At 38.2% G+C, this 288,358-nt stretch overlaps 9 protein-coding genes and 1 non-coding gene across 13 annotated transcripts; 5 read left to right on the top strand and 5 right to left on the bottom strand.

Moving 5' to 3' along the window:
- Positions 1-3,482: 3,482 nt before the first annotated feature.
- Positions 3,483-45,015, bottom strand: LOC125230958 (putative leucine-rich repeat-containing protein DDB_G0290503). Its single transcript, XM_048136271.1, has 19 exons — positions 44,675-45,015; positions 43,848-43,965; positions 38,217-38,396; positions 34,992-36,676; positions 33,240-33,403; positions 32,336-32,446; positions 31,771-31,915; positions 30,950-31,011; positions 30,287-30,424; positions 29,505-29,628; positions 27,662-27,835; positions 25,013-25,197; positions 23,968-24,100; positions 20,984-21,163; positions 9,984-10,147; positions 8,146-8,262; positions 6,250-6,374; positions 5,662-5,725; positions 3,483-5,372 (listed from the first exon to the last, which is right to left on the bottom strand). Exons 3-19 carry the CDS (start codon positions 38,218-38,220, stop codon positions 5,276-5,278), a joined length of 3,672 nt encoding a protein of 1,223 aa, XP_047992228.1. The 5' UTR covers positions 38,221-38,396; positions 43,848-43,965; positions 44,675-45,015; the 3' UTR covers positions 3,483-5,275.
- LOC125230959 lies at positions 10,013-15,620 on the top strand. Of its 2 annotated transcripts, none has more exons than XM_048136273.1 (5): positions 10,013-10,138; positions 12,066-12,168; positions 12,641-12,770; positions 13,571-13,691; positions 15,364-15,620. In XM_048136273.1, the coding sequence occupies exons 2-5, from the start codon at positions 12,067-12,069 to the stop codon at positions 15,584-15,586; spliced, it is 576 nt and encodes a 191-aa protein (XP_047992230.1). In that variant the 5' UTR covers positions 10,013-10,138; position 12,066; the 3' UTR covers positions 15,587-15,620. The 2 variants fall into 2 exon arrangements, with proteins under 2 accessions (XP_047992230.1, XP_047992229.1); XM_048136272.1 differs by lacking the exon at positions 10,013-10,138 and adding an exon at positions 10,655-10,789.
- Positions 44,335-149,622, bottom strand: LOC125230867 (rootletin-like). The gene is made up of 24 exons (XM_048136120.1): positions 149,512-149,622; positions 148,171-149,229; positions 145,580-146,274; positions 143,967-144,102; positions 143,088-143,231; positions 142,280-142,372; positions 138,288-138,359; positions 118,342-118,437; positions 83,067-83,170; positions 82,477-82,605; positions 79,916-80,160; positions 79,647-79,759; positions 77,884-78,014; positions 73,658-73,826; positions 70,286-70,453; positions 68,088-68,138; positions 66,872-67,060; positions 66,015-66,179; positions 65,332-65,460; positions 63,872-64,030; positions 45,310-45,474; positions 45,056-45,187; positions 44,702-44,933; positions 44,335-44,492 (listed from the first exon to the last, which is right to left on the bottom strand). The coding sequence occupies exons 1-24, from the start codon at positions 149,554-149,556 to the stop codon at positions 44,335-44,337; spliced, it is 4,779 nt and encodes a 1,592-aa protein (XP_047992077.1). The 5' UTR covers positions 149,557-149,622.
- A 7,636-nt stretch (positions 149,623-157,258) lies between these two features.
- On the bottom strand, positions 157,259-159,744 carry LOC125231198 (protein phosphatase inhibitor 2-like). Its single transcript, XM_048136571.1, has 2 exons — positions 159,276-159,744; positions 157,259-157,795 (listed from the first exon to the last, which is right to left on the bottom strand). The coding sequence occupies exons 1-2, from the start codon at positions 159,678-159,680 to the stop codon at positions 157,727-157,729; spliced, it is 474 nt and encodes a 157-aa protein (XP_047992528.1). The 5' UTR covers positions 159,681-159,744; the 3' UTR covers positions 157,259-157,726.
- Positions 159,745-161,452: 1,708 nt separating this feature from the next.
- LOC125231249 lies at positions 161,453-172,292 on the top strand. The gene is made up of 2 exons (XM_048136639.1): positions 161,453-161,664; positions 171,515-172,292. The coding sequence occupies exons 1-2, from the start codon at positions 161,647-161,649 to the stop codon at positions 171,830-171,832; spliced, it is 336 nt and encodes a 111-aa protein (XP_047992596.1). The 5' UTR covers positions 161,453-161,646; the 3' UTR covers positions 171,833-172,292.
- A 1,483-nt stretch (positions 172,293-173,775) lies between these two features.
- Positions 173,776-174,345, top strand: LOC125230868 (zinc finger protein 513-like). Its single transcript, XM_048136121.1, has one exon. It carries the CDS (start codon positions 173,776-173,778, stop codon positions 174,343-174,345), a length of 570 nt encoding a protein of 189 aa, XP_047992078.1.
- A 2,297-nt stretch (positions 174,346-176,642) lies between these two features.
- LOC125231233 (zinc finger protein 501-like) lies at positions 176,643-185,322 on the bottom strand. The gene is made up of 2 exons (XM_048136619.1): positions 184,129-185,322; positions 176,643-177,744 (listed from the first exon to the last, which is right to left on the bottom strand). The coding sequence occupies exons 1-2, from the start codon at positions 184,532-184,534 to the stop codon at positions 176,720-176,722; spliced, it is 1,431 nt and encodes a 476-aa protein (XP_047992576.1). The 5' UTR covers positions 184,535-185,322; the 3' UTR covers positions 176,643-176,719.
- A 9-nt stretch (positions 185,323-185,331) lies between these two features.
- Positions 185,332-202,133, bottom strand: LOC125231234. Of its 3 annotated transcripts, none has more exons than XM_048136622.1 (8): positions 202,036-202,133; positions 189,730-189,763; positions 188,836-189,050; positions 188,046-188,239; positions 187,425-187,503; positions 187,152-187,203; positions 186,107-186,300; positions 185,332-185,509 (listed from the first exon to the last, which is right to left on the bottom strand). In XM_048136622.1, the coding sequence occupies exons 1-8, from the start codon at positions 202,084-202,086 to the stop codon at positions 185,345-185,347; spliced, it is 984 nt and encodes a 327-aa protein (XP_047992579.1). In that variant the 5' UTR covers positions 202,087-202,133; the 3' UTR covers positions 185,332-185,344. The 3 variants fall into 3 exon arrangements, with proteins under 3 accessions (XP_047992579.1, XP_047992578.1, XP_047992577.1); XM_048136621.1 differs by lacking the exon at positions 202,036-202,133 and adding an exon at positions 190,314-190,537 and having other exon boundaries at positions 188,046-188,203; XM_048136620.1 differs by lacking the exon at positions 202,036-202,133 and adding an exon at positions 190,314-190,537.
- A 3,687-nt stretch (positions 202,134-205,820) lies between these two features.
- LOC125231429 (calexcitin-2-like) lies at positions 205,821-206,518 on the top strand. Its single transcript, XM_048136884.1, has one exon. It carries the CDS (start codon positions 205,860-205,862, stop codon positions 206,409-206,411), a length of 552 nt encoding a protein of 183 aa, XP_047992841.1. The 5' UTR covers positions 205,821-205,859; the 3' UTR covers positions 206,412-206,518.
- An 11,320-nt stretch (positions 206,519-217,838) lies between these two features.
- Positions 217,839-217,929, top strand: LOC125231502. Its single transcript, XR_007177627.1, has one exon. It is a non-coding gene; the product is annotated as a U6atac minor spliceosomal RNA (small nuclear RNA).
- Positions 217,930-288,358: the final 70,429 nt, after the last annotated feature.

Raw genomic sequence — 288,358 nt, forward strand, 5'->3', positions numbered from 1 at the left:
CCTTGTCTGTCACTCCCTTGAGACAGCCTGTATCAGTAAGAATCAAAAAAATCAAAACGGTCCGATACAGATAAAAATAATAATAATCTGTGTTAAAAAAATCATTGCTTTGTCTTCAAAAACCAGGGAGGAAAAATAGTCAAGAGCGCACATAGGGGTATTTCACTAACAAAGCTGGCTATTAATCGATATAAATAAGTAAAAATAAAAATGAATTAAAATAGCATATTTGGATTGACACAATAGAACTAAGTAGGTACTTATAGAAATGTATGCAAATAATTTTGGCAAGCTTTTTTAGTGAAATACCTAGGGGTATTGTGGAGCGTTTGTATGGAGAACTGACCTCTCCTGTTGAGTCTTAATAAATAGTTTACAATTCCCGGTGGATCTACTGAAGCTGCCACCGATCACCGCCCCTTGCGAGACGCGCTCAACAAATAAAACAAACGAATACAAAATATGAATTTATTATGTCATGTGTATTGTCTAGAGAGCTATGGCACCGACGCTGTGACTAGACAGTTGGTGGTCCTGTTAGTGTTACATTAGTAAGGCTTTCCGTAACAAATTTAATTTCAAATAATATTACGAAATTTATAAACACTTTTATAAGTTACAAAGACTTCGATAGATTGTCTCAATAGGTAAGGAAATTATTCTGAAATGCTTTTCATACTAGCAATGTTTAAATATGCACGAGAATTCAATATTGTGACATTAAATGGATTATTAACATTAGTTTTTAATTTGCAGTACAGTCGAGTTCAAAAATATGTGTACATTTTTTCACCTTATTGCAACGAATTAAGATGAAGAAATGTACAGATATTTTTGAACTCGACTGTACAGGCACACAATTCCATAAAATATTTATCTTCCTGAGTCCTGGGAGCATTTGTTTGGTTTTTGAATTGGGAACCTTTTGTCACTAAATAAAAGCTCAAAATAAATGTTGGAATATGTAGAAAAATTTACTAGGACTTAGGTACAGATCAAAAAAGTTATTTTATTTCTTGTAAATGTAACTTATATTAGTGCTCGTGGATATACCACTAATAGATATGATCGTTGTGTTTACAAGACTAAATTAAACTAGCTTACTAAAATAAATCTTTGGTCATATTGAGTGTAGTTTCTTTACGCTGCGTCAAATATCGAGGGACCTCGAGATCACATTCAATTTTGAAATAATTAGAATATTTGGAGATATTTATTCATTTTCTAATGCCATTTAAAAATTATCTCAATATTCCACTAGATGCTCCTTTAAATCAACTGTAACTCTTTCCACTTCCTTGGATACTAAGGTATCCGCGCACGGTCTGTAGCATATTTTTCTGGATACTATGAAATCATCGGACGGTTAAGAAATGTGAAACATTCTCTTTATGACAAAGGTCTATGAACTCTGGGCCCCTCAAATACGCCAATACTATAACAGGTTTGTGCCATTTGAAAGATTAAGGCAAATGCACACAGAAATATGAAAATATCTTGTACAGTCAACAGCAAAAGTCCACTTTTAGACAATTTTATTTGAATGTAACGCGTAGTGACTTTAGCTCCTGATTGTACTTACATTCACAAAAAGTAGCAATTTTCTACAAAAGTCTAGTGTGTTGCGGAGAAACTTTGAATGTTTCAATATTTACTAGATTTTAGAGATTTTTTTTTTAAATACAGTGTGCAATTTGCCTTACTTGGAATTTCTAGAAACACAGCTTTCGTAATACTTTCGTTGGCTTTGGCTTACAATATATTGTCTATAGTTATAAAATAAATTATTATTAGCGAACAACTACATCTAGATCTTACCTCAAATAGACCTGCACAAAAGGTCATTGACACCAATTCGAAATAACATTGTTTTACATAAGGGAAGTACAGTCAACAGAACTACGCAAGTTGCTCAAAAGATTTAGGTACTTTCCATGTACAAAGAATTAAATATATGTAGATGCGAACAAATTGTCAAACATATGTATACACGACTTTAATGCTTATTCGTTAAGGTCGTGGATTCATATTTTTTAGCACTTTCCTCATCTAAACTTTTTTACAACTTTGACTGTTCATCTAGCTAGCGAATATGGCGGGTAAAAAACTCATGTTAAGGATGACTGTAGACATAAATTAAAAACTAGAGTCAATCATAGTTTATGCAAATCTATACTATTACATAGTTTTTAACTCGTTCTACAGACGACACAATAATTTTAACCAAAATTAAACTTTAGTGCATTTTCACATTATCCGATCCTATACAGGCGCCATCTTTTATTTTTGCCTTCTACATCCGATATCGGATCGGATAATGAAAACGCTCTTAATCACTAAGTAAAATGTTCGTTAATAACAATTCACTCAACCTGCAAATGCGCCTTTATGTCGTTCGTAGTAAAGCTCTAGATCGTTCGGTCGAGTCAGTCGCTAACTTACCTAACTTATCCTAACTTGTACTTTCGCGCGTCCGTACCTAAAAAGGATATGGCAAGTGCTATTTTAAAATAGGAAGATATTTGGTCATTGACATCTCATTTGACAGTAAATAATTAATAAATATACAACTAGGGAATAAATCAAATTATTTTATTAAGTATTTTTTGATTTGTTCTTTTTCAAGTAGTAACACTACTATACATAAATTATAAACTGAAATAGATATCATATAAAGAAAAAGCGATCAAGCCCACTAGTGGCGGTCGAGGTGGTGTAGCGGTTTATCACGTTAGCCGTGTTAGCTGGAGACCCGGATTCGATTCCCGGCTTCGCCACCAGTGGTCCTGATCGCTTTTTCTTTATTGTATGGTATGTATCTATTTCAGTTTTTATAAGGCATACTTTTGTTTGAAGAGTATATTTGAGATGATAGAGATAGGTCAATGACCGAATGTACTTCTGAAAGACTGGTATGCCGTTAAATTATGAACTTTAAGTGCATTGAGCAAGGCTGTTTTTGCAACAACATGCGTATACCAGTCTATATTGTGTTTTATCTTACCACATACAATTTTGTAAGAAATTTCACTAATAGAAAATGTCAACTACAAGTGTTAATACATTTGAATCAAAAATAGTGATGTAAAGAATTGTTCTAAAACCTAGATATAAAATATCATAGCGACATTCAAAGGCACTGGTACCACCAAATGCGAGAAACCGGCCAAGAGCGTGTCGGGCCACGCTCAGTGTAGTTTTCCGTATTTTTCTCAAAAACTACTAAACCTATCAAGTTGAAAACATTTTTTTTTTCACTTTTTATTTTATCACTTTGTCGGGTACCAACCAAATTTCAGCTGTCTAGTGCTAACGGTCACTGAGATTATCCGCGGACAGCCGGACGGACAGACAGACATGGCGAAACTATAAGGGTTCCTAGTTGACTACGGAACCCTAAAAGATAGCCGCTCACCGCTGGGCGAGTAGCTATAAACATCGCCGTGTCTCTTTTATTTACACGGGAATGCTTATCTTTTGTTCGTTTTTATAGCCTTACTAGCTCGCGGTGGGACCAGTGACTAAAGCGCGATGATAGCGCGTGCGAGTTATAGTTCGTCTCTCTCTTTTATTTACACGCGAGCGACTATCTTTTGTTCGTTTCTCCGATAGCTCGCTTATTCGCGTTTAGTGGAAACAGTGCCTAAATGATATAGTCATTTTAAACGCTTTGATAGTTTTGAATTAACTGTACTAAGGCAAGGTAGGACGACAAGGTTATCAATACTAAATATTACATACAATCCACTCTCATACATACATACAAAAAAAAAACAAATAGGCGGAGTGGCAACAACCGAAACATGGAAAGATCTCCAACGCTTACCTAAGGGTACGTTTACACGGGGCGAGAACTAGCATGCGAATTTCATTACATTGTGATGAGATGAGATCAGTGTGTAAGACTTATACGGGCGATAAATTAAACCTGACATAGAATTGTTAGTATTATCATTAATCAAGAGATGTTTTTAAGTTGCTCTTAATTTTCACCCCATATTTTTTTTTTATTTTGTCAGCAGCCATATTCTGTAAACATAGTTCCTATGACTGTTAATGATATTACACACGCGATAAGAACTTTTTACTGCGTTTAAAGCGAGTGTGGTTGAATCACATTGCGGGTTGAATTATTTTGTATAGAAAAAAATAATAATTTCAATTCTAAGTAGGTCACTAGTCCAATACTGACCGTCGTTAAGAAATTCGCCCATATTAGATTTACACACTGTATTTGTAACCTGAAAAGTTCGCGGTGTAACTAAAATCGCAAGGGAGTTCGCGCGCCGTGTAAACACGCCTTAATTTAAACATAAATTAAGTAACACAAAATACAACTAATTAAATTTGGCACTATTCTAATACTTAAGTCTAATTCTGGCCAATCAAATGGAAATGCATTGGGATACAATTATAAATAAAATGCAACATTAGAACCATGAAATGCTGACATACTACAAATGTTAGTAATAAGAATCTTCCAGTAATTACAATTACTTACAAAATCTTACTTTTTCTACGCGATTCCTTCTTTTAAGTTCATTTGAAACTAAAACAGGAAAAGTACAGGTAACTTTAACATGAAATAAGATCATAAATTCGTTATAATATGTCAGCATATAAGATTCTGCACCAGTCATACATTATAAAAGATCAAAATAAATTACTTCTTCCATTCATGAACTCATCTAAATTCGCCAGCCAACAAAACCAACATTTGGTTAGTCTAAAATAGAAGTGAAACCTTCAAGACTTGGTGACTGGCGATATTTTTAAATGACCTCATGATACGAACTCAATCCTGACACAATCAGCCTCGACTCATTTGAAAATAAATAGTCACGACTAATTATGCTCTCGTTCAAGCTAAGTCCGTACAAGTATGGCACTGCAATACGTTGTTACAACTTAGGCCCAGTTGCACCAAACATATTCAACAATTAACGTCAAACAAAGTATGAAACTTCCCATACGATAAAATTTAGCGGACTCTTTAGTGGTGATAGGCAGTCTGGTGCAACCGACCTTTAGTCGCTACAGACTTAGCGTAAAGGCCAGGAACGTTCGCCAAGGATCATGAAGCGCTGCGTGACGTCACTTCGCGACTTGCTGCGCTACGCCCTGTGTCATGACGTTACGTGTTCATACCGCTCGGTGAAGTGACGTCACGTCTTCACACCGTTCGGCGTGGTGACGACTCTACGCTACGCCCGGTGTAATGACGTCACATTCGGTGTTGTGACGTCACTAGCTATGGTGACGTGAGGCGATGTGATCAGGGCACGTCGCGCGAGGCATCCATGGCGTGGTCGAGGCAGCGGCTCACGAGCCCGAGCTTGTCCAGGTACGCTGACGCGCCGCCGCGAGGAGTACTGATGTTAGAACAAATATCGGTAATAAATATAGGTTTCCATTTAGAATATAATCTTCAACAGATGTATTAACAAGTGATAGTACGTAGCTACCTACTGACTATATTACATAGTGATTATACGACGATTAAATTAGTTAAAAATATGATCATTCTAGGATAAACACAGGAACTATCCTAGCTCAGGCTTTTGTATAAATCATCCCTTATAAAATTCTTAGCCTTTAAGAATAACCACTGTAACACTTATGTTACTCATAATAAATTATTTGTATTTGTAATCAGCTCACCTTAGCCCGAAGGAGTCGTCGTGTTGTGAGTTAGAGCTGTAGGACCGGCGGATGAAGTCACCCACTGAAAAAGAAGAAATATTATAATAAATGCCTGATTTAAAAAAACATCCTATTCCTACGGAGCATAGACTTGGTCTTTGACAAAAGCTCAAAAATCCAAACTGAAGCGGGCCATGGAGCGTAGTATTTTGAGCGTGAAATTAACCGATCGCATTAGAAATACAATACTGCGCTCGAGAACGGGAATAATGGACGCAGCTGCAACTGCCGCCAAGCTTAAATGGGACTGGGCGGGACACGTCTGCCGGATGCCGGATGCCCTGTGGCCCAAGATAGCCACACGTTGGGTACCACAAATTGTAAGGCGTCGCGGTAGACCTCGCCAGAGATGGCGTGACGAGCTTGGCACCTTTGACGAGGACTGGTGGGAGACTTCAGGGGGTAGGGATGTGTGGAGGAATTTGAGGGATGCCTTTGCCCAACAGTGGGACGATATTGGCTCTTAATAATAATATTTAAAAAATCGGCTTACAAAGCTGGCTGGGTTTATAAAAAGTAACTTTTTTAAATTGATTATTAACTTACGCTGTGGAGTAGACGGGGACTGCAGTGTCCGGTCGTGGTCGAGCACGCGGCGAACTAGCGCGTCGCGCGCGCGCGCGCGGGGCCGCGACGCCGTCGGCGTGCTGTCGGCGGGCCTCGGCGTGGACCTGGCCAGAGGATACATTACCTATTACTTACAGTAAATAAATCATTAACACTTTAAACTCTGTAGTCTGATATACACCCTGTTTTTATTGAATTACGTTAACTTTAAGGGAAGGTTATTTAGGTCAAACACGATTAATTTATCTAAGAAACTAGCGCCCTAACTCTCTACGGTTATCGAATTATTAAAAAAAAAAAAATCTGAACACGTGTCTGGCATCCCTTACCACTTCATTATGTTATTTGTTTTAACATTTGCCGTCAGACACTTGACACTGACTTTAATGTTAAGTTTAAGGTCCTCTTACACTAATTAATTAATTCATTAAAAAAAATCATTTATTTATTATGTAGGTATGGAAACGAAAAAAAAATATTTTCGAATTTTAGAAAAGCGATATACAGGATGGTTCCTTTTGATGAACCTAACTGCGTGTCGAATTTAAAGGAAAACATTAAAAACACAGTGTATAAGACAAACATCGTACTACCGGCGGCGACATGAGCACGGCTCGGTGAAAAATTAAAGGTAAATCATTACGAAGTAACTCAAACCATTCATACGACACTCATCTTAATACACTATGTAACATAATTGCCGAAGATAAATCCTACGGCTTATACATTACCTTCTATAGTACCTTTAATTTTCATGGTGTTTATTTAAAAAAAGGAAGTGGTATTCGTAACCGCTATTCGATACCGGTTATGCTCTTAAATGGATCACCGGCATTAATGTTACATCCTGTATATGTAACAGACACTTAATTTATTTATTTTCTCCTCACTAGCTCGGAAACACGTGTTTTGTCCTTTAATACCAGCGGGTAAAAACGCATTTTATCCACTAGTGGGTAAAGTAATTTGACCTTGAATAAAGTCAAATTAAGTGCTTTAAAATTGATAAAAGTAGGTGAATGTTGGCGACAGATCCGCCGACACCTCGAATTAACTCCCCAGCAACAGCGATGACGTCCACCGTCGCGTCACCGGACCGGTTACCGGCGACGGGAACAAACGGCCGGCCTGCGGGGGACGGCAGAACCAAAATTCGCTCGTTTAACGCGCTACCCATGTCGCGCCGCGTCAAAAATAATTGTTAATTATTATAATCTTTTTGTATTGAAGAACCAGTAATTAAAATAGTGTTTACAGTCCGCTATCGTTTCACTCAGCAGTCTAGATATCTTGGATTCAAGCATACCTATGTAACACACGAACTAGGCACTAGACGCAACAGTGAATCTAGTAATAAAGATGATTTACCACCTGTGGAACTACTGGAAGCAGTGATAAACGCATTTTTAGATTTTTTAGCGTTGTAGTTTCCTCGCTAAGTATAGTGAGGGGAAATTTATTTTATTCGTTTAAGTGCCTCACCTCAACGATTTAATCTGTAAAACTACGTGTTGGCGGATTGAGCTTAGTCCCCAGCGGTTTCCATTGCCCAAACCTTCTGCGTTAACAATATGAAGAGTATTGCCACAAATAAATAATGATAATTATAAAATATTATAGGACATTCTTACACAGAACACAGATGGACAGACTCCCACGGTAAGCTCAAGGTGGCTTGTGTTGCAGGTACTCAGCCAACGATATATATAAAACATACATAGAAAACATCCTTGACTCAGGAACAAATATCTGTGCTCATCACACAAATAAATGCCCTTACCGGGATTCGAACCCAGGACCGCGGCGTAGCAGGCAGAGTCACTACGCGCCAGGCCAGACCGGTCGTCAAAAGTATGATTTGGTGTTAAAACTCACGGGGTGTTGTCGGTGCGCGGGCGCAGGATAGCGGTGGCGGACAGCGCGCGGAGCTGCGCGCGCCGTCGCACTAGGAAACCCATGCGGAGCACCACGATCACACACGTAGCCACGCATCTGAAAATAATTACTCGTAATTATCAAAGACCTATATAACTTCGTATAGACAGATAAAGTCTAAGAAAAAAACGTACCCCAAAACCACACAGAAAAAGGTACGGTGAGCTAGATGGCGATACACATTTGGGGTACGCTCGGCTAGATGGCGCTAATATTAATATTTGACATTTTAAAACATATCAAGCTAAGAATATGGGCCAAATTGTCAAAACTGAGGTTCAAAAGTTTTAAGCCTGTGTCGAGAGATGGCAGTCTATGCACTGTGATTACACATTTTACTTTGACAGTAACTCTAATACTCGATCCTCTTTGTAATTATATAAAAAACTAAGACTAAACTTAAAAGCTAGCTAATGTCTAAAATAGGCCCTTGAGGCATTGTACCAAGGCTACTGGAGACATTTCCTCGATATCGCAATGCTGATAGGTTGTGCGAGGAAGTCGCCAGCTCTTCGGTCACCAGTTACCTCAACCAGACGCTTCGCGATTTCTGTGAACAACTTGTTCGCGCTGGGACCCCATGGAGGCCATGGACCTAGAGTTTCTGCAAAAGGTACAAAAAGGTATTCTTTGCCAAGACTTTTGTATTTATCACGTTTCAAAATTTAGTCTTAGTTTCTTATATAATTATGTAAATATGTTCATGTAAATAAAGATATTCAAAAAAAAAATGAAATAAATTACTCGTAAATATTGATGGAAAGTACAATGTACATGGACGCATTGTCCAATGTTTCGTCCTCTCCGCAATGGGAATTTAAATCTCACGAACATTGAATTAAAGCACAGTATAAAACAAGTAATAATTCTTCTAACATAAGAGTATTTTGCGCCGCGCGGTTTGACCTTGAGTAGCGCTCGCACGCATCGGTGCAGAGTACATGCGAAACTGGATGATGCCGGTCGCGTCAGTACACGCCGCGGTGCTGTGTCGCGCGCGGCGCGTGCGAGAGAGCCAAATACCGATCGCGTCGCCGCTGCCGGAGATTACCTACTGAGTCGTTCTTATACTGTGATTAAAGCGACGAGGAACGTTAATTCTGTGTGGACCCGGCTATTGCCGTACAATATTTCCACTGTAAATGATTTACACGTGAAGTTAACGATCATATCTTGCTGTCATTTTCCCCGTTAACGGTTCTGTCTCGCTTTTCTTCGGTCATCAAACTTGGTACCCAGACTCAACAACTCTTGACTAGAAGTAACACTTGAACCTCTTCTTGCCGGTGCTGTGTTCAGGCGCGCGGGTTAGCCGCAAGCTACGTTCCAGTTCGTTGTAGCCGGTCACCACTCGTTGGAGATATCGCTTCTGCCACACGAGGGCCTTGCGACAGCTCTCCACTCAGCTCCAGCTTCAAGCAACGGTTGTGGAGGTAGCACGTCTAGTGACAACTTACCTAATACCTCTGCCACACTATGCTCCTCGCGCTGACCCTCGCACTGCTCCTCGCGCTGCCGCGATGTTGCCCTCTCCGGCCACAGACTGCCCTGCTCGCGCGATTATCGCACTAGATTGTTGCCGGCCCTTTGACTCACGCCAAAAAACCGACAAAATAGGGAGCGGTGGGCATGACGAGGAGCATGACGAGCGGCATGACGAGTAGCGCGGCCACACTATGCCTCTGCCTACTTTCCCACGCCGCTCGTCAAGTGTGTGGCAGAGGTAATACATCTAGATCGTTGTCAGTCAGACTAGTCACACTACTGGCCACACTTACTTGAACCTCTTCTTGCCGGTGCTTTGTTCAGGCGCGCGGGTTAGTCGCAGGCTACGTTCCAGTTCGTTGTAGCCGGCCACCACTCGTTGGAGATACCTCTTCTGCCACACGAGGGCCTTGCGACAGCTCTCCAGTTTCAGGCAGCGGTTATGCAGGTAACGAATCTGGTGACAAATAGTTTGGTTAGTGATCTGAAAGACACAGTCCAACCTGATGACTTGAAAGTTGATCTTGAAAAGAAAACGAAAGGGATTTGTGTCTCCACCGCTAGGCAACGGCCTGCACTTTTCCACTCATATTTATTCGGCGTTATATCTAACCAGCCCCTCAACACGGAGGCCATGTTGTCCCGCCATCGTCAACGCGGTTTGATATTCATAAAAATCATGCTATCAGAAGTATGTAGCTATGCGGGGAGACAATACCTCGGAGTCATTTAATTTTCAATAATTGAAAACATCTCATAAAACAATGCTAAAAAGAGCAGTGAATCACTACATTGGTACAACTTTTGGACAATATAAAATAAATATTCGATCACCGACTTTGATTAATTAACATTAAAATACAACCAGCAACCAGCCTTTTCGAAACGTGTCCGAATTTGAAACTTACGTTTAAAAAATTAAAATTAGAACTGTCTTGTCAAAAGTTTATTTATATGTCACGGTCACCGATGTGACTGCTTTTATACGTTTTTATTTACATTCACATTTTCGTAAAATCGCATGAAACTGTAAGGATGAAGGAATAGCGGGAATGGAGATGGATTCAAAACCCGAGTCGCCCAAGCTTCCCGATATGGTGTAAGTATAGTGTCACACAGATTGCATAAGGCATTTTCAATCTCTCGCGGAAATTTATAAAAAATATTGCAATGCACTTTCAAAGCGTTTACATTATTAATCGCATGATTGATAGAAATAAACCGCTTAAACCCTTGAAGGAAGGAACCTTGTAGAAGTCCTAAGAGAGCAAATGGTATTTTTTTGCCGCAAAATATGCAATTTCTTGTGTCGAAACTTCATAAGGCCATATGTACTGAAAAGCGTGGTACGATACACCTGCGAAGAGGCACATCGTAACTAGTGTCGAACTTCCTCTTCTCCGCACTTGTATCGTAATGTACTATTATTCCGTCTGCAAGCGAACGACAATGATACTATATTGCGGGTGCAATACCAAATCCTTTAGATCGGCAAAAACATAGGTTTTCAAAGTCATTACTTTAAATTCAAAAGTACTGGAAACATGTATTGTATGTTTGTTTCCATCAGCTCAAAACGGCTGACAAGGTTTAAAACGTTTTGGCACTCGGGTACATGGCACTCGGTGAAATACGTGATGCGTCTGCGGCTCAAGTTGAGCAGGAAATGCCGATACGACTTTACAGCCGCAAGACGGAAACAAGGGTAATTCTATTACCTTTTTTTTTAATACTGCGTCGGTGGCAAATGAGCATACGGCCCGCCTGATAGTAAGCGATCTCCGTAGCTACATATAACACTCCGTATCCTCGATGGCCTTATGCAACTTATGCAACTCACCGGCAGGAAACCACTATGAGTTACTTAATCGATGGAATGAAAGATGGATTGATGGATGGATTTTTGCCGTGGGAGGGTAGGAAAATTAATTGCATGTATAAAATGCGAAAGTAAGTTTAACGGGTTAACACTGATTGACTTGCACGTTATCTATTCGCGGATTAGCAAATAAATGTTCTAGATTTTGATTAGTGTTACTTAGCTGTGGGTTTTAATAAGGTGGAGATACTCCCCCAGTTCGGCTCTGTTCTAAATCTGACAATGACATCGCACTTGGCATGAAAAGTGAGATGCTTCAGAGAGATTTACGTTTAAAGTGCCTATACATTGTTTTGGTTCGCGAATTAGAAAACGAAACTATCATAATTGATGCTGATAAAATGATTTGAGCGAAACTAAATTTCAATTAGTTTTGACTTGTAATTTGCCACTACAGTATTGCCGTTATATTTAGTTTTCATTTCACGACCAAAACTTGCATTATTATCGCGAACGCTTTGACAATATGGCTGAATAAGAAGTGTTTGTTGCCCAGTATGTGCGGGGACCACCCTTCCTTTACCAAGACGGAGCTGAACGCCAAGGAGCCGATTGAGGAGAAGGAGCAACCCATCCTACCCTCCAAACTCGCCTCAACGGTAACTATATTCACTAACTAACTACATATATGAGAGATTGCCATATGTCCCAATTCTGCGCAGCTTCTTGCCAGTCACTTGACTTGAAGCTAACGCAGATCTACCGCCATACTGTCCTCTCAGCGATACCTAGGTCTACCCACCGGACGGCCACGGTAAATACACAGTTATACACCTCGGACACTTGCGATAACATATAATATGAAAGAGGCGCGTTCCTAGCACACTGTCTGAGCTCGTGTAGGTGAACGCGTAATATGCTTGTATGAGTGAAATATGACAGATCCTTAGGCTTCAAATCATCATCATCATCATATCAGCCTTTTATCGCCCACTGCTGAGCATAGGCCTCTCTTCTAGTACGCCACTTGTCCCGGTCCAAATGGCTAGGCTTCAAATGTGATGGTTCAAGCCAAAGTAACGTAACTGCTCAGTTTTTCTAACTTGAGTAACCCGATTATATTGTTATCAGCTGTCTGCGCGCTCGCTGCGAAACTCGCCCCGCCGCGGGCGCAAGTCGGGACACGCTCTGGACGTGGCGCGCCGGCCCTCGCGCGAGAGACTGCTCGACCCGCAGGGCCATAGCGGAGCTCTAGTCACAGGTGCTTCCATATTTTATCCGCCTAATGGCCCAGCCACATTGGTCTAAGCGCGACAGCGGTGAGCGGCAGCCATACGTGCGAATGAAAAGTCCCATCGCTGTGTCTCGCTCCAATGTATAGCCGCCGCTCACCGCTGTCGCGCTTAGACCAATGTCGTGGCTGAGCTGTAATACACATATACAGGTTCTTGCATTTCCCTTGGCATCACAAATAGTCGCCGTGAAGTATGAGGGGTCCCTTGTTGCGTCTTATCCGCTGTCCCTACTTGTTTTGATGCAGCTTTACTTCAGAATGTATATGTTTCACAAAGTAATTTCTACTTTGGATTAGAGATGTGCAAGTAACTGTGCAATTTTGGAAAATTGTTGACTACACATCATTACTAGAAGTATCCCGAATCAAATAGACGTTCTTATTGATCTGTCCTCTATTAACGTTAGCCACTTGTTCGCACGAGACTTTCACAACTTGTATGGTGTAATTTCAAGCGCAGAGGCAAAAGGCAAAGGCTGGTAGTCTGGTCATAAATTCACAGCAACGCGAGGCATGGCTCTGAAGTTGCAAATCACAGAAGATCTGCCGTCTATGTTAGACTTGTTTAGAGTACAGATATAGTGCGAGAAGGGTTTCCTTCGTATTTTTCCGGATACGTTCGTATTTGTCATGCTAGTTCAGTCAATGTCAGTAGGTACATCTTGTACTGAGACTGGCTGAAATAGCATGACACGTTCGTACGTTTTCGTAAGAATACGAAGACAAATCTTTTCGCAGTACATTTGTAATATACTATTTGTTTTCAGCCGCATTGGGAACGTTTCGCTGGCCGCCGTACCTGTTGACGGTGTGGGTTATAGTACTGGTGCTGACGCACGCCTTGCACTGCCTCGTCAGCTGCCTCGAGCGCGTGCTGCCTCGTCTCAGGTATGTTGTACCTACACTGCCTCGCCCAAGGCATGTGTACAGCGGCCACGTTCCGCTGCCGCCGTACCTGCTGACGGTGTGGGTGATAGTGCTGGTGCTGACGCACGCCCTGCACTGCCTCGTCAGCTGCCTCGAGCGCGTGCTGCCTCGCCTCAGGTATGTTGTACCTACACTGCCTCGCCCAAGGCATGTGTACAGCGGCCACGTTCCGCTGCCGCCGTACCTGCTGACGGTGTGGGTTATAGTACTGGTGCTGACGCACGCCTTGCACTGCCTCGTCAGCTGCCTCGAGCGCGTGCTGCCTCGTCTCAGGTATGTTGTACCTACACTGCCTCGCCCAAGGCATGTGTACAGCGGCCACGTTCCGCTGCCGCCGTACCTGCTGACGGTGTGGGTGATAGTGCTGGTGCTGACGCACGCCCTGCACTGCCTCGTCAGCTGCCTCGAGCGCGTGCTGCCTCGCCTCAGGTATGTTGTACCTACACTGCCTCGCCCAAGGCATGTGTACAGCGGCCACGTTCCGCTGCCGCCGTACCTGCTGACGGTGTGGGTGATAGTGCTGGTGCTGACGCACGCCCTGCACTGCCTCGTCAGCTGCCTCGAGCGCGTGCTGCCTCGCCTCAGGTATGTTGTACCTACACTGCCTCGCCCAAGGCATGTGTACAGCGGCCACGTTCCGCTGGCCGCCGTACCTGCTGATGGTGTGGTTATGACGCATGCTATGCACTACCTGGTTAGCTGCAGCCTCGGTCGTCTTAGGTATCTACATCTACACTGCCTCGTCCCAATTTGTCGCATTAGTGCAAGATGCCACTTCTTTATGTGCCTGATGTGTCGAAACTTAAAAGGGCCATATGAAAAACGTTATACGTGCAAAGAGAAAATTCGTAGCTCGTGTCGATTTAAAACACTCCATTCGGTCGTGTTTTAATTTATCACTAAAAACGTGTACAAAACGCAAGAATTTAAGTGTTCTATCGCCCTTTCCGAACTTCCTCTTTTGCGCATTTGTAACGCAAACAATAGAATAGAATATTTTTTTATTCGAAAGCACACAGACAATAATCAATCCACGAAATGGTCTCACCTCAGCACATTGCTGGCGACTTCCAGCGCTAGTCTTCCGGTGAGACTGTTAAGTGAGAAAAATCACGAAATCGCGGAAGGATAAATATTTCGATTGATTGATTATCTTAGTATCGGCTGATAGCCACAGTACCATTCTTCAGCCTAATTTTGTTACATATCGTCACTACTTTGAAAAAATCTCGTATCTCACGCTGCTCCTCAAAGTTAAAACGCAGTAAGTCTATATGCATTCCATACATACTTACTACAATTTTCTTTTCATTGACAGACGAAGATACAAGTTTTTTTAAAAGTAGTGACGATATATGCCGCGCACGCTGCAGGACACCATCGCGTGCGCAGACTTCTGGCCGAAGGGTGTGGTATTTCGGCGGTTCCGGGGCAACCTGCCGAATCCTACACCGAGTCAGACGACGCAACGGAGCCACGCTGTTACGTCGTCGCCCAAATCTAATGTTTAATTTGTATTATTTATCGTTTATGTCTTGTTTTGTATTTAGTGGTTTCACAGTGCCTTAGTGTAAACTGTAATGCTGTGTTACTTTTTGATTAAATAAATAAATAAATAATATGTTATTTCCAGGAGCCTATGCGAGTATCTCCGCACATGCACGGAACACCAGTGGCACTCGAACGCCACCAACCGGCTGTGCCCGGCGGCGCTCGCGGCCCTCACCGCCGCGTTCTACGCGCTCTACTGCAGCCTCTACGTGTTGTACGCGGCCGCGGTGTGGTCGGTGGAACCGCTAACAGATGAGAAGGAAGCCGCGGAGGCGAAGGTCACGGATTATGAGAGCGATGCTTAGGCGAGAATAGGACTGGAATACAGTTTTGAAATTAGATTTATCGTTTTCTTAACCACAAAATTAAAATTTTGAAAAAACCCCAGGGGCCCGTTTCTCGAAAGGTACAAGCCTTGTATTACAAGTGCGCGAACTGTCAAATCGTATGGGTTGTCATGGAAACACACTTGTAATACAAGGCTTGTACCTTTCGAGAAACGGGCCACTGATATAGTAGACTAATTTTCATGAAACGTGGCTAAGAACACTCCCGACTAACTCAGCTTTCAGACTAAATCGCTTCATCCGTTCGGGAGCTGCTATGCCACAGACAGACACACACACACACACAGACAGACAGACAGACAGACACGTCAAACTTATTAACACCCCGTCCAGGGAGAATAGAAGTATAAAGGAGGAACATCTGTCGAAGTACAACAATCGCAAAAATGACCGGCTGAGGCCTTGTAATTGCAGTTACAAATCTCTCCGCTTGGAGCGCATGTCTCGCTCAATGATCAGCGATGTGACATGACATTAGACGTTCCTTTCTCTAGGCTGATTTCGTCAGACTGAGCAAGTCAAGATGTAGTCCCGTGGTAGTGCGCTGGCTTCGTACGCAGATGTTTTCGGGTTCGATTCTGACAGCGATCTTTTTGCTTTTTTTTTTAATAATTTTCTTATTAATTTTCTTTTTGTGTATTTTATTTGTGTTTATTTATTGTTTTATTCAGACAAATGTTAATTTAAGCCCTTTTACATTGTTTGCCCCATCTTAGGATTCTTAGGTAATGTTGTAAGTCTTGCAAATGAAATTTCGGAAAGTTGTAACAAAACAAAATATTTTTGACATTAAAAAAATAAAAGAATTCAAGAAAAATATTAGTAGAAAAAAATAATAAAGATCTCATCAGGATTTGAACCCGGGACCTCTTGCTCCATAGGCGGGGTCACTACCGAGAAGGCTAAGAGATTGTCAAACCCTTATCTACCTGCTATTGCAGCGCCACCTATCTTTTCTTTTATATGTGCACTTCTGATACTTAAAGCTTTCGCTCCTTATATTTCTAATCTCCGTAACCCCGTCGTTTTTGCGTTGGGGGTTAAATATTAGATTTTAATAAAGAAAATCAATAATTTAGGATAATGGTGTGCCGACGGAAACGGCGAAGCCGCGTGCAAAAGCTAGTTTCCTATATTTCTTGTAAAACTTTCATGAAATTTCAAAGAACTTAAATTTTTTTTGGAAAGTTTCCGCAACTTGCACATCACTAATTTAGAATCGTGAGCGTAAGGGACAAAACTACCGGCGGGGACTAAATTTCAGATAAAAAGAAGTGGCTCTTGATAGTCTTGATAAAGGAAGAAAGAGTAAAGAATGACAGAAATACCATTATTGCTTAAAATTGTTGTGAACTCCTGTTATATACTAAAATGACAAAGGCATCATCGATATTACTATGCCCTTACGAAATCTGTTTTGAATTAAACAATTAGTGCACTAAATTAAGGCATAATAAGATGTCAAGAGTTACTTGCATAGCCTAAAACTCTCAATTTAGGTATAACAATTTAAAACAAAGTATAAACAGTAAAGAAAACGTTTATTGGAATAATAAACTATTTTATTACTATTATTAGTAACTAAACATAAGAGTAAGGAACACACTTGGACAATAAGGGACGCTTTGTAAACTCACTCATAGAATAAATAAACGAATTCTCCACTTTTGAACGATGTACATACTTATCTATTAAATAAGTAAAATAACCTAGTAAAACCTAAAAACAATTAGTATAAGACTTTGGCCCAATGGAAAAGTTGAACTATTACGAAAGTGCCAAAATCAAACCAATCAAAGAAGTTAATTTATCTATTTTGGCCTTTTTGTGTGACGATAACCTAATTAACTAAGGCAAAAGCCGGATACTATATGACTATTATACGAGTTTTAATAAACTCGTATAATAGTCATATAGTATCCGGCTTTAGTCGTATCTACGGCACAGACATATGTCTAAAATTGTTGAAATCAAACTATGGAAACGGATTATATTGCGCATAATTAATTTACAATTCATCCGACGTTTCGAACACTTTACAGCGTTGTAAATTCATTATACGTCATATAATCCGTTTCCATAGTTTTATTTCATGAGTAACTATCGCGGTAACCGAAGACAATGTTAAGTAATGTTGATTTTGCACAACTCCTTCGCATGATAGTGGTATGGCTATGTAATAGTTTGCTGCAGACACCAGTAGGCTACTCGTAAATCCAGGCGAACCATCCAACTCACTGCAGCGTCTTCAGTTTTCTGAGATAAATAAAATTAAAGCCCCATTTAGATGGTACGAGTTTCTCGCCCGTTTTGGTCGAGAAACTCGTATGACATTATCGTATGCGATAATCGCCTGGCGATTATCGTACGAAAACGTTTACATTCGTGCGAGGAATAAAAACTCGCATACGAGTATCGTATACGATACTCGCCAGGCGATTATCGCCAGGCTAAATAGTTTAGACGGAGAGTTGAATTTTCAGGAGATATTTCCATATCATTTCTCGACTCGTCTAAACCGGTTCTCGTATGACATTTCTTCTCGAATGTGCGATTATCGCACGAATCGGAGCGAACCGATTTTCATGCGAGTTTTGCCTGTCAACTTGCGTGCTTAGTTGCTAATTAATTAATTATAAACACACGTATTATATACTTTTTTATAATATTGGATATAATTTCCTTTGGATTTATTTGAATTTAAGTTCGATAGTACCCAATAATATTAAAAACACTATAAATTATTTATGACGGTCTAAATAATAATTATATAATAGGGAAAATAATGAATTCGACCGTAGCGTTAGCTAGCTAATAAAATCTTGGTTGCGATTAGGTTTAGGATATTATTGAACATTTTTTTATACTACGTCGGTGGCAAACAAGCATACGGTCCGCCTGATGGAAAGCAGTCACCGTAACCTATGAACGCCTGTAACTCAAGGAGAAGGAGTGTCACATGCGCGTTGCCTGCCCATTAGAAACTTGTACACTCCCCTTTGCTGTGTTAAGTAAGGAGTGTACAAGTTCTAAGGAGAGTTCGGGTTGCCGACGACTCAAAGGACAATAGACGGAACAAATTAGTTCCGTAGGTCCTTCCGTCACCAGCACACCGCACCCTCGTTGAGCTCTGGCAGCCTTACTCACCGGCAGGAACACAACACTATGAGCAGGATCTAGTGCATATACATAGAATATAAATAAGATTTTATTTTAAATGTTAGCATGATACCCATATAGGGTAAAATGCCAGTAAACATTAACTCTATAATATTGATAATGGTTTTAGCAGTTACTGAGAGGTAGCTATAAATATAAAAATACCCTGTTTACATGATTTACATGATTTCTGTTTCTAAGTATAGATAATTCATTTCGACTGAGTAGCGTACAGACTCGTATACGATTCTCGCATACGTGTTTAGTTTACACGGAGACATAGAAACATCAAAGGCGAGGCGATTATCGCCTCCTCCCGTGCGATATCGTACGCATAGTTTACATGATACGATATTTTTTCTCGTACTTCGATAATCGTACGTTCGAGGCGAGAAACTCGTACCATCTAAATGGGGCTTAAGTCCTGGCGGGCAAGCACGGTAGCTTGATATAGCCTATCGCGTCGGTGCGTCCCTTACGCACTTACATAGCACGAAAAGAAAGTAGCGACGCGATAAGATATATCAAGCTATCGTGCTTGCCCGACTGATAAGGATAGATAGCTATCCTTATCAGTCGGGCAACGATAAGGATAGCTATAGTGGTGGGATCTTTTTGCAACGCCTTTGCGAATCAAATTTCGGTTAACGTGTAAAACTTACCGAAGCTATCATCTTTATTATGGTACGTTTACACGCTTGGATAGATAGATAGATAGATAAGTCATTTATTTGGCAGACTGCAAACACACACAATACAATACACAATTTAAAACACACAAATTAGGCGCAAGTCTCATCAAGAATAAACACAAACATGTAAATGGCATTGTTTGGCGGTGCTGCGATTTACAACCCTACTGTATAATTTCGATTTGTTTCCAAAAATCGACTAGGACAACACACTGGCTTTGCCTTTTTGAGCCAATATGCGGATCACATCACGATACGTGATAAGAGAGCTTGTACAGTGGACAACAAAGAGATGTGTCCACTTTTTCACCTTATTACAATGCAATAGGGTGAAAAAGTGGATATGTCGCTGGGAAGTGGCCAAAACAGAGATTTGATCAAATCTCTAAGGGATATGATCAAATCACGCAGGATGTCAAAATGGCGAATCCATTTCATCATTTCTCTAAAAAATTTCAGTCATTTGACTAAATCCCTGACTCTGTTTAGTGAAATCACAAAATCGCCCAATAGACATGGCACGTTTTGTCATTTCACTAGATTTGTTTAGCGATTTGATAAAATCCCTGAACCACAACAGTAAGTTGACCAAACGAGCTTATAAAGTCAACTTGTTTTATCATTTCGCGACGAAACCAGTCCAGAGATTTGATCAAATCACCATATTTATTATATGTATACCATATTTCAGTTAAGACTTTATCATTTCCCTAAATTCGTTTAGCAAAATGTTAAAAGAAATTGACTTTTTGAGTTCGTTTCGTCAACTTACTGCCGTGGATCAGGGATTTTATCAAATCCCTAAACAAATCTAGTGAAATGACGAAACGTGGCGTGTCTATTGGCCGATTTTGTGATTTCACTAAACAGAGTCAGGGATTTTAAGTCAAATGACTGAAATTTTCTAGATAAATGATGAAATGGATTCGCCATTTTGGCATCTTGCGTGATTTGATCATATCCCTTAGAGATTTGATGAAATCTCTGTTTTGGCCATTTCCCTGCGACAGATACATCTCTTTGTAGTCGACTGAACGTAGACGCGATTCGTCGCGAATCGCAGCTTTCGGCGAAATCACGGTGATCATCTAACTTCAAAACAAAAGCGCATATACACCCTGTTTTTATTGAATTCCGTTAACTTTAAGGGAAGGTTCTTTAGATCAAATACAATTAATTTCTCTAAGAAACTAGCGTCTTAACTCTTATAATGTTATTTGTTTTGACATGTGCCGTCAATCACTTGACACTAACTTGAATGTTATTCTTAAGGGTCTCTCACACTAATAAATTTATTTATTATGTATGAAAATGAAATAAAACTATGGAAACGGATTAAACGAAGACAATATTATGTATGAAAATGTTGAAATTTTTTTATTTGCGAATTTTTCTAAAAGTGATATACAGGCTGGTTCCTGATAATTAACCTATCTACGTGTTGAATTTAACGGAAAACAAAAAAAACACTGTGTATAGCAATAAGCATATTGTGGGTACTTACAGCCTGGTCCTTTTCTTCCGTCCCTTTATTGGTCGCTCGCAGCTCAGTTTGTAGCGCGTCGACTCGCGAAGATAACTCTTGCCTCGCGTCGCGTAATGCGGCCAGTTCAGGACTAGTTACTAGTACTCGGAGATTGGTTATTTCGCGTGCTAACTCCGTTTTGTGAGACTCAATCTCCGTCTGAAACAACGTAACGTATTATTAACAGCACAAAGGTAGATTAATTAAACAATCAACCTTACTATTCAGTGTTTGTCTAAAGTAACCAATACTATCCTGTAAAGTGATTGAAAACACTATCCAGTAAGACTTTTCATAACAAGCCTTGGAAAGTCACGATGAAAAGATGAGTAATGCTCTGAGTATCAACAAAGAGGATCTAGTTTTATAGAGTTACTGTCAAAGTAAAATGTGTAATCACAGTGCATAGACTGCCATCTCTCGACACAAGCTTAAAACTTTTGAACCTCGGTTTTGACAATTCGGACCATATTCTTATCTTGGTGTGTGTGTGGATTGAGTGAGCACCTTCCGAAAATAAAAAAAAATATGCTGATCATTTAGTAAAAGTTCTAAAACAATTGTAAAACGAATCTCTGAATTTGTAAAAAGATAAATCAAAAGATACAGCCATTAACATGTGCTCACTCAGTTCTCACAAACTACCAACGAAAACAGTGAATATATTCATTTAACATATAATATTTATATACTAACATTTAGTAAAAAATAGGCCAACCTACCTCTATAAATATTAGATCACCTAGTGACGTATTAAATTTTTTACAAATAGTTTCTTATGCTCACTCAATCCACACACTTTTGAAAAACCGAATTTTGATGAAAAACATAAGATTTAGACCGCTATTACATGTGTATAGTTTAGTAAAAGTGAAATGGGAATTTGTAAAATACAAAACGAACCACTAACGTGTCAGGTTTTTTTATAATAAATTTTTGTAAGTGCTCACTCAGTCCACACGTTTTGAGAAAGTTAAAAATGTAAATATCTTACGATTTGTAGCACCTAAGACACTCGAAAGTACTTCAACATTTAGTAAAAATTTTTACTAAATATCCACCATCTAATATTTTATATTCGTTGTCTGGTTTTAAAGATATTCAGACATAACTTTTCTCATACAAATGTATCAAGTAGGGTGACCACACTATGTCGGCTCCTGATTTTCCCCACCTTCCCATTGTCATATTGAGATTGGGGAGTTTCGTTCAATTTTGATAATAGTTTACCGGATTTGTAAGTGGGAGCGAGAAAAGAATAACTATTTCTCGCTCCCACTTACAAATCCGGTACGCTCATCTGTTAGCGCGATTAGATTACCAGGTTCTGGTTTCTTACTAGTGAAGTATTATATTCTTTGTTTCTTACCAATTATCATTCATGTCCTTTTTAATCTCAGATGAAGAATACTATAGATTTGACATAAGCGTACACCCGTAAGGGACAGATATAGAATAATGGTGCGAAATTAAGAAGTACTTTAAAAATGGCTGACAGTTTACCATAAACAACCTACGTAATCTGGGCGGATAATAAGCTTGACGTCACGTATATATCCCTTACCGCATGTGACGTATACAATATTTGTTCAAATTTGAACTATAACAGTTGTCAGTAGAGTAGAATTTATAACGGCCAAATGTGGAACAATATGCGGTAAAGGGTTATTGTTTGCCACAAACTCGTTTGTGGCAGCGGCGGAAAAGTGAAACTATGACAAAGACAAACAATAACATTTTGCTCTCTGTCACTCTTATTATAATTTGTATGTGACCATCTCGTTCGGTAGTGGTATTATTATTTGGCTGTCTAGTCTATAGTATCCTTTGTTTAAGTTTTTAATGCATGCATGTCGATATGGTTATTATCCTGACGTCGATAAAAATTACACAATACACATCATCACTAGGCCAAGAACATAACCTAAAAACAGTTTGCAGATGGATATTTATATGGTATTAGTTTCATATTATCAAAATTGAACGAACGAAACTCCCCAATCTCAATATGACAATGGGAAGGTGGGGAAAATCAGGAGCCGACATAGTGTGGTCACCCTACTTGATACATTTGTATGAGAAAAGTTATGTCTGAATATCTTTAAAACCAGACAACGAATATAAAATATTAGATGGTAGATATTTAGTAAAAATTTTTACTAAATGTTGAAGTACTTTCGAGTGTCTTAGGTGCTACAAATCGTAAGATATTTACATTTTTAACTTTCTCAAAACGTGTGGACTGAGTGAGCACTTACAAAAATATATTATAAAAAAACCTGACACGTTAGTGGTTCGTTTTGTATTTTACAAATTCCCATTTCACTTTTACTAAACTATACACATATAATAGCGGTCTAAATCTTATGTTTTTCATCAAAATTCGGCTTTTCAAAAGTGTGTGGATTGAGTGAGCATAAGAAACTATTTGTAAAAAATTTAATACGTCACTAGGTGATCTAATATTTATAGAGGTAGGTTGGCCTATTTTTTACTAAATGTTAGTATATAAATATTATATGTTAAATGAATATATTCACTGTTTTCGTTGGTAGTTTGTGAGAACTGAGTGAGCACATGTTAATGGCTGTATCTTTTGATTTATCTTTTTACAAATTCAGAGATTCGTTTTACAATTGTTTTAGAACTTTTACTAAATGATCAGCATATTTTTTTTTATTTTCGGAAGGTGCTCACTCAATCCACACACACACTTATCTTGATATGTGTTAAAATGTCAACTATTAATATTAGCGCCATCTAGCCGAGCGCCCCCCAAAGGTGTATCGCCATCTAGGTCACCGTACCTTTTTCTATATGGTTTTGAGGTACGTTTTTTTCTTAGACTTTATCTGTCTATACGGAGTTACATATGTCTTTGGTATCAATATTCAATTTGAAGGAAAATGTTTTGGCTAATTAGTTATATATTAACCAAACATTTCAGGCATTAATAGTCTCACCAGAGCATCATTGATAGGTCTCTGCTTCTGCGCTTGCGCCGCCAGTTTCTGTTCTAATTCGGAGATGGCGCCGCTCTGGATGTTCAGCAACTCTTTCGCTCGCAGCAACTCGACGCCAGCGTCATGTTTGAGTCTGTCAAACAAAATATATGTTAATACATGAATACAAACAAGACTTGCCTTCAACTCGCTTTAGTCCAATGCTCTACCATCTGAGCTACCAATACGCCACCCAACACAGCAAAAATTTCCACTATATGGGCCTATAGATACCCCTAGCAAGAAGCGCTGGTAGCCTAGCGGTAAGTACGTGCGACTTTCGTTCCGGAGGTCGAGGGTTCGAACCCCGGCTCGCACCAATGAGTTTTTCGGAATTTATGTGCGAAACGTCATTTTATATACCAGTTGCTTTTCGGTGAAGGAAAACATCGCGAGGAAGCCGGACTAATTCCAATAAGGTCTAGTTTACCCTTCGGGTTGGAAGGTCAGATTGCAGTCGCTTTCATGGCTAGTGCCTACGCCAAATCTCGAGATTAGGGTCCTCCCACATCTAGCGTCTCGCGAGCGTCGCGTCGGGCCAACTGTATGGGCAAAGCCTGACGCCGCGTCGACGTCGCGTCGACGCGACGCTCGCGAGACGCTAGATGTGGGGGGACCCTTAGTTGTCACAGATGACCCCTGGCTCCCATGAGCCGTGGCAAATGCTGAGATAACGCAAGGAGGATAACCCTAGCGACTTCTACCGTAAGAGTCTATGAAATCATCCACATCCATTTTAATTTTTATTTATTTATAAGCTTAACAGCTGAAACGATTTGCAGACATTTCTGCTCGGTACAGTCAACCTATTGGAATCCTAAGCCACTCTACAACCATGTCAAAATTACAAGCAGTAAGAGATTTCTTACAATCCGATTTATAACGTCACTATGACACAGTTCTACAGTGGCCTAGGATTCCAATTGGTTGACTATACCATATTAAAATGGGATGCCTATACCCAACAGTGGCACATTATATGGATACATAAATAAATAATAATCACCTTCTAAGCTCAGCTAACTCGGTCCTCAGCGCATGACACTGTTCGGTCTTGGCGTCTAGCTCCTTTTGGAAGTGCGCTTTGCTGTGGTCGAGTAAGGCCTGTGTGTCGCCCGCTCTCGTTCTTTCCACTTCTAGTTTGGACTTGAGGAGGGAGATCTCGCCGCGAAGCCGTTCTGAATTCTCTTGCTGTAAAAAATAAGATACAACATTTAGATTTTCTATCCTAACCTATGGCGCTCAAACATGGTCATTAACAGAAGCTCTAAAGTCCAAACTCAAGGTTTTCCAGCGAGCGATGGAGCGCAGTATACTGGGTGTTCGCAGAACTGATCGAATCAGAAACACGGAACTGCGCTCCAAAACTCGAGTTACAGATGTAGGAGTCAAGGCCGCTACTCTTAAGTGGAACTGGGCTGGACATGTCTGCCGCATGCACCCTGAACGGTGGGCCAAAGTGGTTACCGAGTGGGACCCACGGAACACAGTAGAGGGTGCAAGCCGGGGTTCAGGCAGACCAAAAAAGAGATGGCGGGATGACTTGAACGCATTCTATCCAAGCTGGCAGAATTACGCACATGACAGGGTTGAGTGGAAGAAGCGAGGGGAGGCCTTTGCCCAGCTGTGGGATACTACAACAGGCTAATAAAAAAAAAATATAAACATGTTTGTACAGCAATTTTTCTGGTTTATCAATAAAATGGGATAGATGAAAATAAATCTCCAAAGTGACAAAATTAATGAATTAATATAGCCTGAAGTTATAACGTAATTACCATTACAGTTTATTGTCAGGCATTATCATAAGCCTGTACTTTTAAAATTAGCAGTTATGATATAGCAGCCATTGTGAGAAATTATCAAGGCAAGGTAAAAACGCCAGTCATTTTTAAATCGTAACATTCATAACCATTATTTAGGACCCATTTGTGAGTCGGAATTGGCAGGGTGCAAAGCGGGTGGAGGGGGTAGCTAAAACGATCACAGCGCTCACTACGGCCAAAATTGACATCTTAGTCGCTGACTTACGCTGTCGAATCCATATTGCAGTAAACATTTTCATATCGTTGTTGAGATAAATTTAATATGGGCCTAGTAAAATTTGTTATGGTGAATTTGTAATAACTCCAAGAAAAATATCGACTAAATTTTAGCTATTTCCAAGACCGTGGTGGAAACGAAACCACCGTTTAAGTGAATAGTTGCCGTAAAAAGAAAAGTGTCGTCCAACCTCTGAAGTTTTACTTAAAAGTGCGTAATCTTTTGATACAAGTATTGAATTGAATTTAGGGTGAATTTATAGTGCAAATTTTATTGGAGGTAGAAAAGCCGATGTGAAAGCCAATCCCAGTTATGTTCCAAAATCATTTTATTTGTTTCCTTAAGTGTGCTCATGTGTACAAATCGAATTGATCGAAACGGATTGACGAAAATGCGTAAATATCGACGTTTCAATCGGACGAAGGAGCACGAGAACAATAAAAGCAGAAGTATGTCCATCCGCTGAAGGCTTATCACATTTTAAATAAAATTCCTGAGAACTTATTTCATCGCATTGATGATTACATATTTGATGTGATATCTGCTAAACCTCCAATATTTTCAAGTAAATGAGACAAGTTTTTGTAATGTATACTATAATTAAAAGTTATTATAAGTAGCTAGTTTGTTTTTATTTTACAATAAACCCTGTACCCTGTAAATGATATTTATAATACCTATAGTTAGCCTATGAAAATGACATAGCATAGCAGTGAACTGATCAACAATTTCAAAAACCAATGATTTATTTTATACTTTTTTGCACATAGGTACAAATGGTGGAAAAAAGTCTTCAATCTATAGAAAATGCCCAGCTAGCACCAATTTCTTGTCTTTATTCATCGTCTTAGGTTGGAAAATGATTTCGTGAGCGATGGCACGAAACCCCGTTTTAGTCACCAGTTTGTTAATTTCTCACTGAAAACAACAATTTTAATGTTATTGGCGATAATGTTGTAACCACCATTGTCCAAAATTGTCTAATATAGTAAAATAACACAAGATTTCATTAATTTTTTCACAATTTTTACTTACTTCTCGCTTAACAGCGGCGACAATATTGTCCATAATGGTCACCTGTCACGTGGCGTGTCGTCGCGCACGGTCCCAATAGAGCCGTTGAAAGGCATATTCAAACGTTGACATAGGCAAATAAGAATATAACTATGCTGACCAGAAAACACGGCATATTTTCAGAGTTTTTGAAATTATAGTTTGTCTGCTATTGAGAGAAACACATTGGTACGAGCTACGGGGTTCGAAACGGCGACCTCTGGATTGAAAGTCGCACGCTCTTACCGGTAGGCCACAAGCGCTTAGTCTTGGTTCTGTCACACCTCGGACACTGGTGGTCAAATATATAAAAGAGGCGCGTTCCTAGCACACAGTCTAAGCTCGTGTAGGCGAACGCGTACTATGCTTGTCTGAGTAAAATACGACAGGTCGACTGTTCGCGTTTTTGACAGGCAGTAACTGTGAGGTAACCGAGCGGGTGGGCGGCATTTTCAGCGGGGAGAGGGAGTGGCCATACTGTACGATAGTACTCTTTGTTATACTGTTCCGCTAGGCTACAAGCTTAGTCTTGGTTCTGTAAAGATGTACAATGTGTTACCTCTGCTTGCAGCAGCTGGGCACTAGGCTCCCCGTGGGCGGAGGGCGCGAGTTGCCTCTCGAGCGTAGCGAGGCGCGCTTTGTGCTGCGCCTCTCGCTGTTGGAGCTCCAACTCGGACTGCATCGCGCTCTCTAGACGCTTCTTCAGGATCTGGATCATGTTCGAGTCTTGGTTCTGTAAAGATTTTCATAAAACGCTAGAACGTAATAACAACACCCGTCTCGGTCACCAGTATAAACTGGTCTCTCGCAGGTTATACAACAATCCTCATAGACATTTCTTTAGTAATAGAGTGGTAAAAGCTTGGAATCTGCTCCCGGAGGATGTAATATCGGCCCAATGTGTAAACGAATTCAAGAATAAGTTAGACAAGCACAATGCTAATTACACATAACATCTGAAACCTCTGCCGACAACTGGATACAGGCTTTATATAATATAATCATAATAATATAAAATAAAGTCAGAATCGACAATTAGAAATTATTTTTTCCCCTCACTAGCTCGGAAACACGTGTTTTGTCCTTTAATACCAGCCGGTAAAAACGCATTTTATCCACTAGTGGGTAAAGTAATTGGACCTTGAATAAAGTCAAATTAACTGCTTTAAAATTGATAAAAGCAGGTGAATCTAGTAATAAAAATTATTTACCACCTGTGGAACTACTGGAAGCAGTGATAAACGTATTTTTTGCGTTGTAGTTTCCTCGCTATAGTGAGGGGAAAAGTTTTGTGTTACACTCGGGTGCAAATGTATTTTACTTCTCGTGTGTTAAAAAACTCGCTAGTTCAGGATTCTATTCTCGAACCACTCGCTTCGCTCGTGGTTCAACTATAGAATCCTTTCACTTGCTCGTTTTTCAATTCCACACTCGGCGTTAAAATACAACTTTGCCCCCTTGTATAACAAATAACTATTCTAAGGTGGCATATGGAATGATATGAAGGACAATCTATTAGATGACTAAAACGGTTTTAAGATACTTTAATGATACATGATAAAACTTCGTCTTCGGCCTACGGCGAATGTGCATGGCCACACTGGAATGTCTGGAATGCCGCAGAGCAGAGCACTCAAATGCGGATTCGAGCGAAGTGCCGAAGTATTCGCAAATATTCGGCTACGCACATAGCGATAAAGCGATTATTCTATATCAAAACAATATTAGCCTTCTTTTTTCTTGCGTTATCCCAGTATTTTGTGTAGACTGTAGACACTCTTTTTCAATCGTTTAGACTTTTTAAGACAAACTATTAGTTTTAGTAAGGCAAGTAAATTATATGTTACTAGCATTTGCCCGCGGCTTCGCTCGCGTTAGAAAGAGACAAAAAGTAGCCTATGTCACTCTCCATCCCTTCAACTATCTCCTCTTGAAAAATCACGTCAATTCGTCGCTCCGTTTTGCCGTGAAAGACGGACAAACAAACAGACACACACACTTTCCCATTTATAATATTAGTATGGATTAATGTTATTATTCATTATATTTCAACGAACATAGACGTACTCGATACACGATTTAATGAAATCGGCTCAATAGAAAAAATTGGAAAGATTGGTCTCGAGTTCGTCATAAACGGTTCTATGTCGTTCATAATCACAATAACAGTAATATACATATCTAAAACACAAACGAAACATATTGCACAAATAATGAATCTTTCTATTTTTTTCCGTACTTTTCGTACCTAGCAGGCTTCTTTTAGTGACATCGCGCTCTCACTTACTGCCATACGAATAGACGCATACGAGTGTACGCTAGCGTCAAGGTCATTGGGTGTTGTCAGCGTCTTAACGATTGTCATTTTGGCTAGGCCAGCAGGGCCTGGTGCCAGTGTTTACCTGTAAAGTTTCTGCGCTCTCCTTGTGTGTGAGCAGTAACAGCTGTAGCCGTCCGCAGTTGTCCTTTTCTGCCTGCAGGCGGAGTTTAGCTGCCTGCCAATCTTGCACTAACTTGTCACGTATTCTGAAACAACGTATTTTGATACTCAGTAAGCACTAAGCAGGCATTGAGGAAAACAGAAAGCAATGTGTTTTATGGATGAAATTGCTAGTTCTGAAACTCTAATCTGTATACTTAGTTAAAATATGTAAATTCTAAAAAAAATTGGTCTGCTAGTTCAGAAAATGGCGTTGTACGGTTCTACGTTGTCAAATAAAACGTTTTTACAGCACACAAGGTTACAATTAGAGTTTTGAATGATTCACGGTTATTTTCTCGGGGGTTTGATCATGATGCATGTACCTAACTACATCGAAATATCAAGACATCGAGAGCGACAAAAATCAAATGTTGATCCGGTCTATATCCCGGTCAATATAAGTCTAATGAATGACACAATGCATAATCAGCATAAACTCAAAGGAAATTAGTCCTTCTCTATTTTTGTCTGTTGCCTTCCGTGATTTTTCTCACTTAATGGTCTCACCGGAAGACCAGCGCTGGAAGTCGCCAGCAATATGCTGAGGTGAGGCCATTTCGTGGCACTTTATTCTTCTATGTCATTCATAAATATTGTTTATTGTCTGTGTGTTTACGAATAAAACTGATTCTACTCTATTCTTTGACTTATACATGCCATCAATAAAATGTTGAACTCCTTAAAGAAGTTGAAGTATCTTACCTATTGAGTTCCGTGATGAGCGCGTCTTTATCCTTCAGCCTAGCTTCTAGATTATTGACCTGCATGACCAGTTTGTCATTCTCAGATTTGAGACGGTTCATTCGATCTGATGACGTCGAGTGGATCGAGCTTGATGATCTAAAAAAAAGAAAAATAAATTGTAAACAAAATAAAAATATCATAACTCAAGTCGTTAGGAAACCCATTAAAAGTATTTTTTAATATATCAAATTGCCAATAGTTACAATTATGTGGTTAATTATAATTAAATTGATTTGATCGTGTAACGTTAGCTGCTTGTATGATTAGTTTTATTGACAATACGGAACTTGACTGTAGTTAAAATAAAATATTTTATACCATGCACGAAATAAAGCATCAGATAATTATAAGAAAAACATGGACCGAAGTTATTTTTAAATCCAACTTTTATCTAATAAGTCAGGTAGAAATATATAAAGTAACTGAGTTGACCGTCACGTCACTCAATTCGATTTCATATAAAATCCATATTAGCAAGTCGTTCAAATTCGTTTTGACAGTTCTTAAAAAGAAGCTGATTTGACTAGGATGCAAACCCTATTCTATGTTAAAATGACAGATGAATTCAGCTTCGTTGAATGCTATGTTAAATAGTAATGAATATAAATGATAAAAACTTACTTGGAAGAGTTTAAAGCGAGTCTCGGAATGTCTTCGTGTTCGTCGCTACTGCCTGAAAGAATCTGAAACAGCATTTATAAACATTTAGGTATACTTCCACAAAGAAATTATTTCAAATTCAACTTAAAGGAATAAGTGAGATATGGCAGGTCGACTGGTCGCGTTCTTGACAGGCGGTAACTGTGAGACGAGAGCGGGTGGGCGGCACTTTCATCGGGGAACGGGAGCGGCCTGAATGGGCTGTTGCGTATAGTTCGTACCTGATCTATAATGTCACGTTGGCTACACGTGTCGTGTTCGTACCTGTTCTATAATGTCACGTTGGCTACACGTGTCGTGTTCGTACCTGTTCTATAATGTCACGTTGGCTACACGTGTCGTGTTCGTACCTGTTCTATAATGTCACGTTGGCTACACGTGTCGTGTTCGTACCTGTTCTATAATGTCACGTTGGCTACACGTGTCGTGTTCGTACCTGTTCTATAATGTCACGTTGGCTACACGTGTCGTGTTCGTACCTGTTCTATAATGTCACGTTGGCTACACGTGTCGTGTTCGTACCTGTTCTATAATGTCACGTTGGCTACACGTGTCGTGTTCGTACCTGTTCTATAATGTCACGTTGGCTACACGTGTCGTGTTCGTACCTGTTCTATAATGTCACGTTGGCTACACGTGTCGTGTTCGTACCTGTTCTATAATGTCACGTTGCTAGTTACACGTGTCGTGTTCGTACCTGTTCTATAATGTCACGTTGCTACACGTGTCGTGTTCGTACCTGTTCTATAATGTCACGTTGGCTACACGTGTCGCGTTCGTACCTGTTCTATAATGTCCTGGTCGAGTTGGTGCGAGTAGTTGAGTTGGTCCCGCAGCGCGCGTTCTAGTTCGGCGGTCGGGGACCTCGTGCCGCTCACGACCAGCGCGCGTTGGTCGGACGGACATTGCTGTCCGGTTTCGCGAAGCCTAAACAAAATATATGCTGTAGGTTTATTTTTATTTTAAATTAACGAATGGACTGAACAAAACTTTGATTGATTTTACTTTTTTACTATTATTGTCTACTCTTTTTTACCAGGCTGTTATTTGCAAAAAAGCCTACTCATCATCGTCCTTGCGTTATCCCGACATTTGCCGCGGCTCATGGGAGCCTGGGGTCCGCTTTGACAACTAATCCCAAGATTTGGCATAGGCACTAGTTTTTACGAAAACGACTGCCATCTGACCTTCCAACCCGAAGGGTAAACTAGACCTTATTGGAATTAGTCCGCAAAAAAGCGTATTTTATATTAAGTGTATCCTATTAGTGTGCGTATTAAGCGTATCCTTGTATTTGTATACGAATTACTATTATTAGGTAATTTCATCCTTTTCGACGTCAGTTACCTGTCTACTAGATCTTTCAAATCTTGGATCTCGGCTTCCAGCTCCTGGCACTTGTCAGTTTTCTCGTGCAGTTTCATTTTCAGCTCGGCCATATCTGACTCTTCCCGTATTCTGCAATAAAATACACATTAATATGACATTACGATACAAGTGCGGAAAAAGACTTTCGAAACGAGTGGCGATAAATTAAACCACGACCGAAGGGACTGTTTTGGGTGGACATGATGTTAATAGTAGTGTTGATATTATTAATTACTGTCTAATTAACCGAAAAAAAAATTACATATTTTATTGTGACTTGAAAACCGCAAGAAACATTTTTAAAGTATACTTTAACTTAATCAGGCAAAAACAACATTAGCCATGTTAATCTATAGGTTGTCTGTACTTGACGTCAATCAAATTGAACACAAAATTTACTGACATAAAGTTCATCATGTCAGTGAAAGACTCGACATGAAGTTAAGTTAGGTTCTATGACGTCACTACATGGCTGACAGCGTTTTCGGTGGCTAAAGTTAGTCATCTTTTCATTTTAAAACGCAAAATCTATAAACATTGGTTTCTTATGTCAAATACTACAGAAAACAACCATTTCTTGTACCAAATTCGATATGAGTATTAAATATAAGTATTATAACTATTTAAGTATGTATATCGTCGCTTAGCACCCATAGTACAAGCTTTGCTTAGTTTGGGGCTAAGTTGATCTGTGTAAGGTGTCCCAATATTTATTTATTTATTTATTTAAGCCTATTAAAATGTCAACCGGCGTAGCCGAATGGCAATTGTCGACGCCAGAGATAGATAACTACAAAACAGATATTATCGTGAGCGTTTGTGCACACCAGTTTGTCCTAGCGTCAAAAGGATGGTAGCGTTATTAAGAGTATTTTGTGCTCACCTCTCAGACACTGCTTGTAGTTGTTCAGCTAATCTGTCCCTCTCCGCTCTGACTGCCTCCATTTGTTGTTTGTACTCCTCCCCGTCGGCAGCTTGCTTGCTCGCTTGTGATAGGCTGTTGCGTAGTTCTGTCACGTCTAACTTGGCTTTGGCTAGCTCGAAGGCCTGACAAATAAAAATATATTTTAAATCAGACAACCAGGAGTAAGTGTGTAGTAAAGTACAGTAATTATTTTTAAAAATAATTATGTGTAATAATCGTGAAAGTTTAAATCAGTTAAAGTACAGTAGCCATCAGATATATAGGGTTCCCAACAAATATGTGCACATGCCTCGAAACGAAAGATTGGGGACATTGACTAGTTTCATTTTATAGTATGTATGTATGTATGTATGTATAAGCTTTATTGTACATAAAGGAAACAAAAGAGACACAGTTACAGAGTCAGTAATATACAATGTAGGCGGACTTATCCCTTAATGGGATCTCTTCCAGTCAACCTTTGACCCTTTATACCTAACACCTTACATACTTTTTAACTTTTGAACCTTTTATAGTAATAAAATATTTTATATTTTGTAGCAATGGTTGACTGGTAGAGAATGCCTCAAGGCGTTAAGTTCGCCGTTTGTACTCTTTTTTGTAAATTTGTGCAATAAAGTTTAAATAAATAAATAAATAAAAATTAGTGACAGTGATCAACTGATCACTTTTGAAGAATACTTTTGTTACAAATGTTACAATAAAATATTATTTATTTTGAGCTGATGTTAAACTCCTAATACCGATTTAAACCATTGTAACTAGTATAGGACATCATAAATACTCATATAAATGACCAACGTCTGTAATAAAAAGCAAAAGCCGTGAAAATTCACGCTTATCATATTACAATTGATCCGTCCCACACCAGAAGTAGGCATTAATCGCCGACATTTTGGCACCGGACCAAACTTAAAAAAAAAATACTGTTGAGAATCAATGCACCCAAGCAGAAATAAAAGTCGTCTGCAAATATTTTGAAAACTTGTTCTACTAAGAGTTACACTAAAGGCATCATCATAAGGCCTCTTACATCTTGACAGATGATTTAAGCAGCGTCCGAATGCGAGAGACAACGCCTCGCGTGACTATATAGACCTATCCGGGAGCGACATGCCCGTCCGCATTTCGTACACGTAAATTGAGGAGAGAGTATCGCGACTGTGTCTTTTTGAACGCTTTACGGCTAAGTCTTGAAACCAGGTGTTGTCGTGGGTTTCTCTACCTTTTGCGACGATACTTCTCCACTCCAGGCAAGGCTAAATATATAAAAGAAGAAACTGACTGACTGACATATCAATGCGCAGTCGAAACCGCTGGTCCCAGAGATTCCAAGTTTGGCACGTAGGTTCCTTATAAGATGGAGAGGAGCACTAAGAAAGGATTTTCAAAGATTCACTTCCTAAGGGGGTGAAATGGGGATCCAAAGTTTGTATGGGAAAACAAGATTAGATTAGTACGCGGGAAGAAGCTAGTAAATAAATATAATAATATCAAACATTTTTTTTTTGCAAGTAAGCAGTCGGTCTCAGCTAAATCTGTAGAGGCTTTGCATTAATATATTTGTGTTTTACACTATTAGAAGTTCAGTGGGCAAATATGAGACTCTAGTTAATAGTTTAAAACATGGGAAATAATTTATATTAATTGAAATTTCCTGGCAGTCGAGTTTGCCTCCCCTGTGTCTTATTTTTTTAAAGTATGTCTTACCTTATCATTGAGTTCTTTCCTATTAAAGTCCAGTTCATGCTGCAGCAGCGATATCTGCTTCCTAATCTTGGCCAGCTGCCTCTTATCGTTGCTCGCCTGTCTGTCCGTCTTTTCGTTCTTACTCTTCGGAGACGGACTGCGGGACACCATCTTCATCTGCTCCTTTAGAGACGCTATCTCTTCATGATACGAGTTTATATCTTCATTCAGTATATCTATCTCTGTCTCCTTATCTTTAAGCCTGTCTGTTAGATCTTTTAGCTCTTCTATTTTAGCTGTTAGTTCGTTGTTTAGCGAGTTCACTCTTTCTAGTTCAGTTTCGCTGTTTTGTAGTTTAAGTGATGCGTTCTCTTGTTCTTTCTCTAGTTTAGTTAGTTTGAGTTTTAGTTCTTTATTAGTTATGTTTAAATTGTTATTGTCTTCGTTTATTTTGTCGATGTCGCGATGTTGAGCGTCAATGGTGTCTTGTAGTCTGAATAATTCATTTGATTTCTCTTCAAATGCCTCTTTTAAGTTTTCTAGTTCTTCTGTTTTGTCATTAAGGCGTCTCTGCATGTCGTCTAATCTATCTAAGTGTTGGTTTAAACTGTCAATTTGTTGATTCTTCTCAGAAACTAATTGTTCAAGTTTCTGTAGTTCCGAAATCTTCTCTTTCAAAATGCGGTTTTCAGTTTCACATTTTTCTAAAGAGTTATTTCTGCTCTGTATTTCGTCAATTTTGACTTCTAGTTCAGTCAATTTGTTGGTTAAATTACGTTTTTCTTTAGCTAGTTCTAGTATCATATTTTCTCTCCTGAGAATATCTTCTTTAAGCAGGTGTAAGTCTTTTGATTTCTCATTGACTTCTTGCGTTAGTTCATCAACTCTTTGTTCTAACAGAGTTTTATTTGAAGAGAAATGTTCTAGTTGATTTTCGTAGAATTTCTTATCATTCTCCATGGTAGCCATAGTGTTTTCTAGCAGGCCTTTTAACTCCTCCACCTCTTCTTTAAGAGCTGGGAACTCACATAACTGTTCTTCTGCGTTTTTCAACTCCGATTTGCAAGTATCAAGTTCAGTCCTAGACTTTTTGATTTCATGTTTCAACTGAGTTAGTATATCTGGGAAGTTCTCCTGTCTGATATCAAGAGTGATGCCTAGCTCTCTTAGTGACGTAAACTCTTCGTCTTGGCTTCTGTTATCATGAGAAGCTTCAGCTGAGAAGTCAATCTTCTTCGGAGCAACGCTAACATCTTTGCTTTCATCTACCTCTCTATTTGGATATAGAGAGCAGTTATCAGGTATATTCTGAGCTGTAGAATGTTTAGCGTCAAATTTCTCCGCAGTGCCGAAGACGGTAGTTTCATTGACGTTTCTCTTGAACCTGTCTTTGTTCTGGGTGGATGTTAGCGGTAGTGATTCAGCTCGCGGAGTGAAGTTGGGTAGATCGAAGTGGTCGATAAAGTCAAGGTTGAGAGAGCTCATGTTGGGCTTGGATACATCGGGAGGTAAAGTCCTGTTTTGTGTTTTATCTCTAGTGTCGTAAGGTATGCCGGAGAGACTAAGGTTGTGTGCTTTGAGTTCTGCGCGTCGCATTTGAAGGTCTTGTTCATCGAACTCGGAGATGGAGACGATATCGCTGAGGGTTCTGGCAGAGGTTTTGCCTTCTGGTTCGTCTTCTTTTTGGTCTTCGTCCAGTTTGAGAGCTGTGTAATAAAACACATATTTATTAATATTAAGCAGAGATAAAACAAATACTAGATATAGGAAACAATGCCCTGTGATATGTTCTACAGATCGTTTCTTGAAGGCACAAATAAAAATTACAAAGATTAATATGAACATTTTAAACTTATAAATCGAGGGTTTACTGGTGAAACCCGATAAGTGTTAAACTGGTTTTTGAAATTCAAACTATGTGCAATTTTCCCCCATTTTCTTATTTCAAAGAAAAATTATCTCGATTTATCGGGTTTCACCAGTAAACCCTCGAAATATTGTTTATTACATACACCTAGGGTGAAGTCACATCTATCAGCATCGAATCGCGATTTATGTCTGAGAAATCGCTTGTTAGTTTGAGAACGCTTACGCGTCGGAATGAGTGATTTCTGCTGATAGATGTGACTTCACCCTTAGGAGTTAAACCTGATCATTACGTCCAAAGCAACATGAAAAATGTTGCAGAAGCAAACACGGAACGGAATTTAAGAACCGTCCTTAACGATACATTAGTGGGTGTCGCGGTTATATTACTAATGGAGGTTGGAGCGACGCCAAACATGTGCAGTCTGACTCAAGCTGGTCTGGGTTTGGCCGTTAATATTATTTTTGACAGTTGTATAAAAAGTTTTGGGAAATCGAAATGTAAAAATGAGGTTCAATTGCATAAAATATATTTTTTTAAATTAAAATTAACGTAGATTTTATGAGACGAAGAAATCATGAACAAATCTCGGTATTTATGATAAACAATGAATACGTCGTTTCTAATAGTCCCAGACAAAAACTGGGGTTGGTTGCACCAAACCGTCTGTCACCCTTAAGGCACTGGTCCCACCAAGTGAGTAAGCGATGAGCTATCGGACTATAACTCGCTCGCGCTGTCATCGCGCCTTTTTTATTAACATGGGAGCGACTATCATTTGTTTGATTCTATCATCGATGACTTAAATTACTCGGTTTTGGTGAGACCAGTGCCTAAATCGTTAGGGCTTATAGTTTCGCCATGTCTGTCTGTCCGTCCGTCCGCGGATAATCTCAGTGACCGTTAGCACTAGAAAGCTGAAATTTGGTACCAATATATATATTACCAATACATGTAAAGTGGGCACTGATTTTTTTTTCATTCCAACCCCAACGTATGATATATTGATGAATAGGTATTTAAAAATGAATACGGGTTTACTAAAATCGTTTTTTGATAATATTGATATTTTCGGAAATAACCGCTCTTAAAGGAATAATAAGTGTCCCCCCCCCCCTCTTACTTTTGAACCATATGTTAAAAATATGAAAAAAAATCACAAAAGTAGAACTTTATAAAGACTTTCTAGGAAAATTGTTTTGAACTTGATAGGTTCAGTAGTTTTTGAGAAAAATACGGAACACTACGGAATCCTACACTGAGCGTGGCCCGACACGCTTGTTAGGAAATTTCGTAGCTTACTGTTCGGTCAGTCCGTCAATTTGAGTAGGCGTCAGTGTAATTTTGAGGGCTAATAATTGAATACTTTTTGAACTCACCCATGATCTCCTGCAGCTGCTCCTCTCGCTCGGCCAAAGCGCTCTGGTGGTCGCGTAAGGTCGCTTGCAGCTCATCTTTATCCTGTTCTAGACTCTTGGCTAGAGCTTCCAGCTGACCGATGCGTGTCTGTGCGGCGGAGAGTTCACGTTCTAGGATGATCACCTTGTCTTTGGGGTTACCTGAAAAATGATTTTTAACTTCTTTGACGACCGGTCTGGCGCAGTCGGTAGTGTCCCTGCCTGCTGTGCCGCGGACCCGGGTTGGAATCCCGGTAAGGGCATTTATTTGTGTGATGAGCACAGATATTTGTTCCTGAGTCATGGACGTTTTCAATGTATATAAGTATTTATATATTATATATATCATTGTCTGAGTACCCACAACACAAACCTTCATGAGCTTACCGTGAACCTCAGTCAATCTGTGTAAGAATGTCCTATAATATTTATTTATTTATTTATTTGAAGCTGGAAGCCTGAAGCTTTAGTGGTTTCATGTGCTCTGCCTACCCCTTTACGGGATACAGGCGTGATTGTATGTATGTATGTATGTATTTATTTATTTATTCTGATTAGCAGAAACGTCTGCAATCGATGCCACTAGGCTTAGAATAAATTTAAAAGTTGAAAATGTCTGCCTTGGGTGAGACTTGAATTCACGGCCTCTGGATCGATACTCCAGCGCTCTGCCAACTGAGCCACCAAGACTTCAACCAAGCCAGCGAAATTTTACACTACTAAGGTCAATGGGACCCGTAGCGACATCTACCGCAAGAGTGTTAAACTTCTTAAACGGCAACCGGAGTTCCAGGTCACTGAAATATGATCATTGTGAGATGCTAGTGATGGGTGGGCTTATGTTTTAGCAGAATCTGGGGGCTTATAAAAGTTGCGAAATGCTCCATACATACTTCCACACATTTTAGGGAAGTTAAGAGGGGTTAAAAAGAGAAAAGAAGTAGCATGTTTTTCTCCCTTCAACTACTTCCTTGCAAAATCACGTCAATTCGTCTCGTAGTTCCGTTATGCCGTGAAAAAGACAAAAAATCTACATACTTTCTTATACTTTTTCCGTAGTCAACTAGGAACCCTTATAGTTTCGCCATGTCTGTCTGTCAAAAATGTTAAAATATGTATCTGAATAATCTAAGTTAACTACTACTAGCGCCATCTGTTTTCTATATGTGTAACCTACACATGATGTTGTCACTATCTGTGATGTTTTTTAAAAAAATAAATCAGTCTCATTGCAACGGCTACTCGTTTCATTTCAGGTTATGGCCTAGTCCGTGTTTTTTAAAGTAAAATAGTAGTTTTTCTTAAAGTATTTCGTGTGTGATTGCAAAAATGTCGACATCAAGTTACATAGTTAATGTGCCTAAACTCAAAGGACGCGAAAACTATGATGATTGGGCGTTTGCGGTGAAAAACTTTATGCTGTTGGAGGGCGTTGATATTGACGCCATTGATGAGAAAATGTCTGAAAAAGATCAGCAAAAAGGCAAAGCTAAGTTAGTGATGACTATAGATCCTTCGTTATATGTGCATATCAAGACTGAGACCACTATAAGTGCTTTGTGGAAAAAGTTGAAGACATTGTTCGATGACAACGGATTTACACGAAAGATTAGTTTACTTCGGACTTTAATATCTATTCGTCTCGACAATTGTGATTCCATGACAAGTTATGTGACTCAAGTGGTGGATACAGCGCAACGACTAAAAGGAACGGGCTTTAATATAACCGACGAGTGGATCGGTTCATTACTTTTAGCCGGCCTACCCGAAAAGTTCGCGCCAATGATAATGGCGATCGAACATTCTGGTTTGAACATAAGTGCAGACGTCATTAAAACGAAGTTGCTCGATATGACTTCTGAGGTTGGCAGCAGTGGAGCAGAAACGGCTTTCTATTCGAGTGTGCGACAGAAAACTGGCAACACTAGCCATCATAAGTCAAAGCAAACGTCAGTGTCATCGCTGTCATCGAGCAAAACGTCAAACGGAAAACAAATAAAATGTTATTCTTGTCAAAAGCCGGGTCATTATAAAAATCAATGTCCAGAAACGAAGAAAAAGGTTGCTGGTGCATTTAGTGTTGCATTTCTTAACGGCAACTTTAGTACAGAAGATTGGTACGTGGATTCGGGGGCCAGTTATCATATGACAGCGAATAAAGAAAGCTTATTGCACACACGACAAGCAAACGAGATAGGAGACATAGTTGTTGCAAACAAAACGACCATGCCAGTTGTTTGTGCCGGTGAAACGCAAGTCACAACAAGAGTGAACGACTATCAGATGGATATACCTGTGCGAAATGTATTGTGCATTCCAGAACTCACTACAAATTTACTATCAATAAGCAAGTTGATAGAAAGCGGAAACGCAGTTTCATTTGGAAAAAGAGCGTGTTATATCCGTAATCAACAGAATGTGCTAATTGGTGTAGCAGATTTGGAAAACGGCGTTTACAGGCTAAATACTGTGAAGCCAGAGAAGGTGATAGCAGCGGCAGCTATACATACAACAGATTCAAGGCAGTGGCATAAAAGAATGGGACATATTAACTCAAATGACCTTGAGAAGATGAAGAATGGTGCAGTGCTTGGTGTATCTTACACAGACAAGCCAGATTTGCAGAAGTCTAATTGTGAAGTGTGCTGTGAAGGGAAACAGGCGAGATTACCTTTTCCTTTGGGCAACCATAGGTCAGAAAATTTATTAGAAGTTGTACATTCTGATGTGGCAGGACCTATGGAGACTAAATCAATTGGCCAGGCAAGATATTTTGTACTGTTCATAGACGATGCAAGCCGTATGTGCTTTGTATATTTTCTAAAAGAGAAGAATCAAGTTCTCCAGTGTTTTAAAGAATTTCGGAGCATGGCTGAAACTCAAACTGGAAATAAAATTAAGATGCTTCGGACCGATAATGGCGGTGAATATTGTTCGCAAGAGATGCAAAGTTATCTGAAGACAGCAGGTATCATTCATCAGAGAACTAATCCCTACACGCCAGAACAAAACGCAATCTCAGAGCGATATGTGAGATCGGCCACAGAAAAAGCAAGGTGTTTACTGTTTGAGGCTAATTTGGAGAAGAAGTTCTGGGCAGAGGCAGTGAATACGGCAGTGTACTTGAAGAACAGGTCGCCGGCCTCGGGCTTAGGAAATATGACACCATTTGAAAAGTGGACAGGAAGAAAACCAGATCTGAGCCATGTCAGGGTCTTCGGCAGTCCAGTGATGGTGCACATTCCCAAGGAAAAAAGATTAAAATGGGACAAGAAAGCAGAGAAACATATTTTACTTGGTTTCCCAGAAAATGTTAAGGGTTACAGGATATATAACCCAAGAACACAGCAGATAACTACGAGCAGAGATGTGTTTATTATGGAAAAAGAGACAGACACTGCTCAGATGGTAATGCAGGAAAGTGTGGAGGAACCAGAGCCACAGCCAGTGGAGGAGGAATCAGAAGTAGAGAGTACCTTCATAGACCCAAATGATTCTACTTATGTTGGGGAATCATTGCCTTCGGATACAGTGACATCAGATGACTCAGATTCCACCTTATGTCAAGATGAGAGTGATGTATCACAGTCAGCGGAAGACAGTCCCATAGTGAATAGCAAGAGAGTCAGAAAGCCAGTAGACAGATATGGTTTTTCAAACCTATGTGTGGTAGACGAGACATGTGGTGAAGAGATCACTTATGAGGATGCTATCAAAGGTCCAGAGAAAGAGATGTGGCAAGAAGCTATGCAAGAAGAGCTCAAGGCTTTTGCAGACAATCAAGCATGGGAAGTTGTTGATGTTAAAGAAGCAGATAGAGTGATACAGTGCAAGTGGGTGTTTAAGAAAAAGCTTGAAAGTGATAACAAAGTGAGATTTAGGGCTCGTTTAGTGGCAAAGGGTTTTACCCAGAAAGAAGGTGTGGACTATAAAGAAACATACTCACCAGTTCTAAGATATTCAACACTAAGACTGTTATTTGCTTTAAGTGTTAAATTAAATTTTAAAATTACCCATCTTGATGTAACAACAGCTTTTTTAAATGGCTATCTTGATGAAGATGTATACATGCAAGTGCCGCCAGAATTGAATTGTAAATCAAATTCAGTGCTCAAATTAAAGCGAGCTATATATGGCTTAAAACAATCTGCTAGAGCTTGGAATAAAAGGGTAAATGATTGTTTGTTGAGCTTAGGGTATGTGAAGTCAAAGCTTGAACCCTGTTTGTATAGTAAGCGTGTAAAAAATGAGCAGATTATTATAACTGTATTTGTAGATGATTTTTTCATATTCTCAAATAGTAAAGTGTTGACAGATGACTTAAAAAAGAATTTAATGTCAAACTTTAAAATTAAGGATTTGGGTCAGGTGAAAAAATGTTTAGGTATGAGGGTTAAAATGTATGATGATGGTAGTATTTCATTAGATCAAGAGCAATTTGTTAATCAAATTTTGATGAAATTTAACATGTCAAATTGTAATTCTGTGGATACTCCAATAGAAAATAATTTAAAACTAGAAAAATGTGAGGAAGTTTGTAAACAATACCCTTATCAACAGCTGATAGGAAGTTTAATGTACCTATCTGTACTTACTCGTCCAGACATTAGTTACAGTGTCAGTTATTTGAGCCAGTTTAACAATAGCTTTTCAGCAGTTCATTGGTCACATGCAAAAAGAATATTAAAATATTTGCAGAAAACTAAATCTTTTGGCTTGATATTTAAAAATGATAACAAAAATTTAGAAGGTTTTGTTGATGCTGACTGGGCTTCAAATAACATTGACAGAAAATCATACACTGGTTTCTGCTTTAAATTATCAGGTTCTGTGATTTCTTATGAGTGTAAAAAGCAGCAAACAGTGGCCTTAAGCTCGGTTGAATCGGAGTATATGGCTATTTCGGAAGCAGTCAAGGAGGCAATTTATTTAAAAAATTTGCTTTCAGAAATTGTCATATGTGACTATAAAATAGTTATATACAATGACAGCCAAGGAGCTCAAAAGTTGACTGAAAATCCTTTGTTCCATAAGAGGACAAAACATATAGATATTCGTCATCATTTTGTTCGAGAAGCTGTCGCTAACAATCTTGTTAAAATTGTTTATTTGTCAACATCTGAAATGCCCGCAGACATTTTAACTAAAGGTTTGAGCAGTGTAAAGCACAATTATTTTGTAAAAGCAATGGGCATTCAGAGCATTGTTTAGCATAGTTAGATATAATTTTTATTTTGTTTGTTTTTTGGAAACTGTGCTTAGATTATTTTGATAAGTGGAGGTGTTAAAATATGTATCTGAATAATCTAAGTTAACTACTACTAGCGCCATCTGTTTTCTATATGTGTAACCTACACATGATGTTGTCACTATCTGTGATGTTTTTTAAAAAAAATAAATCAGTCTCATTGCAACGGCTACTCGTTTCATTTCATTCCGAGCTCATATAACCCGGCAACCTTCAAATCAAGAGTGAACAGGCATCTTCTGGGCGAGCTCACTCCATCGTAGGCCACGTCTTTGCCTTTGGCTAGTCTGTGGTCAAGCGTAAGCCCATTTATAATTAAAAAAAAATTGGTCAAAGCTTAACTGCGCAAGATATTGTAAACTTACATGAGTTTCCATATAACGCTTGATGCCGCTCATTCAGCTTTTCCTTTTCTTCCAAATTCTGTTTTGCCCGTACCAACTGCTTGTCTTTTGATTCCAACTCCTCCTTTAGCCTTTGTACCTGTTGAATTAAATAACATACAATACAATACAAATCCACTTTATTGCACAACCTCAGAAATGTACATAGGAACACACACATTACAATAAATTTTATTACAGAGGTAAACAACAGGCAACATAACTATACTGTTAAAAATAAGCAACTATTTCTCGAGTGATTGCAGTAATTAAAAACGTAATACTAATAAGTCAAAATCAAGTTCATTACTCAGATTTGTTTTAAAAAGGTGCTGCAAAATGAAATAGTAGCGGCGCTGACGGTGAGCTGATGAGCCACCTAGTGAGCGCTATGCGTTGTTTCTCTGAATCTGTGGCCGCGCAGACAGTGAGGATATCTCGCAAATCACTACCACAGTATAAAGACGACTCAGTAGTTAATCTCCGGCAGCGGCGACGCGATTGGTATTTGGCTCTCTCGCACGCGCCGCGCGCGACACGGCAGCGTAACGCAGCGCGGCCGCGCTCTGACGCGACCGGCATCTTCCGGTTTCGCATGTACTCTCTGCACCTTGCTGCGTGCGAGCGCTATTCAAGGACAAACGAAGAATTATTACTGCTTTCATACTGTGTCACTACTGACCTTAGCTAGCGCGTCGTGCAGGCTGACGATGAGCTGGTGAGCCGCCTGGTGCGCCAGCGCTTCTGCGTTGTTCCGCTGGGTCTCGAGCCGCGCTGACAGGGAGCATATCTCGCACGTCACTACTGACCTCAGCTAGCGCGTCGTGCAGGCTGACGGTGAGCTGGTGAGCCGCCTGGTGCGCCAGCGCTTCTGCGTTGTTCCGCTGGGTCTCGAGCCGCGCTGACAGGGAGGATATCTCGCACGTCACTACTGACCTCAGCTAGCGCGTCGTGCAGGCTGACGGTGAGCTGGTGAGCCGCCTGGTGCGCCAGCGCTTCTGCGTTGTTCCGCTGGGTCTCGAGCCGCGCTGACAGGGAGGATATCTCGCACGTCACTACTGACCTCAGCTAGCGCGTCGTGCAGGCTGACGGTGAGCTGGTGAGCCGCCTGGTGCGCCAGCGCTTCTGCGTTGTTCCGCTGGGTCTCGAGCCGCGCTGACAGGGAGCATATCTCGCACGTCACTACTGACCTCAGCTAGCGCGTCGTGCAGGCTGACGGTGAGCTGGTGAGCCGCCTGGTGCGCCAGCGCTTCTGCGTTGTTCCGCTGGGTCTCGAGCCGCGCTGACAGGGAGCATATCTCGCACGTCACTACTGACCTCAGCTAGCGCGTCGTGCAGGCTGACGGTGAGCTGGTGAGCCGCCTGGTGCGCCAGCGCTTCTGCGTTGTTCCGCTGGGTCTCGAGCCGCGCTGACAGGGAGCATATCTCGCACGTCACTACTGACCTCAGCTAGCGCGTCGTGCAGGCTGACGGTGAGCTGGTGAGCCGCCTGGTGCGCCAGCGCTTCTGCGTTGTTCCGCTGGGTCTCGAGCCGCGCTGACAGGGAGGATATCTTGAGCGCTTGCTCGGACATTCGCGCTTGAAGCACATCGCGTTCGGCGCGCACCTCCTACGACAAACAAACAATTCGTTACATCGGGAGAGATTTATAGAAAAAAACATGTACAAAAGTCTAAGGTGTTAAACTTTTGTTCCACAACTTCTGTCGCTGGGCATTTCACCGACTGTAGTAGTGTTGTCTCGGTGTTTGTCTTACCACATCTCATATAATTACAAACGCGAAGACAATAGTTCCATGCATATTGAGTAAAGACATATGAATAATTGAATATGCACTAGTTTATTTTCTACGCTAGATGTACCGAGTATTTGGCAAAAGACTCTGTTTTGATAGCGTAAAAATAGCGACAGTGTTGACCAATGTACGGAGTGTAAATTTTTGCGATGTACTCCTGTGTTTACATAAATTTTAGTACACGACTTTAATTGGTATTTCGTTGAATTTATATTATACGTTCGAAACCAACATGGTTTTGTGTAATTCATTGGAAATAGTATAATGATTATGATGGTGAAGACACAGTCCACGCTAGCGCCGCTAAGACGTAAATTACATTTCAAAGTTACGAAAATCTATGCATCCAACTTGCGAAACACGGGATGTGGTTCCAGTCCAGGGTTTCGGGATCAACCACAGATGTCATATATACCATAGATCAAGCAAACGTATCTACTTAGCGTGTCAAATGAACTCAGTGAAATCCACTGAGTTGTCCGTCTTTAATCGCAGCTTGCAGCTTTCGGGCGTCAATTTTTGTAAGTTGAAGACAATCAAAACATAAAAAATGCCTCGTTACGTGATATTCAATTGCAACAACACAAAAATTATGAACAATCAAGAGCCTGAGACATATTTAAAATTACAGGCAAGAAACAACTTCAGTACAAAATTTGACACGCTCGGCCCCTATACAAATAGATGAACTTGTTTCTTCTATATAAATAAAGTTCTGTGGGATCAACACATCATCCTCCGTGCGTTATCCCGGCATTTGCCACGGCTCATGGGAGCCTGGGGTCCGCTTTGACAACTAATCCCAAGATTTGGCGTAGGCACTAGTTTTACGAAAACGACTGCCATCTGACCTTCCAACCCGAAGGGTAAACTAGACCTTATTGGAATTAGTCCGGTTTCTCTCGATGTTTTCGGGATCAACACAATCACAGATTATTTTTTGAAGTGAAAGTTCTAATGCGACTTCCAACTGATAGCAATAAACGTAAAATTTTGAAAAACAACATTTTACGAATTTCACTTCTTCCGCGTGGAGTGACTATACACTATTTTTTTTTCTGCTCCTACACAATAAGTATTTCCAGATTTCCTCAAAATTTCTCAACATCCATTAATTCGAAACATCGCTGTAGGCCTGTAATTACCGTGACGAAAACCAAACCAATGCAATAAACATTAAACCGAACAGTTAACGTGTCGATAGTCCAACGGTTAGCAAACCGGGTTACGCGTGGTCTAATTTTACCCGAATGTTCCGACCCAAGCTGAAAGATCACTGGGCCATTCGTCACCAATGATTTGATTGTAGAAATAGAAGACAAGCTTGAGCATCGAAACATCGCTGTATTGTCATTAAATACTTCACAAGTTTAACGCAAAAAAACGTCTGTCTGTGTGGCATTTAATGCATGTTTTAATAGTTGCATCTATTTAGTTGAACTTTGGTCATCATCATCATCCTCCATGCGTTATCCCGGCATTTGCCATGGTTCATGGGAGTATGGGATCTGCTTTGACAACTAATCCCAAGATTTGGTGTAGGCACTAGTTTTACGAAAGCGACTGCCATCTGACCTTCCAACCCGAAGGGTAACTAGGCCTTATTGGGATTAGTCCGGTTTCCTCACAATGTTTTCCTTCACAGAAAAGCGACTGGCAAATATCAAATGAAAATTCGCACGTAAGTTCCGAAAAACTCATTGGTACGAGTTGGGGTTCGAACCTGCGACCTCCGATTGAAAGTCGCACGCACCTACCGCTAGGCCACCAGCTCTTTTAGTTGAACTTTGGTATAGGTATAGTTTTCGTCCTGCAGACAGGATAGTTTTTATACCAGTCACACATTTACCTAATAGTCGACCCAATCTGAAAGATCTCGGGCCATTAGTCACCAAAGAGTTGACTGCACAGAACTAAAGTTTAAGACAAGCTTGAGATTCGAAACATCGCTATAGTCATTTATACTAATTTTAATGCGAAAGATCTGTCTGTAACTTTTACGCTTTACCTTTCTAAACCGATTTAGTTTAAATTTGGAATAGGTATAGAGTCAATCTCTCGGAGCCAGACGACATGACAGTTTGTATATCAGAGATCATCACATCCCAGGGTAAATTAACTCACTATATAGTCCAACGGTTAGCAAACCGGGCCACACATGGTCTAATTTTACCCGACAGTTCCGACCCAGTCCGAAAGATCACCGGGGCATTCGTCATCACTTTCGGGCTCAGTGTCAGGATTAATTTGATACAATAATAGTCTGTTCTCCGAAGTACTAGAAGTAGGGGTGTTTTTGTCTGATGTTCCGCTCCTAGACCCGAATATATTGAAGGCAGGGGATCGAAGTCAAAACGCCAATGCTAACCTTATTCATGTTGGATCAATATCAATGGGGGAAGTTGAGGCAGCTATAAAACGACTCAAAGGTAACTCTTCTGTGGGACCTGACAACGTGCCGGCATATGTGGTAAAGGGATGCGCCAAAAGCCTAAAAATCCCGATTCACTATATATTTAACTTGGCACTTACATCGGGAAAATACCCTCGCCGTTGGAAGGTATCGAGAGTCAGACAAATCCCAAAAGGAGGCGACACCTCCGCGGCAGAAAATTATAGGCCAATAGCGGTGCTTCCTACGCTGGCTAAGTTGTTTGAGTCAGTACTTCACCGGACCTTATCAGCACAAGTTAGACCATTTTTGTGCGATGCCCAACACGGCTTTAGACCTAACCGCTCTGTCAACACAAATCTTCTTATTCTAGTAGATTCTATCTCCGAACATCTTGATAGAGGTATCCAGGTTGATATCCTTTATTTCGACTTCAGGAAGGCTTTCGATCGCGTTGATAATGATGTGTTACTGAACAAACTGTGTCAGATCGGTTTCTCCCCAAGTTTGTTGATCTTCTTTGCAAGCTATCTACGCGATCGGCAGCAATATGTCCGACATGGATGTTTTGTTTCGGCTCCTTATCATACTCGATCTGGTGTCAGTCAGGGCTCCATATTAGGACCATTCCTGTTCGGAATAATGATAGATGACCTGCAGTCTGTTCTTAGATCTTCCCAGTGTCTTCTTTATGCTGACGATCTGAAGTTAGTGTACGGGGTACAGCAGAGAACCGATTGTGAGTCATTACAACATGATGTTAACTTGGTCTACCAATGGAGTGTGGCAAACAAACTTCTCTTCAACTCTGCCAAATGCAGTGTTTGTACTTTCAGCCGTGCCCACGCTCCAATACTTGCACAGTACATGCTAGGTTCTGAGCCCATTAATCGTGTGTCCGTTGTTAAGGATCTTGGCGTCGTCTTCGATACGCGTCTCACATTTCACGAGCACTTAGAGTCACTTGCTGCTGACTGCTATCGAAGACTGGGCTTTGTTATTAGAAACCTGCGTGACTTTAAAGAGCCCTTAGCAATTAAACTTGTTTACAATGCGTTGGTTCGAAGTAAGCTGGAAGCCTCGTCGATTGTGTGGCATCCATATGAGTATAAATATACGTTATTACTCGAGAGGGTCCAAAAGGTATTTCTGAGGTTTTTGTACAAAAAAATGTATGGGTATTACCCATTTCTATACCCCACGAAATGCTTATTGGGCACTCTCGGTTATAACTCATTAGAGGTAAGGCGAAATTACACTCTGTTGACCACTGCGTGTCGCATCCTGCGCGGTGAGTCGGACTGTCCTGAGTTAGTCAGCCGTGTGGTGCAATTATTTGTCCCTGACGTCCCCAGGATAGCCCTCAGGCCCCGGCGACGTGACCTGTTGGCAGTGCCGACGGTGCGCACCGTGTCACGCAGAAATTCGCCACTTCTTCGTGCCCTAACACAACTGAATGCGCTCCTGACATCAGCACCCGAGTGTGATGTGTTTGCGTGGGGATGGGCAGCTGTGTGCAAGGAATGCCTGCGATTTTGTGAAGGGATGGATAATAGGTGCTCCACTGTAGAAATGTAATTTATTTATCAAATGTTAATTTATTTAAATTGTATTGTAATCACATTACTGAATGGAATTGTATTTTATTGAATTGAATTGTATTTTAGTATGTTAGTCATGCTATAATTCTTTAAATTGTAATTTTTCATATTTATCTGATCTTATTTTTACTGTATTGAATGTTGTTGTATTTGTAATTTAAATTATGTCATTATTATTGTCTACATGGCGCATTAGTTTGTCACTGTAATGTCATGTATATGTGTTCTATTAAATAAATAAATAAAATATCATAGACATAGAGGCGGTTATTGACCGCTGTCCGAAGTCCGAGAAAGTTCTTCACTAGATGAATATAGACAGTGCAAAATAGTATTTTATACAATCGTGATATAATACAAAAGCTTAATTATATCACTATTGTATACAATACTTTTTCTATGAGTCATCATCTTCATCAATGGACGAAAAATATCATCATTCAAGTTAAAATTAATGTTAATGACGTCGTTCACCGTTGTATCAACATCGAATTACTTGGCAATCATTGTTTGTAATAACCGTCTATGATTGGTCTATAACGCGATAGATAAAAAAAAAATGTGTTTCAGATGCAGAAAAATTGGCCAGGTATCGCAAATGAAGTTCTATTTTTGAATTTTTTTCAGTTAACTAAAGTGAAGTGTAATGAAATATTATAGTTGACTAAGTGTCAAAGACTATCCAACACTGAAAAGTCAGCACTTATAGTTTAGTCTGTGGTGTCCTAATTGACAGATTAAAGTCGACGAGTAGAAAAGGATTTTCGCACTACATCGTAACGCTTTCGTACGGTTGTCTGCTGTTTCTCTACAGTGTGCGTAGCCGAATGCACAAACGCTCACGATAATATCTCTTTCGTAGCTATCTATCTCTATCGCTCTTGCGTATTGGCGCGACAGAGCCAGACTACATTTCTGCGGCGTTTCGGTGGCGTTTCGCGTCGTAGAAATGCCATTCGGCTACAGGGCCTGTTCGGTTTTTTGTATTGTAAACATAGCTTTTTTTTTGTTGCTTCAGGAAATATTTCGGAATCCCATATTTACATATAAAACTTGGATTAGATAAACTTTTTTATACGACGATCTTTCTTACAGAGTGAACGAGTGTAGGTACTAAGTACGATTTCTGAGCGACCTTTTGTGTTTAGTTGCTAGCTTGAGGACACATTTTTATTATTTATTTAATTTAGTGTAGTATGATATAAACTGCTATCGTGTCCACACTAGTTTACTATTCGCTATTTCCACAGTTCATAGAGCTGTTGATTGTTTTATATTAGAGTGATAACATACATCTGGAATGCCTTATATCTGGAATTCCTTTGTATAAATATCATCTGCGTTTATTTAGGGTCTACGGAGAACTGTGGCGCGTTTTCCCGTTAAACATTTCGATGATATTCATTGAGAAAATGTGGAAACTAGAACATTACGTTAACGCATTCCAACTATTTGTAATATATCGTCATTTTAAACTTTTACTTAAAAACCTCGTATCTCACGCTGGTCCTCAAAGTTAAAACGCAGTAAGTCTATATGCATTCCATACATACTTACTACAATTTTATTTTCATTGACAGACGAAGATACAAGTTTTTTTAAAAGTAGTGACGATATGTCTCGATAACTCGTGAACTGTCACGAGAATAACTATTGAATGAAATATGTATGAAAACTGTAACTATTCCTGTTCTAATTCCATGCACTAAATATATAATTTCCTGCTTGACTTACGTCTGAGTGAAAACCGTAGTTAGTTAGTTAAGTGGTAGATTTGTTAGACAATTTAGAATAAATAGGTAATTTCATTTAATAATGATTTTTTTTAGAAATTCCTGGTGCCGTAGCCGAGTGGCATTTCTGCGGCGCCAAACGAAAATGAAACGCCGCGAAAGGTAGTCGGGCTCTGTCGCGCCAATACGCAAGAGATAGAGATAGATATCTACTAGCGTTTTTCTTTCGTGAGCGTTGTGCTATTCGGCTACGTACTCTGAGCAAGTGAGCAGAATACAATCATGATTGATATGATTTCAAATGTTGTTTCAATGTTGTGTTCATATGATTTTGAACACCTGACCAATTAATCTATTTAGGAATTTATGATGCTTACAAAAATACAATAAACTATGGGGATTTATTTAATATTTAGTATCGCGACAAGAGTTTCTTTTGCCACTGTTTCTAAATAAAAATATCTTCAATGCCACGGCCACTTCGTTTTATCTTTTAATAGTCCGTTAATCGTTATTGGCTACGTGCACGACAATTACGCCCACTACCATGTAAACTTGAAGTGGAAAATGTCAAAAAATGACATGTAAACAAACATTATTTTTTAATGATTTTTCGTTAATTTTAAATAAATCGAATAACAAGAGCTACTATTTCAAGTGTAATTTAGGTAGATAGATTATAAAGACATGGATATAATACCAAAAATCAATTTCCAAAGCATTACTCACGGTATAAACTTCCAACCCCAGACTACAGAAAGAGTCAATAAATTGGTGCTGGCAGGGCATATAAGGAATCTTGAAGAACATAGGAGTACTTAATGGTACAAGTTCTTCGAGCCAGTGATATGGTATTCGCTAAACCTCCGTCCCGTTAATGCCATATAAAACAAATCTAAACGTAAGTACCTAGTCATGTCCGCGGCCGCAGAAATATCCGACACGGGCCTATTCCCAGGCTAGGCCTGAATCTTTAAGTATAATCTTTTACGGTAGGAAAAATACTAACAGCGTATTGAACAATATAAGGTAAACAAAGCTTAAATATAATTTATTATAATGGTTTGTTTTGACATGTCACTTACATTTTCTTTTCACCGTAGCTATCCATTTAGTTCTTTGATCTAATTTCCAGTGTGCTCTGAGAAACGCATAGAACGTGCAACAACTATTTATGCCATTATTTTTACAATTAACAACGAAAAAACATTGATGCCCCATATCAAACATTACACATTGTATTATACTTTATGAGTTTTGATAGATGACAACCACAATCAGTGTCGATTTTGACCACCGCAAGCACTGCGATCGCTTTGCTTACCCCCTCCATGCACTTCGCACGAAGCCAATAATTGTATCACCAAATGTTCTGCCAGTTGACAGCCAAGACGCTCAGTCTTATTATAATAGTTGTATGACCGCAATTTATTTACGTTCTTTGTTTGTATTGGCTGGAGAAGGATAGTTTCGTTAAACGTTAACTCTGCTATTTGTATTATTTGCACAGACTTATATGTAGGTGCTTTACAGATATTATTATATCATCCTCATCCCATTGGAAGCAATGACAGCAGAAGTAAAATAGTACTGCTCTTGTTATAAACTCATATAAAATTAAAGAAATTCAGAGGCTTGTTTTAAACTAGAGATGGGCCGAATACGGACTTAGCCGAATACGAATATTCGGCCGAACATTCGGTTCAGCTGTTACCGAACCGAACATTCGGTTGCGCCATATTTTAGATTCTGGCTTAAAACTTTTCAATGATTGGTAATGGGTACATTTATCTTACTAAAGGCTCTTAATGTTCCTATAATTTAGTGCATAAGAAAATTTACGATTTTGTTTCTTAAACTACGTTATTTTTACTTTATTACAATATTATTGTACTCTCCCTTTGGTAGTTCTTAAAATGCTGAAATAGGATGGCATTATCCGATGAATTACGAAACAACTTACCTACACTATTTATTTACTTTGTTTATTCGGTAAATATTCGGCAATGTCACCGAACTATTCGGCCGAATACGAACATTAAAAATCTTGCCGAATATGCCGAATACCGAATATTTACTGAATATTTGGCCCATCTCTATTTTAAACACATTATGTTAGAAATAATGACAATTTAAGACTTCTTATGCTTTATTATTTTTCTAGATATTGGATTATCCACGCCAGATCTAGGGATTAGTTGTCAAAGCGGATCCCAGGCTCCCGTGTGCCGTGGCAATGCCAGGGTAACCGCAAGGAGGATGATCATGATTGGATTATCCCATATTTTAGCCTCTTAGAAAGGTATTATTCATTTTTCAAAAGCCGATCTCTGCCATCCTCTAGTTTAAAATTCTCTCTGTTAGAAATGAGAATATCATTTCAACACTCACATATTATTTATGCATAATATTTAGTATCGCGACACGCGTGCAACGAGGAGTACATTGGCGACATTGTGGGCCAATTGACGATATATTCAATTGGGAGGAAAGCGCTGAAACATCCTCGTGGTAATGAGGTATATTATTTCAATAGATTTGTTGACGTTCTCATTAGTTTTATTGCCACGTCTTGGGACTGTGATTTTAATTTACTGATTTACTGTTAATTACTATACCTATTGATAAAGTTATAGCGTTCAGTACGAACAGTACAAATTTTACCCCTTTATAGGTGGGTTTGTGTATGACTTACATTACACTACAAACTTCTTCATTTTTTTTTTGTATATGTAACGTAGTCATTCAATAACAATCGATACTTTATTGCACATAAGTACAAATAGTGGAAAAAAAAACTTAAACTATAACTTATATAAAAAATAAATAAACCTAAAAACTGGCAGGGTGCCCATCACGCAAGCAGCATTCCCGCGCTGTATTGCAATAGCAATTCTTTGCGCGAGAAAGCTGCCGGCGCGAGGGTCACCTGTTGCCTTGCAAGCAAACTTCTTCATTATAAAATTTGGTGTACGAGATGTATGTATGATGTACCGCATCTGTAACCATTTGTGGAAGTCCGTAGTATTTAACGTAAAGCAAAGCCTAGACAGAATCTTAATACAGTTCTTTGAAATTAAAACAAGATCGACCTAACTTAAAAAAAACTTTAGATAATCTAACTAAACTCACCGTCAAATCCGGCAGCCCCATACCACTATCCCTAAAGTACCTCCACAGGAACATCCCTCACACCACACTACATGATACCATGACACCACACGATGATATAAGAGTTATAAGACAGCCGCTAGGCCTGATAGTTCGCTCACGAAATGATCGCACACTATATTACTCGTACATGATCTGTAGTGTTTTGCACAAGAAGAAAACACAAAGTTAGGATGGTTTTCACATGTTTTGCGCTCACAAAATGACACTATAACACAATGTTGTCTGTTTCTACACCACACTACATGGTCTGGTCTATGATCACACAACACGATGAGATGTTTACTAGCTTTCACAAGATGTTTTGATCACAAAACGACACGGTCACACGATTTTGATCATCTCTTACTATATCACATCACACTACATGGCCTATGATCACACTATGGTACGATAGTTTTCACAAGATGATTCGCTTACGAACACACGATGTCATGATACTGTTGCCATCAGATATATCTGTAACGCGTAATTAATTTTGTGGACATATTTTTTTAGATTTGGCTGTAGATTTTTAAATAGCTTCCGGTCATCTGGTAAAGTTTTGTCAAGGTAAGGTAGTAATTAAATGATAGTGCAAACATTGAGAAAATAAATATCTAAGACCTTATTGCCCACACGTTAGGTAGATTAATATGTATTTTGGCACGCATTCGTGTTGATTTAATACTTTGATGATCAGTTCAGTTTTTATGTCAGTAAAATACTGATTTTAAGGAGTTACTGATCAAAACTTTACTGATCGTCAGTGGGCCTTAGGCACATAATTTAAAAGGTTTAAGTTAATAGAATGAATGGATAGTCTTATAGGTATGTATCTAGATATTTTGGCACTTCAATCGTGTCGATATTTGATACCTTCACTTTACTAACATAAAAACTAAACTGATCATCAATGGATCATCAACCTTGATTTAAAAGGTTTACCAATAGTTATCTAATATTGTGATACTGGAAACTACACTAAACAAATGAAAAGCCACTAATAAATTAACAACGAATTCTTCAAAACCCCGGAAGTGACGCTTCGCGCTAAGAAGCACCCAGTAACGAACTCAAACTTTCACACAAAGAAACAAAACACTTGACACGGCTGTCCAGATTGTAATGAGCACATATCACGTCCGGATATATCTGACGGGCGGTGATCGTTCACCTTGCGACAGCAGAGCACGCGTTGGAGCATCGAGACCGACTGAGCGCGGGCGCGGCGGAAAACCAATTTTCAGGGTGCGTAGCCAAATGCACAAAGGCTTACTATAATATCGTTATCGTAGCTAGCTATCTCTATCGCTCTTCCGTATTGGCGCGACAGAGCCAGACTGTGTTTCGATCGGCGTCTAGCGTCAATGATTGTCAATTCGCGTCAACTTCTTGATGAAAAGATTGGACGGATCGGTGTTTTTAACTTTTGATATTGAGAAAGTTTCTTCGCTGATTGACCGGGACAATGTAGCAATGAATGGAGGGAATTCTTTGATCAGTCGCTCTGAGCAAAACAATTTCATCAGTAGTTTCTGGATGTGGTATACAGAGAACATTTCAGAAGCTGTTTTAGCAAGAAAGCTTGATTTAAGTGTGTTAGAAAATGTATTAATTCTTATCTCAAAGCTCATTCAAAAATATTCGCAAATCGAATTCGATTGACAACAAAATGATTCAAATCATTTACACTTTAAATAGGTAGATAATTAATAGGTCTTAAAGCTACAGAAGAATCAGTACCTAATACTCAGCTTGGTTAATTGAAATGGTATAATATGTATGTACAGTCGCCATCAGATATATAAGAGCGCCCGAGGTACTCAAAAATATCTGAACACGCCTCTATTGCCTAGGCGTTAGAGGCGTGTTCAGATATTTTTGAGTACCTCGGGCGCTCTTATATATCTGATGGCGACTGTACCTACAGTCATTCAATTTTAATCCTAGGCCACTGTAGAACCTTTTCACAGTAAACGTCAAAGTGACTTCTATGATAAATACAACACGGAGTCATTAAGACAGGGTTCTAGGATTCAAATTGGTTGACTGTAAACACAAAAAACATGTAATTTTAGCCTTACGCGGCTTTAGATTAATTAGCTACTAAAGTAGAACTGTAACAGATTAGACAAATAAACAAAACACACGCATATTACCGCATCCGAGCGGCGACCTCCCTAACCTCGACGTATTTTTAGAGTAGGGCTGCCTTCCTGCTTGGCCAATAGCACATACTTTACGATGTGATAACGCATAATAATCGTGCCTACATCTGTGAGAATTTGAGCTGTGTTTGAACGGGCCACAAGTTATAGTTGTATGGCAAATATGGAGTAGTATACGACTTTTCTTGATTTGTAAAAGGTGACTTTTAGTAGGAGTGTTTACTTATTTAGTTCAGACATTTTATATATGAAGGATATTTTAGTGCAGTAATTAATGAGTGGAAGTTTGCTCGGGCAAGACTGTTTAGATCATTAAGTTTTATGGTTACTCAATTGGTCGATTGACCCATTGATATGTGTTGTTTTGGGGTTTTTGTTCCCTGTTACTATAACCTAACCACAAAATTAAAATTTTGAAAAAACCCCCGACCGCGACCTAGTGTACCGATTTTCATGAAACATGGCTAAGAACACTTCCGACTAACACAACTTTCAAATAAAAAAAACTAAATCGAAATCGGTTCATCCGTTCAGGAGCTACGATGCCACAGACAGACACACACACAGACAGACAAACAGACAGACAGACAGACAGACAGACAGACAGACAGACGGACAGACAGACAGACACGTCAAACTTATAACACCCCGTCGTTTTTGCGTCGGGGGTTAAAAATCCAACTTCTGTGGAACGTATGATGATCCTAGCTTCTATAAACTTAAGAATACGAGTTGTCTCATATTGAAGTTATTTCCAAAGCATTAGGCACTCATTAATATGTACAAAGAAGGCACATCTTCATTTAGTGCAACTATTTGACTCTCTAGGTCACCCGTTGACCACGAATGCTGTAAAGTGTTCGAAACGTCGGGATGAATTGTAAATTCATTATACTCGATTTAATCCGTTTCCATAGTTTTATTTCATGAGTAACTATCGCGGAAACCGAAGACAATATTCTCTATAGATAGGCCTTCAAAAAAAATCATTGCAAACTAGCGAAGTGCCAGCCCTGCACTGTAAGCTAATCAAGCATGATATCAATAATGAGAGTTCACCGCATTAGGGTCATCTCTCGAGTGACTCACGAGTGGGTGTCCTGCCTCGGACACTTTCATACGAATATGTCATCGTTATTCAGCGGAAACAGAGAAATTGTTCTCAATTTCCCTCCCAAGACCAACCTACGTGTACTTTGGTCTAAGAAATTTAAATTTGAGAACTGAATTGGCCTATTTCACAAACACTGAGCTTTCTGTAAAAAATAATCTGCTAAAAACGCATTTATATTAAGAAACTTAACTGTTTCAAATAAAAAAGCAACGCACATTTCGAATTTCCCAGCGTTTTCTTTGTCACGTTTAACAAAGACATGTCTGCTTTAATTTCGCAGAAACGAACAAAGAATAATGAATAAAATGCCAAAATCTAGACAGTGTTATTTTAATATACGAAACTTCCGTATCTTCGTTGTCGAGAAAATACGTCACAAAGATAAATACTGCAACAAGGATAGCTAAGATGTTAGACTACATAGTTTCCTACTAGTCAAATCAGCTTCTTTTTAAGAACTGTCAAAACGATTTGCTAATATGGAATTAATTTGAAATCGCGAGGAGTGACGTCACGGTCCACTCATTCATTTTATATCTTACTCTTTGACTTCTTAAAGAGAAATTATGTTTAAAACTAACTACTGTCCACATTTTTCTTCTAATTATTTGGTGCTTTATTTCGTGCACTGCAAAAAATATTTAAGTATGGGAAACTACCCTATTAATCTAATATTTAACTTTGATCTATGTAATAAACATGATCTAATTATAATACCAACCAGAAGTTCCATTTAGTCTAAAACATGTTTAAAATTATTAGACAAGCCTAAAATGTACAAGACATAGTTGAATTTAATAGTCATAAACCATGTTTCATACAGCTGAGGACTTTTTATTTATCCCCTAGTGCAAGAATCTCATCATTACAGCGTTTGAGCCCAAAGCAAACTTGTCAGTCTGCCAACTGAATCAGCAGACGTCTCGGTCCAAAGACACCCGACACAATGTCTATTATACGTCTTATTGCAACGTGATACTGTACAAATTCTAGTGATTACTTTCATACTAATTAGGTATTTGTTACTATGCCCCTTATAAAAATAATATAAAGTACAGTCAGCAACAAAAATATGAATAAAGCGCAAAAAATATGTATGAACGAATAATTATGACGGGCAAAGTTGAAGGCACGAGACCTCAGGCTCCTACCCCTACTAGATGGTGTGCTCAAATTACTGCACCCATGCGATCAAAACTGCACGAGGCCATGCGCTTGGCGAGGAACAGACGCCTATGGAGGGACCTAGTCTTCAACAGAATGACATGACGTCACGATCCTCAGCATTGAGGGAACGACTAAAGAAGAAAAATGTTCAGTCAGACAATAAAGGCCAATGTGTATATATTTTAGCACTTCGCTTGTATTCATATTATTTGTTGCTGGCTGTATATTTACAAATTGTGAAGATAAGCTTTGAAATGCGATAGCTAAATTTAAACTTTGATAGAGTACAGTCAGCCAAAAAAGTGGTTTACCACTTTTCGACCTTATGTGTTTGAAATAGAGTCGAAAAGTGGTAAACCACTTTCTTGGCTGACTGTACATTTTAGAAGCAAATATGTGAGTGTATTTAGTAAAACTTTCCACTTTGTCGGTTACCATTAAGGCGAGATTTACTTGTATCTTTATATGAATAAACTGACTAAGGGGCTTTAAAGCAATCGACAAAGTGGGGCGTTTTCCCGTGCACACTCACATATACTGTACCCATTAGGAGTGCATATTCATGTTGATTTAGCTCGTATTACAAGGGGTTAAAGTTTGTAGATTTTGTGTTAAGCTGCCTTTTGATGCCGACTTGATGGATCGAGCGAAATCAAAACAGTCACTTCAAGAATAGAGTGAGAATTATATTGGGCCTTAACACGCAGTTGCCGAAAATAGAAGACATACTAAGACACACTCATATTGGGGATTACTTTGTATTAGGGGGCATAATAGGAACAATTGATTCTCAATTTTATTGTAAATCTTTTCCAAAATTATTGTTACTCCCTGAAAATTTAAAATTACTACATAAATCAAATTATAATTAGTCATAAAATATAAGCAAAACCTTTCTTTCTTCAGTCTCCCTTATTATACTGGTGTCGAAATATTTGTGATATTAACTCTAAATTTAGATCAGGGAGAAGTGGGGTCATATGAGATGATGTGCTCGTGCTGTTGTTGCCAGGTGGCTTACGTCAAGATAATATAAATAAGAATGCTTTTAACATTAAAATGTTTATGGCTTTTTTTTATAAATAACACTTAATTTTAACTTTATCAAATATCAATATACATATCGTCACTACTTTAAAAAAAAAAACTTGTATCTTCGTCTGTCAATGAAAAGAAAATTGTAGTAAGTATGTATGGAATGCATATAGACTTACTGCGTTTTAACTTTGAGGAACAGCGTGAGAAACGAGATTTTTTAAAAGTAGGGACGATATGGCTTTTTAGTTACTACATAAATGTTGTACATATATACAGTTTAAAAAAATTTAAAAAAATCACAGAAGTAGACCTTTATAAAGACTTTCTAGGAAAATTGTTTTAAACTTGATATGTTTAGTAGTTTTTGAGAAAAATACGGAAAACTACGGAACCCTACACTGAGCGTGGCCCGACACGCTCTTGGCCGATTTTTCTTAGACTGTAGCTGTCTATACGGAGTCACATATGCAACATTATAGTGTAATAATGGAAAAAAGTGGATCCCCCCAGTCAAGATTTGCCCCGCTGTGCCTTATGTATTTTAAACACGGTGATCTTATAATGAATGTGTTTTAATTATAGCTCGAACGACAGTTGTTTATAATAAAAATAACCGTGACAATGAAAACCTGGCGCCAATTCTTGGCAAATGAATTTTACGTAAAAAATCTAATTGGTTCATTCTTTGTACAACTGCTAATTATACAATAAAGTAATATTGTCTTAATGGTAATTTGACGGATTCAGGTTGTAAACCTTATAAACTAAATAAATATGAAAGAAAAAAGGAGCAACCACGCGGACGGATGATTTAGTCGCCAACGTCTTAACCACTAGACCAACCGGCTCGTTTAGGTAATTTGAAATCTAAACCCACAATAGGCGAGACGACTAAAAAAGTTAGATGGTCACTCATTTTAGACACGTATTTTTTCTTTTTTCTCGTAAACGAAAAATGACGGTACAGTGCGTTGAAGTTTCGCGTGACGTCACGCCTAGGTACAATTTTTACTTAGAAGTGACGTCACAAGCCCCCACTCCGGAACTTTGATGCTCTATATCTTTGTATTTTTTCATTAATTAGAAAAAGCGAAAAATATGTGTTTTTTTTTATTTATTTTTTTATTGATTAGGGAAACAAACAGCATACATAATTTCTTATAGTCTACAACGATATGTTAACACATTAGCCAAAACAGTTTCCACTGAAAGTTAGTACATACAATTTTGCTCTGAGAGACAAACATGCGATTAGGTATGTTTAAGTTTACATATTTAAATGTAACACAAGGATGTAAAAAAAAAGTAGGAAAGAAATAGGACTAAACAATGAATTACAAACCAGTATAAGTAGCTTGTGCGCTCTAACTGCTAATTCTAGAATGACTTACATTAGTTTAACATTAACCAAATGAAGGAGTACCTATTTATTGTATACATTTAAAGGAGATGTAATGTAATCATTTAGCTGATGCTTTCACTGCAGAAACAAATTGCCGGAACTTTAAATGAAAGATATCCAGAGATGAATATTTATTGTTGTAAAAATTGCACGCTCTTATTAGGAATTTATTTTTAACATATATTTTACGACTTAAAGGAATACAAAACAGCTTAGTAGATCTAGTTCGAGAGCTGGGACAACGAAACGACATTTTTCCTACAAGTAAGGGCGATTTCCGCTTGCAATAATATTATGTCAGTGACAATTGCTCTGTCTATATTTGATATTTACGTCATGCCATGTGTCAAGTTAACCTTAGCGATCGTTAGAGCTCACATAAACTTTTGTCAAAACGGGTAGACCAGTTCCTTGGCCCACTGTACAGGAGGCTCACTGTTAACGGATCACACGTGAGTAGTCGACATTGAGTTTTAATGCGCAGCGTGAAGGTCATAAAACTGTGTGGAACCACCAGGATGTACGAAAGAAGCGCGGAGTGAGCCATCCCAGCCGGCGTAGCCGGCGGCGTAGATGGCAATCGTCGCCGCTAGACGCCGCGCCGACAGAAATGCAGTCTAGCTCTGTCGCGCCAGTACGCTAGAGCGATAGAGATAGATGGCTACGAAACAGATATAATCGTGAGCGTTTGTGCATTCGGCTACGGACACAGGTCACTCGCAAATTATTCACCTACTCCTTGACCTCTCTGCAGTTACAATCACGACCTAATGACAGTACGTCGGCGTGATCCTACCTATACATTTTAGAACAAGTTGGAGAAATGCCAGCTATCACCAAGGTCGCTGGAGTGACACTCACTTTGAATACACTCATTCTGGTTTTCCCTAAATGATGTAACTGCTGGGCTTGTTCTATAGAGTTGGGATGTTTTGTTGTCGACAGACGAAGTTTAAACGTGGTGGGTTGACGGGGGGAGTTTCTATTTTTATACGATGTTGGGTGTCAAAAATACTTAAAAATAAAATTTTATTGAGAATATGCATTCTTATTTTCAAAGATAAAAAAAGAAAAACGAAGGGCTCCGACGGAAGTAAAAGTGTGTCCAATGCAAGACCATTTCTCGTTCGTTCGTTACATTTACTATCACTAATTCTGCAAATGAACCGTAAATGTAACAGTCTTTTTACATAACTAGTTGACAACCTGTGCCATATCGGTGTGACTTGAGATCTTTGCGTATCCAAGTACGATACGTTTTGAGACTGCATCATTGGCTCTGAAAAATTTTGTCTGCTTCTAAAAAGTCAAGTTCTAGCATACCCGGCTATTGCACGCTCTCTTCTCCAATTGACAACGTTTCAAAATTTTTCAATGTCCCTAAATCGAAAACCATTTCGAGATATACGCCTGTAGATCACAAAAATATATTTTTTAATATTTTTTTTTCTTATTTTTAGTAAAAAAATCTTAAAAATAGATTAAAGGGGAAGTGACGTCACATAGTTGAGTCTTATTCAGAGCTGCCACTATAACCAACAAAATCTTGTTGGAATGATTTTGTCGTTTTCTTATGTGTATGAAACAACACATGTGACGTCATAAAGCTGTGTCTTGACGTTTGTAACTTACGCTCTTTCTGTTCGAAGTAGTAATAAAAAGGGATTTTCGCATTAAAATAGCAGTTTTTGGGAAAAATAAAAAAATACGTGAATCTTTAAATATTGAGTTCTTTCAAACCAAACAATAAAAAGTAGTAGTTGAAAATATGAAATGTTGTCAATAATATATTCTTGCCTTTTCTGCGCTATAGTAAAAGGAACAATGAACATACCTGTGCCACGTCTACGAGTTGGGCTCTTTGCATGTCCAAGTTCGCAGTCATAGATAAAGCTTCCACACTAACTCTCAAAGATTTGGCGTTAGCACACTGATGTCGGATCGGGGGCGTATCATACCAGAACCGTTGTCAGGACTTTCCTTATATCACAGAATTTACCAATAATACCACACCATGTTCATATCACAGAATTTACAGCGCAAAACCGATTACACACCAAATCACATCATAAAATACATTCCGCCTATTATTTCGAGCAAACCGCCGGATTAGAGCGATTAATCTCCAACAACGCCAGCACTCCTCAACCATTTCCCCTGCAGATCGATTGACAGCCTCCAATCATCTGTTTTTAGATTCCGTTCTTTCAGACAGTAGCGTCTTCTCTGACGTTTTGGCAGAACTCAGTCGAATACCAGCCAGGTTGTACAAAGTTGTAAAACCTTTGTTTGCTTTGTCAAATTATATCGTGATAAAACTTATCTCAAACCACATTTTGGTCGTTCTCCGACACGGCTAACCTGACATATTCGCGTCCCTTGTCTACGGCTATAAATAGTATAAATGTAATATTTCTTTGGCAGTCGAGTAAAACGAACGTACCTGTGCAACATCGGTGAGTTGAGCTCGCTGCATGTCTAAGTCCGCGATTCGTTTGAGCGCTGCGTCTTCGGCTCTGGATAAAGTTTCTACCGCTTCGAAAACTCCGAGAAGCTCAGGCATGCCCGGCCAGCGAGGGCTCGCGTCTCCGGGGGATATGGTCTGAAGATATTTTTCAAGTTAGGGAAAAACACAGTATAATAAAGAGTACTATCGTACAGTATGGTCACTCCCGCTCCCCACTGAAAGTTCCGCCCACCCCCTCTCGGTTACCTCACAGTCTGTCAAAAACAAGAACAATCGAGACCGAGAGTCATATCTCACTCACATAAGCATGGTACGCGTTCACCTACACAAGCCTCTCACCTCTTTCATATATTTGATTGCCAGTGTCAGAGGTGTGGGGAAAAGTTAGTTTCGAATTGTCACGTATTTCATCTTCCTTGCGTTATCCCGGCATTTTGCCACGGCTCATGGGAGCCTGGGGTCCGCTTTGACAACTAATCCCAAGATTTATCGTAGGCACTAGTTTTACGAAAACCACTGCTATCTGACCTTCCAACCCGAAGGGTAACTAGGCCTTATTGGAATTAGTCCGGTTTCCTCACGATATTTTCCTTCACCGAAAAGCAACCGGCAAATATCAAATGACATTTTGCACATTTGTTCCGAAAAACTCATTGGTACGAGCCGGGGTTCGAACCCGCGACCTCCGGATCGCAAGTCACACTACCGCTGGGGCACCAGCGCTTCCGAATTGTCACGTAATTATGAGAAATATTTCTGGCATTCTATGTCTAAACGGTTCTTATTCATTTACAATAAAGACGAACTTTGTTTGTAAGCTGATAATGTCTTTATTGAAACATAAGAACCATTTTGTGATAAAAATTCACCTTTTCTTCTTCCAATGGTTTCACCAGCGATCTAATGCTGTATTCCAATTCCAATTCAATTTTATTCCTCTCTTTTTTTACTGTATACTGGTATAATACATGTAGTAGTAGTAGACACTTCATTGTACAGAACAAACAAATTACATGTACAGTGAATAATAAAAACGGTTACGAAAAAAAAATCGAAATAAGATGTCATATATTAAAGAAAAAAAATGACGAGCACCACCAGTGATGAAGGCCGGATTCGAACCGGCGTCTTTAGCAATCCGGGCTAACACCATGAACCCCTAGGCCACCTCGCCACAGCGGAAGCCGTCGAAATTTCTCTTCTATATGTCATCTTTGTAAGACTAGGCGTCTTTGACCAACTCTAAAGGCAAGCAGTAGGTGCTTGCATCTCCTATACAAAACCTTTACAACGACCTAAAACGGTTATGTTCAAAGGCGAGCTTACATGTTTTACTCAATTTATGACCAAATACGAGGGATCTAAATTATACGGTAACAAAACCAACTGACAATTTATAAACTGTACAAGTAAGCATGTGGCAAAACTAATTGTACCTCTCTCGGGCCTTGGCGATCTCGTAATGAGACATCTTCGCTGGGCTCACTGCATGGCGCTGAGCAGGTCTCGTGGACGCGTTCTAATCGTCGCGTGCGACGGTGAAGCTTCTCTTCCAGCCAACGACTCTGCAAGTATGAAACAATTGTTATAAAGCGCAAGTAAATGGAAGGGCAGTTAACTGACAACGGCCAAAACTTATTGAAGAATTATTACGTCGCGAAACGCAGAATTACAACCTATAATTAATATAGACGTCCTCTAAGCTGCTTTGTAACTTGGCTTTTTGCTCATTGTTTCGACTATAAATAAGCTGGGTAGTTTTTACCTAAGGTCGAAGGCACACAGGAGTGGTACTTTTAAAATTAGTGATCTTTGCTAGGTCTATTTAAATCACGAATATACTCTTATTGAAATTGACTTGTATATCCTAATGAACACAAGTTAAATTATAATCTATTGAAAATATTTCAACTTGTGCTGTCTTAAAGTAGTCACACTACTATGTATATAAATTAAAACCGAAATAAATTACACATATGAAAGAAAAAGTGACCAAGTCCTCTGGCACCAGAGGACTTGGTCACTTTTTCTTTCATATGTGTAATTTATTTCGGTTTGACTTGTATATCATTTAAAATACTAAAGAACTCTAGTTCTAAAGGATATAGCAGGTACACACCTGTTCCTTAATTCTCTCCATGAGTTCCTCGGCCCGATCGTCGTTGTCGCCGAGAGAGACAGCCTCACTGAGCTCTGCTTTCTCGCTCCTGAGTGATTCCAGCTCGCCGAGTAACCCGCGCATCTTGTTGTCTCGCTCGTCGATCGTCTTTCTCATTTCTTCCAGCTAAGAAAACAAAAGAAAAATAAATATTACATCACTTAAGTCGAGGGTCTCGATGTTTGTCGACGAAGAGGTTTGTCGATGTTTGCGTGATGTTTGCCGATGTTTCGCAGTAATAATATAGAAGATATGAGCTTTCAACAACTCATCAGTAAGTCTTGCGGTCCAGATTTTAGGTCCTGATCTCCCCATGATCTATCCTGACCTGGATAGTTATTTATATGTTCTAATATAATTGCTTCGTGAGCCGTCTTCTGTTCCAGCTGTTTCTCCAGATTAGCGATTATGTCTCTCAGTAGTAATATCTTCTCGTTGGTGGCTTTCAACTCCTCATCAACATTGCGGTCCTGATCTTATCAAGGTTCCATCTTGCTAATAATGAACATATGTAAAGAGTTACTTACCTGTTCTAGAATTACTACCTGATGAGCCGTTTGCCGATGTTTGCCGATGTCTCGCAGTAATAATATAGAAGATATGAGCTTTCAACTCCTCACATTAAGTCTTGCGGTCCAGATCTTAGGTCAGGATCTGGCCTGGATAGCAGTGGCGAGGCGTGAAGATTTTCATTGGTAAAGCCGGAGTGGTTTTTGGGATCTGTTTTATATGGACTTCTACAGATACTGTAGAATTTTAGGGAACTCGTTGAGAATCGAGTTGTATCGACGCTACGCCACTGCTGGATAGTTATTTACCTGTTCCAGAATGACTGCTTCATGAGCCGTCTTCTGTTCTAACTGGTTCTCCAGATTAGCGATGATATCTCTCAGTAGCAATATCTTCTCGTTGGTGGCTTTTAATTCGTCATCAGCAGCAGCTTTGCGGGCTTCCAGGTCTTGGATGAGGGTGTTCATCTCGCGGGTTTGAGCTTCCAGTTGCTCCACCTAGGTAGTCAAAGTTATTTAAAACACGGCTAAAGTTGTAAGCAGAAAACAATACAGACAAGTCTAAGAAACTTTTGGTAAGGCAAATGATCTTGATTTGTCTAAATGAGACTACATCACAATTGATTAGTAGATATTTCAAGTCTCTGGGCTTAAAATGATAAAGCATTTAATCAACTGAACTGTTAGGTAGGTCTGACACGTCCTATGAATAGAAATGTAGACTAAATGTTTAATAGATGATATATAAATTATATGTACACTATGTATTACATCACAAATGTGTGGAAAATATAGCGAAACTATAATATAACTAAGAGGAAAATTAGATATTTGTTAATACGAAGAACAAGATACAAATCTACAGTTAATATAAGTCTACAAATTACTATCATTCTGTTAGTTCTACAGCTAATGCTACCGTAACAAATATACATACATACACAAAACTTGTATCTTAGTGGCACAAAATCTATTGTATCTTTAATGTACAGTCGACTACAAAGAGATGTAACCACTTTCACCTTATTACAATGCAATAAGGTGAAAAAGTGGATACATCTCTTTGTAGTCGACTGAACACTATGTTACAAATAAAAACTTGACAAAAGATAGAGTCAGAAATTATCCGAAAATAGAATAATTGTCATTTTTTAAATCGTGTATGAGATATACCCTTGAATCGGAATGCCCGAAGGTTGATATTGGACTGTATCTCACAGCCCGCGTCAGTAAACGTTTTCGCGATCAAAATATTAACTCAACGTTTATGGTTCTCCCACACTGGGCTGTTATAAGTTATAAATGTTATATAACGTGTTATGTAACATTTTTAACAGCCCAGTGTGGGAGGCCCGTGGCACCGTGGTGTGACAGGGACAACCCGCCGTCGCGCCATCGCGCCGTCCCTGTCACACCGTGTTATATAACATTTATAACAGCCAGCGTCGGAGCACCATTGATATATATTTCGTGCCACTAAAATGCCAAGTGTATACATACAGTGCTATAAACAAGCCACACTTACATGTGCATAGTGCTCTTGGCAGTTGCAACAACTGATACGCAGGTTAAGCATCTGTAGACACACACAACCCAAGCCTAGGTTAGTACCTACACTTAACTAACCATTTCTGACCTAATTGATAAGGTGCGTATTATAGTTAGTTAAATGTGGTTTAGTTAGTACACTTGTCACGCTGTGACTAGTTCTCAAAACGAGGACTTGACAAATCAGTTAAGTGTGATATATGTAAGAACCAACTTGAAAGAAAAAGGGCAAGATATTAAATCTTGTTTAAGGAAGGTCAATCCATTTTCATTTATTAAAAAAAGAGATACAAAAAGTGCAAGATTTAACCCCTTTCACGCCAATACTTGTTTTAATGTAAATTGAGAAGGATGAGACATTTATCACATTGAATGAACAAAGGCATTAAAAGGGTTAAAATTGGTATTAAAAGTGGAAACATGCTAATAGTATTCGTTACAGTTTTAGTATAAAACATTCACATGTGATTCAATAATACTCGTAAATAGGTGCAAGTATTACTTGTGCAATATACTAGTAAGTAAGTGTAATTTAATCAGCAGTTCTCAAAAAGTTTGTACAAAAATTAAGGAAATAGTTAAATCATTTGTTTTTATTTTGTTACCAAGATTTATTTCATGAATTGATTTTTTTTGTAAGATTTATTTCGTTGTTAAGGTTCTCTAGTATCATTATTTTCTTAATTATAACAATTATCCTGTATTATCTTATGAAAGTCGACTTATATTACTAAATGTTGATAACAAAATAGGATCCATTAAAATATGCTGACGTGGCTATGTACAAAGTTTTTGGGAACTGCTCTAAACAGAGTTGCAGAAGATACTTAGGGCCGGTTGCACCAAACCGTCTGTCTCTATTAAAGGGTTCGTAAAATTTTATTCTATGGGAATTTCCATAGACGTCTGCTGCGTGACGATGATGTGTCTGTCAAATGTAGTTGATGCAACTGGCCCTTAGTATCCGAACTCTTGAAAATTGCTTCGTAGCATCTTTACAGTTGTAGTGCGAAAAGCTTTTCCTTCGTATTTTTAACCCCCGACGCAAAAACGAAGGGGTGTTATAATTTTGACGTGTCTGTCTGTCCGTCTGTCTGTCTGTCTGTTTGTCTGTCTGTCTGTGTGTGTGTGCCTGTCTGTGGCATCGTAGCTCCCGAACGGATGAACCGATTTAGATTTAGTTTTTTTTGTCTGAAAGCTGAGTTAGTCGGGAGTGTTCTTAGCCATGTTTTATGAAAATCGGTCCACTATGTCGCGGTCGGGGGTTTTTTCAAAATTTTAATTTTGTGGTTAGGTTAGGTTATTACGGAAACGTTCGTATTTGTCATGCTAGTTCAGATAATGTACACCTCTTGTACCAAGACTGACTGAAATAGCATCACACGTTCGTACGTTTTCGTAACAATACGAGGGAAAATCTTTTACCACTACATCTGTAGGTATTTCTAGCAGCTAAACTAATAATATGTGGATCTCCATCACAAAGGTAATCGGATAAAAAATATCCTTATTGCACAAGATCTTCTTATTCTTCTCTTTATATTTTTTTTTTACTAAAAATTAAAAGAGTTTCAAAGATCTATCATAAACTAGTTAGTCTTGGGCATTTTCGCGAAAAAAGATTCAAAAAGTTTTTATTCTAAAATAGATAAATTGAATGTTTGTCCTACTCAGAATCATGAGCTCTTTCGATCCTAATAGGTACAAATAGCGTTCTAAATTTAGTTTTTCCACTTCGTTAAAAATTTTCAAATACTTTGTACAGCGGTTACAAAGTGGAAAAGTATGCAAAATAATACAAAATTTTGGGACCATTTTGTTGTCTCTTGTTTTTTGTCCTAGATCGAAAGGGCTAGTGATTCTGAGTAGGAAAAACATAATATGTACGGTCAACCAATTGGAACCCTAGGCCACTGTAGAACTATGTCACAGTGACGTTATAAATCAGATTGTAAGATATCTCTTACTGCTTGTCATTTTGACATGGTTGTAGAGTGGCCTAGGGTTCCAATTGGTTGACTGTACTACCTTAGGAAAAATATTTTTGGTGATTGTTCTCGCGAAAATGCTCTCTTGTCATAAAATGTCATAATGTCTTGTTATTGTGAAGTGTAAGAATCCTTCTTTGATGGAAACCACACACTCAAACCTTACTAATCCAACCCATCTTCGTACCTCGTTGAGTATAGTAGCGTTGGTCTGCAGCCGCGATGTGAGCCTGTTATTCTCGTCTCGCATGGCGTCGAGTCTTCGTGCGAACTCGTCTCTTTCCGCCTCGCGCTCGGCGGCTTGTTCTTCCACGAATGACCGGGTCGAGCGCAGCTGGCGGTTGGCTGCTTCCAGCTGTATAATGGAAGAATATTAATACGAGGGAAAAGGTTCAATTACTACATTGATGCCCAGACATTTATCACTACATATAAGAAGGGAAGAAACAGATCCAGTTCATACATGCATTTTTAGATTAATAGGAAAATTTAAAACTTCAATGACATCCAAAGTCGGTATGAATCGATGTTAGGATGAATTTCACGAAAATATCCCTTACGAAATGCAATTCTTCTAAATTCTAATACTGTTGAAAGCGACTTTGCGTCTTATAATATTTTAAGACTAGGCTAACAAATTAGCATTCCTGAGCTTTATGGACTAATGAAGCAACTGCCATTCAAAGAAAAAGCATTCTCGCATCGCAAGGGACATTCTCGTGGAATGCGACTTTAATGCATGATTAAACCACGTGTAGGTATGTATATGCAGGCACATTAACATGACAACGTAAAAAAAACGAAGACCTAACATTTAACAGATTGCTAGACAATACATTTGACTTTGTTGACCTTAGAAATTAATTTAAAAAGTGACAAAATTCACTGTCTATAATAAGACTCATTGACCAGCTTATGCTCTGCAATTTGAGTTGACCAAGACCTCAAAATAGGGTCGCAATAAGCACGATTTTCTGTTAGTTATTTCATATAAAAAGTGATTTTTACGCTTGAAGCATAAGAACTCTTCTTTGTATACATAGAAAGCCACATAAGGTGTCTAGAGAAGCACCCTCGAGACATGTACCTAAATTGTTAAACAAAAACTGTTTTTTATAAGTTTTTTTAGTACTTAAATAAATTGTAAGCGTTATAACGTGCAACATGCAGTTTTACAAACAAACATCTACGAAGGTAGTTATGCGGCGTGCGTTTTATCGTGGTACCTTTTCGCAGCACATCTTGTGCACGGGCGATTCGGTCAGCAGCCTCACCTGTGCGTGTTAGTGCGACAAACGCGACATACGTGAGTTAGTAACAAGAGTAGACATATCACATATTAGGTAACAATAATTAAAGTTTTGTATTATATTGTAGCATATTTTGCGACACGAGAGTTAGTAGGCTACAGTTAGATGTTAAAAGCAAATGTAAACCAAATAATAATAATTTATTCGCAAAAGCGAATATAATAATTTTTCTTTTGTATGAATATTGGGTTTTGGAATTATGGGGTCAGTCAGGACTCAAATTGTATCGCTTGAAACATCTTTTGGTATCATACGAGCTTTTAATCCTGAATAAGAAAGATTTTTATGTAGCCCGTATAATTATTATTTTATGTGCTGTATTTTTGTTCGATCTAATGTCGCAACATCCTGAATATATTGGGTTGGTAAGAAAGTAATGAGCGATCTATTGAATTCCACATAAAATTTTTGAGAGAGTTCTAGAATCTTCTATGGTCGAAAGTATATAAAGGGCGAGTCACACAGTTTCTCGTCAGTCATTCACTAGCTGTCGCCGAGCTAATATAAGGAAGAAAATGGACGAATTAAAAGTGCATGTAAGGCATTGCTTACTATATGAATTTCAGTCTGGCCATTCAGCCGCCGAAGCAGTACGTAATATATGTCAGCGTGTTGCTCCTGAAGTTCTGTCTGAGGCCACGGCGAAACGATGGTTCCAGCGGTTTCGTAGTGGCGACTTTTCATTATCAGATCAACCTAAGTCTGGTCGACCGGTGAAGATTGATGTAGCCAAATTAAAAACCTTAATTGAAGGAGATCCGAGGCTAACGAGTCGTACTCTTGCTACCGAGTTAGGCTGCTCTCATGTCACCATAGAAACACATTTACACGAGTTGGGAAAAAACTACAAATACAGTGTTTGGATACCGCACGAACTTGATAGAGATCAACTAAACCGCCGTGCCGATATCTGCATACAACTTCTGTCTTTTCGCCGCACATTCAACTGGTTGGACCATCTTATCACTGGAGATGGAAAATGGGTTTTATATATAAATCACACACGCAAACGTCAGTGGCTAGCTCCAAACGAAGAAGGAATAGAGGCACCAAAAACAGAGCCTCACCCGAAAAAAGTTATGCTGTCCGTTTGGTGGGATATTCATGGTATTATTCACTGGGAACTCCTACCAAGTGGAATGACTGTTACCGCATCAGTATACTGTAATCAGCTTGAAAATTTAAACCAAAAAATCTGTCATAATCGTCCACAGCATGCTAAAGTTTTTTTCTTACACGACAATGCTCGCCCACACATTGCAAAAGTGACTCGGCTAAAGCTATTGGAGCTAGGTTGGAAAGTGATACCTCATCCACCGTACTCTCCAGACTTGGCACCTACGGATTACGCGTTGTTCAGATCGCTAAGCAATGCCTTGAATGAAAAAAAGTTCGATGATCAAGCCCATCTACGACAGTACATAGCTGAGTTTTTTTAATCTAAACCTAAGAACTTCTTCGCCGATGCTATTCATTCTTTACCAGAACGATGGAGACAAGTAGTAGATAACGAAGGCCGTTATATTTTTGATAAATGATTAAAATAATAAATTAAATAAAAATTACAATATTGGTTATGATTCGCTCATTACTTTCTTACCAACCCAATATTACATCACATTTCATCGGTGATCACTATCGCGTAAGTAAACGATATTCAAGGACCCTATCCTACTGGCGAGTTAGTCGTGCGCTCATTTCGATTTTAATTCGCTCATAAATTGTCCCGGATCTGTAAGTTCACATTTTTGACACATTTGTTTTGACGTATGTTGCGATGTGGCTAAGACGTATCGTTTGCTAAATCTAACGATTAATTTCGAATCGGTTTAATCGATTATGCCCTATGTACAAGGAGGCGCTTAGACAAATATATGATTTCTGTCAACTTACTGAAAAGTCATTTGAATCGAAATGACAGATTCTGCCCTAGCACTAGTTTAAAAATAAAAATGAATGAAAAATCACGTAATAAGTAAATCCTGCGTGATAAATTAATATCGTAAAATACTCACTAACGAAGATCCGCAAAAATGTAACATGTATTAGATTATGTTTCAAGTAAGCGAAATACTGTTAAGTATTTGAGTTTTTTAAATATTATTACAGGATTTTATTTAAAATTTCATTAGGTTGCGCGAGTTTACGTTTTGTGGACGCTGTCATGTGTCCAAAAGAGGTTCTTACAGCTCTGGGACAATAGTGCGGTAGGATTGGAAACCCTTTCCTGTATCTGAAAATGGTCTCACCTGCTGCTGCAAGTCATCCCTCTCCCTGTGCAGCGCGTCGTAGCTGGCCCTGAGCACGCGCGGCGAGGAGCCGCCGTCTAGTGACACCGAGCCGGAGTCCGGCGCGCGGCGCGGCGGCGCGCGCGCGGGCAGCGACGCGGGCGACTGGTGGTGCTGGCCCGTGCCGTACCTGCCAAACTAACCGTCATTACCACGGGATACATATTTGTATTACGGCCGCCGTACAAATGGGGCCAACTCTTGGGCCCACGTGTAAAGGGGTGCCTCGGCCGAGATGAGAGTCGCCGTTTACACATCGGTGAACCGATCGCTCGGCGTTGCCCTTCGTGACGGATCGACGTAGAATGGAAAAGGCTACATAATTCTAGGTCATTCGCGTTGTCGGCAAAATTTAATTAATAAATAATAACCTCGTGATAAAATTCGCATAATACTCATGTTGTTGACTGTAATTTTGCACCGAATAGACGTTCCGCCGAATTTATTTTGCCATGTTGCCAGAAATGTACATTAGGTTAGAACCCTCATCCGGACAAAATACTCACACGACACAGAAATCGTATATGTCACATAGTGGGTTTAGGTGCGACGACGAGCGAAGCGAGGAAGAGCGTGTTAGGCTCACCATGCCATGCCGCGTAATTACAAACTCGGTATCACTGGTGCCTTGATAGGATGAAGGATTTTTTGAACATAAGCACATTTATCTTTTTTAAGCAATACATTAAACATTTGCAAGGGTATTTATTGGGCAGAGAGATGGGCGTCTGGTGGTGCTGGCCGGTGCCGAACCTGGTAAATCAAATTAATATTATACGACATTCTTGTACACAGATTGACCGAGTCCCGCGGTGAGCTCCAGAAGGCTTGAGCCGTGTGAGTACTCGGGCAACGATATACAAATATATACACCCTGTTTTTATTGAATTCCGTTAACTTTATTTAGATCTAGTACAATTAATTTCTCTAAGAAACTAGCGTCTTAACTCTTACGGTTATCGAGTTATTAAAAAACCAAATGTTTTTTTTTTCAGAATTGTGAAAAAAAAAACATGAAAAAAAAAACCGAGCACCATGGTTTTTTTTTCTAAATATGGTTTTTTTTCAGATGAACAAATAATTTTTTTCAATTAATATCATTTTAATTAAATAATTTCATGAAATAAAACTATGGAAACGGATTAAATCGCGTATAATGAATTTAAAATACATCCCGACGTTTCGAACTCTTTACAGCGTTCGTGGTCAACGGGTGACTGAGGAATAATTTAAAATGTGCAAAAGCTACCCACTTACAAGAAATATTAACGAACCATGACCACAAATAATATAGATTTCTAAGGCAGGTTCACACACTATTAATAAAGCCAGTTATACAATATTCAAAAAATTTTACCATTACTCTGTTAAAAAATAATTAACCAATTAATCTACACAAAATTGACAAAGAAACAAACTGCAAATGTCCAACACCATACAACACAAATGCCTCACAGCCTTCGTCGTGCTTGTTCCATTATCAGATGTACTACTGGATCCCAAGCCGGTGGTAAAGTAAAGCCATCCTCTCTATTAAAGTTTGGATATTTCTTGATCTCAATGGCCTCTCGCAACATTCTGGGTATATATCGCTTCTCCTTAGCGAGAACCAGAGGCTTGTCAAACTTTAGCATGATTGACTTTATCCATGACATGTTCAGAGACTGCAGACCTTTGCCGACGGTGCTTGACATCCGCTATGTGTTCCTTCACCCGTGTGGAAATGCTTCGTTTCGTCTGTCCCACATATGACAGCCCGCACTCACAGTCTAGCCTGTACACTCCCGCGCTTTGTAGAGGAGTTTGACATTTCACAGGCCTCAGGAATTGGGTCATCTTCTTCATAGGCTTGAAATAAGTTTTAATAGAAGCCCGTTTCAAGATGTGGCTGATCCTATCTGTGACCCCTCTAACAAAGGGGAGAATTGCAGGCCGGCGCTCGACTAGTAAATTGTATTTTACTATGGATAGAATTTAAATGGTCTAAGAAAGTTTCTTAGACCATTTAAATTCTATCCATAGTAAAATAGACCGTCCGTAGTAGAAAGTTTCTTAGACCATTTAAATTCTATCCATAGTAAAATACAATTTACTATGGAATTGGAGAAAGACTGTTCTCTCCCCTTCTTGGATGTTCTCATTTTGAGGAATCCTGATAATAGCTTAGGTCGCACTGTGTATAGAAAACCTACTCATACTGATAGGTACTTAAATGGCAAATCCCACCACCATCCCAGTCAACTAGCTACTGTAGGCAAATCTTTGTTTCAGAGAGCCCAAAGGATATGTGACGACCAACATTTGACCGCGGAGCTTCGACATGCCAGGCAGGCGCTGTTGGCGAACGAGCTCAAGATACCGCGTGTCAAGCAGAAGGCCCGTTTGAAGATCCCTACAGTCGAGCGCCGGCCTGCAATTCTCCCTTTTGTTAGAGGGGTCACAGACAGGATCAGCCACATCTTGAAACGGGCTTCTATTAAAACTTATTTCAAGCCTATGAAGAAGATGTCCCAATTCCTGAGGCCTGTGAAATGTCAAACTCCTCTACAAAGCGCGGGAGTGTACAGGCTAGACTGTGAGTGCGGGCTGTCATATGTGGGACAGACGAAACGAAGCATTTCCACACGGGTGAAGGAAAACATAGCGGATGTCAAGCACCGTCGGCAAAGGTCTGCAGTCTCTGAACATGTCATGGATAAAGTCAATCATGCTATAAAGTTTGACAAGCCTCTGGTTCTCGCTAAGGAGAAGCGATATATACCCAGAATGTTGCGAGAGGCCATTGAGATCAAGAAATATCCAAACTTTAATAGAGAGGATGGCTTTACTTTACCACCGGCTTGGGATCCAGTAGTACATCTGATAATGGAACAAGCACGACGAAGGCTGTGAGGCATTTGTGTTGTATGGTGTTGGACATTTGCAGTTTGTTTCTTTGTCAATTTTGTGTAGATTAATTGGTTAATTATTTTTTAACAGAGTAATGGTAAAATTTTTTGAATATTGTATAACTGGCTTTATTAATAGTGTGTGAACCTGCCTTAGAAATCTATATTATTTGTGGTCATGGTTCGTTAATATTTCTTGTAAGTGGGTAGCTTTTGCACATTTTAATTTTTCCTCAGTCACCCGTTGACCACGAACGCTGTAAAGAGTTCGAAACGTCGGGATGTATTTTAAATTCATTATACGCGATTTAATCCGTTTCCATAGTTTTATTTCATGAGTAACTATCGCGGTAACCGAAGACAATATTAAATAATTTCATTTTAATTCAATTAACATTCAGTATACAAACGTTTATTGGGGAATCCCCGATGCTGCATGTAGCGTGGAGAGGCGGTGGTGTTGCCAACAGTAAATAGTGATAACTACCAACTACAAATTTCGTAAAACTTACTTTTATAAGACCAGAAATTAAAGTTATTTGATTAAATTCGTTTAATACTTAACATTAAGTCTAAAAAACCGGCCAAGAGCGTGTCGGGCCACGCTCAGTGTAGGGTTCCGTAGTTTTCCGTATTTTTCTCAAAAACTACTGAACCTATCAAGTTCAAAACAATTTTCCTAGAAAGTCTTTATAAAGTTCTACTTTTGTGATTTTTTTCATATTTTTAAAACATATGGTTCAAAAGTTAGAGGGGGGGGACGCACTTTTTTTCTCTTTAAGAGCGATTATTTCCGAAAATATTAATATTATTAAAAAACGATCTTAGTAAACCTTTATTCATTTTTAAATACCTATCCAACAATATATCACATGTTGGGGTTGGAATGAAAAAAAATATCAGCCCCCACTTTACATGTAGGGGGGGTACCCTAATAAAACATTTTTTTCCATTTTTTATTTTTGCACTTTGTTGGCGTGATTGATATACATATTGGTACCAAATTTCAGCTTTCTAGTGCTAACGGTTACTGAGATTATCCGCGGACGGACGGACGGACGGACGGACGGACAGACAGACATGGCGAAACTATAAGGGTTCCTAGTTGACTACGGAACCCTAAAAACCGTATAAAAGTATTAACTACTTTGCAAATTTTGAGATTTCGTACTTCAGAAAAAAAACATATTCCAGAAAAAAAAAACTGTTTTTTTTCACGGTTTTTTTTTTCAAGCCAGAAAAAAACCGTTTTTTTTTTGCAACCCTAAGGCTGCTATAGATAGATAGATAAAAACTCACCCTTCGACTACGAGATCGCATGAATGTCTCTCAGACTGCATGAGTTGTGCGATTTTTATTAAAGACGCTTCCAAATCCGAACGGAGAAGATTCTCGCGCTGCAGACATTCCGTCATTGCCTCCTCCATGTTCTGAAGTACAACAAATATATATTAATAGTTATTTGTTTTACAAGGGGGCAAAGTAGTTGTTTAACCGCACGTGCCAATATTGACACCCGAGCAAGCGAAAGATTCCAATATTGAACCTCGAGCGAAGCGAGTGGTTCAAAAAGTGGAATCTCGAGCGTTGCGAGGGTTTCAAGGCACGAAGGTTAAACAAACTTTGCCACTGAGTAAAACACAAATTTTTTCACCACACCAACACGAACAAAATACTGACTAAAAAACATCAAAATAAATGAAATCCATCAATTTATGCAATATTTTATAGGTAAAATCTAGCTGCCAGATTAAGACATTTAGTTAAAATTTGTATGAAATTACTTTGCCCCCTTGTGGATAAAATGAAATTTTGCTATCTGTTTTCGAATAGCAAAGAAAGCCTTTACCAGTTGGTGCGGTGAAAATTAGATTTCGCCCGTAACTTCACTAGCGTTAAATTGGAAAACTGTGAAATGCTCTATACAAACTTCCCCCTCTAATTTTCGGAAAGTGGAGGGTAAGCAAGAGACAAAAGTAGCCTATGTCACTCTCCATTCCCTCGACTATCTCCCCTTAAAAAATCAAGTCAATTCATCGCTCCGTTTTGCCGTGAAAGACGGACAAACAGACACACACACTTTCCCATTTATAATTATCATCATATTCCTTGCGTTATCCCGTCATTCGCCGCGGTTCATGGGAGCCTGGGGTCCACTTTGACAACTAATCCCAAGATTTGGCGTACAAACTAGTTTTACGAAAGCGTCTGCCATCAGACCTTCCAACCCGAAAAGTAACTATTTATTGGAATTAGTTCGGTTTACTCACGATGTTTTCCTTCAACGAAAAGCGACTGGTAAATATCAAATGACATTTCGCACATAACTTCCGAAAAACTCATTGGTGCGAGCCGGGGTTCGAACCCGCGACCTCCGGATCGAAAGTCGCACGCTCTTACCGCTAGGCCACCAGCGCTTGTACCCGCGTCATTATATGTATACATTATTGCATCTTTAATATAAAGAGTGAACACATACTTTTGAAATCCTGAAAAAATATGTATATGGCAAACCTGTCATCGCTAATCCTATTCTCATCACGATAGTTATACGAATCTACGAAACCTCTGTTTAGTAGCAAAGTTAAAAAGTAGAGTAGATATTTTTAAACACCTCAGCTGCTCCGATAACTAGTACTTGTAAAATTTTACCAAGTAATGCGCGGTTCTCTGGACTACTTTGAAAAACCGGCCAAGTGCGAGTTGTACTCGCGTTGTAAGGGTTCCATTTTTCCTTTTTGAGGTACGGAACCCTAAAAATCCGAAAATACACGTGGGTGCACATGGGTGGGTGGGGCCTGAGTGGTGACGGGTTAAGAATTTCACCACCCCCTTTCTTCCCGTGGGTGTCGTAGAAGGCGACTATGGGATATGGGTTAAATTGTGGCGTAGGCGAGAGGCTGGCAACCTGTCACTGCAATGCCATAGTTTCGCTTTCTTTTAACCCCTTATTTGCCAAGAGTGGCCCTGAAGCTTTAGTAGTTTCATGTGCTCTGCCTACCCCTTTATGGGATACAGGCGTGATTGTATGATTGTATGTTGCACATATAGCCTAATGATACCTTTCTATGTAGTTCGCAGTTTTCACAGCTATTGTGTCTAGAATCCAGCTGATCCACTAGTTCTGTGATCTGCACCTGACTGGACTCCAGCATAGGCGACTCTGGTATTGGTTCTGTAAACAAATAATATTACTATAAATCTACAACACAACAGATGAATTATTTCATAGTACAATATGATATGAATTGTAGTAGTTTAACTTTTGCAGCAGTTTTAGCCAGCTACACCATCAGGATCTACTTAACAATAACAGCACTAGTATACTTACTTCCTTTAACTTTTGCAGCTGTTTCTAAGAGCTCATGTGCTTCTTCTCTCAATCTTCTCAAACTAAGTTCCAGGTCTCTCTTGATATCGATGCTAACGTCCCTCTGACCCTGCAGGAAACCGGCTACACCCTCTGAATCTAAGTCGGCGAGTACGGAGAGGTCTGGGGCGAAGTGGACGTGCTTGCTTCGGACAGATAGGTCGAGGTTGGGCGAGGAGGGACGCGGCTCGTCGATTACAGATGCTCTGAAAGGTAAACAGTATTTATTGAATATTTACAATTTAATTTAATTTATTCATTCCATCAGGTAACAAAAGACCCATTTGGTAAACATTAAAATCACATACACATTTAAAAGTAACAAAAGACTTGCAACATGTTCTTTTTTCTTTTTTTGCTTCTATCATAAGCTAAAGTCGCTAAACGAAGCATGTGACAAGTCCCAAGAACACAATTTTAAGGTACCGGAGTCATCTTAGGCCCATCGTTATTTTTAATTTTTGTTTTTCTTATGTTTAGTACTCGTATTGAACTTGCAGGTAACGAAATGTAATTTAAGCTAATTCACACTTACAAAAGTAGGAAATTTTGTAACTTAAGCTTCCCAAGAACCGGATCATCCTAGGCGCAAGCCGCAAGTACCTTACTAATTAGTGAATTTTTAATATGACTGAGATACTTGGTAGCAATAGTGAACGGCACGCGCGAGGCCTGTTGCTGGAACTTGGCCTGCGCACTGCCGTGTGCCTTGATGGACGATAATATTAAGCACCTCCTAAGGCGCATATGATAAAAATATTCGCTGTCCTCGGATGGAGTCTCAGTAGCTTACTTGACAGAGCGATGGGCTAGTTATCCATACACTTCAACGCCCAAAGCTGTGTATTTAAATTGATTTCTAAGCTATCATTCTTCGGCGACTAGTATGATTCATTGCCGCTTAAAATCGTTGAAACTACTTGAACTTTAAAGTTGAAACATGTAAACACGAAGCAATTTATCTTTTAATGAAAGCTCACATCATAAATGCATTCATCTGGTAAAAGCTCCTAAATATAATTTGCAACAAACTGCAAGTGTCGTTCTTGGAATAGCATTATTAATTGCGTAGCAAACTACCAGTTATAATAACTAAATACGTTTTCACAACAATCTGAACCTTAAGACGAGGATGCAAAGTCTTTTGTACTTTCACACTTTTATGTTCCCTTGAAGTATTAAATATAGATACGGATAAAGTGTCAAAGATATACAGCCAAAACCTTAACGTGTAAGCAATAAGGTCGTGTATACATATTTTTCACATCTATATATAATACCTTGACTGTATGACTTTAAACTATCATAACTCAAAACGCCACATGTCGCATCTTAGCATGATTCTAATTTCAATCTTACTTGAAGTGATTTAGAGTTGATATTTCCTTGAATCCTTTCATAGTTGTTATCTTTTGGAGGTTACTATTGGAGGGAGCCAACAGGATATCATGCAGCCCCTTTTACTCGAAAATAGGATACGGACAAGTTTAGATTCACCTAAAGACATAGAAATTTAACGGGTGGTTTTCATTTGTATCAGTGATGCAAGTCAAGGAATGTAGGTTTTAGTGCCCAAGGTCTATCTATCTATCTATCTATCTATAGCAGCCTTTAAAGCACCCGTCTTCGGACATAGGCCTCCTCTCCATTTAAGGTACAACTTATATTGATTATTGTCGAGTTTCCGATATTGCGACGCAGTTGCATGCATCATGATCACGGAAAACTGAAGAAAGTGGGTGGATGTCAGAGGTAATCACGGTCTATATCCCGGTCATAACTCAAAACTCTTATCGCAAGGTAGATATTTTATTTAGTAAAATAAGAGTTTTACTAAAACCCTTTTATTTGTTTTCTTGGTAGTTATTTATCTGTGTTAAAATATACGTTTGTTTTATGTCTTTTTATTTGAAACGTAACAGTGTTTTGGTATCACGTTTGTGTATTATTTTAGTAGTAAAATGCAGTTGCAACATACGACGTCAATGGGTTAAAATAACGGTTTTTAGGGACTTTGTTAATCTAATGTCGAAATCGTTAGAATAATAATAAACTGTGATAATACGAACAACTATAAAACAGGGTTGACCAACATTTTGAGAAAAAGTTAGCCAGACGCTCTAAATAAAAAGCATGAATGTAGATATTGTAGATCCAGTAACAGATTGAAATGTATCAAAATATTCACGACCTTTTGTGAAAGTCAGCTGCCGCTCCGTTTGGATTTACAAACGCATATAACCTAAAAAAGTAACTTGATACTTCAGTCTTCTAGGACGCGGAATCAATTTAAGTTTTCAATTTGCCTTGCAATTCATTATGCCTTCCTACCTAAAGAGCGTAACATTGCAGGTAACTTCTGGCTGAGATCTGAGCACCAGTGCAAGGCGTAGGTATTCAAATAGGGCAGGCAATGCTCAGCAGGGATATTCTCTAATCTTCTTCTTCAACCTAGCGTTTTCCCGGTCTAGAGCTAGGGTCCTCTTTCTAGGGATATTCTCAAATATAAAAATGAAACTTACTCGGGTAGCAATCGCGAGAGCAGCTCGGCAAGTACAGTGCGGTTGAGTTCATCTTCCGCGGCGGCGCAGTACGCGACCAGTTGTCCGACGATCCTTTGGAGACTTGTGGCTACGCGTTTGAAGCTGTCCCTGTAACAAGGACGTTAGAAATTAGCATAAAGATGAGGTGAGGATTTGGGATTCGTGTGAATTAAGGAGAACGATGTGTCAAATTCAAATTTTGCATTTCGCCACCTTTCGAGGACCTCACGCTTAAAGCTGACTACCAGTTGATTGATCGTATCGAGTCTGAGATGTTGACCAAGGGATGCAAAGTATTGGAAAACAGTAGTTGAAACTTTCACGACTCTTATACATTAGTATCATTAGTGCGCAAACAATTTAAGTTAATAAGCAAAAGCCTAGAGCGCATATTTCAGAAGACTCGCGCGGCTATAAGATGTTATCAACTTTAACCAGTCTGCTCTGAGAAAACGGGAACAACGTCGTAACCAAAGCGTAGTTTCAAAACATATATTTTTTATATTTTTTATGTTGTAAACCATTGGAAACCATATTAAGTTATATTTTATGTTACTGGTAAAACTAACCTTTCTTTAGTGACTTCTTCAAGGTGCCGGTTCTGGTCGAAGGTGGTGTGGCGCCGCTGCTTCCATTTGTCCGCCTCGCCGGCCTCCTCGCGCAGGCTCGACAACTGTTGACAATAAGTATATTAATATGTATGTATTTCAGCGTATAACCACAGTTATACGCTGAAATACATACATACAACCACGCCTATATGCCATGAACCCGTGAAGGACGCCGTACTGGTCTGTACGTTGAAATAATAGGCTAGTTTAAGCCCAAAAATTCGGCCCGTGATCCCTGCTCGAGAAAAGTGACAAATTCCTTAAGATTCCTTCCTGTCTGCGGCCAAAACACTGTACTAATATTTTGAGATACCTGACCCTTTAGCACAACTTGCCTTGCCGCGCGTGAGTCCATACATCAAGCGCGACTTCAAGTATGGACGCGCGCGACAAGGCAAGTTGTGCTAAAGGGGCTTGTCTGATCTATTACGATATTTTTTTACCGAAGCCGCTGAATTAGACATACCTATTAACATTTATAAAATACGATAAGAAAAAACGTTACAAATATGTAGTGATCATGTTAGGAGTCGATTTCATAGGAGGTCACTGAGGTCGGAAACGAATTCAATCATGCTATCAAGTTTAGCTCATAAAAAAACCCGGAAATCAATGTCAATACCAACAAATAATGTACATAATGTGTACGTGTTAATGCTAACGTTCAACGTTCACGCCTGACCTGTGATCCCACCGCAAAGATAACGCGTCAGACGCAATTGTTATACAACAGATGTGTCATACTATATCTAACACGCGATCGAGTTCCATCTTACATAAAACTTATTAACAATAAAGGCTTTGTTACAATAATTGTCTTACAGGTTACTACTTACTGATTTATGCAAACGAACGATTTGTTGGAAACAATAGTACTCGCCGAGAAACAAAAAAGGAGATACTTTTCTTTTTACAAATCAATATTTCTCTTCCATCTTGGCACGACTTGACGTAAAAACGTAAATTAAAGACGAAGAATAATTTTCGGTTGTAATGGTTGTAGTGTATAGGTGTCTCGAGTACATATGGCAGTCGGTGTCCGAGTGCGATGGAGCACGGACGTGCGGTGTGTATTGGCGAGCCAACCCGATGTATATAGTGTAATAGCGTGACATTACAAGTGGCGACGAGGATAAAAGCAAGTACTTACCACGTGAATCTAGTATTCGGAAAAGATGGGATAGAAACATAAGTAACATAACCTATAAAATCGAGTAACGATGCGCCATGATGCACCGTTATCTTTTTGTAAACAGGTTTGGTTACCTACCTAGATTGCCAAATGTTTTTAGGTACCAAAATGTTATTTGAGTTTATGTGTAGTGGGTTTATAAAATTGATTTATTATTTACATAAATCACAGCCCGGAATCATTACAATAATTTCCGTCCAACCAAGAGAAATGATATTTATTTTTAATTAGTGAAGTTACCATCTACCTGTTGGTTGGTTTAATACACAAAATTATGTGATGTTGCTAAATTTATAAATGGTTAAGCTATTTACCTAAATAAGGCATTTACTTGAATGATAAAATGTTGTACAACCATCACACTTAAATGTCCTATGGTAGCATTAGTCGATGTTTGAGAGTAAGGTGAAAACCAAAACAAACTAGATAAATACTTACCTAAGTATACTTCCTTACAGGGGTGAATTTACGTAAAAGTAACGTAAGTCACGACTTCATTAAGTGGTTATTTGAACTACAGCTGCAAATGAAAGGATCTATGCATATGTCGGGAAAGTAACACTTATTTAGAGATAGATTATCACTTGAACGTGAATCTTTTGAATTGATTGAACATGCCATAAAATCATGACTAATACTCTTGTCGCGGATTGACTTACGTAAACATTCCTAACGCCGATTTCGAGCAGTTTTATCTGAGTATTTAATTACTTAAAAACCAGAAAACCAGATGGGTTCACATTAAGTGCTAAATATACCTAAAAGTGATATACAGGATGGTTCTTGATAATGAACCTAACGACGTGTCAAATTTAACGAAAAAAAAAACACGGTATAGAAAAAAAAAAATACATTTTTGAAGCACTTATGATAAGCAGTTTCCATCTAAGTATTAAATTACTTTACCAGTAAAGTCGGCAGAAAAAAGAGGCATTAAACGGATATGCAACTCTGTACATTCAATTGTATCGAACATTTAATTGGCACCTAAGTACTATGAAATTTTATGCCATTTGTGGCTGAAAATAAGGCATTAAATTGCGAATTTGGAAACAGCACATGGAGGTGCACTCTGTACATTCAATTGTATTGTTTAGTATCGACCGTTTAAATGGCATCTAAATACTATGAAATTTTATGCCATTTGTGGCTGAAAATAAGGCATTAAATTGCGAATTTGGAAACAGCAGATTACAGAATCTGGACATTTAATTGTCATGTGTGTGAATTGGATAACAGAAATTCTGGTTATTAAGCTAGTTAATACAGCAGATTACCGAATCTGGACATTAAATTGTCATGAAAAAAAAAAAAACCTACTGGTAACAGAATAACAATGACCTGACCTGTACAGTGTGCACGGCTCATTCAAATCAGATAAAATGTATCTGGTCATTAATTTGACATGACTTTAGCCTTACGAGGATAAATATAGATATATGTGGAACCAGCAGATTACTGAATCTGGACATTTAATTGTCATGTAAAATAAATGAAAAAAAAAACATACCTTGGTTAAGGCAGATATATTTATCTGGTCATTAAATTGTTGTAAACATAGTTAAACAGCAATTAAAAAAAAAAAAAAAAAAAAAAAAAAAAAAAAAAAAAAAAAAAAAAAAAATACTGAACATTGAATTGTTGCAAATATGAGCTTAATGATAATAACCTAAACACGAAGTAAATTACGGTTATACTGGTTGAACGTGCGCTTAAATGACGCTTAGATCAGATGATAAATGCTATCTGAGCCTTCAATTGTCATAATAGTAGATTGACGTCGGTCAATAAATATCATTAAATTGAAACCGAAATAAATTACACATATGAAAGAAAAAATACCAAGGCATCCAGTGCCTGAGAGTCTGAGACAACTACCCTAGTAAAACACTCAAGTACAATGACTGAGTACTTTGAGATAGCATAAGTTGAAATATTTTCAATATAATATATTTTGACTTGTGTTAGTTAGAATCATTAAATTGATTGGGTACAGGTTGCCCCAAGAAAGTCCAGTATGGCTTCTTAATTGTCGTTGGAGGCATTTGACAGCGAAGGTGATCCTACATCAGTAGGAGTTCGGTAGGAGCGCTGGAAAAGAGCACTCTTTATATACCTAGATGCCGCTAACGTCAATCAGAGTGAAAAGAGTGAAAAAAAAAAAAAAATAAATAAAGACAGTTCATTGGTTTGACATTGCATTGTATATAAAAAAAACACGTAGTGGTGCAGCTGAATTGAATAAAATTAAGCGAACGCTTGATACATTTCAACAACGCGGAAAAAAAAGAAGTTGCTAACTCTGCTTACCGTCAACAAGGCTTTGTCAGTATGGGTGACCTCAAGAGAAAGACATGCCTATTTAAGTTGATCTATGATAGATTTTCAAAGACAATCTACGTCAGTTGAAAATCATTACAAAAATATATTGGTACTGAAGGTACTCGTTATCAGTTAGGGTAATAGGTACATACTGCAGAGATTCATGTAGGTGAATCTCATACAAGTCAGGTGTCCAGTTAAAACAAATAAACTAATGGATCTGTGAGCCTCTATTGAACTAATATAGAAAAAAAAATAAGAAATAAAAATGCTGAACTTGTTTGCGTAATTTCACGGGAGGATATTGAAATCTCACTAGTGACCTTATTTCGTCTGGTCAAGAAAATGAACAAAAGGACAACAATCAGCGGCTGAATCAGCTTTGTCTGTAGTGATTGTAAAATGTTAAATAATCACAGATTTCAATGCTTCACGTCAATTATCTAGGTACCTAACTACTTACAATGCACATTATTTAGAAGTTAGGGAACATGATTCTATTCTATATATAAATGGATTGATAGACGGATGTGAAGTTAAGGGTACAACTGAGAGAAATTTGCCTTGTGAATCTAACAAACTCGTCTTGTTGCGTGTTTATCTGTTTGAAACAATAGTATTTTAGTAAAGGGAATAAATCACAATATTGATGATACAAGTCCAATTTGTACGAACCAAACAACAAGGTCAAACTTGTTAAAATATATTTTATTGAATCAGCCAAACATTATGTTTAAATCAATATGTGACATGTGCTTTTACAAAATCGACTTGTTGGTTTAAATAAAAGATTGGTTCAAAAAAAAAAAAAAAAAAAAAAAAAAAAAAAAAAAACAATAATATTTCCTCCCACGAACGCTCCGGCTGTGGAATGAGCTATGTCAAGGTATTCCCCGATGAACTACATGGGGTTCTAAAAAAAAAAAGGACTACAAGTTTCTAATGGGTCGACGACGCGCATGTGACACCCCTTGAGTTGCAGGCGTCCATAGGTTACGGTGACCGCTTTCAATTAGGAGGCCCTATAACTGTTTGCCACCGACGTGGTATAAAAAAAAATGTAGAAGGAAGTGTAACTACACTTAACAACATCAAACTTGTAGTTGGAATGAAAGAACACGTAGGCGCAATTTAAAAAAAAAAAAAAAAAAAAAATAGACATGTTGAACGAACATTAAATCTAGTTGTTTTTCTCTCCGTGTGACACATAAATAAACGCTGAGTCTGTCAAGATATAACATCTCCTGAAGGAATTTAAAGACACAGCTGCAAAAACAAATTCAAATCGTGGTACCTGGGGAGAAACACTGTGCTTACCTACTACGAGGTAGTTACCTCGTAGTTCGGTGAGCTGTATAAGTATTCTGTTACTCCTGTTACTCCGGTCAATTTCAGTATGACTTGATGCCTTGTAAATGGGCATGCTGATTTGTTCGGTTAACAGCGCAAAGAAAGTAAATGAAGGAGATAATATTTGGGTAATAATTTAGATAATATTTTATCAAAGGAATGGAATGCACTCCCACCATAGATGTTCCCAGAAAAATACGACCTCGGTCTCTTTAAGATAAAAGTGAATATGCTAAGTATTACTGAATCGGTGAGCTCCATCTTCGACTATATCTTCACCTTCCATCGGGTGTGACTATGGTCAATCGCCAATCAGCAAAAAAAAAAAAAAAAAAAAGTGGTTTTGTAATTTCTTTAATAATCATATTATAAAATAGCCTAGCCTAAGAGTTAAGATCTTAAGATAGATAAAGAGATAATAATAATAAAAAAAAGATGTTGATAAAATACTTTAAAAGAAAAGTGTTATCTAAAATATATACATACTGTGTAGATATAAATCGGATGTTAGTATAATTGGGTCAATTGGGTAAGCACTTCTTAAATAGTATATGAACAGCTATCTATTTTAGAAAATTAATCGTTGATTACTTTGTGTGGTACAAAGTATCTACGAGAAAGAAAGCTGATCATGATGAAACAAAATCAATAAAACGATAAAGTGGATACGTGACCCTGAATAGGATTTTAATGCATATTCTATATAGTATCTCTATGTATTACAATGCAATGAATCACGAGCCCTTTCGATCCAGAAAAAAAAAACAGTAGACAGTAAAAGTTTTAATAACTATGCACTGCAATTTATAATTAAATTTATGAGTAGATCTAACTAAACATTATAATATCCGTAAGTATTATGAATTGCATTAGATGAAATGAAAAATGAAATAAATGTTTATTCAAAAACTAAACCTACAACTAAATTTATCTTCTGCCAAACCAGAGTATGGTTTGTCGGCAGACGAGGCTCCAGATACATTAGGTTCTATAACTAAATACTTATATGTACTATTTACTAGTTACTAGCAATAATAGGTGCATATAATGAAGTATAGGGCCGATACAATCAGTTATCAATGTTATCATCAATAATTACCTAATATACATTAGACGCCTGACAAGCGACCTATTAAAAAAAAAAAAAAATAATAATAATGTAAATCATGAAAAGGTATGAAATTAGTGAAATATTTATTGTACGAGCCGTACACCTTAGATGATATGATTCTTGATGGTTGATGGTAGTCTTGATAAAAACACTGATTTTTGATACACTTATAAATTTATTGATAACCAAGGTATACTGAGTACTAGCTAGGAGCACGTATAAACATAAACTAATGCATAAATCGATGTATAGCGTAATCGCAAATACAGCGATCAATCAATCAATCAATCATTATTTATTTGCAATAAAACATAACTAAATGCATGCAAATGCAATCAAGCAATGCAAAGCAATTCTAATCAAGTCATAATTATATTAATTTTAATGCTGACGCGAGAAATGTGCGATGCTTGCATTGTACAATTATATTGTATGATTTGTATGCTATTGAAGAAAGAAAGAAAAAACAATCATATATGTATATAAAAAAAATGTACTAATCTAGTTTTCAAAACAGTCTGAATTGAAAAAGGTAACAGATTTAAAGAAGAAGGAGGAGACTGACATCTAGGAATTGTAGTTAATAAAACACACAAGTATGTTTGAGTATACACTGCAGGTGGTGGTGCAGCGTCCGCTCTGAGTCAACCCTCAGACCGGAATGTCCTAAACATATGACTAAAGATAGAAAATTAATCCCTAATTATAACTACTTCACATACAGTACTAAGTGGTAAAGACGGAGATGATCAAGTTAGGAATGACGAAAGTGGGCAGACAATTAGAAGAAACGTAGTTCATTAAAAGAAAAAAAAAAAGAGATACACGGCACAGCATGGCAAGTATTTGAATTAAAACTAAATTGACCTATTATTTAAATATTTATAAAAAAAAAATTAAAACAAGAAAGGGATGTAGTGTATAGGTGTCTCGAGTACATATGGCAGTCGGTGTCCGAGTGCGATGGAGCACGGACGTGCGGTGTGTATTGGCGAGCCAACCCGATGTATATAGTGTAATAGCGTGACATTACAATGGTGCTCGCACACTGGTTGTTATAAATGTTATACTCTTATATCAGCCAGTCTGGGAGCACCATAAGATTTATAGCTTTGTGGACAGGTTGAAGGTGATCCTGCCTACGAAGTTCGAGGTTTGAATCCCTTTATGAGGCAAACGAGCAGTCAGGCCGCCTGATCGTATAAGCGATCTCTGCCGCCCATGAACACCCGAAACACCTGAAGGGTTGGAGGTGCGTTGCCACCCTTTAAGATGGGTGCACACACTTTTCTTGAAGGTGGCCTGAGTACGCTTAAATTAAATCATAACTTGATTTTACTAACCCTTTTTTCTTCCTCATACATATAAACTAAAACGACAATGGTCCTACATGACATGAGTCAGTGTTTTGCAATAAATAGGGCATAGCGCAGCGAGGAAAAGTAAACATAAACATTGTGTACTCCAGAATATATTTTGTAGTGTGTTTGTCTTGGCGATACTAACGAAAATATAAAACACTTTGCATATGTAGGCTGGGCGCAAGTAAAAGTCAGTGATTCGATATATTTTCGCGGGTAGGGTTCTCACAGATGTCTGAGCACTAATAATAAGCTATAATAGATTTATCAACAGATGTACGGTCAATACGGGTAAGTGTGTCATAACTAGGGATGTTACGAATATTTGCATTCGCATATGCGAAAGATTCGCATTCTTTTAAACATTTGCATTATGTCAAATTCGCATTCGCTTCAAACGATGCGAATGCGAATGTGTGCAAGTCGCAGCTTGTTCCTCGCCCGCGCCGGCCGCTCCAATTGCTACTTGTCGACTGTCGACTCGCGCATGCGCAGATAGGTCAAATTCGTACGGCGTGAAGTTCGTACTCGGCATTTTGACCAATAGTAAGCATTTTATGACATTCAGCGATATTCGCATTCGCATTCTGAATATTCGCATTCGCGTTCGCGAATGTGACACATGCGACATTCGTGACATCCTTAGTCATAACATAAGGGGAAAAGGGTGTATGGCCTCCACATTTGGCCTTTTTACTCATTGTTACAGGTGCTTTTGCGAGTTCATACGACCTTTTGCTGCTTGCTACTCACGATTATTGGTTAACGTATTGAACGCTCAAGGCCAGACTTACCCGTATTGACCTTATTTCCTATTTATTATATTCCATTTTTTCTAAATAGTAAGGATGAAATATTTACATACATTACGTTTACCTTTAAAACAATTTACTATTCTGAGTCCCCAGCCATGGCATTAAAGGTAAAATAAAGAGTTTTTGTATTATCTGTCTGTAATTAAAAGATTAAAAGAGAAAGAGAGAGAAGAAGAATAAGAGAAAGAAAAGAAGAGAAGAAAGAAAGAGAAAGAAAACCTTAAACTCGTATGAGACAAATGAGACTCATCATCATTCATAAAGATTAACTACGATATTAATAATTTATCTCTACACTTGATTTAAATCAAGTGTAGAGATAAATATAGTTCCACCACGACATCGGAGCACCTGGTCCGGTTACAACTGCGAGCTAAATATATCCCTATCCCCGGATGGTGTATCCCTAGCAAATTAAAATTCATCATTATCAGCACATCATCATTTTAGCCATTAATCGCCCACTGCTAAGCATAGGCCTCGCTTCGTGTACATCACTTATCCCGGTCCTGGGCTAATCTCATCCAGAAGTGCCCCGCAATTTTTCCAATGTTGTCCACCCAACGAGCCAACGGATGCCAGGCGCTTCTTACATCCGATAGCGACCACCATTCGGTCAACACTTTGGTCAACCTGCCATCACTCTGCCTGGCAACATGCCCCGCCCAATTCCATTTGAGTTTGGAAATTAAAATTAAATTTTTATGAATGAACAACTCTTTACTCTAGTAAGTCGTATGCGATTCATAGGACTAGGTATTTATTTAATCGAACGTCATACATTTTAGGCAATCAGAGTTTAGCTTTGAGATCATTAAGCCAGGAATAATGCCAGGGCATTCAGATCCACATCTGGACCAGGGTAAAAGTGGAGCAACGTCGAAATATGTGCTCAGTCGTTTGTTCCTTTTCGCAACACTCTCATAAGTCTAAGCAGCATTCGTATAGAAATAGATCAACTATAGGATATTAAATCAAGTAAGGACTGTATCGATAAGTATAAGGACAAAACAAACCTCGTCTAAATGTTGACATGTGCATAATTTTATATTATTATGTTCCGAGAGTATGATCTGAAGGTATTGGTAAGCACTATTTGATATAAGAAAGTCTAATTTTTATTTTATTTTAGAGACTTTATGGTACTTTCATTAAGGTCTAGCAAATAAATTTCGGACAACCCCTATCTGGCTTAATTTGAGAATATTTCAATGACTGTTTGCACGATTTCAACAAACAAAGGTTAATATGCTGCCAAAATATATTCTTTAAGAGTCCTCTTCATGGTTTTTCAATTGGGTACTTGCAGAATAAATGCGGTGAATTTATATAATTAAAAAAAACGCTATTTTGAGCAACGTTCCGGATTGTCGTAAATTTTTGATGCAAGCAGGATGAGAGAAACAGATAAAAAAATTAGCCATAGGCCAAAGTCTAATTGACATTCACGGTGTTTGAACAGTGCCTAAACCAAATCGATATAAACAATGTATGATAGTTAAATTCGACATCAAAGTCGGAGTTCGAGGAAGCACCATGCCACATTCTCTAAATGGCCGCCATACACAGATCCTGAACTTTATTTCTTAAAAATAACTATGGCTAGACTATGTCCAGATATTCTGCTTTGTGGATCATATGTCGTTGAGGTTCACACAGTACAATTTTTTTTCGCAATCGTATCGTTTTTTACGCACTTTGTGAATTTTCTAGTAGCATTTGTCCGGAATCGTAATTGTTACTCGGGAGGATTAAGTCAATACTGTCTAAACCACTTGCTTTACGTCGAGTTTCTAGGACAAAATGTGAACCTTATTATGTGCCTTATTAAGCCTATGTCTTGTTTTAAGAAAAAAATATAATAGCAAATAAATACGGCTACTCAAAGTTGTCCTCATACTTAACGATACAGTCTTTATACACATAAACAACATGGGCACCCATGCTCATGCCACCTGGTCAGGTTATAAATGTGAGCTAAATATATCCCAGGTCGTTGTGCGGTAATAAATATAATGGGTGGACTAAGTGCTCTGTTATGCGGCTATTCACGTACTTTTATAGATGGAAATGCCCTGAAAGGAATACTTGTGTAATGTTTATAAATAGCTACTGCCTCCTGTTTTTACGTAATTTCTCTTTTCACTTAACCCCATTAACCCCTTTTATATCTGAATGCTTAAATACTAATTTAGGTACTGCTGTATAAATTGTCAAACGACTCCACCGCTCGGTTGTAAATAGCTATATTTATTGTAAGAACAGATTAATTATTTTTTCATAGAAAATAAATTTGAATTTGTCTTTTTTACACATACAAAGAAAAAATAACCAAAACCTTTAAGTGTTCAGTGTTGGATTCGAACCAGCGTCCTTTATTTATAAGTCGAGTGCCTAAGCGGAGGACGCTTGTTCGAATCCACCTCTGAACACTAAGAAGGCATGGGCTTTGTCAATGGAATAATTTATTTCGGTTTTTTAGCAATATTTAGTTTAGAAACATAAAAGAAAAAAACTATGACACTCATATAAACATACCGTGAACCTCCGCAACATCACCATAGTGCTCGTCACATTTCACTAAGTTTCCACACACAACCCATGTTCACGAACACTATGTTTCACTGACATTTCACTTCACTTTACAATAACTGTAATCAATACCTAGTAAAAGTAGCTGATAAAACTATGCGTCAAAAGTACATAACTTTCTCATATTGCTTTATTTACCAAAAGAAAAACGTTAACATATACGCAAAACCAAGTATAGGCATCAAGATGAAATGAAATCAAGATGATTTTAGAAAAAAGTACATATATATTTACAAAACTATCATACTGGTGTACCACAAATACCACCCAAGCTACCACTAGATACCACCCGAGACGAGTGGTAGTTTTGACGCCTTGTTTTGTTTTGGACAAAGCGACAAGTCAGAAAAACAAATAACCAAAAATCATATCCTAGACAAATCAAAACATGATTAACCAACACTTTCTCGCTTTCGACCATGACCGAAATAACAACTAAATCCGAGATTAACACAAAAATATTTTAAAGACGAAAATCTTCAAATTGCGAAAACCACCTATCAATCACTAAGGATATAAAACTATCAAAACATGTTACACTATAAATTATACCTTGAAAACCGGGGCCAGATTTGAAGAGAGCACATTAAACATAAAAATATGAAGATTTGGAGAAATAGGTCACAACATTAAACTGATGTAGAAGCTTGGTGACACATTCAGTGAGTCATCTCATCTACCCACGCTAAAATGCGGGAGAAATGGAGGTAGAAAGAATATCTTTGGCTACCCATAAAAATAAAGGGTTAGAAAAGAATTGTATGTAAACAAATAATTGATTTATAAATGCTGGCAAATTATCCCAAACAAATAATTAGAAAACTAAACTAAAAATTTACATTTTAGTATGGTTTAATTTATCTTAGTGTTCTATTATTTAAGGTGTTGAAGATATCAATGATAGAGGACGTCAATTGTTGGCAACATTGATATTAGAAATAAATTTTCTTAATTCAAACCATTTTTGTTTACTTGTTTCCATAGGAACAATAAATAGATCTGCCTCTTCTAATATTCGCCCAATGTTTCGGTTGTTCTAAACAAATAAATCTATTATCCTATCACCAAGATTTTAATTTACAGTCCGCTAGTCATCACAACCACCATGGCCCTTCAATACTGTCCGTGCCATCAATAAGACCGCTTGCTTGTTCTAAAGATTAAGAAAGCCAAATTGCAAACTAGATATAGATTTTTGAACGTTTAAATGTACACAATTTTGAATGTAACCAAACCTTAAATATAAAGAATCACTGCCAAGAGTCAAATTATACTCAAAGCGACACATGTCAATTTAATTCCCTACTTTGACAACAAACTATCAAAGTAAAATTAACACCCACCATGTACGAAACTCGAACCTAATCCCAAACAGTACAAAAACAAAAGCAGCTGTACAGACAGACAGAAATAGATATTAGTAAAAAAACGAATACAAACGGATGCACGTGTACTATTAGACCAGAAATATCTACACGGTATTGAGCTTTAGACAATTGAGTTAAGGTTGAGTGTGTTGTTGATGTTCAATTGTTTTTAAACGGAATGACGTAGTACGAGGGAGGAGTGCTGTTCGGGAAAAGGTTAAACAAAGCTAGTTTAGGGTCATTGAAGACTACTTTGGTTTTACTTTGAAGTACCGTAAATTAAAACTTTCATACTCTTACTCTGTTTTCTGTAAGTAGCCTATTATATGTGACGATTTTTATAATTAGAAAAAACCTGCCCAATAATTTATGGGTGCTTTTGAAGTGAAACTTCTAATGCGACGTCCAACTGACAGCGCGTAACACTCAGTCATTGTTATACGTTGCGTGAAATGCCGCTTACTCAGCGCGTAACATTCTGTCAGTGTCATTGCGCTCAATACGACTCACTCATTCCATTCATTCACTTATTCACTCAGTCAGTGACGGAACAGAACGCCCAGAATGGTTTTGAATGGTGGAATGGTTGGTTAGAATGTGCGTTTCATATTTCGATAGACGTAACTAAACGCAGAAACGTGATGATCACTTGACAAAAATGTTTTTGAGGTTATGTTACGAAGTTTCACTTATTCTGCGCACTTCTTCTTTTTTTTGTCAGGAAGCTTTTAGTAGCTTTAACAATAACGGCAACCTTCAAATCAAGAGTGAACAGGCATCTTCTGGGCGAGCTCACTCCATCGTAGGCCACGTCTTTGCCTTTGGCTAGTCTGTGGTCAAGAGTAAGCCCATTTATAATAAAAAAAAAAAAAAGTTTTTGAATTAAATTTGGTAGTCAAATGACATTTGTATAGTAGTTTCGATCCGAAGAATAACGGAAGGAAATCAGATGACGGATCTTATTTTCATGGATTTAGATCGGACGTAGTGCGAAACCGCTTTTAGTATTAAAACAAAGTGTACAAGCTGGAACCCTCTTTCATTATGCTTGTATTATATTAGTCACACGCGTCCGCCTCATTGCAACTTGCTCTCAGCCTCAGATGCATTTCTACGAACCTGCTACGCAAATAGTGTGTTTTGAAGCTGGTTCTAATTTCTGTGTTAATGAACGATGTTTCACAGACTGGTTGTAAACTGAGGATTTTTTTTTAAATAAAAGGCTTCAGTCTATTATTGGGACTATTTCGCCAGTGTCAAGGTGACATGAGCTAATATTAATTAGTGATTTTGGTACGGCAAGTACAACAGTTTACGATGAGTTAGCACTTGTAAATTGATAGCTAGATTTTACAAGAGCACGTGGACTACCGGCAGTTGACGACAAAAAGAGGCTAAACGCGTTTTGAGATTAGTTCTTCATCAGCTTCTGACTACAACATTAGTTTACTGCATAATAAGCTATCGATATTACACTTTAAACCACATTAATGAGCAAAAGAAAATGGCGATAGATAAGATGGCGCTCGAACCGGAAGCCCCAAAACTGAGGATGTATGAACGACGACTACAACAACTTGACTGTCACGTGCTTAAAAATCCTGAGCGAAATTATTTATTACTTTACAACAGCCCGCAATGTAACTAAAAGCGCATGCGAGTTCGCACGCCGTCTAAATCAGGCCTTACAGTGCTACGCTGATGGCTATTCGTAAAATTACTTGAAACAACTATACGACGACAAATACAACGTTCCACAAGAATTTCCTAAAAAACATCCGCTAATTTCCCTAGAGTATAATTCCAGATCTCCCCTAGACTAGAAGATGAAAGGACTATCAATAGGTCATCACCCCCTGGCGGATGAATGAATAAACCTTCTAGTGTAAGCTCGTATCGTACAGTCACCGGCATAAATAAGTGACGATTTCTGTACTTTGTCACATTAACATTTTGTTTGAAATGTCATACGAAGTTTTCAACTGATTAAATGCGACAAGGTACAGAAATCATCACTTATTTATGCCGGTGACTGTACTACAACGTTTTACTGTTCCATTACAAATCATAATTTTGACGACCGGTCTGGCTCAGTCGGTAGTGACCCTGCCTGCTGAGCCGCGGTCCTGGGTTCGAATCCCGGTAAGTGCATTTATTTGTGTGATGAGCACAGACATTTGTTCCTGAGTCATGGACGTTTTCTATGTATATAAAGTATTTGTATATTATATATATAGTTGTCCGAGTACCCACAATACAAGCCTTCTTGAGCTTACCGTGGGCCTCAGCTCAGTCAATCCGTGTAAGAATGTCCTATAATATTTATTTATTTTACTTATTTATTTATAATACTTTTGAGACTTTATGTTAAAACGTATGATGCATAACATAATCTTAATCAATCAGTATATTTTAAGGGGTTCCCCAAACCTATCGACGTGGATTCGGCTCTAGCCGAACAAAAATCGCTCGTTAGTATACATGTTTACGCATCGGAAAGCTGAACACTACGTATGTGCATAATAACGAGCTATTTTTAGTCAGCGACAGCCGATTTCACATTTGAGGTTTGAGGAGACCCTAAGTGCGTTTTCACACTATCCGATCCAATATCGGATGTTGAATGGATTTGAAAGGAAAAATCAAATATGGCGTCCAGGATATCGGTCCTACATCCGATATCGGATCGGATAATGTGAAAACGCACTAACGCTAATTATAAAAAAAAACTAATGAATCAAGACTTATGAAAAAAAAAGTAGGTACTTAGTAGTAATACTAATAAATTCAGCGATAGCTACATAACATTTTTAATTACAAACAAAATCATTAAAATACGCACTCATTATCATTAAACATGTAAATATATTGTTATCTTAATTACTTTTTAGTATAACGCGTGCATAAAAATATAATCAAGCGATTGTGCGTAAACAATTAATAAACTCTGTAATCAAATGAAGTGTCGCTTAAATCAATCATTATTCATTAAACTGAATAGCACTAAACGCCATCGTCAAGTACCTAATGTACAGCAAATCAATTATACTGTATAAGGGTTATTAAGATTTAAATGAGCTGTACAAAATATACATCCTGTTTTAATTGAATTCCGTTAACTTTAAGGGAAGATTCTTTAGTTCAAATACAATCAATTTTTCTAAGAATTATTAAAAAGAAAAAAATACTGAACACGTGTGTGACATCCCTTACCACTTCCTGATGTTATTTGTTTTGACATGTGCCGTCAAACACTTGACAATGACTTTAATGTTATGACTAAGGTCCTCTCACACTAATTAATCCATTTATTATGTAGGGAAAAAAAGAAATATTTTTTTTTGAATTTAACAAAAAGCGATATACAGGGTGGTTCCTGATGATGAACCTAACTGCGTCTCGAATTTAACGGAAAACAAAAAAACACGGTGTATATTTAACCCCTTAGCTGCATAAGTGAAAGTTCCTGATTTAATTCACAGAAATCAATCAGTTAATCTATTACTGTTTATTTATTATCTCGTATATAATTTTTGTTTTTGTCATTTTACGACTGGTGCGGCCCTCACTTCTCAACTTTTCTATAATAAATTGTACGGTGTCAAATTAGTTCCAATAGCCACCTCTAGCAATAATGTTGGACATGCGCCACTCTGTCATGCACGTAGCTTTTCAGGGGTTTTTCTCTACTTGGAGCTGTTTAAATTCTCTTTGTACACATATGTACTTATTCTTACTCTTTTTAACCCCCGACGCAAAAACGACGGGGTGTTTTAAGTTTGACGTGACTGTCTGTGTGTCTGTCTGTTTGTCTGTCTGTGTGTGTGTGTCTGTCTGTGGCATCGTAGCTCCCGAACGGATGAACCGATTTGGATTTAGTTGTTTTTATCTGAAAGCTGAGTTACTCGGGAGTGTTCTTAGCCATGTTTCATGAAAATCGGACCACTATGTCGCGGTCGGGGTTTTTTTTTTTTAAATTTTAGTTTTGAAGGTTATAAATAAGAATAAAAACGTATAATAGTCATTGCGAGTAATCAACTCCCCAACTAAATGTACTGGCGCTCAAATCAATCATAACAATCTCGCTGAAGAGCAATAAACGCCATCGCCATCGTGAAGAGCAGTGCAGCAAATCAATTATGAGAGTTATTACAGTTTACAATGCACTGCAATTAATTTATTGAATCGAGGCAGTTTCTACGCTTACTTATTAACAAAGACATATGTAACTCCGTATAGACGGATAAAGTCGAAGAAAAAAACGTACCTCAAAGCCCTAGAGAAAAAGGTACGGTGGCCTAGATGGCGTTACACCTTTGGGGAACGCTCAGCTAGATGGCGTTAATATTAATATTTGACATTTTCACACATATCAAGCTAAGAATATGGGCCAAATTGTCAAAACTGAGGTTCAAAAGTTTTAAGCTTGTGTCGAGAGATGGCACTCTATGCACTGTGATTACACATTTTACTTTGACAGTAACTCTCTATAATACTTGATCTTCTTTGCTTATTAATTGACATCGGTTCGCATCGTTTAGTTTTGCAAAACGGCCATTGATTAGACGAAAAAAAATGTAGACTAGACAGCGTTCCGTGAACAAAGCTTTGTCAAAAACGCAAAAAAAATCTACATATTAAATAAGCAAGCATAATGTTATTTTAAATTTACTGTAATGTTAAGAAAAAAATGTGAGTGCGTTTCGTAAAACGTTCTACTTTGTCGGTTACCATTAAGGCGAGATTTACTTGTATCTTTATATGAATAAACTGACAAAGCGGCTTTACAGCAATCGACAAAGTGGGACGTTTTCCTGTGCACACACACAATTAAACACTTTTGAAAAAAAAAATGCATGCGTACGCTCAAATCAATATCATTTAAATAATCAAAGTTCTTGTAGTTAGAGTTAACGTGATCGTCAAGTATAGCAAAGCAAATCAACCATAAGGATTATTGTGGTTTACATACATACATACAACATACATACAATCACGCCTGTATCCCATAAAGGGGTAGGCAGAACACATGAAATTACAACAGCTTCAGTGCCACTCTTGGCAAATAAGGGGTTGAAAGAAAACGAAACTGTGACATTGCAGTGACAGGTTGCCAGCCTCTCGCCTACGCCACAATTTAACCCATATACCATAGTCGCCTTCTACGACACCCACGGGAAGAAAGGGGGTGGTGAAATTCTTAACCCGTCACCACACAGGCACCGTCACCACACAGGCATTATTGTGGTTTAAAATGCTATAATAAATGATTTATTTAATGGAGTGAGCTTTTATATCAATTATTCTGCGCGAGGGGATGAGAGAAGGGAGCTTTCTGCTCTGTGTAAGCTGCGATATTTTTATTAGAATTATTTTCTACTCTAAAACAAGTTGCATGTGGCAGGTTAAAGACAGTATAACTAGACATTCGTTTTTTGATAAGTCATGTAACTAATAGGTATTAGGTATATTCATTATGTGCAATTTCTAGAAATACCAATATCACTTCACAAATACATAATTTTCACAAAATACAGACGAATAGTTTTACTTGAAAGTGATACAAGGAGATACAAAATATTGACGAATGCGAAAAGTTCAGATATAGGCCTAAAATTGAGTATATTGTATACACTTATTTTCCATCCATCCTTATCTATAATTTAATTTCCTCACATAATGTATCAATTAACATATTTCTAATGCAGCAGTAACCAAAACTCTATCGGAAGAAAAACAAAATAAATCCAAACTGTCACACTTCTCTAAACGACACAAAAACTACAACACTTATTCCAAAACCAAATTAGACACCAATTCGAAAATCGAATCTCCCTAAACCGTTTCGAACGAATTCAAAAACAACTGACAATCACATAGCCAACAGCTTCTAAATTAAAAACCGTCACTTCGCACTGGCCAGTTGTAACCTTATTTGTATCACGAGACGTCACAAGTCCGATTGACGTAACAGACGTCCGTCACGATACCCGGTCGCGTGTAGACTGAGGATGGGATGTTGTATGTTGTTTTTTCTGTTAGTATCCTGTGGATAGTGTAGAGGGGAACAGTAGGGGAGACTGTAATAAGATGAAATAAATGAATCTTTTATATTGAACGCAAAGTCACAGGGGTAACTTTACACTGATTCGCTTGAGAAAGATGGAACATTTCATTTATTAGGCCTTTAACCTATTATATTTTTAAATGTTCACAACTCAAGCCTCTCCGCCTGTTCATAGTTTTTAAAACTATCATTAACAAAAAAGATTATACATGGTAACATGGTGGTCAGATTTGTCTTTTTTTATTATTTTTATTATGAATGTGCTTACTCTTGACCACAGACTAGCCAAAGGCAAAGACTTGGTCTACGATGGAGTGAGCTGGCCCGGAAGATGCCTGTTCACCCTTGATTTGAAGGTCGCCGGGTTATATGAGCTCGGGATGCGCATAAGAAAAGAAGAAGCAAAGCGCTTCGTGCGAATTCGCGGAATATCTACCAAGAAAGGATGGAAACCGGCCGTGCGTCTAAGAGTCCGATGGTATTAGAATGGGGACGGTGGAATAAGCTCGTGTAGCTCTTGAGCACACTCCCCGATGTGCAACCTGTAAAACACCGACAGACTGGCGTCTTTCCGCCGATGAGCAAAAGAATGTAGCCGACTTTCAATACTTGCTTATGCGCTTTAATGTGTCGTATCTAATATCCAACCAATGACCCACCCATATCTATCTATGTACAGTCAACCAATTGGAACCCTAGGCCACTCTACAACCATGTCAAAATGACAATCAGTAAGAGATTTCTTACAATCTGATTTATAACGTCACTGTGACATAGTTCTACAGTGGCCTAGGGTTCCAATTGGTTGACTGTACCTCCATTATTATAATAGACACATTCGCAGACAAAGAAATGCGTCATATGAAAAACTGAATTAAATACTTTTTATTATGCATAACAGACTATAAATCATTATAAATGTACCTACTGTTACTATAACCACTGTGCCCAAGCTTACATATTTCAGTTGTTCAGCATCAAGCCATGTTATTTTTTAGGCCACCACACTTTCAGTACATGTCACACATGGCAGGTGGTTACAGAGCCCACTGTTTGGAAAACATCTGTTTTTGTATTTACGAACTATGGCCTCTGGAAGGAGTTGATTGACTTAGAAGATTTGACAAGGACTTTTTTTATATTAACAGACGCCTCACTATTTTACTGATATACCTACTAATAACGAACAATCAGGTTTTTGTATAAGTATTGACTGAGAGAAGCAAATATATGTTTCTGATTAGACAGCAAAGCTATGATTTTGTACTTAGTACTCAATCATTTATTGCATATAATGGTTACACAGGTGGGATATAACTATATATACGCATTATGTACCCTGTTGGGCGCAGCAAGATATAGAGTAAGGCACTTATAATTAGACTTGAGTATACATTTATACATGGCTAAAATATATCTAAAGTTCGCTAAAATCATCATTTACATATTCATTTAAAGTTCAACATTTGCTAATTAGTAATTTTTTCAGTTTGCGGAGAAACGCTGTTTCAGTAGTTTCCTCTTTTACTTCGTCTGGCAATTTATTATATATTTTTATTGACATAACAAAAAGACCAGTTGAAAACATCTTTAATTTTGACGCTGGAAGTAAATGTCTGTTTTTGTATGTATGGGTGTTCTGTTTTAGAGCTCACGGGATTCTATTAAATAAGACCCTGTATTTTGTAAAAATCTGGAAACCTATGCGTCTGTAAAGAGTTTAAAGGTACTCGAATTTCATGTATGTCGTCGACACCACAGTTTTCTCTCCGGAAGAATAAACCGAAAAACGGTTTCACAGAAACCATGATTCTCTGAACATTTCTTTAGATGGACTTTCTTCTGCCTTTTATACCACTATTCGTCAGCCTTGCCACATTGAAATAAGGTTTAAAATGGAAACGTATCCCTTGTCACATGCTCGATCTATTTTGCTCGTGAGGATTTAAAAAGAATCGGCCATAATTTCTAATGCGGATCTGCGCTTTGACCAGTCAGGGTTGTGAATGTTGTGATCTATATTAATATTATAAAATGGGAAAGTGTGTGTGTCCGTTTGTTTGTCCGTCCTTCACGGCAAAACGGAGCGACGAAACGACGTGATTTTTAAGTGGAGATAGTTGAAGGGATGGAGAGTGACATAGGCTACTTTTTGTCTCTTTCTAATCCCCCGCTTCCCCAAAATGGGGGGTTCGTATGGAGCATCTCCCAATTTTGGACAACGCGAGCGAAGCCGCGGGAAAAAACTAGTTTAGTATAACATAGGTTTTTCTGTCAAACACGTCATCATCATCAATCTTCCAAAAGTGCACATCCCTGTTTCCCCTAGTCCCGATATAGACTGACATCCTGCCTCACAATCACTTTTCTCTATCTAATCAAAAGAGTGACACAGTTTTCACTAAAACTACAATACATGTGAAAAAAAACGTACTAAAATCTTGACCATTGACACTGTCCATTCAGCTGAAAATATAAACAAAAATGCACACCCCTGTTTTCCCCCTACTCCCGATATAGACCTGACATCCTGCTTCACGCACTTTCCTCCCGTAACTAATTAAAAGACGAAACTACTCAGGTTCAAAAAGACGTACTTACAACTTCCAGCAGTAACTGTCGTCAGGTATATCGGAACGGAGAACGTGGTCAAAATATCTGAACGTGCACTTTAATGTCTTGATAATAGAGGTTTTCTTCTAGCCGGTGTACTAAAAGCAACAACAGTTGTTGGCATATCATGGCTCAGTAGTTACTACTGAGCCATGATATGATGGACTTTAAGCCGTTATAAAGAAGGATTACTTATTGTCAAAAACTTCGTATACCTACTATGAAGAAAAAAAATACTATACAGGAGATCTTCCGTGATTCTTATTACAATGAAGTAAGGTATATGTATCTATGTAATGATTAGATATCCTGTTGGTATTAGAGATATGATCTTTTGTTATAAAACTTGGCTGTGATGGCGATTCTTTGTGGGTGGTTCTGTGCAGACTGTGTAATCATTGAGTAATTATTACTTCGTTAACATAATTACTCAAAGTGTGTAATTGATAATTTTTAAAATAGGATGATATGTGGAAGGGACAATTAGGTATGACAGGTAGCAAGTATAATAAAACGGGAGCGACGCCGGTGGCAAAAATGTATGACGATCTACAGTTGTTATGCACATGGTTTAATCATTAAGTAGTTTTGAGCGTAAGATATTTTCAAACTAATCACGTCAATTACGTCCTACAGCTACAAATTGCTTTATGCTGCTACAAAAATCATGGCTACATTAGCGGTTTGTGTGTCGAAGGGTCCCCCACATCTAGCGTCTCGCGAACGTAGCGTCGGGCCAACTGTATGGAAAAAGACGCCGCGTCGACGTCGCACCGACGCGACGTCAGGCTTTGCCATACAGTTGGCCCAACGCTACGCTCGCGAGACGCCAGATGTGGGGGGACTCTAAGGGTCGGTTGCACCAAACCGTCTGTTACCAAATTTAGAGTTAATTTTTTGGTATAGAAATTTCCCTAGACTTGCGTGTCGTTGATGTGTCTGTTCTCTGAGGTTGATGCAACTGGCCCTTATTGTTCATACAATTTGGCAGTTGGCAATAATATTGACAAGGACCGTATGCGTTGGAGGACCTGTCTATCTACCATCTAGAAGCAAAATAACAAACTTGTTACACAAAATACTTTGCGTCAAGTAAGAGAAGGCTCCAGTGCTGCCTCCTACAGTTTATTCGCGTTCTCTACATTTGTATCTGCCCGTATGTTATTCGATCTAGGTTATAAAAGTCTTCAGGGTGGCCTAACCTTGACGCCCGTGACATCAATTGTCCTTCCATTCAATAAAGCGGAGGGAAGGGGACAAATAGAAGGAAGTTATGGTTAGAATGACATTGTTAAAGGATTAATAAATTATTGTTGTGATCTAGTTTATGCCTAGAATTAATCTAGATTAAAACGGCATCTACATATTCAAATGTATATAGTTAACAATGTATAAGCATCTGTATCTAGTTTTAATATCCTAGGAGATTTTGATTAAAGAATATAAAATTTGAAACTTCCATTTTCGACTCCATGAAAAGAGAACTTTAAGAATTATTTCTTAATGTATTTTACAATATCTTTTAAGATAAGTAACTGTTTAGGCTGTCGGTTGGCTGTTCGTGTCTATATGTATTATGTGGCGTATAATACAACCTCTTACACTGATATCTATTCAAAATTGCAAACAGCATTGCTAAAATACGATCCTGAAAAATTTTGAATTGCAATATTAGTTTGGAAGTCTGTTGAACCGTCATAGTCTGTACCTTCATTAAAAATTCATAATCACAGTCCAAAACAAACCGTTTACCGCTCCTAAAAACGTGACACACAAATCATCGCACACATAAAATCAAATTAGTACACGGAAGCGCCATAACTATCATGTCATTCACAAAGACACGCAGAATATTAAATCTCACCTTTAATTTTACGACATTAAGGACCAGAGCGCGCGTCTTGTTGAATGAAAGTATCCGTATTTGGAGTCAGTCGCAGTAAGGAAATCGTCCCGTTACACGTTAACGTGCAGTTTACGTTAACGTAAACAGAGGTGTCGTAATATTTACGTGAATGGTTCCGAATAAAGATTTGGGAGCGGCGGGAATATTATGGACATTATTTTAACATGGACATCCTGATATGGGTCCGTAAAAGATGAATTTAGTAAAATAATATATCGCGATTAAGCGCTGGTAGCCTAGAGGTAAATACGTGCGACTTTCGTTCCGGAGGTCGCGGGTTCGAACCCCGGCTCGCACCAATGAGTTTTTCGGAATTTATGTGCGAAATGTCATTTGATATTTGCCAGTCGCTTTTCGGTGAAGGAAAACATCGTGAGGAAACCGGACTAATTCCAATAAGGTCTAGTTTACCCTTCGGGTTGGAAGGTCAGATGGCAGTCGCTTTCGTAAAAACTAGTGCCTTCGCCAAATCTTGGGATTAGTTGTCAAAGCGGACCCCAGGCTCCCATGAGTCGTGGCAAATGCCGGGATAACGCAAGGAGGAGGATGAATATATCACGATTTACCGAACTTTTGGGAAACCCTCCTTAGAACTTGTACACTCCTTTTTGCTGTGTTCTTCACACAGCAAAGGGGAGTGTACAAGTTTTTAATGGGTTGGCAACGCGCATGTGACCCCCCTTGAGTTACAGGCGTCCATAGGCTACGGTGACCGCTTTCCATCAGGCGGACCGTATGCCTGTTTGCCACCGACGCAGTATTAAAAAAAATCTGTTAAGCTTGAGAATAAAGATTTTTTCCTTTGTTTATATTCTTGTGAGAAAAAAAATTGCTAAAATTGGCATAAATAACTTAGCCCTTAATTGGACAATAACCTGACCACAGAACTTTATTTATATAGAAGAAACAAGTTCATCTATTTGTATAGGGGCCGAGCGTGTCAAATTTTGTACTGAAGTTGTTTCTTGCCTGTAATTTTAAATATGTCTCAGGCTCTTGATTGTTCATAATTTTTGTGTTGTTGCAATTGAATATCACGTAACGAGGCATCTTTTATGTTTCGATTGACTTCAACTTACAAAAATTGACGCCCGAAAGCTGCAAGCTGCGATTAAAGACGGACAACTCAGTGGATTTCACTGAGTTCATTTGACACGCTAAGTAGATACGTTTGCTTGATCTATGGTATATATGACATCTGTGAACCTGACGAACATGACAATTTTTTTTTGTGTTTTTTTTCAAATCAGAGTACCTAATTAGAACTACCTATTGATTCACTCATGACTATTTATGACTATTTTTTGCCAAATTAAGGGTTATATGCCAATAGGATTAATAATATCGATCACTAAAAAGAATTGTGTGAATATTTTCGATACCTATCGCGATGGCTTAACCCTGTCATTAACCATACATTATTATACACACATACAATCACGCCTCTTTCCCAACCTGGTAGGCAGAGATCACGGATTTCTATTTGTTACGATCCATTATTATAATTTATCAAAATGTCGAACAGGGGGTCGATTTTTGAATTTCGAGCGCACGAATTCTCCGTTCGAAAGTCTGTGGAAAACGACGTAATGCTATTTTTGAAAAAGGACGGCTAGTAATTTTAAAACTAGTGGTAATGACCACTCGTTTTCGGTTCTGTTAGTAGAATTTAAATCGCTAGTAGTGGAGATATTATTGAACGAATTTCACGAAATCGAACGGCCGAGATTCAAAAATCGGCACCCATTCGTTTACAATGGTGCATTGATCCCTATAAGTGTCCCAAGCCATGTGTTCCCTTCATTATCAATTAGGGTCCCCGACCTTTGCTTTTCTAACGACTCTCGATGATTAAATAATTACTACTGATTATGCACTTCCTGGAATCAAGTACTAAGACACATGGGCATGAGGAAAAAGCAGTGGAAGTCATGATACAAAAAATACACAGTTAAATTATGTTATACAACTTATACATGTCACGAAATATGTATATTGTCAATAGGCTAGTTTCCTACTAGTCAAATCAGTTTCTTTTTAAGAACTGTCAAAACGATTTACTAATATGGAATTACTATGAAATACTGAGGAGTGACGTCACGGTCAATTCATTTACTTTATATCTTTCTCTTTGACTTAAATAGAAATTATGTTCAAATACAACTACTGTCCATATTTTTCTTCTAATTATGTGGTACTTAATTTCGTGCACTGCATAAAATATTTTATTTTAAGTATAGGAAACTAGCCTATTAACAGCTTTTGTAAATATAATAATCGACTATGATATCCATACTAATATTATAAATGGGAAAGTGTGTGTGTCTGTTTGTTTGTCCGTCTTTCACGGCAAAACGGAGCAACGAATTGACGTGATTTTTTAAGTGGAGATAGTTGAAGGGATGGAGAGTGACATAGGCTACTTTTTGTATCTTTTTAACGCGAGCGAAGCCGCGGGCAAAAGCTAGTAGATAATAAAGTCAGCTACTAAAAATTTATGTTTTTGTTTATAGAGTAGATAAAGTGTATAATTATTATCATTTTCACCTCCTCTCCTCACCTCACCATTTATTTTTGCACTAACATGATTTTTTTTCAGTAGTTTTATAGTTTTGAATAATATGGTACGTCTAACTAATGCACTGTTTCATACTAAACACATAATGCAGCAGGGCAAATCTCGACTGGGGGGCAATTGTAACTGATCCATTTTTTCCATTATTACACTATGATGTTGTTCTACATGTATCCACTGAACACGCCTACCATATACCTCTATAACCGGTGGACACTCTAATTAATAATGCAAACATTGTAAAACATGGAAAAAAATGGACCAGTTACATTTGCCCCCCAGTCGAGATTTGCCCCGCTGTACCTTACCAGAAACTTGAAGTTGAATTTCATAACAGCCATAACCTAAACAAAAATAACTTATACCTCATCATAAACTTGAAACAAACATTATTAATAACGGCGATAGTCTATATTTTAGTATCATTCATAATTAAATTGTTTATGGCGTTATATTTCAAGAGACTGCTGTTCGCTCATTAAAGTTTTATTTCTCGAAAAGGCAGAGTTGGCAACAAAGAATAATAATCACGGAAAAGATGAAGATTTACTCAAGTCCTACTTAAATGGTAGAATACAAAGGGTAGATGTCAATGGACAGAGATCAACTGGGTCATTGATCTCTATGGGTGTACCACAGGGATCAATATTGGGGCCTTTCCTGTTCCTTATCTACATAAATGACTTGCCATTCCTTGTAAAGACCCACCATGATATAGTATTGTTTGCAGACGACACCTCACTTATTTTCAAACTCAAACGACAGCAACAAGCTCACAGTGATGTAAACAATGCTATCTCTAAAGTAGTGAACTGGTTCAATGTTAATAATTTATTATTAAATGAAAAAAAGACTAAATGTATTAAGTTTGTCACTAATAGTAACGTAAGGAATGAGCAAACAAGTGTCGTTGTGAAGGATGAGGAATTGGAACTGGTAGATAGTACAGTTTTTCTTGGTATAACCTTAGATTCCAAACTTCAGTGGGGTCCCCATATTGTTAACCTCTCGAATAGACTTAGTTCTGCAGCTTTTGCAGTGAGCAAGATCCGTCAGTTAACAGACGTGAAAACAGCTCGATTAGTTTATTTTAGTTACTTTCACAGCATTATGTCATATGGTATTTTACTTTGGGGCAGTGCTTCAGAGATAAATACCATATTTATTCTGCAGAAGAGGGCTATTCGAGCAATATATAAAATGAACCATAGAGACTCACTTAGAGATAAATTTAAGGACATTAATATAATGACAGTGCATTGTCAATATATTTATGAGAATATTATGTATGTACATAAAAACATTTGTAATTTTAAGAAAAACTGTGATGTACATAATATAAATACTAGAAATGAACATAAACTCGCGGTGCCCTTCACACGGCTCTGTAAAATTAAAAAATCATTCAATTCAATTCAATCATTTATTCATAAATAATAATTTACACGTTACATCATCATATTACAATCATGGGTAATTCATGGGTAATTGTGTTCGATTTTATAATAAACTTCCGAATCATATTACTGACTTGTCAATTAATAAATTTAAGAATCATGTAAAGCGTGTACTCATTTCCAAAGCTTATTATACAACACAAGACTACATGAATGATAAAACAACGTGGGATTAATTGTTATTCGAAATGGTTTCTTATTTTTACGTTTTTTATTATTATTATTGTTGATGAAATTAATATTGTATTTTTTTGGACATTGGATTTTTCCTAGAAATATTCTAGACATGTATTTTTATATATACATATACCTAATTATATATTTTTTGTTTAACGATTATTTTTATATGGAATTGTATATTATAGACTCAATATTATTATGAACAATAATTTACAACAATAAATTGCTCTGATAATTAGGTTAGATTAAGATCATAATATATATGTAATGAACTATTCATAAGAGCTTGTAACTAGGCCTACATGAATAAAGATATTTTGAATTGAATTGATGAACAGAGCGATGAAGTTGTTGCGCCGGTAAATTTTCAGTGGTAAGTATTAAAGTTTTTTCAGTGGTATTAAAGTTTTATTCTGAACTAAAAACGTGAAATATTTACCTCTGCAACTTCTGAAAAAATTTACAAGTGGAGATAATTCCACTTCCGCAACCCATCCCTTTTGATTTTCGAATTCCCTGCACCTCATTTCGTAACCAATTACAGGCCTATACTCACATAATTGAATCAAGTAGCACTCAAAACCCATTTTAATTCAATTGGCTGAAATATAACATATGTCAGTGTATTTTAAAATATAGGTTCCCATTTTTATGAAGCAACTGAGTCTTACGACTTAGAAAGTAACGTTGATTTTCCATTGAACAGTTTTTAGGTTATTTGGCCAGCGTAAATGATTAAAAGTATCTTATTAGGTCAACATAAAGTGTATGATAAAGAAAATAGTGCTTCCGTATTACGCATATATATACATCTGTGTCGTTATGAAATAAAAACAGGTACTGTTGTTAGCCTGGATTTAAAATAGCTTACAGATTACATACTTGCCACTTATCATCATTTGTAGATCGTTATCAAAGTACCCAATCCCATATAACCATAATCGGTCGCCGTTCCTACGCAAATCCTCCTATTTTGTGTACACACAGGTCTTCGGGTCTCAATGCTTAGTCGCAGTACGGTCGACGTTTAGTCGCGGCGACCCAAATGGGGACGATTGGTAACAGGCACAAATGGTCACAGAAGTGACAGAAGTGTGCACTACGCGTGCACACATTGTTACCGTTTGGCGACTACTTTCCCAAAATCATTCGTTCATTTCATTCTTTTCAAATGGCGACTGTCAGAGACGTCAAAGTAAAAAAGAAATAAAATCATTTGACATTAAAATGTAATGGCGTAAGAATTTGTTAAAGATAAAATATTGTTTGCATTTGTAATATAATGTGGGCTAATTACCATGGCCAATTAAATTGCTCGAGTGATTTCATAAAATAAGTCTAAATTTATCAACGCGCCATCAATTTACCTCAGTTTAACCAGTAATAATATTATTGACTACTCGGTGTTTGCGTGTTATGTATATTGATTGGTGAAGTTTTAGTGCTCTGGTGCATATACTATACTGAAATAATAAAAATAATGCCTAGAAAACCAATAAAGTTGTTAAAATATGGATTAAGACGGTAATATTCCATGTAAAAAACAGTCGCCAAACGGTCACCAAACGGTCAACAAACGGTCGCAAAATGGTCGCAGCGTACACGCGTGACCGAAAGCAGAATGGCTTCTTGTATTCATTTTTTTCAGGTATCCTCAAACTTTATAAACAATTAAATATGCCGTCGTACTCAGTTGCCCTCACTAAAGAAGATTAAAAAAAAATTGTAACGTGCGTACCGAGCTGCTGGGTTGTAAAGGATCGGGGATCATATTATTATGGTCTTCTATAGAGCAACTAGTATTGTGCGGAATTTCACAATTGACACTTGTTGAAGTAGTCTTCATTAATATTACTATCAACATTCATTTCAGCGATCTGTACTTCTTTTGTCAAGATTTTTGTATAGATAAGTGTCTACAAATTTGTAATGTTAAAGAGACATAAATAAAACGTAGTAGAGTAAATAATGTGTTTTTTTTGTAACCCAAACAAAATACTTGTAGATACGAGTGCGGAAAAGAGGAAAATCGATACGAGTAGCAATAAATTAATACACGAACGAAGGGAGTGTTTTAAATCGACACGAGTTGTGAATGTCCTTTTCGCACGTGTATCGTACGACGATTTTCAGTACCTAAATCTAAGCTAAGAGTTTCGACCAAACAAGAAATGAATCATTGCTTGATTTGCTCGCACTACTGCGTTAAAAAAGCAGCATCTGTACTGAAAAAAACTATCATTGCGCAACAGAAATTCTATTAATATCACAGTAAATACTCTATTTCATTTGATTCCTACTTTTATTGTGTAAAGCAACACTACACTTCATTTTTATCAATAAGAATTAAAAATTATATATTTAATACATTAAGTAACTATAAAGTGCTTATCTATTTGTATTATCATTCTGCACTTTTCTTAACTTTCCCACATTTCTATAAAATGTCGAAGAGTGCTTAAATGGTCGTCGTCGTTTATTATTATTTAATTCGCTCATATTTAAATGATTCAAAGCAACCAGTCCACAACTTCACAAGACAGTTTGAGAAACCTTCGTATTTCAGATTGTCATTTGCGGATACAGTGGTTTAGGAGCAGTTCGGTAATCAGACCTACACATGTGTATACAAATTCTGTCAATGTCACTGTCAGAAACTGTTCTGACAGTGACAATGACAGCCACAAATTCATCCACATGTTGTTACCGTTATGTGTGCAAACGTCGACTAATAAAGTGTCGTTAAAAGTCATTCTGACAGTGACATTGACAGCCACAAATTCGTACACATTTTGTTACCGTAACGAGTGCACACGACGACTACATTTTGTTATTGTATCAATACGGTCGCATTGTTTGCACGCCGTTACCACGCGTTATGTCACATTTGACAGTTAGTTACTGATTTGAAGATTTTGCGACTGAAATGGTTGTATGGGATGTTACTACAGCTTCGGAAATACTTTGCAAAAAAGCCCTACCAGATGTAATGGGCATTCTCGAGTATTATTAGAGAGTTACTGTCGAAGTAAAATGTGTAATCACAGTGCATAGACTGCCATCTCTTGACACAGGCTTAAAACTCTCGAACCTCAGTTTTGACAATTTGACCCATATTTTTAGCTCGATATGTGTTGAAATGTCAAATATCAATATTAGCGCCATCTAGCTGAGCGTCCCCCAAAGGTGTAACGCCATCTAGGCCACCGTACCTTTTTCTGTATGGTACTGAGGTACGTTTTTTTCTTAGACTTGAAGGTATCCCCGCCTTTAGGTATACCGGGAGGTATCCGAATTCTAAATCCGTGAAAATAAGATCCGTCATAGATTCGGATCGGACGTACCTAGTGGAAAACCGCTCTATCGTGCGAATTCGTATTTTTATATGCATCAAACCAACGACCGTCGTTTACAATCAAAAACAGCGAAAAAAGAGATGATTATGAACTAATATCAAGTCTGCTACAAAAGAGATAAAGTCGAGTTTGGGAGGGTTGGGTAATTTCCTGTAAACTGATATTTCTTGTGTTTATAAACGTTAATTATGCGTGTCGGCGCATAACGCATTTTATGCGTTTTCCGTGCCGCATTCCAGAACGATGCACCAGTTGGTAAAATATATTCGGAAAGCTAGCGTGAATGAAGGCCTCCGCCTTACTGAAGACCGCAGCCAAATAGCACTAGACCCTACTCATAGTGTTGTGTTCCTGTCGGTGAGTAAGGCTGCCAGAGCTCAACGAGGGTGTGGTATGCTGATAACGGGAGGACTTACGGAACTAACTTGTTCCGTTTATTGTCCTTTGAGTCGTCGGCAACCCGAACCCTCCTTAGAACTTGTACACTCCTTTTTGCTGTGTACTTAACACAGCAAAAGGGAATGTACAAGTTTCTAATGGGGTGGCAACGCGCATGTGACACTGTTTGAGTTGCAGGCGTCCATAGGTTACGGTGACCGCTTTACATCAGGCGGGCCGTATACTTGTTTGCCACCGACGTAGTATTAAAAAAAAAAGGTAAAATTATGAATAACGGAAAGACTTTTTTTTTATAAACTGGTCAGTGATTGACCGTAGTCGCACCTGATGGAAAGTGACGACAAGGCCGAAGTTGTAGCTCACTGGTTCAGTAATAGCCTATTCACTCTTGACTTGAATACACCCAGATTGTATTCGGCCGGGAATACAGATGAAGGGAGCATGTTCCATTCCTTAGCAGTTCGCATTAGGAAAGAAGAGGCAAACCTCTTCGTGCGAATGAAAGGTAGGTCGACAACGTAAGGTTGAAATCGCTCCCCGCGCCTGATTTGTCCGGTGATGGAAAGGGGAAGGAGGAACCAGGTCATGCAGTTCCTGTGCACACTCTCCAGGATGACGGAGATCGGATGTAGTGTGTAAAGTACCATACAAATAGTTCTACGGCTATGACGAATTTTATTTTCTCGGATTCGGATGGAACGTAGTGCAAAACCGCTCCAAAAGTCGTTTTTTACGAACGTTAGTAGCTACACAGTAAGTTTCGACCCCGTCTTGTACCAATGAGCTTTTCGGAACTTATGTGCGAAATGTCATTTGATATGTGCCAGTAGCTTTTAGGTGAAGGAAAACATCGTGAGGAAACCGAACTAATCACAATAAGGCCTAGTTACCCTAAGTTGGAAGCTCAGATTAGTTGTTGATAAAGCGGACCCCAGGCTCCCATAAGCCGTGGCTTATGTATGGCGGGATGACGCCATGAGGATGATGAGGAGCTACACAGTTCACTAAAGTTATCAAGCCGATAAAGTTAGTTTGTCCCTTTCTAACACACCAATACGTCGGAAAGAAACAAACGAACTTTATCGGCTTGATGACTTTAGTGAACGAATAAGGGGGTAAGTATTTTAATTGAAATATAAAAAAAAAATGTTTTATTTATCAGTCGCCGGTGAAAATCTGCTCGTTTTCTAAAGACTACCATTTTGTACACATACTTTAATGTTAGCGATTTTGAATATACTTAACTTATAATAAGCTTTCTTTTATAAAAGGGGCCAAATAGTCGACATTTTGTCGCGAGTCCGCGGGTGAGTGAACGGGCTAATTTTACCACTTAGCATTTATTTACGCGCCGGCGCCGCGCCGCACGCGCACGGTAGCACGCTATAATACATACATACATACATACATACAATCACGCCTGTATCCCATAAAGGGGTAGGCAGTGCACATGAAACTACTAAAGCTTCAGTGCCACTCTTGGCAAGTAAGGGGTTGAAAGAAAACGAAACTGTGACATTGCAGTGACAGGTTGCCAGCCTCTCGCCTACGCCACAATTTAACCCATATCCCACAGTCGCATTTTACGACACCCACGGGAAGAAAGGGGGTGGTGAAATTCTTAACCCGTCACCACACAGGCCACGCTATAATAAAGTTTTGAAAGAAACAATTACATTTAATGGTTTTTATTTTTAACCCCCGACGCAAAAACGTCGGGGTGTTATAAGTTTGACGTGTCTGTCTGTCTGTCTGTGTGTGTGTCTGTCTGTGGCATCGTAGCTCTAGAACGGATTAACCGATTTTGATTTACTTTTTTTTGTCTGAAAGCTGAGTTAGTCGGGAGTGTTCTTAGCCATGTTTCATGAAAATCGGAGAACTATGTCGCGGTCGGGGGTTTTTTCAAAATTTTAATTTTGTGGTTAGGTTATTACATTTAAGGCCTCGGAAGAATGCCGAAATAGGTGAAATGAAATGAAATGAAATAAAGGCACTTCGTCTCTGGCTAGGTCACCTTGAAATATTGGGTGAAGCTTAGGCAATCAAATGGCCTACTTGGGGAGACCGAATGGACCCCGGCCTGCTGGTCACCCAAACTATCGTTGGGCGGATAGAGTGGTAATAGCCCTCCGTGAGCAAAATGGCATGCTCTTGTGTTGTTATATTTTTAGGGTTCCGTACCAAAAAGGTACAAAAGGAACGCTTATGGCGCCGCTCTGTCCGTCTGTCTGTCTGTCACATTTCTAAATATTTTTATCAATACGTTAACATGATATTACAGTTAACCAAATACCCATGAAACTTAAACTAATGCCACAGTATAATAGAGAGTACTATCGTAGAGGTACAGTATGGCCACTCCCGCTCCCCGCTGAAAGTGCCGCCCACCCCCTCTCGGTTACCTCACAGTTACCCCCTGTCAAAAACGCGAACAGTCAACCTGTCATATTTTACTCATACAAGCATAGTACGCGTTCACCTACACGAGCTTAGACTGTGTGCTAGGAAGTCTAGGAACGCGCCCCTTTCATATATTTGATTGCAAGTGTCCGAGGTGTGCTAATGCCCTTAATGCCTTTACAATATACCCTTTGAATTTCAACTGTATGTCTGTTCAACCAAATGATCACATTTCACGTCTAAATTCGCAACACATTACCGTATTGTATGAGTAACAGCTGTAAAATCTGTAATGCAAACCTCAACACATTATCGGCGCTAACATCGAACATCAAACAACACATGTTGCTTTTCGTGGGAACACTCGAGAACAAATAAAGCAAATAAAGATAAACGAATTGACTATTATTACTATTATTTATCTTACAGTAATAGAGATAACGTTTAGTCGTTTAAGGACATTTTCAGAATTTGATACCCCCCAATTACCGTAAGTTGTTAACAAAAATTAACTCACTGTCAGTTTTGTGACGATAATTAAGCATGAAATTTCAATAAAAATATTGTTTTTGTGTTAATTACGTAAACTTTAAGCGATAATCAACATTCAGAGTGTGAAAAAAGTAAATTTTTAGACAGATTTTATGCTTAATTGTCGTCACAAAACTGACAGCGAGTTAATTTTTGTTAACAACTTACGCTAATTGGGGGGACCCAAATTCTAAAATGCCCCTACTCCTGGTCAGACGGACATGGACAGACAGATGAAAGACATGTCTTAATTCAATAACATTTTATCTACAGTCATGATTCGGTAACTTATCCCGCAAAACGGGATTAACGGTTTTATATACTAAGGGTTACTGCCGAATTTGGCTCACGAAATCAGATTTATAAGACTTACCCACATCATCATCCTCCTTGCGTTATCCCGGCATTTGCCACGGCTCATCGGAGCCTGGGGTCCGCTTTGACAACTAATCCCAATATTTGGCGTAGGCTCTAGTTTTTACGAAAGCGACTGCCATCTAACCTTCCAACCCGAAGGTTAACTAGACGTAATTGGAATTTGTCCGGTTTCCTCACGATGTATCCCTTGACCGAAAAGCGACTGGCAAATAAGAAATGACATTTTGCACATAAGTTTCGAAAAACTCAATGGTGCGAGCCGGGGTTCGAACCCGCGACCTCCGGAACGAAAGTCGCACGCACTTACATAGCTACTTATACGAGATTCCAACACGAAGGGTAACTAGGCCTTATTAGTCCGGTTTCCTCACGATGTTTTCCTTCACCGAAAAGCGACTGGCAAATATCAAATGACTTTTCGCACATAAGTTCCGAAAAACTCATAGGTACGAGCCGGGGTTCGAACCCGCGACCTCCGGATCGAAAGTCGCATGCTTTTACCGCTAGACCACCAGCGCTTGTCGGAGGACTGTTTTTTAACCCCCGACGCAAAAACGACGGGGTGTTATAAGTTTGACGTGTCTGTCTGTCTGTTTGTCTGTCTGTCTGTGTGTGTGTCTGTCTGTGGCATCGTAGCTCCCGAACGGATGAACCAATTTAGATTTAGTTTTTTTTTGTCTGAAAACTGAGTTCGTCGGGAGTGTTCTTAGCCATGTTTCGTGAAAATCGGTCTACAATGTCGCAGTCGGGGGTTTTTTCAAAATTTTAATTATGTGTTTAGGTTATCCTGTGAACATTGTGAGGCCTGTTGTATTGTATGGATCTGAATGCTGGGCGACAAAGGTGGAGGATGAAAGGAGAGTGCAAGTAGCTGAAATGAGAATGTTGAGATGGATGTGTGGAGTGACCAGAATGGATCGGATCAGGAATGAGTATATTAGGGGAAGTTTGAAAGTTGCGCCTATAACGGAAAAGATGAGGAGTGGCAGGTTGGCGTAGTTCGGTCATGTAATGAGGAGGGATGAATGTCATATAGGCAAAAGAATGTTGGAGATGAAGGTTGATGGATGGAGAGGGGTAAACCCAAACAACGCTGGATGGATTGTGTGAAAGAGGATATGAGGAAGGAAGATGTGAGTGTTGAGATGACGAAAGATAGAGGAGAATGGAAGAGGAAGACGTGTTGTACCGACCCCACATAACGTGGGATAAGGGTAGGAGGAAGAAGAAGAAGTTATCCTGTGAACATAATATGACTAACCTCTTTCTCAGGGCGCGCGTCGTGTATCTTGTCCCGCAGCGCTACCAGCTCCAGCGGCCAGCTGGAGAGCTCAGCGTCGGGATCCGAAAGCAGCACCTGCGACATACACCTTATTAGTCAAAAGATTGAGAGCACATTCAATTATGGGTACTTCATCGGGTTTCTTTTTTTACACTGTAAATTGGCTTACTCTTGACCACAGACTAGCCAAAGGCAAAGACGTGGCATACGATGGAGTGAGCTCGCCCAGAAGATGCCTGTTTCAATGATTATCCCATCTTATTAATCTTATTTTTTATGCTACGTCGATCGCAAACAAGCACGCGACCTGTCTGATGGCGACCAGTCTTCGTGTATCTTAAACAGGGTGTCCACTACTAAACCCAAAAAAAATTCCCTGACTTTTCCCTGACTTTCCATGACCATTTAAGAAAATTTCCCTGACCAAATTTTCATTCTATGATGACATTTTTACCAATTTTGCTTAGGGTAGCAAAAAAATGTTTTTTTTTCTGTCTTGAAAAAAAAAACCTAAAAAAAAAGCAGTTTGTCCGTCTTTCATGGCAAAACGGAGCGACGAATTGACGTGGTTTTTTAAGTGGAGATAGTTGAAGGGATGGAGAGTGACATAGGCTACTTTTTGTCTCTTTCTAACGAAGCGAAGCTGCGGGCAAAAAGCTAGTACTTATATACCTACGTTTTTTTATCTTTAGGTTAACTATTAAACTTCAATTTCTGGTTTTATAAAACGAAACTTAACGAAATCTGTAGTTGGTAGTTATCACTATTTATTTTTGGCTACACCAGTTGCCGGCCCGTGCACTCTTATTAGGGTAGAGCGAGTTTGGATAATCTGCAATAGAAAAAAATATCGCGAGCGCAGCGAGCGCGAAAATTTTTCCCCTCTTATACGTCCCTGGGGCTGATAGTAGTTATTATGTACAAAAAATAACAAACAAAACGGAGTACCGAAGTAACGAGGTACTATCAGGGCAGAATCAGGAAAGCAAAAGCTTGAAATGAAAACGAGATTTCGAGCGTAGTGAGCGCGAAATATTGACTAATATAAGAAGTATTACATAGGTATTACCCATGTAGAAATAGTAAACGCGAGCGAAGCGAGCGCGAAATTTTTTCTCTGTTGTCAGCGTCGGGATGCCCATTTAGGTGTTTTGCCACTAAGTACATGCCTTTATGTCTCCAAGTAATTTAAAGTTTTCTCATCGTCACGCTTACTATCCTCCTATGCTCCTTTGACTCATACAAAATTGCGCCTCTATGTGACGTTTTGCGCCATTGGCTTTATGAGGAACTCCGCTTTGGATTATCGGATAGATACTTAGAATTTGGACAGCGACGTAACTTTGTCTTTGTCGTTCGGCCTCGCAACGTGGTTCATCAAGGGCTTGAATCCCCCTTTCACATCGCCCTAGCAAAACCACTACCTTATGAATGTTGTACATGGTGACATTGAGGTGCAACTTTCCAGTTAATCTGAATCACAATAACTGAATTTATTCCCTACCCCCCCTCGCCATTTTGGAATATGTGGGTAGGGCACGCAATGTAAAAAAAAATATCTGGATTTTTCCACATTTACGATTTTGGGCCGGACAGATTAAGGTCAGCTAGAGCATGAAGATATTGAAGATATCCCTCAATCCCTCATTCATATCATCACTGGGATGTAGGGCAGGTACTATATTTGTCAAAAAAGTCTAAACAGACAATTATAAGTTGCCTTACAATCACTACTAGGAAGATCATTGCTGTCATGGATGTGGCCAACCCAAGAAATCATATTATTTTTTCAATACTTTTTAATTTTTTTTTCTTGGTGTCAAATTTTTCCCTGACCTCCAAATCATTTCCCTGACTTTCCATGACCACTATGAGCTTCCCTGACTTTTCCCTGACTTTCCAGAAAGTGGACACCCTGTTAAACCTAAATAATGTGTCACATACGCGTTGCCTAACATCCCGCACCATCATCGACTTATTGTTGAAGACCTATTCTAAATAGGCTACTTGCATCCTAGTCAAATCAGCTTCTTTTTAAGAACTGTAAAAACGAATTTGAACGTCTTGCTAATATGGAATTTATATGAAATCGAATTGAGTGATGTCACGGTCAACTCAGTTACTTTATTTATATATTTCTACCTGACTTATTAAATAGAAATTGGATTAAAAAATAACTTCAGTCCATTAGTCTTCAGTCATATAATTATCTGCTGCTTTATTTCGTACATGGTATAAAATATTTTATTTTAACTACAGTCAAGTTGCCTATTACTCGGATAATTTTTTAGCCTCAGTAGTGAGCTTCCTGAGCGAAACATGCAATAAAACATTTATTTACACGATAGTCAGGTCAATTTAAAATGCACTCTAACTTTATCACTGCATACGAGCATTACCCCCTTATTCATAAACGTACTGTAAAGTTATCAAGCCGTTAAAGTTCGTTTGTCCTTTTCTATCACACCAATACGTCGGAAAGGGACAAACGAACTTTATAGGATTGATAACTTTAGAGTACGTTTATGAATAAGGAGGTTAAACTTTAACATACCATCATTTTTTTTTCATAAATATTATTGAACACACACCGATATTATCCGCGTATCTTACAGGTTTAGTTAAGTGTATGTTTTGTTGTTAATTATTATAATTTTTAATATGTTAATTATTAATATGTGATTCCTATAATAACCGCTGGACTACAGGTACAGTCAACAACACAGCTGTGAGTACAAAGTGCCAAAATATGTATACACACCGTAAGGTACAGGCAATAAAGTTCTGTATACATATTTTTAGCACTTTGTATTCACAGCTGTGTTGTTGACTGTACCATAGCCAGAAAATTTAAAAACAGACAAATTTCAGAAAGCTTAAAATAATGTGAATGTTGCTTATTTTCTACATCCTCGTGAGGCTCAAAATGTATATTAAAATGTTATTTATCGATGATATATGGCAAATATATCGCTATGTGGCAAAATATATCGCTCTCGCATAGGTCTCTTTAGTCATCAAAAGCGATGTCTCTCGGACATTACACCTTCAATCGTCTGAAATAGACTAAGGCCAGTAGTATAGTAGTAATATTAAATTTATGGAACTCAAACGAAGGTTGCAATATCACAAATCGTATATCCACTTCCGGTCTCATGTCATGGTCCTTTCGTATCATAATTAGGTCTTTCAGTAAGTATGACAAATTGATGCGAGTAGCGAATTTACTCAATACAATACCTACAACATAATTAGGTACTTATAGTTGTCATTCAGATATTAGTGTGTCCAACGTGCTTAAAAATATCTTAACTCGGGACTTTCATGACTCGCTAATAGAAACTTTTTAAGTATTTGTAGATACCTTAGCCGATCCGATATATATAAATAAAATAAAATAAAATAAATAAATAAATATTGGGGGACACCTTACACAGATCAACTTAGCCCCAAACTAAGCAAAGCTTGTACTATGGGGTGCTAAGCGACGATATACATACTTAAATAGATAAATACATACTTATATACATAGAAAACATCCATGACTCAGGAACAAATATCTGTGCTCATCACACAAATAAATGCCCTTACCGGGATTCGAACCCAGGACCGCGGCTCAGCAGGCAGGGTCACTACCGACTGAGCCAGACCGGTCGTCAATATATATTAGAAATATTAGCTACATTACCTATTATTGACATAAAAACTTACAAGTAACAAATCAGCCATTCCAAAAACCACTTTTTCACTAGACAATTTAACACTATCCATCAATACACAAACTGTCACATAAAATCACGTCTCGATATCACAAGAATAGTCACCACACTGGCGGTAAACATGGCCTGTGTGACCCCCTTATCATATCAGTAGACACTTGGCCATATTCACAGGAAAGTTCTGACAAAAGAAATCCATTTCAAAATGTATTATTGCACCAATTTAAAAATAAACTGTCTAATGCACGAAATTGGCAAAATAAGTCACGTCTTGTTATCTCCAAAATCAAAACCACACTGGTTGTAAATAATTATGGACAGTTTGACCAAGGGGATCATATCAGTAAACTTGTTATAGACACAATAGGATCCTGACAATATGATGGCAAAACAAAGTCATTTGCTAATGTATTTGTTTCACGATTTAAGGAAAATAACTGTTTAGTTACCAGTGCACAGTGGCACAATGAGGATATGGAAACTTAAACTAATTAACTATATTTAGTTCAGTTATAACACAATAAAATTCAAATAATGAGTGATTTCGATTTAACAAATAAGTGTTATTTTTAACGCTGTTTTATCAGCATGGGTGGACTATGCTTTTTCATATTCATCACCTTATCCGTAATTTTATTATTAGAGATGCAACGAATAGTTGTTTGGCCGTATACCGGATACCGAATATTCGGCCTAACCATCGGCCGAATATTCGGTATCCGGCCGCCGAATATTCAGACAGCAGAATTTTACCTACAATACCTACAATTTAAGCAAGGAGCGTGCGCGTCGTGCAGGTTTTGACTTGTTTCGTAGTGAACTTTGCACGGAGTCCGTTTTTGTTTAAATGTTAATTTTTTTTTATAATAATAAAGGGCTATGATTATAAGTATTATAACCGTAACTGTTTTTCTTTTACATTTAATTTGTTTACTCCAAAATCATTCAATCAAAAATAGCACATCCGGTATCCGGCCAGATAGTACGTCACTATCCGGTATCCGGCCGAATATTAAAATAAGGGCCGAATAGGCCGGATACCGAATAGTAACCGATTTAGATATTCGGTGCATCTCTAATTATTATAATGTCCTATACTTAAAATAATAGTATTTTATGCAGTGCACAAAATAAAGCACCACATAACTAGACGAACAATATGGACTATAGTTATGTTTAACCATATTTTCTATTTAATAAGTCAAAGACGGGTCTCTATTGGTTCCCATAATTTTTTTAGTCCGATTTTTACAATCCATAACGTTGATAGTCATAATTTTTAATAGTCATATTATCATTAGTCATAAAGTTGAATGTCAGAAATTGGAGGTCAGATTTTTGCAAGTCATCATTATTGTTAGTCATAAACATTATTTGGCATAATAATCAAATTGCATTTTGTATTATGGACATAATGTTGAAAGCAATAAACATGTTTATCATAATTGTCGTAAAGTATATTTTCGCAAGTAATAATGATTACTGTCCACATTAACTTTAATCATAACATTCAATGGGATCTATATTATTTTTCATTATAAGGAACACAAGGTAACTAACGAACCTACCCGAGAAATGAAAATTTTCTCGTTGGGCTCACTGATTTTCTCGCCATTTCGTCTTTTACATGTTATGTGTTTAATTTTTTCATGTCGCTTTTAAGAATATTAGGCCCCGCCAGCGATTCGACGAAGCCCCGCTATGCGGGGCTCCTATTTCTGCTCTGAATGACACAAGGTAACTAACGAACCTACCCGAGAAATGAAAATTTTCTCGTTGGGCTCACTGATTTTCCCGCCATTTCGTCTTTTAAATGTTATGTGTTTTATTTTTTCATGTTGCTTTTAAAAGTATTAGGCCCCGCCAGCGATTCGACGGAGCCTCGCTATGCGGGGCTCCTATTTTTGCTCTGAATGACACAAGGTAACTAGCGAACCTAGCTGAGAAATGAGGATTAAAATACTCAATGAGCTTACTGATTTTCCCGCCATTTCTTCCTTTCCATGCTGATTTTTGTAGTATTCGGCTTCGTCAACGAGTAGAAGGGGGGCAGGGGTCCTATTTCCGTTCTAATGGACGCGAGGTAAATGCGGACTACCAATAAAGTCATAAGGTATAATGTATCGATTGTCCACATTTTCGTTAGTCATAATTTGGTTTTTCTCAAAAACGCGTAACTTTTCAGGATTGCCATAAAACAAACCCAACCTAACCTATCTATAGGTGACCCTAATGAAACCGTTTCAGAATTATGACTAATGATAATCTGGCTAACAAAGGGATCCGTTTTAAATGTTATATTCATCAACTTTCTTGATTCTAAGATTATAGTAATTCTATAATATGGGTTGTTAACGTTAGAACTATTAAAAGTTATTCGTAACAAAGATTATGACTTATGAGGTTTATGCCTTAAAACTGTATGCAGAACAATCAGTAGGGCTTCAAAAAATATGCCTAGTAATATTTCTGGATAATTATTGTTATGCCTTTCAATTTTATACTCATCAACTTTATGACTTTTAAGGTTATGGCATCCAATATTATGGGTTGTTAATGTTAGTACCATTAAGCATTATTCGTAACAAAAATTATGACTAGTGATGTTTATGACCACAAAATATATGAATAACAACTTATGACTAACGAAATTCTGACCAAAAAGTTTATGGGAAAGAAAGGGGTCCCGTCAAAGACAAATAAAGTATGTAAATGAATTGACCGTGACGTCACTCCTCAGTAATTCATAGTAATTCCATATTAGCAAATCGTTTTGACAGTTCTTAAAAAGAAGCTGATTTGTCTAGTAGGAAACTAGCCTATTGTCTAGCGCACTAGATCAATGAGACCCGACCCCAAGTAGATGGGATTAAGGGAAAGAAAAAGAAGAAGACCTACGACATTCTGTTTATAAGCCGTATCACAGCCGAAGAACCTACTCAAATTCCCAAATATTACACGCCATCTCAACACCCAATAAAAAAATCCACGGCGGTAGACAGCGCGGTGTCAAAAACGCGGTCAGACGCGCGGGAAATGTCCCCCAAGCGCTGGCGGAGAGCCATCGATGGCATCGATTCGGTGAGCGGAGAGTGTGAGTAACAAGTATTATTAGACAAGTGTGGACATTTGGTTTATGGAGTCTGTTAACTGACTTTTACCCGATCGCGGAACAATGGGAAACTTACGTTAGTCTAGAATATTCCAGAGTAAAAAAATTATATGAGATGTGATACTTCGCAGCCCGTGAGCTTTGTGTGGCCTTACCACACGCAACATTCATTCTGTATTAAACCTGAAATCGTGCGGAGTTAATTTCGTTTTATTTAATCCGAATATGTTTAGTTCGTAGTTTGGTTTGGGCTGTAAGTGATAGTATAATTACGTATGACCAAAACAGTTACAGTAATTTAAGATTTAGATTAAGTATATAGGTATTAAGTTTAGATATAGATTTTACCTATCTCATATCTTTGTATTCACTGTGTTGTGGCAATAAACGAATCTTCTTTCTTTCTTTCTTTCTAATATTTCGACACGTTAAAACATACTTATAATCGCAAATTAATCTTTTTTGCCGACGTTTAGACGCAACATTTTGTAGATTCCGTAACTTCATTTCATATTCCCTCTAAATAGTCTAAATACTCTAAATCCACATATCGTATAGTTCGCCCCCTTGAAAAAAGCTCTTGCTCTATAAGTTAGAATGCTTTTTAACAGTTGCCTCCAACCAAGGTGACGACCAGAGCAATAAAACGCTTGAGCTCGCGTTATCATTTTTCTATTGTCTTTCACGGAGTGAGCCGAGACCTATAATGCAAGTAGTAAACCCACATAAAGGAAAGTGGATATGGGTCTCGGCTCACTCCGTGCAAGACAATAGAAAAATGATAACGCGAACTCAAGCGTTTTATTGCCCTGGTCGTAACTTTGGTTGGGGGCAACTATAATATGTTAAAAAGCATTCTAATGAGTCTAAGTGCGTTTTCACATTATCCGATCCGATATCGGATGTAGGACCGATATCCCATATATGTAAGCCGCCATCTTTGATTTTTACTATTAAAATTCTTCCAACATCCGATATCGGTTTAATATGTAGTCATACGCTATTAAGTCCCGACTTTAAAAATAATTATCCGATATCGGATCGGATAATGTGAAATACACTAACGACGTACGGTTAGATTTCCTCTAAGTAGACACCCAATCCCTGTTAAGTTTGTAGATAGGAGGCTCCGTTATCTATATTGTTGACCTCGAAACAGGTCATTGTAATGCACTGATCAAACTCGCATTGATAATGCACGAATCTAACACCTATCAATGAGGGTTTTCTGAATCGTTATATTCGCCAAGCGGCGATACCAGGGGCGTGCACTCCGCAATTCTATCGCCGCGCTACAAGTACATGCCAGCGGCCGCGAGTTCGCGGCCCATTCACTGGTGACGACCTTCGCGCGGCACAATAGAATTCAATGTTGGCTGCTCGCGTGCGGTCCGTTTGTTAATGTAGGTAAGAATTTAGAATGGCGGCATTTTGTGAACGTCAAAGCAGTGAGCCTTCTGTACTTGTTCTATTATATATTCTGTGGCGATACTGAGGCAGCAGGTCTTTCTGACAACAAACTGCGAAATCCACTAATGAAATAAATATCGATATACTCGGTGTTTATTTTCATTCTCTAGGCTACTAGGTTTTTTACAATATGTATATAAAAATAAAATATAAACACACAAAACAGTACAAAACATATACACATTATAAAAAACCTAACATAGGGTGCCGCCAGCAGCGGGGCAGGGCCCAAGCTGCCGGTGGTTAGGGCTGCAGAGAGAGGAACCGTCGGACTATCCGCGCCGTGTCCAAGATCACCGCCTTCTGCATCTGATCCTTGATCCAGCCACCTAGCGAGAGTCTCTTAAGATGTTGGTCGAGACTCTTCGCTATGAATCTTCGCTGAAACACTATCAGAACATTCGGAACAATGATCGTCGAATCAACATCCCACATGGCAGTTATCTCGTGAGCCAAGTCTAGGTACTCACTGGACTACATATACTTATCAATTTATGATGGGTGGATTTTGAAGTTTGCTGTTGAAAACACAGCCTGGCGAAAATAACGATTCAGAAAACCCTCATTGAAATATCATCAGGTAAGTACGTGAAATAACTTCTTAAATCCTAATAAGTTTTGAGTCTAAATGATCAAAATTTCTGTTTAAGGCACTGGTCCCACCGCGAGCTAGTAAGCTGTGAGCTATCGGCTATAAAAACGAGCAAATGATAATCACTCCCGTACAAATAAAAGAGACACGGCGATATCTCTTTTATTTACACGGGAGTGATTGTCTTTTGTTCGTTTTTATAGCCGATAGCTCGCGGTAGGACCAGTGCCCTAAGGATTTGAGCTAAAGATTAAAATATATTTCATTCACGTATTAAAAAAACTCAATTTGATAAGCCGAAGCCCAACTCCAACTTCCTGCTAAGCTAAACAGTATCTATCTATGAGTATAGATGCTCAGTTATGAGAGTTCGAATGCGGATATAAAAAAAGTTGATATACTACAAACACACGAATATCAAACACCTTATCTCTTGGAAACTGTACCGACACATGTCAATATTGACATTGACAGTATAATGTCAATAGAAGTTTTCACAGCGTATATTCTGGAGCCTCCATGTGTGTACAATTTAAATAAGTTAGATATTTTGTTAGTTTATATTTTTAATTTCATAAAAGCAAATTAAAATCATTTCCCATTTATAATATTATTTTATATCAGAAAAAACTTACTCGTCGCTTATAGAAGAATAGGTGATTACGATCAGGCATAACTCCACATTTTATGTCCACTACTATTCATTAGGCCTACAACAATTCGATTATTTAAAGTCCAAAATTATAACTATCAATTCACTATTTTACACAAACACTAAAATATCTAAACACTATAAAGTACTAATCCTCATTTTATAATCATAAGTAAAAATCACACAAAAAATTAAACCCACTTTTTAAAATTCTTAATTCCATTGTCTCTTTCAATTAAAAAAAAAAAAAAACTTCAAACCCAAAACGTTCCAAATTCAAAAAGCACCGCATTCCATTTTCAACCGTCACACACTACTATAACGTCTTCAATGAACTTATAAAAACTCGTTATTCTCAAAACCGAAACGCGCTAACAGCCAGAACGGATCCATTTTAATTCGAACTGTGTTTTTTTATTCTAAAGTTGTGAATGAAACCGCGTAGTTTTAAAGAAGAGTAGTCCGGTCAATTTGGCAGTGTGTTGAGGACTAAGCCTTGTTCTATTTGCCGGGGTATTCGTGCACTTTCCTCGCTGGCTGCACGCCAGCGAAGACGCGGAAACTAGCCACTTCTCCGCGGGAGAACAGCTTAATAAAAAACTTTCTTATAATCAGCTAGCAGAAATGGCAATCGTTGACGCTAAAATCTGATCGAAACTCATTCTGGCTCAGTCGCGCCAATACGGAAGAGCGATAGAGATAACGATATTATCGTAAGCGTTTCTGCCTTTGGCTATGTACCCTGGTGTACACTTTTGAGCAGTAATTTTCCGAAACCCGGTAACAATTTCGAAAATTTTACAAAAAGTGAACGAAGAAAAAGTATGCATTTTTCGAACCGGATCACTTTTCACTAGAATTTGTTGACAAAATACACTAATTCAACTACTTGCATATTTCCAGGAAAACATCAGGACAGCCATTGGCAAAAACCTGGATGATGCTCAGTTTAAGCCTCTTCGCAGATGGGCCATTTTTTTTTCAAATTTTCATATGGTTTCCACTCAGAATCGCGAGCTATTTCAATCCTAATAGGAGAAAAAAAGTGTCAACAGGTTTTTATCTTATTCCGTTACCATTTTTTCATACATTGTATGGTGGTAACGAAATGGAAAGTTTGAAAAATGTATGGAAATCTTGGGACATATTTTTCTCCTATTATGATCGAAAGACCTTGCGACTCTGAGTACAAATCGCGTAAACCATACCCATGTCACAAAAAAAGTGGGGTGGACAACTTTGAAAAAAAAATGACCCAGTGGTTGTGATTCTATTACAGAAAAAAATATGAATCAAACGTTATGTGACTGATTTTCCTGTGTCTTATTGGCAATCTCAATAAAATTTTCTGTTTTAAGGTTACACAATATGGAGTTGTCACCAGCAAGCGACGTCAAAAATACAATAGATTCAGGGCCAGAATTCTGCCTTTGACCTCGTTCGGGCCTTCCACGCGAAGGTCGGCCCTCGACCTTCGCAGAGCGTCTATTTGCGAACTTGCGGACAGCTTTTAGCACGTGTATTAGTGTGTGCGAGTTTTGTTATCTTGCAGTTAGTTTTTACACACGCGCCGGTGGCATATAAACAGGAATTTTGAAATGTTTTTTTGAAGTTAAAGCAGGGGCGGTTCACTCTGCCATTCTATCGCAGCGCTACAAGTAAATGTCGGCGGCCGCGAGTTCGCGGCCCTTTCACTGGTGACGACCTTCGCGCGGTGCAATAAAATTCAATGTCAGCTGCTCGCGTGCGGTCCGTTTGTTAATGTAGGTAAAAATTTAGAATGGCGGAATTTTGTGAACATCAAAGGAGTGAGCCTTCTATACTTGTACTATTATATATTGTGTGGTTAAAGATAAAAAAAAGGGTAAGTTAAATAAAACAAGGCTTCATTAAATGTAATGTTAAGTTTACCCACATATAAGTATTGGCTATTGTATTTGAATGTTTTTCATGTCATGTAAACGTTTGTATATTTCATTGTACCTGTAAAATAGTTCTTGTGGCCTACTGAATAACTGTATGTATTTTTTCCAGTGAATTGTTAGTTAATTTTGGAAAATTAGTGCCTATGCCAAATAAGAAGGTAAAGGTTCTCGAAGGTCTAAAATGGTCTTGAGGACTAAGCTCCTATTTTTATAGGATGCAAAAACCCAATACTGACAAAAACATATTGAGAAAAGTTTTCGACAAGCAATACGTTGGGCCGATAACACACACCGAGTAACAAAACAAAATAAAATCTCAGCAGATCTTCTACCCTTATACAACTTTTCTTCCTCTTCCATTCTTGTCTATCTTTCGTCATCTCAACATTCACTTCTTTTTTTTCTCATATCCTCAGCGAAATCTTAGCACATACTGAGTTATAATCAAAGACATATGTAACTCCATTTAGACAGATAAAGTCTAAGAAAAAAAATGTACCTCGGCAGCATAAAGAAAAAGGCACGGCGGTGTAGATGGCATTACACCTTTGGGGGACGCTCGGCTAGATGTCGCTAATACTAATATTTGGCATTTTAACACTTACCAAGCTAAGAATATGGGTCAAAACTGAGGTTCAAAGTTTTAAGCCTGTCTCGAGAGATGGCAGTCCATGTACACATTTTACTTTGACAGTAACTCTCTATAATACTCAATCCTCTTTGGTTATAATGAATGAAGTATCTACGTCATTTCTCTCATCATCACTCTTAACCCAATAAACTAATTTACTGCAACATCGACAAATATGTGAATATTAATATCCTTATTACAATGAAATAGGGAGCAAAATTGACGATATATTTTTGGTTTCAAAAATAATTTTCCACTTTTGCGCAAAAACTCATAAATCAAATATATTTACGCTGTAAAAGTGCTAACACTGTTATTGTTCAACTTTCGTATGAATATCGGTTTTTTAAAGAAACAACACTATTTTGTCTTTAGCTTCCGGTGTGTTTAGCCCGGCACTAATCATTTCCGGTAGCCATTACCTCACATTCTTTTCGCTCTCGATCTAACTTGCGAACGCGTCGCTGCATTAAAATTGCCATTTATTGCTAATTAAATAGTTAAAGTCACATTTTCCCAACAATTATCGTTAAATTAAGTTTAAACTCAGTGCTAGTCACATTATCAAAGTGGACAGGAAGAAAGCTCTGCTCCAAGAACAGTTCTGGGCTCGAGGAGACGGTAAGCCGGGCCCGCACGTGCGCCTTGCATACCAAGGCTGATGGTAAGCGAGCTGAAACCAACCCACTGGAACCTCATGCTAAAAGGTATGTGACATATGCACTGTTTTTTCCCCAGTAAGTTTTTGTTTAAAGCATTAAATTTCGAATTATCTTTGTCAATTTCGTCTTAAAGATATTTTATTAAATTACAGTCCGCTCAATTAGTTCATCATTAAACATTTGGTCCTTCGAGCCGGATCCGTTGAAAAGTTACCTATTTTTAGTAAAATATCAAATTTGTCGTGTCGTAATATTTTTCTAATAAATTGGTGGGTAAAACTTTAATTCTCGATTCGGTTAATGGCTGACCGGAAGTGTGACTTTTATAGTAGAATTTAGTTAGGTTGGTAGCAGTGTGACAGTTCGTTCAATCCGCTCATCTCGTTCGGTCTTAGTCTATGCTTTGGTGTATGGCAACAATTCGGTTGTCATCTCATCTGTCATTGTCAAAGTCAACAAGTTAATTTTATTGAGTAACGTAAACTGTTTATTTATATTTTCGTTCTCGTTTTTCGATAAATCAACAGTGATTATTACGTGAAAAATGTCGGACATTGATGTGAGCAATAGAGACGTTGACATGGATAGGGTTGAACGCAATTACGCGGTTATGCGGTTAGAGTTAATCTTTGATTGTATAGATTTAGAGGGTTATGCCGCGGCCGACTTAAACCCAATAGTTGAAGACTTTCATCGTGCCCAAAAGGCTATAATGAAGAAAACAAAGGATGTAAATACGGAGTTCTCGGTTACTGTCGATTTTGAACAAAAAGTAAAGTCAATCTTGACAAGGTTAAGGAAAGCTGAGCCTGTCATTACAAGCAAACATGAAACTGTTGACAAACATGATAGTAGTGATAATAATTCAGCGAAGTTACCTAAAATTGTTGTGAAACCATTTGATGGCTCCTTGCACAATTGGTTGTCATTTAAGGAACTCTTTGATTCCTTAATTCATAAAAGGAATATTTCGAACATTGAAAAGCTGCATTATCTTATGACATCGTGTCAAGGTAAGGCTTTAGATTTGATTAAGAATTACCCAATTTCGGACAACAGTTACATGGATGCTTACAATGCTTTAAACAAGTTTTACAATAGAAAACGGCAAATTGCCTTTGGGTACTATGAAAAGATTTTACTTTGTGAACAGGTGAAGACCAAGTCTTCAACTGAATTAGAAAAAGTTCATCGTGTTTTTAGAGAAACATTACAAGTGTTAGAAAGATTCGACTTACCCGATAAAAACTTTATGTTATTTCATCTGTTGTGGGGAAAATTGGACAAGGCGACTCGGGAGGCCTTCCTCCTCGAGTTCAATTCCAATGAAATTCCAAAGTTTGAATTGCTACAAGAGTTTGTTGAAAAACAAGTCCGCGCTCTGGAAGTAACGGAGGTTAAGCCCGTAACAAGTGCCATTAAAGGTAAAGGCAAGGTAACACTAGTTGCCACACAACAAAATATATGTGTTTTCTGTACTGAACTGCATAACTTAGAAAATTGTAAAAAATTTAAAGTTTTAGACACTTCGGAGCGGTTCAAGGTGGTGAAAAACAAGGGCTTGTGTGTTTGTTGTTTCTCCAAAACTCATAAAGTTAAACAATGTCGATCGGATTGTCGGTGCAGTATATGCGGTTGTTCCCACAACACTTTATTACACTTTGGAAAAGGGAACCGGCTTCGCCAGAGGCTGAACCAGCACCTCAGCCAACGGTGAGCGGTTTAAATAGCAAAGTGACTTTGACGTCGGTCCAAAGTAATGGATTAGTTTTATTTGCTACTGCTCGGGTAGCTGTTCGGGATAGTTCAGGTAATTATCAAATAGCTCGTGCTCTTTTGGACGGTGCTAGTGGTGTCAATTTTATTTCACATGACTGTGCTCGAAGATTAGGTTTACAGGTAGATGATACTAGCGAGCCAATTACTGGAATTGGACTATCTGAAGTTGCACCTAAGGGTATGTTATCATGCTCTGTTAAACCTATTGGATCAGAAATGGTTAATTTTGACTTCCAAGCGTCAGTGCTTCCAGTTATCTGTCCGGAGCAACCATACTATAGAGTCAATACATCGGAATGGCATCACATTCAAGGTCTACCTCTCGCTGACCCTGACTTTGCGAAGCCGGGCCCAATAGATTTACTCTTAAATGCAGAGATCTTTGCATCTTCCATTTTAAGTGGTAAGAAGGAGGGCCGGAAGGGTCAGTCAAAGGCTTTGGAGACTGTTTTCGGATGGGTTCTGATGGGTGACTGTTATGCCTCTCGTACACAATCTTTCACTAATTGTCGGAAAGATTGTTTTTTCGTGTCGAATGCTTCACAATCAAACTTGTCGCTGTCGTTGGATGATTCTCTTAAAAGGTTCTGGGAACTAGAAAATATTTGTGGTCCGAGTAAACCTATCTTGTCGAAAGAGGATCAACTATGTGAAGATAACTTCCGTGCAAATTATTGTCGCACGAGTGAAGGCCGGTTCGAGGTACCTCTACCTTTCGTCGATCCTTCGAACAAGCCTACCTTTTCGCACACTCGTGAAATTGCAATGCGGAGATTTTTTTCGTTGGAACGCAAGCTTACAAAGCATGCGGATTTTCGTAAAGCTTATGCCTCCTTTATGGAAGAGTATGAGGTCAGTGGTCATATGGAGCAGGTTGCGCCGCCTGTCTCTAGTGTCGGGAATTTTAATTACATCCCACATCATGGTATTTTGCGCCCCGAATCTGTCAGTACACCTCTGAGAGCCGTTTTTGACGCAAGTTGTCGTGACAGCAATGGGATTTCGCTTAATGATACACTACTAGCTGGACCTAAGTTACAAACTAATATTTTTGATGTCCTTACTAGGTTTCGATGGCATAAAATAGTCTTTACGGGTGACATAAAGGCCATGTATCGTCAAATCCTCGTGCCAAACGAGGACGCTGAGTATCAGCGGATATTGTGGCGACCTTCGACTGACGGCCCAGTTAAAGACTATCGTTTGCGGACGGTAACTTATGGTGTGAAATCGGCTCCGTATCAAGCTTTGCGCACAATAGCACAGATAGCGGAGGAGACTGCTGACTCCTATCCTGAAGGGTCACAAGTGCTTGGGAGAGACATTTATGTTGATGATGTCGTGACAGGCGCTGACTCTATTGAGCAAGCTTTAAAAATTAGATCAGATTTATCTGAAATTTTGTCGTCGGGTGGGTTCCATTTGAGAAAATGGACCTCCAACCATAAAGGTTTTATCGTTGACCTTCCATCTTCTGAGTTGTATTCGAGTGATTTTAAACATTTTGATGAACTTTCGGATTTGTCCCTTAAAATATTGGGATTGTTATGGCGTCCACAAACAGATTCGTTCCAATTTGAGGTTGCAACACCACGTGATCAGAAATGTACTAAACGTACTATTTTATCGAATATAGCGCGCATATATGACCCGCTAGGATTCTTATGTCCTGTCACGTTTCACGCTAAATATTTAATGCAGGTCTTGTGGTCATCTGGGGTGCAATGGGACGATGATGTTCCAGAAGCAATCACATCAGAATGGATGAAATTTACCGATCAACTTCCGTCGTTGAAATCTGTCGTTATTCCCCGTCGCATCATCCATTCGTTTGTTTCATTACAATTGCATGGATTTTGTGATGCGTCGGAGCGTGGTTACGCTGCTGTCGTCTTCTGTCGTGTCGATGACACACAAGGCTCTACTTTTGTAGAGCTTTGCTGTGCCAAAAGTAAGGTTGCGCCTCTGCGTAAATTATCAATTCCTCGATTGGAACTGCAGGCTGCCGTGTTGTTGGCAGACCTGATGCAGTCAACACAAGAGGCATTAAAACCTCTCTATGTTGTTCAGGAAATATTTGCATGGTCAGACTCGACCGTAACGTTAGCTTGGATCAAGTCGTGCCCTTCACGCTGGAAAACATTTGTTGCAAATCGTGTGAGCCATATCCAGGATCTTGTTGCTCCTGATCGCTGGCGTCACGTCAGTACACACCACAATCCTGCTGATGCAGGATCCAGGGGGTTACTGCCTGAAGATTTGGTAGAGTGTGATATTTGGTGGAAGGGTCCGTCGTGGTTGGTAAAGGAAGAGAAGGATTGGCCTTGCTCACCTTTGCACGATCCAAGCAATGACTGTATTGTAGAGGAACAACGTATTTGTAGCTTACTCGTGACGGCCGATCCTAACTTAATTGATGAAGTCCTTAGCAGGTTCTCCTCGCTTTTCACATTAAAGCGTGTGTTAGCCTACTGTTTCCGTTTTTTACGGTCAGCTAAGGATGGAAAAGTTGTCGGATCTCTACAGTCAGCTGAAACCACTGCAGCTCTCATGTTTTTAGTAAAACATGTGCAGCTCACTTCGTTCAGTGTAGAGATCAATCAATTAAGGGAGGATCGTTTGAACGCATTGCCAAAGGGTTTGCGCAAGCTTTCATTATTCATTGACAGTCAGGGTATTGTCAGGGTGGGCGGTCGCTTGGCAAATTCTCCTATTAAATTTTCTGTCAAACATCCCATTTTATTGCCTCGCTCCCACCGACTCACTCTTTTAATAATTGACGAATATCATAAAAGATTTTTACATCCAGGTGCCCAAACTTTACAAAATTTACTTGCGCAAACGTTTTGGATTTTGTCGCCAAAACGAGCAATTCAGGCAGTGATTGGAGGCTGCGTGAAATGCTTTCGTGCCAATCCCTCTGCGGCATCTCCGCCGCTTATGGGAAATTTGCCTACCTTTCGCGTCTCGCAAATTAAACCTTTTTCGAGTGTCGCCATTGATTATGGAGGACCATTTGATATCGCTTTCGGTCGTGGCCGTGGTGCGAAAACGTACAAAGGTTACATCTGTGTTTTTGTATGTACTAGTACCAAAGCCATTCACATAGAGCTTGCTTCAGAGTTGTCGACAGAAGCTTTCCTCTGTGTTCTTAAACGGTTTGTCGCTCGTCGTGGTCGATGCAGTAACATTGTCTCTGACCAGGGTAGGAATTTTGTGGGCGCTAGTAATTATCTTGGTTCACTCATGAAAGGTGCTGCTGATGCCCAAGAAATTAAATTCTCGTTTAACCCTCCGGGTACGCCTCATTTTAACGGATTAGCTGAAGCCGGGATACGCTCGGTTAAGACTCACCTCGCACGGGTTGTAGGTAATCAAAGGTTAACCTTCGAGGAATTTTATACAATTCTGACTCAGATTGAGTCTATGCTCAACTCTCGTCCATTGACACCTCTTAGCTCGGATCCTAGTGATCTCTCAGCCTTAACTCCAGGCCATTTTTTAACTCTGGAACCGTTGTCGATTGTCCCAGAGGAAAATCTTGTAGATAAAAAAGTAAGTGTCTGTAATCGTTGGAAAATGATACAGAAAATGCATCAAGACTTCTGGCGTAGATGGCACGCTGAGTACGTCCATACTCTACAACAGAGGACGAAATGGAATAAAGTAAATACAAACATTGTCGTTGGTTCCTTGGTCTTGTTGATTAACGAACAGACAAGCCCTTTAAAATGGCCCCTTGGGCGCATCGTTGCTTTACATCCCGGAGTTGACGGTGTCTGTAGAGTGGTCACAATTCAAACTGCCACTGGTCAGTACAGAAGACCAGTTGTGAAGCTGTGTCCTTTACCACTTTCAAATTAACTTTCGTCGTTCTAGTATTATCACTTAGTTTAACATTATAGTTTTTAAGTAGTTTGTCGAACTCTAGCACTATTTGTAGAGTAAATATTGCATATTTAGGTGAGCGGTATGTTCAACTTTCGTATGAATATCGGTTTTTTAAAGAAACAACACTATTTTGTCTTTAGCTTCCGGTGTGTTTAGCCCGGCACTAATCATTTCCGGTAGCCATTACCTCACATTCTTTTCGCTCTCGATCTAACTTGCGAACGCGTCGCTGCATTAAAATTGCCATTTATTGCTAATTAAATAGTTAAAGTCACATTTTCCCAACAATTATCGTTAAATTAAGTTTAAACTCAGTGCTAGTCACATTATCAAAGTGGACAGGAAGAAAGCTCTGCTCCAAGAACAGTTCTGGGCTCGAGGAGACGGTAAGCCGGGCCCGCACGTGCGCCTTGCATACCAAGGCTGATGGTAAGCGAGCTGAAACCAACCCACTGGAACCTCATGCTAAAAGGTATGTGACATATGCACTGTTTTTTCCCCAGTAAGTTTTTGTTTAAAGCATTAAATTTCGAATTATCTTTGTCAATTTCGTCTTAAAGATATTTTATTAAATTACAGTCCGCTCAATTAGTTCATCATTAAACAGTTATTATGCCAAAAGCTCAAATCATTATATTGTAGCAAAGAAATTTTAAGTACATAAGAATAAGGTTCTTGTTCTAATTTTAGTACATTTTGATTTTACACTTAATATTAGCAAGAAAATTAACTTTTCATAATCTTAGATTTGCGCAAAATCAATTTAAACCTAACGCATACGGAATAAAGTGCATTTTTAAACGGCTTGGAAAGATCCTTGTGTTTATAGTTCATAGCAGTTTTATAGTGTATTAATAAGATTGATTGCTTCTATTGCGTCAGGAGGAATAAATATTTACATGTTGTATGGTTATAACGGAAGTACCTACACCTGGTCGATGGTTAACCATTTCCATGTAAACGGCCTGTGTGGTGACGGGTTAAGAATTTCACCACCCCCTTTCTTCCCGTGGGTGTCGTAGAAGGCGACTATGGGATATGGGTTAAATTGTGGCGTAGGCGAGAGGCTGGCAACCTGTCACTGCAATGTCACAGTTTCGTTTTCTGTCAACCCCTTATTTGCCAAGAGTGGCACTGAAGCTTTAGTAGTTTCATGTGTTCTGCCTACCCCTTTATGGGATACAGGCGTGATTGTATGTATGTAAACGGTAGTGGTGAGCAGATGACACATGTTGCATACACCGTATTTGTTTTGTTTTCCGTTAAATTCGACACGCAGTTAGGTATGAACCTACACATATCAAGCTAAGAATACGGGCCAAATTGTCAAAACTGAGGTTCAAAAGTTTTAAGCTTGTGTCGAGAGATGGCAGTCTATGCACTGTGATTATGATTACAAATTTTACTTTGACAGTAACTCTCTATAATACTGGATCCTCTTTGGTTGAGGGCAAGTATACACAGTATAGTTCGACACGTATAGTATAAATACCTGTATTTGTTCCTGCAGCTGCTGTATAACCTCCTGTTTGGCTTGCTCCAGGCGCTCCTCAAACGCGGCGTCCTTTACGGCGTTAGTAGCACACGGTTAGTGCAATCCATGCAAAAGACAGATATCTATTTACAATCTTGTTGCAGGGAGAGGGGTGGACCGTTCCCAAAATTTTGAGAGGGGTTTAGTACCAGGTCGAGTCTGAATTGTCATAAGTTTTGCAAATAATACAATAAGGAAGTTTTTCGTTCATTATTCACGCAGGCGGAACGTGAGTTATAGAAAAATCGTTCTCCCAAAGGAATAATGAAATTTCTTGTACCATATTTAACTTTTTTACATCTATTGACATATTTTTTACACTGCGAGTGTGATGAAAAACATTGTGTGTAACTCGGGGAGTATGAATATTACTAACTCGAGTCTTTAAATCGCTCCAGCAAGCCGTCGCGATTTAACTTACTCTTATTAGTAATATTCAACTTCCTCCCCTTGTTGCACAATCTACTATTATCTCATTAATAGGGGTGGCTCTCTTGGTTCACAGTTTCAAGTCATAATGTGTCGTTTGGCCACTATTCAATAGTAAGAAAAATAGTATAGTCACCCTTCGGGTTGGAAGGTCAGATGGCAGTGGCTTTCGTAAAACTAGTGTCTACGCCAAATGGGATTAGTTGTCAAAGCGGAGTTCAGGCTCTCATGAGCCGTGGCAAATGCCGGGATAACGCAAGGAGGATGATGATGATTCACTTACAAAGGTCTTATTATTCATTTGTTTGTTTTTGCCTTACCTTCTATGTAAGGCGCTGATCACACTGGTCACCAAAAGCGACGAGCTATGCAATAGTAACGAATAAAAGATCGCGCCCGTGTAAATAAAAGAGAGAGCGACGAACAACAACTCGCTCGCGAGTCTCTTTTATTTACATGTAAGCGACTACCTTTTGTAGTATTGGTAGTAGTAGTAATCACTTTATTGTATACAACAGTTTATATACAATTTGTATCTCTGTACCTGGACCGGGAAACGTGCAAACGGGCGGTGCAGATTCTGTCTAGAGTCTGAACAAACGCCCCTGCACATCCTGGCAGAGTGCCCCTCTCTAATACACCCAGAGGATGTGAGGTATCTCGATCTCAAAAAGATACAACAAATCTTCGAATTTGTAGGACTTGATCGAGAGTTGTAGTAGGTGGCGATCACAATAGATCAGAAATGGTCGCAGTGATACATAAGGCGCTCTGAAGCCTTACGAATCCCCTAAGCAAGAGAAACAAGAGCGTGTCGGGCCACGCTCAGTGTAGGGTTCCGTAGTTTTCCGTATTTTTCTCAAAAACTACTGAACCTATCAAGTTCAAAACAATTTTCCTAGAAAGTCTTTATAAAGTTCTACTTTTGTGATTTTTTTCATATTTTTAAACATATGGTTCAAAAGTTAGAGGGGGGACGCACTTTTTTTTCCTTTAGGAGCGATTATTTCCGAAAATATTAATATTATCAAAAAACGATCTTAGTAAACCCTTATTCATTTTTAAATACCTATCCAACAATATGTCACACATTGGGGTTGGAATGAAAAAAAATATCAGCCCCCACTTTACATGTAGGGGGGGTACCCTAATAAAAATTTTTTTTCCATTTTTTATTTTTGCACTTTGTTGGCGTGATTGATATACATATTGATACCAAATTTCAGCTTTCTAGTGCTTACGGTTACTGAGATTATCCGCGGACGGACGGACGGACGGACGGACGGACGGACGGACGGACGGACAGACAGACATGGCGAAACTATAAGGGTTCCTAGTTGACTACGGAACCCTAAAAAGGGATCTCTTCCAGCTAACCCTTTTGTTCATTTCTATCGCCGATAGCTCATCGCTTACTAGCTTTTGGAGGGACCAGTACCTAATGATTTTATTCGCAATGATTAGGTAGGTATTTTACTATTCATTCATTTAAAATTTGACGTTAGAAAATTCGTCTAAAAAGATCAGACACGGTACTAAACCCAATTTCACATTTACTAAATTTATAATATTAGTATAAAGCAAGCTAGAAAAGTTATCCACTGAAGCAAAATTTTGGGAACCAATCGGAAACATCAAAGGTGTGTAGTTGACATGAAAGTTTGAGAAACATTAGAAGATCAGTGCTTTGCTTGATGCTACATTTTGTGTGTTATTTTATTCTTATATTTAACATAGAGGAAGAAAGAGTTGTAACTTCATACATAAAAAAAATTCGAGCTATTTGTAGTGACATCACGCGTCAAGCAGCCAAAATTATCAGTACTGCTACATGTCAATAGGTGTCGCGACGAACGAAAAGTATAATGCTCAACCTTTAGCTAATATTACATTAGTATTAATTAGTATTCTGTTTTCAATTCCTTCTGCTTGTAATATAAGTTGTGAACTGATTTAATATTAACTTATTGGCAGACGCGACACTGTTGACACCTAGTGACGAGTAGTGGTACTGTAATTTACGCTGTTTGACGCGTGTTTAACGCTAGATGTCACTACAAATAAGTCTCTAAGTTACAATTTTTTCCTTACTTATTTCTCTATGATATTCAACAAGTATAGTGACAAAGTGTGCAATAAAAGAGAGGAAAGATGTGAGTTACCACCGTAAAAGTAGCATTTTAGCAAATAACCTGATCTCACTTTCATCAACCGAAATAATATTCCACGTTTGAACGCGATGTAAAGTTCAGTCTGGCAAAAAAGGGGAATTAAAAAATCGTTACATTGCAGTGTCGTCCCTTTCAAACCAATGTGTGTAAAACGAGACGGCACTACGTTGCCACTTTTTAATTTCTACTCTTCTTTTGTCAAGCTGTTAAGATAGACAGAAAATGTGAATCGCCATACCCTCATTTCATGATGTATGACAGACACCTTTTGATGAAAATTTAGAAACCAATCTTCAAATCACCGAATGATTTCATTCACCATGCAAGAAATTATTGAAAATAAGACAGTAACGAACGAGGGGTTACTGGTGAAACCCGATAAATCGAGATAATTTGTTTTTGAAATAACAACATTGTGGAAATTGCACATAGTTCGAATTTCTAAAACCAGTTTGCTCAACTTAATAAGCGGGTTTCACCAGTAAACTCTCGAAATACTGGGTGAATCGTTTAAGGCCATTTGAGTAAACAATAGGCCTAGCACATGATTGCCGCGGGAGTATGTCAACGCGAGATAGATGACACGTCTCCTTCTAACAGTATTAATGATATAAGGACGGGTAGTCTATCTTGCGGCGACATTCGCGGCAATCATGTGCTAACCCTTCAGACCTTTGATTTTATATTTACTTCAACAAATGTATATATCGTCACTACTTTTAAAAAAACTTGTATCTTCGTCTGTCAATGAAAAGAAAATTGTAGTATGTATGGAATGCATATAGACTTACTGCGTTTTAACTTTGAGGAGCAGCGTGAGATACGAGATTTTTTCAAAGTTGTGACGATATGTATGTTTTTATATAAAATAATATCTTTTTATCTCTTACTAATAGATTATGAGCTAGAATGTTATTACACTCATTTTAACGTATTATTTACAACACCAAAATAACTCTGTAGGTATAACCCAACTAAGTTACACAAAACACGAGACTTTACATGTCTTCAAATAAAGTTAAAACCTATTTATAGTACACACAAAATAACTAAAACAAAAATGAGTTCTTGTTAAAAAACTAAATGAGAGTTATTTTATGTACAGTCAACGAATTGGAAGCCTAGGCCACTGTAGAACTATGTCAAAGTGACTTTATAAATCAGATTGTAAGAAATCTCTTACTGCTTGTCATTTTGACATGGTTGTAGAGTGGCCTAGGGTTACAATTGGTTGACTGTACATTTAAACATTTCTTTAACACACATCTAGCTCAAATGAATTCTCACAAAAGTCTAGACGTGTTTTGCAGAACAAGTTAGGTATGCCAGAATGTCAATAGTGTAGCTTACCTTTTCTAGCTCCAAGTCTATATCTTGTTGGTAGAGCGAGACGTTCGATTCTGTGTTTTCAGCGGTTTGCACGTGCGCTTTTAGCTGGTTGATCTGTTGAGAAGTTATTACATTTAAATAAGCAATTTATTTTCTCAATTGGTTTGACAGACTATAATTTCACCAGCTACATGATGCTTGTACGTAAGCCAGGACAGCGAAATCTGTGACCGAAAAGGCCGGTAAGCTATTAAAACTAGATTGACTCCAGCGTACTAACCTGGAAACAGGCGTGATTGTATGTATGTATGTATGTATGTACTAACCTGGCGGACAAGCACGCTAGCGTGATAAAGCCTATCACGTCATATTTTTTTCGCACTATAGATATGAAAGCGATAGGGACGTGCCGACGGGATAGGTTTTATCACACTAGTGTGCTAAGCCCGATGGAAATAAGCTAGTTTTGTATACTCGAAGATGCATGCACTAGCTTGCGACTATCTTGCTATTCTGGCAATTACACAGCTTTGTGTGTTTGTGTGTTGCCTGTGTGGTGACGGGTTGAGAATTTCACCACCCCCTTTCTTCCCGTGGGTGTCGTAGAAGGCGACTATGGGATATGGGTTAAATTGTGGCGTAGGCGAGAGGCTGGCAACCTGTCACTGCAATGCCACAGTTTCGTTTTCTTTTAACCCCTTATTTGCCAAGAGTGGCCCTGAAGCTTTAGTAGTTTCATGTTTTCTGCCTACCCCTTTATGGGATATGTATGTATGTATGTATTTGTATGTGTGTTCCGGGCATGACCAGTACGCATAGCGCATAATACCTGTTCTTGTAGAGCAGTAACTGTCAATCGGTGTTGGTCTTGCATCTCTTTCACTAGGGTTGCATGCTCGGCTTTCAGATCTTCTAATTGTTGAACGTCTGCTCGTCTGTTCGCCTGCTTCACAGCGAACTCTAGTGGCGGCATCTGAAAACATTCGATAGAATAGATTAAAAAATATACGTCGTATTTTTGTTACGAATAGATAGAAACATGTGTAGATAAAAGAAGGAAGAAACTGTACCAATATTTTATGTACGAGTGTTTGTTTCATATTTAAAGAAATAAAAATAATTCACATATGTTATTGCTTAGTCATAAAAATAGGCAAGTTTCCTTACAACACTCAAAATATATGTTTTTAAATCACAGTAGGCCAAGAGGACCTCGCAAGAGTCCAGACAGTCAATGAGTTGCTTCAGAGTAGCAGAGTACTGAAAAATATTTGACGACCGGCCTGGCGCAGTCGGTAGTGACCCTGCCTGCTACGCCGCGGTCCCGGGTTCGAATTCCGGTAAGGGCATTTATTTTGTGTGATGAGCACAGATATTTGTTCCTGAGTCATGGATGTTTTCTATGTATATAAGTGTTTATATATTATATATATCGTTGTCTGAGTACCCACAACACAAGCCTTCTTGAGCTTACCGTGGGCCTCAGTCAATCTGTGTAAGAATGTCCTATAATATTTATTTATTATTATTTATTTATAATATACCTACTTAAGCAGCGAAAGATCAGCACTTCAAGTACTCTGACGAAGATAGTAGCCTGCCTAGTTGACGCCTGTCATCTCATCTACATCGGTACATCGTTCTATTTAGGGGGTTTACGAGATCAACAAATCTCAGAGCCGATATAAAACAAACGAAGTGGGTATACCTCGTTTGTCAAAGAAGGTAGGTCAGCGCTTCTTGTCCTTCTTCGAAGATAATCGCCAGCCTCATTGGGGGCCTCCAGAGATGACGCGGATTGAGGCGACGCACAGGCTCGACCGCGGTACACTTCTTCCGAGTAGCTGAATACAGGAGAATGATGATTACCAGACAGATAGCATAGACATTATGCAGATAGCATAGGCAAAATTAGGTCATCTTTTTGCGTTTTTTTCCGGAACGATTTTTTTTTGCTCTACATGGCATAGCTGAGGTCGGAACCTGCGATTTTCTGACGCATCCGCACACGAGGGGTTAATCTTATTAATCATTAAAAAAGCGTGACATAGGAGGGGGGAGGGGTCCAAAAACTTGAAATTTGGTGTGGCGTAATATGTGGATGATCCCTAAGCTATGTACCTATCGATGATGATATCGATTTTGCGTTACCCAATGCGTGAAAATTGAAATAAAAGAAAAATACCTATGCCGAACCTGCTTGTTTTATAAATAAATAATCAAAATATTTGTTTTGGTTTGCAGTCAGAATCTGAGTTATGGCTCCAAAATTTACTCCATAAAAGGCGTCTTTACCTTTTTAAACGCATTGTACTTTAAGTATTACAAAACTGAGGGAATATTCCACGAGGACAAGTATATTATGTGTTTTGATAATGAGCCTTATTTTTAAAAACAAAGGATGGAATCACAACTACCTTTTTCAAATGTTCATTCCAACTAAGTCGTTTACATCATTTCGTGTCACGATCCACGCAAAGCGCATACAAATAGCTAATTAACTTGAATTTTAAACCATAGAGAGCAACAGTTTACTATTTAATTCAACAGTATACTAATTTAAATAATAATGAGTAGAGTAATTGATAAAATTCCTCACCTTTTTCCCAGTTTTGGCCTTGGCAGCAAAAAAAGAAACATTCACATTTATTATTCCAAGCTAGAAATGTATAACACCCATAGGTTTTATTTATTAAACCTAAGTTCTAACTGGCTAAACCTAGGTTTAAAAATAACCTGTCCTTGAAGTATACAATGACACACGATTTTTAGCTTTGCTCCTTGGCGATTAAGATCGTTTTCTTTTAACTAGATAGGGAGAAACATTTTATGAGAGTTGTAGAAAAGGTTGATATTAAATCAATATGTCTATTGGCATTGGTAACTAAGCAGATAATATCGTTATGAGTATAAGGGTTGCATGTGAACTACTAGAACTATTACTTAGTTTCATATACAAAAATGTAGAAATATTTGAAATGCTAATTAGCGACGAAAATTTGCCTCTTGAGCTTTCCGCGCTTTTTATACCCGATATAACCTGTTTCCCTAGTTTTATTTCATGAGTAACAATCGCTCTAACCGAAGACAATATTCTACTAAACTTTATTTATTTAGAAAGAAAACTCAAATCGCCAATAAGAATGAAACTTGCTCAGAGTTTCAGTTTCACGGCCGAAAGGCCTTTCCTCGTAAAATCGAACTAACACTCTCATTTCCAGATGGCGGCTATAAGAGATATAGATATAATTAAAATGTATGACTGATACCTACTGTGCATTAGGCAGGGCTTATAATATGTATATAAAAAGACACACATACCTTCTCTCCATATCCGAGCATTTCTTCTCAAAATACATTCTGAGATTCTCCATCTCCTTCTCATGTTTGCAGTCGAGCTCCTCTCTCAACTCTTCAATATCAGCATTACCAGCCTTCACCGAAGCCAGCAGTTCTCTCAACCGTCTCGTCTCCACGTTGAAAGCATGTTTGTCTTGCCGCAACTGTGTTTCAAGTTCTTTAACATCGGTATCAGATTCTATCCTAATCCGAGCTATTTCGTCGCACAAAACTTGAATAAGACTCTCCCTGATCTTATTCCTTAAATTCTCTTCAATGCTCTCTTCAAATCTGTTTATTACTTCATTTAATTTAGTTTCAAAACCTTGGAAATCGTCAGAATCAGATTTCAAGTCGGATTTAGAATAGTTGACAGTCATTTCTTCGCGGTCATTATCTTTTTCTCCGTTTGAGCTTTTGGCTGATGAGCCGCTACTCATTAAAGCTGAATAGAACTTGGTGTCTTCTTTGAGCATGCTTTCGTATTTGACATAGTCGGAGAGTTGTTGTTTGATGGTGTCATGTTCGGAGGTCTCAGCGCGTTGGGAGATCTCATGGCAAAGGTGCTGGTTCTCTAGGGCCAGAGCGTCCCGGTCGCGGATCGAGCGCTGTAAGGTAACGGTGAGTTCCTCGATTAGTGCGTCGCGCTTCGTGATAGCCGACTCCAAATGCACAAGCTGAAAGACAGAAGCGTTCATTGACACGGAAGCATGCTTAGCAACATCGACACACTTTACTGCTGGTGACAAAACCTCACTTTTTTTTTAAATCCCTAGTTACAAAAATTGACAATCACATCTTTTAACTCCAAAGTATGGATGCTAAACTCGAAGAATTGCAAACAATGACCCGCCATGTCTCAACTAGCATAACATGCGAATAATTATATTGCGTTGCTCGCAAAGTGATCTTTACTGGTAGGTAATATTGAAACATTTATTTATTTTTATTTTACTTTATTTTCAATATAATTATGTACAGTCACCAGAGAAATCATCACTTACTTATGCTGGTGACTGTATATGCTATAGATCTACGAGAGAGAGCAACTCAGGGGTCAATGTACGAAATTATCCGTGCGTCCTTACTTTTACCATCCAATACTGTCTGTGTAATAGGTAGGTAATGGTAACTTTCAGTACTTAACTGGAATTATAAAATGGAAGATTATTAGAGATTTGATTGCAGTCAGTCAATAGTGAGTTTTGCCTATCAGCAGATGAATTACTTTATACTATTAAGATCTGAAGATTATAGATTACCAATAAAGATTAAAGATTAATTTAAAAGTTGAAAATACGACTACCTACCTTGTGAGAGATTTCAACTCAATGAAAATAAAGATTCAAATACTTTATCTAAATCTTAATAGGATAGAGTAATGTACCTAATTGAAATGTGAATGAATGACTATTTTCCAGCCGCCATTAAACTTTGTTTTTTAAAAGCAATGGCAGATTTTTATATCCCAATTTTTCCTTTAAAAGGTGAAGTCACAAGAGCTTAGTTTCATAGAGCTTTCTTTGATTAACATCACTAACCCTTGTCATATTGTAGAGCTTGCAAATGTTCACTGTTATTGAACGGACACTTTTAACTTACAGATTATTGTTTATTCAATCAATAAAAAATCTACATATGTATTTGAGTTTTAGTACAGAATAATAAAAAAAAAAAATCCAAATACTGTTTTTTTTTTTAAATAAAATACAAAGTAAATATAATTTGCAACAACATAAGAACCCAACTACTTCATGCACATTTAAAGCTGTATAAGGTACAGCGGGGCAAATCTCGACTGGGGGGCAATTGTAACTAATCCATTTTTTCCATTATTACACTATGATGTTGAGTTCTACATGTATCCACTGAACACGCCTACCATAAATAACCGGTGGACACTTTATTTAATAATGCAAACATTGCAAAACAGAAAAAATTATTGTTACATTTGCCCCCCCAGTCGAGATTTGCTCCGCTGTACCTTAAAATATTATAAGTGTATGTGATTTCCCTGTTTATAAAGGTACTTAGCTAAAACACATTAATATTACATTGTTAATGTAATATTTCGCTTGTCTGCAATTTTTTTTAAACATACAAGAATTACTAACATTCTATGACAATACTTCTTAATTTTTTTACGAATTGGATAACATATATGGAATTTTGTGTCCTTAGCTTCGGTTTAAAATGGTTCTATTTCTCAGTATTAATAGTCTATAAAGATTTATTAGTCATTACAAATCTCATGTGCATATATTTTCCATTTATCTTTCTCTTATTTACTTTTATCTAAGAAAGACAGTGTACCACCAATATGCAAGCCCTGATGTTGAAAAGGAACCCAAAACCTTACTATTTTACCATTATTACCCAACTAACTACAACATAGACACATTTAAACACACACACATTTATTAAGACAGTTCTACATCAATATGTCGTGATTTCTTCCTAAACAAAAAAGTGTACATATGGCAAGCCAACTGTTTGAGCAAGAGCAAAGCACAGAATATAAAAACACCCAAGTGCAACAATATTACAACCAGCTGCTCTTGCAGATCCCATACCTTAGCTTGAAACTCTTCACATATTGTCTTGTAGTCTGTCGTCATTGTACTAAAAGACATGGTGTCACCCAGGGACTTTGGCTGCGGCATACTGGGCATAGACTCATCCTGCAACTTTTCTTTCGTATCATCTATAACAACCTCCTCTACTAACAAATCACTTTGTTCGATTTTGTCTATACTTGACAAACTGTCTCTCTCCATTTCACCTTGAGATTCCTTCTCATCAAATAGCTCTTCCACCTTCATTTCCCCAGCTCCAACTAGGAAAGGGGACATAAGGGTCTGGAATACTGGTAAGGGCTGAATTTCCTCATCAACTATGGTACTACCGTCTGGAGGAGGCCCAAAAATAATTTTGGCAGCTGAGAGTGGAAATTTAGGAGCACCATGGCCTCTTATGTCTAACTTTATGATCTCTTCAGACCCTGAACTAGCAAGTTTTAGGGAATCTTCCCCCACAGACAATGGCGGTGACACAGAAGAATGACTACGCTTTTCAATCTCATGTTCATCCTCGGATACATTTGACTTAGGATATGTTTCCTCATTAAGTGAATCAAGATATTTGTCACTTCTTGGAGATTCTTGTGGTTTTTCATGTTGAGATTTCTCTTCAGCCTGTAGAGTTTCATGAGTGTCTTTGGATACTGATTCGGATGCTAAATTCACAGGGCTTTCTTCACTTATGTGATAAATATCTGTTGACTTAGGGTCAGGCCATGAGGTGCTTTTGCTGGGATCTTGTGGACTAGGGTTATCACTGGAGGACGGGGCAAGTGGTATGTTTAAAGAGCTATTGCGTGATGGATCTGTGTCATGCTGCCCCACTTGGAGCAGCCCTGACTGTACCCCGCCAGCATTATCTGATTCAGTAATGGAATACTCCATTTTGGAGGGAATGTGTTCAGATATGGACTCCGTCTGGCTGTCATCTTCTTTAATGACTGGAGTTCCTGTATCATTGTGTGGCGTATCTATTTGAGATGCTTCTGTATCGGTTACCGCGGTCCCTTCCGCGGGAATCTGTTGAGAATGTACGACATCCGGAAGAACGTTCTAAAAATAAATCAAAAATAAAATCAATGGGCGAGTTGATTTATGACCATTGGAGGATTTGAAGATGAAAACTTGAATGAAACCTGCGTAATAACAGCTTTCTAGGACTCGCGGCTCGATAACGGAGAGTAGGTCGTTCTAGAACAGGTAGGGCACCGCGGCGATGCATTTTCTGAACTATTTTTAACGTATCGACGAATATAAACCTTCTACGCGATAGTTTGATACGCTTTCACGGGGACGATCGAGAACAAAATTATATCGATTGCATGCTAAGCTTACCTTGGATTCTGCTGTGAGCGGTGGAATATTGTGAATATCACCCATAATTTAACATATTCATATTATTTAACAATCGAAAAAATCATTTTATTCACTAAAATTGGTTGTCAAGACGACGTTTCATTCAAATAAAATACAAACTATGAGCCATTAAAAAAAAAAACTAACGCTGCGTTTCGTTTTTGCTATTTCAACAACAAACTAAACGTCAAATAAGTTCTAACTTTCTTATTTTATGAAAACCTTTGAAAATACGTAATTAATCTAGCTTTGTTTTTTATAAGCTAATAAATATTTGTAAGTGTAACTTACCTCTTCTAGATTTTGAAAACGTATTATGACAATCCTTAGATGAAGCATTGAACAAAACACTTTTCCCATCAAATCATTCACAAGTTTTAGCGCTTTTTTTAAACAAAATAAAAACAGCAGCAAGTGACTAACGCTTGGTTTTGCAACTAATTTAATAAACCTTGTTAGAAACTCTTTTCCAGCCACTGAAGTGAGAGATGAAAACTGGAACCAACAATAACAATAGGCACAAATCAAATAACTTGCACGAGTTCACATTTTATTAAATTAGCAGTGTATACTAGTGACCTACTTTCCTTTGTTTCTTTCGCGAATGCACACGATATTGCGAGTGGATGACTTTTTGTAATGGGTAGTGATCGGTGATCGGTAACAATATAACAGTTTAATTTCATCAAAATGTAGATAGCATTTACCATTAACCTGTTTTTGATTTTGTACATTTGTCAAAATAGGTAATGTTTTAATGAAACACGATCGGATATCAATATACTTTATTACTATTTACACATAACATTTTAGAAAAAGCCATTTCATTCTGTACATTTCCTACAAAATATAACAATATTCAATACAAGGCCAATCTACAATTGAAGTTATTGGATTGTGACGCGTCCACACTGGTGTGAAAAATCGTTAGCATATTCATCATCATTCTAGGGTCTACAGACTATCGCACCACACCATGACCTTGGCGCACTAATAGATGTAGGTCACTATGACCTAGGTGCGGTGCGATAGTCTATTACGTGAAGTTTAGTAATGCCGCATCCACACCAATGTAAAAAAAAAACATCAAGTTGTTTAAACGCAGCAGTTTATGCATCAACTTAAGTACTTCAAGTTTTAAGTTCTTTATTTACTTATTCGTATCATACAATCCACACACATATTGCTTTGCAAATTGTGTGAATAATCCTTAGCTTTTACAATATTATTGCCAGTTTAAACTTTCCAGTCAATACCTTCCGGTTAACTTATCTTTAACCCTTTGACTACTAGTTAACACTCTCACTGCCTAGTAAATACGTGTTATAATCTCTGACTTATATTTTTAAGATAACTCAGGTTACTCAGGGAAATAGTTAATTGATGATCATTTTTGGCTTGCGACTCTCGCGAGTAACATTTTATAGGAAGAATTGCAGTAAATAGATAAAATATAGAAATCAAAGAACACAATTGTGTAGTCATCTGCAATTATTTCTTACACAACGAAGCATGCAAACATAGGGAAGGATACGTAATAAATAGGTACCAAATTACTATGATGGATTTGTTCGAAAATGAGGAATCTAGAAAATAGAGGGAATTACCTTGGCCCCTTTGTTGAAACAAATAATTATAGTTCAATACTAAATAGGTATTCGGCTTTGTTGTGCAAGATTATTTCAACTTTCCCATGTAATAGTTAAATGCATGTAAATAAAAACACGATCTCTATTCATTTTCATAATAATCTCAGACCATCTACCATCGAAAGCATTATTTACAAACGAATGCATTACAAAAACGAACCGAGATCAAGTAATTTGGAAGCTAAAGCGCCATCTACACTCGCGCGCGTAATATCGCGGCGCGAAGCCGCGAACGTGTGGCTGTGGATTCGATACGCAGAAAGAATCCGCGCCGCTTTTATAGAATATTTAGAATTTTCTTATACAATACAATCTGAAACTACAAAAACAATACATTAACGTTAGCAGCTTTCGATAATCTTTCTATCGCCCCGTGTATAAAATAGATTGCAATTGTCAATTACACATATCTCTTATTGCATTTCCAACAAACAATAATGAATGGTTTATCAATCTTTGTAGATCTAAAGATGCATTCGTACCGCAGATGGGTGTTTTCAGAAAAACATATTGAAACTTTATTCTCACACCACACCATCAAAAGAAGATGGTAGTGGAAATTAGGTACAAAGTTTATTTTCCATACATTTTTTTTGGAATATCACCAGGATTGAATCTGCTAGAGATTCTGAGCTCAGAGTCCAGGCAGGTAAGTATGGTCGCGTGATAAACGATATAACATCAGCACGGGTAGCATGGTCGCGCGATAGACGATAAAATATCAGGCCGTCCCTATCGCACTATTAGTAAGCGCGATAGGAACGGCCAGATGTTTTATCATTTATCGCGCGACCATAATTGCCTAGCTTGTCGTCCTTTTCGCACTATTTGTAATTGCGATGGGAACGCACCGATGTAATAAAGTTTATCGAGCTAATGTGCTACGCCCCCCGCAGAATCTGTGATTCATATCAGGATAAGCTATTTCCACTACCATCTATTAGGCTATTTTAGAAAATTCTCAAATAACTCGGAAATCAAGGTTTAGAAATCCATTTGTTACAAAGTCACGTTAGCTCAGTTCAAGATCACAATACAAGGCATTGTCAAGTCACAACAATAAATACATATTGTCCCTACGCTACGTCTATAGCCTATGTAACCTTCGACAAGCTCGATAATCTCAATGTTTGACGTCATATTATTGTAAGGTACACACACTGACAATGGTAGTGCCGAGCGCAGCGTTGGTTAATAAAAGAAATACGTTAAGTGCGTTTTCACATTATCCGATCCGATATCGGATGTCGGACCGATATCCCATACATTTAATCCGCCATATTGGATTTTTTCCATTGAAATCCTTCCGACATCCGATATCGGATCGGATAATGTGAAAACGGACTAAGGCTTCCACTTACGTCGAATCGAGCTGCGTCCAATCTATGTAAGTGGTTGGTAAGTAACGCAGTCTCATAGTATGAGTAAATGCAGGCGAATTATAGAGATTCGATTCGGCGAGCCTAGTGAACGCCAGCCTTTACAATACACTAGGTGGTGAATTGGTGATGGAAACGAAATGCTCCGCACCAATACAACTGCATGCCGGTTCATCGCCACATATTGCTACAATATTATTATATCAGTGCGTGAATCGCCTCTATTATAATATGATGCAGAAAGAAAAAATATACAGACTCAAAAATCAAGGTGCTAAGTTGTTATGTAATCCATACTAATATTATAAATGGGAAAGTGTGTGTGTCTGTTTGTTGGTCCGTCTTTCACGGCAAGACGGAGCGACGTATTGACGTGATTTTTTAAGTGAAGATAGTTGAAGGGATGGAGAGTGACATAGGCTACTTTTTGTCTCTTTATAACTCCCCACTTCCCTAGAAGGGGGGAGGGGGTAGAATTTTGAATGGAGCATTCCGCAATTTTCGAATTTAACGGGAGCGAAGCCGCGGGCAAAAGGTAGCTTACTATAAATATTAAGATTATTTCACTGGCACGATAGTATTGGTTGTTTCTGTGATATGTCTTCAGAACTTCAAGACATTTTTTTAATTTAGAGTGTCAATTTGTACACTTTATACTATTGAAATAAGGTTAAGGTTCCTTATTGTGTATGAATTATCTATGAGCAAGAGTTGATCGAGACAATGTTGTTCTATGCGATTAAATTTCTAATTACTATTAGAAACGTTTAATCCAAAATGACGTCTATTACAGACTTGGGCAGTACCTACTAGTAAAATTCGACTCTAGTTTTAAGTTTATAAAGTATAAGGTTACGTGTTTTACTTGTTCGTTAGATGTATGCCATGGCTTGACTAATAAAACACGAACCTAACACTTCCAACTATGTCTATCAAATTAACACTATAATAAGGATACGTCTAAGATTCAATTTGTAGCCATATTACAAAGAAAGATGGCTGAATTTGACAAATGCTGGAAGGAAACGCCAGAACACAAGGTTAAAATTTAAGATATCTTTGTAAGAACTGCCTGTAAGAGAAGCTTATAGTTTATTAAGACGCTGACAACACCCAATGGCCTTGACGCTAGCGTACACTGTCTATTCGTATGGGAGTAAGTGAGAGTGCGATGTCACTAAAAGAGGGCGGCTAGGTACGAAAATCACGGAAAATATTAAAATAAAATAGAAAGATGCATTATTTGTGCAAAATGTTTCATTAGTGTTTTAGATATGAATATTTTTGCTATTGTAATTTTAATTAAAGACAAGTAAGTGAATAATTGAACGACATAGAACCGTTTAATGACTAACTCGAGACCAAATCGTGTATCGAGTACGGCTATGTTCGTTGAAATATAATGAATAATAACATATAATTTACTTGCCTTACTAAAACTAATAGTTTGTCTTAAAAAACTGCGTAAGTAACATCAATTTTGCGCAATTGGGTGTTGTCAGCCCCTTAATATTTACGGTGTTCAATGTCTCAATGGGTCGTTATTATTACGACTATGACTTGGGCATAAGGGCCCGTTTCCATGGGAAAACCACTCTGCTCTGCTCGGGCCGGCACTGAGAGTCATGCTAAGATATTTCTGCTCACGTACGAGTGTAAACTTGACTGTTTAAGTGCTGTTTGTTCTGAGCGCTAATCATTCGTACTTTTTTTTATTAATTCGGGTTAAGACTAGGAACTGTTAATAAAGTCTTTAAGTCCTATTAGTAGCGAGTAGCCACCTCAGCAACGTTTTAAATCCCATGAAACAGTAAGGTTTCCTAAATGTGCATGCACAATAATTATAAATTATTTTTTTCTCTACCTTGAATTCATCTTAAAACTTATCCCATATCCAACTGTCACTAATTGCTGGCCGTGTGACTCAATCTCGTATAAGTAGTTATGTAAGTGCGTGCGACTTTCGTTCCGGAGGTCGCGGATTCGAACCCCGGCTCGCACGAATGAGTTTTTCGAAACTTATGTGCAAAATGTCATTTCTTATTTGCCAGTCGCTTTTCGGTCAAGGAATACATCGTGAGGAAACCGGACAAATTCCAATTAGGTCTAGTTAACCTTCGGGTTGGAAGGTTAGATGGCAGTCGCTTTCGTAAAACTAGTGCCTACGCTAAATCTTGGGATTAGTTGTCAAAGCGGACCCCAGGCTCCCAAGAACCGTGGCAAAACGCTGGGACAACGCAAGGAGGAGGATGATGTTTGACCTTGACCACTCAAATTCGTATAATAATCGCGTAAGTATACGAGGTTGAGTCATACGATGTCACAAAACTACCCTCGAAATGCAACTTTTCATGGCTTAAGTCAAAAATAGTACGACAAAAAATACAAATACATAAACTTACACAAACAATGCAAATATACAATAATAGATAAGAAATTCTGTATAATTTAGAATTTTATGCGTAATTCTTTTAGAGGCGACTCAACAGCCTTGGAAGGAACCATGTATGGCATCTTTGATATTTAATGGAACACTTTTGATATACACCAATTAAATTATTTTTCACAACCTATAAATAATAATTGAGTTTTATTATAATGTTTGTGATTGGTTAAATTAATATGATTTCTAAGTTAAGTTATACATTAATGACTCAATTGCGTATAGTTATGTTCGGTCTTACTACTCAAGCTCATATAATTTATTTTATTGAACTTGAGGTTGAGTCATACAATATCACCTAACTAGTTGAGTCATAACCTTCAACATGTTAAATTGACAGTTTCCATACAAAATGGGTTTAATAGTACATTATGATACGTGCGTAAAAAAGGAAGTTCGAAACGAGTGGCGATAAATTAAAACACGACCGAAGGGAGTGTTTTAAATCGACACGAGTTACGAATTTCCTTTTCGCACGTGTATCGTACGACGTTTTTCAGTACAGATGAGCCTCCGAAGTTTCGACCTGGCATATAATGAACAACTTCTCGAACTAGTGCGTAAAAAAACGACCATCTGTACTGAAAATTATAATTATTCATGTGTCTGTGATCTATAATATATATATTGTAATATATATAAGTATAAATAAAGTAATCAAAAAGTTGGACTTGCCAAATGAAGCTTTCAACGTTTTTATGGATTTCTACTTAATTTGGGCATCTGCCTCACAGTCAATTTTGTAATTTTGAATAATTATTCAGTCGCTTATTACTTGATAATCGAGATATCCCAGTATTAGATGTGCTGAGATATTTCTGATAATACTGATAGCACATTTTCTTATGGTGACAGTGTGTTACATTTATTTTTATACTACGTCGGTGGCAAACAGTTATACGGCCCGCCTGATGGAAAGCGAAACAGTAACATTGAAACAGTCCAGAAATACATTTCATTTTTTAGTGTGACATATTTTAGTACTTATTGTCTTACATATCAATTACATTTTAAAGTATATTATTTTAAAGACTGTTTAATGTTACTAAAATATCCAAAATTATTAAAATTGAATTGATGGCAAATTCATAGCGATGATGGACCTGAAGCTTATTGACACCATGATTGATGACTATTTGTGATGACTTGGCTTTTAAATGATACACCTACAAGCCATAATGCCAGAACACAGGCTAAAATACTGAACAGCATGCTTAACTGGCCATGGGCAGACAAACAGTATTAACACCATAAAAAAATATTTTACTGTTTTTAGCAATAACAGATTTAAATAAGCAGTTAATGCCAAGTTTTGTGTAATTTAACCCTTTCACAGCCTAAGATTATAGTAGTCGTGTGCCACGGGTGCGTATCGATCGATATAACTTTTTTTGATATATTTTTAGTCATTATAACGATCATTTGATATAATTATTGAATCATATAACAACAAATAATATACTAACAAATTGTATAATTCTTATTTAATATAGTGATCATTTTTCCGAAAAACATTTATTATAACATACTTTGAGTATAGTGATTATTTTCGTTAATAAATAAATTGTATAACACAATTTTTTTCTAAAACACAGTTAGAATAAAATAAAAATACAATAAATTAGATCCATCATTTACCAGAAAAGTAGATTAGCTTAGAACTGTGACCCCTACACACAACGCGCTGCTACCAGAAAAAATAGGTTAGGTTAGGTTAGAACTGTGACCCTTAAACATATATGTACTGTCAGAAAAGTAGATTAGGTTAGGTTAGAACTGTGATCCCTTCAAAAAGTATAAAAATAATTCATGAAATGTTTTATACCTTTTGCTAGTTATATTATACTAGTCATATATCAATAGATAGTTATACCATATAACGGTTATTATAAATAAGTGTTATACGAAATAATGATTATACAAAATAAAAGTAGATATTTTACGGTTATACCAAATGTTAATTATGTCAAATGAGTGGTTATATCCTTTAAAAATATACCAAATGTTGTTATATCAAATGTTACTATACCAAAAAAAATTATACCAATCATTACACACCCGTGTGCCACAGGCAAAGACATATGTAACTCCGTATAGACAGCTAGTCTAAGAAAATAACGTACATCAGAACCATATAGAAAAAGGTAGCCTAGATGGTGTTACACCTTTGGGGGACGTTCGGCTAGATAGCACTAATATTAATATTTGATATTTTAACACATATCAAGCTAAGAATATGGGCCAAATAGTCAAGACTGATTTTTAAAAGTTTTAAGCCTGTGTCGAGAGATGGCAGTCTATGCACTGTGATTACATATTTTACTTTGATAGTAACTCTCTATAATACTTGATCCTCTTTGGTCACAGATGAACATGTGTACCCTGACATGATTTGAGATGACACACCATACACATTAGGCATTCAAAGGGTTGAGTGCATTATATTAATCATCTCCCAGACATAGTATCAGGAGGCAACATATGCACCAATAGAATCTCAACCTTAGAAGTCTATTTTCATATTAATGCTTCGGAAAAAGTGACTTGTCAGTAAATGAATCATCTAAGCTGCATAAATTATATTTACATTTCTTCGAAAAACCATGGCATGGAAAAAGGTTAAATGATTGTGTTTGTTGCTCAAAAGGACTACAAATGGCCAGTTAAGGGCGGTCTACAAGCCTTTACACGCAGCCCTGCAGGCGGAGGTGTGTGCTCGGCAGTCAGGTGGTCTGTTTTTCTTCCTCCTCATCCTCTTCCTGGGCCAGCAGCTTTCTAGCCAGTTGTAATGCCTGGAAAAGAAGATATGATAGCTGTAACAAGCAGTAGAGGCGTCTTTTTATGATTTGGTAAGGCCAGGCGCTTTGCAACCTCATTACGTGACATACAGTATTTAAGAATAAAACCATTCTTATTAGAATGCATTTTCTGGGGTATGTTTGTAGGTATTTATGGTGGTAATAAACATTTTATTCTTTTTATTTTAGATGCCTGCGGAGATTGTCGGCTGTGAATCTGCGAGGGGAACAATTACCCCAGGAAACCTGTATAAGATACCTTGGTCTACACATGGATAGAAGACTAACATGGGCCAACCACATCAAAACAAAAAGAAAAGAAGCAGACCTTCATTATAAGCGCCTTTACTGGTTAATAGGCAGACAAACAACTCTTACACTAACAAATAAAATGCTAATTTATAAATGCATTATAAAACCGATATGGACATACGGCATAGAACTCTGGGGAACGGCCAGTAACTCAAACCTCGAAATCCTACAAAGGTTTCAGAACAATGTCCTGAGGGCTGTGCCATGTGCACCATGGTTTGCAAAGAATACAGAAATACATGAGTACCTAAAAATGCCAACTATAAAAGAGGAGGTCAACAGATATTGTATCAAGTACAAAGAACGTCTGAAAAAACATACAAACCAACTTGCGAGGGACCTGGTGAACACTAACGACAACCCGAGCAGGCTTAAAAGATGGGAGATACTGCGTCTGGACCAGAGGCACTAGAAGATAAATTCTAGAAACATCATGAGAGTGTTTAATGGAATACCTCTCCAACTTATAATATATAAACAAAAAATCTGATTATGGCTAAACATAGCCGATGGCAGATATAAAAAAAAAACAAATAAATAAAAGATAAAAAAAAATTGGATGCCTGAACTGAAATATGTCAATCACATGCTATTTCAGAGGAATTTCCTCCCGCGGTCGCTCTGGCTGTGTAATGAGCTCCCTGCCAAGGTGTTTCACCCTGTGGTGTGACACCCCTTGAGTTGCAGGCGTCCATAGGTTACGGTGACTGCTTTCCATCAGGCGGACCGTATACCTGTTTGCCACCAACATGGTATAAAAAAAACTAAGTACTAAACTCTTCGTCTTCAACCTAGCGTTTTCCCGGCCTAGCGCCAAGTTAAGTACTAAACTGTTAACACTAAATTATTAAAATATCTATTGCATATTGCAGTGTGCATGTTGCATTGCAAAAAAACTATATAAACTGTGTAAGATAAGATAAACAGAAAAAAAATAATCAATTCAAATAAACTGAACTTGAATGTTGAAAAACCACTATGGAAAAAGTCATTATCATGACTATAAACTCTAGTCTTATTAAGTCCTACAGTACCTATACATTTATCTGATTTATCTAAATACATTTCAGTTGCTTGTTATGTTTTCACTGATGTTGGATAGCAGTTGCATTCATTGGCCAGACGGAAAAAAACCGCTATCTCAAAATGTACGTAAACTCACCTGGAACTCATTATAATGCATTTTCCTCTTCTTCTCGAACTCGAGCCGGCGCTCGCGCGCCTCGTCCGACTCGTCCATGTCCTCGTCGCTGTCGCTCTCCACGCACTTCGGCGGCTTGTTCATACTAGCCGCCAGCTTCGCCGCCAGGATGTTCGCGTCCAGCTCGTCCGCCGGCTCCAAGTCTCCGTCGACAGACTCCGAAAACGGCGTCTTCGGCTCATCCACTTTCATATGCCCGTAGTCCTTATTCGCCGGGTGAAACGTCTCCATTATGTTCATCTCGTCGAATCGCTGCTCCTTCGCCCGCTTACTCGTAGACGGAGCCCCATCGCTGCTCTGCACGTCCACGCTGCGCGACGTCTTCAGTATACCCTTGGAGGGCTTCTTTTGCAGATTCTGAGCCATGCTGCTAATACTGTTGCATTTCACAGAGCGATTGAGTAGGTGTTGCAGTTTTCAGCTTTTACTTTACCAAGTTTGACGTGATAACGTCTAATAACTCGTTACTACGGGCAGCATGCACGAAAAAGATGACGTCATTGTCCCGTTTCCCAATATAGCTTAAGCGCCATCTATTGGCGCGCGTAGGAACTAAGCGGCTGATCGATGCGCTCGGTATGGTTGTAGCGTGTGGCCTGAGTAAAGCACCACAGCTGCGACAGATGGCGCGCCCGTGTTTATTATTTTTGAGTGTTTGTAATTTAAAAACATGAAAGATTGCATTAAAATAAGCATCTTTTATAGAATGAAGTTGTTTGAAAAACCTACTTATTTAGGAGTTAGAGCAGTACGAAGTTGCGAATTTTCCCATAGTATTTACTAAGGCGCCAGAGACTTAATAAATTTACGATGATTTTTTTACCAATATAACCTATGTTAATATTGATAAATCATATAGAACACGTTTAAATAAGGATGTTTTGTTATATAAACTTTTTCTTCTCCATTAATATTTACTGAGATATTAGGGTTCTAAGATTAGTAAATGGCACTAGCACTTTAATAAAATTAACGCGTGTCTCGCAAACGGTCTAGGATACAAAATGACGACTTTTATATAGGTATAGGTTAGGTTCGTTAGGTATCTTCAAACGGCCGAAGGCTCCTATTCTGTGCAGTTTCTGTAATAAGCGGGGCTCCGTCGATATCGCTTTCTGTCTCTGGCGCCTTAGTAATGCTACGGGAAAATTTTGCAACTTTGCACCACTCTAACTCCTAAATTAGTAGGTTTTAAAAAAAACTTTAATTTATAAAAGATGCTAATTTTAATGCATTCTTTCTAATAAGAACAAAACACTATGCTAGAAAGAGTGCAGAGGAAGTTCTGTAGGCACATTTACAAACGACTGTACGGATATTACCCATATATGTATCCATCTCTATTCGTAACAGGAATGGTTGGTCTTCAAACTCTAGAAACCAGACGGAAACTGCTGCATATTATGCATTACCGCCAACTGTTTCACCATAGAGTAGATGACGCATCCGTGCTTGAGAGAATGGGGCTGCAAGTGCCAAGAGCGAATGTGGTGGTTGGCATGCCGGGCGCGGTGCCGGCGCGGCGGCGGCGGCGCCTGTTCGCGGCGGCCGGCGCACCGCTCGAGCCCGAGCTGCTCTTAACCGCATCATGTTGGAGACAGACGATATTGACATATTTGCTGATAGTGTTGGTGTGTTTTACAGAAAACTCTTAAGGTTCATAGACTCTACACACCTTAGGTGATAAATGTAATAACCATAGTTTAACTTTTAAGTGTGTTTGCTTTTATTTATGTCAATTTAACATGTACATAATTATATTACCACATAAGTGCTTTGGTGAAATACTGTTAACTTTTGGTATTTTTAATAAATAAATAAATAAATAAAAAAACGTGGAAAAGTCCCAGAATCGGGCCCCTTTTGCTATACTCTGACCGCCCCTGTCTATACTACTGTAATGTTTGACGTTATCACGTTAAACTACCGTCCGTAAACCGACTTTACAGACAACCAATTTTTTTTGATTTCGTCCTCCCATCGTTTGAGTGGTGGGCGTTGAGCTCTTGATCCATCTCTGGGGTGCCACATGAGGACTTTTTGGCTCCATTTTTCGGTCTTACATCTTACAGTGTGGCCTGTCCACCTCCATTTTTGCATATTTGCTGTTAACATGTACCTACTCATAAGTGCTCTTGTACTAATGTAAGTTTATTTAATTTGAGGAAGAATGTCCTAGAATATTTTAATTTAATTTCAGTACAAGTCAAGGTGGAGCCATTATGTCCAAACGAGGATGAGCAAGAACTAGAGTGTGACTTGGGCAGCACCATAGAAAACTGCAATGTGAAAATAGAGTTGGCGATAAGTCCTGACGGGCCTGGGCCCGGTGATGGCTGTTTGCATCCTGGTAAGTTTCATGACCTTGTGATTACTACTTTGGTGTTTTCGGATGAAAAAATTGTTCGAAGAATAGTTGTGCCATTTTGAAAACAGTTCTATAAAATACATATTGGATTAAGGTTAGTGAGGGGAAGACTGTCTACTAGTATGAGCACTAGATGGTCTTTCCGTACTCAGCGCGTGGGGACGGTCAACTCTGGATGGAGCTTTAAAAGAAGTGATTTTTATCACATAAATTTACTTTAATTCACCAAAGTATTATAAAAGCTGTGTAGAATATAAAATTTGCTAGCCCAAAGGACCATGCGGATCTCTCCAGACTACTTCAATAGTCTAGTTTTATCCACTTAAATTTTATTTCAAATAAAGTATGCCGGTCTTGCCCGCACTGACCTTAATCATATTCAGTCATCTTTTATTCAGTATCAGCTATCTTAATGATATCACTTCATATTTTTTTTTCTTCATCATGTATAATTTTTCTTTTTTTTAGATGTACTTTGACACTTAGAGACTATACATCTCTAACATCTCTTAGTAAAATAATCATAGTAACTTTGTGCTTTATTATTATATATATTATATTTTATATTATTTGATACACTAGCAGCTGATAGCTGATGCGTGTATATCACTGCACTTGTTGTTCTATAGTTAATGTTTATATAACTTGTAACTTTGTATAATTTATTGAAATTTATTTCCATAGAGTACCTAGTCTGTTAATATTTATTGATGAATACTTTTGCATGTTAAATTGCATCTTGTTTTTTAATGCATGTTAATTGTAAGATGTAATGTTTTGAAAAGAAGTTGTCCGCCGAGTTTCTTGCCGGTCCCATAGTGGATACCCCCTCCGACTGAGGGGGGACTGAAATCTTCTCGAGGTCTCGAGGCTGAGGCGTAGGGTTAGAGCCGGCGTAGCTTTATTTGACGTTCATATGCTCATTGTAATATGCCTACTTGGAAAATATATATTACGTTTCATTTCATATAAAAGAAGGATAAAACTATTTATGTGGGTTTTTATGTTCACACTAGGGATTGCAATCCGGTCTGATTCCCAATCCGGCCGGATCCGGCCGGATTTCGGCCCCAATCCGGCGGATCCGACCGGATCCGGCCGGATTGGCCTTGAGGACTAAAAGTACCCAAATAGTGCCTTTTTTGCATGTTTTCACCATAATATGACAAGTATGATGGTATTTTGCATCACGATTAATAAACCAACAGTTTAAAGGCTTAGAAATCAACTTGTTTACCAGTTAACAAGTGAATTTTACTATAATAATCAGTCGCAAATCAAATTATTTCGTTCTTTTGAAACTTTGATAGGATAACAAAATTATTATTAGTGTAACGTTTTACCGTAATACCTATAGAGCTTTTAAGATACGATAAAGAGCGGACATTATAACATAAACATACATGCGTTATGAGATCAGTATTTTAAAAAAAAACCTGTATTGTGTTATTTTACAGTTAACTTTACTCACATGAAAAGAAGAACAAAAAAAAGTATCGCAATCATATTAAGTAAGCATAACTATTAAAAGTTAGCGTTAACCTTTTCTCAGTCTGTATAAAAATATCCAGTATCGGTTAAGAAAAACTACAGTAACTAAATTTAAGTCAGCAAGAGTAATTAGTCAGCAAGACCTTAGTATTATTTGCTATTGCTGAATCAACAATCTTACTGGTTACCTTTTAAAAATGTTAATTTTTAAGCTTTGAATTTTATTATTCTCGTAGCAATATGCTGTCATACTTCTCAATCTTCTCATATTATGCTGAAAACATGTTGTTGATCTTGAACTCCTACGTCATCACAGAGGTGCAAAGGGCCTTCACGAGCTCGCGCCACGCTTTCCTATCTTCAGCTACCCTCGTGGTCTCGCTCCAGCTCGACCCGGTCGCTCGTAGTCCGTCCTCAACGGACCGTTTCCATGAGTTTCCAGGGCGCTCGGAGCCACGACTTGCATTTTGCGGTTTTCAGCCGAAAGCAATGGTTGCGTTATTTCGTTCCCCTCTTTGAATAGTGTGCCATCCATGTTCCTTTTTGTGTCGCGGTTAGCTGCTATATACTCCATAGGTCTCTATTTCGGATAGTGTGTAACTAAACCTCCGCTCACCTTACTTATTTACTTACTTACTTGACTAACCAACAGTATAGCTAACCCCCCTTTAAATATATCCCGTAAATTTGGCCTTGTGATCGTCTAGCGTGAATAAGTAGAACCCTTCGATGTGAACCGCGATAACCTAGATCCTTTAATGAGTATCAGCTGTATTTTTGACTAATTTTTAAAATTTTATTTATTTATATTTTGGAGAAGAATAAAGGTTATTATAGCATAATAATATAGTGTTATAGAAGAGTATTTTAACAGATTTAGGCCTAGAAAGTTATGAGTGAGAAAATTAATGACGTGATGAAGGAATTTTTAGAATAAAAGTTAGTGAGTGAAACATACATAAAATAAATATTAAAAAATATTTTAGAAAACATCGGCTACGCTCTATTTTCGATTCCGGTTTGGGGTGAGAACTTGCGATACCGTCTGGAATCCTTAGGCCCAATCAAACCACATTATCGGGCATCCTAAGCAAGTAAGCCTGAAGGGCTATCTATCTACAAACTAACCCCTTTTTTATTTTGTTTCTTTTCACTAGCTAAACCCCCCTTTTCCCCAATACTGCTAATAGACCATAACTTCTCGATCTTTCAAATGTTTTATCGAAACACCGAGCAGTTGCTAACTTTTATAAGAAATAAGTAAGTCAAACTTTTCTAAGCTTTAGACTTTCCATCAGTGGACGGCGCTCGCATGCCACTGGGCCCTATAACAAACAAATCCTTTTATTCCAAAGACAGTTTGTTTCCCTAGCCAATTTGATAGAATTTACCTTGAAAAACTAGTTAGCAACACTAAGTGTCCCGCAGCCACACCGAAAAATCAGAAATTGCTACCACAATTATTAATTTCACTCAAATAAATTAAGTAATAAGAGTTTTTATAAATTACCAGTTTTACCACATATTTTAAGATAGTAAACACCACATTTAAAGTCCATTAAAACCATATAAATACACGCCTATCAATTATACTTCAAAACCAATCGTAAAACAGCCCTAATTTCATAGAAATAGTGTGTGACGCTACCCTAATCCTATTGTTTTCCCTACTCTAACATATCTGAAACACAGACCCTCACTTACCATAGATCTTGTGTTCAGAATATGTACAAGTGTATCCCTACTAGAACTGTACAGTTCAGCCAGCGAAGCTGAGATAGGCAACCTATAGGCTTGTGTCGATCAGATCCCCCCCTCTGCTTTTGCCCGCGGGCTAGGGTAGCAGAGAGTAGATCGCCCTATCCGTGTATATATCCAGTATTCTAGGACACACCAGTACCAGCCACATGGGAGACCCAGCTGCGATCAAACTTTACTTAGATATGGATCAATCACAACCGAAATCCCCAGCGACCAACGCCAGCATGGACTAGAGCACCGAGTAAATAAATATATATATATATAGGACCCCAGCCTCAAATACTGCCGACTTCAGTGAGCAAGGATTACTCCTAATGCCTTTCGTCAATCGTGAAAGTCCTCACTTCCATCTAACAGTTGGACTCTTTGAGACCGGTGAGAAAATACGCCTTTTGTAAGTAAATAAAGACGCCCAAGCCTCCACTTGGAACAAAAAGACCCCTAAACGCCTTATGTTTAACACCGCGAGGTATAAAGCGCTTAGCCGGACAACAGTCTGTCACAAACAATGATCTGGCTTATAACTTTCACAAAATAACCCCATAGAAAATCACTCAATTCAATTTTACTGACCAACTAAACAAACGAGTGAAGTTTCCTTTACGTGCTATAATCTAAGCTTAGTTTTGCAAGAATTTCTCCCTACAAAACCAAACACAGACTTATCTCCAAGCACCAGCCATACATCGACCCAGTCTTTGTATTGCTTAACGGCACTCACGAAACAAAGCACAGAAAACTTCACTATACACATCAATTTAAATGTAACACTACACTATAAATAGAACACTAAAATAACCCCACAACTGACGGTAAAGCAATTCCACCACAGGTCTAAATTCAACTGTACGACGATATTGTCCCCGCACAATCAAACAGAGACACAATTTCAAAGTTTACAATCACTTAGAATAATTTCCAAGTAAAAACAAACAGAGAAATAATAGCAGAACAACTTCACTCACCAGTATAACACACGAAAGCCAGAGACACTGTTAGTCTTGTAGATATTTTAAGAATGACGCGCGTCGGCTCGCTCCGACCCTTTTATAGATTCTATCTCCGACTTCCGACTTCTGACTTCTGACTTCTGACATTCGACTTCCGACTTCTGACATTCGACTTCCGACTTCTGACATTCGACTTCCGACTTCTGACATCGGACTTCCGACAAGATGGCTACTCAATCGTGTGCTTTGTTTACTAAGTCTTATGCCCTATGCATTAGAGTTCACGATTAACACACGGATGTTTGCTTATCAACACGTGCCGAGTGCACGTGTTTTAGAGAGAGACAGAGCTATTGATATTGATACCTATGTAGTCCAATAGTGGAGCGATTCGCAAATATTTTTACGTAAATATTATTTTGTGGAACATTCTTATTTATTTTGTAAGTAATTTCGCAATGAAATATTTTATCTGTTACTAAATGTTACATTGAATGATATATTCAGGAAGTATAATAATCAATATTAGTCATTATTACCTCTCTGACTCGTAATTGGAACCAAGACATAATATCGGAACGTTACGCAGCTGACAACTGTCAGTGTCAGTATTCCGTCCATGTGAACGTAGTTTGTTGATAAATACGTTTTTCCAACCTGTTTTGCATCAAATAATAGTGAATTTTATGAGTGAAGACGTAACTAAACATGTGATTAACCATCAAAGATATTATTTGTTAAAATATTCAATGAAATCCCGAAGGAAATATGCACCAAAAAGTTGGTCAAGGAAAAGTTGATTCGCCGTAAGTTTTATATGTAATAACGAGTCCGTTTCCTCATCATAGACGCTTGTTCTGTTACAAGTGTCTGGCCAGAAAACGCGAAGGATCGACCTCAGACCATGATTATTTGTCACTCTCCACCACTCCACATTATGCATCCCAACAAACAATCCCACAGATTTAACTACGGATTCCAAAACGGAAAGTGTAACGCGTTGCTTTAGCACATTATTTGACTTCCAAACGGCCTTCTAATGCAAAGAAAATACGTACTAAAATATTTTTTTATTGGAAATCAGACCGGATTGCAATCACCTGTTGAGCGACGTTCAAATGTTGCCGTAAAATTATTTTTTTTTGCACTATTTTAACATATCGTGTTACATTACCGGATCCGGCCGGATTACCGGATCCGCCGGACCGGATTGCAATCCCTAGTTCACACAATACATCTACAAACTGGCTGGACGTCTTTTCACCTTTGTAATAAACTTCTTTATTTCTCTCTTTTTTCTCTCCTATAGTAGAAAGAAAACTTATTGGGATCATACTGCGAGACCACAATGTGGTAGCTCAGAAGACCCTCCGGCCACATACATAACCACCACTATTCAGTTGCAAACTGAAGAATGTTTTGTCCTTCTACAATATTAGTTGCGTTGCGATGCAAGAGTTTATATTTATATTCATTGTACAAATCCAGATGCAATCATACTTTTCGACAAGTAACTATTTTTATTTCAGGCTGATGACAATATAAACCTCCGTCAGTTAAAAATCAAACACATAGATTTTTAACTGATGGAGGTTTGCCATGATGAGGATGCCAAGTTTAATATAATATTATAATAAAAACGTTAGATTATATACCTTATATTATGTTTTTGTAGCCGTCAGTAGACGGTAGGGATTGCAATCCGGTCCGGCGGATCCGGTAATCCGGCCGGATCCGGTGCTTTTTTCATGATACCGGATCCGGTGAAATTCACCGGATCCGGTAATGTAATTTAATATGTTAGAATAGTGCAAAAAAATAACATTTACGCTAACATTTGAACGTAGCTTAACAGGGGATTGAAATCCGGTCTGATTTCCAATCAAAAAATAATTTAATACGTACGTTTTTTGCATTACTAGGCCGTTTGGAAGTAAAATAATGTGCTCAAGTGACGCGTCAAACTTTCCGTCTTTGAATCTGTAGTGAAATCTGTGCAATTGTTTGCTTGGATGCAAATTGTGGAATAGTGGAGAGTGACAAAGGGCCATACGACAAAACTTTTCGTTAACATGTCACTGAGGTCGATCCTTCGCGTTTTCTGGCCAAACACTATCCGAAATCAAGACCTATTGAGTATGCCAGCAAACACCCATTAGTGAGGAAACCGCGACACAAAAAGTACATTGGTAGCACAAAACTCCAAGAGTTCCCTCTAACGAAATAACGCAACGATTTCTTTCGGCTGGAAATAACCCGCCGCTGGAAGGAGCCTTGGCTCCGGGCGCCCTGTAAACTCATGGAAGCGTTCCGTTGAGGATGAACTACGAGCGACCGGGTCGAGCTGGAGCGAGGCCACGAGGGTAGCTGAAGATAGGAAGGCATGGCGCGAGCTTGAGAAGGCCCTTTGCATCTCTGTGGCGACGTAGGACTACAAGAACAACAACGTTTTCAGCATGATATAAGAAGTATGAGGGGCACATTGCTACAAGAATCATAAAAAAACAATTCAAAGCTTAAATATGAACATTTTTAATAGGTATCCAGTAAGACTGTGGTTTCAGCAATAGCAAATAATACTAAGGTCAATTACTTTTGATGACTTTAATTTAGCTACTGTAGTTTTTTTTAGTTCTTCTTTGCGTGTGAGAAAAGTTAACTGTAAAATAACACAAAACCGTAAAAACTTTAACTGTAAAAAAAAAAAAACCTAAAAAAACTAGTAGTGCGAAGTATTTACAATGAAAAGCAAGCTTATTACAACAACCACATAAATTCACATTATAAAGATTCTAAGTCATTATGGAAAAATCTTAAAAAAACTGTTTTATCAGACTCGAATAACCGAGACTGTCTCCCTGACCGTTTTAATGATCCAAACCTGATCAACGATAACTTTTTGGATGTGCCTGGGTGTAGCAGGGTTCCACTGTCTACCTTTTTAGATTTTGAGGGTAACTTATTTGGTAACTCTCTTTTTAACCTCAAGCCGGTCAATGAACAGCAGGTAGGTAAATATATTGTGGCTATTACTTCAAATTCAACCGGTGTAGACAACATTAATAGGGATATGATTGTACTTACACTCCCGCGTACGCTCTCTGTGATTACGGCTATCATTAATAAGTCAATATTGACTGGAGAGGTGCCTGCTATATGGAAGTCTGCCCTGGTCACCCCACTGCCTAAGGTGGATAACCCTTCTGAACCTAAAGACCTAAGGCCAATCAGCATACTTCCTTTTTTGTCTAAAGTCTTGGAAAAGGCTGTTTATGAGCAGTTCTACAAATATATAGAAGACAATAATATTCTACCTGACGTGCAATCAGGGTTCCGCAAGGGAATGGGAACGGTTACAGCTCTAATGGATGTAGTAGATAACATCATTTCAGAGCAAGACAATGGCAAGGGTACCTGTCTAGTGTTATTAGATTTTTCTCGCGCCTTTGATTGTATAGATACTGCCTTGCTAATCGCTAAATTGCGTTTCTATGGAGTAGGTTCGAGATCACTGGCGTGGTTTAGTGATTATCTGAATGGACGCACGCAATCCGTTAAATTAACTAAGTACGATGGTACAGTAATGATATCTGACTCTAGAAACCTAACCCGAGGAGTGCCTCAAGGCTCTATACTCGGCCCTTTACTGTATATTATATACGCTGCTGATATCACCAAAAGCATCAAAAACTGCAATTATCACCTATACGCAGATGACGTTCAACTATATTATGCAGCCCGTCCAAGTCAGTTCGATGAGGCACTACAAAAAATAAGTACAGACCTGGAAAATATCTCCACTTGGGCAGATAATAACGGATTACTGTTGAACCCACTTAAATCAAAGTTTATGATACTCGGATCCAAAGTACAACTCTCTAGGATTTTATGTAATGAACCTAAAATTTTTATAAGGGGTTCACTGATCGAACGCGTAGACGAGGCTAGAAACTTGGGATTAGTCATTGACAACCAGCTGAGGTTTGAGAAGCATATAGGAGAATTAGTGAAGTCGTGTTTTTTTCGTCTTAAGGTCTTATACCAAGTACGATACCTCTTAAATGAGGAAATTCGTAAGTTGTTGTGCGAATCGCTGGTACTCTCTAAGTTAAATTATGCAGACATTGTGTACGGGCCACGACTATTGGAAAAAACTCGTCGTCTTATCCAAAGAGTCCAAAATGCCTGTTTCCGTTTTTGTAGCTCAATACCACCGAGAACACACATTACACCATACCTTAACAAAGCATCCATATTAAACATGTCCTCACGGAGGCACTTACATCTAGCTAGTCTCTTATTTGGCGTTTTGAATGACAAAAAGCCCCATTACTTATTCTCTAAAATACGCATATCCTCTTTCCATGAACGACATGGTACACGGTCTACCAGGCGATGTCTCCTAGAAGCTCACCCTCACAAAACTGTTGCTTTTACAGGCTGTTTCCGGTATCTCGCAACCAGGTGCTGGAACAATATCCCGCCCCCGATTCGTCAAATTAAAACTAAATTTACTTTTAAACGTCATTTTAAAAAATATCTTTTAGAAAAACAAAGTTTGGGTATCCCTTATGGCTACCTGGTTGCAGATTACCGGATTTAGCTTCAGGTTTAGCTCTAGCTGTAGCAATTATTTTACTATCTATCGATCTAACAGATCAAACACACATTTCTTTTCATCATAGCATTCATCTCACTCGTTTCATAGGCAATTATTTATAGATATTTTAGGTATATAATTTCATCTCTTTACAATATTTCTTATTCAATCAATTATGTGTTATCGTGATCTGATCCGGTTCCGGCAGAATATCAGTGCTGCTGCCTCAGGGCGTAGCGTAATACTGAGCCGTGACCCTTTTGTCTTGTTGCGACGCGCACAGTATCATAGTACGCTATTGTAAAAATCTGTGTAATTTCCTGTTTTCCAATTTGCTTATTATGTATTCTAATTCTTTTTTGTAACTTATTTCTTTTGTGTATTCTGTGTGTATTGTGACAAACAAATAAACGTATATCTATCTATCTATCTATCTATCTAAAACATAATTATCTTTTTTTAAATAGTTATCTCATTAAAAGCTCTATAGGTATTACTGTAAAACAATACAGTAAAAATAATTTTGTTATCCTATGAAATTTTAAAAAGAACGAAAGAATTTTATTTGCGACTGATTATTTTAGTAATACTTGTAACTGGTAAAAATGTTGATTTCTAAGCTTTCAACTTTTGGTTTATTAATCGTGAAGCAAAATACCATCATATTTCTCATATTATGCTGAAAACATACAAAAAAAGTAACTATTTGGTACTTTTAATCCTCAAGGCCAATACGGATCCGCCGGATTGGGACCGAAATCCGGCCGGATTGGATATCAGACCGGATTGCAATCCCTAGTAGACGGGCTCACACAGAGCAAGCAGCATCTCAAAACCAGAACCACTGCCTTGCGCGGCAAATGGCCAATGTAGAAATGCCTCGGTCACGTATCTTCCGTTGGAAGAGGATATTTACTGCCTACATCGGCACGTCCTTATTGGCTATTTGGCGCGTAGGGTATTGCTTCGTGACGTTGTTTTGACCATGCGTAAAGCAGCATTGAAAACCAAGAACATTTATTTTTCGCAGAAGCACAGATTAAAACAGAGGATGTACCATCACAAGGTTGCTCCGTGCGTGTGGAGCGCGTGGCCGTGGACGCAGCGCGGGGCTCGTGCTCGGCGGGCCGGGACCCGCTGCGCCAGCCCACGCTCTACTGCGCCTACTGCGGCGCCGGCTTTCTCACCAAACCGCTCCTCGTCGACCACGAGAAAACGGAACACGGAGCCACTATTCACATCTGCCCCAAATGTCAATACACCACTCCCAATAAGAACTTTTTCACGGCTCATATGCGTCAACACAAATCAAAAAACCTGTTCCGATGTGGTATCTGTAGCTTCATGAGCTTCTTAAGAACCAACGTGCGCAAACATCGACGACGAGTGCATAGTGAAGAAACTTTCAAATGCAAGTTTTGTGAATTTGTGTGTGGTAGCAGAGCTTACTTAAAACTACACGAGCAAGGACACACTGGTGAAAAGCAGCGTTTAAGCTGTGACCACTGTCAATTTAATACACTTGTGAAACCTAACTTGGAGAGACACATGTTATTGCACATGGGCATTAAACCGTTCAAGTGTAGCAATTGCAATGTCGCGCTGAGTTCCAAAAATGATTTACGAATTCATCAGAGAACACACACGGGGGAAAAGCCCTTCAAATGTGACTTTTGTAATTTCTCAACCGCCACGAGAAGGTGCTTACGTAACCATAGAATGCGACACACCGGGGACAACCCTTATCATTGTGCCCACTGCAATTACACAACTCCTGCAAAAAATAGGTTAGAAAGACATATGATGTCACATACCACAGTATAAAACCAGTAATAACTCTTCTTACAAACGTCACGCCGCGCGGTGTGTCCCCCTCCCTCCCCTCGCATGCGGCGAAAACATGCGAAACTGGTGATTATTGGGCTGGACAGTCGGGGCCGCGTTTGCGCGCTGTGTTGACGTGTTGAGTTCGGGAGAAAATGACGTCAGCACCGAAGACATATTTTCGTTACTGTAGTGTTTATGGGTGTATGGAAAGTTCTCAAAATGCGGAAATGTCATTCTTTAGAATTCCTAGACACCCAGAAAAGTAAGTGGTTGTTATATATTTGCAGTGTTAGGTACATTATTGCTTACGTAAATGGCGTAAAAGTGAGATTTAAAGCTAGAATGACACATTAAAATCAATAAGGATTTATCTGTAACGACATTTAGGTAGATGCTGCGATCTATCTAGCTCGAAAGTTTGGTACCTACTTAAATATTGTGCAAACATCTATTCAAACATTTTATGTAAATATGATTTCGTCAGTATTTAAGAAACAAATACGTACTTGAATCTTTATTAGATAAAAAGGTAGAAAGAGCGTTGGTACTAGCATAGCGCCATACACAGTTACTAATACGAGTAGGACAGTAGGTACCTACGTTTCTAGTTCAAACGAATCTTTTTTTATTGTGATGGATTGGGTGTATTCTAGAGAAAACATATAAAATGAACACTTAAATTAACGCTTTTGCAATTATTGTTACACAATCTACTATTGCGCGTATGAGAGTAATATATTTATAATGATTTTTTGTGTCTTCAATACTGACTAATGTGGTGTCATGACGTGGTATTGTTATACTAAAACCTACTTACAGTTAATAGTACCTATTAGATTTACAACAACTTACATTGTACGAAGTCGATTATAGTAACGTTGTACAACCCTGCGTGACCTTGCGCAGTAGTAACGACCGCGCCGCCGCTGCCGGAGATTAACTACTGATATATCCTTATACTGTGCACATACTGACTTGAAGCCTTTCAAATGCAACCAATGTGATTACGAGTCCACACAGAAATCAAACTTGAAAAGACACCTGTTGAAACACATTGGTGGAAAGCTTCACAAGTGTAGTCAATGTGACTACAGAGCTCGGTACTATGGCAGTGTACGAAGACATCTAAAATCAGTGCATAAAGCTAAAGACAGTGAAGTGGTTAAATTAGAATTGAAAATTGAAGAGAACAATGATGAACAGGATAAACCTTTTAAATGTAAATACTGCGATGTCGCTTGCGAAAGGAAGTTTAACTTGCAAAGGCATCTAACGAGATGCCATAGTGAAAAACTTGAGAAATTATATAAATGTCACTATTGCGAGTACACTACGGATGTGCCCTCTGACTTTAAAAAACACAAAGAGGCTCATACAGAGCTTAAGGCTGAGCTTAAAAGAAATAAGAAACTTAAACCATTTAAATGTACGCATTGTAGATATAGCTGCAGTAAGGAATCCGATATGGAAGTGCACATAAAGACACATACGAAGCTTTTAAAATGTAACTTGTGCGACTACTCGTGCCGTGAGAACAGAGCCTTCCGGAGACATATGGTGAAACACGGAGAGAAGCCTTTTGCCTGCAAAATGTGCGAGTTCGCATGTGATACGTGGGAAGCCTTTAGAAGTCATAAAACTGTGCACTCTGCTAGAAACAGTAAAAAGGAATATAAATGTAGCGACTGCGAGTTTACGTGTAACCACCCGTATGGACTGGTGTCCCACAGGCTAGTGCACAGTGAGGAGGTATTTTATGCATGTAGTATGTGCAGTTACAAAACTTTGCATAAAGCAGCGTTGAGACGCCACGAGATAAGACATACTGATAGTAAGCCTTTTAAGTGCAGTTATTGTGATTACTCCTGCTGGGAGGCGTATTTGCTTCGACAGCACGAGAAACGTAAGCACAAAGAGGAGACAACGGATACAGGTAATGGAGGTTTATGTGAAGAAACGGTGTTGAGCGTCGAAGCGCCGGTGTCGCCCAAACAAGAACAGCAAGAAATTGAAGTGAAACTGGAATTTGTATGAGCTTTAATCATGAAACGCAGTAAAATTAGTATTTAAGGCTGCGGTTACGATAGAATTTTCAATTCTGATCCTGATAGCGTCATTCAAAAACTTGATAAAATTCGCAAATATTTTAAATGCCTTACAACAATAATGAGAAAAATGTGTATATATGTATGTTTTAAGGGCTTTTATGCTTTTTCCAGCCAAAGATCAATTGGGCCAAATAATCTGCAATACCTAACGCTATTTCTATATTACTGGATATAAGCATTTATAATATTAATACATGTAAATCATTAACTATATTATATGCTTACATAATATTATGTCAAGCATACCTATTCTTACATTTTTGTTACGGTGCTTTAGCTTTAGTTTTGGTCATACAATCTGATTGTTCCATGTTATAAAATTTGTTAAAATAATTTTAATTTGTACCTGCTTATGCTACAAAAATTTTACTACTGTGAGCGTCAGAATGGCGGGTGTACATCAAGCAATCCTGGTGTGGTATACGTCTTGGTAGGAGTTTAACTAGTGCTATAAATGTTAAAAAGACAAATGTGCGCTGGGGGCAAAATTCGAGCAATTCACTCTATATTGAGTGGACTCCAGAGATATTTAAGAAAAAATTAATTGACACCTGTGCCTTACAGCCATTCTGACGTCAGGTTGGCGGGTGCACTTCCAGTTCTAGCTAATGGCTGCTTACTCAAGGGTGAAAGTACTGCCTTCTGACGTCAGGTTGGCGGGTGCACTCTAGCAATGTGCTTCCACATGTATGAAACACACACTAATTCAGAGAGCCGTTGAAGAGTAATATGGGATTGAATAAATATATCTATAACGCCTGCTGAAATAAAATAGCAATGTTCATTGCCTGCAATGCAGCATTAACATGCAGGCGCTTTTCACAAAAAAGTGATACTTATAGATATATTTATTCAATCCCATATTACTCTTCAACGGCTCTCTGAATTAGTTTGTGTTTCATACATGTGGAAGCACATTGCGAGCACTAACCTTAGGCAGTACTTTCACCCTCGAGTAGGCAGCCATTAGCTAGAACTGGAAGTGCACCCGCCAACCTGACGTCAGAATGGCGGGTGTCATTAATTTCTTAAATATCTCTGGAGTTCAAAGAGCACATTGCTCGAATTTTGGCGCACATTTGGCACATTGCTAGCACTAACTCCTGACGTATACCACACCAGGATTGCTTGATGTACACCCGCCATTCTGACGCTCACATGCTCCTACACTGGCTGTTGCAATATTTTGCGCCAGTGTGGGAGCACCATAATCTTTAAATGCACACTTAAGTCCCCAGGACTTACCTGTTTAAGTAAATTAATTATATTTGTCCCAGAGTTTAATTAAACCTCCTGAGACTCAGAAGCAACTGTTTTGTTTTGTATTTACAACCTTTTATCAAAAGATAAAAATAGATTTAAGAATACGTACAAAAATAGTAACCCCGCATACTATTGTTAGTACATATTCCCAAATCTATAATTATCTAATCTAAGATTTCTCCAATAATTATTATCCTTAAGCTGTAAGTTCCTCTTTCTGACACATTTGTATTGAAGTAAGTAGCAATGTGCCATGGATGTGGCTAAGACGTATCGTTTGCCAAATCTCTCGATTAGTTACGAATTGGTTCAATCGACTGTACATAAGGCCTAATCGATTCAACCAGCAGGGCAATCATGGTCGCGCGATAAATGATAAAACATCGGCCGTCCCTATCGCAGTTACAAATAGTGCGATAGGGACGGCCTGATGTTTTATCATTTATCGCATAATTGCCTGCCAGGAGGCGCTTAAACAAGAGGATCTATTATACCTACAGAGTTACTGTCGAAGTAAAATGTGTAATCACAGTGCATAGACTGCTATCTCTTGACACAGGCTCAAACTTTGAAACCTAAGTTTTTACAATTTGGCCCATATTCCTAGCTTAATACGTTTTAAAATGTCAAATATTACTAATAAAAGCTAGCGCTATCTAGCTGTGAGAGTACCCCAAAAGTGTAATGCCATTCAGGCTACCGTACCTTTTTCCGTATGGTATTGAGGTACGTTTTTTTCTTAGACTATCTGTCTTTACGGAGTTATATACGTTTTTGACCGAAGCGAGACCAACATCAAAGTTAGCAAAGATACCTCTATAGCTGTTAACTGTTTCTGTGCGGATGATACGAGAGGCGGTTTTTTGCGGGTGGAGTATTCAAAAGCGACAACTCATTCGCCGCCACAGGGCAGTTTTCGAAATACGAATCGGTTAAGAAATTAAAATGCTCATCAAATTTGACATAATTATATTTATTTAATAATTTAACCACTACTGGCGTGATATAAATAATAAGTTATTTTAGTGCATTAAGAATTAATTTACTAAATCTAAGTGCAATGTATTCAGGTGTCTTCTTAAAGCGTATTTATACAGCGTGTCATAATTGCAATGGTCACATTTTAACAACTGTGCCTCCATGTGTAATGCCTGATGTTTTCGAAAATCAGCGTTAAGTCTACATTTGTAGTCGCACTGCTTACATTGAAATGGTTTTTCACCAGTGTGTATCTTCTTGTGCTTTTGTAAGTCTGCTTTATGTCGACATATATATTCACAGTCGCTGCATTTGACAGGCTTGTCTTTGGAATGTTTTGTCTTATGTTTAAGCAAATCTGATTTCCGTCTGCACTTGTAGTCGCAGCTGTTACACTCGTATGGTTTCTGCCCGGTGTGTATCATCTCATGAGTCAGTAGCGTGAACCTGTGCCTACATTTAAAATCGCAGTAGCTGCATGCAAAACTCATCTCCCCAGTGTGAATTCTTTGGTGGATATGCAAGCTTGCTCTTTGGTACGTTTTGTAATCGCAGAGGAGACATTCAAACGGTTTTTTACTGGCGTGTAGCAGCTGATGTCTTAATAGGCTATCTTTGCGATTACAGTTGTACTCGCATTGGTTACACTGGTAAGGCTTGTTTCCTGTGTGGACCCTCTCGTGGAACGCTAAGCTTTCTTTCCGATTGCACCGATAATTACACATGTTACAACTAAAAGGTTTTTCACCAGTGTGAATGAACTCGTGCTTTTTTAAATCTGCTTTTCTGAGACCAGCATAATCACAAGAGCTACATTTAAAACGCTTTTCACCGCTGTGTATCATTTGATGAGATTTTAAATATTTTGTATTAGGAGTAGAGTAACTGCATTGACTGCAGTTGTAAATCATTTTTGTAGTATGTGAAGTATTTACATGCATCCTCAATCTCTTCTGACTGTCTGTTGTGAAGTCACATTGTTGACACGAGAAATTTGGATAACTATTATTTATTTGAAGCAATTCCGGCTTGACTGGGTGTGAGTTCTCTTCTGACACTGTTTCCTCTGGTTTGGTCTGTGGCACTGCAAAATTATGTTTGGATTATTAAGGGAATGTTCAGCAAAGACAAGAACACACATAAACGTGTACTTAAATGTTCTGGTGTTTGGTTCTGGAGCTTAGTTTAGAAACAGTAATAAAATAAATAGGGAAGTTACGACAGGTAAGGTGTCATTAGATGGGTCTTTAAGAACATGGGTGTTTAATAAAACAACTTTTACGAAAGGTGGTAGTACAAAAATGTACAGAGGGAAATTAACTTTTGAGTTATGAAACAAATGAAGCAAGGCAGCTTTCACGTTTAGTTATTACCCTTGTAAAACAAATTTGTTTAAAACCTGACCAGAAATCAAAGAGGATCAAGGTATTATAGAGAGTTACTGTCAAAGTAAAATATGTAATCACAGGGCATAGACTGCCATCTCTCGACACAGGCTTAAAACTTTTAAACCTCAGCCCCTCTAGCACAACTTGCCTTGTCGCGTGCGAGTCCATACTTGAAGTCGCGCTTGATGTATGGACTCGCGCGCGACAAGGCAAGTTGTGCTAAGGGGTCAGGTTTGACAATTTGGCCCATATTCTTAGCTTGATGTGTTAAAATGTCAAATATGGCTTCCCACAGACAGTCTTAAAAATTCATAATCTTAAAAAAACTTGTATGCAATCTGACAGTTCAAATCTGTCAGTGTCTTTAGTCATAGGGCTTACGGCGAAATTATGGTCAAAAGCTGCACTTTATGCAGAAAGCAAGCCACTTTGTACAGTGATACTAGGGACCAATACAAATGATTTCATCCGAGGAAACACGATTTTCATCCACTAGAATTCAAGATGGCGGACATTTTCCAAAATGGCGGCCTCATATTTTTAAAAATTTATAGAATCACAACGGCTGCACCGATTTTGATGGTTGGGGTGTCTATCAGTTCGTATTGAAGCTTTTATTAATATAAAAAATTAAAAACATAAAAAAATTAAGATGGCGGCCAAATAATAAGAAAAATATGAAATTTTCAAACTTTTTTTTTCATTCTCGTGAAATTTACCAATAAATTTTCTATGATATGGCCATATTTGTATACATATAAATTAAACCTGATAATATTATCTACATAATAAAATAAACATCATGAAAATCCGTTGAGCAGTTTTTGAACTATACCTATTTCAAATGGAGCGCGCGGATTTGAAAGACGTTTTCGCACATGATGTAAAAATATTGGAATCATAACGGCTGCACCGATTTTAATGGTTGGGGTGGCTATCAGTTTGTATTAAAACATTTATCCATATAAAAATTAAAATCATTAAAAAAAATTATAGATGGCGGCCGAATAATAAGAAAAATATGATTTTTTTTTATTCTCACGAAATTTACAAATAGTTTTTCTACGATATGGTCACATTTTTATTTATTGAAATAAAATCTGATAATATCATCTGCAAAACCAAACAAAAAACGTTAAAATTCGTTCAGTAGTTTTTGAACTACACGCATTGCAAATAAAGCGCGCGGGTTTGAAAGAAGTCTCGTACCGCTGCATATATACTATACACGCAAGACTGATTATTTATTTTGGTCACCACTTACTATATTACTATTCAGAATCAATGTTTTTAGTATTTATATACATTATTAGTTTTTTATTCCGAGTTTAGGTATATTTAGATAACCCCCGTAAACGTTGATGGTCATAATTTTTATTAAAAGAACTTAAATACACACATAACATTTGCATCACTTCTCCTTTTCAAGGCTAGAGATAATCTCCGACAACTTCTGTAGGGGGCTACGGAAACATATATTAATACAAAACTTATTTTTTGCTTCTCGTCTAGGTTATACTGAAAGATAAAAGAGTCATTCAAAATAATATCATTCAATCATTTTTGCAAAATACTTTTTATTTTGGCAGCTGCCTGTGCAAATGTTACATTGCATTATTTGCATTGCGCAGGGTAGACCCACAACACGTACAGCGTATTGTTTCGCAGCCTGTTTCACAACCGCAATTGTCCAAGTATTCCCATTCATACCACATCTCCCTGTTTTCAGACCACTGCAGTACCCAACTATCATTGTACGTCTTCCAACCCCAGGATGATGGCATAGGCACATAAGTAATATCCAGAATATGGGGCGTTGTTATACGACACGGAGCGCAAGAGCTGCCGATGTTGGTTACTAAATTATTTTTGGTGGTAAACAGTTTCTTGCTCACCAAGTGAACTTTTCAAGCATGGCGATTATTCCTCCAGGAAGACTTTGTAGTTACTGCAATGTTTCTATCAAAGCTGGTATAACTTCAGGGTGTGCAAACAATGTTTTAGAACATGATTTTTTTCTTTTGTATTGAAAAAAGAAGTGGTGTCAGACGTAAAGACGTGAAAACCACGAAGAGCAGTCGGTCTTACAGGATCCAAAGTGTTGGCTATTTTATAACTTATACTCTGGCAGGTTATTCTCATTTAAAATATTAAGAAAATATACTAGATAAGACTTGGAAATTTCCCAATATAATTAGCTCCATAGATCCCATGCTTAAATGCCAAATTGGGACCGTTCTTAACACATATTTTAGTGAGCAAGCATGGACTCAGGCCTGTTTTCCGGTATGGTTTGGCGGCTTAGGCACTCGTAAAGTGTCGTTTTGCCGACATTCCTGCCTCCATTTACATCACGTCCGATCTCGCAAGTAACATCTTGAAAGCCTCCACGGCTACAAACTGCAAGATAAACTCGAACAACAAAGGGCATGGGACACTAGTACCCGTTACCACCCTGAAGTCACTCGAGGCCTCTTCATGAGGCAAAGACCTTTCGGGCTCTAAGCTAGGTCCAAACCCGAATCTGGCCACTGACTTTGCGTCTATCCTTCACCCGTACTTCAGACTCCAGTAGTTTTTATTTAAATACCAAGACATTTGTATCGGAAGATCTGATTACGCGTGAGTCCCTGTTCCGCCATATCTTTTGCGCGAGGTACAATGAGGCTATCAGCTTCTTCCGGTTACGTTCCTATGGTTTACCCTGAAATAGCAGAGCCAATGTTCTCTGAGGAAGTAAATTGTTTAGAAAAAAAAATCACCACACTAATAACATCAACAGGCTACAGTTTCTGGAACAAGCCTTGTTGGTTTTCATACTAACATAACAGTGTCTTCCTGGAGGAATAATGGTCAAGCTTGAAAAGTTCACCGGCGGCCTATATATGATCCGCAGACTCCACATTTATCGGTGAACTTGGTGCGCAAGGAACTGTTTCCAATCAAAATTAATAACCAGCATCCCACCAACATCGTCAGCACTACAAAACATACGCTCCTTGTCGTATAACAAGCAAACCATCTCGAAACGTAGGTTAAGTAGACGAGAAGCAGAAAATAAGTTATTTTATACATAGATATTTCTGTAACCCCCAACAGAAGTTGTCGAAAATTATCTCTGGAGTCCTCGGAAAGGACAATTGCTATTAATACAAATGTTATGTTATGTGCATTTAAGTAATTTTACGTATTAAAATAAAAATTATGACCATCAAAGTTTACGGGGGTTATCTAAATATACCTAAACTCGGAATGAAATACTAATAATGTATATAAATACTAAAAACATTGATTCTGAATAGTAATATAGTAAGTTGTGACTTGTGACCAAAATAAATAATCAGTCTTGCGTGTATAGCGGTACGAGACTTCTTTCAAACCCGCGCGGTTCATTTGCAATGCGTATACTTCAAAAACTACTGAACGGATTTTAACGTTTTTTGTTTTATTTTGCAGATGATATTATCAGATTTTATTTCAATAAATAAAAATGTGACCATATCGTAGAAAAACTATTTGTAAATTTCGTGAGAATAAAAAAAATCATATTTTTCTTATTATTCGGCCGCCATCTTTAATTTTTTTTAATGATTTTAATTTTTATATGAATAAATGTTTTAATACAAACTGATAGCCACCCCAACCATTAAAATCGGTGCAGCCGTTATGATTCCAATATTTTTACATCATGTGCGAAAAACGTCTTTCAAATCCGCGCGCTCCATTTGAAATGGGTATAGTTCAAAAATTACTCAACGGATTTTCATAATTTTTATTTTATTGTGTAGATAATATTATCAGGTTTAATTTAAATACATACAAATGTGGCCATATCATAGAAAATTTATTGGCAAATTTCACGAGAATGAAAAAAAAAGTTTGAAAATTTCATATTTTTCTTATTATTCGGCCGCCATCTTATTTTTTTATGACTTTATTTTTTTATATTAATAAGCGCTTCAATACAAACTGATAGACACCCCAACCATCAAAATCGGTGCAGCCGTTATGATTCTATAAATTTTTTAAAATATGCGGCCGCCATTTTGGGGAATGTCCGCCATCTTGAATTCTAGTGGATGGAAATCGTGTTTCCTCGGATGAAATCATTTGTATTGGTCCCTAGTATCACTGTGCAAAGTGGCTTGCTTTCTGCATAAAATGCAGTTTTTTTCCGTAAGCCCTATGACTACTTGTCAGTGTCAGTTTGAACTGTCAGATTGCATACAAGTTTTTTTTAAGATTATGAATTTTTAAGACTGTCTGTGGGAAGCCTATTAATATTAGCGCCATCTAGCCGAGCGTCCCCCAAAGGAGTAACGCCATCTAGGCCACCGTACCTTTTCCTATATGGTTCTGAGGTACGTTTTTTTCTTATACTGTAGCTGTCTATACGGAGTTACATATGTCTTTGCAAGAAATATATTATGTTGCATAATTTCTTTAGAACTATTTTCTTCATACTTCTAAACCACTAACTAAAGAGTACTATCGTACAGTATGGCCACTCCCGCTCCCCTCCCGCTTGCCCACCCCCTCTCGGTTACCTCACAGTTACCGCCTGTCAAAAACGCGAACAGTCGACCTGTCCTATCTCACTCATACAAGCATGGTACGCGTTCACCTACACAAGCTTAGAATGTGTGCTAGGAACACGCTTCTTTCATAATTTAGATCGCCAGTGGTCCGAGATGTAACTGAACTGTCACCTCATACATCAGAATAACATCGCCCTCCTGATTATAGCACATCTCGGACACTGGCGATCAAATATATGAAAGAGGCGCGTTCCTAGCACACATTCTAAGCTGGTGTAGTTGATCGTGTACTATGCTTGTTGAGTGAAATATGACAGGTCGACCGTTCTCGTTTTTGACAGGCGGTAACTGTGAGGTAACCGAGAAGGGGTGGGCGGCACTTTCAGCGGGGAGCGGGATTGGCCATACTGTACGATACTACAAATGTTGATACCCAAGCAAGCAAAAGTTTCCAATATTGAATCGCGAGAAAAGCGAGTGTTTAAAATGTAGAATCTTGAGCGTTGCGAGGATTTTAAGGCACATAGGTTAACCGTATTTTGCCTCAAAGTGAAACTACATTTTTCTCCACACCAATATGAGGAAAATATTAACTTTAAAATAAAATCCATCAATTTAACAAACATTTATGATAATATATACATTTATGATGATGATGATGGCCTAGCGCGTAGTGACCCTGCCTGCTATGCCGCGGTCCCGGGTTCGAATCCCGGTAAGGGCATTTATTTGTGAGTTGAGCACAGATATTTGTTCCTGAGTCATGGATGTTTTCTATGTATATAAGTATTTGTATATTATGTATATCATTGTTTGAGTACCTGCAACACAAGCCATCTTGAGCTTACCATGGGGCTCAGTCAATCTGTGTAAGAATGTCCTATAATATTTATTTATTTACTCTAAATTATCATTTAAAGCAGCTCTGGGCATCAAGTTAAAATTTGTATGAAATTACTTTTCACTCTTGTGGATAAAATGCAACATTCTCATCCGTTTCTCATGTTTTTGAAGTACCAAGAGAGCCTTTACCAGTAGCTGGTGAGGTGAAAAGTATTTAATTCATGCATCCACAACCATTTTAAACAATACAATGGACCACAACATATAACATTATAATTATGTGTAATTTTCTAGCATAATGTCCGATGGTTACTCTTATAAAGATACATGCAAAATATTGTCCTTATGGTAACTGGTTGACAAAGTGGGGCATCAAAATTAATATTTTTAAATATTAAATGAAACTTGTTTAGTCACAACCTAACCACACAATTAAAATTTTGAAAAATTCCCTACATAGTGGACCGATTTTTATCAAAACATGGCTAAGAATACTCCTAAAGTCCTGACTAATTCAGCTTTCAAACAAAAAAGCTAAATCAAAATCGGTTTATCTGTTTAGGAGCTACGATGCCTCAGACTGAGACGTCAAACTTATAACCCCATTGTTTTTGTGTCCGGGGTTAAATATGGACTTGAAGTAAAGCAACTTTATCTACAATATTTACCTTTTTATTTGTGTGTGTTTTATTTATTTACCTGACAGTGCAGGGGCAGTACAAGTCCGTTGAAGTGTTACAGGGCTCACTATAACCTCCTCCTTCACCTCATGATGCTCATAAAGCTTATCCAACGCAGTTGTCTCACTCTCACACACATCTTCTATCTCCTTTTTTACTTGTACTCCAGGCGGTGTTACAATATCTGTCGCTTCCTTCGCGTTATGGGCATTTATGTAAGACGCCTCACTTGTAGAAGGGTAAGTAATCTCGCACAAGGACTCAGTCTTCACAAGTATGGGTTTTGCGTCTTCTTTAATGCCACAGCCATAACAACTTGTCTCCGTAATGGCATGGCTTGATGGACTATTGTCGTCGCTAAAGGGCTCTACCTTTACAAATATAAATTCTGGCTTAGGATTTGCCAATTCTTTTATAGAGTCCATATTAAAGGACTTTTCCTTTTAAACGCCAGGCTCTGTCAAACAAGGATTAGTCTCTTGTGTATCATAAGAACTGGACCAGTTGTTTGTTTGACATGTATAAATATTTGTACTCCTTATACAAAAGCTACACCTACATTAGCTGTGCTGGGATGTAGTAGTACTTATGGATACTTACAAGTTTGGAGAAAGGCATATAATTTTTTTTCTTATTAACTTAGTGTGTTCTTCTGAGTTGCCCTTTAATACATGTCAATCTTTGATTTAAGCAGGTATTTAGAAAAAAAAACGAGACATTTTCACCTAGGTATCGATAGTAACGAACTAAACCAGTTTTTTATTGGGCAAAAACCTGATCCAAGTACAGGCCTTTAAAAGGTATAGTCATCTCAGTGGCAATTGTACCAAGGTAAATAACCTTTATGTAAATCACTGGTATAAATCCACAACAGTGTAATTATTTGTTGACCACAAAACAATCGTAAATTACAAACATAACCTCTAAAATTTGATTTGACACTTCATTTGACAGCAGTACGTTCGAAAATGTACTCTCAACAAAAGTATAATTTTAAGGCCGGTCTAGACGTAGAAAATGACAATTTCATCAGGAATTAAATTGATGCCAACTTCAAATGCAACTATGATGCAATTATATACAAATGAGTATTTTAGTAAAATATTGCCAAGGGGTGCCCAAACTCATTATAGGTAGGTAATAATAATGTGTGTTTCAGTTTGCAGAATTACGTTCAACTAATAAAGATTTAACTTACTTTGGTAAAGTAAAACTCAATAAAATTCAGATAATGTTTATTTTTCTGCTAAAATTTGCTCAATCTTATCAACTTCCAGACGAAAAGAGCCGTGGTCATCGAACAGCTTCTGAGCTCCGAAGCTGTCGTAAAGCGCCGACGCTTCTGTGTTGATAGGGTGCACGTGGAAATCCACGTGCTCGATGCCTTCTTCCTCAGCTTTCTGGAATAGAGGAAGCGTCTGGTAAGTAGGTACTTAAAATACTACCAACATTGAAGGTAGCCTATGCGGTATCTTATGCGTTGCTCGAATGCAAAGGATTGGCTATTTACAGTGCAATATCCTGGATCTTGGAGAGAACATCCTGAATATTACAGGTGTGACAGGATTCCTCGAGTCGAAGAGACGGATGGATGGACTAATGTACACAGAAGAAATAGGAAGGATCACGTGAAATACACGAGGCTCAGTCGTCAGGTCGCAGAAGTGTGGTAGTGCAACAAAAACGAAAGATTAACAATATCTCTGTTTGCAATGGAAAATCCTCAATAGGTCTTTAGAACTAATGATGACTTTAGGTTTTTCTTTAGAACTAATGATGATTTTTAAGCTGCGTCTGTATGTACGTGATGCTGTACCAATATCCACCGCGGGAACGGTCCCGCGCGGTCCTTACTGACGGCAGTAGGTACCTATATTTTTGTATGCTCTTTAAAAATAAGCTCTTTTCAAAAGACACACTTCATTTGAAGGTCTTGAACTTCACAAAGTAGGTATCTATTGTGGAAGTATTGTGTGAATTGTGTCCTTTAAACTTACTCGACAAAATTGAACAATAAGCAGCTTAGCCAAGCCGCACCGGCGCGCCTCAGGGCGCACGTACAAACTCTGCATGTCAAGGCTTCGCTCCCAGTACAGCCTGGAGCCGACGGCTGTGCCCACCACGGAACCCTCTCGCCGTGCTATGAGCGCAAAGAACCAGGGCGAGCTGGTGAAACCATCTTCTATCAAATCTGTGAAGGAAGCATAAGGGTGGAATTGGAATTACACAGGGACAGGTGTCCAGCCAGCAGCAGCAGCAACAACAGCTTGAACCCTTGCTGCACTTAGCTGGGTCCTTTTTAGGGTTCCGTAGTCAACTAGGAACCCTTATAGTTTCGCCATGTCTGTCTGTCCGTCCGTCCGTCCGCGGATAATCTCAGTAACTGTTAGCACTAGAAAGCTGAAATTTGGTACCAATATATATATCAATCACGCCAACAAAGTGCAAAAATAAAAAATGGAAAAAAATGTTTTATTAGGGTAGTCCCCTACATGTAAAGTGGGGGCTGATTTTTTTTTTCATTCCAACCCTAACGTGTGATATATTGTTGTATAGGTATTTAAAAATTAATAAGGGTTTGCTAAGATCGTTTTTTGATATTATTTATATTTTCGGAAATAATCGCTCCTAAAGGAAAAAAAAGTGCGTCCCCCCCCTCTAACTTTTGAACCATATCTTTAAAAAATATAAAAAAAATCACAAAAGTAGAACTTTATAAAGAATTTCTAGGAAAATTGTTTTGAACTTGATAGGTTGAGTAGTTTTTGAGAAAAATACGGGAAACTACGGAAGCCTACACTGAGCGTGGCCCGACACGATCTTGGCCGGTTTTAAATAAGTATGTTTGAGTCTCACGTCTCACGGGAGTTTTATAGTAAAATGATTATTAAGCACTAAGTATACTAAGTTGCAATAGGGTTTACCTAATGTGTTTAACTACCGTTACCCGTTAACCGTTGATATAAATAATTTCGAAAGCAAAATTAAGGCTAGAAATTCAAAGACACATGTTGATTATGCGATTGACATTAAAACACGTACCTTTTTCCTTTAGATGACGACCGTACAAAGTTTCTCTTATCACTGATATTTCCTGAAAACATTGAAATATATTAAACGATACGCCTTGAAGACTGCTTCTATGAAAATCAGCAATTAAAGCAGATAAGCTGGATGGAAAGTTGAAAATCGCTTATGCCAAGCGACTTTTTGGCTTGGATTTAAAACCGTTTTAAAAATCTACTTATTTTTAATCATGTTCTCCGAATTGCCTTGGTCTACCGTCTATGACGTGAAAAAACCAACAAAACTCACATGTATCATCTTACTAAGTTCTGCCATGTCCTCTTTTCGCGCCAGCTGAATGGAAATATCATTATTTTTGTGGAGTTTGCTGTAAAAAAAACGTTATATTGATTATTTTAATTACTAGCAAAAACTGTCAAATGTTTATGAGAGTTCTACACAATGTTTTATTATAATCAGTTACATATTATACGCTCTGCTGTACCACAGTATAATAAAGAATAGGTACTATGGCTATACCGCCTCATCTAGTATATCTGTAAGCTCTCCATTAGGGCTGATACCGACGGTTACCTGCTAACCGCTTGCAACTTTTATGAGTACCTAGTTGAGCCACTTCTAGCTCATTTTATACTGGAACGTAATAGCTTTACTATGAGATATCCAGAATAAAATGAGCTAGAAGTGGATCAACAATTAAAGTCCGTGACCGTACCTAATTGGGCCAACTGCAACGTCGCCATGTTGTCTGATCTTATGTTCAACTGCATGAGGAACCGTAGAAATAAGGTGAAATAAATTACCTAATTAAATAGGTACTTACTTTACTTTTTACGATGCACGAAATTTTAATTTTAGCGTTACGTCTATGCGTAGATAAAATAATATGTTAACAATAAAAATGTGTACCTTGCTGCAATTTCCCGAACAGTTTTAGGGTTTATCCGCAAGCCGTAGGTCCCGTCAAAGTCTTCACTGAAGTCAGGATTGAACTGCGCGAAGAAAGCCGCCGCAGGATCGCCAGCAGGATGCGTCCAGTTTAGCTGAGCGTTCTCTTTCACTGCCACCTTAAATTGACTGCTGTTGATATATTTGGAGAATATCTGCCATAAATTAGATTAGAAAGTTCAGAGTAGACAATGGAGATTATGAATTAAGCACCGGTGGCGGCTGGTGAAAACTTCTGCTAGGCAACACTGAGTAAAAAGAAACCTAGTAGGTTAAATTAGGTAGTAGTTAGGTACTATACTAGTACCTAATCAATTTTAGGCAAGCCTGTGGGATCAGCCGCTGCTGTTAAGCACTAACCCGGGCAAAACTCTCGAAAGAGTGTGGTCCCCGCACTGTTGCTACCTTTCTGTCACGCTCACACTCTCAGTTACACGTGCAGACGCACAGCATACGCAGCACTAACGCACGCTCAGGGGGCGACGGAGGGCCCAGTAATATCCCTCTATTTTCCTAAAACCGTTTCTTCTAAAATAACTGTGGTCTAACCGTTTTGCCCTAATAGGTGTAATAACCTGTGGATTTTATGGTAAGCATTAGGTACCAGTGGCGGGGCGTGAAAATTTTCGTTGGTAAAGCCGGAGGGGTTTTTGGAATCTGTTTTGTATGGACTTCTACAGATACTAGAGAATTTTGGGGAACCCGTTAGGAATCGAGTTGTATCGACGCTCCGCCACTGTTAGGTACTCACCCTGCACAGCTCCCTAAAGAGTTTGGTCCCCACACCACACCGCCTTACACTCTTACGCACGCAGATCATACGCAGCACTAACGCACGGCCAGGCGGCGACGGGCGGGCCCAGTAATAGTGGTAGTACAGTGCGCAACCGAGGATATTGCGGTCTCGCTCTGCGACCAGTACGTGGAACCATGGGGGAGACGTTTCGAAGCCATCTCTAGTGAAATCTGGCAAAAAAAGTTGAAAATTACAGACGAAAAATACATGGCACAGTCACCGGTATAAATACATAACTGATGATTTCTGTACAGTTAACCAATTGGAACCCTAGGCCACTGTAGAACTATGTCACAGTGATGTTATTCTTACTGCTTGTCATTTTGACATGGTTGTAGCGTACCTATATTTTTTTACTGGTAAATATTGTTTTCTAAATTGACCAAATATTCGTCCAATAGATTAACTAATTAGGTAATTAATAAAATGTATGAATTACTCATCTATTCTATTATGAATTACTCATTTATTCATCTATTCAGAGCTACGATAACGATGTTATCGTAAGCGCTTGTGCATTTGGTTACGTTCAGTCACCGGCATAAATATGTGATGATTTCTGTACCTTGTCACATTAACGTCTTGTTTGAAATGTCATACGAATGTCAAACGATTTAAAGCGATAAGGTACATAAATTATCACTTATATGCCGGTGACTGTACGACAACTGATAAGAACGAAAGTCGGTCAGTATCATTAATTCATTACGCCATACAAGTTCAATCTTATTTTTCACCAACGATTCATAAATCAACTTTATTACGAAAGCATACGGTTCTTAATGCGTTAGTACTTATTTATGATTTTGTATGTCAATGAATCATAAACACAGAAGTCACAGAACTTACCTTTGAGAGGAGGATAATTGACATCGGGGATTTCCTGTAAGTAAAAAACAAAAACAAAATGATCATTATTATTATTATTTTGTATGCGGTAGGAGGCAAACGAGCAGACTGGTCGCCTGATGGTAAGCGATCACTGTCGCCCATGGACACCCGAATCACCAGAAGAGTTGGAGGTGCGTTGCCGGCCTTTAAGATTTGAGAAGTTGCCAAATTAACATTTTGGGTGGAATAAGAAATCAATTCCAATCCGGGAAAAGTATCTTGAGCTTGTCATAAAATAGTGTGTTAACTATCTAAATCTGTGAATCTGTCATTATTAAATTAAATAAGTACATATAAGATTTTATATATTTATTTAAACTTTATTTCATAATTAATCGATACAAAGTGTTATTAACAAAACAAAAGGGCTAAAAGTATCCATAATAAAATAGTAAGATAGGTACAATACAGTCAAGATCGAACTAAATATACATTTGGATAAAGTGCCAAAAACATATATCCACAACCTTAGCGTATAAGCAATAAAGTCGTTTAATACCTCAAGTACCCATGTTGACACAGATAACGTTATATTTGCCTACCAGTTTGATAATGTCGTACACATCTGACACATCGTCCGTACAAGCGTTGCGTACGACGATTTCACTACGAACAGGATCCGGTTTTTCTAACAATACTTCCATGGTGGAACAGAAACTATGATTGTGGCATAAAGCGTAATACCTAGATAAACACAGACACACGCACTGCACACGCTCGTCCGCTTTACGCTTCCATGTTTTTACAACTGGCGGTCTAGCACTGTTCACTCACTATACTGCACTGCACTTCCTACCTTTTGTAAATAAACACTTTCTTGACAACTTAAAACTCGTTTATTCCATAATCAAACTAGCTACTTATAGTATTGCAGAAAAATCTTAACAGCGTGAGGCAGCTTTTATATGACAGTTTATCAACGACATCTAGTGGGACTTTAACTATTGTATTTTGTAAATGATAATGTGATTTTGTTGAGACTGCCATCTAAGTACATTTTCCCCGATCGATGTAGGTACAGTTATCTTAGAAAGGCAGTTGTTTTCTGTAGGTTTATAAAGAGCATGCACTCGTCGCGGGTCATTTGGAGCGATTACGTCGCCGAGTGCATTCGCGGAGTGCATCGCGCTCCACACTGGCCTGGAACATTGTCTTTGCTTTAAGTCTCGACAGTGTTTTTCAAATTTATATATAAGCATAGGATCCATCACAAAGGGATCCTATGCTTCATGTGACACGAGTATGTTTCATATAAAATATCAGACGTTCGAACAGAAATTCGACCATATTGCAGGACACATTTGGCATGGGATGATGCCACAGTATTAGTGGCACTGTGAGCGGTAGACCTTGCATAAAAGTGAATAAATCTGGCTCTGACATTCATTGGAAAATTGCCAAAAATAGAATCGGTAAGAAATCTTTGATCATTGAACATGGTCACAAAATTAGACGAGTATCAGTCGAGAATTGCAACGTAAATAATTAAATATACATACAGAAAGCATATCCGGACATATAGAATGAAAATAATTTAGAACTAATCATTTCATACGACAACATTTTTGCCAAAGTAGCCTTCGAAGTAGAAACTAGAGGTAATTTCAACTACCTACGCACTAACAAGTGCCATCAGGGATCATCAGTTTATCAGGGATGGCAAGGTTCCAGGGAGTTGCACATGCCCATGGTTTACGGTAACCATAATTATAGAAAATTCTCAAGTAAGTGCGTTTTCACATTGTCCGATCCGATATCGGATGTCGGACCGATATCCCATACATTACAGGCGCCATTTTTTTCTATTGAAATTGAAATCCTTCCGAAAACGGTCTAAGGGGCATCCTAAGATGGCACACAGGCTCAAAAATGCAGGCCACGGTGGAACAGACGCCGCAGCAGAGCCCATTCTGATAATTACTGACTTTTACGACGGCGGTTAAACTGAGGAATGGTATTCTTTCTGTACGAGAGCTAGTCGAGCACAACTGGGTGCATAACCAACATGTCACTCGTTTACGATCCGTGGCGTACAAAAAGCAATAAACTATACGTATTGATTTAAACTAACACACTCATAATTTTAGAACTAAATGGGGCAATCGCGTACTTATAAACATTACAAACTAACATTTATATTTGGCCCGACGTTTCGAACATCTATGTTCGATTGTTCGTGGTCACGGGTAGACTGGCGAGTAGAGATGTGTCAACCCGGTTCAAACCGAGTTAGGCTCAACTCGGCCCGACTCGGTTTGACAGTTCACCAAACCGGTTCCAACGAGCAGACGGAACGCAGCCGAACGAACGTACCGATCGGTCCCACTCCCACATGACTCAACTCGAAAATGTTGATAACGAAACCGGCAATATCGGTATCGGAACTGCAAGCCAGCGAGTGCAAGCAGGATAGCTGTACTTTCGCGCGGAAGTGGCGCCACGGCCAGAATCTGAAACACACTCCCGGTCCGCCCGACCGTGCTTGCTTTGGTTTGAAATCAATTATAACAGATGGTGCTCTTTTTCCTAATAATAAATGGGGAAATATAACAGTTTACAACTGTAATTAAATGCTCCCGCTATTCTGCCGTTGCCGCCCTTACCGATATTCTGTGAATTCTGTCTCCGTTACGAATATTTTGATGAAATGAAATATATTTATTTGCATTAATTTAGTTTCAGTTTAGCTCGTTCAAACACAACTTTAATTTTAAATAAATAAAAAAACACACGTTTATATCATGTGTTGCCAGTGGCGAGGACTTGCACCAACATCTTCTAGCCGCGCGATGTAAGTGTTTACGCGATTAAGTCAATAAAATTATAAGCAATAAACTTAAAACTCAATTAAATTACACATTATGAAAGAAAAACTGACCTAGGGCTCCAGTGCCTGAGGCTGGAATTGAACCAGCGTACTCTGCAATCTCGGCAGATGCGTGTATCCTCTCGGCCACCCAGGTCACAGTCGCATAGGTCTAAATTAACACACTCACTACATTTGTAAAATACCTTTACTCATTAAGTGAAATGTAATTATTTCTTTTGAGTTAATAAATGTCTTTAACCAGAAATTATCTCTCATATGAGTAATCTATCATACAAGGACTATCGACATTGCTCGCCCCCGAGCGTTTAAAAAACCTTGACGCTAAACGCCATTCCCGGAAGATCAGACCAAAGCCGTCCTACACTTACACATATAACACAGCTGGCCAGTTATATTGTGCTCCGTGTAATCGCACGTTTAAAACCAAGTTCGGTTTTGCGAGTCATTGAAGAGCCCACCAAAACCAAAACTCAGACCACATGGACTAACAAGGAGTCGCCATAGCCGGATATGGTTTGGACGACGATGATGATGATGATACAAGGACTAGTGACCTTTGGCCATCTCTAAGCTAATCATTAGAAGCAATATTACTGCCGTGTGCCGCATGCACAATATACAAAGCGTGTCGTTAATTGTAGCCTAAGCGACGGTCACCTCGCAAGGCTATTAAGGCACCCTGATATTGCGTCTTAAGAAACTTTGAAAATTATACGTTGTTAATAAAGGTCCATCCCAATCTACCAGGAGGTACTATTAGATATATCTTCTTCTTCTTCCTACCCTTATGTGGGGTCGGTACAACTTGTCGTCCTCTTCCATTCCTCTTTATCTTTCGTCATCTCAACACTCACTTCCTTCTTTCTCATATCCTCTATCAGATATATATAAACTTTAGAAAGAATCGCTTGAATACCCGACTCTGTCGTTTGGCGAACGATGGGAACCCTGCAGCACTCCGCGATCATTTACAATACGACCGGCGGCTGGTTCAGCAATTAATAGCTTTAACGGTACCGTAAGAGACATCATAATAGCACTCAAGTCGAGAGTTGAGACTGCTGCAGAGCTGTGTTTATACCTACTTACCGAAAGGTATTAGATACTAAATCTTTACATACTTCGAAAATAATGAACAAGTCTTATTTCATTCTAGTCCAATAACTAGTCATACGTTTTTACATCGTCGCACGAGTTATGCATGCATAAACTGTAACCTACTAGCTTTGATCAGCCACCTTGCCAGAGTCAAGTTTCCAAGTGGTAATTTTATGATAAAATCTGTTCTTCTCTCAATACCTTTGGAATTATATCCGAGATAAGAAGCACTATTGTTTATCCTTCTCCAGGACTCAAATTATTTTCATTCATCTAATTTATGTAACGTCAGTGCTGATTTATATATGGAAAGACAAAAGACATTCAGTCTATGTTGTAAAGAAATAATTGTGCCTAAGCTAATTTACCTATTGAGGTGCTTAAAATTTTGACGTATCGTTGTATATTAGAAGTTTTTTTTTTAAGAGTTAGCATAATTTATTCAAAACCAATTAATTCATTATTTACAAGATAGCAAAATAAGTTATTAATATTAGAAGTTAAACTTTCGTGAGACATATCTGTATTTAAATAATTAATGAATCTACGATTCTACTGACGTTATATTTCATGGAACCCTTTTTTTAATTTTTTAATCTCTTTATTTACATGATCATATTTACATAATTACATAAGAAACTAAGACTAAACTTAAAAGCTAGCTAATGTCTAAAATAGACCCTTGAGGCATTGTACCAAGGATATCGCAATGCTGATACGTTGTGCGAGGAAGTCGCCAGCTCTTCGGTCACCAGTTACCTCAACCAGACGCTTCGCGATTTCTGTGAACAACTTGTTCGCGCTGGGACTCCATGGACCTAGAGTTTCTAACGTTATTATATCGCTATTGCTGCAACATGTTTCGGGCCAATTTGGAGGCCCCTCTCCAGGCATAAGGAGTTCACGCGGCGGCTAAACTCCGTCCGTGACCGTGACCGTGAACTCCTTATGCCTGAAGAGGGGCCTCCAAATTGGCCCGAAACATGTTGCAGCAATAGCGATATAATAACGTGAGTACAACCGTAGATTCATTAGTTATCTCTAGCTTATCCATTAAGCAAACCGAGCAGGCAAGACGGGCACGTATTGTAATGCACGCTGCCTTAACGCAGTAAGTAGGATAGCAAATAGCACGCAGCTTGCACGATCGAGGCGCTGTGGGTTTCCATTGCACATGTTTAAAAATATTTTAAGCGGGTTACTCACGTATTAAGTCGATATAACGCTCGTCACGTTTCGCTCCATTTCCGAGGAGCTTTTTCAAAAGTAATGATCCCGCCTCTACACGAGAACGCGGCGCATACTGCGGGTGGCTGCTGGCGCACCCTCCAAAACAAGCTCCTCGGAAATGGAGTGAAACATGTCGAGCGTTATATCGACTTAATACGTGACGTGAGTAAAATATAGAATATTTTTAAATATGTCCGAGTCTCACGGGAGTTTTATAGTTAAAACTCCATTGCACATGTGGACAAAAGTCGCGAAACCTTAAGTGCGTTTTCACATTATCCGATCAGATATCGGATGTCGGAAGGATTTCAATAGCAAAAATCAAAGATGGCGGCAGGCGGCTTAAATGTAACGGATATCGGTCTTACATCCGATATCGGATCGGATAATGTGAAAACGCACTAACTTATTTTAAGTTTCTGTAGGTATTGACTCTGATTGACACTTGACACTGACAATTGTGTGCCTATTTCTGGGTTGATTGATACGTAACATTATTACTCAGCGCAGCGTCAATATTTCCTTGTTAAACGGGTAAGTGTCACTGTCGGGCGACAATTGTCACTGTCGTGAAACAGGCCACTGAAGTTTGTTAAATGTCGTACAGATGTAGTGCGAAAAGAATTTCCTTCGTAAATTTACGGAACTGCTATTTCTAAAACTATTTCAGTCAGTCTCACTACGTACTGACGTTGTATGAACTAGCGTGACAAATACGAACGTTTCCGGAAAAATGCGAAGGCACAGTATAATAAAGAGTACTATCGTACAGTATGGTCACTCCCGCTCCCCGCTGAAAGTGCCGCCTACCCCCTCTCGGTTACCTCACAGTTACCGCCTGTCGAAAACGCGAACAGTCAACCTGTCATATTTCACTCATACAAGCATAATAGTACGCGTTCACCTACACGAGCTTAGACTGTGTGCTAGGAACGCGCCTCTTTCATATATTTGATCGCCAGTGTCCGAGGTGTGGCGAAGGTAAAGCTTTTCGCACTGCATCTGTATAAAAATAACGTGTGACCATGGAGCCGCGTCCACGCCCCGGGATTAGCGGCGCGCAATGGGGTCGCAGCCGCGGGATTAAAAATATACAGCGCCCTAGAGAATATTGTTGTTCAGAAATACACAGACTCTGCCTAGATACGGCTAGGAAACTAGATTTGTATTATCATGTAAATTAACATGCTGTAAGTGGAGGATGATGGGCTAAAAATATGCAGCGCCCTAGAGAATATTTGTTATTCAGAAATATATTTTTTTTTGTTTCTGGTTACTTAGTGGTTACATACGGCTAGGAAACTATATTAGCTTTGTATTGTGGACAATATTATAGCTGTAACCGGTGTGGCCGGTGACTACGAGTATCATATTTGTACGAGTACATAGGGACAGTCACCGGCATAAATATGTGATGATTTCTGTACCTTGTCGCTTTTAATCGTTTGACAATTTCGTATGACATTTCCGCTACCTGGGGAGAACTGTAACCTCTACACGTGACCTTGACTCTGAAATTAACCGTATTGGCGCCACTGCTGCGGCCTTTGGTAAGCTGGATGCAAAGGTATTCAGTTCACATGATCTGACATTAGCGACAAAGATCTCTATGTTATATGGCTGTTGTCCTTCCTAACATTTTATACTCCTCTGAAACGTGGACCGTATATCGCCTTCACATCCGCACTTTAGATAGATTCCACCTGAGATGCCTTCGCAAAATCTTAAAGATCAGCTGCTCCGATCGCATACGGAACGCCGAAGTTTTGCGAAGGGCCAAAGTAGGTGGGATCGAATCTTATATATGCGACGACAACTTCGTTGGGGCGGCCACGTTTCAAGGATGGCTGAGGGTCACGTGGCTAAGCGCATCTTTTACTCAGAGTTAGAGGAGGGCAAGCGAAAGCATGGCGGACAGCTTCTCAGGTATAGGGATGTGCTTAAGCGCCATATGAAGAACTGCCACGTGGACCCATTTTTGTGGGAGAAGCAGGCGGCCGACCGCCCGGTATGGAGATCTTTCGTCGCTAAACAAATTACCGATTTTGAATCCCGTCGACTTAAGGATCTGGACATCAGACGGGATGAGCTAAAAGCCCGTCCACCAGCGGCTATTACTTATAATTATGTCAATGGTGTGCTTTGCTGCCCGTCATGTGCACGGGTATTTATAAACAAACTTGGCTATGCGAGTCACATGCGAGCGCACCAATGAAATGGAGATTGAAACAGTCGCCGTGGTCGAAATCGGCCGGGAGAATATATATATGACATTTCAAACAAGACGTTAATGTGACAAGAGGTCAGAGGCTTTCTAAATAAACATGTTATGTACTCGTATTGTGTATATTGAGCTTACTTAGGATGTAGCCGAACGTATGTAGTTTTTCAGAATATTATGTTAGTAGAGCTTTATTGTCTGTCTTCGTAGTTATAATCTTGTTAAATAAAAAAGTCACGTGATGAATGACACAAAAATATAACGTTGACTATACGTCCAAAGCTTGAAGATGCTAGTGTGAGGTTTCTTTGGAGTTGCAATTTGGTACAATCACAAAGGGAAAGGAGGCGATGAGAGACTAGATTTAAACATATTTTTTTACTTTCCAGCGACCATAGATCCTTGAGCTCAAATATCAAATGAAAGACGTTTACCTGCATGCACTTTTGTTGAATTGTACGGCGAAGACCCGTTCTGCCTGAGCAGAGGTGTATTCCCATCGCTCCTGCGAGGTCAATGTAGGTAACATTTTTAACCCCCGACGCAAAAACGACGGGGTGTTACAAGTTTGACGTGTCTGTCTGTCTGTAGCATCGTAGCTCCCGAAAGGAAAAACCGATTTAGATTTAGTTTTTTTTGTTTGAAAGCTGAATTAGTCGGGAGTGTTCTTAGCCATGTTTCATGAAAATCGGTCACTGGTCCTTCTAGCCCCTGCCTCGCGTAGCCAGCGAGTGCAACTCACCCCAGAAGGATATCTTTGTGCAGTCCCCTGTTACCGTTCGCTTTTCTTTCATTCTACAACTTTGATAGATTGTTACCGGTTCTGTTGGAACTTATAGTGTGCACTGGAATGGAAGAAACTTCATATTGTATCTAAATTCTGTGTGTGAGAGAGAAGGTACATTCGAGTAGACAATTCGCTAGTTATGTAGGTACTATTATGGGGCATTTCACAAAATTTTGGATGTAAGTAAGAAGAATTGCACAAAAAAATCTCAAAATCTTAACTCACTCAGGTTTAGCAAAATAATTAACTACATACATAATATATTATTATACACTCATGCCTGTATACAAACGGGGTTGTTTAGAACATGGAAGTGCCCACTCTTGGCAGTTAAGGGGTTGAAAGACTTGAAAGAAAATGAAATTGTGATACTACCAGGTTACCAGTCCAGCCCACATTCGACAAATAAATACTAATAGGATTTAATTATGCGAAAAGCTGGAAAAAGGCTCTTCAAATAGTTATTTACTAAGTACTGGAGTAACCTAATATTACGGGAGTAACCTGATCAAAATAATTTCATTCTGTATTCTAGTTTCAAGGCAGTTTTTTACAAATTCATCTTTAAATTGAATAAACTTTTCGTTCTTTTTGCACCATTATGTTTTGTTTTATAGTTGTCCCCCCTTTATCAACTCTCCCCAGTCTCCCCTCAGTGCAGCAGAACACTTTCCCCACTCTTTGTTTCATTACAAAAACTGAAAAAAACCCGCAAGACGTCGGTCCAGCGGGCCGGTAATACGATAATGAACAACTTTTATCATGGGACCAATGCTGAAACCGCAACAAAAAATTTGGCTGTGACATTTCGACTGTCATGACGCCACTCATTTCTGTGGAACAGCCAATTTTTTTTTCGAATATCAGCATTGGTACCATAATAAAAATTGTTCATTATGACTTCATAGGTCACTGTGCAAAGTTTGAACAGTCCTTTTCTTTTCACCCTGTATTTCGAGTCATTTTGAAGACCCATCATCGAATGAATTATCGCTGCCAGTATTGAATTTACACACTGTATAACAACACGAAACAACATAGGTTATTACACCATATCTCAGACTACATTCGAAATTAAAACCTGAATATATACGTGTAAGTCCGTTTTCACATTATCCGATCCGATATCGGATGTCGGAAGGATTTCAATGGAAAAAATTCAAGATGGCGCGTGTAATGTATGGGATATCGGTCCGACATCCGATATCGGATCGGATAATGTGAAAACGCACCAAGGCTTAAAATAAGTGGTGTGTAGAAATCGGGCACTATCTACGTGCACAAAAGTTTTAATTAATGTGGTGTTTTGAGGTTTTTGTACTGTTGTTGGTAATTTTCGTTTGTTGAAAGATTGCTAACTGCTGGTGCACTGAAAATAATACTGTCTTTAAAAAAGCAGCCATACCTATCCATCCCTCCATCCATATCCATAATCCATAATATTATAAATGGGAAAGTGTGTGTGTCTGTTTGTTTGTCCGTCTTTCACGGCAAAACGGAGCCACGAAATGACGTGATTTTTTAATTAGAGTTCGTTGGAGGGATAGAGAGTGACATAGGCCACTTTTTATCTCTTTCTAACGCGAGCGAAGCCGTGGGCAAAAGCTTATAGTTATGTATACAAATGATTTGATAAAGAGTTGAAATAGTTATTTATTTTGTTTCACAAGGGGGAAAAGTTGTTAATACCGCACGTGCCAATATTGATACCCCAGCAAGCGGAAGTTTCCAATATTGAACTGTGAGCGTAGCGAGTGGTTTAGAATGTCGAATCTTGAGCGTTGCTAGGGTTTCAAGGTAAGTATTTGGCCAACAAGTAAAAAACAATGTTTTTCAGTACAACAGCACGAGGAAAATATTAACGTCAATTCTACCAGTTAGCTTTGGGCACCAAATTAAAATTTGTATTAAATTACTTTGCACTCTTGTGGATAAAATGCAACTTTGTCATCCGTTTTTGAAGTATCAAAAGATCCTGTTTAAATGGTGTGATGAAAAATATTAGTAGTAACTCTTTATTGTACAAAAACACATAAAAAAAAAGCATACATTAAGATGTGAAGTACAAAGGCGAACTTATCCCTTTGAGGGATCTCTTCCAGTTAACCTTTGAGTAAATGAGAGAGAAAACTTGAAGAGGGTAACAAATTCCGCAATTTGTACAACATGGTACCATAAAGACAATGGGCAAATAATATATAAATAAGTAATAAATAAATAAATACACATACAGTAATAGGATAAACCTAACTATATCACACAAAAAGGAATGTGAAAGATACACTAAAGAGTTGACAAGGAACACAAAATATATACAAAGCAACAAGGCAAATTAGTCAGATAACCATAGCTTCTTTAACCTCTCCTTGAGCGACGCGACCGATTGTGCCTGCCTAAACGAGACGGGCAGTTCATTCCATAGTTTCACTGCACGGACAGCAAAAGACTTGTGGTATCCACGAGATTTGTGAGGGGGAATGGCAAGAGATAAATTCGCGCTAGAACGCAGACGGTGGCCACTGCCATCAGCCAGAAAAATATTGTTACCATGTTAGATAAAGTCATACGTATATCTTGTAAATAAACACTACACTACATCCAATTCCTATCAGTGCTTTTAGAATAAATAAATAAATAAATATTATAGGACATTCTTCCAGAGATTGACTGAGTCCCCCGGTAAGCTCAAGAAGACTTGTGTTGCAGGAACACATACATATATCTTTGCCTGAGTTCCTGCAAACAAATATCTACCTAACAAATATCTGTGTTCATCACACAAATAAATGCCCTTACCGGGATTCGAACCCGGGACCGCGGCGTAGCAGGCAGGGTCACTACGCGCTAGGCCAGACCGGTCGTCAGAATTGTTATTTACTATAAACCTAGGAAAAATAAATCTTCTCTCCACAATCGAATTGTTTTCTCTTCGCACTTTTATTAACAGTAACGCACAGACCGGCCATAAAAATTCCATATTCGTGGAGTTCCCCGCAATTTGCCAAATGAGTAGCATCAGCTCCCTTATACCCATTACAGCGTTCTTTTATCGCAGCTTGTAAGGATGTGAGAAGGTTTTGTATGTGCAACACTAAAACGCTTGTTTTTGAGATCTATGCAGCGTTGAACGCCTGCGATCAATGGAAGTTTGGAAAATAACAGCTTTCAGTTCAGCCGGCGTATTATGCTACCAATTTTATTACTTATTTACATATCTACGTGACTACGACATCGGTCACTCTCACACTGCGGGCGTCAGGCGTATCATGCTGCCAATTTTATCACTTATCCACGTGGATAAGACATCTGTCACTCTCACACTGACATACTTGCTAAAGCGTGACGGATGCTTTATCCACATAGATAAGTGATACAATTGGAAGCATCATACCCAGGCAGTAGCTTATAATAAGGAAGTGTTTTTTTTTTAAATACGGGACATATTGCACTCTGGACGGCCAATGAATACTTCATTAATCGTTAATTATTAATAATTATTTGTTATACAAGGGGGCAAAGTTGTATTTTAACGCCGAGTGTGGAATTGAAAAACGAGCAAGTGAAAGGATTCTATAGTTGAAGGTTCGAGAATAGAATCCTGAACTTAGCGAGTTTTTCAATATACGAGAAATAAAATACATTTGCACCCGTGTATAATAAAAAACTTTTCCCCTCACTATAGCGAGGAAATTACAACGCAAAAAATGCGTTTATCACTGCTTCCAGTAGTTCCACAGGTGGTAAATCATCTTCATTACTAGATTCACCTACTTTTATCAATTTTAAAGCAGTTACCTAATTTGACTACAGCAACACGCTGAGATGAGGCCATTTCGTGGCACTTCATTCCTTTCTGTCGTGTTGTTATTGTGTATTTTATCTTGCCTGTGTTCACGAATAAATGTTTATTCTATTCTATTCTGTTTATTCAATATTCAAGGTCAAATTACTTTACCCACAAGTGGATAAAATGCGTTTTTACCCTCTGGTATTAAAGGCGTATTCCCGAGCTAGTGACGGGAAAAATAATTTTCAAAAGATTACAGAAGTGATTTTTTTAAATATAGGCACCTGATTGGAAGAACCGTAAGTATCTACCTGCTTCTTGAAGACCCCCATTTTTCGTGTTTCTTGTAAGTTTGTATCCATTTGGTGTCCAGCTAATACTACGTACAATTGTTAATTCACACATTAGTCATTAGCCAGATAAGGATAGTAATTGTTGTTGTGTCTTTGCAAACATTGGAATTTTTAGAGTGCAAGCTTTGAGATTGATAAGAGAACTATAATCGTTTGATAAGATTTTATGATAAAAACCATTACGCATCAGGGACAGGATAATCAGGATATACATATCAAGGAAAGTTATTCCTTATAAATCTTATAATCTACATTGATTGATATCATCAATAGTCATTCCAAGTAAAAGGGGTGACAAACCGGCTTGTTTTATCTTTTAACATAGTTTTAAAACTATAATAATATATCGTGCGTCTGAGGAAACCGGACTAATCCCAAAAAGGCCTAGTTACCCTTCGGGTTGGAAGGTCAGATGTCTACGGATTAGTTGTCAAAGCGGAACCCAGGCCCCAGGCTAACGCAAGGACGATGATGACACCGTGCATCACTAATTTACATATTTTTAAATTAAAGGAAAAATGGAAAACAAGGAAAGAACGGAGGGTAAGTTGGTCATAGAGATTGCACCGGCAATGGCACAGGTTCGTATCCCACCGGAGGTGTGAATTTTTCCTTTAATTTAAACACTAGAGTGTTTTTTGTATGAATAGTTTACGTTTTCTTGTATAATACGTTTGACCACGATCACACTGATGGTAAGTGATGATGGTAAGTGGTGATGAATTTACGGTGGAGCACGTGTTGTCTTCAAATTCATCATCATCCTCCTTGCGTTATCCCGGCATTTGCCACGGCTCATAGGAGCCTGGGGTCCGCTTTGACAACTAATCCCAAGATTTGGCGTACGGCGTTTTTACGAAAGCGACTGACATCTGACCTTCCACCCCGAAGGGTAACTAGACCATTTTGGAATTAGTCCGGTTTCCTCACGATGTTTTCCTTCACCGAAAAGCGACTGGCAAATATCAAATGAGATTTCGCACATAAATTCCGAAAAACTAATTGGTGGGAGCCGGGGTTCGAACCCGCGACCTTCTGAACGAAAGTCGCACGTACTTACCGCTGGGCTACCAGCGCTTGTTGGTATCTTATCGTATCTTCAAATTAATACATTGAATTAATGCCGCATGCACACGATCGTGGATCTCGCACGGCGTGCAACCGACATGACGGATGCGGCTATCTGTCTCGCCAGGGACACTGCCAACGAACATACTCCACACAGCCCCTATCACCGATCCATAAGGTCGGTTTTACACACGTCTTCCTTGCGGTTTAAGGCAATCAGTCTAACGCTTGAGACAAACTAAAACGCTCGACTGAAATGGCAATCGTTGACACTAGATCGAAGCGCAGTCTAGCTCTAAATACGGAAGAGCGATAGAGATAGCATGCTAAGATAATTATACTATCGTTTGAGCATTTGGCTACGTACCCACTGTACATTGTGTTAAGGTTCACTTTTTTTGAGTAAACCAACTTCAGACACAGCGAATATGTTGTATGGGTTGGCGGACGCTATTCTTAACAATGTAGTTTGAGGTTTGAGGCTACGAGTATGCAAAGCAGACTGACAGGGCCACAGAACTTAATTTAGATAGAAGAAACAAATTCATATATTTGTATAGGGGCCGAGCGTGTCAAATTTTGTACTGAAGTTGATTCTTGCCTGTAATTTTAAATATATCTCAGGCTCTTGATTGTTCATAATTTTTGTGTTGTTGCAATTGAATATCACGTAACGAGGCATTTTTTATGTTTTGGTTGACTTCAACTTACAAAAATTGACGCCCGAAAGCTGCAAGCTGCGAGTAAAGACGGACAACTCAGTGGATTTCACTGAGTTCATTTGACACGCTAAGTAGATACGTTTGCTTGATCTATGGTATATATGACATCTGTGGACAGGGCCGATATGTAATTTTTATAAAGGTCTTTTAAAAATAAATTGACAAAAAAAAGGTTCACTTTGAATTTGTTATTCCAGCGGTTTAAGGAAACCTGTCTGTTGTTATTTTTAGTCGTTGGACGATAGAGGGTAAATGGAAGAGGAAATATGACCGCTTAGTCACTGCTTATGAGTGATCGTTAGTCCAGAACACTTGGTAAATTAAATGCGCGATGGTACTTCATAATATAAAGCACGTGACAGCGCGATAAGGGATCGAAATAATTTCATGGTACAGATCTACAACCATTTTGAATCCTAGGCCATTGTAGAACCTTTTCAGAGTAAGTCCATTTTCACATTATCCGATCCGATATCGGATGTCGTCGGAATTTCAATGGAAAACATCCAAGATGGCGTCTGTAATGTACGGGATATCGGTCCGACATCCGATATCGGATCGGATAATGTGAAAACGCACTAAGCGTCAAAGCTTCTATGGCGAATAATAGTTATTTGTTTTACAAGGGGGCAAAATTGTTGTTTAACCGTATGTGCCAATATTGATACCCGAGCAAGCGAAAGATTCCAATATTGAACTGCGAGCGTAGTGAGTGGTTCATAAAGTGGAATCTTGAGCGTTGCGAGGATTTCAGTGCACGAAGGTTAAACAAACTTTGCCACCGAGTGAAACACACAATTGTTCACCACACCAACACGAACAAAATACTGATTATAAAACATCTATCTAAATCGAATCCATCATTTTATTCAATATGTATGGTTCAAAATCATCATTTATAGGTAAAATCCACTAGTTAGCTTAAGAAATAATGTTAAATTTTGTATGAAATTACTTTGCACTCATGTGGATAAAATGCAATTTTGCTATCCGTTTTCGAATAGCAAAATTAATCCTCACCAGTTGGTGTGGTGAAAACTACTTTGTTAATAAGACAGGGTTCTAGATTGGCCTAATATTTCTACCTAGACAGACAAGGCCTTCCTACCTAAAAAAAACCTCGCCAGAAGATACTTGACGCCTATTTATTCCTCCTAACTTGATATTGACTGTATTGTACACTGTTTAAATTGTTTATTAGTTACGAGTGATATTAATATAATTATTGACAATAAAAAATGATCGCCGAAAACACAATTCGCATTGACGTCATACCAGTTTTAATCGCGTCATCTCATGGAATTAACAAGAATTTAATTATCTGATAAAACTGGCGTGTTTTCACTCATTTAAATGTTAATTAAAATGAACTAAATGTTTATTGTAACGACGGAATGCTGTGAATGGATCAAAATACTCGTGGTATTCACAATACAGTAACTTTATTTGAGAATTGCTGACAATAAAATTGAAACGGACTGAAATAAAAAAATATCAGTCGAATCATATTGTGACCAATAATTAAGTCAAAACAAGTACCTAATGCGAGGCTTTTAAAAATATATTATAACAATATTTCTACTAAGCAGATTTTTAATGCTATTACTCATAATTTATTTAGACAGAAAAGAAGAATTTTCAATAAATAATAAATAGTCCATTCAATTGACACATCCTATTTTCACTCCAAGCAAATATTAGTCATTTCTATAAGAAGAAACTCACTTTCATAAGTTATGTAACAATAATACAGTAGATAATAGTAACTATGTACTAATTATACATTGTTTACACTCCACTTTCAAGTATCAGTTACTCAAACAGTACCTGCAATGCAGTCAGATAGCGATCTAGGAAATCGGAGCTGTTATGCGTCACACCGTAAACAAAACAGATAACCATATCTTTTCCAGTCTTTCAAAACGTATAAAAGGTTCTGGTGAGACTTGTTACTCATTGTGCCTTCTTCACAGCTCAAAACAAATCATCAAAATGGTGTCAGACTTCAGAAAGAAGAAGCTCCTCCACGTCTTCAATGCATTCTTTGACACCAACGGCAGTGGAAGCATTGATAAGAAGGATTTCGAACTGGCCATTGAGAAGATTTCCGCGCTTCGTGGATGGAAAGCAGGAGATGCCAAGTATAAGGAGACTCAGGAGACTTTGCTAAAGATCTGGGATGGTCTGCAGAGTCGCGCTGATGCTGATAATGACGGACAAGTCTCGTTTGATGAGTGGGTGGCCATGTGGGATGACTTCGCCAAGAATCCGTCTTCTGCTCTGGAGTGGCAGAACCTTTACTCCAAATTCATCTTCCAGCTAGAAGATGCGAGCAATGACGGCTCCATCGATAGCGAGGAGTTCTCTTCAGTCTACGTTTCCTTTGGTCTGAACAAGGCTGAGTCAGTTGAAGCCTTCAAGAAGATGGCAAAGGGTAAGGACAATGTGTCCTGGGATGAGTTCCAGGGCCTATGGAAGGAATACTTTGCCTCCGAAGACCAGAACGCCGCCGGTAACTTCATCTTTGGTAAAACTAGCTTCTGAACTGACAAATATATTTATTCGTGTAAAGTGATGGACTGTGATTTTGATGTTTTGTATGGAGCTGTGTTAAGAACTTGACTGATGTAATTATACTGTATTCAATATTTCGTTTTGCACTTTTATTTTTATCGGCGTGTTCTATTCCAAATAATTTAAATTTATTATTGTTTAAAGTGTGCCTTATTAGTAGGTACAAGTACACCTTACTGCCTTGCTTTTTTCCTTTCTTTCTGGATTATGCGACGTTCTTGCCAATGTCACTTCTTTCCTATTCGCAATTCTGGACAATCTGTATTCTACGCAATTTTTCTATTTCTATCTAACTGTGCACAATTAGCGCATGAGGCGAAATACCTATTCTGTGGAATTCAAATTGCGTAGAATTGCAAATAGGAAGAAACTATACTGTATATAAATAATGACCTTGCACAATAACGAATGAGGTGAAATACGTATTGCGTCGAATTCGAATTGCGTAGAATTGCGAATAAGAAGAAACTATACTGTACACAAATAATGACATTAATGACTGTACACAATAGCGCATGAGGTCAAAAACTACTGTGTGCAATTCAGAACGTGCACAATCGCGAACAGGAAGAATCGCCACTGTTCACAAGTAATAACAGTGCACAATAGCGAACGAGGTGAAATACTAATTGCGTAGAATTCAGATTGTCCAGAATTGCGAATAGGGAGAAGTGACATTGGCAAGAACGTCGCATAAGTCATAACACGTGATTCGGCCTCTGTTTGCCACGAATAAGTATGATAGAAAATATCAGCAAGCTTCCCAGCGCTTCTTATTTTAATTCTAAAATATAATACAACACAGGCCTTCTTGAGCTTACCGTGGTCCTTAGTCAATCTGTGTAAGAATGTCCTATAATATTTATTTATTTATTTATTTATGTGCTTACAATTTGCTAAGTTTAGAGCTCGTCAAAGAAGCACCTAATTTATACCAGGTGTAGCCGCAGAAAGTAACTGAGCGAAAAATATTTCATTAGCAGAATTCATTATCTTAATTTATGCTATGAAAACTCATGGAATTCAACAGAAGAAGGACCTAAGTCTCTTCTAAAATGTAAAGAAATACGTCATTTCTTATGTTAACTTAATTGAAAATAGGTGGAGGGAAGATCGTGGCGGCTTACATGATAATAAGGCGTTGCTAAGTCTGCCTGTGTAGTTATTTAAGTAAAAGTAAACAAATTTAATTACGTGACTTTATTTTTCATATTTTAGCAATTTTATTGGTAATGCCAACGCTTGGTGAAATACATGACTGAAATTTATCTAATCTAATGACTACATAGGTACCCACATCTTTTCGTGTTCGGTACCTAAGGAGTAGTACCTCAGTTAATCTGATTTCAAGACAATACAATGTCACATATATTATGTATTTGCAAGAAGTAGGTATCATAATGGAGTCACATATGTAAATATTTTCCAAAAAGTATCATAATGGAGCCCGTTTCTGTTTTGACACAAAGGTATTTTAGTGTTTCTTTCTTCTAAAATTAGAGAGTGTGTATATAATTAGTACATTATGATGTGCACTGTGCAGGCAATGCAGGTCATTAGGTACATGAGGCGACATAAGATAGCCGATGTGTGTTATGACCAATGCCCACGTGTATCATAAGACATTTTTAACCACACCAACTGATAAAGGCTTACTTTGCTATTCGAAAGCAGATAGCAAAATTGCATTTTATCCACAAGAGTGCAAAGTAATTTCATACAAATTTTAACTTGATATCTTGAGCTGGCTGGTAGAAATTACCTAAAAATGATGATTTTGAATTATAAATATTGAACAAATTAATAGATTTCATTTAGTTTGATGTTTTATAGTCAGTATTTTGTTCGTGTTGGTGTGGTGAAAAATTTTGTGTTTGTCTCGGCGGCAAAGTTTGTTTAACCTTCGTGCCTTGAAACCCTCGCAATCCTCAAGATTCCACTTTTTGAACCACTCGCTACGCTCGCGGTTAAATATTGGAATCTTTCGCTTGCTCGGGCTTCAATATTGGCACGTGCAGTTAAACAACAACTTTGCCCCCTTCTAAAACAAATAACTATTTCAACACACTCGTGAGGAAAAAACAAAACAATAATGCCATGTTACGAGCAAGTGTGATGAAAAAGAGTAAATAAAATACATACATACATACATACATATAATCACGCCTGTATCCCATGAAGGGGTAGGCAGAGCACATGAAACTACTCAAGTTTCAGTGCCACTCTTGGCAAATAAGGGGTTGACAGAAAACGAAATTGTGACATTGCAGTGACAGGTTGCCAGCCTCTCGCCTACGTCACAATTTAACCCATATCCCACAGTCGCCTTCTACAATAAAAAAAAATACAACATAAAATACTTAGCAACATTACAGCAGTAATAGATCAGTACAGTCCGCATAACGCCGCAGCGCTCGCGGCTAGCTGACATTAAATCAGGACCGACAGTTACTGCTGACTGTACTACCTATTTATTACGTCCGCCATTTTATTGACACGTTACAATGTCCGTGGCGGGATTATGGAAATAAAGTGAAGTTGATAAAAAAATATGGCCGAAGTTATTGGTTTCATTTCGGAGAAGTAACTACTTAAATAATTTTTAAGAAAAAAAAAAACCGCCTTCCTTTGGGGTTCTGGTGATAAATACTTTCAAATGTTGGATTATGTTATCAATTCGTCTGTAAATTTTTAATGTTTGTTATTCGATATCTCCGTCATTTCTGAACCAATTTTGAAATTTGGATGATTCTGAAGTACTTACAGATGAGAATGATTATTAGAACGGAACTCTAACCAGGGCGGCTCACTCTTCATCAGCACCAAATGTCACTGTTCTGGACGTAAGTGCATGCTGTTCTTATAAAAATACCAAAGTCACTATAAGTGTGCCGTTCAGATTTGAGGAGTTCCGTTCTGACCATCATCAGCAGTTCCACTGCACCAAATGTCACTGTTCTGGACGTAAGTGCATGCTGTTCTTATAAAAATACCAAAGTCACTATAAGTGTGCCGTTCAGACCATCATCAGGAGTTCCACTGCACCAAATGTCACTGTTCCGTACGTAAATGCATGCTGTTCCTTTAAAAACACAAAAATCACTATATGTATGCCTTTCAGATTTGAGGAGTTCCCTCGATTTCTCCAGGATCCCACCACCAGAACTGGGTTCTGAGAAAAATGGGACCAATCTGTATGCATATACATTCAATCAAAAAAAAAAATTTCAAAATCGGTCCAGTAACGACGGAGATATCGAGGAACAAACATAAAAAAAAACAGACGAATTGAGAACCCCCTCCCTTGAGATTTGGAAGGCGGTTAAAAAAACATGTTTATTTTAGATAGAGCCCATATAATACCTATGAGTAGTAACTAGCTTTATTAACAGTGTGTGAACCTGCCTTAGAAATCTATATTATTTGTGGTTCATTAATATTTCTTGTATGTGGGTAGCTTTTGCACATTGTAATTTTTCCTCAGTCACCCGTTGACCATGAACGCTGGAAAGTGTTCGAAACGTCGGGATGAATTGTAAATTAATTATACGCGATATAATCCGTTTCCATAGTTTTATTTCATAATACACATTTTTAACATGTTTAACCCATCAACCTTCAAATCATGGGTGATTTTCATAGCACCTCCTGGGCGAGCTCGCTCCATCGTAGGCCACGTCTTCGCCTCGGCCAGTCTGTGGCCTTGAGTAAGCCCATTTTTATCTTCTTCTTTGCTAGGTTGAAACCTAGCGTTTTCCTGGCCACCCTCCGCTTTTGTACGGAATTTCCGTCCGTGCATTCCGTTTCCGTCTATTGTCCTTTGAGTCGTCGGCAGCCCAAACTCTCCTTAGAACTTGTTCACTCTTTTTTGCTGTGTAATTAACACAGCAAAAGGGAGTGTACAAGTTTCTAATGGGTTGGCAACGCGCACGTGACACTCCTTGAGTTGTAGGCGTCCATAGGTGACGGTGACCGCTTTCCATCAGGTGGACCGTATGCTTGTTTGCCACCGACGTAGTATAAAAGAAAGGCAAGCATGATGTTTTATCATTTATCGCGCGACCATACTTGCCTGCCTGCTCAGTCTTCTCCACTTCGCCCGGTCTTCGGCATCCTCAGGTGTGAGTAAGTCAGTAAGACCATTCAAAATTGTATGGTCTTTTTACTTTTTATATTATGGCCTCTCGCTCGTTTTTGCTCAGAACATGCATGTTGTGGAATGAGCTAACTTCTGAGTGTTCCTCTTGCGCTATGACATGGGGTTCTTCAAAAAGCAGGTATTTAGGGTTCTCAAAGGTCGGCAACGCATAAGTGACTCCCCTGATGTTGCTTATGTTCATGGGCGGCTCGTCTGCTCGTTTGCTGCCTATCTCATAAAAAAAGTAGACTTAAACCATATTTAAAGCCCAAAACACTGTCCTCGCGTACCTACTTGTACATAATGAAGGCGCGTTTTAAACTCGCATTAAAAGAGATTTGGACAGCGATTACGCGTAATAACGTGGTAATAAATATCGCGGGCCTCTTCAGGTGCCCTCGCCTAGGCGAGCCCGTGGCCCAAGTTGTGGTACTCAGCGAGGAGGGGTTTTTTATACTACGTCGGTGGCAAACAAGCATACGGTCCGCACGATGGAAAGCGGTCACCGTCGCCTATACACTTCTGCAACTTAAGGAGTGTCACGTGCGCGTTACCAACCCATTAGAAACTTGTGTTCTATCCCCATAATAGTTAGACACTCTCGGTACTTGGAATTTACCTTCGGACATCGCTCTTGTACTGAACCTATTATTCGCTCTACATTGCTATGGTTGTTTACTTATTATCCCGATGGAACTTGTTTATGAGGCTAAAACACTTTCCTTTTCGTCTCAATTAAAACTTCACATTCGTCATTAAATTCATGAACAAGCATTAGCAGCTACATGACCGCTGTAAAACGAGAATAATGAAATTTTTCTTCTCACTGAAATTCTTCTTCTCACGAGAATGATGAAATTCTTCATCTCTCTCCTCACGCGTTCAAGTTCAGAGAATTGTCACTGAAAATAATAGGCAAGTCACCGTTTTCAACCGGTATTTTAGTGACAAAATCCCGTATGCGAGATTCAAAAATCGCCCTCCTACTATTATGTCTTTTTTATGCGATAGGAAGAATAACTTTTTTATTTATTTAATAGGTATTTAATTTAGAAACGCACAATTGAGGACTGCCAGCCTTGTAAGTGAGGGAATATATATTAAATATAACCTTTATGTTTATTGAGAATAAGTTACTCTCCTCCACAGGACAGGCATTGCCTAGCGTGGAGGTCAGCAAAATTGTAAACATATGTGTGTTCATTTGAAATAAACATTTTTTTTTTAATTAATAATTTTGTCGCGTAGGGCGATGGAAAGGAAGGGCAGGGATGTCTCATTCAAAACGCTGTACTCTCATGACCTGACCCCACTAACCCCGCGACTCAAAACGATAATTTAACCCCTAATTAGCACTCGTTGTGTTCCGACAAAAATGACCTTTCATTTCGCGTTCTGTAAAATTTATTTTTTTATTTACAACCCCCGTTTAATCTTAACGAGGCTGGGCGCGGTGCAAAATCCTCTGTTTTAAATGCTATGCATATAATTATTACCTGCTTTAGTAAAAATGTGGACTGAGCTACCTTCTGCGGTGTTTCCCTTTGTGTTATGACATGGGGTTCTTCAAGAAGCAGGTATTTACGGTACTCAAAGGTTGGAAACCCATAAGAGGCTTCCCTGATGTTGCTTATGTCAATGGGCGGCTCGCCTGCTCGTTTTCTGCCTATATCATAAAAAATGTGTTATAAAAAAGCGTTTTTTTAACTGTCATCACAACCATGTTTACCTACAGTACATTGCTGGTAAAAAAATAACTATAGAGTGAAAATTAAAGAATTCAGTGGAAGAATAACTAACACCTCTTAATTAATGATAATACTAATGAATTATATGTCTAGTTTAATGTACAGTTCGGTGAAGGAAAACATCGTGAGGAAACCGGACTAATTCCAATAAGGTCTAGTTTACCCTTCGGTTTGGAAGGTCAGATGGCAGTCGCTTTCGTAAAAAGTAGTGCCTACGCCAGATCTTGGGATTAGTTGTCAAAGCGGACCCCAGGCTCCCATGAGCCGTGGCGTGGCAAATGCCGGGATAACGCAAGGAGGATGATGATATGTCTAGTTTAATTTATTTATCGCATGTGTAAGGCTTACAGACTGTATAATTTTCCTCCTGTAATAAACAAAATCTTCTAAGGTATTTTTTTAAACCTATCTATGAAATGCTCGCCTCACAATATCGCTGACCATATGCCGAGTGTCACTCGTCAAGTCCGATGATAAATCTGTCAGTCTCAGGCGTCTATAAACCAGTCGCCACCGTTTATGGGACAAACTTGAACAAGTGGGAAATATGGCAATTAAATGAAGAGATTTTAAACAATTATGGCGTAGGAATGATAAGATAGACCATCAAGGCATTTCACCAAAGATACTGACGGTATTTCCTACCTATATTGATGCGTTGTGTGAGGAAGTTGCCAGCTCTGCGGTCACCAGTTACTTCAACCGGGAAAAACTTGAACAAGACGGAAATATGGCAATGAAGCGTTTTTAAACAATTATGGCGTAGGAATGATAAGATAGACCATCAAGGCATTTCACCAAAGATGCTGACGGTATTTCCTCCCTATATTGATGCGTTGTGCGAGGAAGTTGCCAGCTCTGCGGTCACCAGTTACTTCAACCGGGACAAACTTGAACAAGCGGGAAATATGGCAATGAAGCGTTTTTTTTTAACAAATATGGCTGTTTAGAAGTGAGCAAAAATAGTATTTGATTTGAGTTTACATATTTTTATTTTCTGTGTGTATCAGTAGAAACAGTTGATTATAGAAGGAGTGTACAAGTTTCTAATGGGTCGGCAACGCGCATGTGACACCCCTTGAGTTGCAGGCGTCCATAGTTTACGGTGACCGCTTTCCATCAGGCGGACCGTCTACCTGTTTGCCACCGACGTGGTATTAAAAAAATGGAAAATCGAGAGATGGCAAGGCATGGAAATGAAAAATTCTAATGTTATATGTAATGGATTGAAATGGGGTTCTTTAAGAAGCAGGTATTTAGGGTTCTCAAAGGTCGGCAACGTATAAATGACTTCCCTGATGTTGCTTATGACCATGGGCGGCGAAGACTGCCTCCCATCAGGCGGCTCGTCGGCTCGTTTGCTTACTACATCATTAAAAAAAATCTTATCCAACTGTAGGTACCTAAAACGTATGTGCCTAAGTATTTTCTTAACATCGCCAAAATAGTACAGAATTCGGTACCACGTATCGCTTCGGCCATTTGCAAATTGCAGACAGCCACGAAACCCTAAAGACTAGGAATCGGACGTGCAATTAGCTGATTAGACCGCGGGTTCCGTACACTTTAAACTTGTTTATTTAAGCTTGGGCAGATTTTGGTATTTGGGAAAGGAAAATGTTAAGTGCTTGAATACTTTTATATTGATTGAAATTACTACTTATTCATTTTTAGGGTTCCGTACCAAAAAGGTACAAAAGTAACCCTTATGGTGCGACTCTGTCCCCCTGTCACATAACTAAATATCTCGACTCGAGAATCACTAATGCGCTCAACTTGAAATTTGGAATAGTTGTGAACATTGTAAACCTCTACAAATTGAAAGTATATTATTTTTTTAATTTATTAATTTTAATTGAAGAAAATGGCCAAAATAAAAGGGGGCAAACTGTAAATTTCAAGTTACTAGGTCAGGTCAAGTCAAGTCAAGGGTTATCGTTAGAAAAAGCTCAAATTGTACATATCAAAACTATTTTTTTGTAATTTTTTGGTTGTGAAAAAAAAAGAATTTTGAAGGAAAATGTAAAAAAAAATTTTAGAAAACATTGGTTATAGGTAGTATGCTAAATATTACAGGAAAAATAAAATCGTGTTTGTATAATGGAAACGTTTTTTTTATAAAAAAAACTTTTAGATTTTTACCTTCATTTTAACCACCCTTGTGGATCTATATCGTACCAAAGAGGATCGAGTATTAAAGAGAGTTACTGTCAAAGTAAAATGTGTAATCACAGTGCATAGACTGCCATCTCTCGACACAGGCTTAAAACTTTTGAACCTCAGTTTTGACAATTTGGACCATATTCTTAGCTTGATATGTTTTAAAATGTCAAACATTAATATTAGCGCCATCTAGCCGAGCGTACCCCAAAGGTGTATCGCCATCTAGCTCACCGTACCTTTTTCTGTATGGTTTTGGGGTACGTTTTTTTCTTAGACTTTATCGGTCTATACGAAGTTATATAGGTCTTTGATCGTATTGAAAATTAGTACCTACGAGATGTTATATAAATCATCTTCTTTCAAATAAAGTAAGAATTATCCCTGACAATCAACATACTATACAGCACGGGAAGCATGGTCGCGCGATAGATGATAAAATATCAGGCCGTCTCTATCGCACTTACAAATAAGTTAGCGAATTCACCGAGAGATGGCGCTATATGCAATAATGCTCTTTAGTACCTATACTTTTAGCTTATAGTCAAGTCATTATAGTTATACAGCGTGTAAACCTAATACGGGCGAACCTCTTAACGGTGGTGAGTATAGGACATAAAAAATGGAATTAGATAATTTTTACTTAAAATTGAAATTTTTTTTTTCCATAGATATTAATTCGGCCCGCAACGTAATGCAAACACATTCGTGTTAAACGCTCGTTGACAGTTGTCATTGATTGTCATCGCAACCACGTTTACAGTACATTGCTGCTGGGAAATTTTTCAAAAATTCATTATGGGCTGAAAATTAAGAGTAACTCAAAAACACCTCTTAATTAATGATAACAATATTGAATTATATGCCTGGTTTCATTTATCGCCCTTATTAGGTTTACGCGCTGTATAAGAAACATGACATTATTTTAACTAGGTAGTTTTCAAGAAAGTTTATACGGAACCCTCGGTGGGCGAGAGAGTTCGACTCGCACTTGACCGGTTTTTTTCTAGTATTTTACAAAATTAAAATATGACCGCCTATACATACTTTACATCAGCTGATGGGTCCCCCGCATTTGTAAAGTCAATAACACAGTATATTTGAATTTTCGTTACGGATAATAAACATGTCGATTCAAGAGGTTTTTTTTAAATAGTTGTGTCCTCCTTATAGTTGTGTCCCACTGTGCGCGTTTCTTTTAGGGGAGCTGGGGGGTTACCATGACGTGCTAAAGCCGTTCAGTTTAGGTTGAGAGAGAGGAACGGAGCTATGTAACTGCTATAGCTGTGTCCCTTTCTCTCAACCTAAACTGAACGTCTTTATTACATCATGGTAACCCCCCTGAAATTGGTGAAGATGAAATGTGATGGCAGAGACAATTTCTTAAATGGTACGGAACCAGTGTGCACAGCAAACGGAATTATAAAGTTAGAATACAATGGACTCAATTGAAAAATAAACGTAAAATTTAGTATTTTATACAATGGTGATTATACTTAATACATATCTTTTTAGTCGAGTACCATCACGAGCACGAAGCTTGCTGAGTGGCCTAATAGTAGTGAGTGGTAATTATATCACTATTGTATAGAATACTTTTTCTATGAGTCATCATCTTCATCATCAGTGGACGAAGTATATAATCATTCGAGTTAAAATTAATGTTAATAGCGTCGTTCACCGATGTATCAACATCGAATTTTCTGGCAACCAATTATTTGTAATAACTGTCTCTGATTGGTCGATAACGTGACAAATTATAAAAAAATGTGTTTCAGATGCAGAAAAATGTAACCAACTATTGCAAATTAGTATAGAACTTGTTTGAAACTCTATTTTTGAAATTTTTACAGTTGTCTACAGTGAACTAATATGAAATATAGTTGTCAAGTGTCAAAGACTATCCAACACTGAAAAGTTATAACTTATAGTTTAGTGTGTCCATTTTAATCGTAAACGCTGTAATAAAATTGTAATTACTATTTTTAAGACACCTTCACATTTTGCATGCTGTTTGTACACGGCTAAAAAAGGTGAACCCAAAGACTGTTTACTCATTTAACATCTGTAAACTATACCCTTTTTTGCAAATAAATTATTGTTTGTTTTTTTGTTTTGTTTGTTTGTCTGTAGTGTCTTTGACATATTGTAGTGGACAAGTAGAAAAATATTTTGTTTTAATCAGAAGTAGTTCTGAAAGCTTGTAATTATTTATTTAATTAGTGGGTAAATTCTTACTTTTCGCTTTCGTAAAAACAAGTGCCTACGCCAAATCTTGGGATTAGTTGTCAAAGCTGACCCCAGGCTTCCATGAGCTGTGGCAAATGCCGGGATAACGCAAGGAGGATGATGGGTAAATTCTTACTTTTGAAAAAAGAATGACATGCATTCTGTCCAATAAAAAGTTGTCATTCAAAATCATTCCGTTTTTTTCAGTGTCGACTTTGTATCTCTGAATCTAAACTCTGTCAAACAAGACTGTCAGTAAATAAGAACGAAGAAAACTATATGCATCCTTTTCTTTAGGGTGCTAGAGAAAAGGATACCTATAGTTTTCTTTGTTCTTATTTACTGACAGACTTGTGTGACAGAGTATAAACTGGACCTCACAGGCGAAGCGTAAAGTCGGTCGTTCGCGTTGTCCGTCGTTTTATTAACAGCGTCGTTTGCGTTCTGGCCACGCCGAGCGTTCACTCGGGACCAAACTACAGTGTTCATTTTATATCAGTAATCAGAATGCAGATATTTGTAACTAAAAACCCCTCAATTGCTAATGGTGGCACTGAAACTTCTTCTCATGAGCTATGCCTAGTGCCTACCCCTTTTGGGAGTACAAGCGTGTGTCCACATTCTGAAACTTTCAAGATCATTGCCCTTTTTTCACGTTTGGATACCTACTTTTTACTGTTGTCGTCAGTATAACCTAGGCTCTAACACGTCTTATAAAATATCAGATCTAACCTTCAAATCAAGGGTGAACAGGCAGCTTCTGGGCTTCTGCCTTTTTCTAGTCTGTGGCCAAGAGCTCATTTATAATTTAAAATCCATGTGTAACTTATGTGTATCCATTAATCAACCTCCAATAATTTTCAATTTTCATACATACATACAATCACGCCTGTATCCCATGAACCCCTTGGGCATGGGCAGATAGGCAGAGCACATAAAACTACTCAAGTTTCAGTGCCACTTGGCAAATAAGGGGTTGACAGAAAACGAAACTGTGACATTGCAGTGACAGGTTGCCAGCCTCTCGCGTACGCCACAATTTAACCCATATCCCACAGTAGCTTTCTACGGCCCACGGGAAGAAAGGGGGTGGTGAAATTCTTAACCACACGGGCACGCGGCACGGATATTGAAAGGAGAGACGGTTAGCACTACCCTTGACAAGGATGAAACACACAAAATGGTTAAGGGCACAAACTTGGTACAATTTTCAAAATTAATACAATAAGATATTACAGCACTCGTGAACGCATCATAAACAAGTATATCTGTGTTCTGTAGCACGTATCTCATCCCAGCAACTTTTGTCAGGCGGGCGTGCGGCAAATTCCTGATTTTATGTAAATTAATATTTTTGTCTTGTGTCACTTTTGCACAATTAGCGTGGCCGGACGAATGGGAGTGGAATTGTGAGCAGAAATCAAAATGTGTTGTGAACTGTTTTTGCGACGCAAAAACGACGGGGTGTTATATGTTTGACGTGTCTGTCTGTCTGTCAGTCCAGTATTAAATCGTTCTTGGTTTTAGTTTCAATAAATATGTAGATATAAATATTTAACTCTATACGTAAATATGTATATCGTCACTACTTTTAAAAAAACTTGTATCTTCGTCTGTCAATGAAAAGAAAATTGTAGTAAGTATGTATGGAATGCATATAGACTTACTGCGTTTTAACTTTGAGGAACAGCGTGAGATACGAGATTTTTTCAAAGTAGTGACACAAAATATCCGCTCCAATTTTCTATTAAGAAAGTCACAATTCAAAGTCCACGCTACCCCAGACGCGATCACTTTCACTTAAGGATCACCCCTCTCTCTCGCACCCATAGCCTTTTCCATACATTTGCTTCAGAAACATTCGCTGTCTCGCTCGCACTTGTACCGGTCAGCGCAAATGAAGAGATCGCGTGAGGCGGCTCCATTCTTCAATATCTGCGTTTACATACAGGATGATCTGAACGAGCTATATATATTTATTATTTAGAGCAGTTTTAGACTAGCGTTTTAATCGAGTGTAGGGAAAAGTATTACAGCAAGCAGTAACCACCGCAGAAACAACATTATACGCACGTAAATATATCCTAGTCTGACATTAGATTAGACTAGTAATAACACCAAACAAATGTATTTGATAGATCATTCCCGTTCATTTTCATCCGCTACATATATGTGTTGCGTACCTATACTTACACGGCGCGCATACATACCTACATACCGCGCGAGGTACGTTATTAGAAGAGTTACTACTGGGGATCGATTTTTTTATTTCGAACGCACGGATTCGCCGTTCGAAAGTCTGTGGAAAAAGACGTAATGCTATTTTTGAAAAAGGACGGCTAGTAATTTTAAAACTACTTAGTGGTAATGACCACTCGTTTTCGATTCTGTTAGTAGAATTTAAATCACTAGTAGTGGAGATATATTGAACAAACACGAAATCGAATGGCCGAGATTGAAAAATCGGCCCCCTGGTATAATTAAATATTATTAAATAAATATTATAGGATATTCTTACACAGATTGACTGAGCCACACGGTAAGCTCAAGAAGGCTTGTGTTGTGGGTACTCAGACAAGGATATACATATTACTTATACAATTACTTATATATACATAAAAAACATCCATGACTCAGGAAAAAATATCTGTGCACATCACACAAATAAATGCCCTTACCGGGATTCGAACCCGGGACCGCGGCTTAGCAGGCAGGGTCACTACGCGCTAGGCCAGACCGATCGTCAAGTCTACATATATGCACTATGATAGTGCTCTGACGATACCTACCTATTCTACCTAAGAATGGTTTGATAGTAATTTTAATTATCACAGAGACGAGAGATAATTACTAAAAATATATCAAATCAAATCAAAAAAAACCGGAGCAAAAATAACATACATACATACAACATACAATCACGCCTGTATCCCATAAAGGGGTAGGTAGAACACATGAAACTACTAAAGCTTCAGTGCCACTCTTGGCAAATAAGGGGTTGAAAGAAAACGAAACTGTGTCATTGCAGTGACAGGTTGCCAGCCTCTCGCCTACGCCACAATTTAACCCATATCCCATAGTCGCCTTCTACGACACCCACGGAAAGAAAGGAGGTGGTGAAATTCTTAACCCGTCACCACACAGGTAAATATTTAGATTTTTTTATTTACATTAGGTCCACGAAACACCAGCTGTGACAAGAAGCTTAAATTATGATTGTAGCATCCTGTATAACGTGAGCGGCGCGCTGACGTGCGACGGTTAAAAACGAATTACTCCGGAGCACCCTGTAGCTCTGCCATTTGTCATGCCCGTGTGGACGCCCCCTTACATAGGCCACGAGATAGTTTCAGGAAGTAGGTATAAATATTCGTAAATCAATACCGAAGAATTTGTATCTGACTAGCTCTGATAATAGGGTACTTGACTGTTCATAAAATAATAGTATTTTATACAATCGTGATATAATACAAAGCTATTCAGTCGAGTACCATGTTTAGGCCACGAAGCTTGCTGAGTGGCCTAATAGTACGGTACGAGAGTGAAAAGCTTAATTATATCACTATTGTATACAATACCTTTTCTACGAGTCATCATCTTCATCATCAATGGGCGCATTCATGCAAGTTAAAATTAATGTTAATAGAGTCGTTCACCGTTGTATCAACATTGAATTACCTAGCAACCAATTGTTTGTAATAACCGTCTCTGATTGGCCGATAACGCGACAGACAAAAAAAATGTGTTTCAGATGCAGGAAAATTTGCCAGGTATCGCAAATTAGTATAGAAATTGTATGAAGTTCTATTTTTGAAATTATTACAGTTAACTAAGTCAACTATAATGAGCTTATTATAATTGAGTCGGAAACTCGGAACTGCCATAGAGTATCCAACACTGAAAAGTTAGCACTTATAGTTTAGTCTGTGGTGTCCTAATTGACAGATTACAGTCGACAAGTAGAAAAAATATTTTTCACCACACCAACTGGTAAAGACTTACTTTCCTATTCGAAAACAGATACAAAACTTGCATTTTATCCACAAGAGGGCAAAGTTATTTCATACAAATTTTAACTTGATGTCTTAAGCTTGGGTAGAATTTACCTATAAATTATGATTTTGAATCATAAATATTGAATAGATTGATGGATTTGATTTAGTTTGATGTTTTATAGTCAGTATTTTGTTCGTGTTGGTGCGGTGAAAAATATTGTGTTTCACTCGGTGGCAAAGTTTGTTTAACCTTCGTGCCTTGAAACCCTCGCAACGCTCAAGATTCTTTCGCTTGCTCGGGTATCAATATTGGCACGTGCGGTTAAACAACATCTTTGCCCCCTCGTAAAACAAATAACTATTATACTTCCTATCCAAATCCGAGACAACAAATATTATTTACTATGCAGCACACGGAATCGTACCGTCCAAAGTCACACATTTCAGAGATATAAAATTTAAAAAACAAGTTCTCGCCATGCATACCTACTACCTTCAACATAGCCCAGCGCCCTGCGGCGTAAACCCATCATTACATGTTTTTGTGTCGTCCGAGTCACACGTAATTTCGTCAAAATAAGTGTTCCTCTAAAAGTGTAAATGTTGTGAATTTATGAAGTTCGGTAAGTGATTTAATACCTACTTATGTACCTATAGTGCGCTAAATGGTGATTATAGAATTCAAACCATATTTGAACAACTGCCGACCGCCGTATAGTACCGGCGAGTTTAGTCTAGTTATCGGCGAGTGTATAATAGTTTTGTTTTTCATTCGATCGTAGCTACGAGCTAATGTGATTTTACACATTAACACACAATTGTACTATCATTTAAGTAGCTTGCCTCACTTGCCTATTGATAACTAGAACTAAGAAGTTAACGAAATACTAAATTTATTTGCGGTCATATTTGGTCATACGATAGGATTTTCTACGACTACCTTCTTTTTCAAACAAAAGGCTTTCGGTATGAATACTTAAGTTGCAGTAGGAAAGTAATACGATGTAGTTGTTACCTTATTACTAGTATATGTGTTTAAGTAATGCGTAAATCACAGATTACTTACAGTAATATGTAACTATTAAACTACCTACTGACAATCGATGTGATCTCTGACTTCAATATTTACGAATATGATTTTACTCGTATATATCGTAGGCGTATAGAACAGTATATTATACGTTAACAACATGTCTGATCTATAAACATATTTTTTCTGGTTGGTGATAAAGCGCCTTTTATAAAAAGTTTAAAAGAAAAACGCATCGTTATGTAAATTGTAACAACATTCAACAATATTTATAAGTCAAACGAGCAATAGTTGTAGCAATATTTACAAATACTGGAACCAATAATTAAACTATATTTTTTCTGTTGATTCATTCAATAATGTATTAATAAATATAATGACCGACTGCACATTGCCAGTAACTGATGCATTTAAACAGGATGCGCTTGCACGATCTTACCTAAGGCGCCTTAACTAATACCGAATCCATGGCACAAACAGCAACACCTTTAACTGACTATCGTTAGACTGTATGCCGTGGTAATAGGGATCACAAATGTGTTGACAGTGTTGCCTGTTGCTTGCTGTTGTATATAGTACGGGCCGTACTTCGATGCCGACGAAAGGATTTTACCCTATGTGAGCAAGTCTCTTTTTGTAAGTAATTACCTACTATTTGGATGACATGTGTCTATGTCCAGCAATTAAATCATAAAGAAATAAAAATAAAGACATTAGAACATTAGATATTGTTTGACATTGTTAAGACATTAGAGATTATAATTATAAGAGCTTATTGTAAATAAAGATTTACTTGTGTCAATAATAAATATTGTAAGCATGTCTTGAAATAGTATTCCGATAGTATAATAGCGTCAAGGATGATTGGTTGAGTATCGGGTAGAAAAGAAATAAAACCCTGATGAGTGATGAAAATTGAGATTACAATGTTGGGTACCCCACTAAAAAAAAAAAAAAAAAAAAAAAAAAAAAAAAAAAATCGAGAGAGCTCCGCTAAATGCGTTGTAACTATATGTACCAAATTTTAATAGTGGCGTGGTATTTTTCTCCACAAATAGTGTCGCGGGCTCCGCTAAATGCGTTGTAGCCATTTGTGAATGAATTGAATGAATTACTTTATTGCGATAAACATGGTATATTACTATTTTTGACTAGCAATACATGTTTAGCCAAAAATGGCATGCAAAATTATATCTGAACCTACAGTAAAATGCCCTTCTTTATTAGTAGCGTGACTATTTTTTCTCCACGAATTGTGTCGAGGGCTCCGCTAAATGCGTTGTAGCCATATGTGCCCCACTTTAATAGTGGCGTGGCTATTTTTTCTCCACAAATTGTGTCGAGTGCTCCGCTAAATGCGTTGTAGCTATATGTGCCCCACTTTAACAGTGTCGTGGCTATTTTTCTCCACAAATTGTGTCGAGGGCTCCGCTAAATGCGTTGTAGCTATATGTGCCCCACTTTAACAGTGTCGTGGCTATTTTTTTTCATGAATTGTGTCGAGGGCTCCGCTAAATGCGTTGTAGCTATATGTGCCCTACTTTAACAGTAACGTTGCTATCTTTGTTCACAAGTTGTATCGAAGGCTCCGCTTAAGGCGTAGTAGCTGTTTGTGGCACATTTTAACAGTGATAGGCTATCCATTCAACTCAATTCAAAACCTTTAATGGCATAAACAAAACATGTCAAAAATACAAAAATAATAATACAATAAATAAGGAATTAAAATAATCTTAAACAACTTAGTCAAAAAATAATGATAAATTTAAATACTAACCATAATTATATATATAAAACACAAGAAATTAAAACAAAATGTTATCATTTTAAATTAAACTTACTATGTAATTCTCCACGAATGAAGTCAAGATCTCCGCTCTCTGACTGTTGAAACTTTGTGGGCTCCACTTTATTAGGAAATAAATAAAATAAACATTAATAGTGTGATCTTTGCTTCAAAACTGTATCGATGGCTCCACTTTTATAGATACATTTTATAGAGAACATTGTATTTATAGCGTTCTAGCTATATGCACATCAAGTCAACCTTAAAATGACTATATTTTCTCCACAAATTGTCTCAGGAGCTCTTCTTTCGTTCAAACTACATTGAGAATTCCGGTCTCACAGTGCATTGTCCACTGTGTTTTTTCAATCGGTTTACGCTTCGGTGGATTCACGCTTCTGTCGCTACGTTCATCGGTCACTTCGCTCTTCGCTCGCAACTCCAACGTTCTTAGATTGCTTCTCTCCTCGCTGTATTCAATCTGTTTATTCTTCGGCCGCTCCGCTCCTTGGTCTCTCACAAATTAAAGATAGTAACATTACTCCGCTTTAAAAGTGTTAATGTTAATGAGATTTACATTATCTCGAGACTTGTTAATCAGATTTAATGTAATGTAATGTTGTTATATAACTTATGTAGGTACCTACCTACTTAACGCACATTATACAGAATGAATATAAGAACACTTTCGTCTAAGGATTGAACCAATGAACCAATGATTGAACAGTAAACAAAAATGTAAATCTTATTTTCCTTAAAATTGCTAATACTATTGCTCTGACAAGACATACAATATAATGTTGCTACACCATATGAGCATCATGCATACACTAAAATAATAAAATATACGCCGTATTAACCCTTCAGTCATAGCTCTATGACCTATACCACAGCCTATACCTACACAAATCACTTTACAATGCTTAGTACGTGTCATCATTAATTACTCGCTGTTATAATAGTTATAATAATGAAAATAAATAATCAAGGCGCAATAAATCCCTTTCAGGGTGGCTAGCCGAATGGCACAAACGCTCATGAAACGCTCACGAAACGAAGCGCTAGTAGATATCTGTCTCTATCGCGCTTGCGTATTGGCGCGACAGAGCCAGCGGCGTATCGCTTTCGTTTGGCGTCGGAGAAATGCCATTCGGCTACGGGGCCAGGCGAGCAACGACTATACCTGTACGTTGCCACATACGCATTAACTACCTACATCCTACACTTTAATTAACATACCTCGATTGAAAGAGAAATCTAATACAATATTTAGAGCTCTAAACTATAGGGGAATTGTGGTACGGAAAACAGGGGCTGACTCGTGGGTGGTGCACATTATCTAGGCCTATATACCCGGGGCGTAAAATCGCCGATGGAAACTAATACACACAATATAGTTGTGCAGTTATGCAGAGTTATTGCAGCCGTGAACAGCTAGATTAATAAATCCAATTAGAAAATAAAGTTTCCAATGAAATTAATATTTAAATTTGAAATCCCTGATTGACATACAGTCTCGCTTAGTAACAAGAAAGTTTAAATAGTTATAATAGTTGATTGTATAACCCAACTACCTATTTTCTTTCTTGTTAATTGTAGTTTTGTATCACAATACATAGTACAGCTTTACTGTAACGTTATTTTATTTTATTAGTATGTATGTTTGTTGTTTGTTACTCCCTCAATTAATTAATAAAGGAAACTGTGGCAAGTGTGGAATAAGCAGAACTGTCTTCTGAAGGATTACCGGACAAACACACCTTTAAAAAAGTTCTAATGCTTCAGGTTTTTGGTGTTCATGGGTGACAGCGATCTGTCTGCTCATTTGCCTTCTTTACAACTTTACAATCAGATGTTAAAATTGAATGTTGTATATTTTGTCTTCAAAACATCGGCAATAATTACATAATAATTAAACTAGTAACTAGCTAAGTTTACTTCTTCCTTTTTAAGTATAGGAGCCTTTTTTGTTGGCATCTATATAAATTAATATAATACTTACCAGGTTACTTATGTTATATGAACAAAGTGATATGACGTTTTAAAACAATATTTAGAAAGTAGTATACTAAGGCATTGTATGGACTTACTTTTTAATTGCATAGTAACTGAATTTGACTTTTAATTCACCTTAGAATATAAATAAAACATTGTAACTGCGTATGCTTATTGCTTGCATTGCCAATGCACAAAAGGGAATTTGTTGCTACGCATAATTTTACATGAGATTTCTTGTACATCAGAAAAACCTTAAATGAAAACTGATGAAACTATAATGACCTTGACTTTAAAACGTAATTAATACTAATTTAAAAACATTTCATTAAAAGCCAAAAAGCGCCGTTCTAAGACCTTAGAAGTTGCAAACTAATCAGTGTTACCATAACCAGGGAATATCAAAAACATTCATAAAGCTTAATATAATTATAACATTTTCAATAGGTTATATATAAAATAATAGGAATAACTTAACTTTAAATAATAGGAATAACTTTTAATTTGCTTAATGACGTCATCATGACGTCACATCATCAGATACTTAATACCATTAAGTAGGTACTCATACGAAACTTAACACTATATCATATTTTGATGTTCTTACTTTATTTTATTTTCGCATGCAGTATTTGTATTGACATGCAAGGCTCTGAACATCTGCATAGTAAATAATATTTGTTGTCTCGGATTTGGATAGGAAGTATAATTAATAATCAAACGAACTTACCTGTGAAGTTTGATTACAATTATACGAGTATCCAAATCCGAGACAACAAAGTCCCGCCCCCAACCCCGAAAATAACAATAAAATGGTTTCACGACACAAAAAGATCTACTCTAAAATAATGATGGGTTTACGCCGCAGGGCGCTGGGCTATGTTGAAGGTAGTAGGTATGCATGGCGAGAACTTGTTTTTTAAATTTTATATCTCTGAAATGTGTGACTTTGGACGGTACGATTCCGTGTGCTGCATAGTAAATAATATTTGTTGTCTCGGATTTGGATACTCGTATAATTGTAATCAAACTTCACAGGTAAGTTCGTTTGATTATTAATTATACCATGCACGAAATAAAGCATCAGATAAATATAATAAAAATATGGGTAGAACTTATTTTTAAATCCAATTTCTATTTAATAAGTCAGGTAGAAATATATAAAGTAACTGAGTTGACCGTGACGTCACGCCGTGTCTTGCGTGGGCGACAGTCACGCGACCGTCGCCGTCGCGTCTCATACTTCCATATCGATAAGGTTTGATTTCGTATGCGTCGCATCGCCGTCGCGCTACCATCGCGCGACCGTCGCCCACGCAAGCCACGGCGTCACTCAATTCGATTTCATATTAATTCCATATTAGCAAGGCGTTAAAATTCGTTTTGACAGTTCTTAAAAAGAAGCTGATTTGACTAGGAGGCCAAGGCTAGGAGGTAATGCTTATAGAAAATAAGGGTTCTCTTGGTACCTTTTTGGTACGGAACCCTAAAAATCGAGAGCGAGTCGCGATTGTCCGAAAAACATATTTATTTTATTTTAAACAGATTATTAGTTAGTTAATATAACAATATTATGGCAACAAGAATTTTATATACATACATACAATCACGCCTGTTTCTCAGAGGGGTAGGCAGAGACATCAAAGTCCAGTAAATGCCGTGGAAATGAGAGCGTTAAGAACCATGGCTGCCTGGCTGGTGTGAAGTTGAGTGATATGATCACTATGATCAGAAATAGCGTGCTAAGGGAGAAGTGTGGAGTGGATGTAGATGTGGTGTCAAAGATTGAAATTGGTATGCTAAGGTGGTTCGGGCATGTAGAGAGGATGGATGCGAGGAGAGTAACGAAGAAAGTATATGAAAAAAGAGTGGAAGGGTCAGTTGGAAGTGGAAGACCTAGGCGAACTTTTCTTGATCAAATCGGGGAAATATTGCAAAAAGGCCAGGTCAGAAGTACTCGTTGAAACCGACGAGCGTGTATGAGAAACGTTATGAAAGTGTGTGAAGCGAAAGTGGTTTGTCAGGATCATTGTAAATGGAAATCCGTGATCTCTACAAGAATTTTACTTGTAATTTATGACAGTATTTAAAGTTCTGTGTCAGAAAAATCACTATCATGACTCTTTGCCTAGTATAGTGCGGGTAGTTTCCATATTTCTAGCAAAATAAAAGAAAACTTAATCCATTTTTAATTGCCATTTTATTCTCATAATTGCTAAGTATGACATCCTGAATTTTATTTCAACTGTTATTTTTAACCCCCGACGCAAAATCGACGGGGTGTTATAAGTTTGACGTGTCTCACGTGTCTCTCTGCATGTCTGTCTGTCTGTCTGTGTGTGTCTGTCTGTGGCATATTAGCTCCCGAACGGATGAACCGATTTAGATTTCGTTTTTTTTTGTCTGAAAGCTGAGTTAGTCGGGAGTGTTTTTAGCCATGTTTCTTGAAAATCGGTCAACTATGTTGCGGTCGGGGGTTTTTTCAAAATTTTAATTGTTTACCTTGGCGGTCGAGGTGTTGTAGCGGTTTAGCACGTCAGTCGCGATAGTGTCTGTTTCAGTTTATAATCATATACCAATTACACCATCATCCTCCTTGCTCCTGTTATCCTGGCATTCGCCGCGGCTCATGGGAGTCTGGGGTCAGCTTTGACAAGTAATCCCAAGATTTGACGTAGGCGCGTTTTACGAAAGCGTCTGCCACCTAACCTTCCAACCCGAAGGGTAAATAGGCCTTATTGGAATGAGTCCGGTTTCCTAACGATGTTTTCTTTCACCAGAAAGCGACTGGTAAACATCAAATGACATTTCGCACGTAACTTCGGAAAAACTTATTTGTACGAGCCGGGGTTCGAACTGCGGCCTCCGGATTGAAAGTCGCGCGCTCTTACCGCTAGGCTACTCCAGCACTTTTTATATTCATACATACCTATACTATACTAGGGTATTTTCGCGAGAACAATCACAAAAAATATTTTTTCTGAGGTAGGTAAATTTTATGTTTTTCCTACTCAGAATCACGAGCCCTATTGATCTAGGACAATGAAATTTCGAAAAAACCCCCGACCGTGACATAGTGGACCGATTTTTATGAAACATGGCTAAAAACACTCCCGACTAACTCAGCTTTCAGACAAAAAAATAAATAAATCTAAATCGGTTCATCCGTTCGGGAGCCACGATGCCACAGACAGACACACACACAGACAGACAGACAAACAGACAGACAGACAGACACGTCAAACTTATAACACCCCGTCGTTTTTGCGTCAGGGGTTAAAAACAAGAGACAAAAAATGGACCTAATTTTATCCATTAATTTGCATACTTTCCACTTTGTAACCTCGACCTCTGTACGAAGTGTTTGAAAAATTGCAACAAAGTGGAATAATTAAGTTTGGGACGCTTTTTTTCACCTTGTAGGTTCGAAAGGGCTTGTGATTCTGAGTATGAAAAACATCAAAATTTACCCATTTTAGAAAATAAGTTTTTGAATCTTGTTTCGCGAAAATGCCCATCTACCTCCATACATCACATATCTCTAGTTAAATGGCTTTAGGCTGTAAAAGTAAGTCCACAGCCACACCAAACGTTCGGCGATGAATCTCAATCCGTGCTGGCGGGCGGCCAGACGCCAACCAACGTTGAAATCCTCACAGCAAACTAGCCACAACGATGAAAACTACCAGTACTTTAACCTCCTAAGTCCAAAGTTCCTTTAAAAAGAACAGACGGAATTCGAATTTTAACTACAATTGGAACCAAATTCCAAATTCAACACTGCAAAATTGAGTCTAGGGGCCCGTTTCTCGAAAGGTACAAGACTTGTATTACTAGTGTGTTTCCATGACAGCCCAAACGATTGGACAGTTCGCGCACTTGTAATACAAGGCTTGTACTTTTCGAGAAATTGGCCCTAGGTTTTAGGAAGTTGATGACAATTGTTAGGGGGCAGCCGTAGCTGAAAAGTTTAAACCAGTGTCATTTATACGTGACTTACTTTTTAGACATTAAATAATTGGGATACACCTGGGAGATGGCCTCTGCTGTCCTTACACTGGGGCTTGCGTGGACAACGGTCGCGCGATCGTAGCCGTCGCGTCGCATCGCCTACCATCGATAGTTCATTGAGGTCGCCCACCTAAGACACTACCATGGAGTAGGCTTGTGTCGTTCACGAACTATGAACTGTTAGGAATAAAATCCCATGAATGACCGAAATGAACTGAATCTTTCCGTGCTCTGTGAATCGGTCTTTGCTCATTTAGTTCAGTATAGGATCGGCGAGCGCGAGCGGTTTGGATCAAGAAAGAGTGTGTGACGGCGCCGACCGGAAGCGAGGTATTTAGCAAAGCGACACAAAAACGTCAAGTTTTCATATTAAGCTTCGGTTACTTACAACCTTTCGGCCCGGAATTGTTATTGTCTGTGGAATATTCGTATCGTTTTGACACTAGTCGGTCCCATTCGTTCTGATCTTTCCGACCGTAGTAGTCGCTGGTCTGACTGAACTAAATGAGCAAAGACCTAAAAGAGCGAACTAGTTCGTGGGAGCGATTGAACGAGATCGCAGCGCTCCGATCAACGAACGAAACGGCATAAGCCTACCATGGAGATCGAATGTTTGATTTCGTCGCACCGCGTCGCGTTGCATGGCCGGGCCGTCGCGTGCCCGCCCATATAACCATAATCGGTCGCCGTTCCTACGCAAATCCTCCTATTTTGTGTACACACAGGTCTTCGGGTCTCAATGCTTAGTCGCAGTACGGTCGACGTTTAGTCGCGGCGACCCAAATGGGGACGATTGGTAACAGGCACAAATGGTCACAGAAGTGACAGAAGTGTGCACTACGCGTGCACACATTGTTACCGTTTGGCGACTACTTTCCCAAAATCATTCGTTCATTTCATTCTTTTCAAATGGCGACTGTCAGAGACGTCAAAGTAAAAAAGAAATAAAATCATTTGACATTAAAATGTAATGGCGTAAGAATTTGTTAAAGATAAATATTGTTTGCATTTGTAATATAATGTGGGCTAATTACCATGGCCAATTAAATTGCTCGAGTGATTTCATAAAATAAGTCTAAATTTATCAACGCGCCATCAATTTACCTCAGTTTAACCAGTAATAATATTATTGACTACTCGGTGTTTGCGTGTTATGTATATTGATTGGTGAAATTTTAGTGCTCTGGTGCATATACTATACTGAAATAATAAAAATAATGCCTAGAAAACCAATAAAGTTGTTAAAATATGGATTAAGACGGTAATATTCCATGTAAAAAACAGTCGCCAAACGGTCACCAAACGGTCAACAAACGGTCGCAAAATGGTCGCAGCGTACACGCGTGACCGAAAGCAGAATGGCTTCTTGTATTCATTTTTTTCAGGTATCCTCAAACTTTATAAACAATTAAATATGCCGTCGTACTCAGTTGCCCTCACTAAAGAAGATTAAAAAAAATTGTAACGTGCGTACCGAGCTGCTGGGTTGTAAAGGATCGGGGATCATATTATTATGGTCTTCTATAGAGCAACTAGTATTGTGCGGCATTTCACAATTGACACTTGTTGAAGTAGTCTTCATTAATATTACTATCAACATTCATTTCAGCGATCTGTACTTCTTTTGTCAAGATTTTTGTATAGATAAGTGTCTACAAATTTGTAATGTTAAAGAGACATAAATAAAACGTAGTAGAGTAAATAATGTGTTTTTTTTGTAACCCAAACAAAATACTTGTAGATACGAGTGCGGAAAAGAGGAAAATAGATACGAGTAGCAATAAATTAATACACGAACGAAGGGAGTGTTTTAAATCGACACGAGTTGTGAATGTCCTTTTCGCACGTGTATCGTACGACGATTTTCAGTACCTAAATCTAAGCTAAGAGTTTCGACCAGACAAGAAATGAATCATTGCTTGATTTGCTCGCACTACTGCGTTAAAAAAAGCAGTATCTGTACTGAAAAAAACTATTGTGTACAAATTCTGTCAATGTCACTGTCAGAAACCGTTCTGACAGTGACAATGACAGCCACAAATTCGTCCACATGTTGTTACCGTTATGTGTGCAAACGTAGACTAATAAAGTGTCGTTAAAAGTCATTCTGACAGTGACATTGACAGCCACAAATTCGTACACATTTTGTTACCGTAACGAGTGCACACGACGACTACATTTTGTTATTGTATCAATACGGTCGCATTGTTTGCACGCCGTTACCACGCGTTATGTCACATTTGATAGTTAGTTACTGATTTGAAGATTTTGCGACTGAAATGGTTGTATGGGCGTCGTCCACGCCAGCATAGATTAAATAAAAGAAGATCATACCATCCCATACATTAAAATGCGACCGCCTAAGAACGCGCATACACTACACCACACATAGATGGCGCCACAAAAAAAATGTCTTGTAGCTTTCGATTATACTTGTAGATGGCGTTAAGTGTCAATTTTGACATAGATTTATGGCTCCAAACAAATAATCGATGGCAACAAGGCATTTTTTGTGGCGCCATCTATTTGTGGCGCCATCTAGGTGTAGTGTTTGCGCGTTCTTAGGCGGCCGCATTTTAATGTATGGGATAGTATGATGTTCTATAAAAACAACATTTATTTACATGAACATATTTATATAATTATATAATGAACTAAAGACTAAACTTAAAAGCTACCTAATGTCTAAAATAGACCCTTGCGACATTGTACCTAGGAGACTGGCGACATTTCCTCGCTGGATCGCAATCTTCTTATATTTAATCTATGACGCAAGCCACAGCGTTAGCTTTAAGCAGACCAAGGCCTGTCTGTACACGTAGAATTGTGAAGTATTGGGAAGTTTTACTGTACTGTGTTATCTGTTTTATCCCACAGACAATTCGCAGCCACTTTTCTCCACTAAAAAGCTAAAATGCACCTACAAATAAACTAATAAAGTCCATAACGCAGCAGCGTCACCGAGGGATTGAATCGAGTTAATCGTATCGTCGTAAATCGATTATCTAGTATCGATTGTAGCGCGATACTTGGTAGTGAGAATAACTGGACTTGTAGTGACCTGTCGCAGTAAGAGAAGTTTATATCTGAGATTCGAAACGCATGCAGTAAATAGTTTTAAATATTTTTATTTAGAAATATATTTTCAATAATGGTCAAGTAGTCAAAGTAGCCTCTTTGATTATAGGCACGATTTGATACTTTTTGAATATCAGTGCCTGATTTAATCAGAACGATTTAATAGTATTTGTGAGGTTTAGATACCTATGTTAGTTTATTATAAACTGGTTCAATTAAAATAAAAAAAAAAACTCCCGACATAGTGGACCGATTTTTATGAAACATGGCTAAAAACACCCCCGACCAACTCTTTGAAACAAAAAAAAAATCAAAATCGGTTCATACGTTCGGGAGCTATGATACCACAGACCGACTCACACACACAGACAGACAGACAGACACATCAAACTTATAACACCCCATCGTTTTTGCGTCGGGGGTTAAAAATAGAGTTTAAAAACAATTCTTTTTCATTTTATTTTCACCCTATAATAAAGATACTTCAGCCAAGTCTGATTACTTATAAAAAGTCGACTTTTAAAACTTATAACGACTTATAATAACCCACACAACACGTTCAAAACTAGGTACTTAAAACAGACCAAAATATTTATCTAAATAATTTGATTTATCCCCCAACTTAAATGCAACCTGTAAAATAGGGCCGGAATTTAATATGAGTGTGACGTCACGGCTCACGTCACTCGCGCTTCGTCACGGCCGTCACAGACTGTGATAATGCAGAGGGGATCCGTGATAGGTATTTAGGCATGTTGCATAAACTTATCCCTGTGGTTGCGAAAAGGGCGTACCCCTTTTTTAACCCCCGACGCTAAAACGACGGGGTGTATAAGTTTGACGTGTCTGTCTGTCTGTCTGTCTGTTTGTCTGTGTGTGTGTGTCTGTCTGTGGCATCGTAGCTCCCGAACGGATGAACGGATATAATTTTTTTTTGTCTTAAAGCTGAGTCAGCCGGGAGTGTTCTTAGCCATGTTTCATGAAAATCGGTCTACTATATCGCGGTCGGAGGTTTTTTCAAAATTTTAATTTTGTGGTTAGGTTATATAAAAGATGAAATAAATTTTTTAAACAGAGACAATGAGACCGCAGTCTGTGGTAGCGAAATCATCGTCAACTTAGTTTGGTCGGGAGTGATCTTATTATATGTAGGTAATAAGTGTTGAATTGCAATGTATGTACATCCCCTTCTTCTAATCTTAATACTTTTTAATCTATGAACAAGTTTATGGTGAATTTACTCTGTGGCCCTTGCGATGGTGCACAAGATAATAAGCTAAATAATGTTTGTATTAATTAAAAGTGTACGAAGAGAGTAACTAAAACTACAGGAATTCAATATGGTGTTTAATTCAAACTAAAACTCAATAATAAACACGATGGGCTAAGAGAAGTGAACTAGGAAATTATGAATGAAAAAATCAATTTCCAAAATCATAAAAATCACAGGTTACGAGTACCTTATGTTTCTGGAAGGAGATTGTACATACATACATACAATCACGCCTGTATCCCATAAAGGGGTAGGCAGAGCACATGAAACTACTAAAGCTTCAGTGCCACTCTTGGCAAATAAGGGGTTGAAAGAAAACGAAACTGTGACATTGCAGTGACAGGGTTGCCAGCCTCTCGCCTACGCCACAATTTAACCCATATCCCACCCATCCCAAAAATAATATAAAAGTGAAATTATATTCAAAAGTTACATTTTATCGAAATGAGTTATTTATTGCTATCAATTTTATAATGTAATAGCAAGTAATAGTATACAAGTTTTAGCCACGAACTTGAAAATAAATGCCAGTTTGAGTTAGGTGACATTCTCTAAAAACCTAATGTTCTCCGTTATCCATGTATGAATTCAAGTACCAGTTTCATGATGTGGCTTAAAACGAACAATCCTAAATAATATATTTTTAACAATTATATTTGATAAACAGGCCCAGAAAGAGGAGTCTCCGATTCACAAGCACTCTTTGTAGCTGCGTCTTCAAAAAATACATGATTTCGATTTGTCTATTCCCAATACACGAACCCACTCAATCCGCAATAACACAATTCCATAAAACTGTGTCATATCCCCCATTTTTGTAATGAAAACACAAATTCGGATGCCCCACTTCCAGCCATCATTTCCCGGCGAAATCTAGCTATAAAACACATAAAATTGTACTAGAAATAAAGGAAAACCATCTTTAAACTGAAGATAAAAGGTTCAAGCAAACCGCATGAAAGGTTACCCCCCAGGGTGAGGCATCATGATAAATTACACCAATATTTCACTTGACACACCATTATAACAATAGTAAGTATAACAAACATTTATAGATAAAAAATCTTCCATGGTCGATTTGGTCGAAATGCTACACATGAAAGAGAGTGGGAAGGTTTTTCTGTAGTCTGTGACTTTTGGTGCGGGAAAAATCTAACATCGGAAGTATAAATAAGCTTAATATTATTTGAACCCTATTGTATTAAAATTAGAGTTTAATTCAGTAATGTGCGTAGTTCAAGAGACAATTGATGATATGCTAGTTTAGATTAGATGTTACGATTCGTGTTGAGGTATCATATGGGAGTATTAATACCACTCAGTTTCAGTGGTGTTAGTAGGTACTTACCATTCAGTGTCGGTGTTCGTTTGTTGTATGTATTTTATGTTCTTAAGTAAAAAATAATTATTTTCCCCTCACTAGCTCGGAAACACCTGTTTTGTCCTTTAATACCGGCAGGTAAAAACGCACTTTATCCACTAGTGGGTAAAGTAATTTGACCTTGAATAAAATCAAATTAACTGCTTTAAAATTGATGAAAGTAGGTGAATCTAGTAATAAAGATGATTTACCACCTGTGGAACTACTGGAAGCAGTGATAAACGCATTTTTTAAGTTGTATTTTCCTCGCTATAGTGAGGGGAAAAGTTTTGTGTTACATTCGGGTGCAAATGTATTTTACTTCTCGTGTGTTAAAAAACTCGCAAATTCAGGATTCTATTCTCGAACCACTCTCTTCCCTCGTGGTTCGACTATAGAATCCATTCCCTTGCTCGTTTTTCAATTCCACACTCGGCGTCAAAATACAACTTTGCCCCCTTGTATAACAAATAACTATTATTTATTCGTATGGCATACATGTTAGAAAATAAAAATATAGAACGTAAAATTTCAATTAAATATCTAGCCTTGTCCTGCCTACCATACACAGTTAGAGCCATTGAAATTTAAACCAAATTACCACGATATAGGTAAAACATTTAAAAAAATAAGACATTTTTTGCCCCTCCAGGCTTTCACTTCATAATTTCCAAAAATTGGAATGTCTTTTATAAATCACATTGGGCAGGACGAGGCTAGATAAGTGCGTTTTCACGTTATTCGATCCGATATAGGATGTCGATTTTTTCTATCGAAATATCGGATCGGATAATGTGATAATAACGTACTAAGAGCAGTTATCCATTTTGTAGCTTCGTCGCACAGGGTGATCAGGTCTTCGGCATAGCGTGTTAAAGGGCAGTCTTGAATTATGTGCTGGATGGTTTGGGCTTCAGCACCGCAATCGCAGGCAAAGAAGAATTAATTTTTAGGAGAGTTGAGGTGAATTAAATATTAAAAAAAAATCTTTACTCAATATAAACCTAACACAGTATAGGATTACAATATTAATATTATTCTAGGTACATAAAAGCTTATTGTTAGGTTTGTATCAGTTCACCAGGGGCATGCCTCTGTCTCCCAAACTAGGTCGAAACCTGTGACTCGGGAGTCAGCGATTCCTCTGCTCATATGTAATTGGGTCCACGCATCATGAAACTTATCATAATTCGCTCTTTGGTACCTTTCTATGTAATTGTATACAAATTAAATTCACTTTTTAACCGACTTCAAAAAAGGAGGTTCTCAATTCGACTGAATGTTTTTTTTTTACAGTTGAACGAACTCCCAAAAATAACTGTCTTCATCAGAAGACGATCGATCAATAAGAAGTCAGTATTCAAAAGGAGCGAGAGCTAATCGTATCATTTGTCTCCACTGATCGATCTGCCCACGTTTCTTATTCGGGTTTTTGCTGCTTTGATTAATTGTTTTCGAATGTTATTCAGATGAGCGAAAGAGCGGAAAAAACATACAAAGTGTAGGCATCGGTAAGTAGTAAGTAAGAGATGTATCGGTTATTAATAATAATACAGCGTGTGTATTCCATACGGGCGAATATTTGAATAACGATTCCGGTTCCTGATTCCGGTTGACCTTGGCGCTTCGCGCGAGGCTTCTCGGTGGGCCCTGGTGACAATTTTTACCAGAAAGAGCTTTCTAACGCTACTAATTCAGCACGCAATGTATTACGTCCACATCAATCAGCGTACCTACCTAAACGTCATTACGACATGACGTTTATGTCATGTCAAGTTAATATAGACGGCGTACATTGCTGTTTGGTCAGATTTAAAAAAATAATTACTCTTAATTAATAACACTTTTAATAAAATGATTAGGTATCCTATATGACTCGTATGATTAGATTTATTTATTTATTTATCGTATGGCTTTTACACACTGGTTAAAACTTATTATATGTAGTTACATTAAATTAAACACTATAATAGATACTATAACTGGATACATTATTCGCCCGTATGGAATCCACACGCCTGTATATCAAGGTCGTTAAAGTAGTTTCGAATCACTGCTAATTACTAACCAACTAGTATTTGACAAAACATTTTTGTTATATAATATCCAAGATGTATTATTTCCTGTGACTTATCTCTCAAAATTGAAGACGAAAACTGTGGAATAAACTGTCGCCTGCGGTATTTCCGGACCGATACGACCTTCAAACCTTCAAGAAAAGAGGGTACTTACACCTAAAAAGACGGCTGAAAAGAGGAAAGAGACTAATTGCGTTTTCACATTATCCGATCCGATATCGGATGTAGGACCGATATCCCATACATTTAAGTCACCATCTTTGATTTTTACATCCGATGTCGGATCGGATAATGTGAAAACTCACTAAATGCCGGCAACGCACCTCCAGCTTTCTGGTGTTTCAGGTGTCCATGGGCGGCAGTGATCGATTACCATCAGATGACCTATCTGCTCGTTTAATCTCCTATCGCATAAAAAGTACTTATTCTCTATCTATGAAGTTAATACTTTCATATCCGATCCATATCGTATTTAGAGCTGAAATGTAACGTGTTTAATATCCGAATCAATCCTTATGTTACCTGCAGTCCCACATTTCAGGTTAATTGCGCTTCTAAGTTGATATATTTCTACTCAAGCCCTGATCCTTTTGAAACACAATCTGAAATTGATTCTCCGTATTACCAATTTCATAGTCAAGCTCCCAAACCGGCGACACGACAGGCTTGTAATTGCATTAAGCGTTAAAAAAGGACGCACAAAGTCGGCTCGAAAGGATAACTCGATCGCCTTTGATCGCCGGGGCGGGACAAGGGTTGCTATTCTGTGCATTTTGAGCTGGAGAGTCGAGCGTATGCAGTAACCACTAACCAATGGGGCTGGAACAGGAATAGCGGCTGGTTTTACTGTTTCGGACTCGTGCATCTCCCTGTATGTCACAGCTATTGTTTCCAGAGAAACTACATAATATATCCCGCTCTTACTAACACATTTACTGCCAGCAACCCACCAGGCGAGCGCTTTGTCCGTAGCTGTAGCTGTTTTCTCGCTCGTCGCGCGTAGCTCGCGACATCTTGGCTTCATGTGTTTACTGGGTTGGTTCGGTTTCTATTATTTTTATGAATACTAATGGTAATGACGGAATCTGTTTAGCAGTGCGACACTTTTGCCCGCACGGAGCGCAACTGGCTCTGTTTCGCCAATACGTTAGTCCGTTTTCACATGTCGGAAGGCTATCAATAGAAAAAATTGTATGTATAATGTATGTATAATGTATGTAATGTATGGGATAATGTGAAAACGCACTTAGGGAATGATAGCTACGGTGTATGAACTTAGTATACTTATATGAAAAGTATTCCAGGATAGCAGAATCCTTTTGGACCGTTGATTTTATCTGTACATTGGTTCGACTCGGCTATATTCCATAGGTAACTGGAATAAGACTTCTGTAATTGCTACCGATTATCGAGAGTTCGCGAGTCTATAGCTCATAGCAGCAGATTTAAGGATGTATTAGATGTATATTGTATAATGTAGTATTACGCTACGATTTTAAAGATTGGGAATGAGAGTGCTAAGCTAGGTAAGTATGAAGATCAACCTATCAAGAAAGTAATGGTGATAAAATAGAACCAATGTACTCCCCAACATTGGTGCACTCAAAAAGTTCAAAAACTGCGTTATGTATTTTTAGATCGATGTTAAGTTGTGAGGAGGCTGCGCACATGAAATAGGTCAGTATCATCCCACACCGGGGCAAACGACGCAACGGAGCCACGCTGTGACGTCATCGCCCAAATCAATTGTTTAATTTTATTTTTAATTTTGTTTTCATTATTTTCTGTGTTTTTTGTTATCTAAGTTTCGTGACGCATTGGTTTTACTGTAATGTCATGCAAACATGTTTTTACTAAATAAATAAATAAATAAATATCATGACATGGACAAAATATACGCCTTTGAAATGTGATGTTGATTTAAATTTCTGCGTATACCTTAGACGGCTATAAGAACCAGCTAACAAATTCCTCAGAAGTTGAAAGTATCCACATGTGGACTGGAGGGGTTCACAATATGTCAAAAACGCGCATTCAGTTTTTTTGGACACGTTGTGCGCTGCAATAAGCATAATCTAGAAAAGCTGATTATTGCGGATCATATGGATGGCAAGCGTGCTCAGGTCCCGTAGCCGAATGGCATTTCTGCGACGCGGAACGCTAACTGCGAACGCAGAAATGCAATCTATCTCTATCGCTCTTGCGTATTGGCGCGACAGAGCCAGCGGCCTTTCGATCGGCGTCTAGCTAGCAGCGGCTAGCAGGCCTGGTTCCGTAGCCGAATAGCATTTCTGCAACGCGAAACCAAAACGAAACGCCGCGAAAGGTAGTCTGTATCCGTCGCGCCAATACGCACGAGCGATAGAGATAGATATCTACGAGCGTTTTGTTTCGTCAGCGTTTCGTGCGCGTTTGTGCCATTCGGCTAAGTACCCTGGGCACATAAGAAATGATCAGAGGAAGATTCAAGAGGGAACCTATCGACGCGGAATCGCGTGTTAGTATGAGCATGCGTACGCATGCGTTCAACGACGACGACGCGTAATCGACTTCACAATAACGAGCTGCTTGAGCCGATTCAGCGTCGATAGGTTTGGGGAAACCCGTAGTCACGGTAGACGAAATCGGCCAGACCATCACATTCGGATTTTTTAAATAAAATAAAAAAAGTGTTTCACTAGTTCTCAAGTAGCCGGTTCTGTTAAGACGAATGCTCGCCTGCATTCAATAAGCGTCGGGAATGTAGGAAAGGACCATTAGGGCTGCCACAACACTATTACACGCTGTGACAATCCTGAGTTTTTTAAAACCGCTGCTGAGGTTAAAGTCTTTGTCCTATTTATTAGTAAAACAAATGTTGTAATAAAGGATTTTTAACTAGGTTACTGTTGGCTTAGCAAAGAACACGATCAGGATCACTTACGCTCCGTGGTGAACAAAACGCGACTGACACTGTTGCGTTAATGCGGTGGAGTGATAAGGAGACACAAAGCGTTACGTTATCGAAGCGCAAGCAATGTTATTGTTTTGTCGATTATAAATGTGGCGCCCAACATGGGACCATCTCGAGTTAAAGTGGTTCTACTCAGTATACTAGGTATCGAGTTGTTTTCGATGAATAAGAGTTTAATGACATTTAAATTATTATTTTTTCTGTAGGCATAGATATCAGTTTATGTTAGTTTGGCACCCTGTATGTAAAAACTACTAAGTAACAGTTGCCACAGTCAAACTCGTTGCAGAATTTTGTGGGACTATATTTATAGTAGATATTACTTATAAGGTTGTCACAATTTTTAATAATAATAATAATTTCTTCTTCTTCCCATTGCAATAGTTCTACATTAACCGGGGCTTATCCTTGGGTGAACTACTGTGTAGTCCATACAGAGATGATCGTCGGTTGGTGTTACATTACCTTTTTAAATTAAATTGTCTTAATGGGCCTCTGTGCTGTTGGCTTCATTCCCATGCACGCCTTCCAAATGTCTGGGACCCCATGGTCCCGAGATATGTTAAAGACAGACAAATAATAATAAAAAAAGCAAGGCTGACCCCTAAAGTGCACTCTCTCCTACTAAAGTTTATAACCCGACTGTCTGCTATTAAAAAGACGTTGAACGTTAAATAAGATAACATCAAATACAATCCTGACATTTTCAATCCCTCTTTTTGAAACAAATCTCTCTCAAACAAATACATTATAATTTTTACTCAAGTATTCAGTTTCACGATCCCTGAAGAACTTCCCTTACTCGCAAACTTGAGCTTTCTGAGCTCCGGGTATATTATACTCAACTCTACGCCTACTTAAATGTACGTTTCGCAACATTTCAATAATTTGACAGGGATTCTAAAAGCGAGATAATTATATTACATTTAGACTTCTGCACAGGTTTTACTCTTCTCGTGTTGCTGATTTTAATTCCATGATAGGCATGTTTATTTATATTTGATAGGTATTCTATTTTTATATACTTGAGTATTCATCTAGGAACGATATTTAAAAGTTAACTACCTACATCGATGTACATATATATATGCATTACTTTCAATTATAACGTATTACAATTACTTAAACTTGATAATACTAATTTCAAATAATGTTTGTATCGCACAGAGCAAAACAAATATTGCTGTTACAATAGTAAGATTAAACTATAAACTATTTATTTATCAGTGCGTTTTCACATTATTCGATCCGATATCGGATGTTTTTTTTTAGTATGGATAGGTAGACGTTTGACCACGATCACACCTGCTGGTAAGTGATGATGCGGTCTACGGTGGAGCACGCTTACCTATGAGATACCTATTTACTCTTGCTTTAAAGAGACCTGGATTGTACTCGTGCGGAAACACAGACTTAGGCAGGGCATTCCACTCCTTGGCGGTTCGCAAAAGAAATGTTGAAGCGAAACGCTTAGTGTGTATTTTTGGAATACTGACCATGAAGCGATGCCGCATTGCCGATTGTCTGGTGGTCCTATGGTGAAATGGGGACTGAGGAACAAGGTTGTACAGGGAGGAGGGATGACAAAGCAGTCAAAGGCGTCTTTAATATATCCTACATTCAGTATCGGATCAGTCAATGTAAAAACGCTATAATGCTGTTAGTCTATCGAATTTAGTAGGCCGCTATTCTTTTAGGACGTAATGCAGTTGAAAGCCTATTCTATCTTTATTTTCCGTCATACACACGCAACCTTATTCATATTTATGAAATCACGCAAATGACCAATGACCAATAATGTCAAATTAAGATTAATATATGAAACTCTAATACACAATTGCACATTTTTATAATCAAAACATACTATCAAAAGTGTTAACACTTTCCCTTCTATTAAAAAAAGAGTATTTGTACCATTTTCAGATGAAAAAGAAAACTTATCCAATCACCGTATGGCAATGACCGTAGACGGCATTGCAACATACCATTGACCGCATCGCACCACGTGCAGCGCGAAACTTCCTTCCTCCATCCCCCTCGCATCCACACAAACCCCATTTCCCGATCATCCCCATCCCTTTCTCGTGGAAAACTGTAGGGCAGGATGCTACGCTTCCTCAGTTGACGTCGCGTGCTCGCGACGAACGGACGTGTCGAGGGGCGGCGATTTTGTCCTGCATTTTACGATACGTAAACCAGATTTGCATATGGTGTGCTTATAACTTTACTAACTTTGCCGGCGCGGTGTGATCAACTTTAGATTCGGTCTCGTCCGATGGACCGCAGTGAATATTGTATGAAACGGTTCGTTTAGTGCTAAAGTGAATTTTAGTAGTGAGTAACGGTAGTGGATAGATTAAGAAATTTGTGAAGTGACATAGTGAAGTGTTGTGAATTGTGACATTATTTTGTAAGTATTTTAGTGATATTATTGTTTTTCTAGGAAAATGATGGTAAATTAAAGGGATTTTTACCGATATCAACAACGGTATGTTATTATTTTGTCGATTATAAAAGTGGCGCCCAACATGGGGCTATCTCCGAGTTAAAGTGGTTTCTACTTAGTATACTAGGTATCGAGTTATTTTCTATGGATAAGATTTTATTGGCATTGAAATAATTTTTTGTGTTTTTTTCCTGTAGGAGTAGATATCAGTCTATGTAAGTCCGTAAGACGCATTTTCGGAAGGGTTCATACATACTATACATATTCATACATACATACTATACATTATGTATTTATCGTCTAATGTTATTAAACAAAAACTTAATTTTGTTCAATAATTGACTGAATAGTATCAAAATAGGTACTCTTTAATTAACTGAGATTCAAATTCCAAAAACCATTATAACATTTAAAAATAAAAGCACGGTGGTGACGCACTTTCGATATCAAATGGAAGTTTTCTGATATCTGTTACTTTTACGGAATTTTTGCCTGGCACACTTACCGGTTACACCCTGTATATTCCATGAAATTTGTCAACCTTTGTATGTTACATTAATATTTGTACATTGCCTCATAGCTTGAGCCCTTCTTTAGCGGTTAGTCGTTATTTTTTCACTGTGCACACTTTTAAAAATAAGCAGACCAAGAATAATATAATTTTCTAATTTTGTGCTTTTATTGCCAACAATATCAACTACTCACTAACAAAATGACAGTATCTAAATTAAGTTTGTCGACGAAAAAGAGACGTTGAATAAAACTTCGGAATATCGTCGAACTGAAATTACTGTAAGTTATTTTTATTTTGAAAAGTTTACCCGTCTCGTCTCAAAATAAAACTCACAATGAATTTATTTTCTTAATTTCTGTTCATTGTTTTGCTATTGTATTGTTCATTGTATTGTTTTTATTTTTGTTCTGAGGTTTTGCTAGTTTTGGAAATTACTAGAAATTAGTTAATTGCTAAAGGATGACTATTGAATAACTATGTTTATTTACCGAATTAGAATAAGGTCAATAAAATATAAAATAAATCTGTCGTAACATAATAATTGATGTAATTTCTAATTTATTGTTGTATCTGGTCGTGACTTGACTATTATACACAAGCTTTATTAGTGCGATTATGGAAATGTAGAGATCATTTTTGGGAACAAAATAATACCCTCACATAGTAACGTAAATATTCATCTAACCGCAGTACACTAGGAAAGTGAGACAATGAGATGGAGGCACTTAGAGTATTGTTCAAGAGACAAGCGTCACCTTGGAATGACTTTGTTTTCTGTGTGAAATACAAGTAATATATTTTGTATGCGAAAGGAGATGCAAATTGCCTTAACAGGGGCTTTATTTATTAGACAATAGTTATTTGTTTCACAAGGGGGCAAAGTTGTTGTTTAACCGCACGTGCCAATATTGATACCCGAGCAAGTGAAAGATTCCAATATTGAAGCGAGCGCAGCGAGTGGTTCAAAAAGTGGAATCTTGAGCGTTGCGAGGGTTTCAAGGCATGAAACCTTGCCACCGAGTGAAACACAAAATTTTTCACCACACCATCACGAACAAAATACTGACTCTAAAACATCAAATTAAATCAAATCCATCAATTTATTCGATTTTTATGATTCAAAATCATCATTCATAGGTAAATTCTACAAGCCACTTAAGACATCAAGTTAAAATTTGTACGAAATTACTCTGCACTCTTGTGAATAAAATGCAATTTTGCTATCTGTTTTCTAATAGCAAAGTAAGCCTTTATTAGTTGGTGTGGTGAAAAATATTTTTCGACAAATCTCGCATCGTTTTAAAATCAACATTTAATATCACATGATGATTTTGGGAATTGCATGAAAAGTCTGACCAAAAATATATGTGTATGCGCCATATTGCGGAATTTCATTAGAACTATTTTAACCCCCGACGCAAAAACGACGGGGTGTTATAAGTTTGACGTGTCTGTCTGTCTGTTTGTCTGTCTGTGTGTGTGTCTGTCTGTGGCATCGTAGCTCCCGAATAGATGAACCGATTTAAATTTAGTTTTTTAGGGTTCCGTAGTCAACTAGGAACCCTTATAGTTTCGCCATGTCTGTCTGTCCGTCCGTCCGTCCGTCCGTCCGTCCGTCCGTCCGTCCGCGGATAATCTCAGTAACCGTTAGCACTAGAAAGCTGAAATTTGGTACCAATATGTATATCAATCACGCCAACAAAGTGCAAAAATAAAAAATGGAAAAAAATGTTTTATTAGGGGTACCCCCACTACATGTAAAGTGGGGGCTGATATTTTTTTCATTCCAACCCCAGCATGTGATATATTGTTGGATAGGTATTTAAAAATGAATAAGGGTTTACAAAGATCGTTTTTTGATAATATTGATATTTTCGGAAATAATCACTCCGAAAGGAAAAAAAAGTGCGTCCCCCCCCTCTAACTTTTGAACCATATGTTTAAAAAATATGAAAAAAATCACAAAAGTAGAACTTTATAAGGACTTTCTAGAAAAATTGTTTTGAACTTGATAGGTTCAGTAGTTTTTGAGAAAAATACGGAAAACTACGGAACCCTACACTGAGCGTGGCCCGACACGCTCTTGGCCGGTTTTTTTTTTCTGAAAGCTGAGTTAGTCGGGAGTGTTCTTAGCCATGTTTCATCAAAATCGGTCTACTATGTCACGGTCGGGGGTTTTCCAAAATTTTAATTTTTTGGTTAGGTTATCTTCATACTGTACAGCAGAATAACAGCGCACTCCTGACAATATTCATATATTTCTGGCCATGCTTTATACTTGTATACTTAGGTAAAATACACATGTAAGTATAACGGGTTAACACTGATTGACTAGCACGCTATCTATTCGCAAATTACCAAATAATTATCCACATTTTTCTGAAATTCTCAAACCTTAAAGTGGGAATTTGAAATCTTCATGGCTGGAGTCACAACAGAACTGTAGATAAGTATAAGTACAACACTAGTGAGTAGTAAGTGAGATCCTGAAGAAAGCGCTAAGTGCATTGTGTTAGTCCTGGGACGCTATGTAAATGTTTGTAGGCAGTACTTAGTCAAATGGAAGGCGTAAGAAGAGTCTTCTTTACTGTTTCCTCTGTTAGGTACAACTTGCATTTTCTTTGTGAAAATTCCATGTTTATTTCTCTTAGTTTTACAAGTACAAGTTTTATTTTAATTACAAGGGGTCAAAGCTTTTTTTTTTTCAAAGTTGACCAACCCAATTTTTGTAACATGGGTATTTTTTTACGCTATTCATACTCAGAATCGCGAGGTCTTTCGATCCTGATAAGAGAAAAAAATGTCCCAAGATTTCCATACATTTTTCAAACCTTCCATTCCGTTACCGTCATATAAAATGTATGAAAAAATGGTCACGGAATGGGAAAAAACATTGGGACACTTTTTTTCTCCTATTAGGATTGAAAGAGCTCGACACATAAATAATTCCAAATACAAAAAAAGTGTTGGGAACAATTTGAAAAAAAAAATGGTCCAAATACCCACTTCCCTCGAGGATGTAAATGAAATATTTTATAATGATGACATGGAGTCGGTCTGATGATCTCTCACCGTTAACCTCTGTATAGTGCAAAAATAATTGTACAAATACTTATATTTATTAAAACTTTTATTGATGTACCTCGAAATACCCCAATGAATTATGACGTTTGTCTTAGTAACGACAATCTCACGTGAGTGACTCGATTTTACGAGTCACTCACGTGAGATTAAATTCAATTCAATTCAATTCATCTTTATTCATGTAGGCCTAGTTACAAGCTCTTATGAATAGTTCATTACATATATGTTATGATCTTAATCTAACCTAATTATCAGAGCAATTTATTGTTGTAATTATTGTTCATAATAATATTGAGTCTATAATATACAATTTCATATAAAAATAATCGTTAAACAAAAAATATATAATTAGGTATATGTATATATAAAAATACATGTCTAGAATGTTTCTAGGAAAAATCCAATGTCCAAAAAAATACAATATTAATTTCATCAACAATAATAATAATAAAAAACGTAAAAATAAGAAACCATTTCGAATAACAATTAATCCCACGTTGTTTTATCATTCATGTAGTCTTGTGTTGTATAATAAGCTTTGGAAATGAGTACACGCTTTACATGATTCTTAAATTTATTAATTGACAAGTCAGTAATATGATTCGGAAGTTTATTATAAAATCGAACACAATTACCCATGAATGATTTTTTAATTTTACAGAGCCGTGTGAAGGGCACCGCGAGTTTATGTTTATTTCTAGTATTTATATTATGTACATCACAGTTTTTCTTAAAATTACAAATGTTTTTATGTACATACATAATATTCTCATAAATATATTGACAATGCACTGTCATTATATTAATGTCCTTAAACTTATCTCTAAGCGAGTCTCTATGGTTCATTTTATATATTGCTCGACGGAGCGACGGATTGTCGTTACGGAGCGAAACATGTCGAGCGATCTTCGACAATTTTACGTGAGTGACAGATTTTATATGTTTAATATGTCAGTTGTCTCACGCTAGTTTTGTAATTTCGAAGCCCAGAAATGTTGAGGTCATTTTGAAAGGGGAATCTTGATATGCTGGAAATAATGGTGATTTTATGTGACTTTCGAAATTAGATGGTTTTCGAAATTACCCCAATGCACCTTGTTTGTCTTAGGGCGACGATGAGGTTTTTAAAAAGTTACCAAATAACGTAAACATTGCGGAAAATTATACTTATTGTACAAGAACGAATAATTACGTTACATATTCTGAAACGTCAAAATTCATGATAGTATGAACTGAATATAATTTGTACCACATTATAGGTACTTTTAAATTTGGGTTATTAGAGAAAGTAAACATATTGTAAGCATTTTGTAGGGGGTACGGCATAGCGAATGATGTTCCGCTTTGTGTGGTAGGGCACAGCACAGCGGATATCATCTCGATCGAATCTAGAGCAGAGCCCAACTGGGGAAGTACCTACGCCTTACATAAGACCGCAGCCAAATAGCACTAGACCCTACTCATAGTGTTGTGTTCCTGCCGGTGAGTAAGGCTGCCAGAGCTCAACGAGGGCGCGGTGTGCTGGTGACGGAAGAGCCTACACACTACGCTCTACTAATTTGTTCCGTCTATTGTCCTTTGAGTTCGGCAACCCGAACCCTCCGTAGAACTAGTACACTCTTTTTACAATTACAAGTTTCTAATGGGTTGGCAACGCGCACGTGTTACTCCTTGAGTTGCAGGCGTCTGTAGGTGACGGTGACCACTTTCCATCAGGCCGACCGTATGCTTGTTAGTCACCGACGTAGTTTTTTTATTTTTAGTATGAACAGGTAAACGTTTGACAACGATCACACCTGATGGTAAGTGATGATGCGGTCTACGGTGGAGCACGCTTACCTATGAGATACCTATGTACTCTTGCTTTAAAGAGACCTGGATTGTACTTACGTGGAAACACAGACTCAGGCAGGGGATTCCACTCCTTGGCGGTTCGCATAAGAAAAATACGTATTTCAATGATCTTGATGGTCTCATCGGAAGATCAGCGCTGGAAGTCACCAGCAACACGCTGAGATGAGGCCATTTCGTGGCACTTCATTCCTTTCTGCCTTGTTGTTATTATGTGTATTTTGTCTTACCTGTGTTCACGAATATTCTATTCTATTCAATACCAAGACATCTGTAGAGTAAACTTTACTGAAGCAGAAATAATGAAACTCAGTTCTTATTGAACAGTCTATCACACAAGATGTAAATACAGCGAGACTAATGCAATTTCAGTCCGCCTACCCCTGTGGGTGTACTTTCTATATGTAACTTGTATAGCTACGTGCGTCGCCCAGACTTAGAGTTAATAGACGCCGCTAGTTAGAAAATACAGCAATTATCGAATTTCTCCATGTCATATTAGTTTATTTGTTTTTAACCCCCGACGCAAAAACGAAGGGGTGTTATAAGTTTGACGTGTCTGTCTGTCTGTCTGTTTGTCTGTCTGTCTGCGTGTGTGTCTGTCTGTGGCATCGTAGCTCCTGAACGGATGAACCGATTTAGATTTAGTTTTTTTTTGTCTGAAAGCTGAGATAGTCGGGAGTGTTCTTCTTAGCCATGTTTTATGAAAATCGGTCTACTCAGTCGCGGTCGGGGGTTTTTTCAAAATTTTAATTTTGTGGTTAGGTTATTTTAAGATGCAAAAAAGTAGGTTTCTAAATATTTTTGTTTGCAAGTGGGCCGTACGCTAGTTTGCCACCGACGTAGTATATAAAAAGTACTCGATTTTTTTCATGTTTTACAATTTTTGCATTATGAAATAATAACATTCAAACGGCATATGGCAGGCGTGTTCAGTGGATACATGTGGAGCTCAAGCTAATAGTGTATAACCTAAGAACTACAAAATTAAAATTTTGAAAAAACCCCCGACCGATTTTCATAAAACATTGCTAAGAACACTCCCGACTAACTCAGCTTTCTAACAAAAAAAAACTAAATTCAAATCGGTTCATCCGTTCGGGAGCTACGATGCCAGAGACAGACACACACACAGACAGACAGACAATCAGACAGACAGACACGTCAAACTTATAACACCCCGTCGTTTTGGCGTCGGGAGTTAAAAACATGGAAACAATTCGATCAGTTGAAAATTGTCCCCACTCGTAATTGCCCCGCTGTACCTTAATTTGCTTTCGCTATTAGATGAAAGGATAGACATAATTATGCTCATCGTAAAAATGTTACCAATTTTACTTAATTTTTCACTTACACATGCGGCATCTATAAGTTGTAATTCCTCGCATATGTTATCGGCGAGAATCGATCCGACGTACCCGCGGAAGAAATCTAATATGGAAGCCCCACTGATACATTGACCCGTCTGTTGCTATCAAGATAAATGTAATGGAGTGTGTTAATGAACTCAGTATTATTTACATCTATTAGGTATACACGGTGTAACATAACGACCCCGAAATAATATAACGACGCGTTTCTGATGCCAAAAGAAGTACCTACAAAATGCTATGTGGGTTTAAGTAAAAACCCTTTCTTTGAGGATTTTTTATTTTATTTTTCCGGATGCATTTTATGCAATTAAAATGTAAATTTTATTCGTATAATGAATTCTGTATTTTTATCTTTTATAATGAATTCTGTATTTCTCTCTTCTTTGCAATTATTTACTTGTCACTTTTTGACATCGATCAATTACAATAGATAAATTATTCTATGTATCATCGTCATCAAAAAAGTATTTTGTTTTAAGAAAGAACATTGAGTTGTTTTTTTTTTTAATTAGTAAACTAGGCGAAATCTAAAATATTTATATGATATATTAGTCTTGAAACAGATATTTGTTGTAACTAATTTGACTCCATAGAAAATCCCAGAAAATGAGGGCAGCACCAATGCAGCTTTTTTGCCAGAGTGGGAAAAGGAGTGGGAAGTTACAACAAATCGTTCACCTAGTGAATACCAACCTATTTGACAGTTTTCCTCATACATATGAGTGTAATAAGCTTTCATGTTCATTACTGTCAGCCATCATAATTATGTGACGGACGGTCGATAGATGCGGGTTCGAGTCCCGGCCGATTAGCCGCACGCATGTTCTGTAATCAATACTTTATATGTTGTGGGGTAGAGAATCACATGTGCTCTGTCTGTTTGGTAGTTTAACGTTATAGCGTTCAGTTGTTTATGTAAGGTAAAAGTGTCATAGCTCGACAGCGTACCAGTGGATGCCACTTAATTGTTTTTAATCAGAAAGGTGTCATTCATTGGGCTTTAGCGTGTCTTGTACGGGTACTTTTATCTTAACCAATTAAGCAATGCAGAATAGAAGTTACGTAATCAATGAAAATTTAACATTGATTATATTTATAAGTATTTTACGAAATCAAACCATTTAGGGCCGGTTGCATCAAACCGTCTGTCACCGTTAAAGCGCTCGGTAAATTTTATTGTGGGAAGTCCTACATCTGCGTGACGATGATGTCTGTCAAATGTGGTTGATGCAACTGGCCCTTAGTGTATTTTCATTCACAGAATAACAGGTTTACGAATAACGTATACGTATATTAAGTAAATCCCATCAAATTACATAAGTAAGTAATTATATATTCCCGGCTGCGCCACCAGTGGGCTTGATCGCTTTTTCTTTAGTGTATGGTATCTATTTTAGTTTATAATTATATGTTGTTTATATAAAAAAAAAATTAATATGTGGATATCGCTAAAGTTTAGCGAAGCGCTGGTGGCCTAACGGTAAGAGCGTGCGACTTTCGATCCGGAGGAACCCCGCTCGTTTCGAACCCCGCTCATACTAATGAGTTTTTCTGAACTTATGTGCGAAATGACATTTGATATTTGCCAGTCGCTTTTCGGCGAAGGAAAACATCGTTCGGAAACCGGACTAATTCCAATAAGGCCTAGTTACCCTTCGGGTTGGAAGGTCAGATGGCAGTCGCTTTAGTAAAACTAGTGCCTACGCCAAATCTTGGGATTAGTAACCAAAGCGGACCCCAGGCTCCCATGAGCCGCGGCAAAGGCCGGGATAACGCAAGGAGGATGATGATGATGATTGCTAAAGTTTTGCCAAAAATAAAAATTAAATACAAAACTGTCTTACTTTACTACAACAATACCTTTTCCTAATCAAATTGCAAGCTAATCTAAATGAGCTTTATTATTTTACAGCTTACAGTGCCGATAAACTGAATTGTTGGATTTTACGGTTATGTGCCTTTTACGAGGCCTTCTGCTTCGGCGATGCCTTTATCAACAAGTGGGGCATCTGCCCTAAACTCAATGGGGCTTGAAACAAAATATTAGTAGGGAAAGAAGGCTTTGAATGCTGTAAGATTTCACCCTTTCATGGACGACTTTAGCTTTGTTTATGTATGTATGAAAAACAACCATATAGCGTTAAACATGAGTTCCTGATGATGTAACTAGAATACGCGTGATGTGGTCGCGGGTTAAGAATTTCACCACCCCCTTCCTCTCGTGGGTGTCGTAGAAGGCGACTGTGGGATATGGGTTAAATTGTGGCATAGACGAGAGACTGGCAACCTGTCACTGCAATGTAACAGTTTCGTTTTCGTTGAACTTCTTATTTGCCAAGAGTGGCACTGACACTTGAGTAGTTTCATGTGCTCTGCCTACCTTCATGGGACACAGCCGTGATTGTATGTATGTATGTAACTAGAACATATATTTTGTAGTTTCACAGTGCCTTGGTGTAAACTGTAATGCTGTGTTAGTTTTTGATTAAATAAATAAATAAATAAAGTAATAAATATCACTGATTTAAACTTTCACGGTTTTTACACATATTTAAAATTGCAAACGTGTTACGCCGTGGCTTGCGTGGGCGACGGTCGCGCGATGGTCGCGCGACGGCGATGCGACGCATACGAAATCAAACCTTATCGATATGGAAGTATGAGACGCGACGGCGACGGTCGCGCGACCGTCGCCCACGCAAGACACGGCGTAAGTGTTTAAAACATAGTGATACGCTATTAAGTCCCGTTGCCTTTTAAATATGTTGTAGAGCGTTTTCACATATTATCCGATCCGATACTATTGTTTTTTTTTTTAAATTAAAGATTTTGTCTTTAATGTACTCGTACCTATGTCGTACCTATGACGACCGGTCTGGCGCAGTCGGTAGTGACCCTGCCTGCTACGCCGCGGTCCCGGGTTCGAATCCCGGTAAGGGCATTTATTTGTGTGATGAGCACAGATATTTGTTCCTGAGTCATGGATGTTTTCTATGTATATAAGTATTTATATATTATATATATCGTTGTCTGAGTACCTGCAACACAAGCCTTCTTGAGCTTACCGTGGGACTTAGTCAATCTGTGTAACAATGTCCTATAATATTTATTATTTATTATTATTTATTTACCTATAGTATATAGGTTCAATGTCCAATATCGTATCGGTTTTAGTTTTCGGGTGTCATTATTTATCGTATGGCATATATCGTTTCTCTACTTTTAAATTGTTAAAAAGTAAGACTGCAGATATTCGATTGCAGTATTCGATAGGCTGTTAAGATCTGCCAATTCTCCGCAAAATTTGGTGATGGGACACTCAGAGACAATGTGGTGTACTGTCTGATCCGGGTCGCCACATTGGCATTCCGACGACTCGCGCCACCCGTCGTTGATCGGTGATGATCGTTTAATATTAGGCGATTCGTCTAATTTAAAGTTCTTATAAAACTAAATATTAAAGAAACCCGCACAAAATGTTCAGTAAAAGTCATTCTGTCAATTTGGCTAATATTGTAAAAATATAACCGAACATATGTTGATCCTCAACCCGTATCTATTTCCTGTATGAAAACACCTTCATTTTGCGGCAAAGAAAAATCATGTCACACAGAATACGGTAAATTCATAATCCCTTTTCTCCGTAATCGCGTAAAAGGGGGGGGCTCGGGCCCAAATTCTGTACTAAGTATATTTTAACCTAGATACCGATCTGTCAAAGAATTTTCCCTATCATTCAATTTCACGATTTGAAAGGGTGAAAGGGAAAAGCTGGTAAGCCTTTATGGGTGTATTTATGTTATTTGAAAGATATTTAATATATTATTATTCATATATTATATAATAGTGGCGTTGCGTGAATAGAGACACAAGAAGTCGAAGCCCAAAAACCATGATGAACGATCCAGTGTCAGGAATTATTTCTATCAACAAGGTTTATTTCTCTAGGTAGACATAGATAAAAATAACCTCTGTTGACTTATGGAAATAAGTCCTTTTGAAAAGACACTCCTCATATAGGTACCATGTAGCTTCAAAATCCTTTATTTACTTACATGAAAATATTTACATAATTATATAAGAAACTAAGACTAGACTAATGTCTAAAATAGGCCCTTGAGGCATTCTACCAAGAATACTGGCGACATTTCCTCGCTGTATCGCAATGCTGACATGTTGGCCCTCATTCATAATTCATTTATTATTTCTGTTCCTTCTTTCTATCATTAATTCATTTATTCGTTTGTGTACTTTTCTATCTTTATTTATTTTGGTGGCATAGCGGTAAGAGCGTGCGACTAGGTTGTGGGTTCGAACCCCGACTCGTACGAGTACCAATGAGTTTTTCGGAACTTATGTGCGAAATAAAACTAGTGCCTACGCCAAATCTTGGGATTAGTTATTTAGTTGTCAAAGCGGATCTCAGGCTTTCCAAGGGATCCAACCTTTTCTACTGGTTCCTCAAAGGCGATTGGAACGTCACTGATCGATAATATTAATATCTCGTAATATTTGGGGCGGTATTAGGAACGCATTCCTCGGCCGATCGTCTATAAAAAACGCCAATACAATTTTATGATAGGCGTTTTGGATGTAAAAACATCAAATAGACGGCTTATTGGTTTTCGCGAGCGTTTTTATTATTTTCCATTGTGTAATTTTAACGTTATTGTAAAGCTAAGTGTTTATAATTTAATTGTAGTACAAAGCTATTTATTTAATGAGAAAATTTACATATAACTAGATACTAAGAGAGCATACTATAAGTAATATAGGTAGCTTTTAGAATAGGCCCTTGAGGGATTGTAAAATGAGATTCCTAGATGTATCGCAATGCTGATTGCTTACCATCAGGCGACCTGTCTGCTCGTTTGCCTCCTATCCCATAAAAAAAAAATCGACACGCAGTTAGGTTCATCATCAGGAACCACCCTGTGTATCGCTTTTTGTAAAATTCGAAACAATTTTTTTTTTCGTTTCCATACATAATAAATGGATTAATTAGTGTGAGAGGACCTTAATCATAACATTAAAGTCATTGTCAAGTGTTTGACGGCACATGTCAAAACAAATAACATTAGGAAGTGGTAAGGGATACCACACACGTATTCAGTAATTAAATTATTTTACTTAATAATTCGATAACTGTAAAAGTTGAAAGGCTAGTTTCTTAGAGAAATAGATTGTATTTGAACTAAAGAATCTTCCCTTAAAGTTAACGGAATTCAATAAAAACAGGGTGTATACTCTAATATCTGTGTTTAGTTTGGAGCTAGGTCGATTTATGTAATATTTGAAATAGCACTTATATAATACCTATATCCTAATTACCATACCGACAAAACCCAGTTATTTATTACAATATAAATGTCCGGGCAGGTAAACAACGACCACTGGCCATTTTGCGAATCACGGCGACCATTTGCGTTTTTTACCGTTTACTCGCAACCCGCGTGATGTGCGCCATTTTTCATTTTAAACGCGAGTAGGGAGGAGCTGTGTTTGGGAATGTTCACGGGGAATTTTGGGGAACTTAGAAGTAATATATTTAATACTTCGATACTAACGTATACTCTGTATTCCGGTAAGTGGTAGGCAGATCACATGAAACTGCTCAAGTTTCAGTGCCACTCTTAGCAAGTAAAATGTTGAAAGAAAACGCAATTGTGATAATGCAGTGAGATACCAACCCGTCGACCACACCACAATTGAACCCAAATATCACATTAGACTTCTCCGACACTCATGAGAGAGAAGTGGTGATGGAACAAATAAAATTAAAAATAGCGGACTCTAGATTTATTTTACAGTGAACTACTATGTCCGTGAGTATAAAAAAAACCTATGAGCATATCAAATGTCACGTGTATACAGATTGAGTTACTTATAACATTAACCATAGCATGATATTAAAATAAAATCAATAATCATCCAAAAAAATCATCATTCGGCCTCTCATTTCTACTTCTACTGTTTTGATTTAAGTCTTTGTATTTCTATTTCTGATGTTTGTAGTGATGTATTGGTTGAATAAATGAATTCTATTCTATTCTATTCTATTCTATTCTATTCTATTCTATTCTATTCTATTCTATTCTATTCTATTCTATTCTATTCTATTCTATTCTATTCTATTCTATTCTATTCTATTCTATTCTATTCTATTCTATTCTATTCTATTCTATTCTATTCTATTCTATTCTATTCTATTCTATTCTATTCTATTCTATTCTATTCTATTCTATTCTATTCTATTCTATTCTATTCTATTCTATTCTATTCTATTCTATTCTATTCTATTCTATTCTATTCTATTCTATTCTATTCTATTCTATTCTATTCTATTCTATTCTATTCTATTCTATTCTATTCTATTCTATTCTATTCTATTCTATTCTATTCTATTCTATTCTATTCTATTCTATTCTATTCTATTCTATTCTATTCTATTCTATTCTATTCTATTCTATTCTATTCTATTCTATTCTATTCTATTCTATTCTATTCTATTCTATTCTATTCTATTCTATTCTATTCTATTCTATTCTATTCTATTCTATTCTAAAAGAGACAAGAGCTATGCATGTATAATAGATATTTTTTATTGGCATTGTATTACTTTAATTTACTGTACATGGACATTGGGAACAATGCCGGGAATGTTCCCAGTCCCCTCACTACACACAATTTATGCTGCTGTAGCTTAATTAGGTGTTTCAGTTATACACGATTTGACGCTGCAAATGGAGCATTTTAGGTTTAAATTAAACTTTCTACTTTACTGACCGATTGTAAGCCTTATAACTTGGAAAATACGGGTGAAAATTGGTTAGGTCACTTTTAAGGGACGCTGGGGAATCGTATATCGAGAACGCTTTGTTTGACAACAATGGTTGTGATTGGTTCAATTTTAAATCAGTTCGGGTGGAAAACAAAATTATGAATCGTGTAGGTTTTTTTATGGGATTAGATCGCCTGATGGTAAGCGATCACTGTTGTCCATGGACACCCGAAACACCAGAAGTATTACTGTAGATAAGAATGATAGTGTAGTTGATAATTAAAGCTGTGTAGTTTAATTTATTAGTTCATAGTGTAGTTTTATTTGTATTAGTTTAATATGTACTTTTAACGTGAAATAAAATTTTATCATTAAAGATGACTTATATACTTTGTATAATAAATAATTTCCCGTGTGATGACAGTAGGCCTAGCACATGATGGCCGCGGGAGTATGTCGCCGCGAGATAGATGACACGTCTTTGTCTAATTGTATTAATGACATAAGGACAGGTAGTCTATCTCGCGGCGACATACTCCCGCGGCCATCATGTGCTAGGCCTACAGGTTAAGAAATTCACCACCACCTTTCTTCCCGTGGGGGGGGGGGACTTCATCATTGTTTATTTGAACTACAGCTGCAAATGAAAGGATCTATGCATATATCGGGAAAGTAACACTTATTTAGAGATAGATTATAAGAATTGAAAATACCATAAAATTATGACTCATGTTCTTCTTGCTGCGAAATGGCCCGTGGGTGTCGTAGAAATCGACTTTGGGATGTGTTTTTTTTTTTTTTTATTGCTAAGTAAAAACAAAACACTTAAATCTTACAATAACTTCGCCAAACTGCGGAACAGTTTATGGGTTAAATTGTGGCGTAGAAGAGAGGCTGGCAACCCTGTCACTGCAATCCCTCAAATTCCCAAGAGTGGCACTGAAACTTGAGTAGTTTCATGTGCTCTGCATACCCCTTTATGGAATACAGGCCTGATTATATATGCATGTATGTAGAATTAATAAATCGGGTACCCACTGCGCTGCCACTGTGCTGCCACTGTGCTGGCTGGGTACGTCACTTTCAAAAGTTTTACCATATTATTATATTAATTTAATTTCTACCTATATAGTTATAAGTCTGCTTATTTATAATTCAAAATTCCAAGTGTTTTTCAATTGTAACAACTATTCATCTTGTCCAGAAAGTAATATGAAAACTTTGTACTGAGTATGGGTTAAAGTGTGGCGTAGGCGAGAGGCTGGCAACCTGTCACTGCAATGTCACACTTTCGTTTTCTATCGACCCCTTATTTGCCAAGAGTGGCACTGAAACTTGAGTAGTTTCATTTCATTTCATTTCATTTCATTTATTTAACATTAAAGTCATGTGCATTACAGAAGGTGTTAGTTTGAGGTAGTCAGTACATGACACCCGGGTAGGGCGCATAATGTTAGTACTTATGAGGTACTTACTTATATACTAGTCTACATATTACCTACTTATACAATTTCTAATTCATGCGTTTTGATGTAATATTAATAACATGTCAGAGGGAGTACAAAATTAATAATTATATAAGTATACATATTCAATAATTGCCAATATGAAAATATTATACAAAATTAATGTTGGCTAATTTATTAATCTCAGTCACAATTTAAATGAATTATAATTATTATGATTTTATGTTATTAAGATTTACATTTCCATTATAATATAAGATATTACCTACTTATCTCATAAACGCTGTTTTATGGATTCCCTTCTAACAATGAATCGTCACTTAAAAACTCGTCAATCGTATAGTACGACTTCTCGATAAGTAGCTTTTTTAGTTTACTTTTGAATACTGCATCGTCGCGTTCTTGTTTTAACTGTTCGGGTAGCTTGTTTACTATGATTGCGCATCGACAGTATGGACCGTTTCTATACATGGCGAGTCTTGAAATTGGTATTACAATTTGTTGTTTATTATTACGTCGGTTCGAGGTGATTTGTTGCAATGGGAATAAGTTAGTATTTTTTCTTACGAACATAGCCGCCTCCATAATGTATATGCTTGGTAGGGTTAATATTTTATGTTGTTTAAATAGTGCCTGGCAGCTACTTGGGATTCGCGTGTTAGTGAGGATTCGTAAACATTCTTTTTGCATCACAAAGAGCTGACTTACGTCCGTGCTAGCCCCCCAGAGGATTATTGCATATTTTAGCCAGGAATTTGCATACGCATAATATGCTGACAAAGCCGTTTCATAGTTTGTATTTATCTTGAGGATTCTAAGGGCGTACACGAATCTCGATAATTTTGCTTTAACATGCTGGATATGAGACTTCCAATTTAAGCTAGTATCAATTTTTATTCCCAATAAATTAAATTCAGTTACTTCCTCAATGGCTGTGTTATTAATTTGTAATTCCATATCCAACGACTTTTTTTGCGGTGGTTTGAATTGGATTATTTTAGTCTTTTTAAGATTTATTTCCAAATTATGATCGTCGAGCCAGTTTTGGATATCGCGAGATATTTCCTGCAAACGTTCATTGCACTCTGCGCTGTTTGTGCAACTGAATAATATGGATACGTCATCCGCAAACATTATACAAGTGGCATCTAATATTTTAGGCAGGTCGTTGATGTAGGCCAGAAATAATATACACCCGGCAACACTACCTTGGGGTATAGAACAAGTAATATTTCGTATATTAGATGAGACGTCTTTGACTTCCCTGAATCCGCGCAGAAATATTTAGTCTGTACGTATTGACTACGATTTTCCAAATATGACTTAAACCACATATATGCGTTTCCGCGAATGCCCATGCCGCTTAATTTTGTTAGTAGAATTTTATGTGAGACTCGATCATACGCTTTAGTCATATCAAGGAGAAATCCTACGCCGTAGTATTTTTGGTCTAGATTATTTAGGATTTCCTGAGTATAATTGTAAACCGCTAGTGTAGTGGAATGACGCTTTCTGAAACCGAACTGGTTCTTATCAAGGACGCAGAATTTTTCAAAAAAATTGTAAACTCGGTTTATCATAGCCTTTTCAAATATTTTTGAGATTGCTGGCAAAAGTGCTATGGGTCTATAATGTTGTGGATTTGTTTTATTGCCACCCGGTTTCAATAGGGGTTTTATTTTAGCAATCTTTAATAGGTCCGGAAATACACCTTCAGTGAATGATTGATTTATAAGTAATCGTAACGGCGTGGTCAATTCAGTAGCACATTGTTTTATTAGTGTTGATGGAATTTCGTCAATGCCAAAACTTTTTTTATTTTTTATTTGGCGTATTATCTTAATAATCTCGAGGTCAGTTACTTCGTTTATGAATAGGGAGTTAAACAATGGAGAGATAACAGGTCTGCCAGCTGGCTGCGCCTGCTCAGTCGCTCCGGTCGGCGGTAACTCACCTACTGATGCAAAATGTTCGTTAAGCGTATTAGCGACCGATTCGGGCGATTCTAAAATACATTCGTCTATTTTTAATGATATGTTGTCTCCAAATTTGTGTTGGTGGTTTGTTTTAGCTGTGGTTTCTTTAATTATGCTCCACATGGTCTTGGTAGTATTTTTTGTCGATTTCATTCTTTGTATGAAGGTTAACTTTTTTGACGATCTTATGCATTTTTTAAGAATTTTCCCATACAATTTATAGTGAGTTCCTAAAACAGTACAACTGTCTGATTGGTTAACCAACCGTTTTAATGCACGTTTATGTTTACACGCTATTTTTAGCCCGGTTGTTATCCATGAATTAGATTTAGGTTTTCGTAATCTAGTTTTACAAATAGGTATTTCCTTATTCAATATATGTTTTAGGTAGTCATTAAAAGCCTGGTAATTTTGATTTAAATCATTGTGTATTATAATTTTATTCCAATCCGTATTTAGTAATGCTTGTTTGAATGCAATTTGGTTTTTTTGGCTATATTGTCGTTTGTAGGTGTAAACTTGCTTTTCTAGATTTTTGTAACCCGGTTGTTGGCTAACTAGTTTGTAAATAATGCTTTTATGATCTGACAATCCATAATCCTTTACCATGCATGCATTTGTACTTAACTTGTTTGTAAATATCAAATCGATACATGTAGCAGATGTTTTAATTTCACGTTCAGTTTCATTTGCTCTGTCTACCCCTTCATGGGATACAGGCGTGATTGTATGTATGTATGTATGTATGTATGTACTGATTATATTACGTATGTATTTTTGTCACAATAGCAACAGAGTTATGTCTATCGGCCTTTGGTGTTCATTTTTGATCGAGTTTCAATTCAATTCAGATCACGTATCCAGGACTAAATATATATTCGAACTACTAGTATAATATGTATAAACTCAGAGGCTGGAGACCACATCTCGTTTATCTTCATTTAGGAGCCCGATCGATCGTTGCTTCTCAAGAATTCATAGCATCGTATGCTTTGCGGCTGTCTCGAATCAGTAGGTACAATTCTACGACAAAAACGGTTTTTTGTGGTTTTAATAACTTAATTTAAAAATACCGATACCCGATGGTGTGGTCAAAGACAGTCGTTGGGTACCACAAATTGTAAGGCGTAACGGTAGACCTCGCCAGAGATGGCGTGACGAGGTTGTCGCCATTGACATTGGATGGTAGGAGACTTCAGGGGATAGGTATACGTGGAGGGATTTGAGGGAGGCCTCTGCCCAGCAACGGGATAATAAATGGGTTCTTAACAATAATGACCCGTTCGTTGGTTCTTCCCGTGAATGTCGCTATTGTCGCTGAAGTCGGCTGTGGGATATGAGGTTGTATTGTGGGCGATGAGTTGGCAACCTGTCACTGCAATGTCATGATTTCCTGTTCTTTTAACCCCTTAATTGTTTAGAGTGGATTTAAAATTGTGAAGTTTCATGAAGCCAATCATTTGGCGTGAATTTATATGAAAATTACTACGATACAATCATGTTAAAGGCTTCTGTAGCGTTCAAATATAAGTTTACTTGGGCTTAAAACCGCCATAAATTTTCAAACTTCGGGAAGTTCGAGTTATCACAAACTCAATAGTGTTGCAAAGTTGGTTGTGGCAATTAACGACAAATTTTATTGCTTAAATAACGAGACCCTTTATTAAACTAATAACGTTCCGATCCACGCACATTACGAGTGAACTAGGGCTGCCAAAATATGCAAACTACCCGACAGCTTGTGCGTTTTAAAAGTCGTTATTTTCAATTATCTTATGGTAAGACATATATAAAATTTTACGAATTTTTCTAGTTGAACACAATAAATATAGCAATTTTAATAAAATAATGTAAAAAATAAAGGATGGACTGCAAGAGTTTTATTTTGATAGCTGGAGAGGCTCGACCAGGTTTCCGTGACCAATGACATCCCGTAGATACTTCATAGAAACGCCACGAATGAGCAACCACCAGACCAGACCAGATTTCTATACATTTTCGGTAACAAAAAAGGAAAATTTCATACAATCAACCTAGGACATTTTGGGAAACCTAGTGGATCTTGCTCAGCATCATGGACTCTTATCAGTCTACCAATTTTTATCAAAATCGGAGATGTACAAACTTAACGGGAATTGCTCGAATAATAATTAAAAAATCCTCATGAGCATCAGTTGGCGATTAGTTGCTAGATTGAAGAATGGCAGCCACCGTAGGACTTAAAGAAAATTCAAATTCAGTCGTTGATTTCTCGTCCATTTCAAATTCAGTCGTTGATTTCTCGTCCAATATACTTCAATGGTTTGAAGTTTTTTTAAAGTATAATTTTATTATTAAACCCAGTAAGTGGCAACCCTGCGCCTAACCCGTTGGTTGTAAGTTATAGCAAAGTGCCATCAATGGGGTTTCGCGTATAATTGATACGATTAATTTCACTTTGCGGCATGTTTGTAATGTAATATTATATTACGCTATGTTATGTTATGTTATGAGTGTTTTGACAAGGAGTTTAGGGTAGCTAAGACGCTTTAACTTTATACTTATGTATAGGTATGTACAGGGGGTATTTGATGTGCCTAATTATTTAAATTGATATGAAATTTATGTTTTGGAAATTTAAGTGCATGGCTAAATATATTACTTATTGATTATTTGCGTAGGTAACGGTAAAAGCAAGCTACAAAAAAATCAAAACCGCTTTTTGAATGAAAACAATTCTTTGAAGATCTCATCGATCCACTCATAAAATTTAGTTGTATAACATTTTTTGTTACTAAGGTAAAGCGGGGCAAATCTCGACTGGGGGCAATAGTAACTAGAACCATTTTTTCCATTATTACAATTACACTATGATGTTGAGTACATGTATCCACTGAACACGTCTACCATATATAACCGGTGGACACTCTATTTAATAATGCAGACATTGTAAAACATGGAAAAAATGGACCAGTTAAACGTCCCCCAGTCGAGATTTGCCCCGCTGTACCTTACATTGTTTTAGGTAATTCTGTTAAAGGAATTATAACTTACACTAAAGTAGTATACTGTAAGCTACAACTTAATATAATCAGCACATCGTTATTTTTTTTTTACATAAGCTGAGAGTTTTGTATGTACATCATAACGAACATGAATGCAAAATTTAAGATCATTGACACTTACAAAAAAGGTATCAAATTTTTTAAGTGGGAAAGCTTAAGAACCCAACCATTTTAGGCGTCAGTATCGTAGCGTACATTCCTTTTTTCTGTAAATTGTAATGATTTTAATATTCACAAGTGTATAAAATATATAATAATAGTTTCGATCATAGGTTCGCAGCAACCAACGAGGTGACAATAGATCAGTTTTATGGAACGCAGGTTATGGGCCAGAAACACATTAACCTCATTCGGCTGAGTTGGCTACCCAGCATTTGTGAAGTGGTCAGGTTTGATTTTAATTGTGTTTTTGGCTTGTAAACCATAGGTTTTTATCAGCACTACTTATGTCATTACTCATTCTTAGCTAATGTTGTCCGAACTTGTATACACAAAAGTTCTGAAACGATTAAGTATAGTATTGAAGCCCATTAAGTTCGAAGTAAATAGTTAGTGAGGAAATCGGACTTATCCCAATAAGTCCTAGTTACCCATCGGGTTGGAAGGTCAGATGGCAGTCGCTTTCGTAAAAGTAGTGCCTACGCCGTATACTGAGATTAGTTGTCAAAGCGGACCCCAGGCTCCCATGAGAAATGAAATAGAATGAGCCGTGGCAAATGCCGGGATAACGCAAGGAGGATGATGAGTAGTAGTCAGTAGTAGTGAACTACACTTTGCCTTAGTGTGTCGGGAAGATTTCAAAGGAAAAACCAAAGATGGCGGCTTAAATATATGGGATATCGGTTTACGCACTTAGGGTTGACTCGTAGAAAATACCTACTCTTTGGCAGTTCTGATGATAACATTGATAGGGATAGACAATTTATAAAATGATAAGTAAATTTAAAAAATTACGAAGGTTTACAATATTTTTCACAGTTTCGTACTCTTCTTAGTTTTCCCATCACGTTATTTACATCTTAACATTCTTAACTTAACAGTTCAGTACCTTTTCACCTCTTTCCCTAACTTCCCAAGTTTGTTATGAACTTGACAACCATAACTTCCACTAGACCAAGCACTAATGAATGTAGCAGACTTCCCCACATATTAACGCCAAAACAAATTACCGAAGCTACCAATCCAATATACGCACACTTGACTCCTTTTAGACCTTATAACAAGCTGTTAAGGTCTACAAAAGTATGATAAAGAATCTTGATGTTCGCACCATCGTTTACAATGATAACTGACACATCATGGACCTTATTTAATAGAGATTAAGGTTTATTAATGGATAGGAAAGTATAGTAACCATCGAACCCACAATAATATTAATCTCCGACAAGTCTTGCGGAAAAATTGATTGGGAACTTTCAATTAACGGGAATTGTCGGCCGCTCGACCGGGCCCGGAAGTAATAGCGGCCGGGAATCGGGGACACTTAGTGTGTGATGGGAAATGGCGGGTTTATGTGAGATTTGATGGTAATCGGCGAATGAAGAGGTTAAATGTCGCTAATGGAAGGCAGTATTGTGGTTATAACAATGTTGGTTTTAATGAAGGAAACAAACAAATAGACGAATCGTCTGATAGTAAACAATTAGAGTCTTCCATTCAGATTTTTAGTATCATAGTGTGTTACGTTACGGGTCTTTAATGAGAGGATGCGTTTTTTTTTAAAGGTTTACAATTCCAAATAGTAAAATCACAAGTGACACTCTCGTAGTAAACTCCCCTTGTCGCTTGAGTTCTCCAAGTCGATTGAGTTCGTTTGGAATTCAGGTCAAGTACTATAAGGCATAAGACGTGTAAATATTATTTTAGAGAATTAGGTTCTAATTTAACTATTTGGTAATGTGTTGAATTTGTTTTGATACGACAAATTTGATACAATCAAATTTAATAGGCTACGGCGCATTACCATGACCTGGGGAGCATTTTTTATTTGTGAATATGTTTTAAATTGAATAATTGTTTATTGATTAATAATTGTTTGTTTTGTTGTTATTTTACTTTTTGACAGTTTAGTAAAAAAAACTTATCGAGATGGTCAAAAAATAAAAAAAAAACAACGTAATCTTTGAGGTCGTGTCAAAATATGATCAAAACGATACCAATTTTTAATGCAGAATCTGTCCCAAAATTTCCCTGGTTCAGTAGATGGTTTGACTAACTCCAGCAATCGGAACACCCTTAACAAGCGGCTGATTGCCTAAAGCTCTTTGATGTTCAACTATTTAGAATTAGAAGCGGTCGCTACGCACGCGCGCCCTACTTGATAGTTGCGGCGGTTCAATCATGGCTCGTCATATAGGTGTGTTATTGTAATCTAGTATAGTGTATGTTTGGAATTTTAATACATGAGATGTAGGTAATGAATAACACTTAAATAAAAATTCCATACAATAAATATCATAAACTAGGCACTTAAAAAGAAAACTAAAAATCTAAGTCTAAAGAGGCCCCTGAGCATTTTCTCGCTGAATTGCAATACTGATACGTTGAGCGAGGAAGCTGCCAGCTCTTTTGTCCCCCGTAGTATCGGTAATGAATAATAATTCGTCGTTGAGATTGCCAATTCCGTTATGTGCATTTTTTCGATTTTTCGTTTTTTGCAGATTTGCCTTTAAAATTGAATTCCACGTTTAATGCAAAAACCAGCATACGCAAATTCTACTTGGATCATGTTTTAACTAAACACATTTGTGATTTTAGCCCCAAAAATAAATACACATGTACTTCCAAGCACATATAGGTTTTGGTAACCAAGTAAAATAAACGAAATTGATAATTACTACTGCACATGTGTGGATTTAGTATGGATTGTTGCTTAGTGTGCTTATGAGTTTCGGTCATATATATCTTTATTTTTCAATTTATTTTTTCAAAGCTAAATATTTTAACCGTAAAGGTGTCATACTTATTATGTTTAATATTGTGCAGTACCTTTTTGTCGTCGATTATTCGGCAAGTTTTTCACATTTATCGCAAAACATTTTCTAACACAGTAAGAGGGTAGCACAATTATACTTCATTCTAACGTTCTTGATACTGATAAATTATGATAAGTTCGTATCTGACTTATTTTACAGCTATTCCCGTTAAGTTTGTACATTTGGATCACAAACTTAAGTACCTAATTATAATTATTATAATTAGGTACTTAAGTTTTTAAATGGGCATTTTTCAAAGTTGTGCACCCCACTTTTTTTGGATTTCTTTTTTGGGCTTCCACTCAGAATCGCAAGCTCTTTCAATCCAATCAAAAGTGGTGAGGACAACTTTGAAAAAAAAAAATGGCCTTAAACGAAAGAATCATTCCGTTTGAGAGCAACATTCTCACCTTTATTGCACGCCCTGTTCTTTCCTTCCCAATATGGCGGCACATGGCTTTGACGTGTGTCTCGAGAATATTGGCCCAATTCCCGCCTTTTCTCGATTGTGATGCATGAAATGAACGTGTCTGTGATTTGAAGTTCTCGGGTGAAATCTTAAATGAACGGCACGAATCTTTTTTTGTGGTATATTTAGCCCGTGTGGTGACGGGTTAAGAATTTCACCACCCCCTTTCTTCCCGTGGGTGTCGTAAAAGGCGACTGTGGGATATGGGTTAAATTGTGGCGTAGGCGAGAGGCTGGCAACCTGTCACTGCAATGTCACAGTTTCGTTTTCTGTCAACCCCTTATTTGCCAAGAGTGGCACTGATACTTTAGTAGTTTCATGTGCTCTGCCTACCCCTTCATGGGATACAGGCGTGATTGTATGTATGTTGTATATATGTATATTTATGACGCAATCTAGATAAGGCTGATCGGGATAAATGCGTGTATGGAATTATTGGGTCTGTTATTTATTTTTCTAATTTCGTTGAAAGTATAAGTTTTTATTTCTAAGATTTTAGTATAAGTGTTTTTAGAGTAAGTTTTTGCTATGTTGTTGTTTGTTAAAATAAATATTTACAAATTCAAGTCACTCAAAACTGTCACACATCGTTCCGTTAATTAATCCTATGTTATGTTTAAATTCAAAGTATCTGAGGTTATTCCTACATGAATTAAAAAATCCCTTTTAAACTGAAAATAATCGTCTTTTCCGGACATCAAAAAGCGAGCGCACGTATGTCAAGAACTTTTTATTTGATTACTACTATAATATTACAAACTACATAATAAATAATTACATTAATCACATAATAAATAACTACATGTTATTTGGTAGTGGTACATCAACAACACAGCTGTGAATACAAACAAAGTGCCAAAAATATGTATACCCACCCATAGATTAAATATAAGAAGATCATACCATCCCATACATTACAATGCGACCGCCTAAGAACGCGCATACACTACACCACACATAGATGGCGCCACAAGAAAATGTCTTGTAGCTTTCGATTATACTTGTAGATGGCGTAAGTGTCACTTTTGACATATATTTATGGCTCGAAAGTGACACTTAACGCCAGCGCCGGCCCGTGCACTCGATCAGGGTAGAGCGGGTTTGAGTTTCGGCGCCCTTGGGAAGAAGTTTTACGACATAGAAAAAAAAATCGCGAGCGTAGCGAGCGCGAAATTTTTTTCATAGTATTGCCGTAATTTGAAGATTAACGCAATACCTACAGAATTTATGGATTTCATCATACAGAGTACGAAAGGGACATGGTTGAAATTTCGCAGTCGCACCCTAGTATGGTTGTGGGGCTGAACGTGGATATCATGTACATAAAATAACGAACAAAATGGAGTACCTACTATAGTGGCCAAGTCAGGAAAGCAGACTTGAAATGAAAACGCGAGCGCGGATTTTTTCCTAAGTAACTAAAAGAGAACTGATATAAATAGTGAGCGCGAGCGAAGCGAGCGCGATTTTTTTTTTTCCTATTGACGCAATTTATTAAGACTCAACCCGCTAGCGGGGAAGCAGCGAGCTTTCAAGCTTTGATCAACTGCAGAGCTGCGGTCTTTGGCATATTTTAGGGTATTTTGACTTCACAGCGCCTATGTTCCCGACTTTTAGGCCTTATATTTCGCCATCAATATTATAATTAAGACACCGAACTCGATCGTCACCGTCGGGATGCCCATTTCGGTATTTTGCCACTAAGTGCCCTTCGGGATCTTAGTCCTTTAAAGTTCGCTCATCATCTCCTGTGATTCACAAAATTGCGCCTCTCTGAGACGTTTTGCGCCTTTGGCTTTATGAGGAACTCCGCTATGGACTATCGGATAGACTCATAATTTTGCATTTGGATAACGTAACTTTGTCGTTGTGCCGCACAACAATGTGGTTCGTCAAGGGCTAAAATTCTCCTTTTACGGCGCCCTAGCAACAGCGCCCTTATGAATGTTGGTATATGTTGGCAATGTGGTGCAACTTTCCACAGCCTGAATTACAAATCTAGATTTTTAATAGCTGGATTAATTCCCGACTCCTCTCGCCGGTTTGTGATATGTGTGCGCCCACGCAATGTATTTTTTTTTGTATGGATTTTTCCATATTCTCGATTTTGGCGCCCCCTTACCATGTGGCGCCTAGAGCGGCCGCTCCACTCGCTCTACCCTTAATCCGGCCCTGCTTAACGCCAATCTACAAATAATCGATGGCAACAAGGTATTTTTTGTGGCGCCATCTATGTGTGGTGTAGTGTATGCCCGTTTTTAGGCGGTCGCATTGTAATGTATGGGATGGTGTGATCTTTTTATATGTTATCCATGACCCACCTTAGAAAGCTAAATATGCAATAAAAATATGTATACATATTTTTGGCACTTTGTATTCACAGCTGTGTTGTAGACTGAAGTACATAGGTGTTCCTGGTGTTGCAAATAAAACAGCTTATTTTCAGACTTTATTGCCCCTAAATATACAGGGTGAAAATAAAAAGAACCGTTAAAACTTTGCATAATTACTTTTGAGGTTAGGTGACGACCGGTCTGGCTCAGTCGGTAGTGACCCTGCCTGGGTCCGAATCCCGGTAAGGGCATTTATTTGTGTGATGAGCACAGATATTTGTTCCTGAGTCATGGATGTTTCCTATGTATGTATTTATCTATTTAAGTATGTATATCGTCGCTTAGCACCCATAGTACAAGCTTTGCTTAGTTTCGGGCTAAGTTGATATGTGTAAGGTGTCCTCAATATTAATTTATTTATAACTAGCTTTTACCCGCGGCTTCGCCCGCGTAATAAAAGTATTCATTAAGATTTTCATTTGGATCCGTAGGTTTCTCTGTAGGTATATTTATCTGCGATTATTTCGATTGCACATAATACTTTTGCTTGCAATGATTGTAGAAATATTACACATCGACCACAGCGTAGGTAATTCTATATACGCTGGGGAAACCTTTATAAACATCCCACATAGCCCGTATTTCGACACTATGATCGGTGGGTAAAAAGTACTTTTTTCTATTATCCCTTACAATTTTTTACATTTTGCTTATACTTATCGCAAACGTAATCTTCAAGCAAGCAAACAACGATCGTCTTAGAGCACATTGATTGTAAGAGACCGCCGACCGATAATCCGTATCCCTCTAACGATACCCATATTATCCGTATCCGTATCCGTATCTCTATCTCTATCCCTATCGCTATCGCTATCGCTATCGCTATCGCTATCGCTATCGCTATCGCTATCGCTATCGCTATCGCTATCCCTATCGCTATCCCTATCGCTATCCCTATCGCTATCCCTATCCCTATCCCTTATCAAGATAACACTTTAAGTTCTCGCGCTTTGTACACATATTTAAAGTCACATACAGGTCGAACGCGATTAATTAACATTATTTTTACCTTTTTCCCAACGTTTCAGCCAGGTTGCACTGGCCGTGGTCGCGGAAGACTGACGCCCTAGCAAAATGTCACCGGAGATGTAAACAACACAAAACTACCCGATACTAATTTATATAAATGTTCGGGGTAGACAAATAAATATAATCTACCCGCTTTTAGTTAATGTTTATTTCCCACCGCACACAGTTTCGTTTTCTGTCAACCCCTTATTTGCCAAGAGTGGCACTGATACTTTAGTAGTTTCATGTGCTCTGCCTACCCCTTCATGGGATACAGGCGTGATTGTATGTATGTTGTATATATGTATATTTATGACGCAATCTAGATAAGGCTGATCGGGATAAATGCGTGTATGGAATTATTGGGTCTGTTATTTATTTTTCTAATTTCGTTGAAAGTATAAGTTTTTATTTCTAAGATTTTAGTATAAGTGTTTTTAGAGTAAGTTTTTGCTATGTTGTTGTTTGTTAAAATAAATATTTACAAATTCAAGTCACTCAAAACTGTCACACATCGTTCCGTTAATTAATCCTATGTTATGTTTAAATTCAAAGTATCTGAGGTTATTCCTACATGAATTAAAAAATCCCTTTTAAACTGAAAATAATCGTCTTTTCCGGACATCAAAAAGCGAGCGCACGTATGTCAAGAACTTTTTATTTGATTACTACTATAATATTACAAACTACATAATAAATAATGCAGCGCCTTTCGCCCGTGCACTTTTGACATATATTTATGATCAGGGGCCCGTAGAGCGGGTTTGAGTTTCGGCGCCCTTGGGAAGAAGTTTTACGACATAGAAAAAAAAATCGCGAGCGTAGCGAGCGCGAAATTTTTTTCATAGTATTGCCGTAATTTGAAGATTAACGCAATACCTACAGAATTTATGGATTTCATCATACAGAGTACGAAAGGGACATGGTTGAAATTTCGCAGTCGCACCCTAGTATGGTTGTGGGGCTGAACGTGGATATCATGTACATAAAATAACGAACAAAATGGAGTACCTACTATAGTGGCCAAGTCAGGAAAGCAGACTTGAAATGAAAACGCGAGCGCGGATTTTTTCCTAAGTAACTAAAAGAGAACTGATATAAATAGTGAGCGCGAGCGAAGCGAGCGCGATTTTTTTTTCCTATTGACGCAATTTATTAAGACTCAACCCGCTAGCGGGGAAGCAGCGAGCTTTCAAGCTTTGATCAACTGCAGAGCTGCGGTCTTTGGCATATTTTAGGGTATTTTGACTTCACAGCGCCTATGTTTTAGGCCTTATATTTCGCCATCACTATTATAATTAAGACACCGAACTCGATCGTCACCGTCGGGATGCCCATTTCGGTATTTTGCCACTAAGTGCCCTTCGGGATCTTAGTCCTTTAAAGTTCGCTCATCATCTCCTGTGATTCACAAAATTGCGCCTCTCTGAGACGTTTTGCGCCTTTGGCTTTATGAGGAACTCCGCTATGGACTATCGGATAGACTCATAATTTTGCATTTGGATAACGTAACTTTGTCGTTGTGCCGCACAACAATGTGGTTCGTCAAGGGCTAAAATTCTCCTTTTACGGCGCCCTAGCAACAGCGCCCTTATGAATGTTGGTATATGTTGGCAATGTGGTGCAACTTTCCACAGCCTGAATTACAAATCTAGATTTTTAATAGCTGGATTAATTCCCGACTCCTCTCGCCGGTTTGTGATATGTGTGCGCCCACGCAATGTATTTTTTTTTGTATGGATTTTTCCATATTCTCGATTTTGGCGCCCCCTTACCATGTGGCGCCTAGAGCGGCCGCTCCACTCGCTCTACCCTTAAAATCCGGTATTTTTTGTGGCGCCATCTATGTGTGGTGTAGTGTATGCCCGTTTTTAGGTCGTCGCTTAGCACCCATAGTACAAGCTTTGCTTAGTTTCGGGCTAAGTTGATATGTGTAAGGTGTCCTCAATATTAATTTATTTATAACTAGCTTTTACCCGCGGCTTCGCCCGCGTAATAAAAGTATTCATTAAGATTTTCATTTGGATCCGTAGGTTTCTCTGTAGGTATATTTATCTGCGATTATTTCGATTGCACATAATACTTTTGCTTGCAATGATTGTAGAAATATTACACATCGACCACAGCGTAGGTAATTCTATATACGCTGGGGAAACCTTTATAAACATCCCACATAGCCCGTATTTCGACACTATGATCGGTGGGTAAAAAGTACTTTTTTCTATTATCCCTTACAATTTTTTACATTTTGCTTATACTTATCGCAAACGTAATCTTCAAGCAAGCAAACAACGATCGTCTTAGAGCACATTGATTGTAAGAGACCGCCGACCGATAATCCGTATCCCTCTAACGATACCCATATTATCCGTATCCGTATCCGTATCTCTATCTCTATCCCTATCGCTATCGCTATCGCTATCGCTATCGCTATCGCTATCGCTATCGCTATCGCTATCGCTATCGCTATCCCTATCGCTATCCCTATCGCTATCCCTATCGCTATCCCTATCCCTATCCCTTATCAAGATAACACTTTAAGTTCTCGCGCTTTGTACACATATTTAAAGTCACATACAGGTCGAACGCGATTAATTAACATTATTTTTACCTTTTTCCCAACGTTTCAGCCAGGTTGCACTGGCCGTGGTCGCGGAAGACTGACGCCCTAGCAAAATGTCACCGGAGATGTAAACAACACAAAACTACCCGATACTAATTTATATAAATGTTCGGGGTAGACAAATAAATATAATCTACCCGCTTTTAGTTAATGTTTATTTCCCACCGCACGACACACAAAAAAAAAGAAAAAAGGTAAAAATAATGTTAATTAATCGCGTTCGACCTTATCAAGATGTTTAATGATTTCTTATCAAGTGCTAAAATATAAAGTTTATTGGTTTTATCTTTTAAAATTAAGAAATCCCATACAAACTTTCAACCTCTTTTTCAACCCCTTCATCCCTTTTTTTCGAAATAAAAAGTAGCCTATGTTCTGTCTCAGGGTCTAAAGATTGTCTGTTCCTAATTTCATCAAAATCGGTTGCGTGGTTTAAGCGGGAAAGCGTAACAGACAGACAGACAGACAGACAGACAGACAGACAGACAGACAGACAGACAGAGTTACTTTCGCATTTATAATATTAGTATAGTATGGAAGTATGGATATGGATAAACAACTCTTATTATGGGACCAATGTTGGAATAGCAAAAAAATATTTGGCAGTTCCATACATTTCTACTGTCGTGATGTCGCTCATATCTACGAAACAGACAATTTTTTTTCGCGATTTCAGCATTGGTCCCATAATAAAAGTTGTTCATTATGACCTCAAAAGTAACTAAGCAAAGTTTGAATGGTCCTTTTTGTTTCTCCCTGTATAATACATTACATTTATTCACCTAACAATGAACCGTTCAATAACTGAACGAATGAACGAATGCCGCTGGAATCATTCCCCATTCGTCGGCAATAACCGGAACCCTATTATTTTAAGCCGGGAACTTTGGCTAGCTACTTTCTCGTTTACATGGCGGGAAAGTTGGTCTTTTTGGAACTTTGCGTTAGTATTCTGATGAAAAGCAAGGGTAACCATATTCGTTCGGTGTTTCATAATGTTCAAAGGAAAATAAGACCAGATTTGAAAGGTGTAGGCGTACACAACGTAGTCGTCCATACTAATATTATAAATGGGAAAGTGTGTGTGTCTGTGTGTTTGTCCGTCCTTCCCGGCAAAACGGTGCCACGAATGGTCGTGATTTTTTAAGTGAAGATAGTTAAAGGGATGAAAAGTGACATAGGATATTTTTAGTCACTTTCTAACGCGAGCGAAGCCGCGGGAAAAAGCTACTAAGTTATAATTATAATTAGTGTTAAAGAGATCGATTTAGTGGTAGCGCCAAACTAATTATATCTTTAATTATATGGGTATTAAACTATAAGTCATAAGTCATTTATTCATAAAGGTTAATATTTACACGTTATAAAAGAGACAAAAAAAACACATCAAATTAAACATTAAATGTATCGTAGCAGCAAAATAAATAATGAGATCAATTATACATTATTTTTGTGTATATTTAGGAACTCTTCATAATCGTAGAAGGAGTGTACAACTGTGTATATAGTTTACGTATTAAGTGTAGATAACCTAACCACACAATTAAATTTTTGAATTACCGTAGTGGACCGATTGTCATGAGACATGGCGAGGAACACTCCCGGCTAATTCGGCATTTAAACAAAAAAAAAAAAAACAAATCGTTTAGTTCGGGGACACGTTGTTACACAAAGACACGCACAGACAGACAGATACGTCCAACTTATAACACCTCGTCGTTCAGAAACAATAGTTATTTGTTATACAAGGGCGCAAAGTTGTATTTTAACGCCGAGTGTGGAATTGAAAAACGAGCAAGTGAAAGGATTCTATAGTTGAACCACGAACGAAGCGAGTGGTTCGATAATAGAATCCAGAACTTGCGAGTTTTTTAACACACGAGAAGTAAAATACATTTGCACCCGAGTGTAACACAAAACTTTTCCCCTCACTATAGCGAGGAAACTACAACGCAAAAAATGCGTTTATCACTGCTTCCAGTAGTTCTACAGGTGGTTAATCATCTTTATTACTAGATTCACCTACTTTTATCAATTTTAAAGCAGTTAATTTGATTTTATTCAAGGTCAAATTACTTTACCCACTAGTGGATAAAATGCGTTTTTACCCGCTGGTATTAAAGGACAAAACACGTGTTTCCGAGCTAGTGAGGGGAAAAATACTTATCAGTGTTCACGACACAAATGAGTGCCTTTGGTGGGATTCGAACCCAAGACTATTCGGAGTAGCGAGCTACTAGGCTAGACTGGCATGTTTGAAATAAGTAGGCTGCTTTTGGCCACATTTGACTGAGTAATCCGTATCCTATAAAGTATCATGCTAAATTGTACTCCTACAATTGATATTGCTGGCAATTAAGTGTAATAGAAGACCGTAAATACCGTGGTAGTTAACTTTCAAATAAGTAACAAAGAAAAACAATATTTTTATACCGTAACTGAGAAATCGTTAGTTAAAATAAACGAGAATATTATTTCCAACTCTTAACTAAATAGGGAGTTCACCAACAAACTGCTCAACTTCTACAGAGAATAGTTTCAATGTATGTTACACCAGCTGCTCTGATTTAATCAACTCGTCTAGTCTAGTGTGGGTAAAAACTAGACTATAACATACTTTTTAGTCTAGAAAAACTAATTTGAAAGTGGATTAGTTATTGCAGAAAAAGAACACAAAAAAGACGTACATGTATCTTTCAAAATTTGATAGCGAAAGACCTGCAGTAATTCTATGGCGGTAAAGTGAACAGAGCCGTGACGAATGGCATGCATGGCAAAGACCTCTCATGTTTTCCGAAAATTTTTTTTTATACCACGTCGGTGGCAAACAGGCATACGGCGCGCCTGATGGAAAGCGGCCACCGTAACCTATAGACGCCTGCAACTCAAGGGGTGTCACATGCGCGTTGCCGACCCATTAGAAACAGAAGGAGGCCCTTGGCCAGCAGTGGGACACACCATAGGCTGTAAAAACATAAGACCACGTGTATCCATAACTGATAGACAGTTCTGTCGGAGAGGTGGGGACTTGGATTGAGTGTGATTGCATATTTTTCGGCAAAAGTTGGCTAAAACTAATTTGAACTTTCAAAATGACGACACAAAAACTAGAATTTGGCTTTACCTAGTAGGTACATCTCTAGCACTGAAAAGTGAATCAGTGCAGGAGTCAAACATATGTTTACGCATCTCACTATTACTAGAGATGTAAGGTTCGAGTTTTGCAAACAAGTTTTGTCTGTTCAGTTGTTCACAACAAGGATCCGTGACAACAGTCTCTGATGAAATGGCAGCATAATTGTTGTTTGACGAAATTATTCGACGAAAGTTTGTTGAGAATACTACTGTTGTTTCATCATCATCCTCCTTGCTTTATCCCGGTATTTGAGCCTGGAGCCTGGGGTCCGCTTTTGACAACTAATACTACTGTTGTTTGTAAAGTTCAAATACAACTGGAATGTGACCTCTTCAAGGATGTGATGGATGAACTACAAATTATTTGTTCGTTGATGTAATATTATTCTATGTGGCGTGTAGTGAAACCTTTTTCTTTTCCTTTTGAAATGTTTTTAACAATGCTATCTACCTCTTTATATATAGAAGCTTATTTCATCTAAATATATAAAAGAAGAAACTGACTGACTGACATATCAACGCACAGCCGAAACTGCTGATTCTAAAGATTCCAAATTTGGCACGTAGGTTCCGTATAAGGTGTAGAGGAGCACTAAGAGAGGATTTTTCAAAAGTCACCTCCTAAGGGGGTGAAATGGGGGTCCAAAGTTTGAATGATATCACAGTACGCGGGCGAAGCCACAGGTAAAAGCTAGTTATTAATAAAATACTGTCTGTCAGTTGTTCAGGCGTTATCACTTCTTATTGATAGGTCGCTGCCGACAGGCCGATTGATCGCCAGTGTGCTTTTACTGTGTCCAAATTTATTTAAGTAGGTCATTTCATCACTAGACATTAAAAAGCGGTAACTAAGTAAAATATATAACACTAAAACGGTCAAGCATTTCGAACCAGCAGCAGATCGGAACAATCCCCTATTAGAGTCCTCTCGGCCACTAGACCCCAAAGCTTGCTTATTGGGCCGCATCACCACGGCAACTTGGACGCTAAGTCTGGGAGCTAAGTTCGTGAACTGGACTAGCAAGGCTATTCACTAAGCAATCGGCACGTAGACTGAGAGTTTGGATACACGTTACAATAATGGCGCAGAGCTGTTGTAGCCAGTGGTTTCAAGATGTAAATAAAGATTGAGAATTCTTTTCCTTGGCTCTGATAAGGGTATAATTGTGTCATTCTCGAGAACGTTCTCTATTGTGTATGGCATATACGTTCATGCTATTATTTATTACCCATATTAAATGGAGAACGTTCTCAAACATAGCAAAGCTCTAGATAAGGGTTGTCATTCCTCCGCCGTAGGTGTTTAGGGTGCCTACCTGGTACCTGGCTAACTTTAAAATCGCTTACGCTTTGTAAGCTTTCCATAAGTGGCTATCCCAGTCGCTCTTCTATAGTGATACGACAGAGACCTACTGCGTCGATCGCCAGCGATGATTGTCGCAGCGGAGCGGAGCTTCCACAAGCTCGTTTATCCAAACCCACGAGTGTGCTTTAAAGCATTCAGTAGGTTTTTCATTTTGGATAGAACAATAAAACGTAGTCCTCTACTCTTGGCATCGGTCTATAAATAGTATCAAAGTCGATGGTATTTCTACGGTCGAATATTGGGATTTCATAGTAAATGCATTGCTCTATAACGCCACTTCTATCTACGGCCCTGTCGCTGTCATATTGTTTCCAAATGATTTTTTATTTTCTGTCTGTTTTGTTCATCAAAAACTAACTCTCAGTATGTACCTATTAAAGGCTCCGTTCCAGAGCTCCTCCTCCTCTTGACTCACGTTTCACCTGTGACAGATGTGGCAAAAGGTGTCGTGCGTGCTGCCATCGGACTACTGAGCCACCAAAGACGATTTACCGGCACCACGCAATAAAGTCACTGCAACAATCATCTCCTAAGATGTCGTGGCCAATGATGATGATTATGTATGTACCTGTGTGTGTGTGAGAGAGAGAGAGAACAATAAAATGTAGGAAAATGATCACAATATAATAGTATTTTATGCAACAGGCGTTTAAAGGAGGTCAAAAAAGACGAGTGGCGTGGGTAACAATTTGAGGCGAAGCCGAAAATTGTTATTGAGACGCCACGAGTATTTTTTGACTCAGTTAAACACCGTTGCATACAATACTTTTTCTACGACCATGCACTTAGTTTTTAATAGTTTTCTTGAATAACTTTCGTGAAATTCACACTGTTTCCTGTATTTTGACTCAAAGGTTTGCACTGTCAGCTCGGCTGCCCAAAGCCTTCCCGCGCACGCCCGCAGTGTCGTTATAAGGCGTTGCCATGGTTACAGAACTTACAGAGTCAAACAATGCGTTTTCAGTTTTTTCGATACTGCGCGCATGCGTGGAAAGCCGGCGGACGCTGGCTTTGGCGAATAGACCTTTATGTAGGGTTTTAGAGATCTGTGCACGACCCTGTAAATGACGAATAACAGTTCGGGAGTAGAAAAAAGAAGTAAATAATATTGGTGTCTGCTGTTTGCAATACACTGTCCTCTAAACTTAGCCCGAGCATGCACGCGGCACGCAACGCCAACACTCGCGGCGGAACTTGCACGAGCTCGTTTATCCAAACCCACAGCGACGCTTTAAAGCGTACTGCATTTTGGACGTACCTACTTTCATCATCATCCTCCTTGCGTTATCCCGGCATTTGCCACGGCTCATGGGAGCCTGGGGTCCGCTTTGACAACTAATCCCAAGATTTGGTGTGGGCACTAGTTTTTACGAAAGCGACTGCCATCTGAACTTCCAACCCGATGGGTAAAGTAGACCGTATTGGAATTAGTCCGGTTTCCTCACGATGTTTTCCTTCACCGAAAAGCGACTGGCAAATATCAAATGACATTTGGCACATAAATTCCGAAAAACTCATTGGTGTGAGCCGGGGTTCGAACCCGCAACCTCCGAAACGAAAGTCGCACGTACTTACCGCTAGGCTACCAGCGCTCATGTACCCTAGCGCCCATGGACATGAATACTTTGTCGAAAACTATTTCTTTGTGGATCTCTCATTGTTGATCAAAATTTGGTTTTGGGGCTTCTTTGATTTTTCCACCAAAACGTGCCCGAAACGTTGGAGGTTGGTTATAATGTAGTTTTACGCGAAGTTTCGAGTTAAAAGTTATAAATTCTATAAGGTACATCAGGGCAAATCTTGACTGGAGGGCAAATGTAACTGGTCCATTTTTTCCATGTTTTACAATGTTTGTATTATTAAATAGTGTCCACCGGTTATATAAATGGTAACCGTGTTCAGTGGATACATGTAGAACTCAACGTAATAGTAAATGGATCAGTTACAATTGCCCCCCAGTCGAGATTTGCCCCGCTGTACCTTATCGCACCTTTCAGAGAGAATGAATGATAGACCGTACTGTGGATCGATATTTGAAGACTAATATTTGGGATGTCACATTTTATTGTTGCGGTTTTTGTATACTTCATCTGCTACCCAGTATCCACCATATTTTGATAATACAGCTAAACTGTGGAATTACCTGTCGCCTGCGGTAAGTACTTCCGGAACGATACGACTTTCAAACCTTCAAGAAAAGTGCGTACACCTATCTCAAAGACCGGCAACGCACCTGCGTGATTGCTTACCAGCTTGCCAAGTGACCTGTCTGCTCGTTTGCCTCTTATGGCAAAAAACATCCTTTTTTTATACCACGTCGGTGGCAAACAGGTATACGGTCCGCCTTATGGAAAGCGGTCACCGTAACCTATGGACGTCTGCAAGTCAAGGGGTGTCACATGCGCGTTGCCGACCAATTAGAAACTTGTACACACCAAGTTTCAAAAATAAATAAATAAATAAATAAATGAATAAATATTGGGGACACACAGATCAACTTAGCCCCAAACTTAGCAAAGCTTGTACTATGGGTGCTAAGCGACGATATACATACTTAAATAGATAAATACATACTTATATACATATAAAACATCCATGACTTAGGAACAAATATCTGTGCTCATCACACAAATAATTGCCCTTACCGGGCAATTATTTGTGTGATTCGAACCCAGGCAGGGTCACTACCGACTGAGCCAGACCGGTCGTCAAAGATTCAAAGAGTTTCAAAGATTAAGCACTGCATTTTGAACCCCCAAGCATCTGCCAAGACTGTCTATCTCCAAACGCAATTAAAGCTGCACAAACAACTACACGTACCATTCCAGAAAGTTAAATAAGACGAGTTTAAAATGAACTTTCAGTTAACTCCGAGTGGACTTTATAGGCCCAAGGATTCTTTAGGCTGCGTGTAATTACATTTAGTTCACGGTAACTTCTACAATTAGAAGTAAATAAGTACTTAGGTTTAATTTAACTTTCGTCTAGTACCTAACTGTTGTGTTGGAATTGTGATCAAATTAATTGCATTAAAAAGCACATACAAAAATTATTTACAAAATTGAAAAAAAAAGTAAGGCTCTTCACAACTGATCCATACTAATATTATAAATGGGAAAGTGTGTGTGTCTGTTTGTCCGTCTTTCACGGCAAAACGGAGCGACGAATTGACGTGATTTTTTAAATGGAGATAGTTGAAGGGTTGGAAAGTGACATAGGCTACTTTTTGTCTCTTTATAACGCGAGCGAAGCCGCGGGCAAAAGCTAGTCAGTCTATAATAGTACATTACTACAGAGGCCGGGACAAAGGGGGTTGCCGGCCGAAGACATATAGGTCTGAGGCGGGCAACCCCATTTCCCGCCGAGGTATGTATAGTGCTTTTCTCAAACATGGTATGAAATAAATAAAGTCTACTGAAAATAGTAACTTTGGATGGCTGTATCTCCTAAACGGTGCGTCGTAGCGCAAAAATAATCGAATTTTCGTTCCCCTTTGATACGGTATACGCTTATAAAAAAACAAAAGTTAAGAAAAATTCAAAAAAATACGAAAAAAATTTTTTTTGTATGAAAACGCACCCAAAATCTAATATTGTCTAGGGCCCGTACCAGTTGCAGTCGGCACGTCTATAAAGCCCCTTATAGTTTTTTTTTAATTGGCTAAATACCTGGATGTTATGTCACAATTATCTGTGTTTGGAAATTAAAAAAAGAAGACTTTGCCGGCCTTGGCCTGCAAGGTTTGTATGAAATTCCATTATCTATCAATCGTCCTAGCCGCACCTGCAACGTCATACTTCGCTGCCAATTATAAGGCACATAACATCAATATTTCATACCATGTTTGAGAAAAGGTTTTTATTCCCAAAAAGGGAATCAATATTGCGTTTCTTACAAATATTAAATATTTTAGGTCATGACAATTATCCATATATTCATGGCAAGACAGTTCATTCAACATTCGTAATATTTTGGCTATTTTGGAGTTACGTGCATATTCCCTATTCTATATGTATGTATAATGTATGTTATGTATGTATACATAAGTGTTTGCGCCTCTATTAAAAACTCTTTGGTAAAATATTCTAACCTCCTTGTCGGTCAAAGCAGGGGCGGCTCACTCCGCGATTCTATCGCCGCGCTACAAGTACATGCCGGCGGCCGCGAGTTCGCGGCCTAATCAGGGGTAGCGCGCATTCTCACGGAACGCACGTTCGCACTTTCTATTGTTACTTTACGTCGCGAGTTTTTTTAAGGTTAGTGTCCGTGTGTGTAATGGCTAATAATGTTTAGTTAAATGAATATCATGAATAATATATATACCATGGACATTTTTACACAGATCTACTATTGATTAAGTCCCCCGGAAAGGTTCAATAAGTCTTGTGATGTTGGAATTTAAACAAAAATGTATAAATACTATATATATATATTATATGATGACCTGAATATTATAGTATAACATTTTATCTGAGTATTAATTCGTTTTAATCAACATAGGCAACCCTATCGCCGGACGCCGCGCACGTGCGGCTCGTTTCTTTGTAAGAATGTTGTAGGCATTTATAAAGGCGGCATGTCGTGAACATCAAAGCAGTGAGCCTTCTGTACTTGTACTATTATATATACTATTATATATTCTGTGGTCAAAGTCAATAATGAAAGGAAAAATGATCACGTATATGTTGAAAACATAATTCTAAATAATGAAAATAAATATAGAGAACTACAGTGAAGACACTCGATCAAGGAGAAACCAATGCACCTTATTTGGTAAGTTATTCCGCATCTCCACATAGTATGAACTATTTATGAGTGTGTTTAGTAAAACGTCCCACTTTATCGCTTAGGTACCAGGGACGAGATTTGCTGGTATCTTTATATGAATAAACTGACAAGTGGGACGCTTTACTAAACACATAAACATTTTAACTCCGTTTAACAGTAGATAAATACAAAGGACAATATGGGCCTTTTTTTTCAAAGTTGTCCTCCCCACTTTTTTTGTAACTTGGGTATTTTTTACGCTTATCATACTCAGAATCACGAGGTCTTTCGATCCTGATAGGAGAAAAAAAATGTCCCAAGATTTCTATACTTTGTCAAACCTTCCATTCCGTTACTGCCGTACAAAATGTATGAAAAAAATTTTTTCTCCTATTAAGATTGAAATAGCTCGCGATTCTGAGTGGAAACGACATAAAAATTTCCAAATACAAAAAAAAGTGGGGTTGAACTTTGAAAAAAATGGCCCACATATGGACTGACAAAGCCCATACAAGAAAGTGTACCCCTGAAATGTATGGGCCTTTTAGGGATAAAACTAGATGGCGCTGTTTCGCAACCTCGAAGCGGCAAAAATCATATCTTTCCCAAATATTTTCGCGTGTTTTTATTTTTTATAAGAACAAATGACATATTTCTTTATTCTAATATCATGTATCACTTCAATACACATTAAAAAAAATTGTAGGCATCATAAGTGTAGTTATGATAGTGTTTAATAGGTGGCGCTAAAAATTGAGGTACGATTCTTGGTATGAAGATTGTCAATCCCTGTTTAAATCATCTTTGCTATTACTATAATTTGAAAATGTCAATTTTGAAACAGAATTGAAGCATAAACAGCCGTGACTTGAAGCCCAAACTTAAGTGAAAACGTCCTTAATGAAAATTCATCAGATCAAACCCCTCAAACAAAGACAAGAACACAGCTAGCCCTCGTCCGGTTCTAATATCATTCCAAACGCTATGGATAGTCGATATTTTAAGAGGCAACAGGAGCGAAAATGAAAATTAAAATAAAATATTTATTTTTCAAGTAGGCATATTACATTGCGCACATGAACGTCAAATAAAGCTACGCCGGCTCTAACCCTACGCCTCAGCCTCGAGAAGATTTCAGTCACCCCTCATTTGGGACGGGGGTATCCACTATGGGACCGGCAAGAAACTCGGCGGGCCACTTCTTTTCAAAACATTACATCTTATAATTAACATGCATTCAATAACAAGATACAATTTAACTTGCAAAAGTATGAAATTTAAATGCTAAAATGGAAAGGAGCCCCCCTTTCAATTTGGGACTTTTAGTTCAATATACCCATGTTATTAACTAGATTTATAGAAAAAAAAAATCTAGATATTTACAAACAACTTAGTTAAAAGATATTGCGAAAACATCTTTAAAATCGAGGTTCCGCTCTCCACTGTTTCCTCCTCCAAAACATAATTAATCGGAACGAAATTAAATAATCTGAATAACAATGAAATAATCTGTGTCGGAGCGTTAGTTTTTTTTGCACCTTATGTACAGTCAACCAATTGGAACCCTAGGCCACTGTAGAACTATGTCATAATGACGTTATAAATCAGATTGTAAGAAATCTCTTACTGCTTGTCATTTTGACATGGTTGTAGAGTGGCCTAGGGTTCCAATTGGTTGACTGTACATGCAGCGTTGACTCACAGGTCAGGTACCCAAGACCAGACCCAAGGTATCGGTCATATTATACTGGTTGTTCCGACAACTAGACTTGCAGAAGCAATAGTACTTTAAATCAGGTCCTAAGTAAACAGCTTATAATCAGGCATAATGGCACGGGCAAGTGAAAGCGCTTGGACCACTGAGCTGAGTCGGGAGAGGTATTTTTATAGGTTATGTTTTATATTTTATTATAAATATCATCATCCTCCTTGCGTTATTTCGGCATTTATCACGGCTCATGGGAGCCTGGGGTCTGCTTTGACAACTAATCCCAAGATTTGGCGTAGGTACTAGTTTTACGAAAGTGACTGCCATTTTACCTTCCAACCCGCAGGGTAACTAGGCCTTATTGCAATAAAATTAGTCCTGTTTCTTCACGATGTTTCCCTTCACCGAAATGCAACTGACAAATATCAAATGATATTTCGCACATAAGCTGCGAAAAACTCATTGGTACGAGCCGGAGTTCGAACCCGCGAACCTCCGTATCGAAAGTCGCACGCTCTTACCGTTGGGCTAAATGGGCTACCATCGCTTTCCCGTTTTATTATAAATAGATCCGGAAAATATTATTATGTAGGTATTTGAAGATAAGTAATTCTGTGTTTATTATTTACTAGCTTTTGCCCGCGGCTTCGCTCGCGTTAGAAAGAGACAAAACGATGCCTATGTCACTCTCCATCCCTTCAAGTATCTCCACTTAAAAGATCACGATAATTCGTCGCTCCGTTTCGCCGTGAAAGACGGCCAAACAAACAGACACACACACTTTCCCATTTATAATATTATTATGGATTCACTCTGTTCTAAGATGGCCCAGTCTAATTTAGAATACACTGAGGTGAAATAATCCACTGAGTCTTTATGAAACAGCTTATAAATAATAAAGAATTGTGATACGTAACGGTAGATTGAAAGGGTATAATGTACCCGGTATACGGACCATGGACATCTTAAAAGGGATGTTATCTATTATATATAGTATCGGGAATTTCAAACCACTGACGCATAAATGATATCCAAACATTCATACATTGCATTTAGTATAAATTGGTAATATAGATTGTTTGACCATCTTCATTCCATAAAGAATAAAGAATTGTGACAATTGACGCAACCACAGATTAAACCGTGGAGATACTGCTTCATAATCTATCTATAGCAGCCTTTAAAGCGCTCGTCTACGGACATAGGCCTCCTCTCCATTCCTCCACGCTTGTCGCTCCATTGCCATCCGCGTCCAGTTATCGCCAGGTAGTTGACAGATGTCATCTCTGCATCTAAGGGGCGGCTTGCCACGACCGCGGGTGTTAGCGGGCTTCCACACCATAGTTCGTGTCGCCCAGCGACTATGGTCCATCCTGGCAATGTGCCCTGCCCATCTCCACTTTCTGTGTCCAATTTCCTCCACCGCGTCTTTAAGTTTTGTGACCTGCCTGATCCACTCGTTCCTTTTTCGGTGCATGAGCGTTGTGCTTCATGATACTTATTGTTTAAACATGTAAAATCGGGTCACTCACGTAAAATTGTCGAAAATCGCTCGACATAATTCGCACGCGCATGCCAGTGTCTCAAAAATTACTTATTGTTTATTTACTAAATCACTAGAATTCCCAAGCCGCTATACCTAGTATATAAGTAACAGGTAAATATACTCCCATCTTGCTCCCCGCACTAGCGATCCTAAACCAATACCGGATTGTATCGGCTCATTTGATTCCGAACGCTTCAAGTCACTGCCAATATGGCGGAAATACAGCTATTCAAAAACGACGTAAGTGCCATACAAGTTGTATAGGACTTGGCACGTTTGGAAAGTAAATGTTTATTCAAATTATAGCTACTGCAAAAACGACGTAAGTCTCATACAATTGGTATGGAACTTATAACGTTTGGAAATTAAATGGTTATTCATTAGCAATTCAATGGCTGCCTTGGACTTGACGGGTCCATTTGGTTTTTATGATGCTGTGAACATTTTATAAGGGCGATGCAGTAACTTGATGTCAGTGCACCAAAGGATACTGGAAAATTCTGTAATAAAGGAGAAATGGACAAATTGGATTACAGGGGGCTATTTCACCACCACTTCACACTGACAATTCTCTGCCTATTTCTGGGTTGATACTAGGGTTGCAAAACCGGCCAAGAGCGTGTCTGGCCACGCTCAGTGTAGGGTTCCGTAGTTTTCCGTATTTTTCTCAAAAACTACTGAACCTATCAAGTTCAAAACAATTTTCCTAGAAAGTCTTTATAAAGTTCTACTTTTGTGATTTTTTTCATATTTTTTAAACATACGGTTCAAAAGTTAGAGGGGGGGGGGACGCCCTTTTTTTTCTTTTAGGAGCGATTATTTCCGAAAATATAAATATTATCAAAAAACGATCTTAGCAAACCCTTATTCATTTCTAAATACCTATCCAACAATATATCACACGTTAGGGTTGGTATGAAAAAAAATTTCAGCTCCCACTTTACATGTAGGGGGGGTACCCTAATAAAACATTTTTTTCCATTTTTTATTTTTGCACTTTGTCGGCGTGATTCATATACATATTGGTACCAAATTTCAACTTTCTAGTGCTAACGGTTACTGAGATTATCCGCGGACGGACGGACGGACGGACGGACGGACGGACGGACGGACGGACGGACGGACGGACGGACAGACAGACATGGCGAAACTATAAGGGTTCCTAGTTGACTACGGAACCCTAAAAAAACGGTTTTTTTTTCTGGCTTGAAAAAAAAAACATGAAAAAACCGTGAAAAATAAAAACAGCTTTTTTCTGGAGTAAGTATGCTTTTTTTTCTAAAGAACGAAATCTCAAAATTTGCAAAACAGTTAATACATTTATACGGTTTTTTAGACTTAACTATTAAACGAATTTACATTTAATAACTTAAATTTCTGGTTTTATAAAACTAACATTTACACAATCTGTAGTTAGTAGCTTAGTAGTTGTCGCTATTTACTGTTGGCAACACCACCGACTCTCCACGCTCCACGCCGCATCGGGGATTCCCCAATAAACGTTTGCATACTGAATGTTTATCGAATTAGAATGAACGTTATTGTTATTGAAACGTTACAAATCACGAAAAACCGTCTTTTTTTTCATATTTCTGAAAAAAAAACATTTGTTTTTTTTTTTATTTGCAACCCTAGTTGATACCTAAGTAATATTGTTACTTATCGTCAATATTTGTTGAACAGGCATTAATGAACGCCGAAGTGTCACTGTCCGAAGTGTCACTGTCCGGCGAAGTGTCACTTCAGTCGTGTTTTAATTTATCGCCACTCGTTTCGAACTTCCTTTTTTACGCACTTGTATCGTAATGTACTATAGGTTCACCGAAATTCAAATACAAAATTATAATATCTTACAATATACTATACTTGGGTATTTTTTTTTAAGTTGTACACCCCACTCTTTTTGCTACATGGGTATTTTTTACGCGATTCATACTTAGAATCGCGAGGTCTTTTGATCCTAAAGCTGAGTTTAGACCAGCAAGATATTGCTGCAAGTTTTGAGACATAATTATATGCAAGAAAAAGATGAAGATATTTGCCACTCACTCTTACCCATAGTTGCATCTCAAAACTTGCAGCAATAACTTGCACGTCTAAACTCAGCTTAATAGGAGAAAAAAAATGTCTCAAGATTTCCATACATTTTTCAAACCTTCCAACCGTATAAATGTATGAAAATATGGTAACGGAATGGGAAAAAAACCTTGGTACACTTTTTTCTCGTATTAGGATTGAAAGAGCTCGCGATTCTGAGTATGAATCGCGTAACCAAATAAATATTACAAAATACAAAATAAAGTGGGGGGAGGCGGGGGACAACTTTGACAAATGCCCACTTATTGTGCTGGCTCAGCGACCCGAAGTGGATCTTGCTTGGCCTCCAACACTAGACTCGCCATTCGCTCCTATCCTGTGCGATCTGACGCCGCTCAGTCGCGTGTATCTTACACTGCCCTCGGCTTCGCTCGCGTTAGAAAGAGACAAAAAGTAGCCCATGTCACTCTCTATTCCTTCAACTTCAACTTTCCTTTTTTGTTACCGAAAATGTATATAAATCTGGTAACAAAAAAGGAAGGTTTCATACAAACTACATAGGACATTTTGGGAAACCTAGTGGATCTTGCTCAGCATCATGGACTCTATCAGCCTACCAATTTTTATCAAAATCGGAGACGTGATCCAAATGTACAAACTTAACGGGAATTGCTCTTATAATATTGGTATGGATTATACTTGGTTTAAATTTAGCCAAATAACAGTTTCCGTGTTCTGTTTCCCGATCAAGTTTCAGATGCCCGTGTATTTGTGGCGTAACCTTATAAGTTACTATAGTAAACGTTTAGCTAAGACCCCACAACTAACCCGTTTCAAATTCAAGCGCTCTCGAGTTCGACCAACCAACATCAGCTTCTGACTACTATTGGTAGCTCTTATCTATTTCGATTAAGATAATCGGGAACAATCAGTTTTCCATACAGACGTCGTTTTTATTTTAGGCTTTAATTTTTTTTAGTCTGAAGAAACCTGACCACGATCACACATGATGGTAAGTGATGATGCGGTCTAAGGTGAAGCACGCTTACCTATGAGATACCTATTTACTTTTACTTTAAAGAGACCGATTGTATTCATGCAGAAACAGACTCAGGCAGGGCATTCCACTCCTTGGCGATTCGCTAAAGAAATGATGATGAGGCAAAACGCTTATTTAGTGCGTATTTTCGGAATACTAACCGTGAAGCGATGTCGCATTGCCGTTTGTCTGGTGGTCCTATGGTGAAATGGGGACGGAGGAAGAAGGTTGTACAGTTCCTCAGCGCACTCTCCGAAATGTATCATGTAAAATAATGATGTTATGGGAAAAATTACACATATTGCCCCTAAATTAGATTTTTTGCCCTTTAATTTTTCGGTCAAAACATAATTCAGTAGTATCTCCTAGACTATTCGGCTTGATTGTTACGGATCGGGTCACGTGACTCGCGTCAAATTACTCTCTCTAGAGAAGCGCTAGAGATTCCCCAGAGCCTGGATGTGGTTTCAATTAGACGTAGG

The sequence above is a fragment of the Leguminivora glycinivorella genome, chromosome 11 (genome assembly GCF_023078275.1).
Source record: "Leguminivora glycinivorella isolate SPB_JAAS2020 chromosome 11, LegGlyc_1.1, whole genome shotgun sequence".
In the NCBI taxonomy this organism is placed as follows: domain Eukaryota; kingdom Metazoa; phylum Arthropoda; class Insecta; order Lepidoptera; family Tortricidae; genus Leguminivora; species Leguminivora glycinivorella.

Bases quoted from the DNA above. Each gene is read 5' to 3' on its own strand.
- LOC125231198 (XM_048136571.1), bottom strand. From the start codon at position 159,680: ATGGCTCAGAATCTGCAAAAGAAGCCCTCCAAGGGTATACTGAAGACG. The intron at 157,796-159,275 runs GTGAGTTTACGT...CTTCTTTTCCAG, and splicing joins TGCATTATAATGAGTTCCAG to GCATTACAACTGGCTAGAAA.
- LOC125230868 (XM_048136121.1), top strand. From the start codon at position 173,776: ATGGAAGTGCACATAAAGACACATACGAAGCTTTTAAAATGTAACTTG.
- LOC125231429 (XM_048136884.1), top strand. From the start codon at position 205,860: ATGGTGTCAGACTTCAGAAAGAAGAAGCTCCTCCACGTCTTCAATGCA.
- LOC125231233 (XM_048136619.1), bottom strand. From the start codon at position 184,534: ATGGACTCTATAAAAGAATTGGCAAATCCTAAGCCAGAATTTATATTT. The intron at 177,745-184,128 runs GTAAATAAATAA...ATAATTTTGCAG, and splicing joins TACTGCCCCTGCACTGTCAG to TGCCACAGACCAAACCAGAG.
- LOC125231234 (XM_048136620.1), bottom strand. From the start codon at position 190,415: ATGGAAGTATTGTTAGAAAAACCGGATCCTGTTCGTAGTGAAATCGTC. The intron at 189,764-190,313 runs GTAGGCAAATAT...TTTTACTTACAG, and splicing joins TGTACGACATTATCAAACTG to GAAATCCCCGATGTCAATTA. The intron at 185,510-186,106 runs GTAAGTTTAAAG...CCTCTATTCCAG, and splicing joins TTATTGTTCAATTTTGTCGA to AAAGCTGAGGAAGAAGGCAT.
- LOC125230958 (XM_048136271.1), bottom strand. The intron at 31,012-31,770 runs GTACGAACGCGA...ATGCTGTTTCAG, and splicing joins ACCAGGACATTATAGAACAG to ATTCTTTCAGGCAGTAGCGA. The intron at 24,101-25,012 runs GTGATTATTATT...TTTGTTTGACAG, and splicing joins GAGTTAGCTGAGCTTAGAAG to ACTCAAACATGACGCTGGCG.
- LOC125230959 (XM_048136272.1), top strand. From the start codon at position 10,743: ATGGAGATGGATTCAAAACCCGAGTCGCCCAAGCTTCCCGATATGGT. The intron at 10,790-12,065 runs GTAAGTATAGTG...TTTGTTGCCCAG, and splicing joins CCCAAGCTTCCCGATATGGT to TATGTGCGGGGACCACCCTT. The intron at 12,169-12,640 runs GTAACTATATTC...TATTGTTATCAG, and splicing joins CCTCCAAACTCGCCTCAACG to CTGTCTGCGCGCTCGCTGCG.
- LOC125230867 (XM_048136120.1), bottom strand. From the start codon at position 149,556: ATGGGTGATATTCACAATATTCCACCGCTCACAGCAGAATCCAAG. The intron at 149,230-149,511 runs GTAAGCTTAGCA...ATTTATTTTTAG, and splicing joins CGCTCACAGCAGAATCCAAG to AACGTTCTTCCGGATGTCGT. The intron at 79,760-79,915 runs GTAAGTATACTA...ATTTGTTTACAG, and splicing joins AGCTGCAAAAGTTAAAGGAA to AACCAATACCAGAGTCGCCT.